Below are 288,358 nucleotides of genomic sequence, written 5' to 3' on the forward strand. Positions count from 1 at the left end.
TGGCACAACTGGAAATTGCCAAGTACATAATTTTCATAACAATACTATAATGGTCTCACCAAGAGCCATCCCCGCTATAGCACAATGTGAGTCAGTGGGCACTGATAAAAAGGTAAAGGGACCGCTGACCATTAGGTCCAGTCGTGACCGACTCTGGGGTTGTGGCGCTCATCTCGCTTTATTGGTCAAGGGAGCCGGTGTACAGCTTCCGGGTCATGTGGCCAGAATGACAGCCGCTTCTGGCAAACCAGAGCAGCGCCCGGAAATGCCGTTTACCTTCCTGCCGGAGCAGTACCTATTTATCTACTTGCAATTTGACGTGCTTTCAAACTGCTAGGTTGGCAGGAGCAGGGACTGAGCAACGGGAGCTCACCCCGTTGCGGGGATTTGAACCACCAACCTTCTGATCAGCAAGTCCTAGGCTCTGGTTTAACCCACAGTGCCACCCGCGTCCCATTGGGCACCGATAGGTGTTAATTCTGTTAATTAAAGCTGATGAATGACAGTCGTATCAAACATGACCATGTTCTGCTACATTTCTGATGGATTAAGTGTTCCAAGGAAGCTACGTCGTATGATTTGACCCACCACCTTTCTTTTTGGGGCCTTTCTGCGGCCTTCAACCATCTAGCTGCCTCCATCCGAGCTGCTGTTGGCAATACTAGTTCTTTATGGTGCAACAAGGGATTCCGATTGTTGTAAGCTGAGAGCAACGTTAACATCAGGTCTGGGGCCAAAAGCTGGCTGACTAGTTCCAACACCGCAATGCAGAATTATTTTACTTTGATGCCATCCCATCGTAGGTGCATAAGTGTTTTTTCTCTGTGTCTGTGCTCCTAACAGCATCTTTAAATATTGATCTAAAATACTTATATTGTGCCCCTTAATCTCAAGATCTTTGGGGAACAGTCACTTCAATAAAACAGTACCGCAGAATAAAAATCACACGAACAAGTAGAACAGGAGACATAATTCTCAACTGAACACCAATTTCCAAAAGCCTCTGTTAAACAGCAACATAATAGGCCAGTGTAAATTCAAGGGTTGGGGAGTTCAAAGACTGGTTGCCACGGAGAAGGCTCACCTGTGTGATGCATCCTCTATACTGTGGAGCTGCTTAACTTCCAGCCAAAGTGGGGTACTCCTTCAGGTAAGAAGGTCCCAACTTGTTCAGGCTTTTCTGTGTCACTCACAAAGCCTTGACTTTGGACTGGAAACATACTGGCACAAAGTGCTGTCCTTGAAGGACTACTGTAGTGCAACTCTTTACTAGTGGTTCTATGCAATAGCTGTGCTGCTGCATTTGCAATAGCTGCAGTTTCCAAGTAGTCTCTAGAGCACATTGCAAGGGTCACCAAACTTTTTGATACTGTGGGAACTGGGAAATTTGAGCAAGTACCATGTGCACCATTATCTATGGTTTCTTCTCTCCCCATCCACCTGTGGTGAGAGAAAGTGTGTTCACATCTGTGCACATGTGCACGCTTGGGCTTTCCATGGGGTCTGAGCGAAAGTGATCCAGTGGCACTAAAATGGATCCACTTGAATCTGCATGATTTTATATGGCACTGCTCTGTAAAAATCACTTCTGGTGCTTCCCAGCACCACAAATCAAGGCATAGATGCTCAGATTTTCATGGCCCACCCCCGAAGCACCCCACTCCCCCCTCTTAGTTGTTCCATACCCTCTAGTCTCTGCCCCTTTCCACTCTTGGTGACTCCACTTCTGATTTGAGCCTTGAGAAGCACATAAGTCACAAAACAGAAATTGGGAAATCTGAGTGTCGTTCTTTGGACTACAGTTCCATGTATTTTAAAGAGCGGGGAAGATAATTACCCTCACCCCCACATGATAAATGGGGGAGTGGCGAGAGGATCGCAGAGACTTTGTGGACATCAGGAAAAGTCTAAGGGTGTTGTTGCGCCCATGGGTGCCACACTGGAGATCCTATTGTTGCAGCAGTCCTGCCAGGAATTGGAGCATAAATTACTGAGGCCAGGCTGGCAAGCTGTTAAAAAGTTTCTTCATGCCATTGAAGAAACTTGAGGCTCCAGTGACAGTAGAAGTCAAAACCAGTCTTGGCCTATGAACTTGCTCCTTCAAGGAGAGTGCAACCTTGTCAAGAACAATAATAATAATATAATAATAATTTATTATTTGTACCCTTCCCTTCTGGCTGGGTTTCCCCAGCCACTCTGGGCAGGTTCCAACAAAGATAAAAAATACATTACAATGTCACACATTAAAAATTTCCCTGAACAGGGCTGCCTTCAGATGTCTTCTAAATGTCAGGTTGTTGTTTATCACCTTGATATCTGATGGGAGGGCGTTCCACAGGGCTGACACCACTACTGAGAAGGCCCTCTGCCTGGTTCCCTGTAGCTTTGCTGCTCGCAGTGAGGGAACCGCCAGAAGGCCCTCAGCGCTGGACCTCAGCGTCCAGGCAGAACGATGGGGGTGGAGACGCTCCTTCAGGTATATTGGGCTGAGGCTGTTTAGGGCTTTAAAGGTCAACACCAACACTTCGAATTGTGCTCGGAAACGTACTGGGAGCCAAAGTAGGTCTTTCAAGACATTCACCTGATTCCCAGACGCAAGAGACACAACATCTCTGTTTTATCTAGATTCAGTTTCAATTTATTAGTCCTAATCCAGTCCATTACAGCAGCCAGACACTGGTCCACAACCTGATGCCCTCAGGTGAGGTGGCATCTACATACTGATATAACACCCGGCTCCCCAAGGCCAGATGTGTTTGCCCAGTAGCTTCATACAGACATTGATTGAACAGCACTGTGGGCAGAACTGAATCCTCTGGGACCCCACAGGTTAGCCGACACAGAGTCAAACACATGTCTCGCAATCTTCTGGAACTGGCCTTGTAGGTAAGAACCCCTGTAACTCTGCTTTCAACTGCCAGGTCTTGTCCAATAAGATACCATTGTCAATGGTATCAAAAGTGGTTCAGGACAATCCCCTGTCTCAGCCCATCTCCACCTCTCCTGGAGGAGACAATCTGTTAGGGCAACCAGGGCCAGTTTGGTCCCACATCCAGGCCGAAAGCCTGACTAGAATGGGTCTTCTTCAAGGAAGTCTGAAGTTGAACAGCAAACACAAACCATATGCTTATTTTGTCTGCTGAAAAGGCAGGATACAGATTGCCTGATTACCAGTGTGGAGAGTGAGGCGGCATATTTATAAAAGTCAGAAGAACATTGCTTAAGAACCAGTTAGGTCTTGGGCTGATGCCCCCACAGCCAGTAACACACAACAAACAAAAATGTCAGAAAATGTTTATTTTTGTTTTTAATTGGAATTGGCATGAATGTATGGTTGAATAAATATACTTTTTATATACACTTAACAGAAATTTACATTCCATCTTCAAACTGCTGAAATAGATTTTTTTTCTCTTAAAATTTATTTTTACAAGCCAAAAAAATAATCTGCCATTGATATCTGAATGTTTTCTTTTTCTCCTTGTGTGTGTTCATGCAAGCTGTACTTCATATAAGTTACAGGTTATCATGATGTAAAAATGTTTACTCTTAAGGAAGCAGTTGCTTTGTTCTCTGGGTCCGATGTAGCAAAACACATCCTTAATGGAGCATTAAGGCCATACCAATGGGACACATACATACAAATTTCACATAGAAAAGGCAGGGCAGTCCTTCACTTCCTTATAAAACGATAAGCCACATCGTTTACTCAGACTGTGTTTCACATTGACTTGATTTCATTTTTTTGGAAGGTCCTTCAGTTGAGGAAATACCTCCTAAAGTGCATGTTTTCAGTGTTCAAACAATTCTAGATTGAAAATATTGGCATTAAAAACAAACTATCCCCCCCACTGCTTTATTTCCCACCTGAGTCGTATTTTTGGGTGCAACTGATAGTTGGCCTAGTGCTAACTTATCATAGGCAGGACTTGTGTACTGGCACTGTCAATTTGCTATTACTTTAATGGATTAAACGTGACTATAGGATTCACTTGACTAAGGTGCACTTCACACATACGGGGAGAGAGATACATGGGAGCAGATTCCCTACGGCCTGAGTAAGAATGTGCATATCATAGCTATGTGGGTGGGACCCATTGCATGGATCTTTCTTACCCAGTTGTGTCCTGGCTGAGTGAGAAGGATCTGTGTGGTTTTCTCAGTCCATGTGGCGACTTCATTGTGTGGACAGGCTCAAGGAGAAAGAGCTCCTATGTTTCTCTGTGTTGTTTGTGTGTAGGAGACCTAATCTGGAGTTTGATATAAGAAAGCTGGGCTGAACTAGTTCATTTCATTCGAGACCCAACTTCCCCAGTCGGGTGGCCCCTGGCTGCTGTGGACTCAAACTCCCATCTGCACCAGCCAGCATGGGATGATGGGAGTTGGAGTTCAGCAACATCTGTGAGGGCCACAGCTTCCCCACACTGCCCAGCAAAGGCTTTGTAATGTTTTCCTAGACTTTGGGGCACATGATAACTTTACCACTTCTATGCTATGGATTCCCAGTGATGTGTTCTTGTTCAGTAGAGTGGATCTGCTCTTTTATGAATGATTGGGCCATGTATTATGGAAGTATCAGTAGGGTTAGGGTTTGTTTATATAAAATATGGCACTTCATTTGAGGGGAGGAAACATGGTGCTAGAGGGAAGAGATCTTTTTCCAAGCTATACATTTGGCACTGCTTAACAAATTAATTTCAGGTCTCACATTGGTGTGTAACACACTCTTCTTCCCAGAACCTTAACAGTTCCACTGCAGTAGAACTAGTTCAGGTTGAGGTTGAGTATCAGAAAAAAACTACTGTTGAATTGAAAGAGGGTTTTCTCCCCACTCCCCTCAGCTTCAGTTCACTAAATAAACAAAACGCCTTGTAAAGTGCACAACTTGCAAGTCTGTAATCCTGCACAATGAGTAATGCTACTTGAGAGTGGGACGAGCTCCTGACAGTACCTTGCAGGGGTATGTTTCTGCATAACTGACTTGCATATTTTGCTGCAAGATGGAATTGGTCCTGAAGTGCATGGGGTTAGAGTCTTAAGGGTATCTTGAGTAAAGGAGGGGTGCTGCTGGGCCAGACCTGTGAATGCATTGGGAATAAACATACAAGGAAGCAAAACAAAACCACCCTGCCAATATAAGAATCCTCGTAAGGGCTGATTGTGATCTAATGACTGTGGAGTGCCCCTGGTCGATGTTGGTTGACCGCGTGATCCTTAGGGGTCACGCCCACCAAATAAAAATAAAAAAGCTCAACAACTTTGGGTCTTCCTCCTCAGAAAAAGCTCAACAACTCTGGTCAATCCAATGGATAGATCAATTCCAGGTTTTTTTATAGTGGGAGTAGATCGCAGTCTCTTGGGAGTTGGATATGCCTGCTCTAAGACAAGGCTATATTAGAAATGTCTCCTTGACATATTAGTCATATAAATGCCAGGAGCTTTTTATAGGTAAGAGGTGGCTATCAAACTCTATGATGGGGTATGGACCAGCAGTTGGGTGAGGTTCCTGATCTTGTCATTTGGCTCGTTGTTCCTGATGCTAGCTGTATGGATTTGATCTGAAACTGACTCAACCCAAGTGTTACTCTTAAACTCAGAGGAAGTTGCAACACCGTGTCTCTTCACAAAGTGCTCATGAATAGCCCTACATCCATTGGGATGTTAAGCTCCTGTGTATTTTTGTTCTAGTTTGATCATAGCTCGTATTTCATTGTTGTCACTCTTACCTGTTATGGGTGAAAGTGGCTGATACAGCTGCTGCAGGGATGGGGAGAGAAAATGGAAGCCCCAATGTTTGAGCAGAAGTTTGTTTTACTCAAGCAATGCCACTATAGATTGCGACCTATGTTGCTGGGTTTTTTTGATGGGTTGACTGGAACCGTCCTACCTTTTGGTATCAAAGTTGTCTCCAGTCAGCTGTGAGAGTTTCTCAACCCTGTAAATTCCTCCTGAAAGCTTTTGAGCATGCCAGGCATAGGCAAACTCAGCCCTCCAGAGTTTTGAGACTACAATTCCCATTATCCCTGACCACTGGTCCTGTTAGCTAGGGATGATGGGAGTTGTAGTCCCAAAACATCTGGAGGGCTGAGTTTGCCTATGCCTGGAGTATGCCAAACTGAATAGGTTTTGGTATGAACAGGAACTAAAATGTTAACCCCTAAATCAAGCAATAAATCAAGTAACAAGCTTTCTGGGGGTGCCTGTTCCAAATTGAACCTCATTTAATTCAGTGGGGATAAATAAATAAAGAAACAAACAAATAAATAAATAAATAAAACAAACCCATCTGACTGGGTTGCTCCAGTCACCACTCTGTAGCATAGCTCAGTGCTATTTTTTTTTTAGAAAAAGAGGTGCCAGAACTAACCATGAATGCCTCCTTTGTTCTCTTAGAATGGCAGTAGTACGCACCTGAGAGGTGAGTTCCTGTTGAAAAAAAAAAAGCGCCAGCATCACTCAAAGTAAGCAGACAAGGACCTTATCTGTACCTGGATGAGAGCCCTACTGGAGACATCACACTTTCTAAAGTTGGCCCTATCCGTCTCATTTCACGGCTCTTCTGAAAGAAAGATGGATTAAGGTTGCAGTTCCATACATAGGCAGCCCTGTATGGTGACGTTGTTAATGTTTTATTGTGTTTCTGTATTTTGCTGGAGGCATGCTAGCTTGGGAGGTGTGAGGCAAGCTACGTGATTTTCAAAGCAGTATCTACTCCATGCCCTTTAACATCTGCCTCACTCTGCCTAATAGTGGAGCCAGCCCTGGACTGTAACTCAACTGAATATGCCCAGAGTGGCTGTGGCATCCCAGTCAGATGGGTAGTACAATAAACAAACAAAGTAGCTTAATATCATTAGTTTATGGATAGATCACCAAGAGGCTGCAAGTGGATGGGATTGTAATCCATGAAACTGCATTGCCTCTCGGATCTGCCTTCTTCCTTAGCAAATGCAGGCTTGCCTTGCATGGCCTCAATGCATGCAATTTAAACCAATTTCAAAGCAAGCTTCTGTACTCAAGAAGCCCTGAGTGCTGGTGCTTTATAAAGGGATCAGGAAATTTCTAACAGTATTCTCAGCACTTTAACAACAGCACCCACAGATTACACATTCTATTGGAGGGGGAGGCCATGGCAATGAAACCAGATGAATGGTGCAATGTAAACATGCCCTAAGCAAGCGTGTGATTGGTTTAGGAGTAACAGGACTTGTAGAGCCCATCATGCAATACAGTGCCTGGATGCCTAATTGTGGCCAGTGTCTATTAGGACTGATAGGGTAGAAGGCAGAGAAGCCAACAGGAGACAGAGACAGAGCCAGTCACAGGCAGAGCCAACTCATTCTAGTTTTGTCCCCATCTGCCTCCTGAATTAATGCAAGGATGATATGAAGACTGCGAAGGAGGAACGTGACTGGACAAAGACAGATAGGTGGGGAATGACTAAAGCCAGGCTGAGATTGCCTGGGCAGTATTGCATTCACCCTAGTGGAGCAGCCTCTACTGGTTCATTCTCACTGTTGCATCCAGATAGATGACACGGAAAAAGGTTCACTAAGACTGCAATCCTGCATCTGCCTACCTTGGAGGAAGGCTCACTGATCTCAATGGAACTTATATCTGAGCAGATATGTATGGGCTTGTGCTGTTACTAAGATGCCTTCCAGGCCCCAGTACTCACACCTTTCGTGTAAGTAGAATTGCAGAATTTTAGAGTCATCTAGTCCAACTCTCTGCAATGCAGGAAACACAGCTGAGGGCTGCATAAAGGAGAAATAGGAAAAGGATACAGAGTGGGTAGTCTTGAGGGAATGGAAAACAAGTCATTTATGTTTAGGAAATATGGGATTTAACACAGGTGTGGGGAGCCATTGGCCCTCTAGCTGTTGCTGAACTACAACTCCCACCAGCCCCAGCAATTGTGGCCAATGGTCAGAGCTAATGGGAGTTGTAGTTCAGCAACACCTGGAGGGCCAGAAAGTTCCTGATTCATCTGGAGCTGCTTGCCACACAAATCCAGATATGGGGCAAGTCAGTTGTGGTAAAGGCAGGTTCTGTGACACAGAATTACAGACTCATCCTGCCTGGCGTTATCTGAGTATGTCTGCTGCATCCCTGTCTTTGCCCTTAGTTTCTTTTGAAACTGGCAGATAACTCGCCCCCCCCCCCTTCTCAGTTCTTCAGGAGCTACTCAGTCAGAATACTTGCTGTTGTTTAACAAAAAGGGTAGAGCCACCTGCAAAGGGGAACAGCTACAAAATCAATTCACTGAAGCCAAGTGATTAGTTTGAAATTGTGAGCCTCTGAGCTGTGCCTGAGTTACTGCTGACGGTGTCCGCAGAGTGCTTTGAAAGTATAGCTTGAGGGGAATATGCCTTGAGCAAAATTGATTCTGTCTGGAGGACAGACAGTGCTGTAATAGGCCAGAGCAACAGGGAGAACTTATTTAAGCGAGGAGGGCTGGACACCTTCAATTATTAAGCACAAAGTGTGGCGCTCGCATCAAAATTTGTGTTTTATGTTGCAGTGAATGGCTGTGATCTGCTGTTCTAAGTGGTGTTTTCCTGGATACATGCTGTGCGAGTGTGCACATGCTTCTGCATGAGAGATCTATGCCAAACTGTGAGAGTAATGATATTAACCCCCTCCTATTCTCATGCATGAACATTTGGAAATGGTAATCGACATTTGGGGGTCTATGGCCATCTGTCATGGCCACCAATAAATGCCACCTCTCTTGTCCTTCAAGCCTGTCTTCAAAATCTCTTCCTTGAAGTCCTTGGCCACCATCTGATACTGACACCCCACTGACACTAACCCTAAGTACCAGAAACTATTGACACATATTTTTACCCTGTTACTCCTTTCTTTTTCCTCCTCCTGTGGAAATTTAGATTGTGAACAACTGAGTGTTTTTTGTTTTTGTTTCTGCTCATGTTTTTCTGCAAAGTGCTATGTACATTGTGGTGCTATAGAAATAATTTAGTTAATTTGACTCTCTACTTTCATTGACAGGTACAGACAAGATTCTCTAAGTAGGCCAAGGATGGGACAGCATTGCGTTAAGCCAGTCTTTCTCAACCTTGGGTGCTCAGATGCGGTTGGACTACCACTCTCATCATTCCTGATTGCTGCCCCTGCTGGCTATGAATGATAGGAGTTGTAGTCCATCAACATCTGGGAACCCAAGGCTGAGAAAGGCTGCCTTAAGCCTTAAAAATTAGTCAGAAAAGCACAGTCTCTCCTTCTGAGATGGGATCTACGTTTTGGAAAAAATAACTACATTAGATAACTCTACAGCGCATTTAAAATGTCATAGTTCCCCCCCAAAAAAACACTGTAGATTGAAACTTTGGCTAATTTTTAAAGAAAAATGTTGGTGAGGAAGGAATTTTTTCATGAAGGACTGAAGAGTCTTGACAATATTTGTAGAGGGGGATGGAAGATGGTTAGCTTCCCACACGCACAAGCACAATCCTTCCATATTGTGACTGGGCTGGCAGTGTAGACCAGGGGAGGGAGGGCTTCTGTTTACTTGTTAGATCAACTTTGGGTTTTTGTTTTTTTTACTAGCATACTAATATCCACAACAAGAGGCAGGTACAAAAGACACATAATTAGAATTAAAGAACACGGAGCATCTGGACATTATCAGAACTGATCAGAACTGAGGCCGCAATCCTATCCCACAAAATTCCACTCCTAGTTAGCTTTCTTCACTTCAGAAGCCTAATTTTGGTGAGGATAGATTGTTGTGCTGCTCATGTAAAATAACCAGGAGTCAGAAATATTCCAGATCTAGAGGAAATCACTCAGAGATCTACCAGTAGATCCCATGAAAAGCAAAAATGTTCTATTGTAACATTATGTTTTTTTAAAGAAAAATAATTAAAAGAACTCCAATGCTTTTAATGGCAACTCATTATTTTCTGAACGTCGGAGCCAAGAGGACTGGGTGGGTGACAGATTTCTTAACATCTTGTGATGGAAAAGCCTTTCTTTGATCTACAGTAGCGTAAGGTCCAGAAAAGTTCTGGTTTCCATCATACTGTTAGTAATGTTCATTAGAATCTTTGTTTAAAACATTTCTGCTTTTAATGAGGACCAGAATATATATATATATTTCTATATGGTTCCTGAGAATTATTACTACACACCTGATTTAATTTTTTTAAAAAAACTTTTGAATGAGATTATCCAAACAGGAACCGGACCCAGAATTAGCCTGTATTTGGGTGTGCAGCATCCTTATGTTCATGCAGATAGACTCCTGCAAAGGTAGAGCTACACATAAAAGCTGGACCAAATATATGGTAAGGGCTAAAAATCTGTATTATAAATGTCAATAGTGTACATTTTGAGTCGTCACAGATAAATGAAACAAATATGACGTTATCTAGACCATGAAAAGTGAAATTTAGATCAGGGTGTCAATGTAGCTTCCTCTCCTCTACTGCGTGCAGTGCATTTTGCAATCCCATTGCATGTCTACCTCTTGGCCAGGAAAAGCCCTTTTGATAGCGATTTCCTAGGCCTGCAACTTCAAATACATATAGCCTCAGACTCCCTCATTTCAGTCAGTTGCCAAATATGGCCTACCAGCAATCCTGGTCTTGCTTTAGCCTTCACTTGATTTAAGCAGTTGTGTGGTCATCACCAAAACTCTCGCTCCTCAAATCCAAAAAAAGGGACTATTCTTAGTATTCAGTCATGACTAAAACCACAAGCAGAGCTCTGCATAATCAGGCCAGAGGCCATCTTCTTCAGCGTCCTGATCTCACAGTGAGCAACCACAAGTCTGCAAGCAGAACCTGCCTACAACTGCATTCGCCCTACTTGTGATTCCCAACAACTGGCCTTCAGAGACATATTGTCTCTGACAGTGACAAAGGAGAACACAGCCATCATGGTTGGTAGCTTTTAACAGTCTAATTCTCCATGAATTTGACTATGAGCCAATGACCGACTCTGCTGCTTCTTCACCACGTGAAACACTCTTGGTGGAAATTAATACTGCTACTGGTATACCTCCAGTGTTATCAGCATTGTTCTTAAAACGTGATCTGTTCGAGGCCTATTGAAGGATGAGTCCTTCTTTCAGCTTTTAAACAGAAGTCACAGACAGCAAGCCAATGGTTATGCCAGGGACCTGATTAGCAGACAGGAGATATTTCCTTCCTGTCCCTCTGCCAACAATTTCCATTTGTACCGCCGACTCTTATCTAATTGTTCCCTACCATTTACAGATACAATAAAACAGCTCAGTGAGAAGAGGAAGGTCAATAAAGAGTAATGCCATGAAAAAAGGACATGCACAAAAAAAAACTCATTATGGGCTGGAGCTGCTGTGTGTCCTGTCAGCCTCGTCATTAGCTATTTGGAACTCTTTCTGAGGTGAATATAATCGGGCTGCGCTGAATCACGCATCTGATTTGAATTTCATTGCAGGTTTTTCTAAGCAGAAGAGTGAGATGGGAGCTCAGGCACAGAAGGAATGACTTTGTGACAGAGCAATGCCAGTTTTTTATGGGTGGTAGAGCTCCATGTTTGAGAGTGCTCTCAGCAAAGTATCACCCAAGGGCCCCCTTCCCCAACTGTGTGCCCTTCAGATGTTTTGAACAACAATTCTCATCAGCCATGGCTGGGGAAGCCTGCTTTGGGACACTGTGGGAAATTGAAACAATGGTTAGTGCCAGTTGCTTGGGGCCCAAGTCAATAAATAATATGAAGGGGAGGGAAGGGACAGGCTCTATCAGGGCCTTGGAGGGCCTAGTGACTGCCTGAGGATACTGGATATAGATACAGTGGAATTTAGATTTCTGAGTGTCTCACAAGCTGAACAATTTGGAACCCAAACGCCAAAAACCTAGAAGTAATTGCTTCTGTTTTCAAATTTGCCTTGGAAGTCAAACAGCTTCCGAGACGCATTTTTCATTTTTCCCCATTGACTTTGCAGCCAGCCCATTGATCTTTAGTTTTCAAACGTTTTGGAAGCCGAACGGTCTTCTGGAATGGATTACATTCGAAAACCGAGGTTCCACTGTATAGATGAGAGAGACGGGCTGGGATGATTGTGTGTGTGTGTGTGTGTGTGTGTGTGTGTGTGTGTTACAAAACAAACAAATAAACAGGGGAAAGTACATATAGCACCTCCACTTTCAGTTCGTAGAGTCGTTTCACAGTTCATTTACATTTGGTATGAGACACTATTGTCATAGACACTGTGTGGTTGGGGGAAAGCAGAGGGAAGAGGGAAAGAAAGAGGGAGGGAGGGAGAAAGATAGGGAGGGAGAATGATCTTTCGTTCCATTGCAGAGAGTTTGTGCAGGGTTTTTGTGTCAGCATCACGTGGGTAGGTCCTTTGTTTATATATTTGTTTATTTTTATTGGCATTACAGGATTGGGGGGCAGGGACGGGTCCAGAGCTTGGTTGGTTGAGTTCAGTTGGTTGCAGTGGGGTTGGTTGGTTTGTATGTGTGTGGGGTGGGTGGGTGTTGTTGGGTCAGGCTAGCCATATTGATTTGCACGCTGTTGGAGGGGGCGGATAGCTAATTGTCTTGTTCTGCTGCATATGAGATAAAGGGGAGCCACACTGGGGTGAAGGAGCCCTCCTTTGCTTGTCCCTGTGCTAGTTTAAGTTTGTTGGTTAACTTTTCTAGTAGGGCGGTTTCCCATACATTTTGGTACCAGTGGTCTAAGGAAATTGATGCCAGCCCTGGTGGTGTGAGGGTATGAATACTGTTTCCAATGGGACTTGCAATGGCTTTGTTTAGAAAAAGATATGCCCAAACCCCAGAAATGTAAACACAACTGATAAGAGGGAGAGCATGATGAGCCTAGGCTAGAATCCAGGGATGCCTTAATGACTCTAAAAAGTAAAAGAAAAAAAAAGACTGCGCAATAATTTCTGTCTCAGGGCTAATTGTAATACCCTGAAGGATGACGGATTGCTGTAATTATCTTTCAAAATAATGAAGTGGCTTGATAAATGCAGTGGAAACCTTGACTTCTTCCCGTCTGCTCTCTTTAGTCAACAGTAAGGGCACCCAAAGAATAGGACTTTGTGCATTGAGGAGCATCTAATCCTGCTACTGTAGAGCAAAGTGGGACAATAATTTTTGGCTAGAATGGAGGCTGTCCAAAAAAGAGGAAGGATTTTTAATAGTAAACAAACAGCAGGTTAGAAAGGATATCTGCCAGTCTAGGCAAAGATCCCATATAATGGTTGCTTATTTGAATTGGAGAGGATGGTCCTGTCTTGGCATAATAACACTGCAAACAAAGTGAAATTAAGAAGAAAAACACCTCGATTATAGACACCCACTTGAGCTGCCATAGTGCAAAAAGCATTTTGGTCCTGGGCACAGATGCGTTAGCTAAAGCAATGCCACCTTGATGCTCATAATCAAAACTAGTGTGTGATGCTGCATTGATAGCAGTGTTCCTGTGCCAGCCTAACAGATCCTGGGAAGCCATGTATAGATGGAACATAACAACTCTTCTTCATTGGCAGCATCAAACAAAGACTTTACTGGACATTGACCTGCTCCCTTGGGACCAGCAGCAAGTAGAAGGGTCAATGACTGCTGCTACTCTGGTAAGGGGGCAAGATTCAGATCCACTGAGACTCTGAAGCCTGATTTTATGTGCACCACCTTCAGGGCATAGGAATGGGATGCAGCATTCAAACTTCTACCTCAATGAAGTTGAATAGGCCCTCCCAAAATTCTCTAAGCTGTTTGTTGGTACTAAAATTGAAGCATTGGGTGGGGATATTGCCAGATATTCTTTGGGGCTGATAATGGGTAAAATTCTCCAACAGGTTTTCCTCCAAAAATTCTCTTCTAAGGAATTTTGTCTCACCTAACATGGAATGAAATGCTATTGTAAGTTCACATTGGTGAATGAAAGAAAGCAATAGGCTAAGAGGGGAGGATTGGAAGGAGAAGGAGTAAAGGCTACAGCCTCCTTCAACACTATTAAAATAAAAGTAAATAATATTAAAATTAGATCCACAGTAGCACCCAAAGTTTGTGGACAGCAAAACTGGGGAGGCATTTGACCAGAACAGTCTCCAAGGAAGATCTGGAATTTTCCACTTTTCTAGCAGTTTGATAAAGCCGCACCCCACCCTTTTAGGTCCTTTCTAAGAAATTTCAACCTAGCCCAAATCTGAATTGATTAATGATAAAGTCTTTGATAATGCAGAATGATCTGTCCAGCAGAGATGTGCGATGAGGGGTACTTGTGGGCTTTGGCAAAGGATGGGCAAGTCTGTCCATTCTGGTGAGTCTCAATTTATCACTTTTCCAATATTAAGTTAGCTTTTTCACATTTTCTCATAGAAATTCATCAGTATTTCAGAGCGAATTTCTCTTAAGAGATTTGTTTGAATGCAATATGCCTCAAATGCACTTTTTTTGGCAAGCAAATTGGTCCAATATAATGCATTATTGTATGTTGCTTTCATTAACACTTTTAAAATGCATACCCCAACTTGGTATATGCATTTCTGAATGGATTACTTGGCTGGAGAACTGTACCGCAAAATTCAGAGAAGGGCAGATTTTGAAGGATGGCTGTGTTTTGGCCTGAGTCAGGGGTGCCAACTTGAATAAAATATTGTGGCGGCCCAGGTAAGCACCACCCTGCATAACTGATCACATGACGCAGTGCACACACACCATTTGAATGGGAATGCCCATCAACTTTTGGGGGGCCCCAGTCCCCTCAAATATTTCATTTGGGGGGCCACAGCCCCCACAGCCCCTGGGAATAGGTTTCTATGGCCTGAGTAATGCTCTGGGAAGTGTGAATTGGGTAGGTCCCCTTTGAGATGTGAACTGAACTGAATTGCTCCCATATCCCTAGCTTTGGCTATATTGAAACAGGATGCCTTGCGCAATGTGTTGCTAATAATCCAAGGGCATTTGCATAAGTGACATTCAGAAAGTCTTTTGGTCTAGAATGCTGAAGTTGCTTACACAGACAAGGGAGCCATTAAGGAAAAAAGAAAGGGCATCCTTCTTAGGGGAGGTCTGGCATGAGTCGAGATTTTACAAAATGAAACAGGTCTGTGAAAAGGAAGCAACATGCTATAGTACCCCGCCACGCCCAAAATAAAGGCAGGGGGTTTGGGTGGGGTGGCAGAACTCTAAGAAAAGATAATGACTAGTCAAAGAATAGGATTTAGCCATGTTTTGACCTCCTGGTCAAGCCATCAGAGTCACACCTGAGAAAAATTGGCTCGGTAAAGAGAAACCCAGTCAGGCAAGTCTGAACAGAGAACAGGCAGGCAGCCGTGCAAGCAATTGCTTCATGTGTCTTGGTTTGTAGCGTCTGTGCCAAGGTGAACATCAACTCCAGTTCACATGAGAAAGAATAAACGGTGGGGGAGGCACCAAGGGATTTTGTGTTTGTGTTGCTTGTGTGCGAGAAGCTGTAGCTGTACACACCGCCCTCATGTCAGAGGGAGGAAGAAGGAGAACTCCTCCATCTGCACACTGACTCCAGACAACAACCAGGTGGCGAGCCGGCTTCCTGAGCCCAGAGCTTGTGCAATGGGCTACCATTTGTGCTGCAGCAGATTCAGCCACCAAGCTCAACGCCAGTGGCAATTGGGGGATGTAGACAAGACTCTGAGTGCAGCCCTTCGCAGCTCAGCTATAATGCTTTGGACTTCAAAGGGACATGTTTATGTTTCTGTGCACATGTGCACATGCTTTCTTTGGGAAGACAGCTTTCTGAATGAAGAGGAAGGAAAGAACAGCCTGCCACCAAGCTTTCAGGGAGGCCTGCAAATGCCCTGGCTTTTCCTTATAATCTACCCCTCCTGCATAGAATGGCATTTCCCACCAGACACTTTCAAGCCACAGGGCCCATTCCAGCATTTAATTGCTCTTTGAGTAAGAGGGCATCAGCGGGTCTTCCTCACCCCATTTGGCCTTTGCCATGAGAAAGAGAAGAAAAGACAAAGCGCTTGATTTTGCCACATCATGACCTCTTCCAGCCTCGCAACAATATATGCTTATGGGAAGGAGCTTTCTGGATAAAGGCAATAAATTCTCGGCAATTTCATCTATGCTTTAATAAAGCTATGCTTTTCTTGTGCGCTACTCAGGTTTCCTGGGTCTCTTCCTTACACATCCCGAGTGTGGCAGACCTGACCATGTGTGTAAGATGCCTCTAGGAGCAGCTCCATGTGTTAGGTTAGCTGTGGGGAAAACCAGCCTTGTGCTGGAGTTTCCTGCATGTGTCTGCACACGTAAGCACATCAGTGAACCCTCGCTGGATCCAAGTTGCACATATGTGTCAATGACGGCCATGCTTTATGCGTTTGCTACAGGGGACATCAATGCAAGAAAGAGACTGGCGTTGTCTACTACAGCAATTGAAAGTGGAGAACTCTCCTGGTTTGGGCTATTGTTCTTTGCCAATACAGGGCCAACACTGAATGCGAATTGATTGTCCCGCTCAACCTGCTCACTACATCTTTTTTTTCATGTTAACTTTCTAAAGTGCAAGAAAAGGGGAAATTAATCCAAAAGCAGTAAGCTTGTGTCTGGAAGATCGTACCGAAGGACACTGTATCTCTATCCTTCCTCTTCTCTTTCACCCATCCTCACCCCAAACACTGACTAAACATTCAGCTGCCCCAAAGGGCTCCTCACTGCCAGTTTTAACTTCCCCTGTGGAGCTGGTCACCTCCCCCAGTCCATGTAAATGTGCATGGTCGGTTCTTCTTCTCTGCAACGTAGCAGCAATGGAAGCCATACGGGGGGGTTGGGAGAAGAAATGCACAAATGGAAATCTCGTTTGTGTCTTGCTAGCCATGAAAGCTAAATGCAGCACCAAAGAGTTACAAAAATATAGTTGGGCTAGCAATCCCACTGGAAAATTACTAATGCTATGAAATGTCAAAAAATAATGGTCATCTTTTCTGTATAGATATATATCATTCTTTCCCATAGCCCACCCCAGGTTTACCAATTAAAATTAATTTTCTGTTACTTCTATTTACACACACACACACACCACACACACACACACCTTCTTTCCTGTAGTGCAGAATACCTTCCTTATGTGGGTTCATTTTAAAGCCTTAGCTTTTCACAGTAACAATTTGCTTTTGTTATTTAAAGAAACATGGCGAGCATCTTAAGATTAATTTTTTTTAAAAATACCCCACATTGCATCATGACTCCATGATCACACTGAGGTGAATCTCACTGAAGGTATGAGTTGTGACTGAGTGTCTTTGTCCCCAAAACACAACTCCTACCTCTTGCAATTTAAGAATTGGAGGCGCAACCAGCTTCTCACTGAAATCTATGGACACATCTCCAAAAGGATGTTCAAGGATGTAAGTTACAATTTTAGATTTAATGCCATGGATTTGCACCACTCTCTGAAAGGATATAGGACTGCTATCTAGCTATCGATATATATCTATATAATATAGGTTCTTTTTTCTTGGATCATAAAATGATTGCTTTGCAACTTTGGCACCCCTCAATCTCTCCCAGTGGACCCTGACTCTTCCTTTCTTTTCTTTTTTTTAAAAATCCCCTGGCCCAACTCATTCCATCTTCAAACCATACACGAACAACATGGGGCAGTATACAGTATATGACTTTTTTCTCTTTTGCTTGTCTTTTTTTGTTTTTTTGTTTTGCTTTTTTTTGCGTGCTTGCTTAGAAACTGGTATGGCCTTACAGAGCAAGAGTCTGGTTTAAGCGTAATTGCAATCCTCTTTGCACATGGAATCATGAATCATTCCATCGGCTTTAGAATCTAAGCTGTTAATAGGCTAAAAAAGGATTTATTTTTGCATTATAATTAAGCATGAATATATATTTAATATATTACACTGCTTGGACTGCCGCCGTAGCAATCCTAAACTTCCCAGTGCGGTAAAACAACTTGCCCCTCCCGTAATCTTACCCCACTCAAGTTTTCGAAAGCTTTCTTCCCACTGCCCACCCCCCGTAATATTCCTCAGTTCATATATTTTGTTTTAAAAGTCACCCACTTTGTTTTTTAAAATAGATATTGCCACATTCTTAAATTCATGCATCACTGCATTGCTATTGCACGTAGTGTGTATAGAGTAACCATCTGTCTTGCCTTTAACCACCATCCATCCTCATCTTCTTGGAATTCCACCTACGAACCTTGCACCCCAGCTCATGGCTTGTGGACATCTTCCCTTCGGACGATCTTGTAGATGATCCAGTAGAAAATGTTGAAGATGAGGAAAGCCATGGGGAAGCCGATCCGCGAGATCTTATCTATCTTCTTGGCCCGCTGGACGAAGAGCTTGCGCATCTCGGCGTCAGACTTTGAAGGGGGTGGCGCTGGGTTGGCCGTGTTGTTGTTGTTGACTCCCTTGACCGAGATGCCATCCTTGGCCTGAAGGCAGGCGGGCCCCATCCCGTAGGCCGAAAAGTTGAACCTGCCTTCTCCAGTGTCGTCCTCCTGAAATATATTAAACATAGGGCTCTACTTACAAATAAGATATAGACAGTGCACCCTTGCTATAAGGCTCTCCTACCATAGCTCCAAAGTCCCTGGGGACAGGTCCCTCTTGTGAGGCCTTGCTCGAGTTGGGCAACCCCCTCTTGGAGAGACCAGCCTTATAGATGGGTGCAGTACAATGCACAGATGCAAAGCAGGGGATCCATTGGAAAGTGGGTTGACCTGCCTTTCCTTCGGGAACCATTCCTTGTCCTCAACAAGATATCCCCTGTTTTGCTTCTGCCCCTCCTCCCCATCCATACCTTCTTTATTCTTGGCTTGCCCAGAAGGAGTGGGCTCCATGTAACTCATATAGCAAAAGTCGTTCCATGTGGATTTCTACGGAGTTACATGGACTTTGAGCAGAAAAGGCTCGTCCTTTAAAAGATACCTGTGTACAGCATCAGTTTTGATGGCCGATGCTCCTCTCTGTCTCTTTGGGGCTTTCCCTTTCCACTCTGTTTCCTCCCCCAGTCTCTTGCAGAGATCCTCAAGGTCATAGAGGCACAGCTACAGGCTCAAACTGGGCTAACAGTCATCACAAGGGGGCTGGGACTGGGTTCTGCCGGATTGTGGGAATGTGAGTAGAGCTTACGGCATCCTCACTAAACTTAAGAACCCAATAAAGAATATTTTATGCTTCTATGAGCTGGAGAAAGGCTACATTCAGACTGACCTGCCTATTTTTGAAAGTGTTAGTGTTTTTTTTAAATAAAAATTAAAGATAGTGAGACGTCACCTACAGGATGTATGAATATATGTTATACTGTAAACTGCCCTATGCTCCTCAGATGAATTTAATACCATATTGGCCTGAATATAATCCTCACTCCCCCCCCCCCCAATTCTGACCATTAAAAGTTAAAGTGTGGCTTAAATTTGTGACCTTACAAAATGATATTGCTGCCGAATCAGACATCTGGTAAAATGGAACGGGTGTGAGTGCCTGCGGAATTTTAAGGGAGTGGCTTATATTCGGGCCAATACGGTAAATTAATTAAATAAATAAGAATTCTTGTCAGGGCCAGGAAAAGAAGCCAAAGAACTGACGGCCTTTAATTCAGAATATGAAGCAGCTGTGATGATGCTCTGAACACAAAGGTCATTTAGCAATTCCACGAGCAAATCCTGGCCTAGATATTAGCATATAGAAGCTTCTGTTTTTCAAGCTTTCTTAAATATCAGTACACACAGAGTAGGACATCCAGTTTAAGACTCTGCATTCATTATCATGGGTGAAGCAGGACCTTTCCAAGTTATATGCTGGGAAGCAGTTGGAGGAAAAGGTGTGGTGAAATTTGCCCCCAGTTAACCTATGGACTTTAATTTAGACCAAGTTCCCTATGCATGGCTTTTCCTTTTCCTTTCTTTGCAGAGTATCTTTTAAGAGCGGCCTTGCATGGTATGGATGAATTGTACCGCCACAAGTTCACAGCAAGGAAGTATGAATGGAGTTGAGAGCGCTTTGGCAAATCTGAGCAAATGATACTGAATGAAGTTTTGCTTCATCTGGAGTTCGCTGCCAGGCATATGACTTACCTATGGAACCGTTTAGTCTCAGGAGCAGGTTGGATCTGTAAGCGCATCATCCCTGTTTCCCTTTCCTCCCCCCTCCTCCCTGGGGATAGCACTGGCTCTCTACAGTCAACACCCAAAGAGTGGGGTCTCTTCTTTAGCTACCTGCTCTCTGTTCACAATGTCTCCTTTTACACCTTGAACTGGCACCACGCAAGACGCTGGTTTTGATGTTTCCAGTGTACTTTCTCGGCTGTGAAATGTTCTAAAGGTGGTATTCAAAGAGTTATCCTGTTGAGGTTTTTTTTTTTTACTTTTTCCAGACTCCCTTCACTCCCATGTGCAGAAATAACACAAAGTGCTTTGGAAAGTCTGGGTTTCAAAAGCAAAGGGAACTGCTGCGCAAGTTGATAAAAAAAAAAGTCCAACACAGTTTGGATGTGCAGCACTAGGTGAGGGAAGAAAATCTCTGAAATGTCCCTGTCTTTTCACCTTTGTTATCTGGAAGTTTTGCTCCCTCCTGGGCTCATTTCCTGTTTTCATTTTTGAAAAACCATTAACAGCTTCATATCATTGACAATTTTATTACTGGCTTGCCTTAGAATCACAGACTTGGAAGGTACCACAAAGGTCATTTAGTCCAAACCTCTTTTTGCCCAACGTTGGACTTGAATCCATAACCCTGAGATTGAGCGTCTCATGCTCTACCAACTGAGCTATCCCAGCTCATTGTATCTTTGCATTTGGCTTGCAGGTCTGTGGCACTTTTTATTGTTTTAGTAGGTATGTCAAGATTTCCTCCCCCCCCCACCCCAATGAATCATTCTTGTGCTTTATAACCTCCTTGATCCTCTTGTTTAACCATGCTGGCATTCAACATCCAGATGGTCCAAATAATGTATCCTGATGAAAAAATATTCCCAGGGTCTAAGAAAGCCTCCCTTTCTTCCCCTCTCATTCTTCTTCCTGGGGAAAGATAGAAAAGGGGAGGTGATCTTATGCTAGTTTAATGGATAAAAGGAGAGAGATAGGAAAGATCACAGCATCAGTCTGCCAAGAACAGCTGCTCTCAGTGCTAGCCAGTGTTCTGCACTGCGTGTAGGTGCTGCCTGCTTTCAAGTACTTTAATAGATCTGTATGCTACTCCCCCCTGGGGAATTTCCATGCATGCATAATATTTGTCCTCAATTAGAACCAAGATAAAAGGAAGTCAGGAGTTCATAGAACTATTATTTCTACAGTTTTGGCACTAAACTATAAAAAGAGATTCCAATTTATTTAATAGGCAGATTTAGATTATGGTGACACAGGCAAATGTGGGTTATCAAGTTATTAAATGGAATTTGCTATTTTAATTTACGTGATAGATGAAGCGTTGAAAATTACCACCCAGTTAAAAGAGAAGGGGCGAGTTAAGAATTGGGATGGGAGGCAGTCTTTTAACCTCAAGATGACTTGGGGGCTTTTCAAAGGTGGTTTTTTAAAAAAATGTACTGTCTGCTTATCTTTCTATTTTAAAAATAATAATAAAAAAGAATAAAATCTTGCTCTGGCCAGCAGGTGGCAGCAATGCGAAGCAAGAAACTTATCTGTATCCCAAGAGTCACATTCTGCATTTTAGCCGTACCACAAAGATAGACTTCTGAAACTCATGGGGGTAGAAGCTCAACTCTAAGGACTTAGAAAAGTCTGTGTGGAAATGGTGGGTATATTTACATTTGGGAAGGTAAAATTGAAGCCCATTGTAATATTAAACTCCCACGCACCTAGTCATCCCACCAGCCAGTTTTTATATTTTTCAAAGAAAAAGCAGCCAGGAGATCTGGTTCAACTGCTTCCCCCCTGCCCACCCGCCATGTCCAGTGCTAATTCTGGCACAAGATTCAGGAGACTAGGTGTACAGACTGATATTAAATCTACACCTTATTCAGAAAGAAGAAAGAGAGAAAGAAAAAGGAAGAGAGAGAGGGAGGGAGGGAGAAAAGAAAAGAAAAGAAAAGAAAAGAAAAGAAAAGAAAAGAAAAGAAAAGAAAAGAAAAGAAAAGAGGCAAGCCTCAAGATGGTGACGAAACTTTAATGAAATGATAACTCAAATTAATTGTCCCTATGCATTTTGATTGAAATATTCCTCGAGGAAGAAGAATGGTTGAATTATATTTGAGAGATGTTGCCTTACCAGAAAAATAACATTGTTCAACTTTCTGTTTCATTACAAGTTCCCTTTATTTCTCAGTATCATTTTCAGGCTAGCCTCTTTTTTCCTTTCTCTTTTGTAGTTCCAGCCAACCTTTCTCCCTCTGCAGAAAGTCGACAGGCCACCAGAAAAAAGAAGAAGCAAAGTACCTTCACAGAATTTTTGTGGCAAAATAGTAGATTGCCACTCTTTTCCACCTGCTCAGTGGGATATTTATTCCCTCTTCTCCATTTGCTTTCGGCTGTTATGAAGTCACCCTCACAAACCCACCATGAGTGAGGCAGGCAAACAGCAAATGGCTGGAGTGGTAGCAGGAACACGTCAAGAAGCTGCCTTATGCCGAGAGTCACACCCTTGGTCCAGTGTTGGCATCCATCTGCCTTGACACAATAGAATGTGTCTCCAGGGGAAAGAAAAACAACTAGAGAATCACAGCGCCTGCTGTAGCTGCAGAGACTGGTAACTCATAACTGTGCCTCCTGTGTTGCTTTTGCTGTGTTAGCAGCACCAAAGTGACCTCTCCAGGGCGCAAACATGGGCATTGTGTTTGGAGGTCCTGGGATGCCCAGACAACAAGACCCCTCTCTCGGCTTTGCTGATGTGGACCAAAGGAAAGCAGAGCAATATATTTGGCACCATCTTGGCTGCAGGAGTTATTAGAAGGAGGCGTACAAGGTGCCATCCAACAGTCTTAGGGACTATACTCCAGATTTGTATACTCCATAGTCTTGTCTTCTCCCAAAGATGTCCCGAAAGACAACGGGTATGGATTTCCCCCTGGGGTTTACTCCAGAAGCCTTTCTCATGAATGAGTATAGACACAAGGCAGCAGAGATTTAGGATCAGAGTTTTCCTTATTCTAGATGGGCTACCTTCCCAGGTTGAAAAGCCCATCTGCCCCCTCCCTTCTCTCTACAGAGGGTGCAGAAACTTGCTTCTTGATTGTTGAACCCACTCTTGGTTTCCTCCGCTCTATCTGCCAGAGCCTCTAGCCAGCTCAGTAGCAACTTCACTGCCTAGCAGCAGTTCTGTGGAATTTCAGGCAGGGAAGGTTCCAGGCCCTACTTACAGGTGCTGGGGATTGAATCATCTCTGTGTAAAGTAGGTGCTCTGCTACTGAGTTACGACCCTTTCCCACAAGCTGCCTCCTGCAAAATACTTTGCAAGTTATCGGAGCCCAAGGGCTAATGACAATATAAAGAGGAAGGTCTGAGCACAGCTTTAGCTTCTATGAAGCCCAAAGAGGAGGTCTAAAGCCAATCCTTTTTTTTTCACCTCCCCCGCAGCCCTCTCTGGTAAAGCCTGAACAAGACTACAAAGCACCTGTTTCAAGCTGGTTGGAACCCTGAACAAGAAGAGTTTGGATTTGGTATCCCACTTTATCACTACCCAAAGGAGTCTCAAAGCAGCTAACATTCTCCTTTCCCTTCCTCCCCCACAACAAACACTCTGTGAGGTGAGTGAAGCTGAGAGACTTCAGAGAAGTGTGACTGGCCCAAGGTCACCCAGCAGCTGCATGTGGAGGAGTGGGGAAGCAAACCCGGTTCACCAGATTACGAGACTACCGCTCTTAACCACTACACCACACTGGCGTAGAACTAGAGCATGCTAAGGGCTGGGGATATACTGCAACGTTCTGCTGTAGTCTCCACTTGCTGTTTTTGTCTCATATATGTCTTGCCCCATCAAAACACTTCTTTGGAGTAGGCAGGTTCAGAGTCGGGGAGGCACAAGGAGGCCTACCAAGTTCACCTTACTCCGCTTGAGGCCAGTTACTGACAAAGCGCATCCATACAGCTTAGCATCATTACAGATGGCCAGTCAACCTCTGCTTAAAAACTCTCCTTCCTTGGAGGTTTTGAAGCAGAGGTTGGCTGGTCATCTGTCCTGGATGCTTCACTTGAGATCCCTGCACTGCAAGGGGTTGGACTGGATGACCCTTGGGGCTCCCCCCCAACTCTATGATTCGGCAAACCCAACAGGGAGCTTGACTGGTGAGAGAGTTTGTTCTACTTACCTTTATATAGGAAACTGGCTACTTCAGCAGTGCAGTTCTGAGACCATTCCTTGCCTCCCAACCCAGCTAAAGAAAGCAGCATGGACCCATGAATGATATCGCAGCACGTGAAGCAATGCGGACAGCATGACCAGGAGAGCTTCAGTTACAGGCACAGGCTCTTTGAATCGGTAGAGTTAACTTTTTGCAAAAACTGGGAGAGCAAGCTGAATGTCAGAGAAGCAGCTACTGCACTGGCCTTCTGTTTTGGTAGTTTCCCATCCATTCTCAAATGCTTCTCCCAAGCCACTTTAATATAACACATTATGGGCCGAGTTTTACCCTTTATACAGTGGGCAGGTTTATAATGTCAATAACGGTGACCATTGGCGAGTAGCACAGCATTTGAAGGGAAGGTGTTTGCCTGCAAACCAGGGCCACACAGATGTCTTTGCGCTACAGCTTCTGCCATCTTTGCCCATGCTGGCTGGAACTGATGGGAGATGGAGGGAAATAGATGAGTACATCTGCCCACCGTGCACCAGAGAGCATTGATTGGCTGTAGCTCCTGGCCCCTTCCAAACGATACGCAAATCTCCCTTTCAAATATGGCTGCTGGGCTCGTCTTATTGGCTCATTGCCGATGTGCTCCAATCTTGCCTGCCCAAATGAAATGGTCTCCAGTGCCCATTCTCGATCAGGCCAGCCTTGCCCCAGGACCCGTCCATTTCAGCTGTGCTCTTCTACACGGCTGCGTCGGCTCGCGTATCACTTACCTTATGGTGCCGCCTTCTCCTTCTAAACCTGAGCAGTTCCTTGTGCTGCCGGGACACAAAGTTGACAGCGGCGTACTCCAGCAGAGCCGAGAAGACAAACAGCAAGCACACAGCCATCCATATATCAATGGCCTTCACGTAGGACACCTGGGGGAGAAGAGAGGATGAGGTTGGCAACTGGAGCCAGGCGCTCTCCAGCCAGGTAGACCGGCAAGCCTAACAAAGTCTGCTCCAAGTTAGCCAGCTGGGGTGGTTCGGTTGCATCGCTCTCTGCTTGAGGGAGGGCCACAGGAAGCATAAATGCCCAGCCACTTCCAACTTTCCCAATATTTGTTGATTCATTTCCCCCTGTACCCATTCCCTAGTACAACTAAAAGCCAAGCTACACATTCTGCTAATCACATAGCTTTGCCTTTAAGTGTAGGAAGAGGTGTTTCCCCCCCCCCCAAAGCACTAATATTCAGGTTATTTTCTGGGGGAGGTGAATCTGGATTGAGACTCTAGTCAAAGGAATGGGTTGGGGGCTTTAATCTTTCAAGACCTTCCATAATACAGACCTCTGTTGCTCCTGTTCAGCACATCTGCAATTTGCATTGGAAACCCCCCCCCCCCATTTGCTTTTCTGGAAACTCGGCCCTCTATGCAAATTGCAGGCATGCCCTCCTATAATCTGCATCAGGTCCATAGGGAGGAGTAATGGGTTAAAGCCCTTTACCTGCTTATTTGGATCCTAATTTGTAACAACTCAACCATGCATACAGACTGGCAACTTGTGTAACCAGTCACTTAATGGCACAGATATTGAAATAGCCAAATATTCTTCCTATGTCTCCTCCTCGTTCCACTACCCTGCCTCTCCTCTGCTATCTCCCTTGGTGGGCCTGTTTTCTGCATTGTCAATCCCACAGGGTAGAGATCCATCTTCTACATGCAGTGCTAGGTGGGTGGCTCTATAATGTATTTATTTATTTACCAGAATGGATATAGTGCTTGTTTCATAGAAGACCTCTAAGCAGTTTACGAAGGAATATAAAACATGTTAAACATCATACAGTGGTATCTCGGTTTATGAACTTAATCCATTCTGGAAGTCCATTCTTAAACCAATGCCATTCTTAAACCGAGGCGCGCTTTCCCTAATGAGGCCTCCTGCTGCCGGTGCCCTTCCACCGTTCAGATTCTGTTCTTAGACTGAGGTAAAGTTCTCACCCCGGGACACTACCTTTGGTTTTGTAGAGTTCGTAAACCAAATCGTTCATAAACAGGACTGTTCTTAAACCAAGGTACCACTGTATTTGGTTGGTACATAATATAAAGCCTGGTAACACACACACACACACACACACACACACACACACACACACACTTATTATGTCAATGGAAATGGATTTCCCATTCCTGTATTTTGTCTTACAATAATTTCCCCCATGCATTTCAAAGAGATTTTCATCTCATACCCCATTTCACCCATCATACCTGTCTTAGTTTACTTAAGACAGCTGTATCCTACTGTCTTACACACCATTCTTCAGGCATTTGAGAAATCCTCCAGTATTTACAGTCCATTTATCTCACTGTCTTATAGAACAAGATTCCGCCCTTTTCTTTGGATCAGGTGTGGGGAACCTTTGGCCCGCCAGCCGTTGCAGAACCACAACTCCCATTAGCTCTGACCATTGGCCCTTCTTCCTGAGGCTGATGGGAGTTGTAGTTGGAGGCTAATGGTTCCCCACACTCACTTTCGGCACTATCCCTTTTAATATTGGTGAGGCAAATATCTCAGGGTCTAAACACAATCTTTCTACCCAAACAGAATGGATAGCTTTTGACCTTTGCTTGCAGTCTCCTAGCACACACACACACGTCCACGCACAATGGGCAAAGTCCCCTCTTGCCCTTTGACAGAGAGCGAATGGGTTTGAAACATTACTATAGGGTTTAGACAGCACTGAGATAGAAAGGAACGATTGGTCCATTTAGCTCAGGTTGTTTCAGAGTAGCGACATTCCCAGAACTATGCCAGAGATGCTGGGGTCTGAACCGCAGCCCTGTTGCATACAGAGTAGATGCTTTGCCACTGGAAGCATCACAATTTTCCTGCAATACAGAACCTACTGTATATTTATCAAGTTTTCCCTATGAATAATTCCATTCTTCCCCAGAAATTTCCATTTGTAATTTTGTTGCCTATTTTCTCTGCATATGCTGGGTTTTGCTTTTTTAAAAAATATGCAACAACAGAGCAAGTGCTTCCTTTGACTTTTTAACTTGCTTTGTATAGGGCCCAGCCATTTGCCCCTCTAAGACCAGTACTGCCCACAATGACTGGCAGCGTCTCTCCAGAGTTTCAGACAGTGGACATTCCCAGGAGATGCCAAGTATCAAACCTGGGATCTTCTGCATGCAATACTGATGCTCTACTGCTACTGCTGAGCTACCAGTGTTATGTCCTTCAATTGTTCTTCTCTTACTAGTCCTGGTTGAAAGAGAGTGACTGATTTGTACATGCTATATTGTACACAACGGTGGTCTTACATGGCTCATATGCTGTTGAACCTATTGAAAGGATTTGATCTTTTATCCAATCTTTAAACCCTGGGGTATTCATGGATTGTAATAGCCGATCTGCCCTTCTTTATTGAACTAGGGGTCAAAAGGAAGTGAAGCTATAGGGGATCGTGCTGGTGTTTCCTAAATTTGTCTTGGGATATGATGGATGGCACTAAATGGATAATAAACAATGAGCCAGACAGTCATTTATGTCTGGGTGGAAGCAGGAATTTAATAGGAGGCTAGAATCTCAAGCCTATAATGATGGTGAAATTTCTCATGAGAGAACCATAACTTTCCTTGAGAAGATGATGTGGTTGATGCATCTTCCTTTTTTAAAAAAACTTATTTATTGAAATCCATGGATATCATACACGTTCTTAAACACACGTACAAAGAAAAGGTAATAGTGATAATAATAATCTTAAATAATTTTACTGTTAAATATTAATTTAAACTTATACTTATATGTGCTCTTTCCTTATATTTTCTAACTAAACAAAAATAAACCAAAATAGAATAAAGTAAACTAATCCATATTAAAATATGGTCATGGCGGTGTATGTTTTGACTCCACAGAGTGGGAAGTGACGGAGCCAGGATGTTTGTGGTACTGTGTTCCATGACGTGGAACTATTATCCTTTGTTCTTTCTCTCTGCTGTCTGATGCTAAAGAGATAGGGAGCCATGTTGCAGTGCTCTGTGTGTATTTATATGTAAATAAAGTAGATTAGCCAAAATGCTGAGTTGCTGAGGTCTGTTACACAAACTACGAAGACTCTAAGTGTGTTGGCATCGGTTGCTGTGACGTTTGGGCTGAAGAAAGCTTTCAAGCTCCCAAACGAACGACCAGGAGGGAGAGAACATGCCAGTCAGGCATGTGTCTCTACCAGGGTCCTACTCGAGAGTAAGACGAGCTCCTGACAGTTACTTCTCTGATCACTCTTCACTTTACCCTGTAACTCAGTCACTGTAAGGGAATCATTTAATGACAAGGTGCTTCATCTCAGCTCATTTGATCACTACACATATTTGGGTGAAGCAAAATCCCAACGGACTTTTTTTTTCTTGAAAGAAAAAGAAAATACACTTCAGAAGGAGATGATTTGGATCAGAGAAGCCAAAGAGGAGGGAGTACTTAATCCTGCTCTGATACTTTCTCTGCTCTAAATTGCCCCCCTTCCACCAGCTGCTTTCTTCCCCACAGAATTTCACATCTAGGAAGGTAAAGATGCATTTGGAACACTTTGTTCAGTTGTGGGTGTATTGTGCAACAAGAGAAAGCAGCGTGCAGACTGGCGGGGGGGAGAGTTAGGTTAAGCCCACCAACCTCAATTTCTCCACCCAAAATGATTCTTTCCCCAGATCAGCTTTTCTTTCAAACAGGTTTTATTACATGCATTTGCAAGCAAGGTTTAGTTCAGCCCTAAGAAATGATACTTTCAATAGGATCCCTTAAATGTGAACTGTAGCTATTACCTGGCTGGCTACTGTCAACAAGAGTTAAATCAGTTCTGCTTTAATGTCTTCTTTTTATCATTATGATTACCATTAATTAATTAATCCATACTAATAATTTTTGACAGTTAATTCACAAGCTGCAATTCATAAGGGCAGCTTAAGAGGGGAGAAAACAAGATGATGAAATGGTGATAACCAATATATAATGTGTTAATCACTAAATTTCAAGTCATTAATATTATATATTTTCTTCTAGGACTAGAGTAAATCTTCTGGTACAATCTAATTAAAGTGGGTATTCTATAAATGTATATATTTTAAATATACAGCTTTCAAAAAATAATTATTTTATTTTCTTATTCCTTACCTACTCTGAATCTAATTAAATGCATAAGTACCACTGCTTAAGTATTCCATGGTCTTTTTAGCTGATTCTCTATCTGAGGATCTTCTCTGTTTTTCCCATTTACTTGCAGTCACAATTCATGCTGCAATTATCATATTATTAACCTGTTCTTGGTCGTTTCCAGGGACCACATCTTCATTATATTATCAAAAGCTTACTGGAGAGACAGGTAATACACAAAATACCCCTAAAAAAATAACCTTTGCGACGTTATTCGAAAACTGATGGATTTTGCCATTGTTTCACTGCATATGGAAATAATCTGCTCCTGGAGAGATACAATGCCAGTGCAGACCCACTATTTCACTACTGATTTGGTTTAATTTAACTGGTGTTAAACGCTTTATCTTCCAGTGAAGTAATTACCCATTTGGAAGCTTACTAAAGAAAGTGAAAGGGATCCACCGATTATATACGCTAGGGGTTTGGGGTGGGGAATATGGGAAACAGCTGAGGAATATGCCAAGCTGGTGTTTTGAAAGGCGTTAGCTGCAAAAATCTATTTAGGGACATAAAGGTAAACGGACCCCTGACTGTTAAGTCCAGTCATGGATGACTCTGGGGTTGCAGCGCTCATCTAGCTTTACTGGCCAAGGGAGCCGGTGTTTGTCCACAGACAGCTTCTGGGTCATGTGGCCAGCATGACTAAGCCACTTCTGGTGAACCAGAGCAGCACACAGAAACGCCGTTTACCTTCCCGCCGGAGTAGTACCTATTTATCTACTTGCACGTTGACGTGCTTTTGAACTGCTAGGTTGGCAGGAGCTGGGACCAAGCAATAAGAGCTCACCCCGTCACAGGGATTCGAACTGCCGACCTTCTGATCGGCAAGCCCTAGGCTCTGTGGTTTGGACATTTACCAGATTGGAATATTTGCCCATTCAGCCCAGTATGTCCTACTTTGACTGGCAGCACCAGAAGCCTTTCGCACCACCTGCAACCCAATCCTTTAAAACTAGAGGTGCTCTAACTGAGCTCTGCCTGCTCCCATAGGGATTTCTGAATTACCTGCTTCAAAGAGGACATGTTACCTTGGGCAAAGATGCTCGGGAACCGGAGCTCTGCGTGGTCATAGTGAGCACAGTAGTGATGCCCAGACCAACTCGGGCAGGCGCAGCATCCATGTTGATCCAGAAGGAGATCCAGGAGAGAATTACAATCAGCAGACTGGGGATGTACATCTGGATCAGGTAGTAGCCCATCTGCCGCTCCAGGTGGAAACGAGCTTCTATGCAGGTGAACTTGCCTAGGAATGAACCAGGAAAAGGTTAGCCTAATGGGGACCAGCAGGGGCATGTGAGAGTCTTGACAGGAAGCATTTTTAGGCAAGAGGTCACCTGCTCAAATAACCATTTCCTACCCAGGCCTGGGATTCAGCTATACAGCTGCAAATATAATATTTTAAGTGCACTATACAAATGTGACACTAGATGGTGCTGATCAGCTAATGGCAAATTCCATATATATTTTACAACTTTTTTTTTCAAAAAAAGCATTTTCACAGCGTTTTTTTATATATACGGTGTGTCTATCTATCTATCTATCTATCTATCTATCTATCTATCATCTATCTATCTATCTATCTATCTATCTATCTATCTATCTATCTATCATCTATCATCTATCTATCTATCTATCTATCTATCTATCTATCTATCTATCTATCTATCATCTATCTATCTATCATCTAACTATCTATCTATCATCTATCTATCTATCTATCTATCTATCTATCTATCTATCATCTATCTATCTATCTATCTATCTATCTATCTATCTATCTATCATCTATCTCTGTGTAGATTCAGCCCTGGGCACAATTTCAAGGCTGCTTCACAGGTGACACTTTCCCTAAGAGGGAAAGATGCGCAAATTGCAACATCCTAGTTAGTGCATATGTTGGGAAATTGTGTTGGGCAGTCAGTTCCCAGAGCAAAGTAGGCATAAGCTCTCACTTGCTTCCTGGTTTCTTTGCCCTTTCAAACAACAAATCAACAAGTATTTAGCAGTTTCCTATCAGGAATACTAAACTGCAACCCATCTGTGGGGATAGATGTGTGTTCTTCAGCCTGCATATGTCTGAATTGAAGGAATTATTGAAACTATAGAGAAGTGCTGAACAAAATGTGTGGAGCCAGAATCTCATCAGTTGACTATTTCTAGGGAGGAACGTTTGGCATATATTGGCCATCACCAACTTGCATTATAATGCTTAGCATGGTAATGCAAGAAGTGCAAGTCCACCACTGACCTGTATTGTAATGCTTCGTGCAGTAGCGCAAGTCCTTTTCTTCCTTTAGGATGAACTGAGGCAGGGTTAAATCATCAGCAACCTGCACAGCTCCTTTCTCTTGCCACTCAAATATCAGATCGTTCATTGTGTAGCCAACTATAAACAGAGGGGGAAACAAAACACTTCAGCATGAACTGTGATTTGCACTGGATTCAAATGCTTGGAGGGGCCAAGAAATAATAGCCCCAAAGCTGCTTTGAGTTAGGTGTGTTTCCCAACTCTGAATAGGTTCACTGTGGAAGGGATGTTGGGGTGCACACATTTGCAAGCGTGGATTAATTTAAAGACATATAAAAAGAAGTGTACACAGGGTGAAATGGCAACGGGGGCTTAAGGTAAAATTCAGATGACCAACTGACATGGCTGACATTCACATCTAGTACAGTGGCACATTGGTTCTCAAACTTAATCCGTTCTGGATGTCTGTTTGACTCCTGAAACCGTTCAGAAACCAAGGCACAGCTTCCAAATGGCTGCAGGAGCTTCCTGCACTCAATTGGAAGCTGCATTGGACATTCAGCTTCTGAAAAACGTTCACAAACCGGAAAACATACTTCTGGATTCGTGGCGTTTGGGAGCCGATGTGTTCGGCAACTAAGCCATTCGAGAATCAAGGTACAACTGTAGTACAAACCTTTTGTCTCTTAACAGCAAGATACACACATGTAACGGATGCTGCTCCCAACCATAGTTCACAATTTACAGGAGGGTCAAAACTAGATGCTAAGGGTAAATGCAGAACTGCTACCTAGAGGGGCCGCTGCTCATTCAGTTTTCTCCTCCCCGTATCTGACACCTACATGCCTTGTGATGTGTCATCACGACATTCTGCATTATCTGGGCTCCACCACTGGCAGCTAGTGATGTGGAGCAGAGGTGAAGAAATGTGAAATACCAGAGCACCAAGAGTTCTACTAGGCATCAGGCAGACACCAGGGAGTGAGGCACATGGCAGCCATTTTTGTTGACAGCAGAGCATTCAGCACAAAAGCCTCCATCAACCTGGTGCCACCCAGATATGGCTGGACTACAGCTCCCATCAGCCTCATAGGAGTTGCTGTCCAATACTATCAGGGGGACACTTGGCTGGTGAAGATAGTGCCCTTAAATGGACTCAACAGGAATGAAGGACAGAGGACAAGGGCTGATAAATATTGAGCGAGTATTGTATCACACAGTCTTCTCCAGACAAAGGATTTTTGTTGTTGCCCTCTACCCCAGAGTATTCTCCACTGAGAATCTGTTGAAGCAAGCTAAATTTAAGCTGGACGGCTTGAACACTGGCAGGGAGTGTGATCAGAGAAGCATGAAAACTTGCACATGACAACACAGTCTGTCCCAATGCTTCATCTCTTCCTTCTTCCCTCCGGTTTCTCTTTCATAATTGGAGGATTCGGCTAAGAGCTGAACAGATGATGCAGTGGAAGTCTGTGTGCAGAATGGCAGCTATTTTTAGAGGGGAAACCTTCAAGACTCACAGCTCTCCAACTGCATAATACATGTCTGGACGTCCATGGGGAAGTTCTTCAGATCCATGGGACAAGCCAGCGTCAAGGTGATCCTGTGAAAGGAACGGAGACAGGGATTCGAGATGCTTCAAGCTGATGTGACAAGCAAGTTGCACTAAAGTCATTGGGGTGACAACTGAGGTGAGCAGGGGTCACCCTCAGGCCTACGGACAGGGGAGGGAGATACAGAGAGCACAACCCCCTGACTTCTGGAAATAGGGCCATGCTCCAAACATTAACTCCATTAACACTGCTTAATATTTATGCTCCCCAACATAGATATCTCCACATATGAAAAGGCAGAACATCCAGAGGAACCTATGAGGCAACCTTCCCTGGCTATGTAAATTCAATTAACTTTTTTTTGGGGGGGGCAGGGGTAGCATTAAAACATTAAACTCCCTCAACCATCAGTTTGAAATGCTCCATCACCATAGGGTATATTGTGCCTAGGCTGATGATCACGTATGCTGAGGACACAGCTATCAGGTGAGGAGAAAATGTTCCTACATGTTCTGTAGCAAGAGAAACAGTGAAAGCTACCAGTGTCAGAATCAGATTGGACCCATTTTCCCCAACAACAGCTGCAAGAACAGGAGCACTTGCAGGTAATTGCATCAGAGAGAGACCCAGGTCAGGTCCACAACATTTTGCTACCTGAGGCGAAGGACGATATGGTGCTCCCTCCCGCAACCCCATTTGCTCTGCAGGAGCTGACTGGTAGCTGAATCGTACAACAACATTGGCAATGCAATAGCATCCTTCTGTGCACCGAAGGGCTGCAGGCGAGTTTTTAAGGGATGCCAGACAGGCCTATGGGACATACAGGGCAGCCGACAACTAACTCATTCTGTCTGCACAAGGATTTTTTAAATTACACAGCAGAAGGTTTGCCCCTTGCCTTCATTTTTCAGGTGCCCTATGCTCTGGAGGGTTTTGAGGAAACCTATAAAAATTGAAGGGGGTGCATAGTGGGGAGGGTGGGAAGCCCTACTGCAACCGGCAGGAACTCTTGTGCTGATGGAATGAGTGGGTTGGATACCACCCATAGCTCTGATCTATGGGTGGAATGACTAAGGGGCTCAGGAGGAATGGCAGATGGAAAGACTGCTGTCGCTGTCTCTCAAAATCTGTCACATGGCATGAGACATGTGATAGGGTTGACCTTGGAGAGGTCCAACCCAGCTGATCCCTGATCTGTTCAATGTACGATGATGAGCAAAAGGGCTAACACATTCCTACGGAAGACGCTGCCCCCTCTCATTGGGGTCCTTTCAGTCCCTGCAATGGCCCCTGTTTTAAAAAATATATTTTTTGTTTGTTTTTCTGCCATTCATTTGAGGATCACAGGGCAGTTTGCAATATAAAAACACAAAATTACATAACATAGTAACGAACAAAAACAACACACATGGATTAAAAGGTCATAGATTGTTTAATTAGCCAGAGGCCTGGGAGAAAAGGAATGTTTTTGCCTGGCACCTAAAGGTGTTGAACAAAGGTGCCAGGCAAGCCTCTCCCAGTATCCCCCATCCTGCTTAGGGAGCACAGGGGTGCAAGGAAGAAAGGGGGGCAAGTCCCATTGCACGAGCAGACCTCACCCCCCACCAAACATACTCAATTTAGCACACACAACAACTTGACTCCATAGGACTTTCTTCTGAGTAGGCATGACTAGGGTCATACTGTAGATCACTCCACCTTTCCCAACAGCAACCTCCATGAGTATTGCTCCTCCGTACACCTTTCAGACACGAGAGGTATGAGAACACATGTCTCTCACCTCTCCAAACAGAACTATAAATGGTAGGTCACCTTTGGTGGCAGTTGTTTTATTACCTACCTATTGTTAGCTGGAGAGCATTTCAAACAGCTGTGTGAATTAAAGCTTTAGGTTCCCAAAGAGCTGGGCTACGTGCTTGGACTACGGCTTTGCTGTCTGCTGCTTGAACTGAAGCCACCTCCTGGGTTTCCTCCCCCCTTCCTTTTTTGTCTGCATTACTACACTGGCTGTTTATTCTGTTCCTCGGCACACCAGCACGACACCTGCGACATGAGCCAGGTGTCCCCGTGGGATGTGCCCCTGTGCATTTTGGGATTGCACTGCAAGGCTTCAGCGAGCCAGAGTTTGCAAACATTGCACGAGTTCACAGAAAGGTAGTCTTTAGAATCTATTGTCAGCGCTTTCCCTCTCTAGCATTAGGCTGCACTTAACAGGAAAATTGCATATTCTTAATTGCATTCTTTTTAGGAGAGCGGGGAGGCGGCGGGAAGGGAGGTTCGGAGGTGGCTAGAATGGATTATTTCCAAATTGAAATCAGTGCGGTTATCTCAGTTCACATAGCATTAATCTGAAATCCAATGACCCAGAAATAACTGTGTTGAGAAATGGTGGGGGGAAAGCCAGATCTATCTGGTTCTACTGTGTGATTTGCCCTCTCTCGAAATAATTTTCATTCTCCTCCAAGCAAAGGAGACTGAGCTGGAACATCTTTCAAACTGTAATATACCAGTGTGCGGAGAATCCCCTTATATATTCCCAAATTGTACCAAATTTTCAAAGAAGTGCTGCTGCAAAGGGCAGCACTAATGTCTGTCGCATGTTCTCTAGAATTTTTTTCTAGAATCTCTGTGGTCCACTGAGGTATTGCCATTTTACAAAGCAAGACTACGTACAGTAGTACCTCGGGTTACGAACTTACTTTGTTCCAGAGGTCCATTCTTAACCCGAAACAGTTCTTAACCTGAGGTGCGCTTTTGCTAATGGGGCCTGCCGCTGCGCAATTTCTGTTCTCATCCTGGGGCAAAGTTCTCAACCCGAAGTACTACTTCCAGATTAGTGGAGTTTGTAACCCAAAGTGTTTGTAACCCGAGATACCACTGTACTCAGGATTTTGTAACAGTGAATCAGGCACGATGAATCATGGTAAAGTGATCCTGAATATGCCTGAAGTTTACACACCAAGGGTGGGAAACCTGCTCCAGGCTGTGATTGGCCTTCTGGGTCTCCTCCTGACCATCAGCTGTCTGGCAGGGAGCAGCTGAGAGGTCAAAGGGTAAAGTGTGCAACTGCAGTTCCTTTGTCTGCAAGACAATCAAGGCAGAGGGAAAAGTGTCTTGGCAGAGAGGCAGATGTGTTGCTTACAAATACTCAAAAAGTCATATATGAATTTTGCAATTGCATGCATGTAGTTTTTGGGATGCACATGCATTTTGAAAGTTGAGGTCTGAAACAGTTGTATGGCAGCCCTTGCAGTTTCGCCGTGTGTTGAGCTTATTTGATGGATTCTGCTTGAAATTACTGAGTTGCTTTTTGCATTTCGCACAGTCAGGAGATATAAAGGGTGCTAGAGAGCATCTCCTGCCCACCACCATTCACAAACCTTGGGGGAGAGGGGGAAAGGCTATGGAGAAAACGAAAAGGAAAGCTTCAGTGTATCTGTTTACATGGCAAATAGTTTTGTGCGGGTGTATATGTGTATGCAATTGTGTGCCTTCTTTTGGCTCTCACTCCATGCACCACTTGAATGCAACCCCTGAGCTCTTTCTACTAGGAAGCACAGCTCCTAGCACCCCATCCCCTCTACACAAACCTACTTTGGTGGCATTTTTGTTGGAATAGATATGCATGGGATATTGCTGCATGTGTTTTTTTCTATAGAACCTAAGAGGCGCCATGCCCAGTCTGACTAATGTGTCATATGTTAAAGAAATCTAAGATAGTGGAAAAGTTTAGTTCAGCCCCTGGCACACTGGCCCTATTGTTTGCCCTTCTGATATAGGAACAAATCTTGGTGCCTGCTGGACCACGCCTTGTTGTCAGTAACCCTAGCCATCTTAGATCTTGTTAATTCATGTAGTGAAAGAGCAAACAATTATCTCAGGGCTGAATTGGCCATTAAGCAAAATAAGCGCTATACAGTCATACTTCATGTTATGTCCGCTTCAGGTTACATGTTTTTGTCTTGCATCCTACGGCAACCCATAAGTACCAGAATGGGTTACTTCTGGGTTTCGCTGCTCGCGCATGCACAGAAGTGCTAAATTGCACTGTGCGCCTGCGCAGACACAGTACTTCGAGTTGCGGGCTTTTCACGTTATGGATGGGCCTCTGGAACAGATCCTGTCCGTAACACGAGGTACCACTGTAATTTTCCATTGCCAAATTTACCATGGAACACATGGGGCAGCTGAACCAGGTTCCGCAAAAAAGGCTCCCACAATACGTGTGTCATAAGTTCAGCGCAACAAAAAATGTAGAAACAAGATTCAGTCATGCTGAACTTTATACAATAACTGTAGAAGACAATATTTTACGGTTTATTATTGTTTATATTTCAAATTAGATTTCTATGGGGGCACCAAAATCTTTTAAGTGCTTAGGCCTTCTAAAGGTCTTAATTCAGCCCTGAAATATCTTCACATGATTTCATGCTTTTGCAATATACTTTTAAATGGAACATTACTCCAGAATTCATGTTGCAGTCTAGTTCAAGATTCAACATGTGAAGGACCCACACCCTGGAGACTTGCGAAGGGTCTCCATGCTTCCTTTTCTCACCTGATACTGTACAGGACATTCCCATTTCTGGCGATGCGCAGAAGTTTGTTATCTGTGGTGATCTCATGGAAATGAGCCCCCTTTTCATTAGCAAAGAACAAATCAGGTTTCCAGATGGAGTCCAACATGGATGGGTCCAAGTCCAAGGAATCATCTGGATACTCGTTGTATGCCAGCCGGGGGTCATTCCACTGCTGCCGCAAGAAAATATTCACTCTGTAATCCTGCATGGAAGAAAGAAAAGGAAAGTTATGGGATGCCCCAAGGAAGGTATCAGAAATGACCAGAAACCAGAATGCTAAATGCGGCAGTAAGGGCACTGAAAAGCAGCTGAGACTGAATGAACAAAAGCAAATGCAAAGTCTTTACTACTGCTAGGGTCAGGGTCTTTCTCTGTGAGTTTCGCTGCTGGTGCTATTTCTTCAGGAAGCGCCTGTATTTTTAGCTCTGTAGCCAAAGGGGTTATCACAGGGCAAACAGCTGCAGCCGACGCCTGTTCCATGCTGCGATTTTCAGACCATCCATCGACAGACCAGGGCTGTGGTTTATCAAGACTGAAGAGGGGATATTATCCAGGCTCATGGAAGAGGCACTGCAGGATCCTCTCCCAGGTTGGGCTGGGGTCACACAATGATGAAATACCTCTTCGGTATATTGAGAATGTGCAGAGGATGGAAGGTAGTTCTTGGGAGTATTCCACATGTTTCTCAAGATTAATGGTAATTTCCAGAGTCTTTTAGAAGCAAGCAAGCAAGCAAGCAAGCAAGCAAGCAAGCAAGCAAGCTATTCTACAGTTGAATTTCATAACAGCTCTATGAGATCAACTCTGTTTTGCACATGGGTCTCCCATGGCCAAGATCTGGGGATACTAAGGAGGTAGAAGATTGGGCAAGGGAATGGCTTGCAACAGAACAAAGCCCAGAAGACAGTGCTCAGCCAGAAGGCTCTGTGAGAAGAAAGCCCCATTAACCAGCACTTTTGCTACCTCCCCAACCCAAGAAAGTTGCCCCGTCCTCCTCTGAAGACTGCCTACAAACTCTCAGTAGAACAGGAGCCCCCATCCCCATCACTGCCTGAAGAATCAAGCACTGATAACTTTCCCAGAGGGTGTGAAGCAGGAAACCTTGACCTACCTCTACAGCTCATTTGAAGTTCTGATTGTCTCCAGACCTTTCCTGGAGCAGCATCCTAGCTTGCTTGCTGCTGTATCCATCTCAAATTTCCCTCAGCTCCATGTGGAGCTGTCCATGGTTCTAGTTACAGATAGGTAGCCGTGTTGGTCTGCCATAGTCAAAATAAAAAAATGCCTTCCAGTAGCACCTTAAAGACCAACTAAGTTAGTTCTTGGTATGAGCTTTCGTGTGCATGCACACGTATCTGAAGAAGTGTTCAGTTTTTATTTTGTCCATGGTTCTGTCTCTGTGCCCTGACCCTTGTCCCACTTGCCTCCTCCTCTCTAGAACAGGATAAAGGGGCAATCAAAGTTGAGAGTGTGTGGCTTAGTCAATATCATCCATGCATCTGCTTTGGCTGGACTAGATAGGCCACTGGCCTGATCCAGCAGGCTCTTCTTATGTCCTTATGACTGTCAGAGAGTGTGTGTTGGTACTGCAGGCTACATGGAAACTCCAGGAGACTGTAAAGCACTGAACTGCAGCTGCTGGGAGAAATGGTGGGAGGACTATTGTGTTTTCATGGGCATTGGGTTTGCCATTGTTTCAAAGCAGGGTGCTGGATGATGAACCTTTGAACTGATGGAGCTTTCTTCTTCTAGTGGCTTGGAGAACTGCATTTCTGATGAGCTTCCATTGCCACTTCAAGACATTTTTATGCACCTGGGTTGACCGGGTTACCTCTGATCTGTGGATTTTCATGCTGTCATGTTGCAGATTTTTATTATGTTTTCAGATGTTCTACTTTTTGTTTGATTGCTTTGTTGTTGTATTGTCAAATTTGTATTGATCTTTCTAAAAAAACCCTATATTTTTTAAAAAGAATGAAAGTGCTACAGTATATGAAATAGGTGAAATAAATTAAGTACGGTAAATAAATAATCTAGGATGGCTTTTATATTCTTACTTTTAAATATTCTTCAGGTAGATCTTTACAGGTATAACAGGGAAGTGTGCCTTCAATATTTTATCAGGTAAAACACAGTGTTCCTCAGCTATCAGACCTTTGCAAAATTCTCCATCAGACCATACTAATTTCCTTTTCAAAATATGTTACTTGCTCATTTTTTTTAAAGTTTCTACTGTTATTTCAAACTAGCATGATGTCTCAGGAAGAGAGTGCAAGCCTGCATGCATGAGGTTCTGGGTTTAAGTTCTGATGGCTTCAGGCAGCAGAACAGCGAAAACTATTGCTTGAAGTCTCACAAAGCTGGGCTTGAGATCCTCAGTCAATAGTCCAGATTATACTCCTAGAGTAGATGGCCAGAATATACTCTGCAGTATTTCATCCTCCAAGAGAATAGTAGTTAAATCATATACAAATCAATGAACAAATGTTCATGTTGCACATTATTTTTTTAAAATAGGAAATAATAAACATCTGGGAAATTTTTTCTTTTTAATCATCAGGATTTTTTTATATAAAAAATAAATTTTAAACAAATGTCCACATTGCATAGTACGGTATTTAAAAAAGAAAACAAGCAGCATCTGGAAGATGCTTCCAAAAAACATGAGAATTTTTTAAAACATCTGTTAACGGGATCTAATTTGAAATGTTCCAAATATACACATATTCAGCCTTAAGCTGTGCTTCTAATATAAGGAATGATTTCAGGCATGTGATACCAGAGCCAGTGTGGTGTAGTGGTCAGTGTCCGATTAGGATCTGGGAGATCAGGGTTCAAATCCCCACTCAGCCATGAAGCTTACTGGATTACCTTGGGCCAGTTCAGTCTAACCTGCCTCACAGGGTTGTTGTGGGAATTGAATGAGGAGAGGGAGAACCACGTATGCTACCTTGAGCTCCTTGAGGGGAAAGGCAGGATATAAATGCAATCCATCCATCCTCTTCAGGGTTTGCCCAATGCATGTGAGGATGTTGTGAGTAGACCCAGTCTTCATGCCTCCCCCATTTGAGCCCTCACAGATTCTTTTTTCAGTGCCTAAAGATTGCAGGCCACAATGTGACAGAATGGAAAACAAAAACAAAGCCAGCAGAAGAAATGAGTTGAACGAAGGAGCCCTTAGAGATGTCATGGATAGGGCGTTGGTCTTCGATCTGAACCCAGCCAGGAAACTCACTGAGCAGCCCTATCAAACAACCTCACAAGACTGTTGTGAGGATAAAGCGAGATAACTGGCATAGCTCAGTGGCTAAAGATATGAGTGGAAACATCTCAGGTTCAAGCCCCACCATCAAGAAAGAATCCATAGGATGGCCTTAGGGAAGCCAGCCTCTCTTTCCCTCTCCATCTGAAAATAAGGAGGTAATGATACTAATTTCCTTTACAGGGCTGTAATCACGTATATGAAGTTCCTCGAACATTCAGATATTCCACAGAAATGCCAGGGATGGGTGTTCTAATCCAATATATTCTGCCTGAGCAGCCCCGAGGAGAACAGAGATACAAATTGTGTAACAAATAAATTCTTTTTGTGGGAAGAGTCGTAGCTCAGCGGTAGAGCGTCTACTTTGCTTGCCAAGTGTCCCAGATTATTTGTTTATTTCATTTATAAATCACTTCCCATGAGGCAACCTGAAGCAACTCACAATAAAAACGCATATAAAACAGTTACAAATATAAAAGACACTAATACAATTGCATATGCATAGTTTAAGACAAGGACAGTGCTTGCATGGAATCACTACCCACCCAATACAGATGTCAACTGGGGTAAAGTCAGTTAAATTCCTGGCATCTCCAGGTACAGCAGAGACTGTCCCCCATCTGAAACCTATGAGAGTTGTTGCAAGCTAGTGTGGACAATACTGAGCTAGATGGACCAGTGGGCTGTCATATAAGGCAGCTTGCTTTGTTGTGTCTTATGTTGTGTCTTAAGGGACATGGGTGGTGCTGTGGTCTAAACCACTGAGCCTCCTGAGCCTGCAGATCAGAAGGTTGGCGGTTCGAATCCCAACAACAGGCTGAGCTCCCGTTGCTCGGTCCCAGCTCCTGCCAACCTAGCAGTTTGAAAGCATGCCAAAAAAGTGCAAGTAGATAAATAGGTACCACTCCAGTGGGAAGGTAAACAGTGTTTTCATGCGCTGCTCTGGTTTCAGTGTTCCATTGCACCAGAAGCGGCTTAGTCATTCTGCCCACATGACCCAGAAAAACTGTCTGCGGACAAACGCCGGCTCCCTCAGCCTGTAAAGTAAGATGAACGCCGCAACCCCAGAGTCGTCTGTGACTGGATTTAGCTGTCAGGGTCCTTTACCCTTTTTATGTTCATAAATACTCAAATTCTGGTCTGGGGCAATATGCTGATTCCATCTCCCTTCATAGTATTTAGCTTTCTTCCTGTGCCAAAGAAGAGAAGGACATGTGGTGTGTGTGTGTGTGTGAGAGAGAGAGAGAGAGAGAGAAAGAAAGAAAGAAAGAAAGAACGAACGAACGAAAGAGTACACAAATGGGGCTGACCCTATTAGAGATCCCTGTTGTTCATAGGGATGTCCCATCCAGCTGCAAACCCAGACAGTACTGCAGACTTTATGGGCTTGCTCTCTAATTTAATGGAAACTTGTCTCGCCCGTGCTATTGAGAATGACATTTGCTTCACTGTCTCATGTCTTATAGCTCCCCTGTGTTGTCGCCAGGCCAAGCCAAGCCAGACCCTTTCCCTGGACAATAGGTGGTAGCTCTGGTTTCCTTTGTCTGACCAATGGCTTCCCTTTGCCATCTGCCCTCCTGGGCTTCGCGTGAGAGAAGAAGCCCTTTTCGCAAACAAAGAAGGCGATAAAAGCTCCCGGTCCCTTCCTTCATTTGCATTTTCAATGTGCTTGAGGAATGGCAGGTCATAAACCAATTTCACTGCCCTTGACCAAATTAATTGTTAGGATTAGGATTTATGGTTTTTATTTAGTGCTTTTCTTACTTGGGATGACCTGAAGCAGTGAGTCAGACGCTGATAATAAAGTGAAGGTGTGTGCAGAAGCCATTATATGTGTGCTCACTAGTAACTAATACATAACCGCAGACAGAAGCAGCTGATCTTTTCTCTTAATGCAAATCAATGGTGCTTAGAATTACTGCCTATTTTTGGAAATTTGCCCTCAGCTAGAGGTGTGTTGAAAACCGTCGTGAAAGCAACCTTGAATGTGCACGACAGAGGAGTTCCCCAAAACTGGAGATAGGTTTATAAATGTGGAGCAAGGTGGCAATTGAACAGCTGGAGCTTAATGGAATTTGCTCCAGATATTCTTGGAACAAAGTTGCCAGCTTATTTACAGTATTCATACATTTATAAACTGTCTTTCATTATAAAACAACAAGGCAGCTTACAGAATGGAATCAATACAAAACAGGAAGACCCTAAAAGCACAAATACCAGAATTTCCTACAGAGGTGGTACTAAAAAAGCTACAGAATGCAGTCAGGCATAGGCAAGTTTTAACCAATTACCCTTGGTGCCTACTGCATATCTATGGGAATGTCATTCCACAGCATGGTGGCCACTGCAGAGAAGACCCTTCATTGAGCTGCCGCTAAACAGGTCTCCTCCAGGCATGAAATGACTAGGAGGGTCTCTCCCAAGCATCTCAGTGAACAGGCTGGATTGCTCTACTTTCCTATGGACCACATCAGCGAGGCTGAGATGGGGGTCTTGTCATCTGGGCAGCCCAGGAGCTCCATACACATGCAAAAGGCTTACGCCCTGGGGAGGTTGTTTCAGAGTTGCTAACACAGCAGTTTGACTTCACCCCTGGTGGTGCACTCCACTGTCTCTCGAGACAGATGGATGACAACAACAATAATAAATAAAGAGACTTGGCCACCATGTTACTTGCCTTGGTAACCGAGTTATTGTAACACACTTTACACAGACCTGTCTTTGAAGAGGATTCAGCAACCATTGCTGGTCCAGAATATGGCAGTCAGGTTCCTAGTTGGACTAGCCAGTCATTCCTAAAGCCTTTATTAAGGCAAGCATGTGCCTTTATTAAGGCAAGCATAGCTCTACCACTGAGCAACTGTCCTTCAGCAGACTTTGCTACTCACAGCTAATGTCTATAAATCTCCTGAGGTTTCTGCCAGGGACCTTTCGGTGTAGAAGTCCTGCCTCTCATTGGCTCTGGCCTCGCCTATTTCTATTCTTCCTGCTTGAAGCGCCACCAGTCAGAACTGGTTTCAGTCCGCTGCTCTGGAGACAAGCGATATTCCTAGTTCCTGGATGTGTAACCCTACGGCCAGTACAGGAGTGTACCAAGGTTACTGGGGCTTCTGGTATTCCCTGCAGTGCACTATACAGTAGCAGCAGGAAAAGAAGATTATTTCTTTAAATAAATGAATGAAAACCACTTAAGATTCCCATAATTGTAACCATCAAGCCCTTATGTACCAGGCACAAGCTTATGATGCAAAACTATATTATCCTGTGGGCAGATCCAGGGTTTGATTTCTACTAATATCCAGTGTACTGTGCAGAAATGTTCTACCTGCAGGAAAGATACCAGTTGCTTGGAATCAACTAAATTCCAAGCAACTGGTAAGCCAGCTCCTCAGAAGTTGGGAGAGCACAGTGGGGCTTAGGCCTTGCTTGCGGGTTTCCCACAGACTGCTGGTTGGCCGATATGAGAACAGGATACTGGACTACATTGGTCCAGCAGGATCTTCTATGTTCTTAAGGACTTCTGACTGGGGTGTATGCTGAACTGCATTAGGCAAACATCTTCACATCCTTCTAGCACAGTTAATATCCTTATAGAAATTCACGACGTGTTTGCCTTTATAAAGTCCACCTGTCACCACAGGCGCTTTTGCAGTGCTAATGGCACCACATAACTTTCTCCTGCTGGCTCTCCACCTCCATTTGAACTTGAAAGTATGCCTCTTAGAGGCATGAATAAAATTTTATTCCCTGCTCTTTTGCGAGAAGGGCTGGGCTCCAAGAAGTCACCTTCACATGTTCTGGCTAATTACCCATTTCCTCCCCAAGGTAAGATATCTTTAGAAAACTGTTGAATAGCCGAAGACAGCCAATAATGGGATTGGCCTTCTGCACAACTAACCAGTCACGCAAGTCTGAAGTCGGGTAAGAAAGACATAGTTAAAATAGGGGCAGGCGGAATGGGCAACTTTGAAGAGAAGAGGCTCGATTCTCTATGGACAGCAGCTACCTGAGCAAATCAAATGCATTGATTCCCTCCCCTTTCTGTTTGTGAAAATCAGTGATGGCTGCAGTCAGTGAAAATCAATGTAATTGGCCTAACAGGCAGAAAGAAAAAGACTCTTTTGCTTATTCAGCTGCAAACCGGCTGAACGCCGGCAGGTCAGCCCTGGTCCTGTGCCTATTTCATGTAAAGCATGAAATAAATCTAGCTGGAGAGGAATTCCAGCAGGAGCTGCTTGATGTTTATTGCCTTGAATGATGAAAAGGTGCAAGGGTGATTTGGGAAAGCAAGGATTTTATGGCTTGGGGAACTAAGCAGGCTTTGAATAAATGGAGGTTTGAGCAGAGTCCTTAACCGTGGGAGATCGAAGGAAGATACCAGGTACCATTTGGGAAAGGGCTGGAGCTCAATGGTAGAGCATCAACTGCATGCAGAAGGCTCCAGGTTCAACCCTTGGTTTCTTCCAGGGTGGATTTGATTTAAATAACACTTTAAATCACTAGTCAGTAAAACTTGATTTAAATCTTTTTTTTTTTTTTACAGAAAGACTCATTCTTGCTGGTATAATTTTAATATTTACAACCAAATGAAGGTTTCATTTTTGGAACCATAAATTTTCAGAGATGTTTTTACAGTTCTATAAAAAATTACTGATCTGGTTATACTATAAGAAATACATAGACTGATAATTATGAAATTATTGTGAGGTTTAATAAGTTAACTGTTTATATTTGGACAACTTTTCTGCTGTACTTTATTGGAGGGAGAAAAAAAATCCACTGCCACCATACAATTTCTCTTCTCATCCTGAGGTAAAGTTCTTAACCTGAGGTATTACTTCTGGGTTAGCGGAGTCCGTTACCTGAAGTGTTTGTAACCCAAGTTGTTTGTAACCCGAGGTACCACTTTACTGAGCTAGCTGGACCCATGGCCTGACTCAGTAGAAGGCAGTTTTCAATGCTCCTATGGGCCTTCCAAAGGGAAGGCTGATTTTAGTGGGATTATTATTATTATTAGTTATTAAATTTGTGTGATTCTATACAATGGAATGACTCCAGAGTAAGGGCATTTTCACACATGAAACTGAAATTGGGTTGTTTGATAACAGGAACATAAAAAAATGACATCTCCTAGGCTGGACATCTGACTCCTTGGACTGTACTATCTTATGACCCCATGGTGGAAGGTCGTGTGGATCCAGAATTGGCCTCCACAGTCACTTATGGACTCACTGTTAAAACCCTGTTTATAGAAGACAATCTTACTCGGTTACGAGTGATTGCCAAAGAAAAAGAAGAAGACTATCTTATATTAACAGCACTCAAACATGACATGTGTACAGTGAGAGAGGTTCAGGCGAAACCTCTAATGTCACTTGGGGCTGCAACCCTAGTACATTTATTATATTATATTCTCTATTTATTAAATTAATGAATTAATTTTATAATGGAATGATTTTTAGAATGTTGTACTATTTTATTGTTGTTAGCTGCCCTGAGCCTGGCTTCGGCTGGGGAGGGCGGGATATAAATAAAATTTATTATTATTATTATTATTATTATTATTATTATTATTATTATTATTATTATTATTATTACATTTTACAATCTCCCTTCAGCACTTATGTACAGGGTGGTGTACAAACTAAAGCAAAAAATGATCACACCACCATAGATAGGACCATAAAATATAAATCTATAAAATCCAATCAAAACAGCTTTAAATGACAGTAAAGCACTTCTCTGGTCTCGATGAAATCTGGATGAAAACAGCAGAATTCACTTCAGAGGAAACATGAATAGGATTGCACTTTAGGTTATTTTAGGCATGCACTGCCCTGGTCAGCAACGTAGAAATTATTTAATTTCTTATTGAACAACATTTGAATTCTTTTTTGTTTGAGGAATCAAATGTCTTGAGTTATCTCTGGTTCTATGGTCCACATACATACCATACATTTAAATCACATGGCTTCGTCCAAAGTGCCCTTCAAAGTGTAGTTTACTTCTCTTTATAACTACAAACCCCAGCCTCCTTAACAAACATTTTCAGGTCACTTCTGGGTTCAGTGTGATGTGTGTGTGTTTGCAGTCAAACACATATTGAAAGGGCGTTGCTTGCATACTTCCTGGGGAGCTGCAGTCAATGTCCCTAACAAGAACACCAGCATAATGTTATATCTGTGCAAGCCTAAGTTGCCTTAGTGGATTAGTTTGAATCCATTTCTCTCTTGCGATGCACAAAATTACAACTGATCCCTGAGGCCAGAAATAGCAATTATCTTGGCGAACTTGTATATCCAAACCAATGTAATGAGAACGCAAGGGCAGGGGGCAGATTTATGGGAAGGGTTTGGTAAGCCTGTTCCTCCTACAGCTGTTGATTCTTCTCAGGTAGAAACCTTGCCCCATTCCTGCTTTCTTCTCAGACTGGCTTCTCAGTCTACTTTTGGAACATGACTGGGGTTGGGTAGTGAATGACAGCATGGGATCATTTGCTAGAGAATTCACAAATAAGGGAAAGAATAAGCAGCTCCCTCATGTCTCTATGCACATGTATCCACAGAGTGAGCCTCCTTCCACCACAAAGTTAGGCTTGAAATAAACATTCTTTATACTTGCGCTTGCTCTCTCTCTCTCTCTCTCTCTCTCTCTCTCTCTCTCTCTCTCTCTCTCTCTCCTCTCTTGTGTACTTCTTCCATGGGCCAAAAAAGGGGAGCCAATCCACATTAGAGTTAAGGAAATCCATGGTTGCAAATTCTGTCTTTCCTCATAACTTCTAGCACTATCCTCATCATATATGACCTGACTGTTCTTTCTTCTGAATGCTCTGATAAGCTTCTTCTCATTTTTTGAGACTTGTGGCTAGTAAGCGGAAAGTTGCCTATTATGACCCATTTATCTCCCCCCCACAGTCCATTCTTTGATTGAAAAGTTTGTGCGCAGATGACTCCTAACCATTATTTTCGGTTATTTCCAGCCTCTGGTTTCTGGTGCCCTTTATATTAATCTCTGTAGCTGCTGTGGGTTGCACTGCAGTCTCCTATAAGGTTACATTTGATTTAACCTTTTGAAGTGAGATGGATAGCATATGAGATTTCTTTAAATAGATCAAATTATATATAGATCATATAGATACAAAAGGGCATAATAGAATGAGGATTCCAAATGTCAGCTCTTGATCTTTAATTTAAGCTTGCATTGGTAACTTTTGCTACCAACTTTGAAGTTACTTGGGAGGGGTGACCAGTCTGATATCCATTCATTATTTTGAGTCAAATATTTATATTCTGCTACTTAATATTTCCACCCCACCTTTCCACCATGGATCCTCAAGATGGCTTACAACAGGCATCCTCAACCTTTTTGGGCCACTGGGTACATTTGGAAATTTAAGAAACTGCTATGGGTAGCACAAAATGTCAATTTCACAGAAGAAAACTGGTGGTCCTCCAAGCCTCCCCACCCAACAAACAGGGAATGCATCTCTCTAAAGAAGCACAGGCAAAAATGCAGCAAAATTTCCAACCCCATTTAAAAATAAAAAATAGGAGGGCAGGGAAACTTGGCAGCCACTCTGTCCATGGACACCATTGTGGACCCCAGGCTTGCAGTAGCAAACATTAAAAGCAATCCATTGAAAAGTAAGTTGTAAAAGAAAAGCCAACAAAAGGACCATTTCCAACAGTACAGATCTGGCCACTTTTCAAGGGAACATAGAAATCTGCTTTCTCCTGAGTCAAACCATCAGTCCATCAAGCTTAGTGTTGTCTACATCACATGGCACTCCAGATGTTGTTGGACTCCAACTCCCATATTTCCTTACTATTGCCTAGGCTGGTTGGAGCTGATGGGAGTTCATCTGGAGGGCTACAGGTCTCCCATAAGTGGTCTACCCTGACTGGTAGCAGCTGTCACAGTTTCAGACAGGTGTCTTTCCCAGTCCCACCTGGAGATGCTGGTTAATTAAATCATGGATCTTATGCATTCAAGGCAGATGTCCTACCACAGGGGCCTCCTCTTTTGGAAGGACTTTCTGAGACCCAGGCACTGCATCAGTAAAACTGTGTCTTATGCTTCCACTTACCATACTTCAGACAGTGAGTGTGGGTGTGTGCTTGGGTTTCAGTTCTTGAGTGAAGCACCTGAGCAGGTTCATATGGAAAGAGGCAGACTTTTTAGAGCCTTAGAGCTTAAAACCATCTGGCTTGGCCCTGGAAGCAAATTGGTAGCAACCAGTACAGCTGAAACAGCCCTGTTGTGAATAATGCTTTACACTACACAGTAATCCAGCACCACACAATAATCTGGAAACATTTCTGAACATCTTTTAAAGAGAGCCCTATATACAGAATTTTACATATACCATGAAAAGGTCTGATTTCCCCAAGAAGGGACTTCGCTGGGACATCAGGAGAAGATCCTGAAAACTACCCAAGGCCACTATTCTAGGATAATGCTGGACCCAGGAGCATTCCCAAACTGTGAACCCCAAACAAGCTGAACCCCTGCATCTGGATCAGTAGAGCCTCAAATCAGACAATAGTTTGTCAGATTTAAGCTCCAGTCTGTTTACCTGGTCCAAATTTTACTTCTTCCGCATCTTCGAGGGCAGGTGAAAATGAGAGATGTTGTTGAGTGTCATCAGCCTGTTGATGACACAACTAAATCTCTGGACAAACTCACCCAGCAGTTTCCAATAGATGTTGGAAACATAATGGAACCTTGGCCAGGTGAAAGAGCCTTAGCACAATGTGTTCTTAATTCTCCCCTCCAGCAATGGCTGGAGTCACCAAAACATAATATATATATATTAATCCCAGTTCCATGGGATAGTTCAGAATGATGCCATAGCAAATTGCTTTGAAGATCACTGAGAGTTCTGGGTTTAAAAGGTTGTGCTCCCCCTGTCAATTTCCCAAGGTAGGTCTTCCACCCTTGTTTCACTCTCATATCCAGGCTAGAAGCAAGATTGATGATCCAGGCAATTGGTTTCCTTCAGGAATACCTGGAGCTGAGATCCCATTACATGCCCCATTACCTTGCCCAGGAATGGTGAATTGGAGACTGGAAATAGTTTTTTAGGTTGGGGCGATCCAGTGGAGGTTTTTTAAAAGAGAGGTCTCACAACGGCTTCCCCCATAACCTCCCTCAAGGAAGCATTTAGAATAGAACTTCAGCCACTCACAATGCCAGTTCTCCCTCTTCAATCAGTTGAGAAGGGCAAGAGACAGGAGTACAAATGGCCAGTTTCACCTCTCCAAAATAAATAAATAAATAAATCCAGTCCACATCCTTAGGTTACCCAAACTGTTTAGAACAGGACAAGAGGAAACCATTGGCATGTTCAGAGTTCCCACTCTGATTGTGATGTCTAAGTCAGAAGGGATGGGAGTGCAAAGTAATCCTGTTTTGGTTCTGCCTTATTTATTTCCTGTATAATAATACTGATAGGTTTAAATATTTTATTCTGTCTTTTTTTTAAACAAATCAAAGCAACTCACAAAATTGAAGACATTGCAAAATAAATTAAAAAGGGGGGAAATCAAGCAAAACTATGTGCGTGTGAATTTCCACTCATACAGAGGGAATTGCTCTTCCTTTTCTCCTTCCTGAAGTGGTCCATGTACCCCCAGAATCAGATCCATTGGGTCCCCCATCTCTCCAGAGCAGATTTTGAGGATATGCAGGGGGGGAGGCAAGGAAGATAAAGTCCTGTTGCATGAGTGGAGGTCCATTCTGCTTGCACATGGGCACCACTGAATGCAGCCCACTGTGACAACTGCACACAACAACACTGCATTATAACCCAAATCACTGCCACCTTAAAATTGAACCATACAATTGTTTTTAGAAAAGGAATGTCCTATAAGATGTTCTAAAACTAAACCAAGATTGGCATGGGGGGGAAATGGTCACAATTAAGGTGCCGCCAATATAAAGTCCCTGTTCCATATTGACTCCTAACTTTAAAGAAAGGTGATAAGCCCAAGGATATATAGGAAGATGTTCAGGGTGAGCTGTATAGGTTAAGGCCATCACCACTGAACTGGGTCCAGAAGCATTTAAGAGAAACCTGGCCTCATATGTCACAATTCCCAAGTAATAATATTGCTCTTGCAGACTTCTAACATGCCTATTCTATTTTCACATCGAACATCATTCCCTCTTTTCCCCACTACACATTCTCTGAAGAGCCTTTAACACCTGTGCTATATTAAGCTGACCGTAACGGTTTCCTGAAAAAGCGCACCCAATGAAAAATGTTTAATAAGGTATTTAATCTCACCATGGATAGTTGTACTTAGGAAAGAACAGCTGCAACTCAATCGTTCAGCAACATTAGCTATGCAGATAGGCAGTGGTGCCGCAGAAGGGTAGGAGCATATTGTCATTTTACATGCCTGCGTACCAGAGTCAAAATGCATATGCATCCCTTCCAGAGATTGAACAAGAGACCTTGGAGTGGACTGAGCTCTGGTACGTGTTTGTGAATATAGGAACAAAACAGGAATGGCGTTTTACCAGAAAAATAGAAACTGCCTCTGGTAAATACAAGACTGTTGAAACGTATCACACGTTCACATTTCCATATTCCCATAAAAAGTTACGTTGTGCACCAAAGGCCGCTTCCAAACATTTCCCGAGCGCAGCCAGCCACGTGCAGAACTTGTGACGCTACAAAAGCACAGGCGATGGCTTCCAAAACCTCATTGCCCAGAAAGTGCCTCAGCTAATGGAGCAGCCAAAGATGGGGTGGTGTAGGGTGGGGGGAGGCACTCCTGGGCGTCCCTAGAACCTGAATGTGGAAGAACAAGGTAGGACCTCCCAGCTCTGAACTTGGTTGACTAAGGATGGAGAAATGACACCAATGACAAGTCTGCCTCCCTCTCCTAGGAAATGATGGTATCTGGCTACCCCTACTTCAATGTAGATGGGTTCAGCTGCAGTGTGCTCATCCTTACTCATTCGGCTGCGGCTTCAGGACGCTGGCTGAACCAGTTCTGATGTTAAAAGATCTAGAATCATAGAATTATAAAGTTGGAAGGGACCTTGAGGGTTATCTTGACCTTGAGAGCCAGTGTGGTGTAGTGGTTAAGAGCGGTAGTCACATAATCTGGGTAACTGGGTTTGCGTCTCCGCTCCTCCACATGCAGCTGCTGGGTGACCTTGGGCCAGTCACACTTCTCTGAAGTCTCTCAGCCCCACTCACCTCACAGAGTGTTTGTTGTGGGGGAGGAAGGGAAAGGAGAATGTTAGCCGCTTTGAGACTCCTGAAGGGGAGTGAAAGGCGGGATATCAAATCCAAACTCTTCTTCTTCTTCTGTCTAGTCCAACCTTCTGCAATGCAGGAATCTCTCTCAACTAAATCTCAACTAGAAGTGTTGTTGCAACAATATTTCCTCGAACTGGTGACAGCCAGCCATCACTGCAGAGCTTGAAGGGAATGTGTTACCTTACCTGATAGGCAGTGGGACATAAATTGGCCAAGAGCACCACATTAAGATCTTTCAGTATTATGACTTTAAGATGGGTTTGCCTTCTGTACCCAATTATTCTGCATTGCAGGGGGCTGGACTTGATGACCCTGAGGTTCCCTTATAACTCTACAATTCTACGATTCTCCTCTGTTTCATTCATTTTCTACAGTAGCCTGCACCTTTCTTCCTAGCTGTATCTTCTCTTTTGTGAATTCCACTGAGCTGGAAACCATCTCCTAGAAACTCCCCCCTTGTGACATCTTTTTCATTACTCCCACTAATTTTTGATGAATACAGACCTGCTTCCCAGAGTTCCTGCTCATCTATTCTCCTGAGAATGCCTGCCCTTTATTGATGGCTCCTGCACTCCTTCCAGCTCCTATTATTCTCCTTTGGATTGTGCCCCAAACTGTGTTTGTGAACTCATTAGACCTTTGCATGTTGACATAATGATAGCTACTGATTTGTGTGCTGCAAAGACTGCCTCTAGTGTCTTTAAATGTCAACATTAATGTCTTATGTGTGAACTAAAATCCCCCAATACTGGCAGTTTAATGATCTTTCTAGATAAAAGCTGAAATTGTAATAACTATGTAAATTTCAGCCCAAGGGAAGCAGTATTCTCATAGTGATCCCAAAACAAAAGTGTAGGAGTCATCAGCCTCTGCTGGCTACATCTGTTTAGAAAACCAAAAGCTAAGAGTTTTAGTTTTCCACATGAAACTCAAAAATGACGTGAAAATACAATTGCAGTTCAATTTGGAAGTGACTGGTTTCTTGTTTTTGTATACTGAAAAGCTAATATGCTGCAAACGCTTTTCTGTCTGTCACCAGGAATGACTGACAACCTGCATTCCTTAATGAAAAATGGCGCATTTCAATTAAATACCATTATTAAAACTGGAAACTATCTTTCAAGAATTACAGCCATATCAGCTTCAGATGTCTGCTGACGCTTTATCTTCAGCTTCCTCTCAGACATGATAAGAAGTGAGAGCACTTTGTGACTTGAAAATCAAGAATGATGTGGTGCATATAGTGATGGGAGACTCTTTTCCATTTTGGTTTCTCTCAGTTTCTCATCTTTCCAATCTTTAGATGTGATCTTCTGCTAATGTACACATGACTTTATGCCATTTTGTACACATTTCTGCTAATCAATTCCCCCCCATGATGCATTTTTGTGTGTTATTTGCATGAACATATGCATTTTTAGACACATTTTATCCCACTAGATGCATTTCTGTATACCTCATTTGTTTGGAGAACTGAACTGCAAAATTCATAGGAAGTGTGAATTTCACAGAATGACTGTGTTTCAGTTCCTATATTGCTTCAGATTGCTTCAGTGTGAATTGGGCAGGCTCAACTTTAAATGCAAACTAATTCAAGTTTCTCCCCCCCCCCACTCCCTCCAGCACTTGCCACTTCAGTGTGGACAGCATTCCCAGCTTGCACCACTCACAGTGATCACATGAGCAAGTGTGTCTTTCTACCAAACTAATACGATAAGTAAAGTATGCAAATAACATATATGTATTTCATCACTCTCCCCTACAGAACAAAGGTGCTTTACAATAAGAAACAATCTAATCATGATTATAGAACTGCCCTCAACACAGCAACTGGTCAACATGGTAGGAGGGTTGGCGTTCTTACATCCCCCGAAGACTGGATGAATTTAAAATAGTGTTTAAATTGCATGTAAATCCATCCAAAGGGTTGAATATATTTTGAAACGTGTAGCACCCTTTGGAACTCTTGAGCTTTCTGGTTTTTTGTCTGGTTAGCAAAGCAGATTACATTGCCGTTAGCCAAGTTTGTTGTTGTGGTTTTCCCCAAACGCTGCTCTGGGAAGTAGCACAGCTTCCAAAGAAGCCTAGGTGCCCATTTCATTTGCAGCTTCTGTGTGGAGAGATTCTGCTCCTAACACAAAACCCTGACCCATCCTGTCAGCAGCGATGCAGTGGGCAGGGAGAAAAAGGGGGAAACATGGGAACAGAGAGATAAACACTTATCTTTTCTAGCGCGTGAAATGCAAATAACACATGCTGCTTATAGTACCTGTCTCATGACCTGGATACGGTATGCATAGGTTCCATATTTTGTTTTTACTCACCATAGTGGTTTCTGCAATAGATCCAAAGCTGTTGATGAAAATATTGCAGCTGACATTCACTGGAGGGCCTGCAAAACAAGTGAAGCTTGATCAGACGTTCTGTGTGCCACCTAGCAAAAGCAGACCCTGCATTCAGCAAGGGCTTGCACCACCTGAGCCTCAAGGTCTCTTCCCACTCGGATTTGATGATGCTACATGGGGGCCACAGTTTTGGAGGGAGAGATTCAAGCACATACTGGAGCTTTCGGTTTGTGAACTTAAAACAAATTACAGTAGAACCTCTACTTACGACCGCCTCTACTTGGGCCCGATCCAAGTCACAACCACAGCAAACCCGGAAGTAAATACCGGGTTTGCCGCAATTCATGCACATGCAGAAGCACATGCACACAATGGCGCTTCTACCAGAGACCCGTTTTGCCTAAAGGACGGGCCGCCAGAACGGATTATGGTGGTAAGTAGAGAGGTTCCACTGTAAAGGGTTTTATTGCCCCAGAGCAATAAATTCACTTCAAAATAAAAAGAACTGGCCATTTTGCGGTTTGAAAAGTGAGGGGGAAATGCATTGAAAAGTGTGATAGGAATGGATGAAGAAGATGTATGAACACCCTGAAAGCAGATTGCGATGAATGTTCCCCACAAACAAATCAGAATGAATGCTCAATGAAAACCAGATATAATCTAACCTCTATATAAGCTTTGTGCAAGCAAATCAGGATGAACGTGCAATAAGTAAGTTGTCTGGCACAAACCTATATTGATGTGATGTCTGTCAATCTGTTTTTGACATGGGATATTGTGTTAAGGGTTGCTGTTTTGTAATATGTTCTTAATATTTCAAAAAAAGGACCAAAAAACCCATACTGGCCAAACGTTTGCTTGTTCTTAAGAACATAAGGAGAGATGTGATGGATGAGATCAAAGGCCCATCATCCAGTCCTGCATCCTGTTTTCCCAGTGGTCAGCCAGGTGCCTAAGGGGGGGACTGCAAGCAGGACCTGAATATCACTTGTGACTGCCACCAACTCATATTTGTTGGTTGCATTGTGCACAAAGCTTACACATGTAGTAATTGTCCACATCTAAGCTTCCCATCCATGCGTTCAGTCTACATAGTTAGACCAGAGGGCTTTTATGCATGCCTCTGGAAGGTAGGGAAGAATTATATAGCCTAAGGACCCATCTGATGCTGTGGCCACTGTTTTCTGGTCAATTACAGTGTGTGTAGCTCAATGGGCTTTAAGGCTTGGATCAACCCAAGTGTTCAGAAAGGGAGCTGCTTTGTGCCCTATCTTCCTTTTGTGCCATTCACTTTTTCAGAATCAGCCTTATTAGATAACAGGAAGGGACATGGAGTAAACTGAGCATGGAGTTACATCACCTAAAGACCTTTAGCTCATTGCATCTAGATGATAAAAGTCTGAGAAATCACTTCGGACAAAAAGGACAGAAAGCTTAGCATGCCCTTTCCAATCAGGGAGTGACAAAGGGCGCCCAGGCCAGGGGAGCAGTGAGGGAGGATTCCAACCAGAGTGAAGATTAGAGGCAGAGGCCTGACTATCTAGCAGCGCATGCCAAAACGATCAGAAATGTGCCACTCAGAGCTTTGCTCCATTTCACCTTTGTTTTAATACCTGTTATTACTTACAGTTCTACCTTGGAGAGATTACAGGATTAAGCAGGCCAGCCACCCTCTTCCAAATATAAATAAATCTTTTGTGAATAGCAGCAGCAGACTGCAAAATTCAGTGAGGATAATGTATCAATCTATATTCAGGGCTAGGCTCTGGATGACTGCACATGAAGGGGAAAAGGGCAAGGAGAGCTCTATCCCGCTTCAAAGGTCTTGCTGGGAAACAGCTGTAACTGGCAGTCTAGACACACTGAATTCCTCCAGGATTCCCTTATGGAAGCAAAGGTCTGGCTCACACATGCATGCCAGTAAAGTGATTTTCCTACATTTGATTGCTGTACCCTTGAACTTTCAGCGTTCCACACATGATTACTGCAGGAGTGTGCCAGGCTGCTGACAGGCTTACAAAGGTCCTGGTTTTAGGTGAACATTAATCTGGGAGCAGGTTTCACTACAGTAAATGAGCCTTATGTTCAAACCAACATCACCCCAGACTCCCTCAGGACCTGTGTCTTTAATCACATTGTTTGCTTGTGTGCAGGGGTGGAGGAAGGGGGGTGCGGTGGATGCGGGCCACCCTGGGTGTCACCACTGAGGGGGGTGACAAAATGCCTGGCGGCACTCACCGCTGGGTCTGCAGTGCACCTGAGCCACGTGTCTCTCCTGGGAGTGACATGATGGCTTGGGCGCCCGCAGGCTCCGTGCTGCCCCAAACTGTCCGCCCGCCGCCTTTCCCTCAGCTGTAGGGTGGCTGAGTGGGAGGAGGCAGGCAGACTCCTTGGAGGCCCTGTGGAGTGTCCTGTCCTGTCCTGTCCCGGCTCGCCCCGCCTTGTGAGAGGCTGCCCCAGGCACCCAATTGGCTTGCTCCGCCGCTGCTTGTGTGCGCAGGCTTTGTTTTCTATAAATTGCCAGGGTGAGTTCCCCGAGTCCTGGTATGTTTGTGTGGGGAGAGTAGTGAAGCTTCCACCTTTTCCTCCCTGCTGTGGTGCTGATCTGGACTGGCCCCTGTATGCCTGCAATTTGCATTGAAGCAAATGGGAGTTTTTATTTCAATGCAAATTGTCAGTGTGGAGAACCCAGTCTGGATTGGCACACAGTGGATAGTAAATGAATAAAACTTCCTGACTGCCCTCACCCTCCTATGTAAAGGTCCTGATCTGGCTCAGCGATGCAGCCCTTGGAATTTTTCAAAGAAAAAGCTTGCGGTCAAAGGCAGACTACATGCTTAAAGTCATACATAAAACAGGAAGCTGTATGATAACATAGCAATCTCTGTACACAGATATAAAAAGGGTCTGTGGACACACAGATTGAGAGGAATAGGGACCACTGTTGCACACTTGTGTGAATACATGCCCACCTCTGTGTACAAATAACACAGATAGCAGCTGCCATTATTGCATGAAGGTGTGTACAATTGCAAACTGCTATGTACAATAGTACATTCTGAAACATGACCCCTGTGCATTTCAAACGCTGGATGTGTATACAGCCTGGCAGGGGCTCGCCAGGGTTTCAGATAGGAAGCCTATTTCAGCTCTACCTGAAGCTGAAGATTGAACCTGGGACCTTTTGCATTCAAAGCACATGCTCTACCATGAGCCATGAACCTTCCTTATCTTTTCTCATTCTTGTCTCACTGCAAGACAATGTGCCATTTAAAACCTAAGTACTCACATATATTAACATATGCTGATGAGCTGTTACCACTTCCTCCTTTGGGGAGAGCTGGCAATATTATAGCCTTCATTTTAGCTGCAGGCTGGAAGGCCTCAAGGTTTAGTGTATCTGAAGCCTTTCTTTAAAAGTGCCCAACGTTTGCCAGATGTGAACGGAGAACTAATGTCTTTCCCAGCTTTTGTCTGGCAGTTCATATGCAGCAAATAAACTTCACCATGCTCCAGTGCTCTCACTACGGGTGGCTGTATTGAAAGCTATGGCCCCTGGCCACCTGGAGGCTGCATCAATTATGGTAAAGGATGTTTTCCTTGTCCTTCCCCACAAAGCTGATATAAATTCTGTGCAAGGGATAGGCAACCTAAGGTCCGTGGGCTGGATGCGGCCCAATCACTTTCTCAATCTGGCCTGCGGACGGTCCGGGAATCAGTGTGTTTTTACATGAGTAGAATGTGTCCTTTTATTTAAAATGCACCTCTGGGTTATTTGTGGGGCCTGCCCGGTGTTTTTACATGAGTAGAATGTGTCCTTTTATTTAAAATGCATCTTTGGGTTATTTGTGGGGCATAGGAATTCGTTCATTCCCCCCCCCAAAAAAAGTCCGGCCCAATACATGGTCTGAAGAACAGTGGACCGGCCCATGGCTGAAAAAGGTTGCTGACCCCTTTTCTATGCTATGGATTCTGGGTTTCCAGGTTGAACTTTCAGCTGAGTTTTAAAGGGGAGGTTTCTTAAATAATCCCTGATCTGAAAGTCCCTGCTTGAATTAGGTACTCTCTGTAACAGGCCAGGAATCGTGCCTTAACTCTGTAGTTTTTTTTTTTAAAAAATCTGCCAGTTTAAGATCACAAGGGTAATATGCTATGTTGGTTCAAGCTCCACAAAGCTGGGAAGTTGGAAGCGAAGGCTGATGTCTACACAGGTGTGCTGCATGAGCAACAAGGCTTGTGTCTGCTTACTACTTACCTTCCATGGACCCACATGGAATGTCCCTTAGTTTTTAAAGACCCAACCCTTGATTTCCTGAAGGAGCGTCTCCACCCCCATCATTCTGCCTGGACACTGAGGTCCAGCTCCAAGGGACTTCTGGCGATTCCCTCACTGTGAGAAGCCAAGTTACAGGGAACCAGGCAGAGGGCCTTCTCGGTAGTGGCACCCGCCCTGTGGAACACCCTCCTACCAGATGTCAAAGAGAACAACAGCTACCAGACTTTTAGAAAACATCTGAAGGCAGCCTTGTTTAGGGAAGCTTTTAATGTTTGATGGACTACTGTATTTTAATATTTTGTTGGAAGCCGCCCAGAGTGGCTGGGGAAACCCAGCCAGATGGGCGCGGTATAAATAATAATAATAATAATAGTAATAGTAATAATAGTAACAACAACAACAACAACAACAATAATAATAATAAACACTGGCATTTTCTCCCTCTGTTTCTGTTTTTTATTGGAATTCTCTGACATCCCTATTCATGAGGAGTATCTTCCCGTGCAGAATATAGTACAGTCGTACTTTGGAAGCCAAACGGAATTCATTCAGGAAGTCTGTTTGACTTCCAAAATGTTCGACTTCCAAGTCGCGGCTTCTGCAGCCAATCGGAAGCCACGGAAGCCGTGCCGGACATTCAGCGTCCCAAAGAACGTTTGCAAACTGGAACACTCACTTCCGGGTCTGCGGCATTCGGGAGCCAAAACGTTCGAGTGCCAGGGCGTTCAGCTTCCAAGGTACGACTGTACTTGGTAGGTGGGGACAAAGATTGTATCCTTGTCACACGGGGGAAAAATGTTTCCTATCCAATTCTGCTTTGCTATGTGTGCATAGCAATATGAAGAAGGGGATTTGGAGGTAGATGAGATTATGATGATCTTAGGTCTATTCTATGCAACAAACCAACAAACCAACAAATAAACAAACAAACAAACAAACAGTGATTTTTATCTGTTTATGTGCACGGTCAGTGGCTCCCCATCATGTCAACTGGCCTCTGATCCATAGTGTCCTCTCCATGCTGAATATGTGCCAGCCTGTTAAAAAAATTTATGGTAAGGAATATGAATTTTTATGGTAAGGAATATGATGAGAAGATGTGCTGGAGAGTGTTAGGTAACACTTGCCATGACACAACACCATCTAATCCCCCTGTAAACAAATTGGAATGAATGCTCATTAAATAGCCAGTGTCCTCTAATTTCCCCATGAACAAGAATTAATGCTCAATAAACACATCATTTGAAGCGCCCACTGTGGGCTTCACCCAAAAAAAGGGGTTTTCCTCCTCCCCCTTGCTTTTAATTTTAACTATCATGAATAAAGAAAGGAACTGATTCTGGGCGGCCATGGTATTATTTTCATTTAAATCTAAACCATTAAAACGCCTCTGTGACTTATTGCTGGCTCATTTAAATGATGTGCTCAGAAAGCTACAAGCTCAAGTTCTGCAAAGCTGCTGCTGTGACTTTCATATAAATTGGATACTGATTTATGTGTGACAGACGAAGCCAGCGAACTGCCCCCATGGGGGGAAGGTGCAGTTCATTGAAATAAATCTGAAATTAAATTATCTTGCATAAAATTACAATACAACTGCCTTCAGCAGAAGGGTAATGTATATATTTCATTAAATATTAAAGTTTAATTTCTTTTGTGTATACGTGTCTGCTGGAGTGGGAAGACCTTCCTGCGGTGCATTCCTTTTAACCCTCTGTTGGTTTTCTCCCAGTATCTGGAGCTTTCTTTTTAGCTGGGTAACCAGACATATTTGTGTCATAATGGCAGAAATTGGGAACCTTTTACAGCCTGAGAGCTGCAGTCCCTTCCCAGGAATCTTCCAGGGGTCACATGTCATTAGTGGGCAGGGCCAGAGAAAAGGTGGGTGGAGCCAGAGGCAGACTTCCAGCATTTATTCCAGCCCACCAAAGACACCCAAGGAAAGTGAAAAGAGAGGCCAGCATGGGTTGTGTGGCCTGCAAAGAGTCCTGAGTGCCAGAAAGAGAGAGTGAGAGAGGTGTGAAGGGTTCACAGTTGGCCCCTGGGAACAGACGTACCCGAACCCCTCATCTATGGCTTATAGAAGCCAAATGGCAAATTTAAAATTGCCTTTTGTATGGCAAGGGTTGTATGCAGAGTAGGCTGACTGAAATGAATGGGCATGGCCCACTTAGGTCCTTTAATGGGTCTACTGTGAGTGGCACTTAACTGGATGCAAACCCATGAGTTAAAACCCCCAGCCTTGGGCCAGACTCTCTACCTCAGCCTCGCATTGGTAAAACACCTCATATCCAGGTGTCATGTGGTAGCAGCTTCAACTGTGCCACATGCCACCTGGAACTGTATGGCGAAGAAGTGCCCATCCACAGCCTCTGAACCAGGAGTGGGAAACCTGTGATATTCCAGATATTGTCAGCCTACTACTCCTTATCATGGGTAGAACTGGAGGGAGTTGTAGTCCAGCAACATCTGGAGAGTCCCAGGTTCCCCACCTGCAGTTCAGAACCTTCTTGCAGGTAACTCCAAACACACAGTTAAATCAGGCATTATGGACCACCTAGCCACATTGCTTGAAAATCTGCTGAAGTGAAAGGGTAACGAGACTGGACTTAATCACGTGATTGGAAGCTACAGAATATTAGCTCTTCTTCTTGTGGTTGCAGGTACTGTGTGGCAAACTGTTAAGCAGCTACTGCGTGGTCTTGTTTATGCATATTCACACCACTAGTTCACTGAAGAAGACTCCCAAATCCAGTTTCATCAGAACAGATCAGCTTTGTTGGGCTTTGCCTTGCAAGTTTCCAAAGCCCTGAGCATCTAGAGCTGCTTATTTTAGTCCATGTGTGAGCAGATTTAAGCTGGCAGTTTCTGGGGTTTGCTGTTGTTGTTTCTGTTATATTTAGCTAGTGAATTGAATTTCGACTTAATTTCAGCAGAAGGTTTTGTATGTATTCTGTTATACTTCCTCTCAGCCTTTGAGGTAGGGTGATCTATAAATTCAATGCAATGAATAATAACATGCCTCTTTGCAACTGGACTGCAGGAGTAATTGCAGTAGTTAATAGTTCCTTGGTGTTCAGCACAGTTTGTTTATTTGCTCCTCACAGCACAGACGACCACACATTAGAGATTGAAGCCAACAAACGCAGCTTGTTGATTTGTGTCATCATCATCATTGGTTACCAGGGAACCATTAAGTATCTCAGAAAGGGAGTCTTCCTGCCTAGGGTTGCCATATTTCAGACCAGAACATCCCAAAGTTGTTGAGCTGCTGCTTCTTTTTATTTTATTTTACAAAAACCACAAAAAACGTGATTTTTCAACTGACTTGCCTAAGATCCAGGACAAAGCACCGCCTTTCAGAAATGCACCCCATATGTAAATTCCAGGACGTATGGCAGTCCTATTCCTGCCCTTTGGTGGGGTGTGTGTTTGCCCTCAACCCTCCTTTTTCAAAAGATGTGGGCGGTTGGTTCCCAAAGAGAGGGGGAATTATCTGGTGCCTGGTGGCCAATTAGGAAGCAATTGGGAACCTGCCTTTATAAGCCTTCTCCTCCTCATAGCCTTTTTCCTGTGCCTTCTCTCCCTCCCCCTATGTGGTATGGTGCTTTGGTTAGCTGCGTGTTGAAGGACCTGAATAGGATTTTTTAAGGGGTGGGGAGATTCTTTGATTAGCCCTTATAATCCTCCTTTCCCTACCTATTCCATACTGCTGGGACTAATTCAATTGGCAATCTGGTGAATGGCAGAGAGGAGTTTCTCATGGAGCACTGAATCTGGGCAGATGAGGAAGTGAGGGAGAAAACTGTAGGCACTATTGAGACAAGAGCACCCTTTAGGGGTCTGCCAGTACTTTATCCCTGCTGGGACTTGTGTGGGGGGGTGCCCTTTAAGTCTGATATGCACATTTTGAGTGAACACTGGACAGTGGGTTTTATATTCAAAGCTCACCTAGTTTCCTCCTCACCCTTCATTGGGGAAACCCAGCTTGTGTTGTCTGCATCACATGCCCAGCGATCTGGTGGGATCTACCAGAGTTAGATAAAATCCTCACCTGCCCATGATTTTGGTTAATTTACTTGCAGTTTCTCCAACTTGTCATATTTCAATAAATACAACCTTTACCCCAACATTTGGCCTCACGACTCTTCTTTTTGGTTGCCAGGGCAGAAGCAAACATTACAATCAGATTTGGGAGGTATTGACAGAGGCAGCTGGCACACAGTAAGGAGAATGACTGAGCTAAGAGTAGGCAAGTGCCTCATCTTAAGTTCTCCACTGGCCACATGGGATCCCTGTGGGATAGAGGGAAGGGTTCACTATGAGCACAGCCATCTCGGCTCTGTTGACAAGCTGCAACGTGGCTCCAGGGAAGTGGCAGCTGTGAGAGTCGGACTCCACTCGTATCTGGGGCACCCAAGTTTGCGTGTCTTTATGGGTAACTTGATGTTCAAAGGCTTGAGATGGCTCAAGGCTCATCATTGCTAAATTTGGATATGAGGATCGGTCATGAAAAAATAGAAACTTTCCCTTCTGCTCAGCCTTCCGGGGCAGTTAAAACACACAGAGACACACAGACACACACTCCATCAGTTTGGGCTAATTGTTTTGCACCTGACTGCATAGTTGCCCTTCCACGTGGCACGATTGCTCTCGAGAACGAAAGGTGTATTCTAATGCCACAAAAATCAGATTCCTCACTTGGCTTAATCGGAACATGTTTCATGTTATATCAAAAAAGGGCTCACACACAGAGCAGCTCTTTTTGGCCAGTCTTGCCTGGGTGACTGCTCTGGCAAAATGCAGAGTGACTGCCCAAGGCTGATGTTGGAGCAGCTGCTGTGTATTTGTTAAAGGGCAAATTCTTTCATGTGATATGAAATTGTCTCAGATCAGCTGTGGGTTTACTGCAGCAGTGGACAATCTAAAAGCACCTTAACTCTGATCCCTTCCTCTTCGTCCCCCACTAACTAAACTGGTGGGCAGGAAACCCTAGTGCAGCACCAGTGGTATTTTGTTTTGCAATAAAAAGCATACAGCAGCCTTCCCCAACCTAGCACCCTTCAAATGTTTTGGATGACAAGTCTCATCAGCCCCAGCCAGCATGTCTGGGGATGATAGGAGTTGTAGTACAGAACATTTGGAGAACACTGTCATAAAGTGTGGAAATAATACATGCTTCTAAACTTCTGTGTATATGTGTCGAGTCCCAGATATATGTACATGGGGCACACACACCCTCCCAGGGAAGGAGGGATGAGTGAATATCTACTCCAGGAGCAAGAAAGGGGGGAGAGAAAGATCTACATCTGCCCCTGTGGATCCTGCCACCTTTGGCTGTCGCATAAGGCTTGCCTCATGGGTGGGTCGGCCCTATGTGTCTTCCACACTTGACACATTTGCTGCAGAAACAACACCACTTTCCTGCAGCAATCATAATGTGTATTAGCACCCATAATTTAAATACACGTGCATATTAATTCCATTTCACCATTTCATCTCTTTTTCTTCCTTCTGCCTGTCAAAATGTGTATACATTTACTCGTGATTCACATACCACAAAAGATGAGTCATTACTCTTTATGGCTACATTGGTTGATTGGCTGTGCACGAGAGGGATTGGGTTCATAGTTATGATGAGTGGTATCACAAAAGAGACAATGATTGATATGTATATGTGGGTGGGTGGTTTCAGGTCACATGCAGGGGAACGTTGACTGAAAAATAAGGAAAACCCCATGAAAAGTCTGTGGGTAGGGAATGACTCACACTCAGAGTAGACCTGTTGAAATCAATGGACAAGTTAGTCATGACTGACTCAGATTAACTGTGTCAGACCAACACGGCTACCTACCTGAATCTCAGATCCATTGATGAATCTAATCTTAGTATGGTGCATTTGGATCGTAGCCTGTGAATTTCACAGCTGTTACTAGCAAGATGTTGAGATTATGCATTATAATCCTCCGTACTGCCAGGAGATGCTTACAGCTAGTTGTGACATTAAATTAAATGCAGAGGCTATAAGGGGAGTAATTGAAATATATGGGATTTTGCATAGATCGGAAAACATGGTGTGTAAATATGCTATCCTTTTAGCATATCACTACAGCTAAAAGGCAGCCAGTCAAAATTAAATCAGCATGTGGTAGTTTGTAAATAGGCAAGTGACAACCCCCCTCATCCCAACAAAGTACATTAGTTTCATGGAAGTCTGCCATAAAAAAAGATTATAACGAACTCTGGATAAGATCCTCTTTTGTGGGCAATCAGAATTTTGACGACTAGTGGGTAGGATATTCACTGCCACCATTGATATGCTCAGTGGGTGCCTATTACATTAAACTGCTGGCAAATGGGAGTGGATGGCAAGGAACAGAATACTCAGAACCCAGGGTTGTTAGGACTTTCCATTATAGACAGAACATTGTGCTAAATAGATGCTTAAGTAATTTCTTGTGCTTCTTTATAAATCAATACCATTCTGTGGAGACTTTCATGGAATTGAGGAAATTAAATATATATCCTTCCTTTTCTCATATTTATTTGCGTTTCTAATAGGATTCTATATCAGCAAAATGTGAACAAAGATGATACAATAAAGAAAAATCTCTGAAATAAAGAAAAGGGTATCTTTTTTAAGATTTCAAAGAATAGACAAAAATTCAGAAAACATTACTTGATCGACTTCCTATCCCAGGCATGCCCAAGGTCTGTTTCAGGGACCTAATGTGGCCCCTACCGGCCGGCTTAAACTGGCCCCTGTGCCCTGTGGCAGTTTATTTCCTGGGGTAAAATCCTTTAAAAAGCTCAACAACTTTAATCCTAAAAAAAGGTTAACAACATTGGTCGGCCCTTTGTCAGCCCTCACGGCCCTTCACTTCATCAAATCTGGCCCTCTTTGAAAAAAGTTTGGACACCACTGTGACCTAGCCTATCCTTCCATGTTTCCTTTTATCCCCTCTTTCCCCCACATTTTCTTAGTTCACCCAGTGAACTTTTATATACTTTATTTATTTCTTACTCTGCTGAAAATCTTACCATCCTGCTAGGTAAATTGTTTGCTTATAATACTTTCCCATATGTTCCATAAACAAGATCCAGTCCTCTTTATGTCTTTCATCATTTTGATTTCTTATTCTAGTGGTCATCTCTGCTAGCTTCACATATTCTAACAGTGAAATGTGCCATTCCTCTTTTATTTGTACTTTATCTGTTTTCCATTTTTTGCACTAATAATACACGGATGGCTGTTATCGCATATAGAAACATTTTTTCTCTCTCTTTGAAGGGGGGGGGAGACTTCTATTTTTATTAACCCCAGGAGTAATGCTTGTGGATTTTTAGAAAAGGATTTTTTTTAAAAAAAGGATTAATTCAGTATAAATCATTTCCCAATTAAAATTTAAAAACTATAACTATATATATCCTTCCTTGATAGAAATTCTCAGTATTTTGTTTCTCCAAGAGTATCCTTTGCATGGCTCTTCATCCTGTCCAGGAAACAGGCTTAGGCTAGGTCTACACATGAAGCAATATGAGCTGGACATAAAAGGGTAGAATGGATTGAGACAGTGTATACTGCTTCCAGAGGAATCACATTTTTAATGCTCTCCTATGTAATATGCTGTATCAGCGGCGTAGCGTGAGTTGTCAGCACCCGGGGCAACGCAAGTAATTTGCGCCCCCTAACCCGGGGCAAGGCAAGTAATTTGCGCCCCCCCAACCCCTAACCTGCGAGTTGCCGCGCAAACAACGCTGCTTGCCTGGAGGAGGATGGAGGCAGAAGCAGCCGCCGCCTGTGGCTGGGCCGAGGGGATGGCGGCGGCGGCAGGGTGCAGAGGCTGCCCGTGCCCGGCCAGGCGTCGGTGGCGGCGTCGACGCTGCTGCAGCGGCTGCTCCTCCTGCGAGCAGTGAGCGGAGCGCAGCCACAGCGACGGCGGGGGACGCGCGCGCTAGGGCGCAAGGCTGGCGGTGGCGGCGGGGAGCCCGGCGGAGGAAGGAACTTGTCCCTTCCCTCTGGACACGCGCCCCCCCCAGATGTTGCGCCCGGTGCGGTCGGCACCCCTGGCACCCCCCACGCTACGCCACTGTGCTGTATTAATCTCTCTCTCTCTCTCTCTCTCTCTCTCTCTCTCTCTCACACACACACACACACACACACACACACACACACACACATTGCGAGTAGATATCTAGTGTGGTAGGGAAACATTTCTCCTTGAAATGCTGGCTTTCTGCTTGGTAAATCTTTTGTTTGTTTGTTTTATGAGGGCAAGCATTTATAATTTCCTGTCAGTCTCTGAAACTTAAACCATTTCAGTCCATTCTACCACCACCTCAGAATTCTTAGGCTTTATTCTGCGACATTTGTAGATTAGCTTTGATCATGAGTTATGGTCACAGGAAGAAGAGGAGGAATTGAAGAAACACAAGGCAGCAATTGATTACCTAGGAGCAGCGTCTAGCTCTGTTGTCCCACAGACAGAATCTGGTGAAAAGAAGCCCAAAGTTCATGTTCTGATCTAAAACAAAATGGAGGTGAAATATAAACCAAGAGTGGCTGCATACCTTTAAAATTGGGCCTGATTCTGGCATCGTATCCTGATGTCCTTCCCATCAATTTGTCCAGGAAATCTGAAGGGGACATTAGTTTAGGTGCGGATCGGGCTGCTGCTCCAGTTTCTTTGGAAGCGGCGAGGCTGAGCCAGAAAAGAAGAGAGCAAGCAGAGATTTAATTAGAAGCCTTTTCTTCTCCTGTTGAAATTGTATCTTTTGCCCCATGTTGTGAGGATCTGGGATCAGAATTCATTGCAGCTAGCACACTGTTCCCATTATAAGCCATGACAAATACCTCTGTGGGTTCTTAATGAAGCTGGTCTCTGCTAATTTGTTTGCTCAGCCCAAACATTCCCGAACACAGAATCCCAACTGCTACCCAAGATCAAGCAAGATGACGAATGAAGAAAATCCTTCTGCTAATTTAGGTACAGACCTGGAGGCCGACTTAAATCAGAAATGTGAACTTTGGCATTGTATCCTGGTGGGAAAACACACTTTGCAAATTTTTTTTCCGTTATGAAGCATCAATTACCATGTAATTACATGGCAAATAACAGAGGAGAGCATGCAGTATGTTGACATTTTCATTTTCTAAAGAGTGGGCAGAGTGTGTGAGCTCTGTCATCTTCCATTTGCTTTAATAGGTAGTTGGAACCTAAATTCCCTGCACAGTGTGGCGACACTTTAGGGGCCTGTGATTTTCCCTATCTAGGTTAGTCATTATTCATTACAGAAATTTGGCTGCCATGCTGGGATCAAGATATCTCAGTCTTGATCCCAGCTCTCAGTTCTCAGTCTCAAATCCAAACCTACCAAAGACCACAGAGATCAGATTTAATGTTGGCCTTCACCCCTCCATTGATGCATCAGTTGGAGTGTTACAGATAAGCATGTCTAGGTCCTGTTGAAATCAGTACATTTCAGATAGTTGCAATTTGCTCACCCCATTCAATTGAATGGGATGTAGGTGAGACTTGACTTCTCTTAATCTGAATCATAATGTTTAGTCTGGGAATTGCATTAATAATAATAATTGGGCAGCTTCCAACAAAAGATTAAAAACACATTAAAACATCAGTCATTAAAAACTTCCCTAAACAGGGCTGCCTTCAGATGTCTTCTAAATGTCAGATAGTTCTTTATTCCTTGACATCTGATGGGAGGGCGTTCCACAGGGTAGGCACCACTACCAAGAAGGCCCTCTGCCTGGTTCCCTGTAGCTTCACTTCTCGCAGTGAGGAAACTGCCAGAAGGCCCTCGGAGCTGGACCTCAGTGTCTGGGCTGAATGATGGGGGTGGAGACGCTCCTTCAGGTACACTGGGCCGAGGCCATTTAGGGCTTTAAAGGTCAGCACCAACACTTTGAATTGTGCTCGGAAACGTACTGGGACCTAAAAGGTATGTCTAAACAATGAAGCCACCCACAAGGAACTAAGTATCAGGGATTTGACTGTTAGGAGTGTGTGGAATATGAAGGTACCCATCTGACATCCAGACCTCATCTCTTCATGAGTTTTACTGATTCAACTTCTAAGAGCTTGGTGTTCCGACAATGAGGATTGGCTCTCCTCCCTCCCTTTACCATCTGAGATGAAGGTAGAATCATGAATGACTTCAGAAGGGCTGGGAAGTGAGTTAAGGGACTAGATCTCATGGGGATTGTGTAAATCATTCACATATAGTGCGAATCCAATGTACAAATCCTACAGCACCTTCCTAGGAAATAGAGGCATAAAAATATCTTGGATTGTATTCAGAGTTTGTACTGGTGCACCATTACAATAAACTGCATCCACCTTTCAGCACAGAAACATCTCCCATAACAATACTCATTTAGTTGGTGAGTTTTGCCTGCTACTTTTGCCCTAGAGAGACTCCTTCCTTCTCTGTGGGCTGAAAGAGAAATCATTCAGACATTTGTCTAGATTACAGTAGCTGGTTGAGCTAATTGATCAGGCTGATAAAAACTAGCTTGACCAGTGGAGGATGTGATTGCCAGAACAGATACACAGTTGCATAGCCATGCTTCTATAGGTTGATTATGGAGAGATGGTGTTGCCTGAGGGGTCAGGGTTAGATCCAGGTTGTCACCCGGGGCCAGCAGGGGGATACTGTAGACAGTTTTCACTCAGGTCCGCATATGCAAATAAGGGATTGAAAGTGACGTTCAGTGATTGGTTAGTTACAGAAAATGGTTACTGTTGCGTTCTAGTGGAGCTCTATATAAGCAGGCTGGCTGAACCCTTCAGTTCAGTTCAGTTCTGGCCTGTGAATAAACAAGAGCTGTTTGAAGAATCGCTGTGTCGTCTGATATGTTCACCTACAACTTAACAGGGACATTCCTAGTCCTACCTGGAAATGCTGGGAATCAAACCACAGATGTTCTGCATGCAAAGCAGATACTCTATCATGGAGGTAGATAGCAAAGTGCCCCATTTCACATTCCAGCCCCTTGACCTTCTTGAACACTCTGTGACATCCAGGGAATTATTAATGAGGTAATTTCCTTCAAATTACAATTGACCGCTCTGAGTTTATTCTCTGCCCCCCTCCTTTAAATTTGTTTTTCTTTTGTTTCATCAGTAAGGATGTTGCTCTGCCTCTGGAAGGTACAAATTTATGACCGGAAATGATTTGGAATATGAAATCAGGGTTCTGTTTGCCTGCACTGCTCTTTCACAGAGAGTGCCTCCAGCTCTGGAATGAGTTCATTTATTGCTCATTTAAGGTGATACATATATCTAGGGTGCATTCTACCAAGCACTGCTTCCTTGGAAGAGCCATTTATTTTCATGAGAATAGTGTGAGAAAAGCATCTGACGGACTCCACATTTGAATCTCAGGTCAGTGATTCCTTGAGGATGTAGATATTCCAGACTAAGCATGGATCTTTTCTGCTGGTAAAAGATTCCTTATTCACTTCAGTGGAGAGGAACCTTCCTCACCTCCCTGACAAACACATGAAAATATGCCATTTCCCTAGGAATGAATAGACAAAGACATCTTAGAGAAATACAGGTGCTTTGTGTGTATGCTGGCGTACATGAGAGCACTGGGCTCTATTAATCAGGAGGCTATATTTCCATACCCTCCAACATCTAATAATAATAATATTTATACCCTGCCCATCTGGCTGGGTTGCCTCAGTCACTCTGGGCGGCTCCCAATAGAATATTAAAAACACGATAAAACATCAAACATTAAAAACTTCCCTAAACAGGGCTGCCTTCAGCTATCTTCTAAAAATCAGATAGTTTTTTATTTCCTTGACATCTGATGGGAGGGCGTTCCACAGGACGGACACCACTACCGAGAAGGCTTGGTTCCCTGTAACCTCACTTCTTGCAGTGAGGGAACCGCCAGAAGGCCCTCAGAGCTGGACCTCAGTGTCTGGGCTGAACGATGGAGGTGGAGATGCTCCTTCAGGTATACTGGGCCGATAACGTTTAGGGCTTTAAAGGTCAACACCAACACATTGAATTGTGCTCAGAAACTTACTGGGAGCCAATGTATGTTTTTCAGGACTGGTGTTATGTGGTCTAAGGAAAATTGGAACATGACCCAGTCCCTCAACACACTTGAAATCACACAATCCCGCCAATGCCTCCAAACCCTTCCACAGATACACCAACCCTATTCAGTGACCCCCACTTTCCTCCTTGACAGAGGCCCTACCCCTCTCACCTGCCTCCCCCCTCGGGACTCACAACTCCCTTCCCCCCAGCACCATCCCACTGATGGTCTCCACCCTTGTGCACCTTCGCCCACCACTGCTTCGTCTCTCTGCCCAGTTGCTCGCCAGCCCACAATACACACATGCACACACGTGAGGGCTGCTGTGACCCCACCCCCATGCTTTATTTTTTGCCAGGTCTGATCTCATGATGTACTTCCAGAGACCGGTGCTGCTCAGACCACATAACACAGAGGAGGAGGAGGAGTGGCACACGGGTGCAAGCTGAGAGCACAGCACCCAAGAACGTGTGTCTTTTTCATCCCACACTCTTGAAGAGCCAGATGACTTGTGTGAGAGCATGGGACTGAGAAATGAATATTCCGGGATGCAATGGCTTCTGTAATTCTGAGATGTCCCAGTCAAATCAGGATGTTTACGGTGGCATTATTTCTCTGAAATGTACTCTAAATATAGTGAGATGAAAAAGGAGGCAGGTTGCCTGCACTTTTGATAACTATGCAGGAGAGGGGATTTTGGCAGGTAGACCTTGCATCATCTGGCTACCCTATCCAAAGCTGGCTGCACAGATTTGCATGTCTGCATGTGCGCATGCACATACGTGCAAAGGAGTAAGGAAGCACTTGTTTCAGAGAGGCCTGAACAATTATTCCACTGGAAGCCGATATCTTCCCTGGAGCAATATGGGCTGCGGCTGCTTTAAAAATTGGTATCTTTGCTTTGCAAGCTCAGGAGAAAACAGGGAGAGAGGGAATCAATACTGGGCTGTAAATCTGCATTCCAAAAGAGGTTCTGCATGGAAATGAGCCTGGAGAAAAAAAATTCAATTAAACAGCAAATGAGTTGGTGCCCAAAGAATCCTGCCAGTTCAGCAGAGAGGTGCCAGAAAATGCAATATACTGATTTCTTCTCATTAACTACGGGCTATAGGGAGACCATAGGGAATGATGCAATAAAATATCTAGGAGTTTGGGGTTTGTTTGTTTTATAAAACAACAACTCCAAAGGTATTAGATGCATAAAGCGTATAGTTTTCTTTAAAATGTGATAAAAGTTCCAAGCTAAATCAGCTGGTTTTCTTTTCATAGGGACACAATTTATTCTGGTATGTTAGGAAAGTGAAAAGGCAATAACGGACTGGCAAACCAAACAGGGTTGGAGTTTGTGCTACTTTTGTCTGATTAGTGCCCCTTACATGTGTCCAGCTTTATCCAGAGCAGCTGCAGATTATGACTATATTGAGAAAAGGGCTGGGGGTGACCAAACTAAGACTATTCGTAGATACTAGCTATGATGGCTGTGCTCTGCCACCATGGTCCAAGGCAGGGGTCTGCAACCCGCGGCTCCGGAGCCGCATGTGGCTCTTTTACATCTTTGCCGTGGCTCCGGGGCGGATACTAGCGAGGGGAGGAGGCGCATTGTGCGCCCCGACACTCCTCACTGTGGCGGGCGCTGTACTGGCTGTGACGTCGCATGGGGGCGGTGCGTGCGTTAGTCACGCACCGTCCCGACGTCGCCTTCCCGCCCGCTGTCAGATCGTGGCTCCGGAGATATATTTGTTTTAAATGCACAATGGTTTTGCGGCTCCCAGTTGTTGTTTTTTCTTCGGAAATGGGTCCAAGTGGCTCTTTTTGTCTTAAAGGTTGCAGACCCCTGGTCCAAGGAAACATTGCTTCTGAATACCATTTTCTAGAAACCAGAGGAGGGGAGAGTGTGCTTGTTGGTTATCCAGAGGCATTTGGTTGGCCACTGTGAGAAGAGGATGCAGGACTAGGTTGCTGGACTCTTGGCCCAATCCAGCAAGCATATGCTCTTATATTCTAAACTAATACAGGTTCTGGAATGACCAAATCCTTAAGCCATTGTTTCTCATTTTACTCTTTCTTCTTTTCCAGGCAGCTCAAGGTGGTGTACATGGTTCTCCTCTCCTTATTTAATCCCCACAACCACCTTGTGAAGTAGCTTAGCCTGAGAGGCAGTGACTAGCCCAAGGTGACCCAGTGAGTTTCATGGCCAAGTGGGGATTAGAACCCTGGTCTCTCAGGTCCTAGTCCAACACTCTAACCACTACACCATACTGGCTCTCTTACTGCTTTTTGATGTATCTGAAGAAGTGTGCATGCACACGAAAGCTCATACCAAGAACTAACTTAGTTGGTCTTTAAGGTGCTACTGGAAGGAATTTTTTTATTTTGACTATGGCAGACCAACACGGCTACCTACCTGTAACTGCTTTTTGATTGTTTGTGTTAAACACACAGGTGTTTAAAGGAGTGCAGAGCACACGCTGGCAAAACAATTCCTGCCTACAACAGAACCTGATACAGGTTTAATTCACAAAGTCACAGAATTTCTCATTATCAGCACTGCTGCTGCTGGATCACGTTCCTTTTATGGGGTTTGTTGTATGGATACTTGGTATTTATTTAGGAAAGAAGAAACATAAAAATAAGGGGTGGGCATTTTCCACCTTCCTCCTTCTTTCACTGCTGTAAACCAGTGGGAGATTCCTTTCATTGGGGGTGGAGGGTACCCTGCAGCCATCAGCCTAATTCTACGCAGGTGCCAAGGAGAGGGAAATATGGGGTGGGGTGACGGGTAGTAGAATGTGAGAAGTATAGGAGCAACCCTGGTATGTATGTATGTATGTATGTATGTATGTATGCATGTATGTATGTAGTATATCGCCATACACCTGTAGATCTTAGGGTGGTTCATAGCATAAAGCAACTTTCCCCACATATTCCTACTGGAATTTCAAAAACACAGTAGATGATGTATGTATGTGCTGTAAGTTGCCCAGAGTGGCTGGGGTATAAATAATAAAATCATCATCATCATCATCATCATCATCATCATGTGAGTAGAGGAACCAGAAGGATACTTTGGTAGATCATATGATTTGCAGAAAATGGGGAGAGGGAGAATCATGTATGCTACTTTGAACTCCTGGGAGGAAAGGCAAAATATAAATATCATAAATGAATAAATGCGGCAGTAGAACGAGAGAGAGAAAAGGGGGTGGACTGCCAAGTGGTTGTTTGCCCATGTGTATAGTGTTTTCCACAGAAAATTAAAAATAAGGTTTACAGAGAGCTGAATTCCTACACACAGTAAGTACACAATATTACAGCCAAATCCCTATTTAGTTTCTGTGGAGTCAAACAAAGCATGCTCACATAGTACAACTTTGAAAAATGTTGAGAACGCACGTGTGCTGCTTTTGCCACCACTGTTGCTGTTGCGTTTTGTGACACTACCACAGCCTTTACTGAAATCTAAGATTATTCTCTCCACCACTTTTTGGATTTGGCCAGATACAAGAGCAGTGACTATAGCCACAACAGTAGTTACCAAGATACTAAGTAATGGATGGATCTTTCTGGTCTTATGCATATGTGGATTTAGGGAAGTGCAACTGGTGGTTCAGTCACACTGGGTTCAGAGCCTGAGAGGCACCACAACTATGATGCACAAAAGAAGGTGGGGGTGCCAATTTTTGATGTCACAAAGGATGCTACTGAAATTTGAGACTCCAGTATCCACCACTGCCTTGTAGATGCAATTGCTTCTGTCTTTCAATCCACTATTTCAATAGGAACACATGATTGCTGTTGATTTGGGTTTGCTCTGGGGCTATTAGCACTTTTCTTGTTTGATCCAGTTGTCTGCTGCAATTGGTATTTTTATTGAATCTTATCAACGTTTTAGATTCCTAATGTGCATTCAGTTTTAGTGCCTTTTTATTGTAAACTGCTTTGATCCCTACGGAGGTGGTAGAATATACTTTTGTGACAAATATTACAGAATAATAAAATGGCCCACATATGGGTTTTCTGGATAAATGAGGTTTTGCTGCAGTCAGAAAGGCTTAATATAGCACATGCAACCCACTTGTTTTTAAGATGTGAGCTAAATAGGGGTCTCTTTGGAACCCATTCTTAACAACTGGATATTCATTTGGCTGTTTGCTGCCTGATCATTTCTAAAGTTCCATGTTGTTTAGAGGTAGTTTCAATTGATTGCTTACCTGCTCAGTGATTCTTAGGATTCAAGAGATGAGTTTTTGGAACTGACACAAGAAAGTGGTTGGAGATGACTTAATTTTTTTCATGTTGGTGTGAGCAAGCAGCTGTCTTAGCCTGTATGCAATAGTGTAGGAAGGGGGGTGCGGTGGGTGCAGGCCTCCCCGAGTGTCATCACTGGGGGGGGGGAGGTGACAAAATGGCACCGCTGCCTGAATGCCACAATGGAATTTGAATGGCACAGCTGAAAATGCAAGGTTCCTGCAACTTTTCATCAGTCCTTTGAATCAGTTAGTCTTCTAGGTAGGGCTGGCTTTTGCAAAATGCCATTGATTACAGTTGCAGCAAAATGGAGGCACCTGCAAATAAGGTAATTAGGGCTACCATTTTTTACTTGCAGGCCTCAACAAAGGATGTTTTGCTTCCGCTTTTGATTTCTGCATTTTGTGGGTGGGGAAGGTCTGCAGAAGACTCTCCCAAGTCAGAGTCTGGCACTCTAACCATTGCAGCACACCGGCTCTGTCATCTGCAGTGCTTCCTGAACACAGAGATCAATGTTGCAATGGGGTAGCTGGATTATTTCTCAAAAATAACAGGGCACAAGCCATTCATACAGTCATGGCAGTTGAAACAGGCACATTTGTTTCACAAACCCTTCCTTTCCATAGAAAAGCATGTGGACCTTAGCTACTCTGAACGGTGCTACTAGTTATGAGCATTTTCACACTTTCTCTGTCAACTGTCAGCAGCTTTCTCTTTTCCAACATTGCTGAATGTCATAATATTTTGCATCGTATCTAACCATCCTTCCCCACCCCTGGCCACTCATTCAAAAATAATGCACCAAGAAGCCAGTGTGTCTGCAGCTCTACTCTTAAGCATGCTGAGGGTTGGTCCATGCTAGAAAGTAACCTCCAGGCTTTGCTGGTCAATGGCCACCACTAGAAAGGTAGTGGTCAGGAGGTGCTCACAAGGAATCATTATTAAGATGAACTGGTACCTACTGTAGGAGCCCAGCACAAGTCCAATCTGCTTTTGATGCAAACTGTTCTTTAGATGGAAGCAAGTTCTACCTGGAATTAGATCTCAGTGATCACTATGCAACTGCTTGGGGACTCAACTCAAGGGTTAACATGGCCTTCACCAACCTGGTGCATTTCAGATGTTTTGGAATACAACTTTCATCAGCCCCAACCAGCACTTGGTTCAATCTGATACCTGCAGAGGACCTAAGCATCATTATTTGAATGTCTGCAATCCCCTCTGCCATTCCATTGTAAGACTGTGCCCAGATGGCTTCAACATCACTCCCATTTTCTCCTCCCCCTGCTTTGCTTACCAGCTAAAATGCTTGCACACTATTCTGTGATAATTTGGTTGCCCACTTAAGGCATTTGTCATTTTTTCCTTGTGACCCAACACAACTACATTGACTTCTTGTGTGCCCTATTGCTTTGTTATAAATCCACCATTCTTGTTAACTGTGGCTGAATCATAATCTTTCGTTCAAAGGTAGGAAAGCCATCAAGAATACCAGCTGATGGTCATCTCTTGCGTTGCTGCCACAACCCAAGAAGCATATTGAGGAGTGAAATGAGTTCCAGAAAAGGACAACCAAAATAAATAAAAAACAGGGCTGGAACATCTCTCCTAGGAGTACGTCTTACAATATTTGGAGCTTTTCAGTTGAGAGTAAAAGGCAGCAATTGGGAGAAGCGTGTGAAAACTGTGTACGATGCTGTGAAGGTGGATAGGAAGAGATTTTTCTCCCTATCTCAGAATACTAAGACCTGGAAGATTTGTGACAAAGGCAGTAATTCTTCACACAGCACAAGATGTCACGATAGCCACCACCTCGAAGAGCTTTAAAAGGGGATTAGACACATTTGTGGAGGATAAGGCTGAATTACCTCCAGCATCAGGGATAGTATGCCTCTGAAGGCCAGTAACTGGAAAGGAAAAGTGGAGTGAATGCTGCTGTGTTCAGGTCCTGATTGTGGGCTTCCGATTGGTTACTGTGACAACAGGATGCTGGGCTAGATGGGCCTTTGGTCTGATTCCACCAGGGCTCCTTTTACTTCAAGCAACGATGCTGCTCTGTCATTGGTGGGTAGCACTTTTCATAAATATATTCAAGTGATTTCTGTTTGATAGGGGAAAGCGGGGTATACAATTTTGTATAAATAAATAGCTCTCTCACTCGGGCAGCTTACAAAGCAATGTTTAGTATCTCTGACAAATGGAAGCACAGGAAAACAATAATCAGGGACATGCCTCATAAATATGCCAAATGAGAAAGCAAGACACTATTTTTGACTATAGTTATCTGCATTCATTCCTCTTTTGTGCACCAGTCACAACTGGTGAGCTACCTAACTTTGCTCCTTCAGTAATGGATATTATTATTTAAAATAAGTGATTAAATGGTATATCCTGATATACATCTATCAGCTCTGATATTCAATGTAACGTACAACATGGATCAGAAATTGGCCTTCTGAATATTTTCATATGGCATCTCAGCATCATGCCCTCTGTACTCTGATTCAAAGAGAGTGTCCCTCCATTTTCTCAAGATTGTATCTGAAAAACAGAACCTGCTGGCATCATCCTATATGACTCTTGACAGTTTTGGAGCTGCTTTAGCTATTCTTTCCTTCAAACACATCTCCTCCTAACCTGCACAACTTTTTCTGTTTCTTTTTCCATTTTCATATTTAACTGGTTCTTTCCTCCCTGATTCTTGTTAGATATTTTCTCTGACCTACCCACTTCAGACTGTCCAGTACCTTCTGAGTCTTCCGTACATGCACATACTTACAGTCATACCTCATGTTATGGACACTTCAGGTTACGTGTTTTCAGGTTACGGACCGCGGGAAACCCGGAAGTACCAGAACGGGTTACTTCTGGGTTTTGCCACTTGCACATGGGCAGAAGTGCTAAATTGCGCTTTGCACATGCGCAGAAGCATCGAACCATGCCAAAACCTGCACAGACGCGGTGCTTCAGGATGCGAACACTGCGAGTTGCTGATGTGCCTCCGTCACAGATTATGTCCGCAAGCCGAGGTTCTACTGTACTTCATTTCTTTCTCCTCAGACAATTTATAGGCTTGTAACCTTATGCCTCTAGCTTATCTTTTGATATTCTTAGATCAAGTGTGGGAAAGCTTCATCCCACAGTCCAGACATGGCCCCCTAGGATTTCCCATTTCACCATGAGTCAATTTTCCTCAAGCCATGACCAGACTAAAAAGGTTCCCCATGTCTAACTTTGGTACATGGTTTGCTATCATGGACCCCTCCAGATGTTATTGGATTCCAACTCCCATCAATCCCATCCCATATGGCTATTGGTAATAGATTATGGGAGTTGTGTTCCAACAACATCTGGAGGACACCAAATTGGCTATTCCTGAAGAAGACAGGACTCACATGCCCTCAAACTTTCTCCAAAGTGTAGTTCTAATTATTGCATTAGCACTTTTTATATATATTCTGCCACCTGCTGCATAAAAATAATTAGACAGTAATTTAAAATGCCTGGGGGAAAAATCTTCAGAAAGCATAGTTTTTTTAAAAAGAGAGAGAGAGATTAAATATTAAAATGGGCAGCACAATCAATATTTGTATATAATTCAATTAAAAAACCAGCCAGGCTCATTTTCTGAATGTATTTCTGGCTGACGTGTGTGGCCTCTGAATGGGTAGTTTTCTGCAAGATATGCAGGAGCTTTCAGTGCTTCTAATGTGGCTAAAATATCCTCCCTCTGCTTCTGTTCCCTCATCTGTTAAAAAAGAAACAAAAAACAAAAAGCACCCACATGAACATACACAAATCCCAAATAAAGTGTCTTATAATTCTTTGCCTATCAAATGAGATGAAATGATAGAATATCACAGAAGTAAGAAGTAAAGATAAGGAAAGCGATATTGAAATTTGACTTGCTGGCTCACATTTTACAGGGTCTTAAAAGCCAGAAATTTGATAGTCCTGAAGATGGCAGAAGGAAAGCATAAGATCAAATACAAAAATTAGACGAAATTAATCCGTTCTGCGAGTCTCTTCATCTTGCGGTTTTTTCATCTTGTGAAGCACGGCTATTAGCGGCTTAGCGGCTATTAACGGCTTAGCGGCTTTAAGAAAAAGGAAACAAACTCGCAAGAACTCGCAAGACGTTTCGTCTTGCGAAGCAAGCCCATAGGGAAGTTCGTCTTGCGGAACGACTCAAAAAATGGAAAACTCTTTCGTCTTGCGCATTTTTCGTCTTGCGAGGCATTCGTCTTGCGAGGTACCACTGTACCATACGAAGTGTAAAGAGGCATGGAGGATGTGCAAACTGCTGAAGAAAAGCAACCTGCAGTGACTGAGGGATGGGTGTGCGTGAGAGAGAATGGACTGGCTATTATATGATATAGACTGAGTGGGTAACAGTTTTCAGCTTGAGGGTCTCATTCCATTCTGGACAACGTACCCGAGGACACAGAGGCAAAAAGTAGATGGGGCAACAAATGGACATTTAACATTTTTATAGTAAAACAGTTTCTACACATGCCCACACACTAGCCTCTATCCTGCATCTGGAAAAGCAAGAGGCATGACCAGAATTCAAGGCCACATTCCAGCCAGGCAAAAACATTTGAGGTGTGAAGCAGGCCAGTGAGGGGGATGGCTGTGGAAGAGTTTAGAGCCTCCTAGTTCTTTTTTTAAAATATATTTTTATTAAAGATTTCTTAGCTTATAAAAATATGTGCATTGTCTCTTTTTTCAGGTTGTGTTTTCTACAGATCAGTTTCATTTGTTGTGAGACATTGTTGTTGCCTACATTGTTAGGTTAGGAAGAAAAGAGGACGAGGGGGAATAGTGAGTGGGGTTGGGTTGGGTGGCAATGCTTCTATTCTTCTACTTAGTGTATGTCTGGGGTTTTGTGTCAGGATCACTTGTGTGAGTTCTTTTACTATTCACTTGTTGTATTTCCTTGGTGGTGAGAGAGGTTGAGGTTAGCCTAGGATGTGGTTGGTTGTCTTTGGTGGGCTGTAGTGAGATTTGTTTTTGTGTGTGAGTGGGGTATGTATGTGGTGGTGTTGTTTTTTTGAGAGACCTGTCAAGAGTAAGCATGGACCAATAGTATCAAATTGTATGGAAAACAGCCTAATTAGAATCATAGAATCATAGAGTTGGAAGAGTCCACAAGGGCCATCGAGTCCAACCCCCTGCCAAGCAGGAAACACCATCAGAGCACTCCTGACATATGGTTGTCAAGCCTCTGCTTAAAGACCTCCAAAGAAGGAGACTCCACCACACTCCTTGGCAGCAAATTCCACTGTCGAACAGCTCTTACTGTCAGGAAGTTCTTCCTAATGTTTAGGTGGAATCTTCTTTCTTGTAGTTTGGATCCATTGCTCCGTGTCCACTTCTCTGGAGCAGCAGAAAACAACCTTTCTCCCTCCTCTACATAACATCCTTTTATATATTTGAACATGGCTATCATATCACCCCTTAACCTCCTCTTCTCCAGGCTAAACATGCCCAGCTCCCTTGGCCGTTCCTCATAAGGCATCATTTCCAGGCCTTTGACCATTTTGGTTGCCCTCCTCTGGACAAACTAACCAATAAACTGGAACTGACATGGGCAGTGCTTTTTTCTGGGGGTACGCATACCCCTAAACATTTTGTGAATCTAAGTTTGACCTCACTGAGGGGCAGTTTTTCAATATGAGTAGGAAAATGCCCCTAATCATTTTTTTTTAAAGCAAAAAAGCACTGGACACAGGGATAAATAGAAGAAGACACCTTCATTCTGGTATGGTTCCCCTTTATCAAATACACAGTCCTAGCCCTGAGTTTATTTACACCTGGTACAGATAATGTACACCCATGGTTTGTACCTAGACATGAAAGCAGGAGGGGAATCCCACTTGAAATCTGTTGACAAGTCCAATGTTTTCACTATGTGTTAAGCTGTTATGCAGCCTTACTTGAAGCTCATTGTTTGAACAGCTTAACCTCATCAGTGGCTGAATTACAGCCGTGGGCAGAATGATGCCATTGCAGCTCAATGAGGGTGTAAATTCCAGGGCTCTTCAAACGGCAGTCAGTGCTCACTGGGTACATGAGAGAGCCTGCTGAGGTCTTTAGCTTTTAGAGTCTGACCACTTAGTTCCAGGTCACAAAGTCTTTGGCCTTGAAGAGTCCTTAGTTCTGTCCGCAGTGACTCAGCCAAGATAGCCCCTTCTCCCCCATTATATGCTTACACCCTTTTTATGGGAACCCCATGGAAGATGGTTATATTGTACATGCAAACAGAAAGCACGGGAGAAGACAGGTGGGGTAAAATTGCCCTCGCATGGCGTGTTAGTCATTCGGAAGGCTCTTTCCAAATGGAAATGCTGAAAAAAGGAGAGGGAGGAAATAAATGCGCTTCAGACTGCAGTGAACTTTATGTGCCAGGGCCCCATCCTCTCGCCCGCATCTCCTTGCTGCAAAAGCTTCTTCCAAACCTATAAAACAGCCCAATTAAACTGATTAAAACCAAGGAGAGCCACGGCAGGCTGAGATTGCGGTAGGACTCGGCTAAGCAAAAGGTGGCTCACTGTCACAGAGCAAAAGGAGAACACGCAGCCTTGTAAGCAAAGCAAGCCGTCAATGAGCCAAAGCCCAACTGCAGAAACAACAAAAAGGGAGTGTTGCTCTTGATGAGTCCCTTGTAAGCAATTAATGACACCTTTTCTCAAACCATTTTGATGGGATCCAAACTACAGCAACATTAACTAGAATCTGTTTTCCTTTCTTGCACTATTCGCTCATTTGATTTATAAACATTTATTTTCAAATGGTTAATATTTCAATTCAGGTTGGCCGTCCCTGTCCCTCCCCCCCCCTTTCTTTACGTTTTGTTCTTTGCAAGTGGCTGCAAAGCAGCAAGTCTCATTATGGCTTGTCTACAGGCTTAATGACAGCTCTAGCTTTTTTATTATGTGCCCAAGGAAAAAATGAACATTTCCCATCAAGCTTACTGTCCGTGACTTTGCAGAGGACCCTGGCTCCAAAGTCACAGAGGCAACTGGAAATGCCTGTCCTTGTACATGCCCATAATACTAGATGAGTTGATACATCTTAATGGCATTGCCCACTGTACGAGATGAACCACTCCTGCAATTCAAGGTATGGGGCAAGCAATTTGGTATGGTATGACATATGGCATTAAGTATAATCCTATCTCATTTTCGATTAAGATGGCTGTGATGTCATGAGCCACATCTATCTATCTGTCCATCCATCTATCCATCTCCATATTATAACACAGTGGTTAAATGCCTGAACTATCAGTTCGATTTCACCACAGATGTGAAATCACTTCACAACCTAAGTGAGTCTCATCCTCAGTCAACCCCCTGCAATATGAAGGGTCATAATGCTATCTTACCTTGCTGTGTTAATGTAAGGATTGCTGAGACAATATTTGTTATGTAGACCACTCTGAGCATTTAGGAAATGCACTGTATATGCACTTTTCATTCATAGGCCTAAGCAGAATTGGTGAGACGCTCATATTTCTTTATCACAGAACAAACCCTGAGCCTGCAAAAGATGTATACACATGCCTTATTTTTTATCTCACTCTAGGCAGTGCTGCAAATTTAAACACATTGAAATCAATGGGACTTAGACTTATGTTTAAGATTTAGATGTGAAGGGCTCATCATAAGGGCATCTCCTATACCTGGAGGATCAGAGCTGTAAGAATACAATGAATGTATAATTCAGTCAGTGTCTCATTTGCAGTCAAGAAAGAATGAAAGCCATAACTACAGTTTCTTGAAACCATTGGGAGCATATTCATTTACTGCAGCATAGCTTGGATACGTCCCTTGATTTCCCTATTACTTATCTGATGCTATTCTATCTATATCACTTCATCTTAATAACATTTGTATTTGCATGGAGCAGTTTGCTATAAATGTTTGGCGGTCTCCATGCATGGACTCTTATCATTTGTCAAAGTTGGATACGAGATTGCAGCTGTGGTTTTCTATAAGCAGCAGTGGATTTTATCTATCTCTTCCTATATATTTCTTGACTGAAGATGCAACGCCTACCATATATAGAATCTGTTGTTGCCTTTGATTTCAGGAAATTGCACAGCAAACTCTTTTTTAAAAATAACAGCCTGATAACCGATTCAGTCCATCACAAATCACACACCCCGTAATGTTTCTGTAACAATAAAAATATTTTTTAAAACAGAAATGCAAAATAAACAAGGTGATATACACTTAAAGAACTATCAGTGTTCAAATGTGAAAACGCATTTCACACAGAAGTCTTTATCAGGCAGTAATCTGATGAAGCGGTTTGTGGAACTTAAAAGTTTCACATTCCTATATCCTTAGAAATTAGTCCAGCAAAAGTTATAACTTTGTCTATTTGCATTTCTTCTCTTTAGGCTCAGAACTGCAATTATAGTACTGTGATCCTATAGCACTCTTCCCTAACCTGGCACCCTCCAGATGTTTTCAAAGCAACCCCAACCAGCATGGCCACTGTGATGGTGCAGTTGACTGAGGCTTATGGAAGTCATTGCATAAAACATCTGGAAGCCACCTTGTTGGCAAAGGCCATTCTATAGCTAAGGGATGGCCTATGGGTGAATTCACATATGGATGTTCATTGGTCAGTCACTGCAGTGTTGGGAGATTCCTTGCATACGAGTGACAGCTAACATCAAATGAAACACCATAGACAAACTTCACATCATTTCGTAGCCAGTGAAAGGCCTCCTCTTCAGCTGATGGTCATTAAGTGATGCCATCAGGTGATGAGATGCCAACTGATCCCTATGCATGTGTGAATCCATCCTAAACACAAGAAGTGCAATCCAGAACAGTAAAGTTTGTGGGAATGTTGCCATTTATTCCAGTTGGGCATGCTTTGCCTGGATAATGGGAGCTGTGGACTGGTGTTCCTGGGCAGCTGCCAGGCCCCCAGCCATCCATAGAGCCCATCACTGACACCTGCCCTGTCTTCCCCCTTTGAATCCCACCCCCAAGCCAGCAGTACTGGTAGCTGGGTCAAACCACCATTTAAATCCTTCACAATGTGGGAAGTCATCCAAAAATGTTTAATTTGGAACTGTTTAATTGGCTCTTTTGATTGTATTGTGATTTGGCATTGTATTGATGTGGCCTCCATTGGATTTTTATTAATGAAAAATTAATAATAATTAACAATAAAAATAAAAATCCCTCACAATGGCACAAACATAGCATTGCAGCAGGGCATGGTGAAGAATTAAAATGACAGCTAGACCCAGGCACCCAGCATTGTCCAGAGCAATTCAGATGCTGCTTCTGCCTGGCACTGTCACTAGGTAAAGTCACCAGAGCCTCCCAAGAGGAAACACTTTGTCTAAGTGCCACCTGAAACTGGAACCAGCCATACCAGAGTGAACAGAGATCACGTGAACATAAACCAACGAGGTTTATTTCCAAGTATGTTTGCAATGTGAATTTTACTTACTTAGAAGTCAGCCCTAATGGGACTACCTTTCAACCAACAACAGCAAACAGCAGCAACAAGGTATTTAGATTTATAGACTACTTTTCAGGCAACATACCTTCACAACAATAATTAAAATCTTCTGAACAAATTAAAAGCACACAACACAGTTACAATCCACACCGAACAATCCACAGCATCTAGTACAAATAAAAATACCGAAATGCAGAGTACAGAGGAGAAGAAATCCAACCAAAAGATGAGTTTTAAACTGGTAGTGAAAGCTCACAGATCTTATCTGGAAGGAAAATAAGTTCCATAGTTGGGTGGTCTGTATCAAAAAAGCCCCTTTTTGGATTGCAACACACCAAATCCCATGCAAATGTGGCACAATCATCCCCAACAGATCTCACCTTCTTCAGTCTCATTCCTGATAAAGGTCATCCAGTAAGGTGACCAAGGCTGATTTGGACCTGAACCCAGGCTGGTATACCCTTCAAGAGTATCTGAAGCTGAATGGCAACTACTGTGTCAGGAAGAAGATATTAGTGACTGGGTGGTAGTTGTTCACTGTCTCTGGATCAAGTATGTTTTTTTTTTAAGGAGAGGACACAGCCCCACCTCTTTCAAGGCATCAAGCACCCTGCCCTTCTGATACATTCACCACAAATTGAGCTCACCTGGTCAAGTCCCCTGGCTTGCTTGAACTAGCCAGTGTTCATGAACTGGCAGGACAATGGTGAGGGGGAAGGAGAAGAGGATCACAGTGAGGGGTGTATGCAGGACTGAGACACACAGGGTCAAGCTGGGGATGGGGAAGGAGAGGTTGGTGTAGGAAGTACTCACAGGATGATGGGGGATGACAAGGGGAAGGAGGTCAGTGCAGCAGGACCCTGTCTCCACACACAAGGCAGGCTTTGAGGCATAGGGAGAAGCAAGCTGGGCAGCCCAGGAGGCTGAAGCAGGCAAGGCCCCACAGCCCAACTCTCTAGCTGGCCAGCTGGGGCTCGCTAGCCCTAGGAGAAGGTGTATGATTCCTCAGCTGAAGTAGGCTTGGAGCAGGTGAGGGTCACATGCCTCATCAAGCCCAGATGTGGCACTCAGCATGCAAAGTATAAAAGGGCAACAGAGCTGAGGTGCTCTGTCTGCTCAACTGCCCATGTAGACCTTGACTTGGATGTTCCTGGATTGCCATGGGGCTGTGCTTTGGGTTTGACTCGGGACTGTATCCTGACTGCTGGACTTGGCTACTTGGATTGACCCTAAACCTTGTTTCATGACCTTCAGATTTTGGACTTTGCTTATGTGGATAGACCCTCGGACTTTGAACATGGCACACTGACTTGCTGCCAGGTAGGACAGGGGTTCAGGACACACTGGTCAAGGTCAAGGCGAGGGTCTTTACTAAGATCTTCAATAAGTCCTTACACCAGTCTATTGTCCCACCCTGCCTGAAGTCATCAACTATTGTCCCTCTGCCTAAAAAATCCACAATCAGTAGTTTGAATGACTATAGACCAGTTGCACTGACTCCAATCATCATGAAGTGTTTTGAGAAACTGGTGCGCCGTCACATTATTTCCTGTCTTCCATCAACTTTTGACAACTACCAGTTTGCATACAGAGCAAATAGATCCACAGAAGACGCCATCAATACCACTCTCCATGCTGCTCTGTCCCATCTGGAGCAGCCGGGGAGTTATGTGAGGCTGCTGTTTGTGGATTTTAGCTCTGCTTTTAACACTATCCTCCCCCATAGACTGGTGTCCAAGCTAGAGGCGATTGGACTCTCCAACTCCACCTGTCTCTGGGTTTTGGATTTTTTGTCAGAACGTTCCCAGAGGGTTAGAGTAGGGTCACACATGTCCACAGCCCTTAGCCTTAACACCGGCTCACCACAGGGTTGTGTGTTGAGTCCCCTGCTCTACACTCTCTATACGTATGGCTGTACAGCCATCTATTCCAGCAACAAAATCATCAAGTTTGCTGATGACACTACGGTGGTAGGGCTCATTTCAGGAGGGGATGAGTCCGCCTATCGGGACGAGGTGGAGCGGCTCTGTGTTTGGTGTGGAGAGAACAATCTGGCTCTTAATACGGCTAAGACCAAGGAATTGGTGGTGGATTACAGGAAAAAAAAGGCGGACATTCAGCCCTTGTATATCAACGGGGAACGGGTGGAGAGGGTGGTGGAATTCAGGTTTTTGGGAGTAGCTATCGATCAGGGCATGACTTGGAGCGCACATACCACTGCTCTGGTGAAGAAGGCCCAGCAGAGAATTTATTTCCTCAGACTTTTAAAGAAGAACAATCTGAGTGAGAGACTGCTGGTGTCCTTCTACCGAGGCTCCATAGAGAGCATTCTTACATACTGTATTTGTGCTTGGTTCTCCAGTTGTACAGCTAGGGAGAGGAAGGTGCTCCAGAAGGTCATAACCACAGCCCAAAGGATTATTGGTCATCCTCTCCCATCTTTGGAAGAACTGTACGGTTCCCGTTGTCTTAGGAAAGCAAATAACATCCTGCAGGATTCATCTCACCCGGGACACGGTCTGTTTGCACTACTGCCTTCTGGCAGGAGATATAGAAACATCAAGTCAAAGACAAATAGACTGAAAAACAGTTTCTATCCAAGAGCTGTGGCCTTTTTGAATGCTGTAACTCGATAGTGTGACCTGGGAGTTTGATGGGTGTGGTGTGGGTGTGGCTGGAATGTGGTTTGTTTGGTTGTTGTTGTTGTTTTGCTTTTGTTGTTTTAAGGGATGGCATCCAATTTCGTTGCACTTTGTGCAATGTTGCACTTGTGTAATGACAATAAAGAATCTATTCTATTCTATTCTATTCTATTCTATTCTATTAGGCCACACCATCTCAAGCGTTTTGTCCGCACTCTTAGGCCTCAAAGACTAATCACAGAAAACTGGTCCTGATGGTGGACTGGACACCTCATTTGGACTTACTTCAATCATGAAGTCAGCATAGACATAAGCTTCTTTATCCCCAAAGTGCCATATCATACAAGCTTGCCACAGCAAGCAACCATGGGCGCCAACACCCTACAGCTCTGCCAGATGACTACTTGAGGAGGCAATGGAGGCAGTAAATAACACCTTCTCCCTGTACTTGCCACCACACTAATGAGATCGATAGAATCTAGTACATAATAACTACACAATGAGAGCTCCACCGTCTGCGCTGCAGCTGTCATCTGACTTGCTCCTTTACCCAAAGTTCACCTAAAACCAGCATTGGAAAGGTTCCTCTGAAACAATCATGAAAATTATCCTCTTCTTTTTGCCATTCCATATCAAGTCCAGGGCATCAATATGATCACCAGCACTGCCACCTAGTAACTTCCCCAGGGTTTGCAAGAATCCATTGGATTTCAGAAGTCTCTGGGGTGGATCATCTTTATTCGGCCCTCCACCCCTGCAGGGGAGTAGCAGCCACCAGTCTGTATTACACCAGACAATGGTTTGACCAAGACAACCTTAAAAAGGTAAAGGGACCCCTGACAGTTAAGTCCAGTCGCAAACGACTCTGGGGTTGTGGTGCTCATCTCGCTTTACAGGCCAAGGGAGCTGGTGTTTGTCCACAGGCAGTTTTTCCGGGTCATGTGGCCAGCATGACTAAGCTGCTTCTGGCGCAGTGGAACACTGACACCAGAGCAGCACAGAAAAATGTAATTTACCTTCCCCTCCGGAGCAGTACCTATTAATCTACTTGTACTTTTGGCGTGCTTTTGAACTGCTAGGTTGGCAGGAGCTGGGACTGAGCAATGGGAGCTCACCCCGTCATGGGGATTTGAACCGTTGACCTTTTGATCAGCAAGCCCAAGGCCACCCGCTTTCTTGGACCAAGACAACCTTAACCCCCCTCATATTCAGAGCCCCGCTTCCTGCCCTAGCGCAAAGAGCACTAGCAAAATAAAGAACATGCTCTGCAGTATGTGTTAGGTCAGTGACATATTGTGAGACATATTTCCATGGCAGCCATGCAGCCCTGAACTGGTTCTATCAAGGCAGCCCTTGCATCTAGCTGTAATTCTGGTACCAGGATGAATACTTTTAAATAAATAAATAGTAATGATCAAAGTACAATTATGGATTCCCTACAAATAATAGCAACAGCTGTTTATCAAACTACTTGAAATAACATCTCTGTTAAATAAAGCAAATTTACCAGTCCCCCCCCCCCCGAATGTCTTGCAGGATTGGGTTCAGTGTTCGTCATACTCAGATTAGACCCACAGAAAATAATAGACATTACAAACTTAGGTCCAGTAATGTCAGTGGGTCTACTCTGAGTAGAACTAAATTGGAGAATAATTTGCAGACATTTGACTATTCTAGACCCTTATAAACACATAATGCATCAATGTAACCGTTCCATTCTGTGAGAAGAATTTACAGGTAAATGTGGTCTGTGCAGTGATTTCCCTTCCCTTGTAATTCCTTTGTCAACACTGATATCTGAGATTTTTAATTTTTTTAATTACAGTGCTTATGGGCTCTAAGAGACAGCAATGACTTCTTAGCTGCACACAACAGTAGCACTCCTTTAGAAGTCTGGTTTGTTTACTGACAAAAGGCGTTATGTCTGAACTCTGGAATCCACATAAATGTGGAAGAGTGAGATGAATTAGTCTCAGCTGCATACACACAACATTTCATTCTAGAATCAATGGCGTGAGTACTTGTTATTGTTTTTGTGTAGTCCACACACAACTGAGCTCTGCTGCATATTGTTTGCCCCTGAAAAGTGCTTCTTGAGAAAATAAATTCCAAAAATAAAAGCTTGTTGCAGGTTGATTCTGCATTACCCTGCAATTTGTCCTGGCAATGGAGGAGGGGGTATCTCCACACCTGTCCAATGGGGCTGTGGGTGGGCACATACCAAGCTTGCAATTATCACTTCTTTTTCATTTACCTGGGGCATGTGCAAGCATGGATAATGTAATCAAGGGGTGGGTTTTCAAATGCTTATCAAGTAATCACACTGAACCTTGTGGACAGCAAGATCTTGGAATCAATCTAGATTTAAAGCACTGTGTTAAGGATGAATATGAATGATTCCAAATTGAGAAAAGCTATATTTTTGTGCAACAAACTGGTTAGTATGTACATAGCCTCAGTCTCGCCCTTCATTTGTGCCACTGACTGCTGCTGGAAAATATGAATCCCACTGATTTTAAAATCCATATTGGCACAATATCTTTATTCGGCCAACTCAAATGTCCCAAAATAGTGTGCAAGCTTTCCGATTCTCATAAATCTGGCATGATGAAGCTAGCACACCATTTTGTGACTTTTGGGTTGACCTAATGAAAATATTGGCCTGGAAAGTTTCTTATGGGCCAGCATGGCTTTTTACTTTTTTGACTGATTTTGAAGGTGACTGTGATAGATGGAGCAGAACGAAAGGGGCTGGTGCAGTTTATTTCCAGATATAGCCTTATGAGATTGGAGAGCAGGTGGTGGGTGGAAAAAGGAGCCATGCTTTACTTTCTTGGCCAACATGATTCATAATGAGCCTGTCGTTTTCTTCTATTGGGGTTTGTTTTGTATGTGAATATGCACTATTTCCAAATCCCTCCATTTTTAGAATCCCGAGAGGCCGAGAGACTTTTGTGACCTTAATTCTACTTGACAGTCCTTAAAAGAAGGCTTTGCCTCTACAAGATGGAGAAGCATTGTGTTTCCCTGCGATACCTCGCTACTCCACGAATAAATTGTTTGCTTGGAAACCCACTCAGCATTTGTTCCAATAACAACAACAATAAAAAAACGTGTGAGCATTCTGGGGTATAAGAGGCAGCACTTTAATATCTGTTTTCACATATCTGAATTCCACATCCAAATTTAAACTTCTGGCAAAATGCGATAAACTGTGGAGAGGAAAACAGGCTCCTGAGCGAAGAGTTTGTATCTACCCTGTCAAGCAACAGACCATCAAATGTGATGTCCAGCTTTAGGGAGCTTTACTGTGAAGTGGATTGGCCAGCCCCAAGTTTGAATTCAGAGGCTATGATCCTGAATCTTTCCCTTTAGAATGTTTGATCTTTGAAAAGGAATTTTAATATATTCCAAGATGGAACCAGCTTCCTCTTGTGTCCGTCCTCCACCTCTCCTTTTTCTGCTTGGAGGCACGAAATGAACTGTGTTGGTTTTTAACAGAACTAGAGGCTTTCTCTCTCCTCAAACCCACTAGGACATTAATAAGAAAAATGATGGGAGGCCTGGCTTGTGTGGGAGGCAGCAGCAGGAATTTCCCCTTAAAATGCCGCTCTCACCCTGCTGAATGGCCCTGAGTTACATATATTCATACTCCCACTGATTTTCTTCTTTTTTTCTGGGGGGGTGGGTGGACATTGCCGCGATTGCACAGCTTCCTTTGAAATGTGTGCTGCTAATGAAAACAAACATGGAAGGGAGTTCGTCTTGGGAGTCATCTATTGGTGTATCTTGGGCTGCCGCCGCCGGCTTACATCTGAAGACGATGTGCAATGATTGATGGCACTGCAAGAGCAGCTGTACCATGCATGCACTGCTTTTCGTTTTGGCAAACCCTTTCTAACCATTTCTCCTTTTCCTTAGAAGAAAAGAAGGCTGAAACATCTCAGCTTTCTGAAGGCTGTTCTGCAAATTTAGCTTTTTCCTTTTTTTTTTTAAGATCTCTGTGGAATGGGATACGAGAGTGAATCTGTCAGTCAAGATTTCTTATGGTTTATTTTGTACTGATGCAACAGAGACACATTTGTTTGCTGCCAACGCAACATATTTACATGATGCAATGCGTTAGCTAAGTAAGTGGCTTACACGGTACAAGATATCGCATGAATAATTGTCTATATATAATGCTTTTTGTTCTGAAGAGGACATCCTCTCCTTCTTCTCTCTCTCCCTATCTTTCTCTCAGTCATCTCCCTCTTGAAGACTATTGTGTGGTGGTTTTGGAAGGGGAGATGTCCAGCATATTGGAACTTAGTCATTAGGCGCTCTAATTATCTGAAAGTTTGGCAATTTTAGGATTGTGATTTGGTCAACAAAATTCTGTGTAGTTTGGCATATATTGCCTTTAGCTGCTTTTGCTAGCAGATTGCCAATGGCAAATCATTTGCCAGTGAAGTATCTTATTTATTGCTGGTATTCTCTGGTGGGATACTTATTAAACTTATAAAAATTTATTTAACAATATGTATATACTGCTCAACTGTAGATGGAATGTCTAAGCAGTTAAGAGACACAGTTAAAAACAGGAATTTAAAAATTCAAAAGAATAATTAAAATCTTCAATAAGCTAAAACCAGACCAAAAACACATGTTCACTTCTACTATTTATTTATCAATATTTAATGAGGCCTAATATTTAATGAGGCTTCCTCTGCTTTAGGAAAAGGGTTGATATTAATTATCACTGGATTAGGCCCCATGGCCTATGATTCCATGAATGCAAACTATTTGATTCCATTAAGGTCTGTAGCTTTCTCATTTTCTAATATGTAAACAGTCACGTATTCGGCAATGAGAGTCAATGCCTATCACTTTACATGTCAGAAAATAGTGACCTGTGAATTTTCAGTAATTTGTTGATCTCAGCCTACGTAAAATCTGTGTACATCCATGTGCTTTGTACCTGTCAGTTATCAATTTTAGAGATAATCATGGATATTTTATGGAGAGGCATCACAGATTTTTATGGACAGAAGGAAGCATGAGAGTTAATAAGCCATTGAAATGTGCTCAGTCATGAGACACTTTACTATGTACTTTTTCCAGTGTCCCCCCCAGCAAGTTAATAATAATAATAATAATAATAATAATAATAATAATAATAATAATAATAAATTATTATTTATACCCCACCCATATGGCTGTTTTCCCCAGGCACTTTCAATAAAATATTAAAAATACAACAAAACACCAGACATTAAAAACTTCCCTAAACAGGGCTCCCCACCCCCTGCAGTGGTTGGTTACTTATTTGTACAAATGTAGCCTCACATTTAACTGGGTCTCAGAAAACATAATCAAACATTATCTCTTCAGCTAGGCATCTTGCCTTTTTGTAGGCTCTCACCCTATGATTCCCCCCCTCCCCTTATGCATAGGTTATCAATTATTTCACCAGGTTTTCTAATGCTGATTTATCCAGATTCTTTGGGGCATTTTTGAATCACAGCCAGTATCTGAAATCATTCAAATTCCCCCCCCCTCTCTCTCTGTGTGTGTGTGTGTGAGAGAGAGAGAGAGAGAGAGAAGGTGAGAGGGTAAGAGGGTGGAGGAAAATGAATGACTTAGATTGTAGTCCTGAACATCGTTGCTTGCAAGTAAGTTCCACAGAAAGCAATGGGACCCATTTCCAAGCAAGTGCGTTTGGAATTCTGTTAGAAGCTTTGAAGAGATGATCCCATTAAACACAACACTCAAGGTGACAAATGGAAATAACTTTCCCATTGCCACAGTGCCAGTGAAAGTACAAAGGACAGTAAGAGCAGGAAGTCAGAATAACAGTGCATTAAACGTAAGGGGGGAGGGGACTATGACAATGATTTAGGGAACTTTTCCTCACAGCACAATCCTTTGGGAAACAACCATAGATCAGTGGTAACATCTGTCTTGCATCCAGAAGGTTCCAAGTTGAACCTCCAGCATCTCCACGTAGAGCTTGGAGTCAGCCCGGTCTGAATTCCTGGAGAGCTGTTGCCAGCCTGTGCAGATAATATTGAGCCTAGAGGGGCCAACCGGTCGGTCTTGATATAAAGTGCCCTCCCTGTGGAATGCCCTCCCTTCAGATGTCAAGGAGATAAAGAATTACACAACTTTTAGAAGACATCTGAAGGCAGCCCTGTATCGGGAGGTTTTTAATGCTTGATTTTTTTAATGCTTTTAAACATGCTGTAAGCCGCCCAGAGTGGCTGGGGAAACCCAGCCAGATGGGTGGGGTATTAATTGATTGATTAGGGCAGATTCCTATGTAGCTAACCATGCTTATGCAGAAGGAAGGCCCATTGCCTAACAAGTGCAGCTACGGCTGTAGCTTTAGTACCAGATTTAAACAGGCTGGAAAACTGGTCTTCACTGGTCCTTTAAAGCACCTAGATTTGGAGAAATGAAACAGTTCCATTCTGCCATATAGGAATCCTAATTCGAAATTAACATTTACTCATATTCTGATCTCTCTGATTCTCAAATCACTTGGCGGCAGGTAAGAAATAATGATCTTTCCGTTGTATTAGCCCACACCTTGCAGTTCACTTTTATAAGGAGGCTTTGTGTGTTTGCTCTGAAATGTCTGTGTATACTAGCATGGTATGGATGGACAGAAAGGTGGCAGAAAGGTAGAGAACTTTCTGCTGCTTTTATTCCATTAGTGGACATTGTCAAACGTCCACATTCTGGTGCTGGGAATGTTAATCTTTCTTGACCAAATCTCACGAGGATAGGGGGGTCATCCTGTAAAGCTATCTGTCCAAGCCTTTTGCAGCGACTTGTGGCTGCTGCAGTGCTCTGCCTCTTCCAAATGCTTTCATTACGGAGTTGAGTCATTTTGTGGAGAGAACAACAAATCCTCCTGCCTCTAGTACTACATTGCTCAGATTGAATAGATGTCTGCAAATGAATGTGAAAGCTACTTTCCTCTTATCCTTTGACTCTTCCGAGAACGCAGGCTATTGAGGGGTTTGTCATGGGCATTGGACTAATAAAGGGATAACCAAGGACAATTCTGAACCTTTACCTTACCACTCTTAATCCCAAAGGAGATGCTTGAGATTGCAAAAGACCAATACGGCTACTATTGCCAACCATGGAAAATACTCAGTCCACAACATAAATGCTTTTCCAGGTTTCTTTTGATGCCATGTGGATGACTACATAGTACCAGACTTAACATCTGTACATGTCTTTATCTTGGAAGACAAATACGATTGGTAATAGTTTTTAAAGTTTTCAGTAAAGTTTGTAAAAAAGAAAAAAGAAAAGAAAAAGACAATTTTTTAATTTTTTTTAAAGGAGCATGGGATGTGGCTTGTTTGTCCAGAATTGTCTGTTCCAACTGGCAGCAGATTTCTGAGGTTTTGGACAGAGAGCTTCCCCATAGCATGCTACATGATTCTATAAACTGGAAATGTCAGGGGTGGAACCTGAGACTTTCTATATGCAAAACATGTGCTTTGCTACAGAGCTAAGACCCCTCTTTTTTATGACCACCACCATCTGCCCTGAGTCATTCAAGATTAAGAACAAGTCGATGACTCTGGTGCTCTAGTACAGGGGTCTGCAACCTTTTCCAGCTGTGGGCCGGTCCACTGTCCCTCAGACCATGTGGTGGGCTGGACTATATTTTGGGGGGAAAAATGAACAAATTCCTATGCCCTACAAATAACTCAGAGATGCATTTTAAATAAAAGGACACATTCTACTCATGTAAAAACACACTGATTCCTGGACCGTCCGTGGGCCGGATTGAGATGGCAATTGGGCCGCATCTGGCCCACGGGCCTTAGGTTGCCTACCCCTGCTCTAGTAGGAGCAAGTGTGGTGACCATTACAGAAGTTTGGGCAGCAGCTCAGTGCAGGGCTTGAAAGCTCTCCAGAGATATTGGGATGGTGGCTTTTGGAAGGAAATTATGGTAGCCTACATAGGCTTTTGGACTGATCTAACTGACTAGTTTTTATATCTTACAGGAACCTAAGACGGATTAAAAAAAAAAGACCAAATTGGCCACATTAGTTTTTCTGTGCTGCATTGTGAGCAATTCAGCCAGGGACATGGTTAGTGTCAGACCCCAAATCTCCTCTTCCTCTTTTAAAACTGATTTTTTAATATATGTACTGTGCTTACAGAGTGGTTCGGTGTGTTGCAAACTGTGGTGCTGAGGAGACCCCAGCCAATTCCTATCTTAAATTTGCCCAGAGGTACCCTATGCATTTATCCAAATATCTGCCATTACCCTGCTTCCCAGATCTATTAAGCACCTAGTAACACCCCTGTATTAAGCCAACTTGGGAGAAACCTGTTCCTATCAATCTTCTGCAGGACTTTATAGATTCCCTTATCATTTAAAAATTGTCAAAGGGATTCTCAAAAATCCTGTCGACTAATTGAGACAGAAGAAGCAAACAGAGAGAGAGATCAAGAGATCTTGTTAACTCAAGTGTGGAAGAGAAGTGTTAGTGTCATTCTATTATGTACTCTGTAGAAATTACATGTTTAAATTCCCCCCCTTTAATATTGTGACGAATATTTCAAATGTGAAATTAAAAAAAAGATATAACATAAAAGACAAACATGGGATTAAATTATGGACTGTACATAATAGAAGAGAAGTCAGTAATAATAATAATAATAATAATAATAATAATAATAATAATAATAATAAAAATAGGGGTTTAAGCTCTTTTAGGCAAAGTCTAGGCTAGAGCAGAAATATAATAATTTCCCCCCACCACTTAATGTGTACAAAGCATTCCTTTAAGCAACAACAATGAGGGCATGGTATTAGACACATGGAAACCTCTCTTGCTGTCTTACTTACAAATTCCACTGCAATGTTATCCAGCACTGCAGAGGTACAAGGAAAAGACTGGCTATCTGGAATCTCGGCTGCATTTTTATGTCCCAAGGGCAAGAGTAATGCTTTTCCTTTTCTCTACTTTTTTTTTTAAAAAAAGTTTATTTCTAGTGAGATTCCAAAAAAGCAGATCGCTATACTCTTGTGTTAAATAGAAATGGAAATTAACATGTTAATATGGCAGCCTCTCATCCGTCAGAAGTGTGTTTGCAATGGAAATCAACAAGATGCAGGAAAATGATAGCTAAAGTAGTTAAGTGTATCCAACAGGTTCTTTGAACAGCCAGGAAGTTGCAGTTTACCAACCAATACTATTCTGCTAAGTGCAAACTCATCACTACAGGAAAGGCCTAATCCATGTATAACAGGTTCTGTGAATCTGAGCAACTGCTTTTGGTGCAACGTAGCTTCAGATACTGCTTTCTCTTGGAAGTCCAAACCAACCAACCAACCAACCAACCTTCCTACTAACTTCAGGGAAAGTTGCTTCTAATTTATTTCAGTACAAAAGAGCTAAGAATCAAGCTTAGCCCTATTTAATGAACTGTAAAGATGCACCAGCACCCATCTTCCTCAATGCACAACCCAAATTATGTCTGTGATATGACCTTTAAAATATGGATTGGATATTCATTGCTTAGACAGATAATTTATGGACTTATTTTAGACAGTGACAATATAAATGAGACTGAATGAAAATATCACTTTTTAAAAATTACCGTATATATTTGTAAGCTCACATTGATATTCGTCTCAGTACATTATGAGCACCTTGTACGGACAACCAGGACCAGTGATTGTATCTGTTAGGCAGGTAGGCATTTAGATGTATCACTCTCTGTATTAATTAGCAGCAAAGTTTTGTACTTTGCATTGAGGATACTATAAAAGAGAGCACTCGTGCTCTAACAATACCTAGACTTCGTAGAGTTCTGTCTATAACTCGGTTGGTAGACAACCCTACAATTCTATGATTTGTCAAACATAAATGCCATTTTCCATTCCCTTTTAGCCTCAGCCTAGCTATGTATTGAAACTGTTGCAGCCTGCAAAGGCTTGCTCAGATACAAGGATACTGATGTCCGAACTTCTTCCATGAAAGGCCCGTTTGAATCAAATTATTTCAAAAATACTCTGAGCGTAACAGAGGCAAATATTATATTGGCAATATCATAATGTTTGCAATCACATACCAGATGCTATTTGTCGCTACAGATTTGGAAGGTTTTAATGGCTTACAGAAGGCCTTATGTTTCAACAGAAGCTTAGCTTTCATCTCTCATGTAATTGCTGTATATGCTTTCCCCTCCCTTTTTTATTTTCATATTGCAGACTATGTGTTGACGCAGTATGGGCTCTTACTTCAATCCTAAACTACTTGGGTTTCACAGGTCGGTGGAGAGGGGAGGCATCCAATGCTATCTAATGCACTGCACATTTCTGTTCTATCATGGGTTATTGGATTACTAGGTTGTTGCATTTTTAACATCACATATCACTCCGCAGGTATAATTGGTTTTTATTAACTTTCCAAATAGCCCTTAATCCACTACACTAAAATCACAAATGATTGGGCTGAAGATGAGCATCATGGTGGTGGAAGGTACAAGAGACAGGAAGAAACTCTTTTCTACAGACACTGTTGCTTTGGGGGAATATTTGCAGATGTCAGGTTAAGGTTGCTCGAAAGTTCCTTAGACCCAGAAGGGTTGTTGTGGCAAATATCTAAAAACGCCAGCGTAAAGCTGTGTAACATCAGCTGCAATCCTGCACCTTCTTACCTTGGAGTAAGCTCCATTGAACTCAGTAGGGCTGAGTTTGCGTTACAGGACTGTGCTGATACAGTCATTATGAAGTTTCTTTTCCACAACATGCCTGTGAGGTAGTTGAACATGGAATGGGCAGGACCTAAAATTCTCAAGGAATAGGAGTCTGAATGCATATGTTTCATATAAAACATGACTTACTCAAAGTGCATGCATTCTAAACTGGAACAAGATGGAAGCATAGGAATATTTAACTATACATATCCCCTGCTTTTGATTAGTCCTTGGAATGGAGGAACGATCTTTGGTTTCCATCTATTACAGGCCCTGCTATAACTTTAGGTGAAAAGCTTTTTTCTTTCTTTTAGGAGGCTTTGCTGACATTCTAAACTGTTTAGGTACATAATGTTCATCTCTCTTCTTAAATATTGTCCTCTCTCTCTCTCTCTCTCATTTGTTTTGCATTCCAGTGTAACCTCTTCACTGTCCTGCATAGCAATTAGCTTACCACACTCCACGAGGAGATCTACATTTAAGATATTTTCAGTTCAGGGTGAAAGCATATGACACATTTCTGCTGAATTAAGGTTGCGATCCTGTACACAGATAGGCAGTAGAAGTCCCACTGAAGTCTATGGCATGCAGGGTTGCATATGCTTCTATTCAGCACTGCATGTGTATGCTTTGTAAATGCAGATTTCCTGTATTATATGACCTCTGGAAGGGCAAATATGTTTCGTACTGGATGTCTTATTTATTTTATTTTGATTAATTGGAAGACTGAAAAGGCTTCCAACACTGACCTTCTTAGAACAAAGCCAATTAATTCTAACATCTAAGAGATCATAATAGTGCATCCGCAGAAAGAAAGAAAGAAAGAAAGAAAGAAAGAAAGAAAGAAAGAAAGAAAGAAAGAAGCATTGCTTTGGCAATGTGTCTATATATAAAATGTATCAATATCTATCTATCATTAATTCATCTTTCTCTGTCAAAACAACATCTTTGCTCCACTAAAACACATGGAGGATGAAGTGGTTCAGTCATGCAACTCAAATGGAGTGTAATACTTCTGAATCCTGCAGGTTGTGAAACAAATATAGGTTTCCAAATATGCGCATATGACACCTCTCATTATCTCAGAAGATTGCATTGTTCATTCTCACACAGCAGGACAGATAACAATTATTTCCTCCCTGTGATTAGTAAGATATTTTGAGAGAAGTATGTGACAGTGCTGGCCAGGTCATTTTGGAGACAGACTCTCACACATACTGCAATCCCACAGACAATTACCTGGCAGTATGTCCCACTGAACTTAGTGAGGGTTACCTCTGAGTAGACATGCGCAGGATTTCACTGACAATCTCATCTTATGATGGGCAAAGTTAACAACAACAACCATACAAGAGAACTTTTGTGGAAAGTTTTTTTCAAAGCTGAATTTCATAGCAGGGTATAAATATATTGCTACTAAATCTGTTGGGTATAGTCAGAATAATTCACCTAGCACAAAGTGATTCTGAAAGTTTAATGATGATAGAGGCATAATCACAACATTGCTCTTCTCAACTTGCATCCTTCCCCCCCCCCCCAAGTCGGAAAATGAAATATTTAGTTTCGTGGAGTACGACTGCAACCCTCGCCATCACCACTAGTTGTCGCATTCCTACCAGTTTGAGCACCTGGCGTTTTCAGCACTGCGGTTACAGGCAGAGAATGCAGTGCTAATTACACCGAGTAACTCATAAAGCTGTCAGAAGTCCTTATACTCTGAATTAAACAATTAGAAACAGAAAATAACCAGAGAGAGAAAAGTATGTGGGGATATCCCAAAGGAGGACTTTCTTCTCTCAAGTCGGACTCAACGCACATGCCAGATCTTATCATTGCAATCTCAAATACCCATACACCCCTAGCTCAGTGGTTTAGAAAACAGCCTACCTGAAGAATACTATGGTCTCCCAAAGGTAGACTCCAAGTGCATTGAGGTTACACATTTTTTCAGATCGGATGAATTTGTAGTCCACACGTCAGAACAAGCGAATTGGCACTTAGAAACAAAAATAAATAAATAAATACCAGACTGGATAAAATGGTGGAAAATATCCTCTTTGTTAATTTTGTACACAATCCTTGCAGTTAGAGGTGGCGTGGGGAAGAGGAGGCAGTTGAACATAGACGGGCGAGGCGCTGGGATTTCAGGACCCTGGACAGCAAACCACCCCCCCACGTTTCAGCACCTTGGAGAGAGAGGGGGAAAATGGACATTTAAACTCCAGCGCTGCTCTCGGTGTTAACAGCTTTGCTTCGATGACCAGATCCCTGCAAAGAAATCTTCCTTCCTTGCTTCCTTCCAGTAGGATCCCAGTGCGCGCACCGGGCTTCTGGACCATGCAGAATGCTACGAGAATATATTGGCCATGTGGGGGGAAACGGGGGGTGGGTGGGAGTAAGAAACCCAACGGATAATCTCCTCGGGCGCCCGGGGTGTCTTCCTCAGTTATATCCAAGGGAATTTGCAATCCTTCTTATGCAGTTGCTGCATTGTTCCGGAAACGTTGCTTTCCCGGTGGGTCGACGTTTCGCTGCTGTCGATTCCAGCTTCCCGGGATCTTTTCCCCACGAATAAGTTATTATTGCTGCAGGGAAGGTGTCCCATCGCTCGGGGCGAAAGTGGGGAAGGAAGCTAAGGGCAAGTTTCATGGGGCTGGGATTCCCATGGTGATCAGCGAGGAAGCCGAAGAGGAAAGTCTCTCAGTGATCTCTCGATCCAGTCCATTTTCCTCCTCGCCCCATCTTCACCTCCATAGAACTCGCCGGATCTTGAGACTTTCTTGCTGCATTAATTTACTAAACTAAAAAAAAAAAAATGGTGTGTGTGCGGGGGGGGGGGGAACGGTTGGAGGAAATGTTTTTCTTAAAAAAAAGAAAAAGAAAAACCCCAACAATAAGCCTGCCTCTGTAGAGTCCTCGCTCCGCCCACCAACTCGTCTCATTGGCTAGCGAGGTTGAAAAGCTACACTCTGTTGTGCTTGGATCAAACGCCTGTTCTTCGGCAGAGGAAGTTAACCTTTAAAGTGCTGGTGGCTTTTCCTCCCCCTTTTCCTCCTTTCAAAAGCACCGGCTTCTAAAAAGAAGTCTTCCAAATCTCTCTTTGACACGACACACTCCCAACAAATGTAACACAATCGCTGGGTGTCGATCCACGGAGCGATCTGCGCGCTTAACAGCTTTTCTTTTGTTCTCCTCCTCCTCCCTTGACTTTTAAACAGAGTTGGAAATGAAACAGCAGAGAGAGGGAACCCACCAAAGCGAGACAGGTAAGGAAAACTTGTCAGTTTCAGATCACAGAATGAATAGGGCTAAACTTCACCATCTTTTGCTTATCACTAAACGGAAAGCATGCCGATTCCTCCAAATCTAGAAAGAAAGATTCGACTTCTGTATTTTTTTAAAAAATTAAAGCCTGAGATTAATAAGAGCTTGAAATTCTGTCTTTAGGGGCTTCTCTGCTTCCTCCCCCCCATGCAATTTGATTGATCCTTCTATTTTTAAAATTATTATTAAAATGTGCTCCATGGAACAGACATTTCTACCTGGCTTTCACATTGTCTCTATTATTCCCATTCAGTCTGTGGCAAAAAAGTAACTTGCTGATATTCTGTTAGGCTTGTTGTCAAGCAGGCGATTCATACACACACACACCCTGGCATTTTTTTTTTTAATAGACCATCTTTGCCTATTTTTGCTCGTTCTCCTGGCTTATGCCTGTCTCTGCAGGACAGCACTGGAAATTAATCTACAATATAGTGCTTCCTAAATGTTTAAGAAGGCATTTGTACATTTAAGCGATACACAGTATTGGTTGTGAAACTGCATTCACTCTTTCAGATTTCCCCAGACCCTTGAGTGGCATGAACGTCAGCCTGTACTAGCTCTGATGTTCGAAGAATGATGCCCACTTACTGTGATGTGACATCACTAGGTTGCTTCCCCAGTCACAAGTAATTTGCTATTCTTCAATACAGCAAGGGTTATGCATGTAACTTCCATGTGATCCATTAATGACTAAACTGAGAGGTTCCAAGGGAGCCCTAGGCAGTAGGCAATATGTTTTCACAGTTGGATGTCAACTCACTGACAATAAGGTTGGCAGAACTCTATAACCAAAGAGAAATAATTAAATCAGTGGGACTTAATAGGTAATATTAAGTACTTTCCTGTTGATTTCCTATATACCAAAGAGACTTCAGTATGCAGTTCAATCCTACGCATATTTGCACATAGAAGTAAGTCCCACTGAGTTTGATGGGGAGTTCTCCTATAGGAAGCATATTTTAAATGCCAATGTGTTCTACACTTCAGCAGTGTCTTTAATATTTACAGGCATGCTCCAGCTGAAGTTATGCCCTGTTGAGTCCCTTGGATTTCAGTGGGAGAGATTAAAGTGTTTAACTCTCCTATTTCAAATTACAAGGAGCCGAAGTGCTTAACTTTGTTGGGATTGTGCAGAACTCCCCCCCCCCAGCGCTTTTTATATTTATATTGAATATTATTGCATTTCTTGCAAGCTGCTTAAATCATAGGTAGGTTGTAAATGTTTGTGTAAATAAGTGAATGCCTAAAGGGAAAGGGGTCTATTGAAACAGTTATCCTATTGTGTGTTTTTTAAAAGAACAACAACAACATATTTTTATTAAAGATTTTTTGGTTTACAGAAGTATGTGCAATGTCTCTTTTTTCAACTTACATTTTCTACAGATCAGTTTCATTTGTTGAGATGCTAGTGTTACATTAGGAAGAAAAGGGGGAAAGAGGTGTTAAAAATATTTGATCCTGCCCACACTGACAGCACTTTTGATAAAAGGATCTCAAAGGCATGTACTCCTCTGCTTTCCCTGGGCCTCTTTACACTTTGCATGACAATTATGCTTGCCCTGGGAATGCAAGTATTCCTCCCAGCAAAGAGGTGAAATGTGTCTAATATATATGTGCTGTTAATAGATGTGCATTTGCATCTTTGTGCCTGGGACTCCTATGTGCATGTGTAATCATTTACACTTGCAGTCCTTGAATGTTGTAAGGATATGTGTATGTGTTTGTTGAAAATATAAGTGCCATGTGAGGTGTGTGTGTGTGTGGGGGGGGGAGCCCTAGGCAGTGCTACACTTTAGAAGCTGTGTGCGTAAGACCATTGTTTTAGTATGTCTCTTGGCCAGATCATTTCCTAATCATTGTGGGTCAGCTACTGACAGCAAACAGCTGATCTCCCTAACAGAGGAAGAGCATTTAACAATTTTGCCTAGACCATTAAGGTGAATTTGAGCAGGATTCCTGGATCCATTAACCATCTCCTGTCCAACTTCCAAAGCTCCAGATATTCCTTTTCCTCCTGAAACTGAAGAAAGATGGTACCAGACAGATATCTGATGGGGGAGCGTTCTATAGCTGTGGATCTGTAATAGAGAAAAAAAGAAGCCTCAGTTGTTTGCCACTCTATTTGCTTTGCTGAGCCAGAGAAATTCTGTTTCCAGGTTCCAGCAATGGCTAGCCAGATGTCTCTGCCTGCCTGAAGGTGTTAGCCAGCCTCTCTTGTATCCACAATCAGTGAGCGGAAGATTTGTTTTGCTATTATTGGGGCGGGAGATGACGATGGACTTTATCTAGTATTGTTCTTGTTGCCACCAACAGCAAATGAAGAGAGAGGGAGGTAGCAAGGCAGCATGTGCCTCAAGGGAAGAGACAGACCAGAGAATGAAAGAGTGGGGTGTCAGGGAGGAAGATCTAAGGTAGAAGGGAGTGGGGACACAGGGTGGGGCATTAGGACCCTGAGATGGGATCTAAGGGGAAAGAGTCAAGTAGGTCTGGGCCCCATAAGGGTGTGGTTAAAGGATAAGCAAGAGAGACAGCATGGCCTGTTGATTGGTGAAAGGGCATTGTGTGTATAGGTCTCTAGCATCTCCAGTTAAAAGGATCAAGTGGCAGGTGATGGGAAGGACCTCTCTGCCTGAAACCTGGGAGAACCACTGACAGTCAAAATGGACATGACTGGGCTTGATGTGCAAATAGGTTGAACTTGTAGAAGTACCTTGCTGGCCATGTATCTTGCTGGCACATCAGTGGAGCTAGTTTGTGATAAGCATTGGGCATGTTGTTCAAAGATTAACAGAAAAGAAGGGGGGGCACCCACATCGTGCCACTGGATGAGTGAAGCCCTTGCATCTACCTAAATTACCTCATTGGATCCTGGCCAAATTGTTTTAGAATGGAACATAACTTCAATTGGGGCCTCCTTGTTGCCTCTCTCATGCCTTAAACCCATATCCTTTCCCTTGGATTCTGCAATTACATCAAGGGAATAAAGAAAAAGCAAGGCTGGGATGCAGTTACCCAAACTGGACTTGGATGTGGCATTCTTTGTGTGTGTTATTTTTTAAACACTCCTTGAGAGTGAGGCCATTGAGATTGAGATTCTTCCTTAATACATTGTAAGAAAATGGAGACCATTTCAAGTCCGACTAAATATTTGACCAAAGAAGGAGGTGAGTAACCTTCTTCATCCCAGAAAGCTTGCAGAATTCTGTTTTCTTTTCTTTTTTGGGGAGGGGGGAGAATCTATTTTTTAAGAATGGATTTAGAATTATGTTATCTTTTCCTGTGACATCTCCTTTTCCCTGCTAAATGAAATATCTAAAAATTATGTTGAAGCTCTCATCATTTAGTGGTATCTGCATATAATTCAAACTAAGTCTCCTAGAAGGGTCATGCACAGACAACACACAAAGTAAGTAAGTAAGTAAGTAAGTAAGTAAGTAAATAAATAAATAAATAAATAGTGATAACATACCAGAAGGCAAGATATGGAAACATCAAAACCAAAGGTGTTAACATCAAAAGGAACCATCAGAAGTTGCATAAACTTTGATTTACAGTGGTACCTCGGGTTACAGACACTTCAGGTTACAGACGTTTCAGGTTACAGACTGCGCTAACCCAGAAATAGTTCCTCGGGTTAAGAACTTTGCTTCAGGATGAGAACAGAAATCAAGCGGTGGCAGCAGGAGGCCCAATTAGCTAAAGTGGTACCTCAGGTAAAGAACAGTTTCAGGTTAAGAACAGACCTCCAGAACAAATTAAGTTCTTAACCCGAGGTACCACTGTACAGTGATAGGAATGGCCAACACAAGTCTCCTCTAACCATCATTGGCCCCTCATTTGAAGTCATCGAGAGCTTTGACGGAATATTGACATTCAGTGTATGGTAGAGGGATTTACTGACAGTTGGCCCTAAACCTCTCCCACCTCTTTGCCTTTACCAAGTCTGATGCTAGTCTGTAGTCTGGACTCATTTATTCATTTAAAATATTTATATGCTTTCCCTGCTACAGCTGTAGCACTCAGAGTATATATATATATATATATATATATATATATATATATATATATATATCTCAGCAAGAATATTAAACAGCAATTAAAAGAAACATATAGACACAACTAATTTAAACTAAATCATGCATGCAAGTGGTTGACCTGATCTTTCAAAGGATCTTGCCCACATTCTCTAACTCTACAAATTGAAAATCAACCCTAACAACAGGGCTGTTGTTAAAAGCTTTTAAAAGTACTCTCCTGGAATCATGACTTGAATGGATGCAAATGACTTACCAGCAAAGTGTCACAGTGGGCCACTAAGAGCTCCTATCTCATTACATCAGGCCCTTGATATACAGCTCCACTGGACAACTCCGTATGGATGAAATGGTAGTGGAAAAGTAAAATTTATTTGTAAACAAGTTCTGGAAGCAGGTTGTAATGGAAGTTGGTATTGATGGCAAACAGGTCACCTTGGATGCTAAGTTAAGTCTCTTTCCCATTTTTTATAGTGCTAATGCTGACCTTACTTCTCAAGAATTCATTCTATACCTGTTGGTTGCCACTCATCTAGTGATCTCTCAAGGGTGGGAGGATGCATCTTGTTATTCTATGGATCTATGGTTTAAAAAACACATGCCCATTGCCATTTCTGAAAAATGGACTCAGTTTTTTTCTTTGTGCACAAATCTTCTGATGCTTGCTTTAATTTTGCTGTTGGAAGAATAATGCCATTATAATGTGATGCAAAGCCCCGTGCCTTTGCCTCTGTCATTTGATTTCAAATTGCATGGACAAAGAAAAATGGGTCACATCATTGTGGCATCAGGCGATTGACAGGCGGGTGCCTTGTGGAGGGGTGGGGAAGGTAAGCATCCAGTCCACCAGTTGCATCCAGTTCCCCACCCCTGCATTACACAATGCTTGGCTTTTTAAAAAGGTAAAGTGACCATATTGAAACGACTTTAAAGCATTTCTCAAGGACATCTGCTTATAATTTTTATTCATTATTCAATGTATCTTCCATCTTTCTTCCACGGAGCTCTGGGTGGCATATACCATTCTCCCCCATCCCCATTTTATCATAAAAGCAGCATTGTGAGGTAGAGAAGGCTAACAGAGCATAACTGGTCCAAGGTCACCCAGTGAGCTCCATGCCTGAGTGGGGATTTGAACCTGGAACTTCCTGGTCCTAGTCCAACACTCTAACCACCACACTGGCTTAACTGAAATGAAATTTATTATGGCCCCAGACCAGCTTTACATACCATACTAAGAGAACATAAAACACACTAGAAGTAAGTTTGAATTAACAATGAAATATAACAATAAACAATACGAATATGACAGCCATTAGAAATGTAGTTTAGGTCTTAGTCACTGAAACATTACCTAGCGTTTGCATCTGAGGCCTTAGTCTTTGTAACAGCACAGCTTGTTCCCTGAGTTTTATGGCAGCCACGCAAAATTTGGCAACCCTTAGCAGGATCTCTGGGTCCTTATCCTCTATCAGGGATTTGAAGCATTGGTGTTCGGACCTGTTATGTATTGAAGTTCTCACCCTGGCCACCAGGAGTATTGTGTATGTAGTTTTCACTCAGGTCCACGTCAGTTATTTTAGGCGGGAAACCCTGGGTTGTTGTTGCTACAATGTTGACAGCCGGCTGCCTATAAAAGCAGGCTGGCTGAGCTGTTTGCTGTTCAGTTCTGTTCCAGCTTACAAATAAAGAGCTGCTTTGGAGAAATCGCTGTGTCGTCTGCTATGTCTACCCACTATTTAACAGGACCCACTTGGAATTTTCAGTATAACAGGGGTGATAAAGACCGAGCTTAACTGTTCTTGAAGCTATACCGTGCTTTTGAAACAAAATCCAAAGGATTTGGAATGTGTGGAACTGACTCTTCTCAACAACTGCCATTCCAGCAGATCTCTTGTCAGACTGATGTGTCTAAGTAAGATATGCCAGGTGAAAGAAGCTGTAGGAAGCTGGTGGTTAACAAACCACAAATTGACTTAAGATGAAGGTTGGGGCTATTGCTAAAAGTGTCATTTCATTTCTACAAAGCACCACTTTCTGAACAGCACAATATTGTTCGCTGTGTAAAAAGATACCCAAGAGCATAAGGATTATAGGAACATTTACATATGCTTGGAAGCATTTCCTCTTGCAGTAAATCTACCCATGTGCAGGCGTCCCAAAGATTTCCTAGCAAGGTTGCTCTCAGCATAGATGTTTTAATTGTGCCTTGCAACTTCCATAAAGATTCTACCCACAGACCAAACTGCATGCCTCATTAGTGTCATGTTTTCCCTGAATGCAAGAAATCTTAATTGTGCCCAGTAGGCAGCTTTGAAGAGGGGGTGGCATTGATGCAAACTGTTGAAATAAGACATTGTGGAGTCATTATGCATTGCTGCCTTTAAAATGAAGGACCCTCCCCACTTGTATCACCACATTTCTGTTCTACCATCAATATCAGTCTTTTTTATATATAAATTTTATTTTTGCATTTTCTATTTTACATAAACAAATGAATTAAATACATAAACATATAATCCTTTTTGACTTCCCTCCCCCCCCATTGTGGATCTTAATGTAATGATTTCCCCCTCTGAATGTCTTTCATAACTATCTTTATAAATTCTTTGTCAATCTGTAGTTCAATTTTTTACTACAAGTCAATCCTACCAATGTATGTAATCGTTTCCAATAGCTTTTCAAACAAATTATAAACTTTCCCCATTCTTTATTAAAGACCTCCTCATCCTGGTTTCTAATTCTTCCTGTAAGCTTTGCCATCTCGGCATAGTTCATCAATTTTGCCTGCCACTCTTCTTTGGTCAGAGTTGGACCACCTTTCTATTTCTGGGTTAACAGAGTCTGTGCAGATGTGGTCGTGTACATAAACAGTTTCATCTGGTCCTTTGGGATCTCTGATCCTATAATAACTAAAAGAAAAGCTTCTGGTTCCTTAGGAAAAAACATTTTCCACATTTTTTTCCAGTTCATTATATATCGTTTCCCAGAAGTCTTCAGTATCAGTCTTTCTTGACCTGGTGCACCCTCCCATCCAGATGCTTTTGGACTCCAGCTGGCAGGGTTGCTAGGAGTCTGATAACACCCAGAGGGTACCAGGTCAGGGAAAGCTAATCTAAAAACTGGAAAATAAAGGAACTAAGCAATGTGGGAAATACTGATCCTTGGATTCGGCATGGATTTTGTCATGGGGTGGTGGGTAGGAGCACCTTGGGCACATTTGAACAGATTTGCTTTACATGTAAATTTAATTTTCATTTTATGTTTCTTTTGGGAGGGACTGGAATGATTTAGTACTCCCAATAACTATACAAATGCAACAAAACAAAAAAACCAAACAAAAAAAACAACCCTTTTATATAAAATTGCTCCAATATAGATTATGAAGCACATTCTTGTTGTTCTCTGTTCCTAGAAGTTAAATGGTGGGGATAATGGAAAGCACATTTCCCATTGTGGCCTCCAGGTTATTAACTGATGAACATTTTGCCTAGAACAGTGGAATGTATATATTTAAATACAATGAATTAATGAGAAGAAAGAGTGAGCCTCACTATGTTCTTGGGGAAATTCCACTGGGTTTCTCGTTCTGGAATCGTAAGTCAGAGTGAAAAGCTATATCAAAGCTAATCTAGTTCACTTTCCTTCCAATGCAGGAAGCCCACTACTACAGCACCTCTGATAAGTGTTTATTCAGCCTCCGCTTCAAAACCTCTAATGAAAGAAGTCCCACCCCCTTCCAAGGCAGATTATTCCATGCTTAAACACCCAGATGATCAGCAAGTTTTTCCTAATGTTTAGTCAAAATCCCCTTCCTTGCAAATTGAACCCATTTGGCCCTGCCCACTACATCAATAGAAAATAAACGTGGTACATCATCTTGGTCAGCTTGGTCCATCCTCTAACATCCTTTCATGTAATATCCTTTCTAACATCCTCTCATCGGGAGATAGCTATCACATCAGTTTTTCTCCAGGCTAAAATGTACCCAGCAACTTCCAATCTTTCCTCATATCATTTTATCTCCAATCTTCTCACCATCCTTGCCACCTTCCCATGGACACTGTGGACATTGAAAATGGCATCATTTTGGGAGGCAGTTAAATAAAAATGCCCTCAGGTTGTGGGGTTTATTATTGTTCCACTTCTGCTGTTTTTATTGCCAAAGGCTTCTTGTTTGATTATACTCCATTGTGTTTTCTTATACCCTCCCCTAAGATGTTATCAGTTGCTAATATGAATGAATGAGAGGAAAGGGGACCTCACACTGTGAGACTGATTCTGCCTTGGAGTTGGCCTCTCCATCCTCATGGTTCAAATGTTTCTGTTTGTAATAGCTGCCTGTTGAATAACATTCCCGTTACCACATGACAAAGATCAGCTTGCTTATGCAAGCCAACCATCCTTAACATCGGAGGCCCCTTTCTCCACAGGGGACCACTTCATTCAGTATGAATGAATGAAAATTAATTCTTTTTGAAACCATGCCTACAGGACAGGATGTGGTCATGACATGATAGTCTCCTGGTACTACAGAAAGATCCACTTGCTTTCATTAATGTCAATAGCATTGATCCGATAGCTATTATCCTACTTTATTTCTGTTGTCTGAAAGGACTGGTGCAGACTCAATATGTAACAACAGCAGTGAAAAGCTGTGGTATTATAAACAGGAAAGAGGCAACTATTGCAAATGAACTGAACTTTTCTTGACTGCAGTTTTTGAATCTGCTTATTTTGGAATGAAAAAAAAAATCCTTGTTTCCTATAAACTCCAGCTATTTGGACAGATTTTCCTCTCTTTATGATAGGATGGGAATTTTTATGAAGTGGACTAACAGGCCCAATTCAAGGTGTTTACCACTGGTGTAAAAAGCACTAAAGAGCCAAGTACCTAAAACAGCACTTTCCTCAATATGGTAATGTTGGCCCTACAATTGGCAGGGGAAGCCCTGTTGGTGCTACCTGGTTGGTGTTGTGCCCCATGACAGGGCCTTCTTGGGAGTAATTCCTCATTTGTGAAACACCCTCCCTGGTGAGGTGTGTCTTGACTCCTTTGTCATTAATATTCAGCCAGTCTTATGCTGAGCAACAATGTGCAGAGTTCAGAGGAGTGGGAGGCCAGCCAACCAGAAGAGTCTCTGAGGTGTATTTGCCTGGAGGCATAATCAGCATCCAAAGTCAGGTCCAGTCCTAGGGTTGGATGATCCACCTGGTGTCCACCTGGCAATCCACCTGGTCTGTTGGTCCAAGGATCAGGGAATCTGATGGTCAAGGGTCAAGATGAGCAAGAAGCAGCAAGGTAGGGCCAGAAATTACAAGAGCTAGTTCTCATCAGTGCCTTCTCCTCTGTGTCCTTGAAGGCTGGTCAGATGCAGGAGGAGACACTCCACCTTCTCCCCCTTCAGTAGGCAAAGCTGACTCCTGGCCCATGACACCTAAAACATTCTTATTCCCCCAGGCATTTGATGGCTAAATGAGTCCGGCAGCCTTGACATGATCAGATGTAAGGAAAAGTGACTGTGTAGAGATCTTCTTATTGTTTCAAAGCCTTTCAAGTATTCCAAAACACATTTTTAGCTTATTTTAAATTGTATTATTACTGTTTGGTTGTTTGCCACCCTGGGCTCCTTTGAAAGGGCAGGAAAGACATTTAATATAAACGAACAAACAAATCTGTAGCTGTCTACCTACTTGCCTGCTTTCTTAGATGAGCAGATTATGGCATGCCTTATGCTGAATCAGACCATTGCTCCATCAGGTAATCAGGGTTTCAGGCAGGGTTTTCTGGTGATGCTATTGAGCTACAGTCCTTTTTTGCACAAAATAACTTTCTGGTGGCTTACGTTCTTATTTTGGTTTAATTGAATGTTGCCCATGATTAAATTGCATTCATTTATTTTAAGAAAATGATGGCTGTAATGAGCCTGTTTAAAGTTCACTGGTTCTTTTCCTCTCTCCCCGCCCCCTCTTTTAAAATACCCTCCAGGCATTTTCAAGAATAAGCGAATCCTTTTGTTCCCTGTTTATTCATTCTTGAAGTGGCTGAGCCACTAGAGCACTGATAAATGCAGGATGTCTCTTTAGAAGGAGGTGTCTGAACAGGTTCCCTTCAAAGGCCTCTCCTGAGCCTGTAAACTGACACACTGCAGGCCTGTTAAATGTGCAAAAGGAGGGTTTCCTACATGGGCACAGCCAGGATTTTTTTTGGGGGGGGGCAGGCCTTTTGTTAGGTGGGGAAGAACCTCAGTTTGCTGTGTATTTGTACTGAATTTTATTGATTAGAGGGGACAGCTGCTCCTCCCTGCCCCCCCCCCCTTGGCTATGCCTATTGAGAGCATGTGGTTTGCAGGCAGAAGGTCTCAGATCAGACTCTGGCATCTCCAGGTAATGCAATCAGGTAGCTAGTAATGAGGGGGAAGTTTTCCTAGAGACCTTGGACAGCTGCTGCAGGAATGGACAACATTAGCCTAGTTGTTGGGCCATCAGTCTGACCTGGTATCCGCCATGTTCCTATAATAGCCATGCTGTAACCACTCCCATGTCAGCTAATCTGACTGTAGTAACTAACCCTAAGGCTGCAATCCTAGCCCCAGTAACTGGTTAAGATTGCACTGTCAGACATTTATTGTGGGCTAGGAAATAGCCTGCTTTATCTGTTAAGAAATCCGAGAAAGTGGTGGTGCGTTGGAAGACAGGCCATTTTTAAAAAAGAGGGCTAATGTTTTTAATAACCCCACACAAAAATGCTAAACTTGTGTGGCACACAAAATGACACACAGTACAGATTCAAATGATAGGCATTTGTGCACCATTAAAAACCCTTCCTTTAAAGTACTGGAACAATCAAATTTGTTAATGATCCCAGTTCAGCAGCTCCATGTAATAACCCTTAGGATTGATTGTGTTCGGCCTGAAGTGCTCCCTTAATAATTTTTCATTCATACATTTTATATTCCCAGTATTTGGTGGCACAATGAGGCAATTCTCCCTTGATTTTCTTATTTTGCTTAGGACTGTTTCATTCACTTACCCATCTCCATTATTTAGGACACTGATTTTAATACCATAGAGTTCTGGAGTGTGTTTCTGAGCTGTTTCCGTCAGGAACTACAGCAGGGATCCGGACTTGTAGCCATCCTGATATTGCTGGAATATAACTCTAATCCTCCTTGGCCAATAGCCATGCTGGCTGGGGCAGATGGTTGAGTCCAACAGCATTGTGGAAGGCCCTATATTCACTACCGCTGTGCTACATCTATAGTCAGATAAACCCAGCCTGAATATAGAAAATTATACTGAGTTTTCTTTCCATATCAGTGAGATACTACTCATTGTGAATATGCACCCCCATGTATTCTATTCCTTAGGGTCTTGCAGTCTTCATTTTCCTCATGTGATTGTCCCACCCTGCAAATGAATTGATCTTACTACTTTGAAGAAATACCTGCAACCTAACAGGAAATCTTGTGCTTGAAATGGGAATGATGACCCATCTAAGAGCAAATCTTGCAGTACAAAATATGCCACAACAACAACAGCAACAATTTATTTATACCCCACCCATCTGGCTTGGTTTCCCCAGCCACTCTGGGTGGCTCCCAACAGAATATACACAATAAAACATCAAACACTAAAAACTTCCCCAATCAGGGCTGCCTTCAGATGTTTTCTAAAAGTCAGATAGTTGTTTATTTCCTTGACATCTGATGGGCACCGCTACCGAGAAGGCCCTCTGCCTGGTTCCCTGTAGCTTCACTTCTCACAGGGAGGGAACCGTCAGAAGGCCCTCGGCGCTGGACCTCAGTGTCCAGGCTGAATGATGGTGGTGGAGGTGCTCCTTCAGTTAGCATCATATAATTCTGAATTATATAATCATATAATTCAAGAGTTGGAACCATCCACTTCCCCTCTGCAACCCTAGTGCCTCTTCAAAATGAGTTCCAGAGAGTTGGGGGACAGGGTGGAAGGTGGTGAAGGGGATACAGGGGGAATCTGCAAAAAAAGAAAGAAAAAAGCTTCCCCTCTTCTTCCCTTTGTGGACACGTTGAATCAAAAGTTATTCCATGTTGAAGGGCATCAGTTAGCTTCTATCCAAAATATGCAGTTTCTGCTTCCCCTTTGCATTTCTTTTTTCTCACTTTTAAAGAAATAAACTGCTGCAATTTTATTCCAAGGCCTATTTTATTTCCACTCTAAGTATATTTTCCATTAGGAAAAGGTTCAGTTGGCAGTATTTTAACTGATCATCATTTTCACAGTTTATAGTGGCTATTAGTCATGGCAGTCAAGGTGGGATACCTCATCTGGATAGGATAGATATTTCACAACTGTGAAATCAAACCCAGTTTTGTCCAAACCTAAGGGAAATTTAATGATGTGCAAATAAATGAATATGTATCAGTACATTTTGGGGCAAGATGGCAATCAGTTCATGGACACAAAGCTGAATATACTGAAGAAATATTACATAAATGCTTACACTTCTGCTCTTATTAAATCACCATTCTACTCTGTGCATATCCATTTGACTCATCACCAAGTTTCTAGTCCTTATGATGATTTTGCTGTCAACTGACTGCTGCTTGTTTTATAGTGTATTATTGCAATTCATTATTTTTTCTGATTTTATGCTGGGCCTTATGGTCTAAATTTTATAAATCATTTATCTGTCAAGCAATTCATAAACTAAAATAATAAAAATAACAACAAAAATAGTAATGTAAAAACAGTTTTAAACAAATGAGTGTTTGCTTCAGCAACACTTCAGCAATTCTGATATTTATTGCCTTGCATTGGTTCTAGGACCTGTCAGGGCACTGTCAGAGTCATGTGGTATAACAGGGAAGGACCAGCAAGCGTTGGCTTTTGCCATTTGTATTTGATTTAAAAGGGAAAATACTATATGGTAAAATAAAGAGAAAATTCACTGGATGCCTAGATCCAGGTTTGGGGCAAGTACTCTTTGGTGAGAGAGCCCTAGCAGAGATTTCAAATCCCAAAGCATGCAGCAAAGTAAAGCATGGAAATATTGACTATTAGACCTTTAAAATATCCCATTCTGGGAGGTTTCCAGAGTTTCCCACTTCCTTAGCATATAAAGAGACCACACACTTGGTAAGTTAAAAATTGTTTACTTACAGAGTCTTCGAAATTCAGATTCATTTGCTTTTCCATAAAGCAGCACAAAACACAGGCAGCTTAGCTTGGTTTCATAATGGTAAATGTTTCCAAATTATTTGTATAGAAACACAAAGATGGCTTGCTAGAGCCACATCTGTATTGGTAGGGTTCACATCATGGTGGAAAAAGAGAGAAAGAGTTTGGTAACCCCTCCTCCCAAGGAGAGGGGTTGTGACCTAGTTAAGCCTGTCAGGACAGCTTACTCTATGGTCTTAACCCCTTCATAAATTAATTAGAGTTAAGCATGTTGGCTTTATGAGGCTGGATATAGCCTACAGCTAGTGGGTTGATGGGGGTCTGCATGTTTGCTGTGATGCAGTGAGAATGGCTTAGTGACTACAGAGCTGGAGAATGAAGCAAAAGGGTTGAGGTAGACAGTCCTAGGATAGTGAATCGCCATCATATTTTGACTTGTTCACTGTGTAAGCAGGGCCCCATCGGGTATTTTGTTCTGGCTATCTTACATTGTTTTGATGACTCACATTATTTTTACTGTACTTTCATTATGTCTTGCTTTGGGGTATATCAATAAACTTTAACACCACACCATCTTCTTTGGGTATTGGACTGATGCTGGGCCATTTCCATTATTTGTGAAATGGAGATCGTTGTTGATGCCCAGAAGCTAGAAATGCTTGGGGTGCTCTTGGTTGCAAATCCATTTTCCTCTGACTTTCCCTAAAAGCTAGCTGGTTCAGACCATAGCCGAAGACGATAGACTCAACTAGATCCTCAGTGCTTGTAGTCATTTTTGAAGATTTTCAATATAATGTACAGAGAAGCCCAAACTAAATACCTTTCATTAGTAACTCCATCATGAACATGAAATCCTCACCCAAGCCAAACAGAATTATACAGCATTTATTTATTTTTTTAAAAAAGAGATTTCAAGTGGCTGCAAGACTTACTCCATCATGTGTTTTGGGAATACTAAATCTATTATTGTCATTTAGCAGAGAATTAATGAAGAAATACTGCCCAGAGAACCCTGCTTGTGTTACCTAAGGCAGAAAATGTAAATTACTACTGCAGCAATTTCTTCCATTTAGATAATATATAAAATAAATACAGCTTTCCAAATTGCATTAAGTTGGGAAGCTTTCAAAGACTTCAGTAAATTCCAATTAAAAGTATCTCTTTCTGTAATAAAATATTGCAGCACCAGACACAGATGGATTCAGCTAAATGAAATTCTCCTGGTAATACAATCACCTTGAACTTTTATTCCCACCTCATGGATGCTGATGAAATAGCTACAGTCAATGTCTATGTAACCCTATCTGAAACATGCACTCTCTAAGAATGGTGGTGTAAAATGGTGGTGTAAAATATTCTAGTAGAACCCCCCCCCCAATATTACATATAGGGTTATATCTAACAAAGCTGTCCCATTGGTGCAAGAACTTTTGCCCATGCAATGGGACTTCACCTCCCCATCCTTCCTCTGCACCTTCCCAATCTGTTCTGGAGGATTGGCGGAACCCCCAGAACAGATTTGTGGTTAGAGTGGGAGCACATGAGAAGAGGAGGTCCAGTTGCACAGGCAGAAGTCTTTGAGCTAACGGGACAACTTTACTGGATACAACCCATATGTTTTATGTATGCAATTGTTTTGTATATGGCTATTCTTGTACTGTGAAACCAAACGGAGATGTTTCATAGGAAGCGGTTCATAAATGAAGCAAAGCAGCAAGCACACAACAACAGCAGCAACACTTTAAATGAATCTTTCAGATGAGCTGGTTCTCCATTGGCTTAGTAGTGTGGTATAAGGGCAGCAACAGAAGCAAACGCAAAGCTTTGCCCATACTGCTAAAAGCTGGCTATGGATTTACCTTAATAGCAATAGTGTGCTACCTGGGTGTGGGTAATTACTTCAGCACAATGTTATAATGCATATAAAGCGCTTTATCATTACAAATGTAGCTGAGTCCTTGGCTTCTCTAGGCAATGTTTTTCAGCCTTCTAATCACTAACAATATTATGATTTCCCTCATACACGTATTGAGCCTGAAATCATACCCCCACTTATCTGAGAGTAAGCCTGTTGACCTTAGTGAGATTTACATGGAGGCATGCATGCATAGGACTGCAGCTTTACCATGCAAGCCTATGTGTAGCTATTCAGAATGAGTTTCATTGAGTTCAGTGGCACTTGCTCCCAGGCAGATGCGTAAAGGATTATAGCCTTAAACGCAAATACATCAAAAGGTGAGAAAAATTAGTTTGCAATCACATTAGGCCTGGCTCACAAATGTCTTCACAATGGAACCTTGCTTTCAAATATCTTATAAATGCACTGCATTCTTCTAACTAATGAATATGGTGCATTTAAATTACTCAATTGCAAAGAATTTGTGGCTGAAATTTTATTCATCACCATAACAAATAGAAGCTTCTGGTCCCATTCCCCTATTAATGAAACTTCACTTGCCTTCCAATCTTTAGCTGTTAATATTCTAACTGCACAATTGGTTGCATAATATTGCAATCTACACATTTTACATTTTCATGTTTCAGAGACCTTCACACACCATTTAACAATGCCATTCACATACCATTCTGCTCTCTGTGTAGGCCAGGCCTCAAACCATCATTCTGCTTTATTGTACACCAGGCCTCAGACCACATGTAATCGGGTTTCATAAGTGTTGATATCAGGGGAGGGGAACCTGTGGCCTTCCAGCTCCCATCATGCTTGAAATTGGCCATGCTAGGTGGGGCTGATGGGACTTGGAATAGGGTTGCCATATGTCCTCTTTTTTCCAGGAAATGTCCTCTTTTTCACAGGTAGAATCGTCATAGCAATTCATAGTTAAAAGTAGAAGTTGGCAAATGTGTCCTCTTTTTTTGCTCTTCAAAATATGGCAACTCTAAGTTGGAAGGCCATAGGTTCCTCATCCCTGGCCTACCTTTACGTACTGGGTCTTTTTGCCAAATGACTCAATATTGAGCCCTTCACTAAAATCTGAAGTTTTCCCCCTGCCCAACTGAATAGCAGTTGGCTCTCCCCTGAGGAGATTGCTGAGTAGCTAAATGCACCCTCCATTTCTAACTGCCAGATGTAACTCGAAAGTGAGACTCTTTCCAGAGGAAGTTTGACAGCTTGACAGAAAAACAGCAAGCTATTACGGAGAATTCAAGGGACCTGAGTAAGCAGAGCTGAAGTGACCTCCCTACACAATGAATGTTTTCAGATGGTGAAATATCTCCCATGCCCCAGTTCACTCATAGAACAAACTAGCATAATTTATCTTCTGGAGTGAAAGGAGTGCAAATGCTGCTTACGTAGGCATTTTGCAGACGTTACCTGAGCAGCAGACACCTGACGTAAAAGCTGCTCACCTAAACACCTTCTTTGTTTTATTTGTCAAAGCTTACTCCTGAAATTTGCCTGCTTAAAAACCATGTGGAAAAAGAAGTCCAAGAATATTGCAAAATCAGGTCAGAGACCTGCTTCCATAAACATGCATTTCGATTGGAAGGACTGCTCACAGGCCCAGGAAAACAAGACAAGGCACAGGATCTTTGTGGCTGAATGAGTGCCACAGCTTTATTTAATATTTTCAGGATCTGTAGTGAGTGTGAATCCCTGCTGTTTAACTGTTGAACTCCATTCCTTTCAATGGAAGCCCTGACCATTTGAGATTAGATGATAGAACATGATGTTCCTCATTCCAATGTCTGGGTAATCCATCCCATTTTGGCTCAGGGCCTGAAGGAGGTTCCAGATCTATTTGTAGCTCCTCTCACGGAACACAAATGAAAACAAGTCCAAGGCTAAATGACTACTCTCCCCAGGCCAATGAGCTCTGAGGCACCTAGCTCTAGTGGTTTACTTTCCACGTCTCTCCTGAACCAAGTAGCTCTGAGAGTCTGGTCCTAGGAAAGCCAGGTCACTCTCTTGCAATGGGTCAGGGCATCTGGCTGTTAAGCAGAAGGTTGGTGGTTGGAGCCCACCCAGGGATGGCAGGATTCTTGCATTTCAGGGGGTTGGACTAAATGACCATAAAGGTACCTTCCAACTCTGATTCTCCCAGTGATGCTGCAGGGTGTTCACCAACACCTTTACCTTTTTTGACATTTTTTCAGAGTGAGGTGAGGCAGGGAAGAGGAAAGGGTGGCAAAGAGGTCTAAGAATGTAAGAGCTTCCTGGATGAAGCCAGTGGCCCATCTAATCCATGTAGATGTTAAACAATATGGAGGATAAAACCAAAGCTGATGAAATCCCACACTAAAGGCTCCATGGGGCCAAAGAACACTGAAAACAACAACACAGTTGTATTGAAAGCTGCTGAGAGATCAAGGAGAATTAACATCAACATCCTCCCATTGTCTCTCTCCTAGTACTGTAGAGGGCATCATACACAGCAACCAAAGCACTTTCTATGCCAAAATTGGACCTAAACCTTGACTGAAATGGATCCAGGTGCCGTGTGAAGTTCTTCCTTTGGTCTGTCCTGAATCTTCCAATATTCAGTGTCATCGGATTTCCGTGAGTTTTAGTGTTATGAGAGAGGGAGGAAAAACTTTTCTCTATCCACTTTCTCCATAACATGCATACTTTTATAAACTTGTATCATGTTATCTCTTACCGTTTCTCTAAACTAAAAGCTTTGCTTCCCGGAGTGCCTGGGTGGGTGGTAGCTGACAAGCCAGCCACCCATCCACCCATCCAAGCTAATAATGATGCAAAGAAGGAGCCTGGGGAAATGCCAATTTGCCATTTGCCGCCTGAGACAGTTGTCTCATTCCACTTCATTATTGGGCCAACCCTGCTTGCATCACAAAGCAATGCCATTACTTAAGATACAATTCTAGTCTAGGTTTCCGCAATGGTTGGGGGGGGGGCTCCTACGGGGCCTTTTGATCAATATCAGTTGCAATTGGGGGGGGGGGCAATTCCCTATAGTCAGTTAGACAGAAGTGAGCATTAAATTAAAAAGAAAACGAAGCACATAGGGATCAGTAGCATAAGTATTAGTATGTAACTTGACAGGAATATTTGTAACTGATTGGAATCTTTCTCACAAAAATTGCCTCCTTTGATTTCTTGTGAGAATGGAAGCTCTTTATTTGTCCCTCTTCAGAAATGTATTTAATTAAAACACTTATGCCTTCTTCTCATTGCAAATGAAGCGACTCATAAAAAGCAATGAAATAATCACAAAAACACAATTATGAAGCACTAACAGACAATAATAAGCTGAAACAAAGATGGCTGTCCACATGGTTGCATGGGCACAGCCATCTCTTTACCCATATGATGTCCCTGGAAGAGCCAGAACATTGTCATGTATTCAGCCACCTGGAGCTGGACTTCCTGGGCTCAAGGACTTCCCAAAAGGCCTGAGGGCCTTGGCCCTTCAGAGAGGGTGAGGGCTGCTGATTACCTTTGATCAGCCTTTCCCAGCTTTGCTATTTGAATAAAACACCCATTCTCCCTAGCCAGCTGGGCCAAAGGTCAGGGTTGATGGGCATTATAGTTCAGCAACATCTGGGGATGATGCCTTAGATGTGTGGACTGGCTAGAGTGCGTTGTGTTGGGCGTAAAGCACCAAAGCTTGTGACAAGTTACCTGAACCAGTGGTGGATGATAGATGGAAAGGTCAGCTGTTCTTCCCTTGTTGATTCCTTCTTAAGTAACTACTTGATGATATGTAGATTGTTCCCCCATCCCTGGCATTATTTCCTTTCTCTTTCTTAATTCCCTTAGTTAGAGTGTGTTAAACTCATGACTCCATAATGGCCACATGTATGGCTACACTTGGAATGGCTTCATTTCCCAGGAGTAATAAACTGTGAGTTCCATCAGTCTTATCAAATTAATTATTTCTATTTCTGCATACTACTTCTAAACAAACCGAAATCCCAGTGCTTTGTCCCCCTTTTTCAAAGTTCTCAAAGGAGAAGGTTACACCGCACACAATAGTATGAGCACCAGGGGTGGCCCATCTCGTTTCACCATCTGAGAAAAAACAGGCATGTGTCGTCGTCCCCTGCCACTGTGCCACACCTCCACCACCATGACTCCCTTCCACCACTGCCAGAACAGCCCCCCCCACACTGAAAGGCTTCTCAGGAGGTGTTTTCAAGGAAGCTGGCCAGCACCTGCATCTAAGGGATTTGTAAAGGGATGCGGGTGGCGCTGACGCTGTCGTCTAAACCACTGAGCTCTTGGGCTTGCCAATCAGAAGGTTGGCAGTTCGAAACCCCACGATGGAGTGAGCTCCTATTGCCCTGTCCCAGCTCCTGCCAACCTAGCAGTTCAAAAGCATACCAGTGCAGGTAGATAAATAGGTACTGCTGTGGTGGGATGGTAAACAGCGTTTCCATGCACTCTGGCTTCAGTCATGGTGTTCTGTTGCACCAGAAGCTGTTTAGTCATGCTGTCCACATGAGCTGGAAAGCTATCTGTGGACAAACGCCAGCTCCCTCGGCCTGAAAGCAAGATGAGCGCCACAACCCCATAGTCACCTTTGACTGGACTTAACCGTCCAGAGGTAATTTACCTTTACCTTTTCTAAGGGATTTGTTCCTGCTAATCCAAACTCCCCCCCTCCCCAGTGGAGCTTTATGGAGCAGTGGGACAACCACTGCATCCACAGCCCTGTTGGGCACTAGGACCAGGGTGGAAGGCAGATCGCTGCACTGGCCTGGAACTATCATAGTGATTGGATCTGAATCAGGCCTGATGCTGTCATGCAATGGCAGGAGGGCTGGCTCTGGCTCTGGATCCTGGCCTGGCTCAGCTCCACCCTGTCCCTAGGAAGTCCTGTTTTGGTATCACTCCACAGAAGGCAACTGATGGAGGCCAATGGAGGCCAGCAGGGCTGGGGAAGCAACTCCTCCATCCAGTCCAATCCAGTCCAGTCCAATCCAATCCACCACCAGCCAAGCCCAGTACAAAGGGGGTTTGGAATGCTCTGCAAGTGTCACAACCAATTTTTCAGGGTCCCTCTCTGCCAGTAACAAAACTGGGATTTTCAATGTAGTGTTCAAAGAAAAAAAAAATGAAACAGAGCATTCTAGAGCTGGTTATCTGACCAAACTCTTGCTAGTTTCCTTAATAAATGCCTTTGTTGAGCTGCATTTCCAATTGATGCCCACTGCAGTCTTGGATGGCCGCAGTGGGCATCAACAATGTCCTGTACACAGACAGACTTTGTATTTGTGGTCATTCTCAGGTGGAAGACATCACTCAATATCTGTTAGCCTGCCCCTTATACCCCAGAGATTGCTTTCTGAAACCTTTGTCCACATCAGCAATCAGGTACACTCTGACAGAAATGGTTTGGTTTCTTTTGAGAGACAGTAATAGCATTGTAACACACATAGTGGCTCTCTATGCATTGGCTGTACAACAGCAACAACAACCAGGAAAAAGAAGTTGATAAAATTGCCCTAAGTTGTTTTGTTGTTTTGTAGGTTTAATCTGAAATCAATATAGATTTATGCTTGTTGGTATTTCTGGTATCTTTTTATTTCATCATGGATGTTGGCTTATTTTATGGGTGTATGTTCTGTATTATTTTATTAATACTATTGCTGAATGTTTGTCATGGGCTTTGGCTAGAACAATAAACTTAGGAACTTGAAGGAAATACAGGGGGGCTATTGTTCCCATAAGTACTTGTGGTGGTGTTTCAATCTGATGTTTAAGGTACGTACATGCTGGCAGTGGTGTAGCGTGGGTTGTCAGCACCCGGGGCAAGGCAAGTAATTTGTGCCCCCTAACCCGTGGATTTGTGCCCCCTAACCCCCAGATGTTGCGCCCGGTGCGGCCGGCCCCCCCTGCACCCCCCACGCTATGCCACTGCATGCTGAAGTCCCATTGGTAGTGTTTATGAAGCAACTAGGCAAGCTACATATTTGCAGGGGGAAATGCTAAAATTCTCCTGGTTATATTCATGATCTTAAAGTTCTGAACTTCAAAAAAATCTCTGAATGCTGATGTGTATGATTAAATCATGAGGGGGGGCAGGGCGGGTAACCCTGCAGCTCCTTTGGCCCCAGAGACATTTGCAACAGAGACAAAAGAAGTTGCGTTTCAGTATCATTATTTAATAGTCAGTTATACAGTCATTGCAAAGGACCCCCGCACTGGCTCTGCAAGGAATACTGATATACACTTTGGTCTTGATTACTCACGAGAATTTCACTTACTATATTGCTCCCTGAAATTTAAACATAATTATGCTCCCAGGCAAACTCAGTCAAAAAGCCTACTGTTATAGTAGATTTACACTGGAGCAACTTTTTGTTTCAGAGGGCTTACTCCTATTTTCTAGTGCTGGGGATAAGTTCAGAATCAGACCCTGAGATTCTTATCCTTTCCCCAACTTTAGCAGAGAAGCAATCAGTTTTCTAGTGCCAAAGTGAAAAATATGAGGGCAGGTTGGTATGAAGAGATTGCAGATTAACTTCAGACAGCAAAGAGTAATACAGTCCAAGAGAGGTGTGGAGTTAATTTGGATAAGGAGAAGGTGTGGGGCTGAGATAACGCTCAGGAGGAATATCGTATCGGAACCAGTCCATGCACTTTTCGATATGGAAGCCCGAGATAAAGAAAGCCCACTTTTGACTCATCTCTCCATGGTCTGTTGCAGGTTGGTCAGTGCAAACAGGCTTTAAAAGTGTGCCACAAACAGACCAGCTACCAGGGCCAATTCTAACTGTGTAAAGTAATGTGAGAGGAAATGCCAGTAAGAGGGGTGCCATATTTCAAACAGTGAAAATCCGGACAGAAAAGTTGTTGAGCTGCTTTGGAAAATTCACAAAAAGCAAATGAAGTTTTTAAGGAAAACTGGCAAAAATGACACTGCCGACATGGTTTGGATTTCCCCAGACATTTTAGCGATTATAATCTGGACACTGCTTCCGACTGCAGTATCCTGGATATGTCTGAGAAATTCCAGACCATTATTCGAATACCAAGTTTCAGTGCTGGGATGAGATGGACAATGTACTGTTGGATAAACTCCCCAAACCCATTGGGTCAAGAAAGTCAATACAGCTGGTGCATTAAGCTGCTAAAAAGAACTCATTTACTGAAAGAACATCCTGCACTAATAGTCTGGATAGAAGTGGAACTACTTATATTATTCCATTTTGGTGGGCACTTTATTTCAATCCACCATTCATGTTATCTACCCTCACGAGATAAGTTGCAACCTCAAGCATAATAACCACACTAGTCCAAATGTTCCAAACCTCCAAATTATTAAAACAACATTAAAATACCAGTGAGATGCCCTAAAAAGATAGTTGTGAAAACACAGCACCATTATTACTCAGCTGTAGACTGGGATTTTAAAAACAAAATGTTTTTAAAAGGCTCTCCTAAATGCCATCAGAAAAGTTAATTTCCGGGTAGAGGGATTTTTTTTATAAAATTTATAAAAAGTAAAAGTAATGGTTTAAGAATAGGTACAATCTTATCTAAACACTTAGCTCTTGCAAGCATTTTAATTGCCATATTTTGTGCCAATTTTCAGTGTCCAGATTTTAAAGGCAGCCACATGTAAAATGCATTTCAGTCATGTAGCGTGGACATAACCAGACCAAAGTCTGCCTTCTCCAGATAAGGCCACAATTGGAGAACCAGCACCGATGCCAGCTGTATCTCCATAGCTAATGACTACATGCCTAGCCCTACAGGGACAGTGCAGCCTCATCTAGAACCAGTTGCAGAATACAGAAGCTGTGTTGTCTACGTCAAGTTTGTTTGACTTCATCCCTCAAACTGCTCCCTCACAGCTGTTCAGATCTTCCACCATCTCCTTGAGATTGAATGATGTGAAAGAGAGGTAGAACTGTGTGCCATCTCTACATTAACACCCACAGGTCAAACCTCAAAGTGACTTTACCCAGTGGTTTCACATAACTGTTAAAAAGCATGGAGGTCAAGATGGAAACCTGAGGCACCCCAAAGACCAGGAGGTGAAACAGAGGTTTCCCAGCATCACCTTCTCCTCCCTTCCTTCCAAATAGGACAAGCTACAACTCAGAGTGATGGTCCAGAGGGAGACCATGTTCCCATGTCCCATACCATCATATGAAAGGTAGCCACCAAGAATTCCAGGAGACTGAATAGGGCCCTTACTCTTCCCACTCCCCATGTCCATTTTCCACCATGTCATCCACATGGTAACCAAGGCAGGTTACCATGGGCTGGAGTCAGATGCAGGTCAGTACAAAGAAGCAGAGGCCCTTGTTAGTGAAGTTAACTTTGTGTTCCAAGGCAGCAAACATACACTCAGCAACACTTTTTAGTAGGTCTTGCCCTATGGAGCAGTTGCCAGGACTGAAGGTCCCTGCCTTCTACCCGCTCTAAGGCTCCTCCTTTGCCATATGTTTCCCAAGCAATTTCAAACTGCACCTGGGCATCTCTAATCTTTGTACTGCCCTGTGCATCATTCTGCACGTCCTTGTCATAGTAGGAGAGGCAGACTCCCTATATTCTCCTACAGCCTCTTGCCCTGCCTCCTCTGCACCAGCCTCTGAGTCTGAACTGCTCTCTGTCACAGGCTCTTCTTGCTCACTAAATCCACCCACGTGGACCTGCCCTACCCCAGCTCAGTCCAGGTAAGCAGCTGGAAAGCAGGGTCTGGGGTGCAGCTGTGAAGCACCTCCCCAGCACATGTGTCCCTACTGGGCAGGAGTATATCCTTCTTGTCTTCTACTAATCACAGAGCAAAATATCCAGGATGCTGATTCTGAGTGTAATCCACCTGGGAGGCCATTGGCATGAGGTCCAGCAAATTGACCGGGGCCTGTGCAAGAGCAGGCAGCTGATTGAATGTGCCCTCTGCCTTTCTACGGGATGTAGGTCACCTTCTTTATCTTCCCATAGCACAAATGGCCCATGTAAAGATGCTATTAGATGAGACGATAAGGACTCATATTTTTCAACATAGGAAATATCCCTCAGGCAGTTTTGGCTTGCATAAATAGTCCCAGGAGACTCTCTTTTTTTGTGGGAGACATCTGTGGTTTGTTTGAGGCTGAGACCTACACACCGACTGCCATTTAGCAGGAGAGGGTTCTCTCCCTCCCTCTCCTTCTCTCTCTCCTTCTCTCTCTCTCTCTCTCTCTCCCCCCCCCCCCCGCCCAGCCTCTCTCAGCTTAGCTCTAATGCAAAACTCCCTGGTGAATTCCATTGAGATACGGCAAGAATTATGGTGCACATCTTTGTACAAAATACTAAAACTATAGAAACAGAAGTACAATCCTGTTCCCTAGCTTATTAATGAGCATAAAGTCTGTCGGGTGCTGCAGTGGCAGCCCCAAAGACTACAGACTCTCTCGAACATGGTAAAATTATAAATTAAATTGAGTATTGTTTCATTTCTTTCTTTATGGTGCTTTGGCACGCTTTGTTTCTGCTTCAGCTCCCCCCACCCCATCCATCAGACCAGGGGGGAAATAAATAGAAAGCTGAGCTAAGATCCATCCAGCCCCTTGCTAGATTTTATGGCCAAAGAAGGAGTTGAAAAGCCTGGAGGAATGTCAGCCTTGCTGCATTTACACTTTACCCGGGTTACTCTATTTAAATATGATGTATTGTCTGTTAAATTGCATCAAACAGCATATCAGTTTTCTGTATTGGGCAGCTGTATATAGCTGTAAATCTGAGACCTCTTGAACCTTGTCAGCTAAACCTTCTGTTGGCCCAATAAAAAGGGATCACATGAGCCAGCTGTGTATTAGAAATCAATACAGCTACACTTTCCTTGCATGGCTGGGGGGAAACAAAGTCCTGGGGATTGATGTATTTCACTCTACTAAGAAAGGACAAGGGTTTTGAGGGAGGAAATAGCAGCCTGGCTGCTCAGCCAAATGATCGCTCCAATTCTGTGCATTAACTTCTGCTTGTTCTTTATCTTATTTGAATGTCGCAGGCATTTATTTGCATGATCGTTAAATAGCATCTTGATTTTAACCAGCCTATTTGTAGGCATGTCATATTCCAGAGATGATAGTCCTCAAGAAAATCAATTGGCACTTAATGAGCTTGTTGAGCTACCTTAATGAATTTGTCTGTGATTGCCTCGAATTGTTGGAGGGGGGAGGTGCAAATCACATTTTAATATTGTCTCCTGTTGGGTGGCATTGCACACAAATGTAGATTTGCTGCATTCTTCCAGGAAACAGCAAAGCATTACAAGTGAACAATTGAGCTCTGAAGTCTCTGGTTGAAATCTCACCCTAGCCATAGGCAAACCATTGCCACTCAACCTAAACCCTTTTCTGAAGTTGGGAGACAATGATAGTAATTAAGATTCCTTGGATAATATAACATGGCATTTTGAAACCATTTTTAATGCATTAAGGAATATCTTTTGTGCTAAAGCATATCAAGAGACAGACAACTATAGTACGTTGGAATAAGGAACAATCTTTTAAATTAAGGGACATTTCCCTTTCGGACAGAAATTCGTACCACTTTCATGTTGTTTGATGCCATTAACTACTTTATACGCCGAGAATGCTCTAGATACATCATTATACATCCCAGAATATATTTACGAGAACATTTCTGTTGGCTGGTCTAAGCACAAGGTAACTGGTAAAGGAATCCGGCAATAGCTGACTAATAAAGAATTACAACCCAAGAAAGAGTTTCTGAAAGCCCTTCCAAGGTACCAAAGAGATTTTGCTTACATGATGGAAGGCCATCTGTGGGTGGAATAGAATGATGAGAGATGTCATCCAAAGTGCTTAGCTGTGCATGACACCAACCACTCTGTTCAACGGAGAGGAAATGTTTGCGGTTACAATGTGTTCAAGTCTGTACATGGTGCTTATGATGCTGGCTATTGCTTGCGAAAGCTCACTTGCAATAATAATAAACCACATATGCATGGCTGGGGAAAGAGCCAACTCTCAGCTGGAGGGAGATGCTGGAAGCTGTCTTCCAGTGTAGGCCACCAGACTGGGCACATGCTATGGGTCAGATCCAGCCTGTGGACTGTTATTTATTGGAATCTGTCTAAGTGGATCTGCAGTTTGGTTTAACTTTATATCAGGATATGCTGAATCTACTGTTCTATGATATCTACTAGTTTTACTTAGTGTGCTTCTTGATTAATGAAAAAGCTTAACTGTGAACCTAACTGTGTGTGTGTGTGTGTGTGTGTGTCTGCTTGTTATGATATCTTAACAACTAGAGTAGAGGAAGGCACTCAAAAACCTTTCAGGGTACAGAACTATAAATATGATGATTTCTGAGGCTACAAGGGAGAAATAGAGGCCTTTGGTAATGCTGTGAAAGACTCTCTACTTATGTAGAAAGTCTAGGGGTGCATCCTGCAGCAAATGAAATTCCCTAAGAAAAAAATATTTTGAAGCATTGCTGATTTCAACGGGAGAGGGAAACATACAGTCTTGTACACAACCTGATTGCTCCAGAGAAGCCTGCAAGCAAGTATTTCAAAGCAATATCGGAAATTGTTCAGCAGCATTTATTACCAAACAGAAAGCTCCAGATTTTACAAGAGCTTGAAGGTGAACCCATTTCCTCATTTGCAGCAGAACTGAAAAGGCTTTCAAGAACGTAGTAGCTTGAAGGAGGGGCTGAATGGTGCATTAAGAAGCAAATATGTGTATGGACTTCAGAGTGCACAAAAGAGACTTTTTACTCAGCAAAACCTTACTTTCAAATTTGCTGTAGAAATTGGAGTGGCAATGGAAACTGCAGCTAGGGGTGTTGTGGCACTCCAAAGTACAGCTAGAGCAGAAACAGATGCACAAAATGCCTGTGGAAGAAAACAAGAGACAACTTAGTCAAGAGACCATGGATTGCTTAAGCAATGGCAGTGTAAATTGAATCTAGTGCAGACAGATCACAAAGGAAGGTCGTGGACTTTCATTCATTGGAGGTTTCTAAACAGAGGTTGGATGTCAGGGATTCTTTAACTGTGATTCCTGCATTGCAGGGGGTTGGACTAGAGGATCCTTGGGTAAACCTTCCAACTCTACAATTCTATGATTCTATGAATAATGTTGAACACCCAGTGTCCTCTGATGTATTGCAGCCAGTGGATTGTACAGATCCTGGCATCCTACAAAGAAGTGAACAGGAAGGGGGCTACAATATCCAAAACAGAACTACTGTACAAGCCACCTGAGATACCTGATTTGTGACCCTGCATTCTCTTGGCTATTCATAAATACGTTCATATGGGTTTTAGTACATTCAGTCTGGGAGTGGAGATGGGAGGATTATTGTTCTGTATTTAAATCCGACTAAGAGAATTTGCAACTTTGTATCATATACAGGGCCGGATTTAGGTTTGATGGGGCCCTAAGCTACTGAAGGTAATGGGGCCCTTTATATGTCCAGCTGTCCTTTGTCAACAACAAATTGTCGCTGTTTATTGTGTTGAATATATGCTATACAGTAATTTATGGACCTAATAGGTATCCAAAGCCATTTGCACATAACAAAAATACGTATTTTATCAAAATAATTGTTGAACTGAAATACAATTAAGAAGTATATTAATAGTGAAATACAATGAAGAAATATATATTTTTTTGGGGGCCCCCAAGAGAGTGAGGCCCTAAGCTATAGCTTGTTTTGCTTATACAGTGGATGCTCGGGTTGCGAACATGATCCGTGTGGGATGCACGTTCGCAACCTGCAGCATCCGCAACCCGCAATGGTGCGTCTGCGCACATGCGGGCTGTGATTCAGCGCTTCTGTGCATGCATGACTGCCAAAACCCGGAAGTAACCTGTTCCGGTAATTCCGGGTTTCAGTGGTCTGCAACCCAAAAAAATGCAACCTGAAGTGTCTGTAACCCAAGGTATGACTGTATGTAAATCCGGCACTGATCATATAGCAGGGGTCAGCAAACTTTTTCAGCAGGGGGCCAGTCCACTGTCCCTCAGACCTTGTGGGGGCTGAACTATATTTTGGGGAAAAAATGAACAAATTCCTATGCCCCACAAATAACCCAAGATGCATTTTAAATAAAAGGACACATTCTACTAATGTAAAAACATGCTGATTCCCAGACCGTCTGTAGGCCGAATTTAGAAGGCAATTTTACAAGACTGATTCAATCACAAAGCAGTACTTTATGCTTGTGCCTTTAAAATGTATTAAAGTCCTCTGCCACCCTAGTGAGAAAGCCCACTTTTAAATTTTTTTTTGCAGTTAGGAAATGATGGGGAAATGAACAATTTATTGAATGGGAATACAGGTAAACACTCTTCATACAAATCAAACTGGGTGCTCAATTAAAGTCAGGATAAAATTTAACCTGCATTTAAGCTTTGTGCAAGCAAATCAGCCTGAATGCTCAATAGGTTGTCTGGAGAGGTGGTTTGTAGCAGGTTATGTGGTTCTACGTTCTGTTGTATCTACTAGGTTTACAAAATCTGTTTGATGCTGAATGAATATGCCTAGTTCTGATCCCAGTTGTGTATGTGTCTGTATAGAGCCATTGTTAGTAAATATCTTATGTGTGCCAGGGGTTCCTCTGTACTACAGCCTTTTGCTGCTGTAGAGTAAAATGGCTGCTATTCTGGTATTTATACCATGGACTGGCATCCAGGAGTCTGGGGCTCTGCATGGAGCTGAAAATATTTTTGGTTCTGTTGTTGGAAGACTGACATTAAAGCTGCTATTATTCAGTTGCTGCTAAAATGTTAAAATATTAATTTTAATAAATCATTTAAAGTAGTTTGAAGGTCTATTTTAGAAGTTAATAGTACCACCACCAACCTCTCACAATATTCGTTGCTTTGAGCAAACCGCAGAAAACGTCTGGCTTCATTACATTTGCCTGATCCAAACATATTTTTAAAAGCACATTTTATGCTTTGCTGTGTAGACTACAATTTTAAATACATTTATCTCCTACTTAGCAAAATAAAAAAAGCACAAATTGAGAAGGAGAGAAAGAAAATGTTAAAGATGTGCAGTACGTTAGTTAGGTGGAACTTACACAGTATACAGTATACAGCTGCGGGTAAGTGATTTCCATTCTTGAAAATCTCTAGAGTGCTGGAGGAGGAGAAGGAGGAGGAAGAGAGGAGCCTACTTGATTGGTGAGAAGGGAGTTAATCACCAGTTTAATTCACAATATCCAGGTCTTCAAAGGATCTGCTAATAACTGTCTTTTGCTTACCCTCCCACTCTTTCCCTGAGGAGCTGGGGGGAAAGACACAGGCTGTTCTGATCACAGGAATGAAATTGCAAAGCAGAGGAGAAGTCCCTGGTGGAAACCCTTTAATTCATCACCAGAGAGGGCAATTTGTGTTAATAGGACAAAAACGGTAGTGTTTAATACTAATTGTACAGTTTGTGGGAGGGGGCAGAGAAAAAGGAGAAACAACTGGAGGCTGAAAGAAGCGATTATGAATTTTGCCTGGCATATTTTGACTGGAATGTTTTGTTGTACTGTGAGAAGAAATAATTAGCTGAATGAGATCCATCTTTTCAACCTGAGAAGAGCAACTTGACTGACTGTTTCTCATAGGAGAAAAGCCAGTTTCTTCTGACACTGGAGAAGCAATAGTTTAGCTTGATGGGCAATTCTGGCTGTCCTGGCTTGGCTACAAAACAAGTTCTTAAGCCACCAAGCAAGTACATCATGTGACCATTGCCTTCCTCTTCCCCCTCTTATCTTCACAATAGCCCCACGAAGAAGGCTAGGCTAAGAGCTGGTAGCTCAGACAGCAAAAAGGCAAAAAGGCACATTCTTAGAGAATTTTTTGTTTGTTTGCTGTTATTTATCAGGGTTGGTAAACTTGTTTGTTTGTTTGTTTGGGAATATTGCTGCAAATACCAGGACTATAAAACAAAGAGGCTTTTTATGGTTTTCTTTACATGATCTGTTAATGGCATTACATAAGAATTTAAGAAGAGCCTGCAGGATCAGGCCAAAGGCCCCTCTTGCCCAGTGTCCTGTTCTCACAGTGACCAGCCAGATGCCTGTGGGAAGCCCATGAGCACAGCAGCACTCTTCCTTGCTGCTAGGGTGGGGCGATGCATCAATACATTGTCCACAATGGGCTTGAAGTCCACATCATGGCAACAGTTTCATAATATTCGGCATGGCAAGATATTTCAAATCACAACATGTGCATGTGCCGTGTAAACAATCATGATGTGGGAAAAACTGTGAAGCCAGCCATCACTTCTCTCATGATCCCTGCTGCCCCGTTACTCTGCACTATAAAATAACAGTTATAACAATATGTTAAAGGTAAGTAATAATGTATCTGTTTTAGACTCCTAAGCAGCAGCACACGACATTACCCCACTTGCCTCTGTGTAGTTCCATCCTTATTTCAGACATCATGATATATTAGTATATCATGATGTCGAGCTGGTGATATATCACGATGGTGAAAACCAGACATTGCTCAGCCCTACTTGCTGTAGTTTCCAGCAGCATTCCAGCTGGTATTCAGAAGCATCACTGCCTCCAACTGCAGAGCATAGCCACCATGACTCTCAGCCTTCCATAGACCTCCTGCCCATGAGATAGCCTCTATCAAGTCTTGTTGCATTCTGTACAACAGAAATAGTGATGGCTGATGATGGCAGCGTAGATGTACACAGGAGTTCAGCTTTCTCCAGTCTCATGCCCTCCAAATGTTTTGGCAACAGTCTCCCTCAGTCCTGACCATTGGCAATGCTGGCAAGGGATGCTGGGAACTGTAGTCCAACAAAAGGAGGGCAGCAGGCTGGGGGAGGCATCCAGAGCTAGTGCTTCACCTAGAGGCATGTGGACTATTGAACAGCAGGGCAGAGAGCTTGCTGAAACACAGTTGGTTATTTTAATTTCGCCCCTTCCTGATTTGCTTTGCGGCATTCTGGATTTGAAGGAATCAGACCCTCGCTGCTCCTTTTATTTTTGGCCATATTTATTCCCCGCCGGACCAACGGATGGCTGCATGCATCAAAAGGCCCTAATTGCATTTAGGCACAATTCCCACACACACACACTCAGCAAAGTAGATTTAATTACCACCAGCCATTCGGGTCTTAGCATGACAGCCAAGGATTTTCTCAGATTATGCTCAACAGGTGACATTCAATTACTCCTCGCTGGGGCAGGGGTGAATGAATGAAAACCTGACTGGATTTCAAATGAGGGTGGAAAGGAGACTATTTTAAAAAAGCACACTAAATGGGAAGATAAAAGACAGCTCAGCAGCTAATGCAGAGGCATGGGGCAATTTGGTCCGAAGCATGCAAATGGTTTAGGATGTACTTAGTAGTAAATCTGAGCTTGTTGTCCTCTGGAAGTATGAATGGGGCAGAAATTTGATTCAGTTCACATTTAAAGGTGAACTTACTTGCTGGCTGGAATTCACTGTAGTGCTAATTGGGGTACGAGGGCAAGGAATTAAGTCTGCTCTCACAATGAGACTTTTCCTACCTCTTCTGATGCCTGCTTGCCCTTTAAATGTGTTCTGAGTTTCTACCCAACCACACAGAGAAGCTTTAGCGGGTGCAGGAGAGATGCAGGAGGAAGAAAAAGAAGGAAGTCCCATTGTGCAAATAAATCTTGTTCCCTGAATGCAGCAACTTCATTGAATCCCACCAAATATGCAAAGCAAAATGCAGTTCTCCTCTGAGAGAAACACTTCTCTGAATTTTGCAAGGCAATTCACCAGCCAAGTAACATGTACTCCCCCCCCCCCCAGCATTTACTAGGGGAAAATGTGCATAATAATGCATATGTTGGTGACACACCTGAAACACTGCATTTGGAAGCAGTGTCCAGGCGGAAATTGGCCAAAACATCATTTTTTGTGATTTTGCCAAAAATGCTCAATAACTTTGGCCCCTTTGGCAACCCTACCTTGGGAAAAACAGCATACAAAAATGTGCATGTTAGGGGAAATTTGTACCAACATGCAGAAGAAATTTCATGATAGAAAGGAAAAGAAAATAGAATTAAGCAATGACAAAGCTATTGCTTGTGGTACTTCTGTTGACACATGTTGGTATAGAATAGAAAACTTCAGTTTATTGTAAATGGCAAGGAAGATAGGGTTATTTATGGCCACTTGGCACAATGACTATTTTCTTCTTCCGTTGTCAGAGGCCATTTAATGCTGGAAATTGCAGATGGACAGAGTCCTGTTGTGCTTGGGTCTTGCCTAGGTGCCTAGTTGACCACTCTGATAACGGGATGCTGGATTCAATGGGCCATTGGCCTGATCCAGCAGGGCTCTTCTTATGACCTTGCCAATTATGTTTTAGCTTCATTGTTTCCCATAATCTCTGTGGGCATGGAAGCCTGCTATCTCAAGGTGGCCTTCAAGATGGCAAACATGTCACTTTAAAGCAATATTAAATAACACATCAGACATTGTACAACCTAAAACCCTACGGCATAGCTTTCAACACGAGACAGCAATAATGAGTAAAAGATAAAAATAAAAAGGAGATGGTGTTATTTGCCACTGAAATCTCGGGAGAACAAGATACTGATTTTATTTTTTATCTGACATGTATTATTATTATTATTATTATTATTATTATTATTATTATTATTATTTTATTTGCCATCCAACTGCACCCAAGTATCACAGAGTGGTTTACAATCTGAAAATACATAACATAGTAACAAACAAAATCAATTCCCTGCCAAGTATTATTATTACTGTATTTCAGTTCAGGGATAGTATTTCCATGAGGGCAGGGTGGACAGAGAAAGAGAGAGAGAGAGAGAGAGAGAGAGAGAGAGAGGAAGAAAGGGGTAGTCCATTCCACTTTTGGCTTCAGCTCCATCCATTGCCAGTATGTCTACCTCCTGCCCCTGACAGTTTGCTTCCAAGGGAATGCAGTTCTCGTGTCCTCTTCTGTTGTAGGTACAAGAGTTTGGCATTGCAACAAGAAGAGGTAGCATATGAGTTCTGTGCAATTTATCAATTTCATTTATTTAAAATATCTTATACTGCTTTTCATTAAAACACAAGCCAATGTGTGCAGAGTTAACTTCAAAAGCACAACAATCTAACCACATAGGCAGAACAATCCAACTTTAGGGAAATATAAACAAATTGGTATTAAAAGGCATGAAAAGTGTTACAGAGAAGATATGTCTTCAGCAAGCACATAAGCAATGGGAGTCTTAGTGTCTGCCTCAGCTCAGAGAGGATATGTTTCCATGCAGAGGGAACCACAACAGAAACGACCCTCCTCTACCAAGGCATTAGTGAGGCTCTGGAGGTCCAGACCTGTCTGAGAGTCTCTTGAGGTTTTTGCTGAGAGAACTCAATTCTTATGGTTTCTGAATATCTTTTAGTGGTTTCTTCTTTTTTAAAAAAACACAAAGATGTTTGGAGATTCAATGTCCAAAATAGGCACGTGAGAATACCAGTTTTCAGGCCCTTTCTGCTGGATTAATACCAGATGGTTTCATATCTGGTACTTAGTGCCTATGCCACTCTTAAAGTGTGTGTGTGTGTACTGTATAAATACTGTTGCCACTGATGCATTTTGAAGGCACAAATTTTGAAGGAAGATGCTATGTACTGGGTTTTATTTGACCTTTAAATTACCTTGCTCTTATCCCCGCTGTTTTATCAGCAGCTCTTAAGAGAAAGAGTACTTGACTTGGAATTAATAGTTTCCCTCATTGGAGGAGTGTGACACAGGCCCCTTGAATACTATAGCTTGTGCATTGTCTATTGGTTAGATATCTTCTGAGAGGATGGATAAACTGGGAGGGGTGTTAACTGTTGGAAGCACTTGTCGCCATTTGTTTCATTCGGCCATCCCAACGGGCAGAGAAGAGTTCCCTGACTGCTGAAGAAAAGAAACGCTTGTTTTGTTGCATTCCTATAAAAGGAAAGGAAGCTGATGGTTTAGTTTTGTCAAGCAGATGAGGAAGGAGGAAGGAAGGAAAGGGGAAGGAGTTTTCTTCCCAAGCTCTATGAAGGAAATCAATCATGTAATAATTGGGTGTGTGAAAAGTTAGCAGGCTTCCAGGGATTGTTGGGAAATGATACAGTAGCTTAATCTGATCGCTGCCGCTGTTGCTGGTTTTAATTTGTTGCTTGAGTTACCATACAGTTTTGGGTAGTGAAAAGACCAGATCCAAATTGAGGCTTCGGTGCTCCTGTAGGTAGTAAACAGCATGGGGCAACCCTGGGAAAGGCCTTTTCTATGGTGCCATTGACTTTATGGAACTCCCTTGCCGTTGAAATAAGACAGGCACTAACAGTGAAGGCCTAAGATGGATAAAGGGAATGAGGAAACTGAGACCATGTCCGCAGATCAATATCAATATCCCCAATATCAACTTTCCTGCTGGCCATGTGTTCAGGGTTAATGAGAAAGGGACCTGTGCATTTACAGCTGGGCACATGTTAAAGGAACATCCTTTTTTTGCTACATTTGCATCTTACTTCAAGCAGTTTCATGAAACATTTTAGCCTCAGTGTGACAATTTCTGAAGGTTATGGGAGCACGCATTGGTGGAAATGCAGGGAGTCAGGCAATGGGGCTTGTGGGTTCCCTCCCCCAGCCTAAATAAAAAAATCAAGTAACAAATGAGGAACTTAGCTTGCTAAACTATCTAGCATGTTTCATATATTGCTTGAAAGTCTCTTGGGCCATTTTATAAAACAGATAATCTGGCACAGTGCTTTCAGTTAGTGAAGGCACAATTTGTTTTGAGCCCCCTGATAAAACAATGGTGTTTGTCTCCTGGACTATTTGCCTGGTTAGGCCCAAGAACAGCAAACAACTGTTCCTAGCTTTGATTTTTTTGTGTCATTTCAGCTAGCTGCAGAATACTGTGGCAGAATCGGTTCGAGAGGTCTTTTCATTTCAGCTTCCACAGACCATTTCTTGGTCACAGTCTTGAGCAGCCACACATTTTAGGAAAATTTAGGTTATTTCATCTCAGTCTTCCATGCATATTTTAGGGACTTTTTTAAAAAACAACAACAACAACAACCCCAAAAATGGAAAGATCCCCCAATTTCAATGGGAAGATGGGGCTAAATAATGGAGAATTTTTCCCTGTCATGGCAGGGAATCTTATATTGATTTGCTTGCTTTTAAAAGATCCACTTCAGTCCTTAATTTAATGACTGATGATAGTAATTTTCATGGCATGGAGCTCAAATAACAGAGGGAATAATTGATAGGCTTCAAACAAATCAAGCAAAAGGGTAAAACCACACTTTTCAGTGACAGGCAATCCAGCCAGAACAACAACACTTTGTCTTCCAGAGTGTCTCGACAATGTAACCTGGAGGAAAAATCCTTCCTGACCCCAATGGTAAGTGGTGTGGGGCTGAACAGCTCAAAACCCCTTTGGTTTGAAATGAAGAGTTAAGGTTGCTTAACAATTGCCACTCATTCTCCCAAAAGTTTGGCAAATGTAACTTAAGTAGCATACCTAAACCTCTGTGACATGTAAGCAGAAAATACTTTGTATGGTCTTGCACATCACAGTAACTTAAATATTAAGATCCATATGTCTGCAATTTGCTGATCCTTCCAACTGGCATAATGTTGGAGGTGGGGAATGTGAACAGGCAAAATTTGTACAATTCCAGCTTCCCTAATCTCCTTCTATGGGACTGCACCAGATGCATCCATTCAAGGCACAGTGGGTCTCATGAAGGAGGGCTTTCTATTACATCTGGGTCACCACAGAAAAGGCCCTTCTCCTAGTAGATTATAATCAAGTTTATGTAAATGATGGAGCAGGGCCTCTCTAGACAATTGGAGTGCACAGAACATCTGATAAGGCAGAAAATACTCCCTGACATGGTCCCTATCCCTTAATCTGCATAGCCTTGTAAATGTCTGAAATGTGGAGATCCAGCTTCAAGCTCAGGGTTCACTGCCACACTTCCCTTGGGTGTCCTGCAATAGGTGAAACCCTTGTGACACCTGCCACAATCTCAGCTGGATGATCAGTTCTCAGCGTGCTTTGCAGACTAGTCGTTGTGCAATTATTAATGGCACCCGCTTTCTGGCTCTGCAGATAGGAAGGAGAGGCTGGCAGGCACTTTGCAGCCCCCTGTGCTTTCTGCCTTTTAAAGCAAGGAAAAGGCAGCAGGGAAAGGGCAGGGAAGCGGGTGTGTGAGGTGATGGAAGCGTTTGCTGAGAGAAGACCAGAAAATTTATGAAATGCTCATTAATCAAAGAAAGATCAGAGGAGTGTGGGGGGAATCCCTCTCTTCATTAATGAACTAATTCATGCTGAGGAGAGCAGAATGGATGCTCTAGCCTTTAGAGCTAGGGAAAGTGATATTTTGCTGGATGTGCCTTTTTTTAAAAAAAGTAATGCATTGCAAATCCTTGTAGGATTTACCACCCCCTGTATGTATTTCACCAAGCTTTTTCTTAGCTGAATAGGAAGAAATTAGCTTGGCTATATATAATGAATCCTGCAAGAATCCACCTCCCCATACCTTAAAGTGCCTAATTTGTCATGGAAGTTAGAAGCATGGACCTCAAAGGTGATCTTTGAGCCCCTGACAATGCAGAAAATCCATGGCTGCTACAGTTTCCTTTCTTGTGGCCACCAAACCTCTGCTTAAAAGCCTCTAACAAAAGAGGATTTGCTGCCTTCAGAGGCAGTCGGTTCAGATGAACTTGTCAAAAGAGATGACAAATTGCAAAGCAGTGGCCATATGACAGTTGTAATCCAATTCATGCCTACTTAGAACAGGGATAGAGAAGCTGTGGCCCTCCTGATGTTGTTGGACTACAACGCCCATCATTCCTAACTGTTGTAGGGCTGATGGGAGTTAGAATTCAATAACATCTTGAAGGGTCACAAGCTCCTGCCACAAGTCCTCATGCCCTAGCGTGTCCAAAATGCTGTCGACAGTGTAACTATAGGGTTTTAAAACAGTAGTAAGGTACTAAATCCAATGGCTTTTTCTGTGCTGAATCATTGCAGTATGTTGATAAGAGTATGAAAGATAAAAGGCAGTGAGATGCATAACATTGTTGTTGTTTAGTCATTTAGTCATGTCCGACTCTTCGTGACCCCATGGACCAGAGCACACCAGGCACTCCTGTCTTCCACTGCCTCCCACAGTTTGGTCAAACTCATGTTGGTAGCTTCAAGAACACTGTCCAACCATCTTGTCCTCTGTTGTCCCCTTCTCCTTTTGCCCTCCATCTTTCCCAACATCAGGGTCTTTTCCAGGGAGTCTTCTCTTTTCATGAGGTGGCCAAAGTATTGGAGCCTCAGCTTCAGGATCTGTCCTTTCAGTGAGCATAACATTGCTCACATACAATGTGTTGTTGTTTTTTTAGACTAGTTTAAATAAAACAAAAAACAGAAATGACGGAGGGCTGTACCCACTGATTTGAGAGCTGGAGCCACTGAAATCAATCATACATATTTTTACATAGGCATGGATAGGAGGCAGCCATGGTTGGTTGATTGGCATCTGTCTGTATCAGGAAACAATGGAGGAGTGCGCCTTTGGGGGTGAAGTCAAACTGCTGGAAGGTAGCAGCACCTGCTGTGGCTGTAGAGACTGATACACGAAAGACATATTTTGTTGCAGTTGGGTCAGATGAAGGCGTACAGTTGTTCTATTGCACATGCACCAAGGCATTTTCTCTCTCTAAGCTTCTCTCAGAAGTCATTCCTCCTCTGGTCACTGCTGTGGATACATGATTGTCTCTAGGCACTGAAAGGTGGAGGGAAGAGCTGATCAGTGTCTGGGAATAATAGATGATCTGATCGCAAAGGGGTGGGGGGGGGAGGAAATGGAAATGTGCAGGATGCAAAGGCAAAGAGATAACAGATGGATATGAAAACAACAGAATGACTAGGAAAATAAAACACAATTCCTATCAGTCAAAGGGAGGATGGAGAGGTGACCTTTCTGATTCTACAAGTAAACAGTGAATACAGAATATGCAAAATGAAGGGTGCGGAAGCAGGACGGCAGATAAAATTTTGAGTAAGAAGAATTCACTTGGTGCATGAGCGACTGAAGTGCTAGAAGGTCAGGCCTAAATGCACTTATCACTGAAAAATCCAGATAGATAGGCTGCATAAGGGCAGGAACGCAGACTGAGGGATTGGGGGACGGGGGACGGGACATGCTGGAGTTTTGGGACAAATTGTGTCCTTGTCTCAACTGACAGAGAAGCTGATCAAAATTCTGCAGGAAAAGTACACTCTGGCCTTAAGAATCAAAGCAAAATACCGCAAGGCTTGGTGTTGTAGGAAGCAAATGCTGGAAAGAGACCTGCTGGGGCCATTGTAAGGATACTGCCCCATTTGAAGTGAGTTGAGACTCTGCAGTGTTGCCTCACTGCCTTGAGGGGAAATGATATATTTCCCCACAGGTAGCATTTCTCAAGTCGCCTAACATCTATCTATCTAATCTATCCATCCCAGTCTTCATTTCTAAAAGCAATCCTAGAGTGGGTTACATTAGAAATTAAAAGCAGCAGCAACGTCATCAAAGCAAAGAGACATAATCAAACAGCAAAATAAATAAAACACGCCACAATAAGCAACAAAGCTTAATGAACAAGGAAACGTAGCAGGCCATCAGAAAGGCCTGAGTGAATGGATAACCCTTCAACTGCTGCTGGAAACTGATAAGTGTCAGCAGCAGCCATATTTGGGAAGAGAAGGAATTCTACAATGGGGGCATCTGTGTGCCAGGAATGCCCTCTCCCTTGTAACCACTTATTGAATACCAGGCAGGCACATACTAAGTCATAAGAGCATCAGTAAAGCCTGCTAGATCAGGCCAGTGGCCCTTCTAGGCCAGCATCCTCTTCTCATCGTGGCCAACCAGGTGCCTTTGGGCAGCTCGCATATGTGACCTGAGCACTAAAGCACTCTCCCCTTTTATGGTTTCCAGCAATTGGCAACCAAACAGCTACTGCCACTGACTATGGTCCATCAGGCTATTGATCCATGATCTAGCTCAGTATTGCCTGTACTGATTAGCAGAGGCTCTCCAGGTTTCAAACAGATCTCTCCCAGACCTTCCTGGAACCTTCTGCATTGAAAAGAAGATGCTCTAGAACTGAGCTACAGCCTGGTCTTCATAGATCTTAGTAGACAGGCAGGTCTGTATTCTCCATCAAATATCTAAAGTAGGTCCTATGCTGCTTAGGGCTTTGTATGTCTATATGTCTCCTGCCAACCTAGCAGTTCAAAAGCACGTCAAAGTGCAAGTAGATAAATAGGGACTGCTCTGGCAGGAAGCTAAACAGTGTTTCCGTGTGCTGCTCTGGTTCGCCAGAAGTGGCTTAGTCATGCTGGCCACATGACTCGGAAGCTGTCTGTGGACAAACGCCGGCTCCCTCGGCCTATAGAGCGAGATGAGCGTGCAACCCCAGAGTCGGTCACGACTGGACCTAATGGTCAGGGGTCCCTTTACCTTTATCTTTTATGTCTATATGTCTCCGATGGAATTCTTGAATGCTCATGCTTATTTCATAAAAATTATATACTGTTTCATTGTAAGCGGTTCACAAAACAAGAACAATAAAATTATCGATAAAAGCAGCTACTTAAAGCATTCAAAAATATTTTGAATGTGATGTGTGTGGCCTTAAATTTCATGCAGGGAGATGTTTCCTTGACAGCAACCCCGTGCGAAAATGGCCCCTGACTGTTTAGACCAGTGTTTCCCAACCACTGTTCCGCGGCACACTAGTGTGCCGCGAGATGTTGCCTGGTGTGCCGCGGGAAAAATTAAAAAATTCGAAAGATTTTTTTTTAAAGTCAAATTTTCGATTGGGGCGCCGTCACTAGATGACCCCTGGGGTTCCCTCCCTCCCTCCCGCTCTGAGCCTCCCTCCTCCTCCTCCTCCGGGGAGGCCCTTCCTGGCTCTCGGCCAAGGCTTGGTGGCTGCCACTCACTCACTCGCTCGCCCACCCGTCCCTCCATCCCTGTACCCGGCCTCTCCCCCTCCGTCCCCGGCGCGTGGGGTGCGCAAACTACGTTTCCCAGCGTGGCCTGGCGGGCCGGGTGTTTTGTTTGAAGCGCTCTTCTCCCGGCCATGGAATGAGCACAGCAGCGGCGGCCGGGCAGGCAGGGGCTCTTCCGCGCAGACCCCGCACAGCCTGCCTGCGCCCCCGCGGAGATCGGGTGGCAGGATGGAGCCCGGGGATCCCCGCGGAGGCGGAGCAGTGGAGGCGGAGGCTGCCCCCCCAGGTAGGGCTGCGTCGAGGGTTTTTTATTTTTGCAATGCTGCATCCGCGCCGGAGGGGACGCATCGGACCACGGGGAGACCCCTTGGCGGGCGTGCAAGGCAATGCATGTGTGCAGGCGTTGCATGGAGTGCAGTGCAATGCAATGGCAACGCGGCACCCTGCATGCATGCATGCAACTTCCACCGGCGCTCCGGACTTGGCAGGTGAGGGGGGTCCCCAGTGGGCGGCAGAGAGAGCCGGGAGGGTGAAGGGGAGCCGGGGGGGAGCAGCGCTGCTCCCCGAGCCGAGCCCGGGGGGAAACTTTGGCGTCGTTGCACCGGGTGTTGGAAGCAGAGGCTGGCGGGGGCCCCTCACCTGCAAAACCTGGTCGCCTCTCATATATTTCGTGCATTGCATTCATCGCTCACTTTCTCCTCCAAGGAGCTCCCGGGGGTGCGCGTGGTTCTCCCCGTGTTATCCTCGCAACAACAGCCCTGCGAGGTGGGTCAGGCGAGTGGCCCAAGGGAGCACCCAGGGATTGTCCTGGCCAGGTGGGGTGATTTGAACCCTGCTCTCTGCCCGGTCTTCGTCCTCATTCTCATTTAGCCCCCACATGTGCATGACTGAGGTTTCCCTCCCCCCCCCCCGTCTTGGCTATGGTGTGAGTCTGTGCTGTTAATTAATGGGGTTCTGCCTTCGGAGAAGATGAGCCAGCCCTCAAGGAGGTGATTATGTAATTTGCTAGCAATTCATGTCCCTCCCGGCGTGACGCTGCACGCTGACGTCACGGGGCTGTAATGGTGGTGTGCCTCGAGATTTTTTTCATGAAACAAGTGTGCCTTTGCCCAAAAAAGGTTGGGAAACACTGGTTTAGACAGCCCCCAACTGGTTTAAGAAAAAAGAGAGAGGAGAGGCTTGATCTCCTAGTAGTGACTGGAGCAGAGAGGTAGAGGTATGTGGATGTGACTGTTCTCTTTATTATTCTGAGTATAGCAGTGCTGTAGGTGTCCAACCAGGAGAACTGCCACAGCGTGTAAGTGGCATCCAGAATGACAAGAAAAACATATTCCCAAGGGAGCCTTGGCATGCAGTCACCTATGCGGGCTGAACCTCAAAATACAATATTGGTTTCAAGAATTATTTTCCGTGTCCTCAGCCATAGCCACCCTGGAGGCTTTGTTCTAAAAGAGGGTCTTTGTTGTTTCCTTTTAAGCAGCAGGTCTCTACGCTGAAATAGGCAGGAGGCCCAGGCAGAGAGAGAGGAACAGATGGAATGACTCTGAGGAGAAGGGAGAGGGATGGAGGGAGGTCACTGCAGATACCCCAGAGTGGAAGGAGCAGGGCTTTCTATATTGGGGTGGCTCCAAACAGTGTCACACTTGCACTATTGTGGCCTTCTTCTGTTGATGCTGGGTTCCTCCCTAACTTACAAGCTTATACCCAGATGATGTTGCTCTGAAGCCTCAAACAGAGCTCCTGTCCTCTTGCATCCACAGAAGTCTGGGCTCTCCCCTTCTACCTTCTAAAGTAACCTTTCAGATGCTGTCAAAACAGAAAGTCTATCCAAATACAGCAGGCCATTTGAGACAGCTCATCATCAACATGCTGCAGTTCCTTCAACGTGCATCAACGTATATTTTCTGCTTTGCCCAAATCTGCCAAGTGAGGATCTGTATGCATGGAGATTCACTGCAGATGAACGACTCGCTGCATGAGGAAACAACCAAAATGGGTCTCTGTGGCCAGCCCCTTTGACATTTCAGTAGGTTTGATCAAATTTTAAAAACATGGATTTGAAAGGAAAATTAGGGTGCTACTATTTCCCTCTTCTGAAACATAGGAAGTGCCCGATACAAAATCAGATCATTCATCCAATTCGCACTGTATTGTCTGCACTGATGTGTCCATCAGGTTTTCAGCTTGGGAACAGTCCCCCCGTACAGAGATGGATTTAGGGGAGTGAAACTGGTTTGGTCGCACTGGGCATGGAACCTTGGGGGGTGCTGCAGAGGGTGCCACAACTCTGATGTAGAATGGAAGGCGAGAGGCGAGGGTGCCCAAAGTGGGTGTTGCAGAGGGCGCCACTGAAATTTGAGACCCGAAGTCATAGGTTCCTCTTACCAGAAGATGCTGGAGATGGAACTTATGACTCACGTGTTCTGCCACTGAGCTACAGCCTTGTCCCCAAGGGCCTGTCTGTCATGCACTATATTATTGCATCATTACCTTGTCTTCAGATATCATTACTAAAGGTGGCAACAAAAATCTCTGAGAGCATTTTGGGAAGTGGCAATGGAGTCCTTTGGGACTATTGTAGGACTCCCTCATGCTGTGCTGCCCACCCACTTTGGGCAGGCAGTTGTTTGTCTCTGCTCTTTTTAATTTGGGGACCCCCACAGCAGGGTGCTCTCTGAGCTGCAGAAAGGCTGTGTTGGGAAGAGCAGGCAGTGATGTCAGAAGGGATCAGAGTAATTTCCACACAGACGTCGCATTGATCTTCACATTGGGAAGGAAAGAGAATGGCTCTCTGCAGCAAAGCAAGCAGTAGGTTTGAGGCTTATTAATCCTCCTCTCCACCCTGTGTCCTTGCCACAAATCTTCTGCTATTAATGCATCACCAGCCCCAAAGCAAAAGTTTGGGAGCAAATTGAAAACAGTGAGGAAGAGCAGAAATGGACATGGTTCTTTGGGGGAAGGCTGCATCTCAGTAGGTCAGCAATTGCTTTGCATTATAGAAGGTCTCTGGTTTAATCCCTGTTATCTCCAGGTAGGGCTGAGGATGCCCTCTGTCTGAAACCCTGGAGAGATGCTGTGGGTCAGTATAAAGAAAACTGACTCGATATGATTTGACTCAATGGAGCTTTCTGGGTTCCCATGTACATGAGATCAGCACCAAAACAGCACCACTACATCAAGAGCTCTCCCTATGGCAGTTAGGCCGACTTCCCCATGTTGTTTCCCCATGTACAGCCAATTGTGTGCCGCAGGGAAAGGGAAATCCACAATGTGATGACAGCATAGCGCAGGCAAACCTGCTTCAACTGTGCAATGAGCAGAGAAAGAAATCAGCCAAGGACTGCCATTTTCAGCAGCTTCCCAGTATCAGGAGTAACATGTGAAGCTCATGTTATGACCCCAACCCATCACCATGTTCTGCAGGAGAGTGTCAAATCAAATTATGGAACCCGCTCTCATGAGAGGCAGTGATGGCCACCAACCTAGATGTCTTTAAAAGAGGATTAGACAAATTCTTTGGCCACTGACTATAATGGCTATGCTTCGCCTCCATAGTCAGAGGAAGCAATGCTTCTGAATGCCAGTTCCTAGAAACCATGGAGGAGAGGGTGCTTTTGTGCTTGGGTCCTACTTACTGGCTTCCCAGAGTCATCTGGTTGGCCCCTGTGAGAACAGGATGAGCTCTTGCCCTGATCCAGCAGAACTTTCTTTATGTCCTTATATCAGGCAGACACCATCTCTTCTTGTTGTCTTTCTGATGCTCATTGAAGAACTTCCCTTCTCTTGTATTTTACTTAAAAGACCACTGTAAATAGTTTAAAAACTTTGACAGGGATGTAAAGGCACTTGCAAAGTGGAATTGTATTCATGGTAATTATGGTTATATAATAGATAGTAAAGGTAAAGGGACCCCTGACCATTAGGTCCAGTCGTGACCGACTCTGGGGTTGCAGCACTCATCTCGCTTTATTGGCCGAGGGAGCCGGCGTACAGCTTCAGGGTCATGAGGCCAGCATGACTAAGCCACTTTTGGTGATCCAGAGCAGCGCACAGAAACGCCGTTTACCTTCCCGCTGGAGCAGTAGCTATTTATCTACTTGCACTTTGACGTGCTTTCGAACTGCTAGGTTGGCAGGAGCTGGGACCGAGCAATGGGAGTTAACCCCTCAAGGGGATTCGAACCGCTGACCTTCTGATCGGCAAGTCCTAGGCTCAGTGGTTTAACCCACAGCGCCACCCGCGTCCCATATAATAGATAGACAAGGGTAAAAGATGCAGTAAATTTAATCTTAAAAAGGGAACCCATGGAGGGATGGAAAGAGGTCTAAGGGTTCGAAAGAACTCTGCATTTTAATGTTTGAAATCATTTTGTTTTATATGTATAATTTCCTCCAAAAAACGTAATAAAAAATTATTTTAAAAAAGAAGACCTTTGGAAATCTTTATCCCAGTCTCTATCAGCATTGGATTTGGAATTGTTTTCATGTATGAAATTACTTTTCATTGTTTTTATATATGAAATGGCTTTTAATTGTTTTAAAGTATGAAACTGGGTTTTCAACCCTCTTTAACATTGTTTTCATATATTAAATTGTGTAATTGATTTTACTGCTGATGCTTTTGTTGCAGACGTGCTTTAAGATGTTTTATGGGAAGTGATTCATATACAGAAAGAAACACACAAATGAATGAATGGATGCAATTCTAGCCTGAAAGGGGAAAAACTGGGTGGATTGAAGCAAATAAGCCACTTTCCTGGGACATAATTGCTATTACTGGTCAAAGCACATCTAATGTCTGTGGCTTCTATAGGAGAGCGAACCAGCTTGAACGAAAAAGGGGCTGGGAGTTTATGTGTTATCATCATTGTACCTTTGGGTGTGCTTTTCTAATTAACCCCCTCCCCCTTCCCAACTCCCTATGTTACCTTTTATTCTTGTTTGTCTGTGTGTACTATCATTGGCAAAAAGGCAGAGGCAGCAGTAGCTCTTTATACTTCACCTTTGAAGGGATGGGATGCTTTGTTTGTGCAGTGTGGGACACCTCCATACAGGAAATGCTCACGTGTGAAGCTCAGATGCTTGCTTCTTGTGCTGGACCGAGAGAGCCTCTTTGCTTTTTGCCGCCGTCCCCAAGGGACAGTGTCACATCCATAATGTATGGATGTTATGCAAGAGGCTTTATCCCCCCTCCCTTATATTCTATATTCTTTGCAAAGGTTGCGTACACCCTTAACGCAGGGACTTTGACTGATTGCTTCTGCAGTCGTTTGTGTGAAAAGAAGCGGTGTTTTCGGGTATGCCCATGACGGAGAGTGCAGGCAGGCTTCCACTGGGCTGTGTCGTATTGAAGCCTTCCTGTACATGCTGCCCTCTGGAATTCACCTTTAGCAAAACGAGATGCTGTGGACTTTTGCCATAAACATTTTAAGGCTTGTACATTTCATTTAGGAAGAACGACGCCGGCATTCAGTATGGTGTCTCTGTGCAGGAACTTTATAGGCAGGGAGGGGATGGAAGCAGGTACTGTTTTGCTAAGCGAGTGTCGCAATCTGTGAAAAGCATCAAGGCCTGCGAGGGAGCAGAGGCAATATCCAACAATAATTGGGAAGGCTTAGGTCTACTGAATAATCACACGGGCCCAAAATTTACAGGCACCTAATAAATGAACACAGTGATTTGTTCCCACTGCCTCTTTCTGCCTGCCTCCATTTCTTTCATTAGTATGACTCCCCTTGTTCATTTAATCAATTTTCTCTCCTAAGCTATGTCTCACTGCAGCAAGGAGCTCTCTTTTTGCAGCCAGCATCAGAGCATTAGGAGCAGGAGAGAGGCATTTCCCTCTGATTACAAGCATTATTGAAAGAAAATATTTTTAGTAATCTGGGTGCACCTTTGTGGAAAATGTGATTTCCTGGCCCTGCTTAGTATGAGTTGCCTGATAATCAAGCGCCGAGGACTGCAACAGCTCCTCTTTCCCATCGGATATCAGTCCCTGCTTGTGTTTTGTTTCATAAGGTGTGTGTGGTCTGTTGAAAGCTCAACTCTGCTGCAGAGTGGAAGGAGAAAGAAAGAACTGTGATGCAGTGCCCTGTTCACAAACAAGTCCTGAGGCTATATAGCCATGCTACAAAAGTGTAGAAGTTAAGGACAAAATGAAGTAGGCTATTGACTTTTTTATGGAGTTGGATACCCAGCAGGCATTGGTGATCTTTTCCTTATTAGATCAACCTCTTGAGAGTTATCCATATCTGCATTTCTTTGAGGAAGAGGCTACTTAATGGGTGGGAGATACTTCTTTACCGGCTGAGTTACCAAGACAGTGTGTTATAGTTGGGTCAAAGAAATCCAGAGCATCATGAGGGTTGCCAAATTTTAATTGATTTGTGGTTTAGATTGATCAATTGGGGAGGGGGGAAACCCTTTGCATCAACTAAAGCACATAAAAAGCAAATAAAACTAAACTAAAGCAAATAAAAAGTATTTGAAAATTGCAGATGACCAGCACAACTGGAAGCAATAAGGGAAGCTGTCTTATACAGGGTCAGACCATGGTCCATCTAACTAAGTGCTGTCTACACTGACTAGCAGTGACTCTCCAGAGATTCAAATGGGGATCTTTGCCAGTCCTACCTAAAGATGCCAGGTATCAAACTTGGGAACTTCTGCATGCAAGACATGAGCTGTATCACTGAGCTACACCCCACCAATCTTCAAGGGCATCCTAATTTTTGAGGGCTGCAACCAATCACTCAGAAAGACTAGTGGAGTTTTTTAAAAAGTAAAATTTTAAAAAAGTAAAAGTTTTTTAAAAAGTAAAAAAAGTATTCTAGAATCCCAATTTAGTCATTATTGCCCCTTTTCCAAGCCCTTCCTTACCTTGATAAGGAGAAGGGTTAGCAGTCAGTGGAGGGTTCTCACTGAGGCAGGTGCCTAGCTGTGCTTCTCTTTAACAGAAACTCCTTTTTATTTGCAATTAACATGCTTAAAGTGTTTTATAAAGTAAATTTATCCACATACACACATTCTTTCAGTGTATGCATATGAATTTATATGAATTTCTCCTTTGTTTTGGTGATTGTGGGCTGCATCTTTTCCAAATCAACTAATCCTGATTAGAAAGATGTAATATTCACGATGCAATGTTGTGGTGCTGTGTAGATTTGCTGTTGTGCTTGGCATTGTATTTTGAGATTTTTATCTGATTCTTTCAAAATAAAAGATGAGCCACTTTAGGTCTATTTTGATGGTGAAAGGTGGAGCATCAATTACTGAAGCAAATAAATACTTATCAGTACGTATGGGCTGGTTGAAGGTTTCACTGAAATGAATATGTGAAATTGCATTCAAAGCATTGAAATCATTTCCCAAAGTTTATCTATAAACATTGGTTACTTTGCTAAGCATGGCATGACATCTGCTTTAATTAATGTTTGTCTTCAGTGCAGTCACAACAACAAGGAACAGCCATTTGGTACATATTGTGTACTTGGATCAGTAGATATTGTGTGATTCTAAAAAGCTTTTGATAAAGTTCCTGACAAAAGACACCCGAGTTAGTTTAGCTGTCATGAGATAAGAGAACAGATCCACTTAAGGATCAGTAGCAGGTTAAAGAACAAGAAGCAGATACTAGGAATAAGTGGACAATTCGACAGTGCATGAATGTAAGAGATGTAGTCATTCCCAAAGATCAGCATTAAGACCTGTGCTTTTTAAGTTGTTAATAAATAGCCTGGAATTAGGGGTCAACAGGGAGATGGCCAAGTTTTCTGATGATACCAAACTGTACAGGGCAGAAAAAAGAAAAAGGGAATGTGAAGTTCCCCAAAAAGGATCTCTCCAAATGGAGTGAATGGTCATTAAAGTAGCAAATGCAGTTCAGTGCAAAGAAGTTTAAAGTAATGCACACTGGGACATTTTATTTTATGTTATTAAAAAACTGCATATATACGTAGGGTGTTTGTACTGGCAGCAACTGACCAAGAAAGAGATAGTTCAGTGGAAATCTCAGCCCAGTGAATGTAGCAGAAAGAAGGGAAAAGGCAAATTCCATGTTGAAGTTTAGTTGAAAATAAAACTGCCAATATCATAATGCCACTATACAGATCTATGGTGCAACTACATTTGGAATACCACATTCCATTCTTATTGCTGCACCTTAAAAAGTATAGGGTTCAGAAAAAGGGCATCTAAAAAGTTGAAGGGGCTGCAACAGTACCTCTGTTTGGTCTTTTTTAGTTTAGAAAAAAAAAGTGAGTATTGGGGAACATGACAGAGGGGTATAAAATTATGCAGGGTGTGTAAAAAATTGATAGATGTTTTTCTACCTATCGTAATCCTAGCACCAAGGATCATTCATCAAAGCTGAATGTTTCAGGAAAGAAAAAAAAATGAAGCATTTCTTCACACAGCTCACAATTCAGCTATAGAATTCACTTTCGTAAAATGTAGTGAAGGCCACCAACTTTGATGGCCTCAAAAGGGGATCGTTTATTTATTTATTTACAAGCATTTATAGCTCAGCCTCCATCATGAGTTTCCAAGGCAGATTGCATGCAGCTTAGTACAGCAAAACCATGCAAGACCTGCCACCCTCCAAAGACCTGTCCTAAAGGGTGTTTCTTGACCTGATGTTGAAATGTATACAAGGACAAGGCCAGATCCACTTCAGAGAAGAGGATCTTTCAAAATCTGGGGGCCACAATACAAAAGGTCTTTTCTTGCACTACCACCCCATGAACCTCATTTTGCAGAACTTCTGCAATGGCCTCCTCTTTTGATCTCAACACCCAGGCATGTCCCTTCAGATACTAGGGACCCAAGTAATTAAGGGCCTCCCCCCACTCCAAGCCAGCTAGAATGTTCTGGATTTTTTTTTTTTATTAAAACCTGCATTCTGAAGATTAGAACATACTACATTTCTAGGTGTGTATTTTGCACAGGCTCAACACTTCTTCCTCTTGCTGCCACACCACATGGTTGAAATTGAGAGAAGGTGTGGCTACAGTTTCATCAATGGGCACTCTTGGTAAAGTACTGAAGCGATTAAATGTATCAAAGACAATGCAGAAATGATGAAGGAAAATCATTCAAAAATGCTGTAAATGCTGGAACAAAATCATCCATGAGGTTCAGTTGGAATCCCCATTTGTTTGAAAGGATGCTCATCATTAGCATGGCAAATACATAATGGCCAATTTGTTTTGACATGAGTTGTGATGCAATTATGTGTGCATGAGTATTGCTTGATTGCAGCTTGGGAGGCAAACTTCTTAAGAGCAAGATGCTTGTTATGCTTTTGCTGGTAGCCCTGTCATCCAGTGGCGTAGCGTGGGGGGTGCAGGGGGGGCCGGCTGCACTGGGCGCAACATCTGGGGGGTGCGCGCTCGCAGTGCTAAAATCACTGCTAAAATCCACGGGTTAGGGGGCGCGAATTACTTGCCTTGCCCCGGGTGCTGACAACCCACGCTACGCCACTGCTGTCATCCACCTCCCAAAACTGTTGATCTGGTTCACTGATGAATTCATTAATAATCTGCATCCTGACTCTACCCAAGGGAAATCTGTATGTGTGTTGTATATATGATGCTCAAGGAATCTTGTAGGTCCAAACTTCAGAATGAATTTGCCAGAATCTGCACTTTTGGGATTAATGTGAGGATCAGAATATATCCCTTTTTAGAATCTGCATCCAAGTGAATTATGTGAGGCGGTCTGAAGGCTGACCTTTAACTCGCCCACCTCCTTTTAACAGATAATACGGTCAGGAAGCCAAGATTGTTCATTTCTTCAATGCCTTTCTTCTCTCTTTTATTACCAATGTTATTTGTGGTTGCTTTAGACTTCTTTCTTACAGCATAGGTGGGAATTTTTAAAAACAAAGATTATGGTGGTGGTCATGATTATTACAGTGGTACCTCGGGTTACATACGATTCAGGTTACAGACTCCGTTAACCCAGAAATATTACCTCTGGTTAAGAACTTTGCTTCAGGATGAGAACAGAAATTGTGCAGCGGTGGCGCGGCAGCAGTAGGAGGCCCCATTAGCTAAAGTGGTGCTTCAGGTTAAGAACAGTTTCAGGTTAAGTACGGACCTCCGGAATGAATTAAGTACTTAACCCGAGGTACCACTGTATCTGAAAAAAGAAACAGGGGAAGGGAAAAACTCCATTCTGATTAGCCTTCCAGCTTTAACTGTGGAAAAAAGATTTATGGTCCTCTTGGCTTTCTAAAAGATTTATGAGAAGACCAGCCTTGAACTTTCTCTTTAAATCAGGTGGTTCTTCTTGTCATAAATGCAGCACAGTTGATACGGGTTCCAGCAATGGCAAGGGAGAGAGATTTGTTTGCATGACTAATATGGGACCAGTAAGGTGCATTTTGTTTGCAAGATGGCAGAAGGTGTGAAGGTTCCAGCACTTTGTACAGACATTTCAACATGTGGACCCTATGTGCTGATAGCATAGTTTATAAGATTCTGTATGCTTATGGTAATATTCTCCACCTTGTGAAGGTTTCCAGTGGCACACATCTGTGACTATTGTGGTAAGCAATGTATTGATTTACTATCTAGTAAAACCTTCATACCCCACCTTTTGTTTCAGATCATCAAGGCACAAATTATATTCATTTTAATAGATGCAGCACAACCACAGTGGTTTGGTACTCAGCAATCAATTATTTTAAACTCCCAAACATAAAATCTAGGATCACATTTCAATCTTGGCATAAATACATCCCAAGTTGTGTGTGTGCATTTGTGCAAAGTTCATTTTTTATATTTGTTTCCAGCCTTGTAGAATATCGCTGCTTCACACTGTCATTTTTTTTTCTGGCAAAGCGGTGTGTAGGACTGCGTTCATGGACTATGGCTCCAACTGACCAGTGTCAGATTCTGTGGCTCTCCTGCGTTGTGGGTTGATGTATGGTAGGAGTAGTGTACAAAGTGGTTTCATGGCAGATAAATGGAAGGAATCTAGCAGCACAGGAGACTGCTTTAGATGGAGTCAGACCACTGACCCACCTAGATCAGTATTGTCTACACTGACTGGCAGCAGCTCTCCAGGATTTCAAGCAGGATTCTTTACCACCTCTACCTGGAGATGCCAGAGTTTGAAACTTCAGCCTTCTGTAGGCAAAGGAGACGCTCTGTCACTGAGCTACAATGAGGATTCATGGAAGGATGGAACGGGGAAAGAACTAGAGGCAACTCATGTGTCACCTCAGAGCGAACTGTACCAATTCATTTTGCTTGAAATATTGTAGTACAATATAGCAGTGCAGCAAGAGATAAAGTTGGTTTGTGACTCAAGAACAGCATGGTCCAACGCACAACCCGAGGGTTGCATGTGGCCTTCAAGGGGGAAGGGGGCATGAGGGTTCTGACAGGGTCCTAGAAACCTCCCACCTCCCCTCCCAAAGCCTGGTTAGTACTTTCCCAGCTTGGGAAGGCAGCATAAGTGTGGGCATCAAATTTTGACTTCATTCCTCCCCCCCCCTCCGTGCAACAAGGCAGTGTGTGGCCCATGGGTTCTGTGCTAAAGTACTCTTGCGTCCCATTTGGTATGTAAAGTAGGATTGCACTGCTCTAGAAGAAGGTCCACATAAAGGTAAAGGGACCCCTGACCGTTAAGTCCAGTTGTGACCGACTCTGGGGTTGTGGCACTCATCTCGCTTTCTTGGCCGAGGGAGCCGACGTACAGCTTCCGGGTCATGTGGCCAGCATGACTAAGCCGCTTCTAGCGAACCAGAGCAGCGCACGGAAACGGCGTTTACCTTCCCACCGGAGTGGTACCGATTTATCTACTTGCACTTTGACGTGCTTTCGAACTGCTAGGTTGGCAGGAGCAGGGACCGAGCAACGGGAGCTCACCCCGCCGCGGGGATTTGAACTGCCAACCTTCTGATCGTCAAGTCCTAGGCTCTGTGGTTTAACCCACAGCGCCATCCGTGTCCCTAAGGTCCACATAAGGTCCACATAATGACTTGTTAATTGTTACATTACTTCATTGCTTGTTGTCTTATACTTCCTCGTGGGCACCTGTCTGCTGTTCTATACCCCCCCCCCCGATTATGATATTATTCTGTCATTGCTCAACCATGACACTTCACATGACAGCAACTTAAGAGAGTTACAAAGCTGTAAAATGCTCCTGTTGCTACATTCCTTGTTTGTTGCAGCTCTGAATTATCACTTGGAGGGAAAAAGAAAGCTGGTTTCAGAACCACGGACAGCAAAAATGTCAACTCTATTTATTCCTGAAAGTTGGCCTCTGAAACAGTTGTCAATTTTATTTATATGTGAAGATTGTCTTTATTAAAACTGAGTTGAGGCAAACACTTGAAAATGCAAGCATCATCCTCAAGAGATATGGAAGGTTCATGAAGCATAGAAAAATGTATTTCATAAACTTTTCAGACTTGGAAGAAATGTGAAACCAAAATAACAGAAGCTGGTATTGTGTGAACCTGTTAATGACAAACTTTCTCTTATTGTGCTTGCAATCCTATACATGCTTACCAGAGAATATGCACTGAATTCAGTGGAACTTATATAGGCGTATATATGTGTAGGTTTGTGCTGAAATTGGCTAGGTGAAAAATATTGTACCTCACCTCCAAAACTGGAATTGCAAAAGGTTCTGCTGAATCTGTTCCACTTCTATTCTTTTCCAACATCCCGATTTTTGTTAATAATGCAGTCAAACTCATAATGGTCAGCTGTTAATATATATTTCCCCAAATTGTGTTTCTTCAGCTTGGAATTTAAACTAGAAACATGACCAAACCAGGTTCAGGATGATGATTTGTGGAAAATAGCACTTTAAAAAAAGCTTCAAAATTGAGCTGAGAGAAAATTATCCACCACTAATTATTGAAGGGGAAGCATAACCATACACCAACTTCCCAAGATTTCTGTGACTATTCCGTTACTTTTCAAAAGTTCTCCTTATTTATTTAACAATATTTTTAAACCATTAAACATCAAAATATCCAGGCAATGTACAAAAAAAGAAAAGGAAAAGAAACACATATTAAAAATAAAATAACACAAAAGCATAATAAAATGCTAGTTATGGACAAACTAACAACCATACTAAGCTAGAAATACCTGAGTGAAGATGAAGGTTTTCAGAGCCCACAGCTTTAGGAGCCTAGCAAAAAAGGAGGAGTTCCATTCCCACCAGCGCTGGCCCTTAAAGATGTGGTTTGACCCCCTAACATTCATCCTGTTCAAACCCTTTCATAAGCCTGGGGTCTTCCACACTTCTATCAACTTTCTTGTAGATTAACTCACACCATGAATGGCTACAGTTCAGAAGCATAGATTCTGGCCCCAGGGGGTGGTATTCTACTAAGTTTTATTCAGAAAATACATATTGAAATTAAGGGACATATTCATTACTTTCAGCAACTCTCCTCTGGGTAAAACTTAGCTGAATACCACCCAGCATTTTGTGATCTTACCACATTTCACAATATCATTTAGTGGCTACCCCTCCGATAAATGGCTCAGCCAGCTGACCTATAGTTGCTCCTAATGGGCACATCAATGATGATAGATCATGACATGAAATGGGAAATAAGCAGCAGTAGCAGATGAGTTTTTGAATAAGAAAGCAGTTCTTTTTCATGCAAATATCTTCAGCAATAAAGAGAAGAGGCTGTTGTCCCTTCTGCTGCCCCCTGGCTTTCTGGGATTTGTAAGCAAATTGCTTTTATATAGAAAAAACGCTATTTGAAAGGAGGGGGGAAAGCCAGGCATCATCTGTTCTTTGAGGACAGAGCAATAACAAGGAATTTGACCTTTCCCTACAATATTGTTTAGCCAAAAGACAATCAAAGGTACAAGGCAAAAGGTGGCAGTGTGGAGAGGGTGGCAGTAGGCCTCATCCTTCATTTCCCTGGTTCTCCTTTTGTTTATGCAGCAAGCTATTTAAATCGAAACTCACTCCTTTCCCCTCACACTGACACCCCTCCACAAGTGGACTTGTTTCCCACATTTAATTGGAAGGCTGCGTAAACCGCTTGGAGAAGCTGCCAAAACCCATAACAACAATGAAAGAATGGTGAACTGGAGAATTGGATTAAAAAGCAGCATTCATGGCGAGAGGGTCATATTGAAATCAAAGGGAAGAAACAACAGCAACAACAACAGTGACACAAAAGATAAGTCCAGAAGCGAACAAGCTTGGGAACACTGGGACAATCTGTAACAACAACCTCAGTGCCTTTGTCAAAGATGTTATGGAACAGTATAATTGGCTTGTGCCCATATTAAGAGAGGCCTTGGTGTTAATTACGCATGATGTAGCATCTAGGGCATGTCACATCTTGAATGGGAGGGTCTGTGACAATCTGACATAAGAGAAATGAAAGCTGTCTGGAAACTAAATTAGTTTTGAAAATAAGCAGAGTTGAACTACCTATCGCTGTCAAAAAGCCTTCACCATTTCTGTGGGGTTGCTGGTTTAGTAGGAGCCCTGCTGACCAGGGTCTTGGTCAAAAGTTCCACTTAAAGGGCACCCTTCCCTTATGTTTCAGATTACATATGGAGCACCTGAATTTTCAGTTCTATACACTGAGTGACTAGTGTTAGAAGCTACCAAGGCTGCAACACTATACACACTCATTTGGGAACGAGTCTCCTTAAACTCAGTGCAAATTGCTTCAGAGTAGACATGCATCAGATTGCACTGTCAATGAGATTCCATGCCACATATCTAAAATATATATATTTGAGGATATTGAACAAATGTGTAGCACGCAGAGTGTCAATGTCTACTTGGAGTTCATATGTTCAACAAGGGTTCACATCCCAATCATGCTCACTGGGTGACTTTGAGCAGGGTAAACTGTTTGCACAGTTATGCTGCTCATAGAGGGGTTTTTTGTTTACTCTGTATATAAAAGAAATCACCTGGATATGAAATGCTTTTACAGAATATGCAGTGATTGTGCTGATCTGTAAATTGCTAGCTGCTGAATAATCTATCTTCAGGATCACTAGAGAGAGAGGAAAAAAAACTAAACAGGATTTTTACCTGCAATTGCATTGTGGTGACTATCTAAATCCCCAACTGTGGATTAGGATTTATCTTGAAACTTGCTCTCTGTTTATAACTAGTGGTTCACCCTAGGTCTGAAGCAGGAATTCCACCTCTGTGCAAAAAAGGCCGGTGTGATCTCTTTTTCAGAAATTGTCCTTGGACCCAAGGGAGTGCTCAAATTGTTCATCCATATTTATTTAGGATCACAGTCAATGCCTTTCAGGGAGCAGAAGGGAAATTGATCTCCTTCCTAAATTCAACAGAAGTGGTAAGAAGCATTCCATACCGAAGGGATTAGGCTATTTTTCAACATATTTCTATTACTTTTTGCAAGGAAGCATTCCGATTTTGCATCAGTTATCTGAGTTTGAATACATTAGAGAATGGGACTTGCAGCACAATCCTATATGTATCTACTCTTAAATGAATCCAGCTCAGTTCAGTGGGGCTTATTCCCAGCTAAATGTGTATTGGATTGCAGCCTTATATTCAGCTGTGGTAACTTAGTGAATGCTTGCAACCCCAGAAGCTGCTAGTACTGAACCAAAAATAATGTATGTGAACTATTATGTGGGTTAAGTAGACAAGTGCATCTCATTTTCAACCCCACCTTGATTTTTTTACTCTGTCAGTGATCTGATGAGTTGCTTGGTTAACTTCAAATGCTATTTTTAATAGGATCTGGGAAAAGCTTCTTGAAGGAGAAAACTTAAAGCAGCTGCGCTGATCTATGCAGACCCTTTTAAAGACTCTGAGAGGCCTGGAGGCAGATGTTCATTTGACCCCCCCTCCTTCTCCTCACTGTATGTCAAAGTCATTTCCCCCCTCAGCTGTTGAGGAGGAACCCTGAATATGTATATGGTCCTTGAAAAACATTCATCTTTAAAATAGGAACTTGATGTTCAGTTTGTAAGCTTCTGAAATCCAAAAACAAAAATGATATTGGATTCACTTGCAATATACAAAGGGGTGTATACAGAAAATTTCTCTTGATGGGGTCCAGGAAATTCTGCTGGGGCCCCTTGGGATTCAAGCGCATAGCATGCACTGTCATAACAGATTTGTGCATGTCATATTAATGTAGCTTGAGGCAAAATATTTCCACTTATTGATCCTATGAATCAGGTCGTGCAATGCCACATCACAGTTCTCAAAGGCTTCGAGCAAGACAAGTAAGCATGGATCAACAGTTTTTAATGTGCAAATTTGATTTTCACAGGAAAGCCCACATGTAAGTCTACAGGAAGTAACAGTTGATTGCGTTGTCCCTCTTGATTAAATAGGAAACAAGGATTGTAAACATGTTACACACGCATACAGTCAAAGCATGGGATATGCGGTGGATGAAAACAGTTGCTTCCTTTTATATGAAATTACTAAAATGAACAAGAATGCGTTGTTCTGTGTAAAGGTTGATTTTAAAAAGAACCAAATATGAACATACTATGAAAAAAGCTGGGAACTGTATTTTAACTGAGAGTGGGCAGAAATTGATACATACCCCTTTTAGGTGAGTTGACCAACAGATCTGCTTCATCTAGCATGTGTGCAGACATATATATATATATATATATATATTCTTTTAATAAACACATCACTTTAGCAAACTTTAGATTTTTCTTAAAAAGGGAAGTACTTATGAGGTGGTCTGAGGACCACCCTTTTATGGTCATCTGGAACATCTACAAGATTAGCAAAGTCTGCTCTGAACAAAGCCTCCTGTTGCCCTGGCAGTTTTCACCACTCCATCGCTCATATGAAAAAAGAAAGCTTTGGGATGCATAGTTTTTAAATGTGGTTTTGAAGTGTTTTAATGTGGAGGGAACCATTTTATGTCCTGATAGGCTGCCAGCTGCTTGGAATATCTTTAATTAAAGAGGTTTCCTGTGCTAAAGCATATCAGTTGATACCTCTGCCTTGCCAACTCAAGGGTTAATACAGGAAGGGCCTCTCATACAACCCTTTTAATGGGCATTCATGATGATATTAGGCTGGTGATACATGATCCCACTTTCAATACTGTTTGTTCTTGCAAAGATTTTAGGCTGAACATACTGCTTTATACTGTGGTTGTAAACCACTGTGCTATTTTTTGGGGGTGATACTGCAGCAGATACCTTGGTTCTAGAACTTAGTTCATTCGGCTCCTGAAATGGTTTGAAAACCAAGGCACGGCTTCCGATTGGCTGCTGGAGCTTTCTGCACTCAAAACAATCGCAAACCAGAACACTCACTTCTGGGTTTGTGGCATTCGGGAGTTGCTTTGTTCAGGAGCCAAGTTGTTCGAGTTCCAAGGTACCACTGTAATTATTTTTTAATAAGAATAATAATGATGATAATGATGATTCAGAGTACATCCCACAGCTTCCTGCTGAAAACCTGCAACTTTTCATACCACATGTTAGCTTGTAGTGGCTTGTGCTGATTTTGTTGCACTATAGCCCAAGAGTGCCCCTCCAGACAGCAATAATGGAGCAACAAATTAAATAAAGTAGAAGGATTCATGGACGGTCCAGTATAAATTCACCCCCAATGCGCTATTATTACATCGACAACATGTTGCAGAATACATAAGTAACCCCTCCCCGCACCCTTCTGGAGGGGGCTGAAAGAGACAGTGATTAAATTATCCCTTTTTTAAAGTCAGCCAGCCACTTCTGTGAATGTTGCCCTAAATGCAAATCAGACAGAGGTACGCATACTTTGCTGCGCTGTACAACACATCATGCCATTTTATGAACCATCTGCTTCTCTCTGTTGTGCGCAACATCAAGACGGTTCACGTACCCTTTCTTGCCTCTGGGGCAGACAGTTGTGACTTCAGTCTCCTTAGGCCTCTTACGCGGTGCCAAACCGCTGTGGTTTTTAGATGTGCCTCTTTGGAAAAAAATAATAAATTGAAACATCTCCTTGGAGGGAAATGGAAAGCTGTTTTGTTTTGAGTACTAAGAGAATGCTACTATACTAGCCAGTATTTTTCCACTAAGTAAAGGGTTAGGGCAGGTGGCCAGTTGGCAGGCCAGCAGTTCAGTAGACTGCCAGGTGGTCTGTAGAAGCTCATCGCATACTGAACAATAAATTGTCAGGCGGAAGAACCAGGCCAGAATCAGCAGTTATATAGGGCCAGATGGGGCATTACTGGCTACTGAAGTCACCTGATCTTTCCCCCCTGGGGGGAAACAGCACATTCTCTCCATACAGCTTCTGGGTAGAATGGCAGTACATCTCAGGCCAGGACTTCTTTGCTTGTCATCTGCCCTGCTTGCACAGAGATCAATACCTGACTCCTGTTGCCAGCACCCCTGGTTAGAGTATCCTGGTAGTTAGGATGTATCTCCAAACTATGATGAGTAGGGGTAGGCCAAACATTTCCCAGCAAAAGCTTTCAGCTGAATTTTCGTGGAGTACTGGAGCTGAAAGTTACCTCTTTCATAATTTGGGGGATGAGGCCAACATTTGGTTGGGAGGGTGGAGATGGTGAAACTCCTCTCAGCTCCTTATACAGTAGTTGGTGGCTGGCCTTTTCATCACAGAAAGTCTAGAACATTCCCAGAACAGTCGGGGGGGGGGGGTGGCTACCAGTGCTTGAGGGTTTCACCCCCCACACCCTGAAATTCACCTCGCTGCCAATTTGTAGACTGAGGAGGGGAATTTTAGCCCAGGGCTAATAATAGGATTGCTTCATTGGAGTGATTATACAGTGGTACCTTGGGTTACATATGCTTCAGGTTACGGACTCCGCTAACCCAGAAATAGTACCTTGGGTTAAGAACTTTGCTTCAGGATGAGAACAGAAATTGTGCTCCGGTGGCGCGGCAGCAGCAGGAGGCCCCATTAGCTAAAGTGGTGCGGTGCTTCAGGTTAAGAACAGTTTCAGGTTAAGTACGGACTTCTGGAACAAATTAAGTTCTTAACCTGAGGTACCACTGTGCTATGTATGTAGTTGCTTACATAATTGTTGCAGATAGACGTCATACGGTTGCAGATACACTTCATATTGTACTCATTTTAGTTAAAGATACCAGAATTCACTGCATTCCACCCAACGGGCCAACAGCTTTGCACAAGAGTGACTTCCTCTGTGGGGCAAATAGTATACAATATAAATTTGAAAGGTTTTGGAAGGGTATCACAAGGATGCTTTTAAACAGGGCTTGGAGAACACAAGCGGGGAGCCAAACACTGATTTGTTGCCAGGCAAAGTACCCTCCTTAGGCCATGCCTCCTGTCCCCAGGCCAAGCCCCTCACTGGACATACTCCTTGAATCCTTTTGTCTAGCTGGAAAGTGGTCTTGAATTGTCATAGAATTCCTCTCGCTTGCCTGGATAAAGGATGGACAGAAGTGTTTGTGTTTGTGAAGAAACCCCTGCCCTTTGCATTATTGGAATGTAGCCTGTTGTACAAAGGCAAAAGTGACCTTTGTCACTTTTACAGCCACTGGCGTGGAACCCCCCGAAGTTTATGTCAGAATGCAGCCTTTGGGTTGAAAAACTCCCTTACCCCTGCTGCTGATCAAACTTAGATTTAGTTGATCTGCTTTTTAATGGATCAATAAGTTAAAATTCAAATAAGTTGACATCTTAAGAAAACCTTTATATAAACAAAAACAAAATAACAATCAAAAAGCTACCATCTCTTTTCAGGAGCAAAGCCCATCCTTAAAGCTTTGATTTCCAGTCCAGACTATAATAACATACCAGAATGCAAATAGCCTCCATAGGGATAGCAAGTGCACCTTTGATTTTTAAAATTACCTTTACATTTTATTATTCCTTTTTCTGTAAGCTGTGCTGATTATTAAGCAGCTCGAAAATTTAACAAATAAATTGCCACTCCATAGTTCCAAATGGGCTTGCTGTTTTTGCTTGTGCTTACATGGGAGTAAGTACCACCAAACTCAGCAGAGAAAACATACAGAAGATTGATTTTGGGAATATCGTAATCAACCAATTGGTAGCTGATGAATATAATGATGATCAACTAATTGTTGCAACCCTAAATATTGTGTTAATCAACTAATCATCTAATTGGCTTTAACCCTAATTAAACAGATCAAATCATTTTTGTTTTCCCTTGAATCTCTCCCCCTCCCCCACTCCTAAAAACATGATTTTTGTGCTCCTTACAACAGAGGTGGGCAAAAGACAGGATCTCTGGATGATTTGCAGTAGGTGCACAGTTGTTCCTGACTGCCAATACTTTTCACATTAGCAATAAAAAAGGATCTCATCTCCTCCCTGCTTAGGTTGCTGGAATCAGGGAAGTTTTGTGTGAAAGGACTATGAGCTCATTTCTGGTATGGAAAACAAAATCTTAGGCTGAACGTGTGTCCAAAAGCGCTGAATTTCATGGTATATACTCCAGCATCATTATTCCATACTTGGATTCCATTGGTGGTTCTTAAAAATAAAGTAGATCCCACAGGGATCTGAAGTGTGCTCACCTCTGACTTGGAAAATATTCCTTTTTTGAAAGCTTCAGTCATGGACTCTGCTTTGGTACAGCTCATCCAATCCACACAGGGAACCAGTATTCTCCCAGATGATAACTTAATGATGATGGTGATGATAGATAAATAAATAAATAAATAAATAAATAAATAATACTGTATTGGCCTGAATATAGGTGTCAGGGGTTCAGGAGCAGAGGCGAGGGCAAGGGAGGAAACAGAGAGCGAGGGGGAGGAGTCCGAAGAAAAGATGAGTGATGACGACGACCCGAGATCTCCGAGTCTTTCCAGTGAATCAGAAGATTCACAGAAAGGAGCGCCAGTGGCCAGAGCAAGGGGGGAGACTAGGGAGACACCCCAGGAAGAAGGGTCCAGAGGGGGTTCAGAGGGCAGCAGTTGGAAATCGGGGCCAGCGTCCCCAACAGAGCGCAGTGGAGAGGAAGGGCGCCAGGTATCGAGCTCTGGCAGCTCGTAGCAGGGGGGAGGGCATGAGTCAGGAGTGGCCACACCTCCATCGGGGAGCGAAGAAACGCTCAAGCGGAAAGTGGAAGGTTGGGCGCGCGCGCCAAGTTCAAATGCACAGGAAGGCGGCGCAGTAAGCAGCCCGGAAAGGGAGCCAGGTCCTAAAGCCCGACGCAAGGAGACAGAAGGGTCCGGGGGGTCAGCGTCAGAAGAGTCCAGGAAGGAAGAGACCACGGGGGGCAGAGGGACCCAGAGAAGAACGGTCAGGCGGAAAAGGTGGAGTAAGGCTAGGGTATTAAGTTGGTGTACAGGGGGCGGAGACTCAGACGGAGCTTCGCCGGTCTAGCTTATAAGACGTAGAGCTGCACGCGGCAGCTTGGAAATGGAAACTGTAACTCAATAAAGACTTTTATAAAGTGAACGCTGGCTAGCGTGATCCTCTGTGAGCTAGGATCTGGGAGCAGCTCTGACAATAGGCCACACTTTTTCCCCCAAATTCTGACTGTGAAAACTTAAAGTGCGGCTTTACAAAGTCACGACCTTACAAAAATTGGCTTTTACGGGACTTCCGGTGAGGCAAGATGGCAGGCGCCACGCCAGCGCATAGCTCCTAGGACCATCAGCACCAGCATAAAACACAATTTTAAGGGAGCGGCTTATATTCAAGTATTGTCTTTTTTTCCTCTCCCCCTCCCCGTATTTTAAAGGTGTGGCTTATTGCGGGTGCGGCTTATATTTGGGCTAATACGGTAATATTTATTCATCACCTACTACTATTAAAAAAGTCTACAGTCATCTCTTTCTCCATCCAGTGAGACAACTAAAATGGACAAATCCTACCCCACCGTACTAAAAGGTGAAGAGTAGAAGCAGGCCATGAATCATGCCACCATATGACCCGAGTTAAAGACCAAAAGCCTGGGCAAAGATGTATGTCTTAGCCTGGTGCCTCAAAGCTCAAGGCATCAGTTTGGGAAGCGTTCCTGGAAGTGGTCACCTCCTCCCTGTTCCCCTGTAGCATGAAGCCAGAGACATCTGGATTTGTTTCACTAAATGGATTTCATTTTTTACTCTTCAGGCAGCTCTGGCAGATGGGTTTTCCTTGTTCCTGCTGTTTGCTTGCAGCCTAGTATATAGTACTCTTGCTGATATGGACTCATTTGTTTGGACTTTTTGTATGTTTTTTTGTTGTTGTTGGAGAAGATCTTGCCTCAAGGGATTGAAATGGATGCCGTTCAGCTACTCTGCAGTTCTGTTCCTAAGAATATGCAATTTTGATTCTTTAAAAATAAAGTTTGTAATACGCCTTTAGCGGATTAACGGGGGATGGGAAGAGGTAAATGTAAATTCAAAGTAAGCGTTCGACTCAACCAGCTCATCTATTCTGAACAGCTCTGACCGATCCCTCTAGAAAGCCATTCAGGGTGTTCTCTCAAGAGACAAAGGCTGTAGCTGAATCTATAAATATGTGACTATAGCTGTCAATCATCTGTCACACTTTATATGACTTTCTGTTTGGGAGCCAGATAGGTGGAGTGCAAGAAGGAAAGCTAGCTCACTGGAGCTAGAACCACAATCCTCAATTGGACTAAGCCCAATTTTTGGAAATTGTGTGTGTGTGTGTGTGTGAGAGAGAGAGAGAGAGAGAGAGAGAGATAGATGGTTTTTTGGGGGGTGGGATTTCAACCATACCTGATTATATTTGTCATTTGCTGTCAACTTTCTGTTCACAATTGCTTTTCTTTATCTGAACCTTTTCTGCATTTAATTTTTAATAGCAATTCCTCTCATGGAAATTCAAGCCATGTGGTCACATCATATTATCAACAGGCAATCAGATTTGGCTGTGTGATGACATCATGAAGCCAAATCAGAGAGAGAGTGATGCCTCCTGTCCTTTCTCTGGACAAACATTGCTGTGCTTTACTTTCTGCCTCTGCCTCAATCAGTCACCAAATGTATGTGTATTTTATGGAGTGTTGGGATTTTCTTTTGGTGAAATTCATACTTCAGTTGGGTTCAGCTTCAAATGCCTTATATGCACAGATTTACAACTGTGCTCTAAGTTTCTGGTAACTTAGAATATGTGTGTGAGAGAGAAAAGAAAGGACACCAAAGGAGAAGAAATGAAGTCCCTAGATGTCTTGTGTTGTTTCCCTGTTTGGTTATGGTTTTGTTTTCATTCCCCCCCCTTTTAATTTTTACTTATTCTTTTGGAACTGTATGTAAAAACTACAAATAAAAATTATTATTTTTTAAAAAACCTGTGTTCTAATTTTCTCTGCATTTGCTCTAATTCAATAACGGGCTGAAAGGATGGAGTTTATGTTCAGGGTGTTGGATATACTAATCAATACACTATAGTACAGTATATAGCTGTAAAAAATGTAACCTTTGAAAGGTTAATCTTGACTAGAGGAAATGTGCAAATAGGATGAATACATTTGCTGTGCCTTTCCTGGTCTCTGACTCAAACTGCAGCCTACTTTTCTCCACTCACATCTACCTTCCTCTTCCCCTTGGTTAAGAGAGGGGTGAATAAGGATGAGTCACACTTTTGACAATCTTCTAGGCCTCCTTGGACCATAGAGACACATCCCCACCACATCAATAGCTATCCACCCTCCTCTTTCACATCCAAGCTATGACCAGGTATTGCCTCAGGGCAACCCACCAGCAGAAATCGAATAGGAAACACATAACATTATGTCTTAGTCTCTGGTTCTGTGATTACTCTTACTAAATAATAGGGTTGTGTATAGCCCTCCTGACCTTACTCAGGGACCACTCAGGCCCTCATATGAGGTCAACTCAGGGCCAGTCCAAGCTGGGTCAACCCAGGGAGCTCCCATCCTAATTAAGTATATGTTTGGGAGAGAGCAGTGGGTAGCAGGGATAAGACTATTTGGCCTGGTTCCATTCAGGATTCAGTCAAATCCTGGTACACAGCACTACTAAATAATGCTAGGAATGAAGTTAACCATCATGAAGTAGAGTGGTACCTTGGGTTACATACGCTTCAGGTTACAGACTCTGCTAACCCAGAAATAGTGCTTCAATTTAAGAACTTTGCTTCAGGATGAGAACAGAAATTGTGCTCCAGCAGCAGGAGGCCCCATTAGCTAAAGTGGTGCTTCAGGTTAAGAACAGTTTCAGGTTAAGTACGGACCTCTGGAACGAATGAACTACTTAATCCAAGGTACCACTGAACTGTATTTGTTGCAACCAGCTGCTTTCCTTTGACAGCAACCACTCTTGAGGGTCTCCAGTGAATTTCACCCAGCAGGTAGATGAGGTGATGGGTTAGAGTTGTTTCAGGCTTTTTATTGTCTGCTGTGCTGGTGGCATGTCTGATGGTAAGAGAAAGAAGCAAGAGCATAGCACAGCTGTGGTCTCAGTGTGCTCCAGGTAGGCAGTGAGCCAGCTGTGCTGGCTGTGGGTGATGGGATCTGTAGATTCCAAAAAATTGGGAGGGCACCAGACTCCTGACCTTTTGACTCTGGCGTTTCCTAGGGTTGGGAGTCCCCAAAGTGGTTCCAGTTGCAACACAGGGGCTTAGGAGAGCACGTGGATTATGTCTGATTACCCTCACACAGCAGCGAGAGAGGTTTGGCCAAAGGCCAGTGTGCCATTTGTAAGCATTCAGAGAAGAGACCCGAGCACCTCATGGAACTGAAATTGGCACCGTTAGACTGCAAAAAGTTTCAGCCAAATTGGAAGGCAGGACTGTTACATGATTAGTGAGGAGGGGGAGAACAAGTGGAGGGCTAACCTTGTCTGTTTTCACAGCCAGGGATATGATCTCCAAATTAAATTTCCATGATTTATCACATCTAGAAAGGTTAGAGGAAGCAAACAAACAACATAAAAAAGCAGGAGGAAAACAGGGGATGGAGCTGCCAAGGTTGCTTCTTCCCTTTTATGGCAGAAGGGAAATCATCCTATGAAAATTAGATTATGATTGGGTCCCAGAACTAATTGTTATGAGACGGCAAAGGGGTATTGTATTGCCATTGAGCTGCAATGTCTCAGAACTGAATCCCATCTATTATTGCAGAGGAATTCGTCAGAAAGTGCACTGGGTGTCTGAATTTGTCCCTGCTGGGGGAGCTGCTCTGAGTCACTGTGATGAATGGGGATTTGGTAGAGAGATGAGGGAACACATTCTTTCTCTGATGCATAATCTGTTGCATAATCTTTGCCACTTTCAGCAGCATTTTTTTTATTCTGCCAGCAGTGACCGGCAGGTAGGACAGCAGCCAGCCTCCCCACCAAACAGGGAAGTGGCCCACTGCAGAGCGTCCATCTTTGTAATGGAGAAAGGAGGGGGGGGGGATTCAATGAAGAGACAGGACAGTGACAAGACAGAGTAGAATTCGCATCAGATACCTGGCACTGATACCTAGACATTGTCTTGTCCCTTCAGTGGTGAGAATAAGCAGGGATTTGAAGAAGCCAGAGACAGATCCTGATTAGTACGAGCAATGTATTTTATATATTTCCTTTCTGACTCTCAGCCATAAGGTTAATGAAAGACGATCTCAACAAGTTCATTACTGCTTCTCTTAGCACAGAGTGGAATTTTGCTCTTGCTTTGAGTCTGGTAATTGTGTTTTAATGACGAGTCATTGTTGAGATGCTTGTTTTGATATTTGGAAAGCATCTCTGAGGGATTCCTTTTTGAAAAGCAGGAAATGCATTTTGCATAAGCAAAACAATGTAGTCTTCTGGACACAGCTCTTGGTCCATGTGCTTGCCAACCTCTGACCTAAATTGGACTTCTCCCAGGGCCCTCGCTGGTGTGTGTATGTGAGGCCCAGAGCAAATCACACAGTGTGGCCCCCCCATTATCTCTTCATGGCAATGGTGATGGCAGTGGCCCCTCCTCCTCCTCCTTCTTGGCTTACTTTTTTTGCCACTGCTTTAGTGGTAGCAGCATCACGGAGACATTGCTCTAGAAAGGGAGAAGATGGAGAGCCTCAGTGGGTAGGCAGAAGGCAGCAGGGCCAGGCAGGCAGAGGGGCTGCTGGCCATTCCCACAAGTGCCAGGCATGCCTTCCCAAAATGTGTCTCACAAAGCAAAGGACCCCACAAAGCTATGCATTGTCCTCAAGGGTGACTCTGTTAATAGTTTTATTGTAAGAAGAAATTGTTCAGCTGCTGTGTCATGGAATTATACTGAGTGAAGAAGCTTGCTCACTGAATATTTTCCTTCCTCACATCTGTTAAAGAATGTATCCCAAGGCTCCATATTGATACTCCTAACTACCTTAGGGAATGTGTGTACATTCTCTGCCCAATATGCACAATCCCTGGTAAGTGTTGAAGAATGTGCATATCTCTGGCCATTATGCATAATCCCTAACAGGCTTTGGGGAATATGCACATCTTGTTTGGGCAATATGCACATTTTCTGGCCAATATACATAGTCTACAACTGGCATTGTTTTTGTTTTGTTTTCTATCTCTAGTTCAGAAGTATACAATGGTTCATATAAAGCAAAATAATGAGGAAAAGAGTACCTTCTCTTGCCTTAACTTTAAAATGTAGTACAGCCTACTTGCCCAAATAAACTAGCCCATTACCTGTTCCGCAGACATATCTTTCATTATGTTGTTTATTACTCCATATTTTCTGCTTGTTATTTGTCATAATTTGGATCGTCTCATTTTTCGGTCCACAGAATGTCATCTGACAACTCTACCATTCTCTGTGATGTGCAACTCTTCTCAGGTCAGTATATAAACAAAGCTCCATGCCATCCTCTGCTTTCATATGTTTTTATGTGGCTGTATCTTCCTCTTCCTCTGGATTATATGAGTTAAATGGGAAGGAAGTTCTTGTTTTATTGCAAGTAACTTTGTAGGTTCCCCTTTCACTCTGCTGTTCTATGAAACATTCCCCAATGCAGCACAACCTCACAGATATCCCCAAATCAATTTTTATCACATATTGATAAATTAACCCAAGAGGTATGTTGAACAAATATGTCAAATGTAGCATTTGTTCTTTCATCTGGAAAAGGGGAGATTTATTGCATAATCTAATCACACTTTTCTTAAGCAAATATTGATTCATTCAAAGAGCAGTTGAAGGCGAGATGTTTTCCTTTAGTTATTACATTAACATTCATCATTTCCCCCTGGCTTTTTCTTTTTTCTTTTTTTTTAAAAACCCAACCTTTTAAAGGTTAGTAATCAAAGATTTTAGAGGCCTGGGAATTCCTTCTTGGACAGAAATGATGTATTCCTGAAAACCCTTCATTATGCCTTAGCACAACTGGTTGTGCTCTAGTACTCTAGTAGCACAGAGGAGAATCTGAGTGTTTAATGCAGGTGTGGAGAACCTTTGACTAGATGATGTTGTACTATGTACTATAATCCCCTCAGCAGGCCAGGCATGAAGAGTGTGGTTGTTCAGCAGCATCTGGAGGGACAAAGGTTCTCCACACCTGGTTTAATGTCATGAAGCCTTCTTCTTCTTTGACAATCACTCATAGCCAAGTAAGATTGTTTTCCATAAACATGGTTTTTAAAGTGAGTCCATAAGTGACTGTGGAGGCCAATTCTGGATCCACACATCCTTCCACATTGAGGACATAGATTTCCAGGTGGGAGTTGATCATGGTGAGGGTTTGCCAAGCATGCCTTCCTCTTAGCACATTTCTCCCTTTCGTCCTGAGTTCAAGCATCTTCAAAACCCATGACACCTTTGGTAAAGGCTGTTCTCCAAATAGAGCGCTTGCAGGCCAGTGTTTCCCAGTTGTTGGTGTTTATAATACATTTTTAAAAATTTGCCTGAACCTCTTTTGTTGACAGCCAGCATTATGCTTACCATTTTTAAGTTCAGAATAGTGTAATGTCATGAAGTAGGCTCTTGCTCACACAATGATCTAGGCTGCAATGAATTTGTTAGTTTTTAAGCTGTGCATGTGAAACTTTGCTTCTTTTTTAATGACTGACCAAGACTACTTTTATTACTACTACAACTACTACTATTACTACAGAAATGTTTCTAAATAAGGATCCGTTACCTGACATCTGTTATATCCATACCCTCCATTGTTTACCCATATCTTGGAATGGCAGAAGCTAAAATAGTCTCACCATGCTTTTTTGAAGGGTTGATTTCTGGTCCCCCTGATTCTGGGGTGGGTGGTGAGTGGTGGCTTCTTCTAAGCGTACGGATATCAAGAATCAACTATCTATATCTACAAAGGTACTTGGGCTTTTCTCTATCTCACTGACAGAAATAGCAATTTTTGTGAAGTTGTTCTACAACCATTAGGAAGCTGTATGAAATTGGCAAACATGCATACAGCCTCAATGCACACCAATTACCAGAAAAGGCTGAAAATGGGACACAAAACTTAGCGAACCAACCTAATTCACACTTGCCAGACTTATAATCAATTTGGAGTGCAGTAAACAAACTCGATTGCACTTTTCTCTGAAAGTTTCAATGCTGTTTTTTTAAAAAGGCATATGAATATGCATATTTATGCAGAAAATGCATACAAAATGCATATTTTAGAGGAGCAACATTTTAAGAGACAGGGTGTACAAAATGAGTAAGTCTGATTTGTGTGTGTGTGATTTAAAAAGAAATTTGCAGAAAATGGGACGGAAGGGACTTATGATTGAAAGTATTTGAAACAGACACAGAATGCAAATAGGCTGATTGTCCACCCCTGGGTTATAGTAAGTGGAACTGCAATTGACCTAGTTTTTACACATAAATGCTGCTGAGCATCATCTTGCATGGAGCAGAGAAGCCCTGTCCGGAATATCACTGGTCTGGAAGAATAGTTTTGGGAAACAGATGAACAACCAGACAGCAGCTTGAACTTTTCTCAAGTTCCCATAAAACATTCCCCCCACCCTTCCAGTGGCTGACTGTGCGTGACGTTAAAAGAGTGATGACACAGCGCTTGTATCTATTTTCTTGTCTCTTTCTATATTGTCTGAATCTCAGCCAGTAAGTTTAGACTTTTAGAAATGTAGACAGGGAGAGTGGAAAGAAAATGAAGGCAAAAATAAACAGATGTGGTATCCTGGAAGACCACAGAAGACTCTTGCACAATGTCAGCATTGCTCCAGCTTCCTGGAGGAATGTTAGCACATTGCAGTGGCTCCCATTCTACAGAGGTGACGTCAGAAAGACCCACACTTTCCCAAGAGCAATTTGGCTGCCTTATTCTGAGTAATTGTTGCTGTAGCTCCATTGCTAATCTTCTATTTTAATTTGGATGTACTTGCACCATGTTTCATTTCATTTTATTTTTTTAAAAAAGAGTTGCTTCACAAGCCAGGGTTAGAGTACATTTCACATTTGTGCTGACACTCTAAGAAACTTCCCCAACCCTGCTGCAATTCAAACGCAAAGCAGTCACCTATCGTGGAGAATATTGGATGGAACTTTATTGCTAATATTGTGCAAAGGGTCAAACTTAACAGTATTCTTGGTGGGAGGGGGGCTTAAAATGAGCCAGATTGATTCTCATTTACTGTAATGACACTTACATTGGTTTGGAAAGGGGCCTAGTTTGCATTTACAGTAAGCCACTTTTATACTACTATATTTATTTAAAAGGAAGTTACATTTTTGGATCAGGGTGGGACTCCCATCATTCTCCACCAGCATGACCAATGGTCAGGGATGATGGGAGTTGTAGGAGAGCTGCAGGTTTCCCATACCTACTTTAGAAATTCCTATCTTTTGCGATTCCTTGTTCTCCTGCGAAATCTTCTTTTGGTGTGGTGAAATGTGGATCTAGTAAATGCACATAACATTTCAAAGTGAGGTGCAGTGGTAGCATGAACTATTCTCTTTGTTGCCAGAATGCAACTCCTTCCACACTAGACTACTGGTGTGCATTTGGATGCTTAGCGTGCTAAAGTGGTCCAATATTCCGTGTGGAAATAGCTTAAAGTACAATGAAGATTCTTCACTTTTGAACACATACATCCTGTTAAAAATTATCTTCTTCAAATATGAATGTAGAATACATTCCCCCTGTTTAGGGAAGTTTTTAATGTCTGATGTTTTATAGCTTTATTATTATTACTATTTCTGTTGGGAGCCACCCAGAATGGCTGGGGAAACCCAGCCAGATGGGCAGGGTATAAATAATAAATTTTTATTAATAATAATTATACATATTATTAATATTATACTCTGGAATCTAACAGTGCATAGTATCTGACAATAGCACTGAATATCTACTGTTATGTTGATGTACATTGGTGTTTTCTATTTGTTTTGATTTTATGATTCTTAGTTGTTTTACATGTATGCATGTTTAGATATATTTATTGTTACAGTACTTAAAAACTGGAATTATTGGGCTTTATCCAGTGAGACCATCCCACAAGGACTTTCACTTGTACAATAGAACTTCCTCTTCCTGCCCCCCTGCCCCTCAATCTGTTCTGGGGCCCCCTCCAACCCCCTGGGAAAGATTTGGGAGAACATGGGGGCCACATGGAGAGAGCAAGAAGTAGTTTTGTAATGCAAACAGAACTCCTTGTGCTTACAGGATAACTTTGTTTGATGCAACCCTTTATTAGCATTGTAAAGGGTATAGGGAAGTTTTTAATGTTTGATTCTATTTTTAATATTCTGTTGTGAGCCACCCAGAGTGGCTTGGGAAACCCAGCCAGATGGGCGGGGTATAAATATATTATTATTATTATTATTATTATTATTATTATTATTATTATTATTATTATTATTGGTTTTCATTTGGCTATGTAAATCACATGGCTATTATGTTGAAATATGAAGAAATATATAAATTAACTAAATATTTAACATTCCATATATTATGCTATTTGCCATTACATTTTTATAAGTTTGCTATTTCTGTTTTGTTAACATTGATATTCAGCAGCAATTTGTGGTTGCCTGTATTTGACACTCATATTTAAAATCAATACTAGTTGGAAGTGCCAAAAGTTTCCAGTTAATTATTTGCATATCTGGAACAAACTTGCTTTAAATCAGTTCTTGACTCCCTTCCCCTCTCTCGTTCTGTTGCTGAGAAATATATTTTCTTAAAGCCTAGATATAGGCTTGGATTCAACTAGCACAACGGGGCTCTTCCTTCTCTCCCTCAATATCACCTAATTGGCTCAGGAAGGCAAGAGAACCCCCAGAATGATGTGCAGGTTGCAGGGAAAGGACTAGATTGCTCTTGTGACAAACCTCCACTAGGGAACCTGTGGCTGGAAATGTCCTTTACATCACAGGTTTTCTGCACGGTTGCCTTAAAAGGTAAAGGTAAAGGACCCCTGACAGTTAAGCCCAGTTGCAGGTGACTCTGGGATTGCAGCGCTCATCTAGCTTTACAGGCCGAGGGAGCCGGCATTTGTCTGCCCAGCAGACAGTTTTTCTGGGTCATGTGGCCAGCATGACTAAGCCGCTTCTGGCACAATGGAACACTGAAACCGGAAGAGAGCACGGAAACGCTGTTTACCATCCCGCCGGAGCAGTACCTATTTATCTACTTGCACTTTGACGTGCTTTTGTACTGTTCATCCCGTTGTGGGGATTCGAACTGCCAACCTTCTGATCAGCAAGCCCAAGAGGTTTAGTGGTTTAGATCACATCGCCACCCGCACCCCACAGTTGCTTTGGTCTTGTGATTATTTTGGATTATTTCCATGCCAATGCCATCTATGTGGACGAGCCAATGGGTATTAGCCTAGAATGAAAGCTTTTGAATACAAGTGTTTGAGTAAGGCACACACAAAATGGATTCCGAAAATAATAATTTGGGAATCAGATCCTAAGGAACAGACAGCAAGGCAAAGCTCATCAAAGAGCATTAGCAAAAAACAAAGCAGTGCTGCGCATATGGTTCAGTACCATATGTGTCTGATGATACATGAAAAATGAAGATCTTTGCAGAATCCCAATTAATAATAATACCTGCATCTCAGGCAAATTGTACTCATTTGTAGCAATATAGTGTAACATGGGCCTGCTTAATGGAGAAAGGCATTGCTCTGGGATTGCAGCACTGAAGTGTTGGAATCAGCCAGGCAGCAGCGACGCTATTTTGGGTTGCACAAATTTATAGCAGCAAAGTAGAATAGTGGAGAGGGATGCATCTGCAGACAATTACAATTTGCCTGGCATGCCAAAGTTGTTTTGCATCTATGTTTTTTAAACAACCCTGTGCAGTCTGTCTCCCCACCTCCACATTCCCCTCTGATTTTAGTAGAGCTAAACTCTCTGTGTCTCTTTGCCATCGAGGTTATTTAAGAAACCAGAAAGCGCTGATGAAGCAGGCCAGTCTTTACTGCTGCCATAATATCATTCAAGCTTCCTTCCTTGATTGCTTTTTTAAAACACTGACCTTAATAGGTTCAGACCCCTAAGGACTAGTTCATGCCTGCCGCATCCCTTTGAATGACGGCCCATCTGCTTGATGGCATAGCGGGTTTAAACCATTTTCATTAAAAGGTAATATCTCCAGAAGCTCACATGGGCAGAGGGGCTGGCACCAGGGTGCTGTTGTTTTGTGATCACTGCTGTGCTGTTGTGCTGCTTGTCTTGAAGAAGCATTCAGGTCATCTTGCCCCTGTTGAGATGCCCCATGATGTATAGAATATTTCCAGTCACAAAACATGCTGTGTGTGTCAGCAGAAGTCCAATGATCCTTGTGGGGAATGATACAGGGTGCCCCAGCTGGTGAAGCGCCAAGGCGAGTTAAGCAGATGTGCGAAGAGAGGGTAAATAAAACCCATGTAAACCACAGAACCTAGGACTTGCCGATCAGAAGGTCGGCAGTTCGAATCCCCGCGACGGGGTGAGCTCCTGTTGCTCGGTCTCTGCTCCTAGCAGTCCCCGCCAACCTAGCAGTTCGAAAGCACGTCAAAGTGCAAGTAGATAAATAGGTACCGCTCCAACGGGAAGGTAAATGGCATTTCCGTGCGCTGCTCTGGTTCGCCAGAAGCGGCTGAGTCATGCTGGCCACATGACCCAGAAGCTGTAGAATCATAGAATCATAGAATTATAGAGTTGGAATAGACCACAAGGGCCATCGAGTCCAACCCCCTGCCAAGCAGCAAACACCATCAGAGCACTCCTGACATATGGTTGTCAAGCCTCTGCTTAAAGACCTCCAAAGGAGACTCCACCACACTCCTTGGCAGCAAATTCCACTGTCGAACAGCTCTTACTGTACGCCGGCTCCCTCGGCCAATAAAGCAAGATGAGCGCCGCAACCCCAGAGTCGGCCACAACTTACTTTTTACCTTTAAGATCCCAAGAAATCCCAAGCAGGGCAGATTCTGCCACATAATTCTTGTAGGTGGCAATATGAGACTTCAATAGTAATTTAGTGCTGAGGACAGGCTAATGTCCTCCCAATCAAAATGCTTAGGGAGATCTTGAGATGAAGAATGAATTCAAGGAAGCATCCGAAAGAGAAGATGTTGCAGGAATGGGTGACTTCAACTATCCTCAAACAAACTGGCAGTTATGAGAAAGAGGTAAAATTTCTAGATACCCTAAATGACTATGGAAGCAATCAGAGGGGCAATGACTCCAGCCATAATCTTGAGAGGCACCCAGGGCCTGGTGCAGGACATAAGTGTTGCCAGGACAAATGGGAGCAGTGACTGTAGTGCTAATAAATTAAATATACCGTACATGTAAATGACCAATTGGCAAAAAAAATCCAACATGGTCTCATTTGATTTCAGAAGAGGAAACCTGCCCCAACTGAAGAGACCAAAGTTAAAAGTCAAAATCAAGAAAGTCAGATCATTCCAAAATGCTTGGGAGTTGTTGCTGTTTTAAAGAAAAAGCTGAACTATTAGAGGCAGGAAGGCTTCCTTACAAAATAGAAATCTTGTCCAAATGAAGAGAACAAAAAGGAATAAGACAGTGGGGTTGTAGTAGATAGCTCACTGACAATGTTGAGCCAGTGTGCTGCAGCTTTGAAAAAGACCAATTCCATGTTAGGGATCATTAGGAGAAGCATGAAAATCAAACTGATGATATCATAACGCCATGATACAAATCCATACTGCATTCCCACTTGGAATGCTGTGTACAGTACTGGCCACCTCACCTCGAAAAGGATATTGTAGGGTTGGAAAGGTTCAGAAAAAGGTAAACCAAATGATCAAGGGAATGGAGTAACTGAAAATGGGTCATAAGGGCTCACATAGTCGTGAAAAACTTTGCCCTCCGACACTGGAAAGATAAATCCCCTCCAGCAATCCAACAATGGACAGAGGACCTTAATGCACTTTCCATGTTTGAGCATGCAGCTTATTACAAACAACATCCACCAGACACCTCCTGGGACTTTTGTACAGAATATACAGATGTCTATGTCTCCGTACCTTGCACCAAATGGATACATAATATTTCCCAGTTTATTGTATTTTATCCTTGCAAGCAATTTTTTATCTGTAATCTGAACAGTTTTCTCCCTGCACTGAGAAAGGCAGGGAGTGGTGCCATGCGGATTGCCGGATGATGTGCCCATGTGTCAGAGCATCCAGTTCACTGCAGACAAGTGGCAACGCTCGCAAAATGTACAAAGGCATGAAGAAAGCATTTGGATTAAGAGTTGGGGGGCTGGGACACTGGTTGGTCATACCCAAATCCAGACATGGCAGTAACACTGGGAACCTGAAGTGAGTGGTTTGGGCACTGCAGGCTAAAGTGCAGTTCAGCTTTATTGAGCAACCCCAGGCAGGCCAGGTTCCTCACATTCATGCCAGGTGTGATCTATGCTGAGATTTCGTGCTGCCTGCCAATCTCAAGGTCAATATTGCATGCTCTGCTCACTTCTGCACCCGAAGAGGACTATGAAGCCAGGCTTCAGTCTTAGGTTTCTTGTTCAAGTGTAGGAGTTCCTGGGAGCCGAGCACCACTGAAAATCAGTGCAGGGTTTGAGGGCACAATAAAGAAGGAGCTATGGAGGCAGGATTACCGTAGTTTTGAGCGCAAGACTCAAGAGTCTTTTGATCAGAAGCTGATCAGTTGAAATTTATTTGAGAGCTGGTGATAGGACTGTGGTCACATGCAACACCATACATTGAAAGCACATTTAATGCACTTTTAGAACAAATGATTCTCCCATCCTGACATTAATTCTGGGCGTTGTAGTTTATCCTTCACAGGGCTACAGTCTGCAGCATCCATAACAAACCACAGTTCCCATAAATCTTTGCGAGATACCATGTGCTTTAAATGTATGGTATGACCTGTATTCTCTGGAGGCTAGCAGGCTAGTTGAAGGGGTACATAGCAGACCACATGTTCTATACAGCTTTGGCCTCCAAAATCTCACTGCCACTCACTGCCCCCACTCACATCATCTACAACCTGAGGTATCTACCTCACTCTGACTAATAATAGGGCCAGTCCTGGAACCATGTAACAAAATGGCGGGGAGCCACCACTAACTTGGTGTAATTGTGAGACCCAAATGGAAGCTGGAGTCAGCTGATGGATTTGACTATTATGCATCTGTGTCCCAAAGTGACTTTTAACTTTCAGAGAGTTGGCCAGTCTATCGCTCTTTCTTCTTGTCTTACTTCTGGTCAGTCAGTACATTATATTTACAAATCACTTCTTGGCCATAAATCAGCTTGTTTTTTTGGATGTAGTCCCTGAGTACTGGCAGGAGGGGGAATTGATTAAGTTTTTTTGTCAATTTGCTTTCAAGTACTGCTAACAGCTGTCCCATAGGGAGTGATTGAAGCCTAATGAAATGTTCAGGCTGAAGAAACGAGAAGGTCATCTCCATCACAGTGAGGAATGCAGACCAAATCAGTATGTAGTACATTGTAGCTTCTTGGACTGAGTCAGTGTCTGAGGAGCAGGTATATTCTTGAACAGTTGTGCTCACTCCTCAGGCACCCTTTTGATGAGTCACCCCCAACTTGGTGCCCTCCACATGTTTTGGATTACAGCTTCCATCACCCCAGACCATTGACCATGGTGGTTGCCATTGAAATCTAAAACATATAGCATCAGGTTGTGGCTGCCGCTTCTGTGACTGCATACCCTTTGGCTCATGTGTGAAATGGCATCTTCTCAGTGTGGTTCAGGTGCAGTTCCCATCAGGATGTCCTCTGTGGTCATTTTATGATGCTCTGAGGCCAGTTCCTGAAGCCTTTTGTTCCCCCCATTCCAGTCACCACCTTCTTTAATTGAGCAATATAACACGCTACTGTAGGAGAGGAGGGTGAACAGGGGAACAAGAGTGCCTTCACCCTCTCCTCCTGCAGCACAGAGTTATATAGCTCAATAAAAGAAGCTGGCGACTGAGCAGGGGAAACAAAAGTCTTCACAAACAGTGGGTGCTCTCAAGGTAACCCTTAACTGATTTTAGTCAAGTCCCAAGATGTCCAAAGAAGAAGGCTTCCTTCACCCCCTTCACCCTCCCCAGTTTTCAGCTGAGTAATGCTCCAAAGCTTTTCAAGTCTTCTTGTCTTCTCAACTACAGGCAGGGGGGCAATAAGAGAGGCTATTAAGACAGAAACCTTTCTCTGCTTGCCAGAACCACTCAGCCAGTGCCACTGTTGTTCTAGTCAATGAGACACAGCCCCAAAAACTGGGGCTCAGAAGTTTCCCAAAGGCAGTCAAGTCCACCACCACCATTTTCTGCTCAATCACTCAGGATAGTGCTCATCCCAATCACTCATTCTGCCTCAGTTTGTTTGTTTGTTTGTTTTGCTTCAGCTGATATTTGGGTTGATAATAGTGAGTTGACTTGAAGCACTTGTGGCCTCCTTAGTGACATTAGGGTGACAATGAGGCATTTTTGGGACAAGGTAGGAGTGTAAGGCCTTGAGTGAAAATGACAGGAGGATACCTATGAGCTTTCACATCAACATCGTGGCAGCATTCAAGAAGATATTAAGAAGAGCAGAGTGCAATTCTTTGTTTCCTTTTCTTGATTTGTTCTATAAGTCTTTATTCATTGGATCTATCCTCTTACCTGCATTCTTGTATGCCTTCTGCGGCTGCTTCAGAGAGGCAGTTTTCCGACATTGCCTCCACTTGACTCCAGCCCGGCTCTTTCAAGACGTAACCTTTCCAGAGATTTTAGTTCATGCCCCCCAGATCTTGATGTGACACAACATTAAGTAGCTTTGTCATCTCTTGCCCTTTCAGTCCCACCAGATTTGTACATTGCTCAGTCAAGTGACCTCTCTGCATATATATACGAGGGATTTTAGTGCAAGCTTGTAACCAAGATCTCTTGACTCTTGCTCCTGAAACCTTTCTCTGTGTCTGCCAGATGTTTTTGCAAGCCCACCATGACCTACTTGAGCAAACAGTTCTTCCTCCCACCCCACCCCACAGAAGGTGACCTTTAAATCTGCATCTGGACTGATTCGTCCTTCTACGGATTGTGATATCAGGGACGCCAGGCCCTTCTAATGTTGAATCTATGGCTGAGCAGAACATATGTGTGTTGACTGACTTGTTCTTCATCAAGCTGACTTGTGGGTGTTTGAAGCGAACTGCACGGATAGATGAATACCCATAGAAATAAAGATGGTATCCATCTGCACATGTGGAGACTTCTATGTGTGGTCATGATTAACAGGTGAAATAAACCCAAAGTTGAAAAAAAATCTATGGTCTTTTTTTTTTTTTGGTAAATAAATTTTATTGGTTTTACATTTTCAACTTCAACAATTATTTTCCATCAAGTAAAATTAAAGATACAGAATATCCAACATAAAAAAATAAAATAAAAAGTGAAATAAAAGTAAAGAGAAGCAAAGAAAGAGAAAGAAGAGAAGAAAAAAGAAAAAGAAAAGATCTTTGCGTAGAAAAAAACTGATTAAAATCCTTAAAGCTTTTTTTTTCCAAATTAAAAACTTCTAGAACCCTCAAAATAGCAAGTAAACTTTTATAAGCCAAGAGATACCTCTCTAAGAGAGTGTGTGTTTTTCAGTTGATGCTGGAACCCAGAAGAGTGGCTAAATACTGATGTTTCACTAGAGTAAACGGCACGTCCCATCTTACCAATCCTCAGAAATACCAACAGTGTTTTGTCTGATTTTCCTTTAATTATTGCCCTTGCTAATATATTTAATATCCCGTTAATGTCCTTACTTCAGTGAGAGTCTGAAACTAAAGTACTAGAGGAAAATCAATTTCAAGTCTATCCCCGTTCCCTACTGAGGTGTTTTGAAGGAGACGAAATTAATAACTGCAAACAGATCTGTCTCGGCAAAAGTATTTCTCACTGGGAAGGGATTATTTGATTTGTTCTAATAATTTTCCTTCCATCCACCAGCTCTGCAGACATTGGTTAAAAAAAAGAAAGAGAGAAAAGTGTTCATTGGCCAGCAATAAGCTTTTCATTACTCTCACTGTTCTCATTATTGTTACTTTTACTGATTGCAGAAGTAGCTCTCTTGAATCATTTATGTTTGGTGTTGGAGGCCCTGAAAAAGAATGGTTGCATTAAGCAAATAACAAGATGATAGACTAGGTGAGGGGCAATGGCTCTGTTGAAAGTCAAATTAATTCTTTCCCTCAACATTTCTCTGAACAACATCATTACTGTTTGCTTTCAGGACATGTTTATCACCTCCCCCCCACCCCCGCTTTGTTATTGTTATTGGACCATTTCCAACATCTCTTTGAGGGTGAAAGGTTGTACTCCAGTTTGCTTAATAGATGCTCTCTATATGAACTATTAGGAACATATTAAGCTGCCATATACCAGGTCATCTTATTTATCCATCTAGCTCAGTGTTATCCACACTGAATGGCAATGGCTCCCCAAGATTAAGAGAGGATTGCTCTACCACTGAGCTGTGGCCCTTGCCCTTCTAATGTGTAGCTGCAGTGATTCTTCACACGTCTCCTGTAGATGCAACGCAGAGCAGGTAGCATTAACCATGGCAAGCAGTTTGAAGTGAAGGCCCAAGACAGGTGTTGATCATTATGTGGGCTGCGCACAGGTGGGCTGAAGCGAGCTGCTGACCAGCCTGTGGAGCCTCTTTTTATTGAGACAAATATGCAAGCTAGGCAGATACATTTTGGGCTGTGACCTTTACACATCTTCCGTCCCGAGATCGTGGGGTGGTACAAAGCTATTTTGGCACCTGTTCCACAGCATCATTTTCCCCTTGCACAATGTATGATGAATGGAGACAAAGGGTCTCAGAGACAAAGGTTACAGACAGGACACCGCAGACTGCTGAGACCGCAAAAGGTCATGCAGAGGTGGAACGATGTACAGACAGCTGTGGCTTGTCTGGGGGGGGGATTTTCCCTGCACCACAAGATCACACATGCAGGCAGATTGTGGCTGCCTGCTGGTGGGGAAGTGTGCTCCCTCCGGACCCCACTCCCCACTCCGCAATATCCCTACACAGTTAGCAAACCCATTCACTAAAAGTGGAGTTTTCAGTCACTTTCTTGTTCAGTGTTGTGCGTATGAAGGAGTTGTCCTAGGAGAGGGCTCTGAAATATGTGTAAGAAAAGCAGGTCTCTCATATGCATGGCTCTGTAAGCCCAGATGAAGGGGGACTAGGATAAAATGGCTTCCATGCTCATAGCAATGACCTCCTATTTTGGCAAGAAAATATAGAAGGAAGCAGGGAGGTCACAGAAACATCAGTAGCTGCGTTACGCCGAAGCAGATTACTCGCCCATCTATTTCAGTATGTTCTTCACCAGGTGGCAACCTGTGGCCTTCATATGTTGTTGGCCTCAAACTGCCATCAGACCCATTCAGTCCCTCAAAATGTACCAGCCATTGCATGTGTGTTTGTGTGCTCACACTGCCCACAAGGGACATCCCCAGCAGTGCTAGGCAACATGCCAGCGCTAGTGCTAATCAGGATTAGTATTGGCGGAGGAAAGCAAGCACAGTGTGCACTTCAACCAATGGGAAGAGCCACAGATCCTTTCCTGAAAGGGCTGAGGTCTCCTTTCCCCTTCCAAAAATTATGGCTGCAGAGTAAGGTGTTTTCCAACAGTCCATGCACTCACACACTTTGTGTGGTCTCTGCCACTTACTCAAGCTATTAACCACAAGCAAGATCACAGTTTGGCACAGTGAGACAGACCTTTTAAAAATGCAAAGGCAGCAGCTGCTGAAGACTCTGCACTTAGGGTGAGGCTGCAGTGCGTTTCCAATCTTTGTAGCCACATGTCTCCTGCTTTGATCCCACAACTCTCAGCTTACTATCTATCACTGCCTCATAAATCCCATTCCCCAACCCCTTTGTGTTCTTGCAAAATTTTACAGCTGAGATAGAGAAAACGTAAAACTCTTGACGATCAACCTTGTTTTAAATCAGACTTTCTTAAGCTCCACGTTTTCATGTTTCGTTATTCTGCTTGCACTGGAGTTTGGCTATGTGGCTTGGGATTTTTATTTTTTTTATTATTATTTTTTGCCTTGTAATACAGTCTTCTGCTGGAGGATTACCCGGAAAAGGATTGCACATGGAAATCCCCCAGAATTTCCTAGAAAATAGGATTTAGACTCTTCCTTAATGTAAGCTTTTGTTATATCCTGTGACTCCCCACAGTGCCAAGCTGTACATTTTGTGAAGGAACAGTTTAGCTGCTAAATTGCAGAGATGTGGTTATCCTCTCCCACTGAAACCCCCTGACAATGTCCCCAGGGCTGATTCTGAGAGCCTCATGCAGCGAAACTAATCCTCTGTATTCAACTGCATTGTTAGAGCAGAAATCCTTTAACCATTCTGCAAATGCCATCCAAAATGTCCACCAGGGAGGATATGAAGACCACAGGCGTGTAGACATTTTAATTTCTTATGCAACTGAACAGCAGAACTCTAGGTAGCCATGAATGGCATTGCATTTATTGAGCAGATAACCCCAAGGCTGTTGACCTAATCTCTCTTCTTTTTCTTTACGCGTGCTTCTCTAAAAACAAACAAACGCTCCAGCATTTTTGTTTTTCTGCTTCTCATTGTTTCTCCCTTTCAAACTGTGCACTAAAAGCACATTTAATGGCAACATTGACTAGAATGAAGTTGTATTCATCCAAACCGTCTGGCAGACACCCAGCATCTTCAGACAGTGGGAAGCTTCAATTGACGTGACTGCTCTTTATGCAGGGTTACATTAAGATGCCACTACAGGAGACACGTTGCGAGTTCAGGAAATTTTTAACTTGGGGACAACTAAGGTTTGAAGAATGGCTGCTCTAATGCATACATCCCCGGGCTTATTTCTTTATTTCTTATATCGTCAAAATAATAATAATAATAATAATAATAATAATAATAATAATAATAATAATATCACACTACTGCAGTGGTGGGAGCCTATCATCCTTTAGATCAGCGGTTCTCAACCTGTGGATCCCCAGATGTTGTTGGACTACAACTCCCATCATCCCTGACCACTGGTCATGCTGGCTAGGAATGATGGGAGTTGTAGTCCAACAACATCTGGGAACCCACAAGTTGAGAAACACTGCTAGATGTTATTCGACTCTGACCAGCCCCAGCCAGCATGGCCAATGGCCAAGGATGATGGGAGTTGTGGTGCAGCAACATCTCAAGGGTCACTGGTTCCCCGCCTCTGCTCTGCTGTATTTCAAGATGAGCAAATATACTTTATGCCTTTGAATAACAGTTTCTGGGCAGAGAGCTGTTGCATTCTCATTCACTTTGCAAGCTTCCACAGGCATGTGGTCAGCCACGGTGAGAACAGGATGCTGGACTAGACGGACCATTGACCTGATCCAGAAGGCTCGTTTTATGTTCTTCTTCTCCCAGTTCAATTTTGAATGGGTTCATGCTTTTCTCTGAACTTTTTCAGTCTTCCTCTGTCCCTAAACTTCCCCACAACCAGCTTCCCTCTTTCTACCTTTACAATTCTCTGCTTTCTTTTCTCCAGTAATATGGTTCAGCAGCATTGAGGTGTGTATGTTAACAAAGGAGAAGGCTGCTCTGGGAGCTTTCATTAAGCCACAAACCTTATCAACAGTACAGTGGCGTAGCGTGGGGGGTGCCAGGGGTGCCGGCCGCACCGGGCGCAACATTTTGGGGGGCGCGTTTGGCCGGCCCCCCTCGAGGAAGCGGGAACCTCTCCAAGGCGCAGCGCGCCGTCGGTGGAGGAAAAGAGCCGCGCAGCAGCAGCAGCAGCAGCAAAGCCGGGAGGAGGAGGAGGTGGAGTTACCGTAATTTTCGCTCCAAAACACACACTTTTTTGCTCCTAGAAAGGAAGGGAAAATGCCTGTGCGTGTTACAGAGCGAATGCACTCATGCTTGCTTTACAGCCAGGAGGAGGGGGTGGAGCTGAGGAGGAGGGAGGGAAGGAGAGCCATGGCAGCAAAGCGGGCAGCAGCCGCTTACACGCGAGGAGGGACAGACGGGAGCCATAGCGAGCCGGAAAAAGCGCTGCGTAGCCAGCAACAGCTGCTGCAGCCTCAGCTAGCAAAGGTCCGTGCGCTCTCTAAACGGAGCAATGAGGCTGCAGAGGGACGGCAGGGCACAGGAGGGCTCTGAGCCACGAGCGCAGTGAAAACCAGTAAAAAAGTTTTTTAAAAGGCTGCTGGGGACAGGAGGGCACGGGATGAGGGAGAGGGGGAAATTAAAATTCTCCCAGCGTCTCAGCTGATCCGCTGAGCAGGACTTGGGTTGCAGGGGATTCACCATTAGCTCTGTAAAGCAGCAAAGAGGGAGAGAAAGAGCAAAGCGGGAGTGGAAAGGAGCTGCTTACACTGCTGTAAGTGGCTGCTGTCCGGTTGGCTCCTTTAAAGCAACAGTGCTCTTTCCCTCCCCCCCCCCGCTCAGCTCTCCGAAAAGCTCCTTCTCCACCCACCCCATGCGAGCTCCTTTTCCCCTTAGACCCCCCTCCTGCATTATTAGCCACATCCTTCTCCACCCACCCCACGCGTGTTCCTTGTCCCCTTAGCAGTGGCGTAGCGTGGGGGGTGCAGGGGGGGCGGCTGTACTGGGCGCAACATCTGGGGGTTAGGGTTAGGGGGCGCAAATCCACGGGTTAGGGGGCGCAAATTACTTGCCTTGCCCCGGGTGCTGACAACCCACGCTACGCCACTGCAACAGTAAGCTCCCCATGGAGAGATCTCTGGCAATTGTAGTTTGCCAAAGTTTTTAAGTGTTAGGGCAGGCATCCCCAAACTTGGCCTTCCAGCTGTTTTGGGACTACAGTTCCCATCATCCCTGACCACTGGTCCTGTTAGCTAGGGATGATGGGAGTTGTAGTCCCAAAACAGCTAGAGGGGCGAGTCTGAGGATGCCTGTGTTAGGGCTTGGAAGGTCTAGCAAACTACAGATTAAGAGATCTTTGCACTCCAGGTACACCTGCAGAAATTCCCAGTTTTACATACCTGTTGAAGGTGCGGGAGCACTTTCCTCACATACACAAAGCCGCTTACATTTATTTATGGGCCTTGAGGACATTCAAATAGTTTTGACTTAGTTACAACAAATCAAAACAAAACAAAACAAAACAAAAAACAAAACAAAACAAAAGAAAACAAAACAAAACAATACAATACAATTAATATAATATAATATAATATAATATAATATAATATAATATATAATATAATATGCTTTGGTATTTTCTAAATGCCTGTGTATTTGAGGTGGTGGTGGGGATATGGGAACCACTTCCAGTGCTGAAAGCTAGCAACACCACTAGTAAGTTTTCAAACTACAAAGATACAGTAAACATAAGCCGGTAAATATCAGCAGTCCCTTACTTTCATTGCGGCATGCTGTGTTTCATCACTATTTCTCCCCCACTCTCCCGAGTTACAGCTCAGTTCTAAACATATTCCAGGGGAGATAAATTTCAGTGATCACAATGGAATTGGCTTCTAAGTAAGCCCAGTTCCAGCATTAGGTAGGTTTCTGAAGGAACAAAAGAGCTACACAAGTCCCTCTTGTTGGCTTGCATTTCTCTCCATCCCTTCTTGTATTTTATCTAGCGAAACAGGCACTTGAGCCTCTCCGGAGACACATTTATCATTTCTCCATCTTTATTAGGGATAATATATATTTACCGAGCTTGCCTGCAGGGGTCTGTCCTACCTGTTATTAGCTGACACTTCACTTTCAGAGATAGAAATGGAACAGATAGAAGGCTGCAGAAACTTTATTGAAAGAGAAAGTCTCACTGAATCAAAAGGAGCGAGCAGGGGTGGGGAGACCCTTGTCGACATCTGAAGAGTTTGAAGCAAAAAAAGGAGGAGGATGGTAGTGGGGAAATAATGTGAAGAGAGAAAAAATACTTAGACCAGCGTCCTAAGTAGCCCTCTGCAAATTGGGAGGCCCTTGCTGGGGGATAGGCGGGATGGTATTTCTTCCTGATTTCCTCCCACTCCCCAACTCGGCTCTGGAAGATCCACCAAGCCTTAGGAACAGATCAGTGACAGTCAGCGCCCTTTGCTTCCCAGCGGAGTGTCCCAGGAGTGAATTTCTACTCACTGGACACCAGAACTGGTGATGGTGGTCAGGATAGTTGGTAGGTTGCCAAAGGCATAAATTCTGTTGGGGCCCCTGTGTATTCAGTGCTTCAATCCACCATTGTGACCCGATTGCTTGTTTACCTGCTTCTTGCTCTGGCCCAGGCAATGGTGATGGTGAAAAAGAGGAGCAGGGGATGCCATGGATTGCTTGCTCATTGGGTCTCTGCCAGGGAAGTAGGCAGGCAGCTGCAGTGATGAGGAAGAAGAGCAGCAGCTGGTGAAAATTGTTGGGGGGAAGGAAGACTATGGAGGGTTCCTTGCTCAAGGGGCCCTCTGAAATATGGAGTTGGCATAGTGGTCCATGCGGTCACGAAGAGTCGGACACGACTAAACGACTAAACAACAACAAATAGTGGGATTCTCCCACCAGTGAAAGCTTACTTAGGATATAAGCCTTAAAATCCCACCATGTAATTTAAATGGAGATTAGTGAATGGTTGCCTTTAAAAAAAAATCATTTACAAGCAACTGGCTTAACCACCTCTATTACAATAATAATAATAAATTGTATTTATATCCCGCCCTCCCCAGCCGAAGCCGGGCTCAGGGCGTCTAACAACAATAAAACAGTACAAAAGTATGGATCTGTCTGTTAATGCTTCTGCATGAAAGCAAAGCACACACCAAGTCTTGCCAGAAGAACTCTCTCAAAACCCAACATCACATGCCAAGAATTTCTATTATGCTTTGTATGTTTATAGCAAAGTTAAAAGGAACCAATCTGCAACACCCCCCCCCCCAAAAAATTGTTGATGTCTGATCCTAAATTCTACTTATGCCTATGTAAGAATGAGGGGGGAAATGGGTTTGGATTGTATTTCATTATCTAATTTTTTACTTCCTGAAAACATATGCTGGGGCTGACTTTGGTTCTTCAAATTTCAGCAGTGCCCTGTGTGAGGCCAAAATTTGGTGCCCACCTCACCACCTCTCACCTTCCATTCTGCACCCAGTGTGGTGGAACCGATTGTGTTGCCCTAAATCTGCAAATTGAAATTCATCTATCCCTTGAAATTTTCACGTCTCCAAATTTCACAGTGCAGTTATACAGAACAAAAATATTTACCAAGATGTGTGTATTAGGAAAGCGTTCACAAAGAAGCATATAACTGAAAACTGAATACAAAAATGCCTTGCATTTAGGGAAAATTCCTTGTAACAATGTGTATATCAGGGGAAATTGCCTACATTAGAAAAAAAGAATGCATATTGAGGATCTATTTATCTTGGCTGGTAGGAGGAGCTAATGCAAGCTGAACAGACAGGGGGGGTTGGAAGATGTGGTTAAGTTGCCTTGGCAGGGTGGGGACCTCTTGCAGTTCCATTCTGATTTTTTGGTACAAACCAGCCTCCCTTGCTCTTAAGCATAACGAGGAACTTACCCATTCAGCTAAGCTTCATGAGAAAATAAATTTAAACAAGCAAACAATAAATTCCCCTCCACTTACTCACAAATAGGGACAGGAGAATTTCAGCAGAGAAGGTTGATATATTTTTGTTCTTTGTTGAAGGGAGATAAAGAAGATGGTTGTTTTTGGTTCTTCGGCAGGTGGTTCTGATAGGCATGAATTTTTTAAAGGCAAACATAATTATGAATTTATTGAAAGGTGGCATTCTTCATGGTGGCACGCTGGAGCTTAATCGTAGGTGTTTTTCAAGCAGAATGGGTATAATACCCTTGCAGATAGCGAAAGCGAGGGAGTCTATGCATTGTAAATGAAGCGGCATGTGACATGACCTTCATCTCCTCCTTCACCCAGGCAATTAGCTGGTAATGCATCAGTCTAAAGCCCCTTCAAGTGAAACATTCTCTCTCTGTCTCTCTCTGCATCCCTTGATGTGGGAAGCCAGTGGAAGAAGATGAGCAGGAGCCAGCAGTAGAGGGAGAAAAGGGACAAGCGCTTAACTAAGAAAGTGTCCCACAAGGTGGAAAAAGACCAGAGGCTGAGCAAACAAATCAAAATATATGTAAGGGATGGAGTATTCGAAAAGTGCAGAGGGAAGAGCTGGAATGAAGTTACCTTTTCTGGCTCCTGTTGTCAGCTGCAGAAGGCCCGTGTGAAGTAGTGGACTCAGGATTAGAGAGACAGCTTCTAGAGGGGTCTTTATAGTGAGATGGGTGCTGCCCATGTATGCAAGTTTTTTGCAGAGTCCATGCAATGTTGTCGCCATCAAAGTGCCAACCTGCATTTCCCCCTCATTTAATCCAGATTTACCCTTTTGAAGACAATCCAGTAAATTTTGTTTCTTAAAACACACACGCACACTCACACACACACAACGCCACCCACTTGTGCTGTCTCAGTAAGACCGTTGCAATATTGCACTCCCATCTGGAAGCTCCCCATGTTTCCTCTCAGCCTGGGATAAAAATTGCGCTCGTTGTTACTGGGCCAGTCGTATCCCTCTCAGCCTAATCTGCCTTAGGTTGTGGTGAGGATAACATCCAAAACAAAACCACACACCCATGTATGTCACTCTGAGAGTTCCTTGCAGGATGGGTGGGATAAGCACTATGCAGCAGATGATTTCATTTTTTAAAAAGATGCAAATGCGCCCTTCCATCATAAGATGTATGTTGAGAAAACATTGTAAGGGTAGTACATGCACAGAGCTTGATTTCTAAATTGCATAAATCTATACCATACATTTAAAGCAACCTTATACCCAGTGTTTTTTTCTGGGGGGTACGCAGATGTATGCATACCCCTGAACATTTTGTGAATCTTTGTACTTTTGTCCATTTACTGTATTTATTTTTCCTGATTTGAACTATAAAATAGTGATTTTCTTGAGTCAAAATGAGAGTACCCCTGAACTTTTTTTTATAGGAGAAAGGCACTGCTTATACCACTTCAATATTCATGGCCTCCCTCCCAAATAATCCTGGGAACTGCTGCAAGTTAAAGGTGCTGGGAACTGTAGATCTATGAAAGGCCTCCATGGCTCCCTGCAGATTTAACAAGCTGCAACTTCCAAGATTCTTTGGGTGCGGGAGATCATAGCTTTTAAAGAGGTATAATGGGTGCTTAAACCCATTAATTCTCAAACCTTTCCCTGGAAATGCTTCTTTATGATCCCAGATGACACTGGCTGGTTGGAGAAAGGCACTCTCCTTGTAAAATCTCTGTCTCCTTGCATAATTTTTTTTGGGGGTGGGGGGTGGAGGGGACTTTTTGGACCTAGGGCTTGATTCACCCATCTAAGCAGCCTTCTGGGGGCAAAGCAGCTAGCACAAATTTTGCCTTTGTGAAGTGGGCTTGCTTCTTCACACACACCTCCTTCTCCTCCGTGCAGGTAAGTGAGAGGCACTGTCAGAATTGAAGGGCACATTTCAACCAGGCGAAGAAAGGTACGAATCAAGGAATCAAAGAGTGTGTTCTAGTGACAGGGGTTGTGGTCTGGGGAGAATCCTGAGAAGCCCAGGAGAACCCCCAGTCCGAAGTTCCTGAATATAAATTATGGAATCTCAATTATGAAAGATTAGGAAGCTGTGGGGCAAACTCTTGTTCCCCTTTGTGTCCCCCTCCCTCCCTCTCGCTTGAGCTCTTCTGGTTGTTTCACACTTGTTTGTGTGTCCCTTCCTTGCTCTCTTGCCCTGCACCAGCCTCTTCTGTCTGTTTTCCAACCCAAGTTCCCAAGCAGCCAATGACATTCCTTAGCGGTTAATGCGTCTGTGTGCTTTGTGCTGTACCTGTGATCCTCGCTAAGGTACTCTGCTGGTACATTATGCAGGCATGAGAAGATGTCAGCAAATATGCTGACCTCGTTATAATTAATGGATAGTGGGGTAATGGTTCTGCGTGACTCATTAGATACTGGGGGGAGAAAGGGATCCAGCACTTCAACGTTTACTTTAATTGAAATTCTGAAACATTTATTATTTCAGGCACACTACAGTAACTTGGGTTTTAGAAACCTTAAATTAATGATTTTAGCCACTTACAGGAAGGAAACAAGTGGCTGGGGAATAAGCGAGATTTCAGAAGCTCCAGTGTCACGTGCATGGTAAACTTATGCACCATCCAGTCCCTTAAAGGGACAGGTGTCAAGTATTTAGCCTAAATATCTCATTGCTTTCCAAATCCATAAGTGTCATCATTAGGTAGCGAGCAATATTCCTCAATTCTAAACAGTGTATTCCAAATTAATGAGCAATTGATGCACTTAATAACATGTCAATCATAATACATGTATTTTTGGGTGAAACTGCAAGTAGAATCTGGAGCAGCATTTAGAAACATGAGATGGCAAGTGCCTTAGTCTCTTCCAGAGAGGGATGGCCAAATCCAGCAGCTTCAGTTTCTCTCCATTTCTCATTTTTTCCAGCTGTGATTCATCACATTACTGCATCATTTTGCTTTTTTTTTTTTTAAAAAAAAAGGTTATCGCAAAAACGTGACAACATTTTAAACCTGTATTTCTGCTAAATACACATCTCTCTAGTTTCTGGCCTCAATTAAATATGCTGCCTTTGACCTTCAAAGCTGTAAACAGCCTGGGACTATTGTAGTGCAAGAATCAAGATTGGACTTCCTTGTTGTTCCTTCACCAATAGAAGTGTAGTTGGTGAGGACAAGAGAGAGTGCTCTTAATAGGGAATCAAGGCTATTGTCCCCACCCCAAACATGTGGAGAGGTTTCATATGATTCCTTCAGCTTGACCACGTGGTTCTCTCCAGCCACTCTTGTGTTCCTGTACCAGTTATCTAGAAACTGTTACCATTTTGTAACTAAGATACGTTTTACTGCCTCTGCAACTGAATGCTGTATGGAAAAGCACATAGTTTGTAAGTAAAATTGTAAGTAAACAATTTTTAACTTACCAAATGGTAAAATGGTCTTTTTCTACACTAGGGGAAGTAAGTGGGAAACTTTGGAATGAATTTTAAAGGGCTCTTTTAAGGTTTTACAGTCAATATTTCAGTGCTTTACTTTCTGGCTTATTTTGTGATTTTAAATCTCTCCTGGGCTTTTCTGAGCCAAGGGTACTAGCCCCAAACTTAGATCTTGGCACCCAGGAATTCTTTCTATAATTTTTCTGCACCAGCAGAACTTTCCCCAGTCTGTCCAGGCTCCAGCTGCATTCCTCATGGAAGATTCAAGGTTTCTTTGATTTTGGCAGCCACACCCTTTCCCATAATGTTCTCCACATTAGCCCACTGACAGTCAAAGAATTGTATTCACTACTCTTCCATTTCCAGAAAGTATGACATAATTACAATGCAGACATGATGACTACCAAAAAGACTCACTTCTGCCCCTTTCTTGTTCTTGGAGTTGAAAGCGGCAGCCAATATTGGTCATACCTGAGTGTTTTGGGTTATAACCTGTAAGCAATATGCTGACAGTGCAGTTGAAAGAGGATTTTATATTTCCCACTATAGGCTATGTTTCTGAAGAGAGCTGGACCTACCCTGGAAATTCTTCACAGCCTCTTCTCCTCCCAGGCTACCTGTACTCTGCCATGCAGCAATTGCTTATTATTGTAATGCAAGCAGCAAGCAGCCTATGATCTATTGACTCTCCTATAGTGCTTGATTTCCACAAGCAAGCCCATTGAATTTGATTGCTTGCTTAAGAGGCAAAGACAATCCTCATGAGTGGGAGCTGGCAAGCTGAGCTTCTTGGATTGTAGCAACGGCTTGGCAGGGGCTGTCTAAGATTTCGGTCTACTGTGGTGTGCTTAATTAGGAGGTTTCTCCTTTAATAATAGGGAATAAGAAGCAGGGCTAATAAAATACCTCCTCTGTTGCCCAGGTGGGGTGAATTTTATGGGCACAGGGAAGTGGAATAATTTCTCATTAGACAGGATAAGGCGGGAAAATAACAAGGGAAAGAAATTGTGAAGGTGATTGTACACTATGATAGCAATTAAGCAGGAAACCCAATAGGTGCCAACTAAGCAGGTCATTTCTTTATTTTATTTTTGTGTTTCAACAACCAGAGAGAAGGATGTTTGTTAGAGTAATGGTTCCCAGTTAGCTAAGTATTGTTTTTCAAAAGCTAAGCCTTTTGAAAATGTTGGTATCTCTATAGTAGTTTTTGTTATGTGAATAGTGCCACAGACCCCTGGGTGGGTTACACAGACACTCTGGGGTTAGTGGACCACCAACTGGAAACCACTGTATTAGAGGATTGTGTCTAAAGTGGCTTCAGTGGCAATGAACCCTTTTACTCCAGCTGATTCACCAGCTTTGGCTTTTTCCTGGACCAGGACAGCCTGGCCACGGTTTTACATGTTCTGTAACCTCCCACCTCGATTACCGTAATGTGCTTTATACAGGGCTACTCTTGAAAGCAGCCTAGAAGCTGCAACTAGTGCAGAATGCTGTTGCTAAAGTGCAGACTGACACTTTAGTACATTACCATCTAATACATGACCTTTGGGATCTTCATTGGCTGCCCATACACTACCTGGCCCCATTTAAAGCGTTGATGTTGAACTATTAAGCTCCTGGTGGAGCACTTATACTTAAAACAGTTTGCCCAGGCTTCAGGAAAGGTCCTGTGAGCCAGTGTGGTGTAATGGTTAAGAACAGTGGACTCGTAATCTGGTGAACTGAGTTCATGTTCCCTCTCCTCCACATGCAGCTGCTGCGTGACCTTGGGCTAGTCACACTTCTTTGAAGTCTCTCAGCCTCACTCACTTCAGAGTGTTTGTTGTGGGGGAGGAAGGGAAAGGAGATTGTTAGCCGCTTTGAGACTCCTTAGGGTAGTGATAAAGTGGGATATCAAATCCAAACTCCTCCTCCTCCTCCTCTTCTTCCTCTTCCTCCTCCTCCTCCTCTTCTTCTTCTTCTTCTTCTTCTTCTTCTTCTTCTTCTTCTTCTTCTTCTTCTTCTTCTTTTTTGCTGGTCAAGAGTTTCTCAGTGTTTGGGGATGTAGGACAGGGCCTTCTTGGTCATTGCACCCTGGCTGTGGAACTCCCTTCCCCAGAAGGTACAGATGGTTACATCCTTGATGAGCTTCCTTCACCATTTCAAACGTAATTGCTTGCTGAGGCTTATGGTGGACTTGGTTAAGCCTGCTCTGGATCACAGGAGTGTTTGGGGAATCTGTATTTTTTTTACTTGCACTTTGTGGTTTTCAACACCATATTATGTTGGTTTATGGTTTGTTTTATGGAGTGTTATCGGAAACTGCTTTGTGACCACAAGGTGATGAAAAACAGTAGACAAATATTGGAAATAAATGATAAATAGGTTTTGCTGTTCCTCTTGCCCTTAAGGTGATTCTGCTCCTGACTCAAAAAGCTGTGTCTTCAGCTTTGCTTAGGGGGCCTGTATTTTTAAAACAAATGTTGGCAATCCATGTGCTATTGGCAGTAATTCTGACATCAGCATGTCCCTTTTTTGGCCTGCTGAGCAGTGGCCTGGCCTTACTGCTTCTTGGGGATGGGCCTGTTTGCATTTGCAGGGAGAAGGCCAGACGGGATGTGCATTCATAATTAGTGATTTCTTTTTTCCCTAGTTATAAAACACGATAATTTTTAAATTCATTGTTTGTGATTTTTTAAAAAATTGTCATCTCTTCTGCTTCTTATGTAGCAGAGAAATGCTATTTTGCATTCCATGCATGCATAGCACAAGGGTTCCCACAAGCTAGCTACTTGGGGAAGTGGTCATAGCTCAGTGGCAGAGCATCTGCTTTGCATGCCGAAGGTCACAGGTTCGATCCCCGTCTGGAAGAGATTCCTGCCTACAGAGCCACTGCCAATGGCCTGATACAGCATAGGTTGGTTTCCTGTGTTATTCACACAGATAAATAACAGCAAAAGTCAGCATAGTCTGATAGGCTGCATATTTAGGAAACATGAGTTCAAATTCTACCTTACCCACAGGCCCACTGAGTAGTCGTGGCTAAAGTCATTGTCTCTGAACCCCATCCTCAGCTCTCTTTCCTCAAATGGAAATGTGTCCTAAGAAGCTCACATAAGGGTTGCAAAGTGCTTTGAATATTTAAAGGGTTTGAATATTTAATTGTGACTACGAACTGAGATTAAAAATTGTGGAATTCATAAAGAAGATTAACAGCTAACACGCTAGAGGAAATGTAAAAACAATACTTCACAGAGATCCTTCCATTTTAATAGGGAGGCCTGATTTAGCAGCTGTATTATTGCCCTTCTATTTATGAGGATTTCTTATGTGACCTTGGTCAAGCAAGTTAATGTACAGTCACTTGTGCTTCCATTGTGCTAAAATATATTATTGTAAATTGTCAGGCACACTCAAGTACTTTGCAGAGGATTTGTATAGAGCTCCATCTGTTTTCACGGGAAGTTATTTCCTATTTTGCCCTGGAGCCTATAGAACTTCAGAGCAATAGTCATTAAACACACCAATATATGTCTGTAGTGAATATACAGTTCGTTTACATTCTAAACATTTTATTGAGAGGGTTCTAGAGGTGTAAGAGCTCTCATTCTATGTAGTAGCAAAAAAAGACATCAAAACTCCACAGAAATGTAGGTATTGTTTCTGTCCCTGAAACCTCAGGTCTACTGGAATTTTTTGCTAGATATTCAGTGGCCCAGGGATAGACAACATGGGGCCCTCCATATGTTTTGGACTGCAACGCCCATCATCCTCTACCACTAGCCATGCTGAAAGGGGCTGATGGGAGGTGTGGTTTAAAACATCTGGAGGACACCACACTGGTTATCCCTGCAATAATCACTTGGTAAAGTTAAAGGTAAAGGGACCCCTGACCATTAGGTCCAGTCGTGGCTGACTCTGGGGTTGTGGCACTCATCTCGCTTTATTGGCCGAGGGAGCCGGCGTACAGCTTCCGGGTCATGTGGTCAGCATGACTAAGCAGCTTCTGGCGAACCAGAGCAGCGCACAGAAACGCCGTTTACCTTCCCGTTGGAGCGGTACCTATTTATCTACTTGCACTTTGACGTGCTTTCAAACTGCTAGGTTGGCAGAAGAGTCACTTGGTAGGTCCTGATTATTTGGAAGCATTCCTTTCTGGGGGCCATATGCCAGGGGTTGGTGTGGCCAGAGACATAAGTGTTCAGAGGAATAAATGTGAATATTTAGCCCCTTTGTCTGAGGCTTCCCAGCCCCTTCTGTAAGCTGTTGGAAGATCTAGAACTGTATTCCATAACCATGCTCAGTCCTGTTTCTTCTTCTTCTTCTTCAGTTCTTTTTACCCTTTCAAAATGACAGCTCATTTCATGGTGAAGTTGAAAACAACAAGCACCCCCCCCCCCACAGATGACTCTCGTCCTCTCAATTCCCTGCTTTACAGCCTGGCGAGAAAATAAGGCACCATATGGAATGTCCAATAAATTCCTGACAACTTCATCTCGGACAAGGGAACACAGGGATCTGCTATCCTTGACTTAATCCTGACCTACAAAGAAGAACAGGCTGAAGAAGTAGAAGTGGCAGGAACCTTGGGGGAAGGTGGCTGTGTCCTCTTGGAAATGGTGACAGCAAGCGATGCGAAAACTCAGTGTAGTCAGGCATATAATCTGAACCTGTGGACAATGGGCTTCAGAGAGCTCAGAGAAAAGTTGGATAGGATGCCATGGCTAGATATTCTGAGGGAGAAAAGCATTCATGAGGGATGGGTGATTCTGAAGAGCAGAGGGGATGCTTGTCAGATTTGAAGATGACATGCATGAAACCTACAAGATGAAATTCCTCAGAGATGCATGTGAAGGAATCAAAGGCACAAATACAGGAGGGAGAAGATTTGGCTTGGCAGCAGTACATGTATAAGGGATCTGGGTGTCTTAGATTATCATAAGCTGAACATGAGCGGGTGGCATGACACAGCTGCTAAAAAAAGTGAATGAAATCTCAGGCTGAATTGACAGGAGCTTAGTGTCCAGATCTTGAGAATGAATCATTCTGCTCTGTTCTGTGCTGGTCTTTTAAAGATGGACATGGGCAAACTGGAGTGAAACAGTTGAATGAGTTAAATATAGAGAAGAGAAGAAAGGGAGACATGATAGCTGAATGGCTGATGGAGCAGATTTGTTCCAAAGCTGGACTCTAGAACCAATTTACAGGAAGAAGAAGAAGAAGAAGAAGAAGAAGAAGAAGAAGAAGAAGAAGAAGAAGAAGAAGAGGAAGAGTTTGGATTTGATATCCTGCTTTATCACTAGCCTAAGGAGTCTCAAAGTGGCTAACATTCTCCTTTCCCTTCCTCCCCCACAACAAACACTCTGTGAGGTGAGTGGGGCTGAGAGACTTCAGAGAAGTGTGACTAGCCCAAGGTCACCCAGCAGCTGCATGTGGAGGAGCCGAGACGCGAACCTGGTTCACCAGATTACGAGTCTACCGCTCTTAACCACTACACCACACTGGCTCTTAGAAAGGAGAATAAGCTTAATGAAGGACAGGCTGCCTTGAGAAGCGGTGGGCTCTTCTTCACTTGGTGTGTTTAAGCAGAGACTGGGCATGGATGCTGTAGCTGCATCCCACATTGCAGACCCTACGTTGAGCTTGGGATTAGATGATCTTCATGGTACCTTTCAATTCTATGATTCTATGGATCATTTATCTGAGATCAGTAAATGAATCTCAACTACCTTGGTAAACCATATCACCTCATTACCCAGTAGCAGGGTGGGGATAGCTTAGTGTATTTAAGTTGCAAAACTGTTGGCTTTCATAGTCCACCATATGCAATCTTGTGATTTCACAGAGCTTGCTACTTTCTCTGTCCCCCAAGACTGGAGAAAGCTGATCTCCTTGATATATAACCAGAGCTATAAGCGTTGCAAACAAAATCATTTCAAAAAATGCTGATGGGCCAGGAATTCTGTTCAAGTTAATGCTTAAAGCGGGACATAAAGAACATTCATATGCACATGTAAAAAAGGCTTGAGAAGGTAGTGGTGTGGGAGGGTCTTGTTCCTTTTGAATGGCAATTGGATGTTCAAGATCATTGTTGAATGAAAGTCCTTCTGAAGCTGAAGGCCTCTTCCAGACTGTCAGAACTTTGTGGATGAGATTCAGCAGCATGCCAGCAAGCTCAGGTTGAGCAGTTGAAGTTGGTTTGGTGCCCTTGCAGAACAATCAGGCTGCTCAAGGAAATCAGACATTTTACAGTAAGAAAAGCGATGGTGAAATGCATGGGAGAGAGTGGGATAATATTCACTTAATGTAAGATTGTGATTGATCTGCAAACAAATTCGAGTTAAGGCCCTTCACCTGCTCCCTCTAGGTCTGTGGTTTGGTCTGCCCTTTGATTCTTGAGGCCGCTTTGCAGCTACAAAGGAAATTGAACTTTGTGGTTCTAGAGGTGAGAATGGAGATTGCTTTAGCCATTTCCCGTCTGGCATGGTATGAAGTTGGGCTGGGCCCTGGACATCCTGTGTCCTGATGAGGAGCTCCTACAGGTCCAGAACAGTTAATATCCTGCTGTTGCTGATTGCCATTGCTACCAATACCCACCAAAGACCAATTCCCTGTGTTCTGTCTAGACCACACTGCAACTGGCATCATTCCACTGTTACCGATGTCATTAGTGCCAGGACAGACCAAAGCAAAATAATAAATAAATAAATCTCAACCACCCGTACAAAAGTAATGCACAAAATGCTCACTGTCATCTTGGCTCCCAAGATCGCTAACCCCCAAACCATGTAAAAGCATTTCTTTTGACATGTAATATACACTTTGAATGCAAAATGGTAAGCATGTATCTTTCTTCACTTTCTCCGGACCTGTGACTAATGGGTTTATAATTTGTGTGGAAACCTTCTTACTGTATTTGAAATATTATTGATTGCCCATTGCCTTGAGTGGTTTTTAGCAGAAAAGCAATGCATAAATTTCATAAATGAATAAATATCTTGCCAATAGGAAATGATATTACTGTAGAAAAAGAACACACAGGTGTGTGTGAGTGTGTGTGTGCGGGTGTTTATAAATACCAGTAACAGAAGCACAAAACTTCCAAAAGCATACACAAATCAATAAACTAGACCACCTTGATGCCAACCACGTCATAAGGCATGGCTTTTCATTATCTGTACTGTAAATGATTTCCTGTGCTGCTTTCTTTGGAACAGGGAGCTTTCTCCATCAATCCAATTAAACTAGCCATTTATTTCAGAGCTCTTTTTATGCTCCAGCCCAGCACCATGGATCTGTATGGTTGACAAGAGATCATGCCTCATCTTCCTTTGAAGTGAAGGATGTTGCCTGCTACAAGAGGGAGTGCTTTGGTGGGAAGGGGGATGGGGGATGGGGGGGCAGACATCTGCAGGGCACCACAGCACTGGCTACTCCCTGCACCTTAGCATCTGCCACCTGAGGCAGCTGCCTCTCTTTGCCTCATCGTAGGGCCGACCCTGTTACTAGTGACCTTTGAGAGGAAGGACAGGATATAAATTTAATAAATAAAGAAGAAGCAACCAGCATTCTAGGACTGAAGACAACTTGCAGTCTTGACTTGGGAGCCAGCCTGTGTAACAGATTAATATTGCCGATCAGGCACAGAGGAAAGCATAACTCATACTTCCTAAGAGCTAAATTTGCATTAACGACAGTTCTGTCATCTATCAAAGCTTTTATAGAATCAGTAGTGAAATGCCTGTCATTATGATGGCAGGGAAGGTGGAAGAAGGTCAGGTGAATTGTGTTGTGGCCCCCTTTAGCACAAGCCAACAGTTGTCTACTCTAGGGGTTAAGGAGAGAGGTTTTGCTTCTCCCGCCAGTTGTTTTCTGGATTGCCTCCTACAAAACTGAGTAGGAACTACTGGTGTGTGAAGGACAAAGCATTGGTTTGCATTGAGGAAGTGGGATGGCATGACACCTGCCATCAGCACCAGACATCCTTGGACAGCTCCCAGATCCTGGGCAAGGTCTGCTGGCACTTACTCTGGCCCTCCTTTCTGGGTCTGCAAGCCACCATATCTATTTCCTGCAATACCTCTGGTGATGCATCATTCCAGGGCATTGTGGGGAACTTAAATGGCCACCTACTGCTCCTACAGCCACTGCCAGGTAAACTTGCCAACATAGCCATAGTCCCACCAGAGAACCCTTTACCAAGGGCCCTGTGAAGCCTGGAGCTAACTCTGGGTAAGATGCAAACACACTTTCCCTCAGTCTACTGAGCACAATGCCAGGCATAAGAGAGAGGCTTGCTACCATCCCCAACTTTGTATCTGTAGCTTTTTGTGAATGATGTGACCTGGGTTGTTGAGATGGTGTTCCAAATGGTATTCTTAGATATGCTGAGTTATGGCTGGGCAAGTTAATTGTTTATGAGCTGGCTGTGATGCTTAAGCTCATCTCCCTGCTACAAAAGCAATGGTGCTGGTGTTGACAGGCAGAGAGATTCAAACATAGCCTGGGGTAGAATGCTCTCCTTCCGTCTCACCCTCAACAAGGGTTAGAATGATCTGCCAATTTCATTTCTCATTTTTCCGACCCGTTCTCCACATTTCTGCAGCAAATTGCATTTTTTTAAAAAAAGAATGCTCAACATTTTTCTGTTAATTTCTAATTATTACATTTTTTCCTGAAGTTTTGACTAATGCACACATTTTTTCAAGCGATTTCTCGTAATATAATTCATTTTTATAAACATTTATAAACATTGATTGAAGAACTGCATCACAAAATTCAGATATGTGGAAATTTTGAAGCATCACCATGCTTCAGTTCTCATATTATTTTGGGAAGTGCAAATTTGACAAATTCTGCTGCTGAGGGAAGTTGGAAATGGCTTCCTCCATATTTCTGTTTTCTTTAGTGCTGAAAACAGTTTACCTCCATTCTGTTGCTATTTTCTTGGGGTAATTCAAGTTCATACCAGAAACTTAGGTGTGTCCAATGAAAGTGCCTTGAAGCAATCTCTCACTCTATTGCAAGAAATCCACGAAAAACAAAAACCCAAAACAAAACAAAAACCAGACTTTTTGCAGATAGGAAAGTGACAGGGAATGCACTGGAAAGTGTGGGATGAACAGATGATTCATAGGGAGACTTCTGAGCACCCTGTAAATGCACCAGGATGAATGCTCACTGTCACATTACCACCCTATAAACAGATGTGAACAAATGCTCTATAGTCTAATCAAATCAAGAGGAATGCCACTAACCACATATTCAATTAAGAGTTAAAGCCCTGATTAGGGCTATGCCAAGCCCCCAGTTCACCCCACACACTCTAGGGTGAGTGCATGCACACACATGCATAGGGCCAGAGGTGCCAACTTGAATAAAATATTGGGGGGAGGGCAGGTAAGCCCTGCCCTATGACACATGCATCAACTATTTTATTGGGTGGCCCAAAGGTGTTACGATATTGAAGCAATGCAGCCACGAGCTACTGCTAGCTTGAAAGCAAAACATAATGGGAATGTTGGGACTGTTCCGTGGGAAACAGAGGGACAGTCAATTCACAGTGCAGAGGGCACCGGAATTAGCTCAGAGTGTAATATGAGCTGTACAGGAAGTACAGGAGGAGTTTGTCTCTCGGCTGTTGGAGTTTGAAGAAAGCCGTCATGTTTTCTGTAACGCTGCAAAGACAGAAATAAAGGCATGTAAATATGTTTCTGTCTATCTCTTTCCCCTGCCTGGGGGGGGGGGGGGCAGGAAAGAGTGGTGTGTTCTTCTCACGCGGAGAAGGATTGCCTATCGCGACCTCTGCCTGGATCTTGCCGGGAAAGCAGACAGGGAGGTCAACAGGAGACCAAGCCGGGTGCCTGGGAGAGTTGCCAGTTTCTCCTGATAAAGGCTTGATTTCTGACAAAAGGGACCTCAGCCCATGGAGTTGGCTCCTGTGTATAGGGCACACACAATAAAGTTCTGTATTCTCTAAACTGGGTGTGGGGGACATTTGGCCCTCCACATATTGCTGGACTACAACTCTCATCATCCCTGACTACTAGCCATGCAACATCTGAAGGGCTAAACGTTCCTCACAGCTGCTCTACTCTGACTAGTAGTGGCTGTTCAGGGTTTGGGATTTTTGCACAGTCCTATCTAGAGATGCTGGGGATGAGACCTACATGCTCATCATGTAGGGGAAAGTTATAGTCTTGTAGAACTTAATGAAAAGAAGATGCATCATTCATTTCATTTCATTTCTATACCACCCTATACCCAAAGGTCTCAGGGTGGTTCACATAAAATATAAAATACATACAAAATACATAAAATCAAAACAAAACCAGCAACCCAATAGAAACTCCCCCCACAAAGAGCCAGCATTTTAGATCTTATGGCCAGCATGACTTAACCGCTTCTGGCTCGATAGGACACCATAACAGAAACCAGAGCGCTCATAAGCCTGCAGTTTAGATCAGCATCCCCCTGTCTTCATTTAACAAAAGGGTGGCATGGCAGAGGCAGTTTGTATTGCTGCTGAGCCTGTAATGGCGGTTTCGTCTGCATGCACAGAAGCTGCCTTGCCAATATCGAACTACCTGCTTTGCTTCATAAAGCTTTCCAGGCTACCTTGAGTAATGAAGGTGCTATTAAAAAGAAGAAGAAGAAGGTGGGGGGGGGGAGTCATGTTCTATTCAGGAATGGGGTGCGTGTGCACGCCAGGACTACCGAAGGCGCATTGGCAGAGATCTGTGAGATTCCGTTATTGCTTTAAGAAGGACGTTTGCAGATCTGAGTGTGGGCGCATTGCGGGTGCTTGGCAGATTTATGAGGTGGCCTGTGACTAGGGATACAGTGGTATGGTGAGTCGTGTTGGCTGGTGTATATTTTGAATAGCTGGAGTCTAAATCAGTCCCTAGGAGCACCAGACTCTTCCAATATAAGAAAACCAAAGCAGCAGTACTTGCATACCAATGTAAAACCCTGTGTTTTGCTCACCTTTGCTTACAGCAATATGCTTTGCCAGTGCAAACTGGAGCTGTGGCAAAGAGCACTTCCCCCTCTTCCACCCCATCTTTCACTGTGGATTGATTTACCCTTTCCTAGCATGCCTAATTTATCTGTAACAAAGTCATTATAGAACAGAAAGGGTGAAGTAGCGCTCTGTCTCTCTGTCTCTGTCTCTGTCTCTCTCTCTCTCTCTCTGTGTGTGTGTGTGGGTGGGTGGGTGGGTGGGTGGGTGGATAGATAGATAAATGATAGATAGATGATAGATAGATGATAGATAGATAGATAGATGATAGAGTGATTGTGTCTGGCAGCAGACCTCATTTCCCTATGTGGGATGAAATAGATGCTGCTTATGTGCAAGATGTCTATACAACTGACGTGATATAGTGTGCTCAGAAACTGCAGTGCCTGTGCAATATCTGATAATGAGGCAGGGAAGGTACAGGTGGGAACACAACATCAGCCAGGGGTATCAAACATAGGGCCTGGCAGATCTTGAGACATGTGTCACATAGAATTTTCTCTCTCTTTAAAAACCACCAGTTTTAGTTAGAAGTCCTAGTTAGATTGCAGGAGCATCTTGTCCTAGAGAAGGACCCAGTCCAGCAATGGATTTTCTTCTTCTGGAAAAATCTCAAAGAAAGGAACACACACACACAAATTAGTTTCTGTAAATAAACTCATATATGAGCAACAATTTATCCTCCCTTTTCTCTACTGTTTTGGACCCCTTGTTTCAGCGGGCAACACACATAAGGACACAACCGAGCTGAAATGTTATCTTTGTATTTACTAATAATTTTCAGGATGTAATAGCTTGTATTCTTACCACGTGAGAGCACATCTGCAAGTTTACTTTGCCAGACCAAAAGAGAAGGGATTTCAGGTAATGATTCTCCTGGTAATAATAAATATGTTTATTTCCTAAACCGAAAACATCTGCCTTCCTCTACTTCATAGAGAGAATACAACTTTAGTATTTCACGTAGGTGGCGGTGGGGGTAACCATCGCAAAATTCTCAACAGCAAGCTTCATGAGTCTTCTGCAGCTGCTGTGGATCTCCATGGGCTGAAAACTGCCTGAGGGAAAAGGAAGGCATGCTGGCAACCCCTTTGTCTTTGGTGCATGTTTTGCAAGTCTTCCATAAGGTTGAGGGAGAACTGAAGCCAGACGCTTCCTGTACTCTTGGAGCCTTCAGAACTTCAGAGGTTCAGCCTTCAATTCATGGAGGACTGTAAAGAAGGGGAAGGAATATTTTTTTTAAAAAAATAATTTTATAAGTTGTGTGTCCTTGTTTCTCAATCTGATCCTTTTACATGGTTTTGCATGTTTGGTGGTATTTTATGCATTGTGACTGGCCATTATATTTATTGATTATAGTTTAGTGATTCTTTATTGCAATGGTTAAGTTTAAACTGTTTAATTATTTGCTCTTCTAATGTTATTGTTTACTATTATATTCTAATGGATTATTAAATGCTGCTTTATTTGATATAGCTTTATTTTAAAGCTATGTTTTTATTTTGACTTTTTTGGGTAACGGTTCATATTGTGTATTTTTTTAAAATCATTTTTCTTTGATTTTGCAAATATAAATTTATAGCAAAACCAAATACATATCCATATAGAGAGATTTCTCTGAATCTCGAGATTTCCCCCCGCTCCCCACATGGGTCCTATTTTCAATGTTTTCAACTGCATATTATTTCATAGTCTGTATTTTATATCTAGTCATATTATCCATAGTATTTGTTACATTACAAGTGAAATTAAAATCCTGCTAATGTTTTCATCTGCTTACAGTGGTCTCCTAAGTAAATTATATTTTTTCCCCATTTATAATCCCCCCCCCCCCAGTGTAATGGATTATATTGTTATTAGGTTTGTAATCTTTGCTGTCTATTTTGTTGTTTCTTCAGCTTGTAAACCACCCTGTGTGTACAGTGATACCTCTGGTTAAGTACTTAATTCGTTCCGGAGGTCCGTTCTTAACCTGAAACTGTTCTTAACCTGAAGCACCACTTTAGCTAACGGGGCCTTCTGCTGCCGCCGCGCCACCGGAACCCGATTTCTGTTGTTATCCTGAAGCAAAGTTCTTAACCTGAAGCACTATTTATGGGTTAGTGTAGTGTGTAACCTGAAGCGTATGTAACCTGAAATGTTTGTAACCTGAGATACCACTGTAGTAATATGGAAAGGTGGTATACAAATTAAAAATGCCGCTGTGGCTCTGGGCACAGAGACGCAACTGAACACCTTTTTCTCCCTTGCCAGTATTACACAAATATATGTGCTAGGTTTATCCTGCCAATAAAAAAAATAAAATTTCCAGGACACACAGGGCAATTCTATATCTCCTTATTGCTCCAAGATATATATTGTGCTGCTATGATTGGCATATGTCAGAGGTCTAAAAGTGAAGGTTTGATTTACATGTTTTATGTGTTTTTATCTTATGCTGGTTTACTGTAATTGAGTGAATGAGTCTGTGTACACTCTGCTTCCGCAGTTGCCTTATTGCCTGTCTAGCATGTTTTATTTATGCATGGAGGTGTTTTTACCTTATGCTGGTCTTTGGCCGTAATAAAGATTTGGATTGGGTTGGGAAATTAAAAGTGAAATGAAAAAAACAAAATGAAATGAAGGAAGGGATAGGGCTTGCCAGCATAGCAACACTCTCCCTTGTACAGTATTAACTGCATGAAGTAACAGAACACCTGACTAGGGCTATGGAACGGGGTAGTGGTGGACATGGGACTTTAAAACTTCAGCAGTGCCCTCTGCAATGCCAGAATACCACCTCTTGCCTTCTGTTGCTCATCTTTGTTGCAATCTCCCCTGCAGCACCCTCTTGGCTTGGCCCCCAGTGCAGGCAAACTGGTTGCACTCCCCTAAAGCCGCCTATGCAAATCAATTTGCTGCACTTCAGATGCTATGAGTCGCAACTCCACCATCCTTAATGGTCATGCTGGTTGGGGTGGATGGGAGTTGGGGTCCACAGGGGGTGGGGGCGAGTGGCGGGCATCCCAGGGGGGCGTGGTGGTGATGTCACCCCCCTCAGGGATGACACCTGGGGCACACCACACACCCTGCACCCCCTTCCTCCGCCAGTGGGGGTCCACAACATCCAGAGGGCCCCCTTGGGCTATGCTGGTGGTGAAATTTCCATTTATCTGCATGAAACAACTGTCGGATATGCAAATGGATGCAATGGGACATAATGGACGTAATGGGATTAATTGCCCATCAGAATTGCCCATGCATGGGAACAGCTCTGAACACACTGACACCATTTTAAGAACATGGGAACTGCTCTCCCAGAGCTACAATTCCCAGCACCCCTAATTCTTTGAGGAAACCCACGTTCTTTAAATGTGGATGCCACCCAAGTTGGCATCTGATGAAGAATTTGGATTTGATATCCCGCTTTATCACTACCCGAAGGAGTCTCAAAGTGGCTAACATTCTACTTTCCCTTCCTCCCCCACAACAAACACTCTGTGAGGTGAGTGGGGCTGAGAGACTTCAAAGAAGTGTGACTAGCCCAAGGTCACCCAGCAGCTGCATGTGGAAGAGCAGGGAATCGAACCCGGTTCACCAGATTACGAGTCTACCGCTCTTAACCACTGCACCACACATAACATTTCATGAATTCTCCCCTTTCTCTGTTTCTCGCTTGCCTCCTCAGGGACCAGCCCTTATGGCTTGCCTTGACCCTTCCACTTGCCAGAGGTAAATGTGGAACAGTGGCTCCTTGGGAACGCGATTCAGAAAGCTCTGGAAAACAAGGTGACTCAACAGAAACAAATGAAGTGGAAAGCTCTAAGTGGCAGGTCATGGCTGTCTTAAGCATAAGTGGGGTTTTTCAAGAGCAGTGGGATAATCAGTCAGTGCTTCTCCTGTGAGCTTCAATTATACTAACAGAGATATAACCTGGAGTGATGCAAGCTGTATGGAAATGTGAATAACCAGTGCAGGGTGACCTTCTTTTCCAGGGAACAAATACATTAACCCCAGTTCCATCTGGCAAAAGAGAGTGAGTGAGCGCTGCCTCTTCTCCACTTGCTTTTTGAGGAGTATGAAAATTGCTCTTTATACATTGCGCTTCATCATTGAAAAAACAAAGTTTTTGCACAATTTAGATGGTCAATACAAAATTCTCATCTGCCCTTTTTCAAGCTGACCTGCAGATGAAACTTTCAAAATTCAGCTCAGCTTTACATGCCATGATTGTGAAATCATGGCAATCATTATTACATTGGTACCTCGGGTTACATACACTTCAGGTTACATATGCTTCAGGTTACAGACTCCGCTAACCCAGAAATAGTACCTCGGGTTAAGAACTTTGCTTCAGGATGAGAACAGAAATCGTGCTCCGGCGGCATGGCAGCAGCAGGAGGCCCCATTAACTAAAGTAGTGCTTCAGGTTAAGAACGGTTTCAGGTTAAGAACGGACCTCCAGAATGAATTAAGTACTTAACCCGAGGTACCACTGTATACTGTTTTTTAAATTAAATCCTTACTATATTTTTTAAAACCAAACATGGAGGGGTATGGTGGGGGTGGTAACATTGTTTTCATCAATACCTGTTCTATGTACAATATAGAATGAGAGAAGTAGGGACATAGAAAGCTGCCTTCTACTGAGTCGGACCATTGGCCTATCTAGCTCAATATTGTCCACTCTGACTGGTGGCAGTTCTCCAGAGCTTCAGACAGGCTTCTCCCTCAGTGGGAACTGGATTTGTGACCTCATGCATGCAAAGCAGATGCTCTACCAATGCGCTATGGCCTTTCCTCCTTATCATGGGATATTCTGGACTGTACCACTTAAGACATAGGTTGGAGATGCCATATTTTTGAATGCTTTCCCACATACAGAGCTCCCTGCACATAATAAATAAGCAGATAAGTAATGGGGCTTTCTTATTAGCATGTTAGTTTTCTACATGGAGGGTGTCTTCCCTGTGGACCAGCATTCAAAAACAAGACTGGCCATTGCCTCATTTTCTGCGCTATAGTTCCATCACCACCTTTCACTGCAATTGTATAAATATAATATCTCCAAGTAGATATATTAACACAATTAACCTTTGTTTTTTTTCATTTGTCTCTGAAGGTTTTCCCTCTTCATCTTTGTTCCTGATTCACAAAAGATATGTACTCCCTCGATCTCTATGTCTCCCTCCCCTACCTTGACCCTACAAAAAACATGTTCAGATACTTTCCATCATAAATCCTCTGATTTGACCCAGAACAGGACTGACTGTTCCTGACGCGCATATTTACCCCTCCTGCATTGTCCCATATAGTATGTTGCGTTCACCTCTTTTCACTTCATGTTCCCTCTAAGCAACAATACTGGCAAGAGCAGACAGTGAGGAGAGGCATACAAATCGGGAAGCAGCACAAAAATAGGACACTGGGGCCCTATGGAGGTATTGAAAGCCTCACACAATTAGAAGCTTCTGTGGGGAGAGCAAAGATGTGTTCCCTGCTGTCTTCCATACATTGGAAGCAGAAGGTCTGCAGTGGGGAGCTACAGACTTCCCACATGATTTAGAACCCTAAATCACGGGTGCTAACTTGCAGGGTTCTAGAACTGCATTTATTAGTTGGGTAAGCAGAACAAAGTTGTGAGGGAGTTAGATGCAAGTCTTAAGGGGAGCGGGTGGCGTTGTGGTCTTAACAACTGAGCCTCTCGGGCTTGCAGATTGGAAGGTTGGCGGTTCGAATCCATGTGATGGGGTGAGCTCCCATTGCTCTGTCCCAGCTTCTGCCAACTTAGCAGTTTGAAAGCATACCAGTGCGAGTAGATAAATAGGTACCACTGCAGCTCGAAGGTAAACAGCATTTTCGTGTGCTCTGGCACTCATCATGGTATCCTGTTATGCCAGAAGTGGTTTAGTCATGCTGGCCACATGACCCAGAAAGCTGTCAGTGGACAAACGCTGGCTCCCACAGCCTGAAAAGCAAGATGAGTGCTGCAACCCCATAGTCGCCTTTGACTGGACTTAACTGTCCAGGGGTCCTTTACCTTTACCTAGATACAAGCCTTACCTTACCTTTCAAGAGGGGAGCTTCCACACTAAGGATGCTTTCAGAGGTGGGGATTATTGCATTAGTTTTCCCAATTATAATGCAAGCACTTCTGGCCCAGGTACTATTACTCCTTTTACACTACACTGTTGCATCATGGGTATCTGGCTTTTTGATGGATATACTGCCATGACTGTTAGGCCAGAATATCACCCCAAATTTCCTGTTGGAAAATTTTGACCCAAAACTCCTGTGATTTTCTGGAATGCAAGCAGATTTTTTTCTGGAAGCAAATAAAACAGAAATGAGTGTGCTAAATTTCCACTGGTTTTCCAGAAGTGGCTCTTACATTATGCAGAAGATCACATAAAACATGGGAAATCTCAGTTAAGGAAATATTGATAGAATGGAATAAACTGTTGTCTGAATGCAGCCTAGATGTTCAGTTTGGAATAACCACATTTGGAACATGCATTCTCCACCATGGAGCATCTTCATGACACAATCGTCATATCATTGCTCTTTTAGATCTCACCCATGTTTTTTCCCTTCAAGACAATAGAAAATCCAGCATTTTTTTAAAAAAAAAAGAAGAGAAGAGAAAAGCAATCTCCAGAGGCGAGGATGGCTTTTAGCACTATAATTTCTGAGAGGTGTGATTTTGATCTGTGCAGTGACATTTCGTAGGTTGAGTGCTATGTCCACACCTTTTTCCTTCCCTGTCTTGTGTTCAGTTCCACCTCTCTTACTTTTCTTCCTGTTCGTTGGAAGCATCTGGCCTGCCAGAGTAATGCAGTGAAAAGTTTCCCTTCCTTTCTTTTTCAGTTTCAATCCAGAAAACTGGTTTCCCTTTCTCCTTCCTTTTCCCTAAGCAGCCACTCATTTTCTGTCTTCTGTTCCTGCACCCTTAGCTGCCTTTTCTTGTTTACATTGCTATACTGTGCCCACTTCCAGCTTTGCAGAGATTGCTCCATAAGCAAATGGGGCCCTGCCCCACCAAGCACAGTCTCTGCTCAACCATCCTCCGCATGCCTGCCTCCTTACTCAGGAGGCAGGAAGGAGGGTGGGGACAAAACCAGAATTAGTTGGCTCTGCCTATTTCTGGTCCTGCCTCCACCTGCCATTGGCTCTGGCTCCACCTACTGTCTTACCAGTCCCAATGGGCACTAGCCTCCACTGCGCTAGCTATAGTAGGGGCATCTGGCTGACGAGCAGCTCAGCTAAGAGCATGGCTGTGGTGGCAGCAAGGAAGATGTGGAGTCCAATGAGAGGAGCAGTCAGTCCCCAACCCATCAAAGGATCCTCATTTTCTCTTTGGAGTGAGGGACAAGCCCTGTTGCACAAGCAGAAATACTTGCACTGCTAGGATGTTGACTTAGCACTACACTGGGCACAAGCCTCTATCTTGCAAAAGCAAATTGTCATCCCCTTTTCTTCTACATATCTTTCGCTTTTATTTCCAGCCAGACTTTTAATATATAAGGCGGCTTAACAAGCAAACAAGGACGTCAAGCTTCAAGCAAAGTAAAACAGGAACAGTGCAGTTTAAAACCATTGAAAGCCACTTCAAACATTATATTATTAGCAGGTGCACATTAAACACACACTCATTATGTGTACCCGCTAGTATCCTTTATAGTCACTTCACATATTTAGCTTGCATAGACAATATGGATACATGAAAGAAGGTATTTAAATTAATATAAGATTCAGCCAGCTTTTGAATCTGGTTCAAGATCTCATCCTGATCTTTAGCTCAGTAGTGGAAAACAAAGAACCCTTTTAGTTTCTGTCTACATATCAGCAAGAGGTGCTTTTATTCAATATTAAAATTATTAGTCATTATCACTTCCTCCATGGTTGATCCCATCAATGTAACATTCACAACCTTCTTCCACATAAATGGATCACATGTTACATACTATGGAAAATTGTCGCATACTCTCTGCTAGGGTGGGCATCGCTAGTGTGTTATATAATCACTTGATTCTCCACCTGAAACATAGGCAGAAGATGGAAACATTATTTGGACTAGCCTGAGAGCAAGCACTGAATGGAAGCAGCAGTGCTGCCCTTTAGGAAACATGTAAATGGGTGCTCAGTGTGCACTCCTTGTGGTTCTACAGCATGTAAAGTTGATCTGAAACAGCTTCATGAAATGTGGTGTATGTGCTGAGAGATATCAAGAACAGCACTGATGTAACTCCAGCAGAAAATTGGATATGTGTATCTCCCTATACGAACTCATAGAAATCTTCTATTTGATTACATCAGTATGAGTTTAATTTGAATTCACTTATGTGAACTTCCATATCTCTAGCCAGATAAATATGTCAGAAATCAGATGCTTCTCTGCAGAGCATCCATAGGTTCCCACACTGATCTTTTGCTTACCCAGATGGAGGGCAACTGAGAGGTGACGTAATATTCACAGAGCGATGTGTGGTGTTGGCCTGTGGTGGTGTGGGAGAGAGTGCCATGAAAGAAAAGTTACCTCCCATTTCTGGTGATGCACCCTGCACTTTCAGAACTGAGATGGAAGCAAGCTGTCATCTGTTCATGCGCTGCAGATAGATGATGCAACAGATTCGCAAGATATTGTTATGGCTATGCGCCTTCTAAGGAACGCTTGTGCTTTATTTGATTTGTGTTGCTTCAGTTATTTATCCTGGCCTTAAAACATAGTGTGCATTCTGGGAAAAGATGGTGACACTGGTTATACAACAGTGCCTTCCCTGTCTCTGTCACCTTGTTGCTTAGTGCAAACACTTTCTATTTACATCTGTCGGCTCGAGTCCCTCCTGATTCTGATCATCCTTCCGCCAACATGAAAAGCATTGATCTCAGCGGTGTTACTCCCAGCTTACACGTCCGGAGCTAGCCCTGTGTCTGTAGCTATAGGGATACATTGATATTCCATGAAAATCGCTTCCCATAGGGCATTCTGCCCAAGATGAGCTGTGAGTGCCTTTCCCATCCTCCACCCGGGAAATTACCATTTACAAGGGCACCCTGTCAAAAAGGAGGAGAGTGCTTATACTGATGTGCAAGTTACATTTGGGAAGAACTGAAAATCTCAGGCAGTGTTAAGGCACGCTCTGCTGTAAGCTGTTGGAGTGTTGCTGTCGGAACGCAGCCTTAATAATCATATACATATTCAGTAAGCATAGCCTTGCAGTCCACATCATAGTCAATCTGCTGTACATGTTCAGCACTACAGCAACTCGTTAAGGCTAAAATGCAAATTACAAGCTACATTCACCACTCTATACAGCAGTAGCTAGATGCCTCCTGCAGGGAGATGGTCTGTGTCACCATTACAATACCGTAGCAAAACAAGCATATGGGGGGGGGGGAGGGAGGAAATAGATCAAAATATGCTGATATACGTCGTAAAAATGTTTCATAAGATAGTTGTGTGCTAAACAGCCGAACTGTGCCTAGGCACTAATGCTGCCCTGCACAAACTTTAGGAAAATATTTCATAAATTTGGGTGCATGAGGGTGTGGGATTTTTTTCTTTTTCAAGGCTACAGATTATTTCCTGGGCGTGCTACTCTAATTGATTTGACTTTCACAAATTGCAGTTTCTGAATCAAAACAAACACGGATTACCTCCATTGTTCCATATCGTCATGGCTTTTGCCATTCTCCTTTTTTCCCTTAGCACTGCCCTGGTTCTTTATCAGTATGATGTCCAAGTATGAGGACTAATCCCAGTTCACACAAAATATACAGCAGGTGGTAGGTAGGTGGAACACGCGCACACACACGGTTCTCAGGAGGGTGAGTGAGATCTGTTGGTCTCTCTATTGCAGTGTTGACCAAACTTGGGTCTCCAGCTGTTTTGGGACTACAGTTCCCATCATCCCTGAGCACCGGTCCTGTTAGCTAGGGATGATGGGAGTTGTAGTCCAAAAACAGCTAGAGACCCAAATTTGGCCAACACTACTCCATTGACATGGTAACTATGATCTCTGTGGTGTCCAGCATGCAAAGAGACAAACAGGTGATCTTCACCTATGGCAGACAATATCCTAATGATCATGGACTCTCTTTCTCTCCATATCAGTACCTAGGAACAGCTCAACTGTTTAACACGGACATGTTGAACAGACTCAGTATTTAATAGAGAAATCGGCAAAAGGGACATTGTTTGAGCCCTTTAACGGGAACAAACAGAAAAGGAAAGAGTTAATAAGGCAGTCATTTGAAAAGTGTGTGCATTATTTATTACATATTTTTGACTTCCAGAACCTTGTCACAATTCATTTGCTTACATTTCTCTACTGCAAAAAGCTGTGAGAGGCTCCTGAAGTATATTGAAAAATGGAAGACCATCCAAGCGTCTCGCAGGGTGCCTGCATCTTCTTCACATTGAGGGTCACACATTCCCCCTTGACTTTAATGCAAAGCCAATTTCTATCATTCAACTATTCTGATTTCAAACTGCATAGCATCTTGGAATGACAGGTTTGTTAGATTCCCCCCCCCCCCGCGCGTGGGGTCAAACACAGTTTCTTCATCAGTATGACCTAGACCGTCAGGCTTTCACCCCTTAAGAGTTAAAATCACAAAAACTACAAAAACCATCAACCCACATTGCCTTTCATTTTGCAATTTCACTGTGCAAAAGTATTTTTTTTTTTTTAAAAAAAAGGCTAGTCACCAACTCTAATTGCCTTTCTACCTGCTTCCTAGGAATTTGGGGTGCCTTAAATTCTCACATAAATATCTGTTTGTCATTGAAAGCAGGGGTAGGGAACCTCAGCTCCAGGAGCCTCTTTATCTGGGTCCCAAGTCACACCCCATACTGGTCCTGCTCCACACCTCTTCTCCAGTTCTTCTACCTGGGTGGAATGCTTCTTGCTTCCTGGCTAGAGAAGTGTTTATGTAGAAATGCCTGACAAGACATATAGGTGTGTAGTCAGAAGCTAACATTCCATTTTCCAAAGGTGAGTCTTGGAGTATGGTACCCACATGAGAGCAAAGAAGTTTTTCCATCACCTAAGAGAGAGACCAAGAAGGAAGGTCCTGGGACTTGAATCAGAATCCACAAGAAATCTAGCCCAGAAAAAAAATATGTATTGGGGCCAACAGTCAGCATCAAACTGATGTTGGAAGGGAGTTACTACTGCAGAGAGCCTTCCTCTCTTTATCCTACTGAACTGCCTGCAGCGTAGAACGGCCTTTGATGAAAAGAGAAGGCTTCTCCATCTTATAACCACTGGTGTATAGCAAAGGAAGAATCTGCTGGGTTAATACCTCCATCTAGATGAAAATTAACATCCTTTCCAACCGCAGCCAATCAGTCCCATGTATGCAGGAAGAATTTTGCTAGAAACGTGCATGGGTCTATTTGCAACCAGGGAGGGCTTGCTAGTTATTGTCTCTGTTAAGCTTTTATTTTTCCCTTTCAAGTTTCCTTTGATTTCTCTGGTTTGTATGGAGACACTTTTCAAAAATCAGGAGCTTGGTGTGATCACAGATTTTAACCATTAGGATCACAGAGCACTCTTCTTTTACAATATGCCCCCACCCAACATTTTCAACTGCGTTGACTATTCTTTTGGTGAATGCCCACTGCCCAAATCCACAAGGAGCCTGCTCCTTTCTTCTCTTTCAATGCCTTGTGAAATCTTGTCTAGAAGCTATTCAGCGCCTGTGCTGAATAAACATAGCAGGGAGACAGTTTGAGAATTGTTTTGGTGTGTTTCTTTTCAAAGCTATTTATTCTCAAATTACTGCACTGCTTTACTATCCACCTCCTCCTGCAACTCCCAGCAATGTATTTTTCATAAGTTCACTGGGAAAAGGCCAGATTTGTTTAATATTCTGTATGCCGGCTTAATAGCAGCAGCTCTAGAGATGAAAGGAACATCTGCAAATATTTGCTAATATTTCTGGTTCTAAAATACCCCACAATTTAAATTCTGAATGTGAAAATTTGAATGTGAAAAGTCTTACCTCTAATTTCAAGTGTGTTAGATTTGTTGGCACATCTCAACTGTTTTTGCTTCTAGCCTGACAGACAGATGAAACCTCATAAGTATAACCTTGTCAAATGTTAGGTCCAGTTGAAAATTATCTATCAAATCCAGGCTTACATTAAGCCTATTTGCATTTGAACTGTTAGCTGTTGTCCAGTAACATACACCATTGCATAACAGTTATTAGCAACTATCAAATACTAATACTATCACATGACAATTATTAGATATAACATACCATTGCATGTCAACCAAGAAATGGCATCAGAAATGAAATATTGAAATAAATTGTCACCATGTTAAATATGCTTATCAAATATCCAGAAAATATTTGATAACTATTCAAGAATTCAGAGAAATTTTCAGAGCTCCAGATAGCTCACAGTCTTTCTATGAAATATATATATATAATAATTGTCCAGTAGCACCTTGGAGACCAACTAAGTTTGCTCTTGGTATAAGCTTTCGTGTGCATGCACACTTCTTCAGATACACACAAAAGCTTATACTAAGAACAAACTTAGTTGAACTCTAAGGTGCTACTGGAGAATTTTTAATTTTTTTATATATATTTCGACTGTGTCAGACCAACATGACTGCCTTCTTGAGTCTTTCTATGAATATATGTATGTATATTTCATTGACTTCAGTAGACACAGATGTAATTTGAAGAAGAAGAAGATTTCTGGTAATCAGAAATACACTACTTCTGATCCTAGAGGTAGCCATTAATGGGCACATCATCTATGAATTAGTCTAACCCTCATTAATTTGTCTCATGATCCAACTCTAGTAGATATAGAGAAATCAAAGAACCAGTGGTGGAGCTTCATGCTCCAGCACCAGGGGGCGGAGAGCAGACGGGGGCGCGGCTGGCGTGCATCCTGGGGGTGTGGCGCCCAGCATAGGAGGGGGGCCCAGCTGCCATGGCACCCCACGGGATCTACCAGGGGCGGTGCGCTCCACCACACCCCTCTTCCCCATCCAGTGCCAAGAACATGGTTGAGTGGGCAAGAAATAGTCAGGTCTTTTGTATTCTAAATGCAAAAAAGAAACCTTGAGGTATATGTGTGGGTAGGTGTGATCTTGGGATTTTTTTTAAAAAAATAATTTTTATTAACCGGCCAATCACATCAAATCAAATCACATCACATAAATTCCGAATTACCAAGCCGAATTTTAAATTTTGTTGAGGGAACCCATATTTCAAGATCCGAAGGGGGATTCTGATCATCTTCTTGCTACTGCGTTAATGTCCAAATCAGTCCAAACAAAGTTCATAATTCTATCCAGACTTATCTTGCTGTTTCCACACCACATCTTGTTCATATATTTTCTCTTTTTTCTTTATGATCTCTTCTGATAGTCTCCTTAAGCCGATAAACACCAATAATAATCCTGTGTGAATTTTTCCGTTCTTCCAGTCCTCAAATCGAGATGGTTTCCATATATCATCGCCTTCATAGATAACAGCGCTCTTTCCATCATTAATTACAGAACTGTTGTTCTTAAGTCCCACTGAGGAGTTTCATCCACAATATAAATAGCTCTATTTCTCTATTTCTCCTCTCAGACTTAAGTCCTCCGACAGAACTTCCCAATATGGCAATGGTATTTTTAACTGCATCATTCCAAAGCCCTTATACATTCCACGCTCTTCTTAAAACATGCTCTGGTTCAAAAGTTTATCTCCACACAGCCTTAAATCCACAGCTTAAGTCCTTAAAACAACATTTCTGACTTGTGGGTGGGGGGATTCTTGTTTAATCACATAAAGGAAAGAAAGGAAGATTTTTTCCCCCTCCCCCATCAGTCCCTTTGCCATACCGAGTCTTGGCGTATCTTCTCATGATCTATACTTATTCCTCCGACTCGTCTTGTTTTATCAGAGATCTCTTCTGTTAGCAGTCTTTACTCCCCCTTCTTCCTTGAAATATGTGCATTAGCTTCATCCAAATTATTTCTTTTGAAGTTCTTGCAGCTAGTGGCGCGGATCAGAGACGGTGTCCAGGAGTGCCGAAATCCCACAGGAGGGCATTGTGCCTAGTGCCCCCATCCCCACAAATTTGGGGGTGGTATAGGGCACAGCAGGCAAGGGCAGTCCCCCACTATAATCCTGGGGGGGGAGGGAGACTATTTACTCCCATCACAGCCTCCAATTTACCTCGTGTGGGTCGGAGAGATGTTATTGTCAGCCATCTTCTGATGCACCCCTAGTGGTCCCCCGTGATCTTGGGATTTTCAGTGAGCAGATCATGCCAGGCTTCACAGTCCAACTCAGTGAAGGATGCAGGAACAAGTATTTCCTTTGTGGAAATGTGGGTGCCCTTGGCTGCGTTGGAGCTCTGAGCATATGTGTTGGTAGTCACATGTACACAAATGGCCACTGAGTCCGACTGCACGCAGGAAGGTTGGGATGTTAGAGGCAGGCAAGGCAATCAATGGCAAGCGAAGGCTATGAACTTTGTGAATAGCGAGGGAAAGTAATGTGAAAGAAGAAGGACAGAAGCAAGGCAACAGGGTTTTGTTTGGAGGCCATTATATTGGCTATACTGATCTATAGACATTGTTAGTTCCCTATTTCCCTGGAGAAATCTTGATGAAATTGGTTTCCTGTATTATTACCGTACATTTCATTCTCTGATTCCAATCGAAATTTACTACCCAGTGTTTACTTTACTTTTTCTGGGTGTGCAATATTTCAAAAAGGCGAGATAAGCTCCAAAGTGAAGGATTTACATCTTTTATCCCATGCAAGGGGAAGAGACATAAAGAATTGGAAAGTAAAGTTGTAGATTAGGATGTGAAAAGCTTATCAGGAGGGAAATGGTGGTGTGAAATTTTAAAAAGGAATGCAAACCTATCCTCATTTAGAGAGGATTTACTAGACTGATGTCACGGCATAGTTACTCATCAATGAATTTATTCATTACATATCTCACAGCTTTTTCCGTCCTGGAACTCAAGGTGGTCAACATGGTGGTCTCCCACCAGACACTGACCAGAGCCAGACCTGCTCGTCTTCAACTAAATAGCTGCCTTATGTGCCCTCAGTTCATACCATGAAACCTAAGTGACAAACTTTCTCTGATTTGAGACCATTGACCTGAGCAAAAATAGGAAAGGAGCAGGTAGCACTTTGCCTCTTTTTAAACCTATTTAGAGGGATTTCCAATTACAATGTTTAGGGAAGTTTTTAATGTTTGATGTTTTATCACTTTTTAAATTAATTTTCTGTTGGGCTGGGGAAACTGCTGCTGCTGCTGCTACTACTGCTAAAGTGCATACATACATACATACAGATAAGTTACAGGAGAATAGAGTTTTCCCCAGGAACTTAAATGTTTAGAGTTTTTAGAGAGGTTGAAACTCTTCTCTTGCTTACATGACAACATAGTAAAAAAATAAAACGTTTTACAATTGTGACCATTTCATTAGATTTAACTTTTCAGAGTACCTGGGTTTGATTAAGCTACATTTGCACTCTGATTTTCTGGTTGTAAATTTTCCATAGCGCTGCTAATGAACTTCCCAAATGCACCACATTCATTTTCAATCATTTCTTGTGCATCAGGTAGATGAGGTCATAAAACTGTTATACTTCTTCATTCATTCATGCTTGCGCAGAAGCTTCTTTCAGAACATAAATTTCTATTCAATGACGAAGAACACTAGATTCTATTTCATTTTTGTTTGGAAGTAGCTGGAGATGAATCCCGCTTCATTCATTCCAGGAAACTTAGCACTATGAATGGGAGCTGGCAAATGATGGCATTACATGTAACAAGTTGAATTCTGGGGGCTGAGACTGTTCTGCCACATCCCACTCTAGTATCAAAGACCTTGTACAGTACAACCATGCCATGGGTTTAAAGCGGTATCATGCCACTTTAAGCCGCCATAACTTCCCCCAAAGAATCATGGGAGCTTCAGTTTGTTAAGGGTCCTGAAATTTCTTAGGAAACCACTTCCCCCCACTACAATTCCCAAAGTTGTTTAACAACTGATTCCTTTGCAAATAGTACTTCTATGAGGAGAATAGGGGTCTCCTTACAATTCTCAGCACTTTTTTTTAAAAAAATGTATTTTTATTAAATATTTTCTTGATTTACAAAAGTGTGTGCAATGTCTCTCTCTCTCGTATTTCCCTCCCCCCATGCAACATTTTTACAAATCAGTTTCATTTCTTGAGACATTAGGAAAAAAGGGGGGAAAGAGGTGGGGTGGGTGTGGGTGACGATGTTTCTAATTTACTTAATATATGTAGGGTTAGGTGTCAGCGTTGCTTGTGCAGGTTCTTTGCTGTTCACTCTCAGCACTCTTTACAAACTACAGTTCCCAGGATTCTTTGGTAGAAGCCATGACTGTGTAAAGTGGTATAATATTGCTTTTAATAGAGGTATAGTGGTATAATAGTGCAGATGTGGGCCATGTTTGCACCACTGTCCTATTGCCTGTCTCCTATATTGCATTTTGATGTTTCCCATTGAACCTGCACAGGGGAATTATAATGGCTTTCTTCTGCTTTAGTGAACCCTCAGTGACTTTGTGATAGCTGTGACTGCTACACCAATTCTGATTTTCATCTCAGACTTATTTGCATGCCTAGCAACCAAGAGTTAAGGATAAAGAAAGCAGCGAACAGCAGGTGGTAGGTTCCCTGGAAACATGACTGCGTGAGACTGCAGCATTTGGAGAAGTAGGGGCAGAAGATCTCAGAGAGAAACTGGGGGTTGAAGGGCTGTTATGTAACTAGGTTCCACTCAATGTAGACCTATCTGGAATTAATTGTTTCCCTCAATCTCAATGAGTCTACTTAGGTTGATACAACCAAAGGAGAAGAGATATATGGCCTCTTTTCCACACGCAGTTGATGAGAAACTCACTAGCATTAAATGTTTTATTTGATATTACTAGCCTCATACTTGGCATTGTTCAAGAATTCAAAGGGAAAAAAATCAGTGCAGTTTTCAAAATTCTGAATTGAGGTAGTCAACTGAACCTTTCAAAGCTGGACCAATATTAACCACTGATGCCAGCTTAAAACTAGTGCAGTTTTGAAAGGTTCAGTCTGCCACCTCAATTCAAAATAGCATCCAATTATAGCCAAACAAAGATATAAACCTGCTCCTTGATCTTAGGAACCGTCATGCAGTATTTGGTTAACAAAATCAATGCAGTTTTGGAAGGTTCAATCCACCATATTGACTAAAAATGGCACCCAAGTGCATAGTGAAAATACAACTTTCCAAAATCTATAATAGATGCAAGCCCTGCAACTGTTGCTACTGCATTAAAACCAATCTCCCCTCTCTTGCCTTAATTTCTTCTAGCCGAGCCAAGAAGGACATTAACTTGTTCTTATTTTGATTTTATTTCTTCTCAGTTAAAAGTTAGCGTATAAAAGATAATGTTCGCAGCATTCAAGCATATGCAGCAATACACATCTTCTGCAGTTGATTAAGCTCTGGAGCTGAGTCATTTAGTATCCACCAAAACTGTTTATTGTAAGTATTCTTCAAGACTGAAAACACTGTTTTTTAATTATGCAGTTTGGGAAAGAACAGAACTGACACACCACAACACTGGCATAAATCACAAGTTATTGTTTTCTTCCCTCGTGAGAAACGGGAAATGCAGCTTCGCCCATCTGTATAAACCTTCTTAATGAAGGTTTGCTGTGGACTGAGTCAATGAGAGCCAAAACAGGTTTAGAAACACATAATTCCTGAAGAGTTGCTTCATTACACTGATTAAGAGTGGAACGGGTTGCTGAACCTATTCCTCACTGTCAGAGACCTTACCTACCCTTGAAGATTTCAGTTAGTTTCGGTCTGAATTGGCTATTTCAACTCTGTAAAATGGCTTGTCCCCATAGGGACCCAAAAGGTATGCCTGCCTCTTTGGTTGATGGAGAGGGGAGCCATGTTTATTGTCCCTGCCTCTGGTCCAAACTACCCACTAGCCTGAGTGAGGCAGCTGCCTCAGGCGGCAGATGCTGGGGAGGTAGAAACAGCATTGGACGACAGAGCTCAGTCCTCCAAGATTAGAAGGTGCAGTTTGCCCTGCACCTCCTAAGTTAGCTTGCTGCCTTGAGGTGATTCAAATAAGATTCAGGACACACCTGCACTGTACATTTAAAGCACTGTGGTGCTCCCTTAACCATTATGGTTTTCTCCAAAGTATCATGGGAACTGTAGTTTGCTAAGAATGATGAGAGTTTTCGGGAGACCTCTAGGCACCTCAAAGAGATACAATTCCCAGATTTCTTCCCTAGGAAGAGGGAATGATTCTTAAACCATTCTAGGAATTATAGCTCTTTGAAGGGAATAGCGGTTACCACTTTAGCACCCTTAACAAAACTGCAATTCTCAAGATTCTTTAGGAGAAGCCATGACTGTTTATCATGGTGGTTTAAGGGTATAGAGCAGATGAGGCCTAAACTAGATGTGAAGTTGGCTCCTGTACATAGAATATGGGCACCATCTTGACCTTCATCTCAGGAAGCAAAATGTTTGTGGCCCGATTGGCCCTGTCTGCTTTCCCCACCCCCACCCCACACCCATTTATTGTTTTATTATTAATTTTTGTAACGTTGCTTGGTTTGCAAGCAAATGTGTGGGCTAGGACAGCCCAGCAAAAGAATGTTTTTGCAGCATTCTAAATGTGGTAATTACTATTCAAGTCATCATCACCATCAATTTGCATAACATGTCTCTCTTTGCACAATAACACAGAGCAGGGTTATTTGGGAGGAATGGAATGAGAGCAAAAGCTGCAGGGTCACTTAATTCCTTTGGTTGTCCCAAAGAATTCTCTACAAACACAACCCCAACCCCCGTCATTTTCTAGCTACTACTCACAGCCAAACTATAAATCATCCATAGAAATAATATGAGATACTGTAGTTTTGGAGCTGTTTGGAAAGTTTCAGTATATATTGTCCAGGTTTCAGGGAGTTCATGTTGAGATTTCATGATGCATATATCATTTTTGGCAGGGCTGAAGTCTGTGCTAGTTGCTTTTCACAGAAAGAATGAACCTTCCCAAGGCACACAAGTGCAGTAATATTGTCTGTACTATACAGCCTTGTCCATGAATGTTCAGAATGGAACATCCTTTTAACTGGGTGGCTAATATGCCTAGGGCATTTTTAATGGTCCACATGAGTGACAGAGAATGTGGACCAGCAGCCACAAGTAGCCTGGATGAGGTCAAACCAACCAATCAGGAGCTGGCCTTGGTAAACTGATTAAACATCTGGAAATGAACAAGGAGATGCCTAGTAGGGCTATCACAATTTATAGGCAGTGTAGGATGCTATTTCAGTGGGTCAAAGAGAGTATGCTATTCAACCATACCTCATTTGTGATGATCTAGTCACATTTTTAAAATTTTCTGAATAAATATCAAGTTGCAAAAACTCACTAAAATAATAATAGTAATCCTTCCTAGAAACGTGTGGCATTTCTTCCCTTTGCACAAATATGCTTTTAGTGTTCCTCAGATCAAGAGGATTTTTATTTATTATTTCTTTATTTTATTTATATCCCACCTTTCTTCCAAGGAGCTTAAGGTGGTGATACATAGGCTTCCTCTTCCCCATGTTATCCTCACAACAACCTAGTGTGGTAGGCTAGGTTGGGAGGCAGTGACTGGTTCAATGCCACTTGATGATGATGATAATTTATTATTTATAAAGTATTATAAATAATTTATAAATAATAACACTACTCTGGGCGGCTCCCAACAGCATATTAAAAACACGCTAAAACATCAAACATTAAAACTTCCCTAAACAGGGCTGCCTTCAGATGTCTTCTAAAAGTCAGATAGTTGTTTATTTCCTTGACATCTGACGGGAGGGTGTTCCGTAGGGCAGGGGCCACTACCGAGAAGGCCCTCTGCCTGGTTCCCAGTAACCTCACTCCTCACAGTGAGGGAACTGCCAGAAGGCCCTCAGAGCTGGACCTCAGTGTCTGGGCTGAATGGTGGGGAGTAGAGACACTTCTTCAGGTATACTGTGCTGAGGCCATTTAGGGCTTTATACGTCAGTACCTTTATGGCAGACTGAGGATTTGAACCCTAGTCTCCCAGGTCTTAGTTCAACACACTAACCACTATACCACACTGGTTTTCATGCAAGTCATGCAAGGATGCAAGGCCAACAGTGCTGAGGACTGCTGTATATCAGTGGAGGGCTTATAATCAAATTCAGTTGACTGAAGTGGCAAACCTGCAATCTGTCATCCATGTGAAATATTTGGGATCTTGTTTTCTATGAGGATCAGCTTGTCATATTGAAGAATATCCACCATTGTGGGTAGGGCATACTTCAGACTGCGTGGTAGAAGGGGAAAAGCTGAGCTGGTCCTCCACCAGGCTATTACAGTGCTGCTCTGAGTAATTAAAACATGAACGAGAGTGTCAGTGGATGCTAGAAACTGCCGTCTTCTTAGGAGAGGATTATGGCCTAACTCCCATCATTTAATGCAAGGAAACCTTCTAAAGTGGCTGTATGATTGCACAGCGTAGTAAGGTATCACCTGGTAAATGGTTGTCTTGTGTTTCCCAAATGGACAGATGAAATTGTACTGTGCAGGGTCTTTTGGTGTCAGGCTGTGTGGCTTCTCTCTGAAACGACTATGGTCACACCCACACCATTCATTTAAAGTGCTCTTATGCTACTTAAACAGCTGTGGAGGTTCCTGGGAACTGTAGTTTGTTAAGGATACTGGGAAGTATAGCTTTTAAGGACCAGCATCCTCAACAAACTACAGTTCCCAGGAATTTCCATGGCTGTTTAAGTGGTACAGTGGTACCTCAGGTTAAGTACTTAATTCGTTCCGGAGGTCTGTTCTTAACCTGAAACTGTTCTTAACCTGAAGCACCGCACCACTTAACTAATGGGGCCTCCTGCTGCCGCCGCGCCGCCAAAGCACGATTTCTGTTCTCATCCTGAAGCAAAGTTCTTAACCTGAAGCACTATTTCTGGGTTAGCAGAGTCTGTAACCCGAAGCGTATGTAACCTGAGGTACCACTGTATAAAAGTGTGGATATGACCTAGATCCCGTGTAAGACCAATGACTTTAGAGCTGTTGTTTAAGACATTCTGTAAAAATATCCAGCCTTCCATATCCGGCTTCCCATTTTTACAGCTGTCTAGAATCCCATTTCAGAAATCAGTTGTCATGATTTTGTTGTCAAAAAATGTCAAGCATTTCACAGCCATAACCCACATGCAGCAGTATTAGAGCAGATTTACACTTTGCTGATTAAACCAGGTAGAAAAGGAGCCTGTTTGAGTGGTGAAATGCATGTTCAGCGTGGTGAATATTTAACAGTATGCATGTGATGGAAATGGCTGGGTTTCCCTGCATTAAAAATAGAAGCAGCAATTAGGAGAGGATTATGGCCTAACTTCCATCATTTAATGCAAGGAAACCTGGCTATGCAAGGCTGCATTCCTATACTCACTTACCTGAGAGGAAGCTCCATTGAACTTAGCAGAACTTGCTTCTGAGTAGAAATGTTTACACTAGACATCCATACCAGGGGTGGGAAACCTCAGACCTGGGGCCAAGAGTGGCCCTCCAGTGCTTTCTGTCTGGCCCTTAGAACTCTCTCCAGGCCACACCCCTCAGTGACCCTACTTCACTCTCCAGGAATTTTGGTCTGGTTGCCCTGTTTTCATTAAGCCTGATATTGCCTTTTGTTTGGATGGAGTCCAGAGAGGGGGTTGTGAGGGTGTGTAGAAACTAGTCTAGTGTACAAAGGTAAAATTTAAATGTCTTGTTTGGTCTCATTTTTGCCTCTGGCATGTGGCACTTGGGAAGTTGCCTGGAAGTGAATGTGGCGATTGGGATGGAAAAAGTTTCACACCCACTCATCTGCAGGATTTATTTATTTAACTGCTCTATTTGTGTGTGTCTGCGTCTCTCTCTCTCTCTGTGTGTGTGTGTGTGTGTGTGTGAGAGAGAGAGAGAGAGAGAGAGTGAATTATGCCACAGTACAGTACTTAATGGGAGACTTTCCCCCTCACACACGTTTTTAATGCCTCTCCTTTGGGGAATGTAATGCAGGCCAAAGAGAGCACCCTGCATTAAATGCCTGCTTAATTTCCTGTTGATTTGTTCATTCTCTCTTCATCCTTTCAGTCAGCAGCATTCAGAAGCATTTAGCCTCTACGTCTTTTCAAGGTCAAGCCTGATGCTATATGTGCTTGGAAATCACATGCCTCGGTCATATTACATGGCACTGTGAGGCGGTGAGACAATGAAGCCATGTGCGCAGGGACCACAGCAGCCTCGCGATGTCACAGCGATGAAGCAACCAAAGACGATCAGCTCTCATGAAACAGACTGCTCCAAGAGGAGGCAGCACAGTTTGGTCTCCAGACGGTGAGCCAGGCAAGCGGAGAAGAGCTGGGGTTTCTGTCTGCTTTATTTTGTGATCTCTTCTTATTTACAAAAAAAGAAAAATAAAAAATAGAAGGAAGCCAGAGATGCATTCTGCCCCCCACCCCCGTTTCACTCACTGAGAGATTCATTCTGATGATTTATTTGTATTGCATCTAGAATCCACTTTGCAGTCATTAATTAGTACCCAGGAACTAATTAGTTCTCCAGGTAGGCAAGCTGAGTGCGCAACTTGTGTCAAGCCAGCCTGCGTTTGGCACATAATGTTCCATGACCCTTAGCCAGGAAGGAGCCGTTTGTAGAGAATGGCATCAGATAAAGAGCAATCAGGAAAACAGAATGGGAGATCAATGGTCTACTGAGCCCATTTTCCTCAATGACAGCATTTGTCAGGTCACCCTGGCTTTTATTGTGAAGCACAATGGTAAAAAAACCAAAATGAAAACAACTATGATGTTAGGTCTGTGTCTTAGACAACAATGTATAGAATATGAATCAGGGAGTGGAGAGATAATGATTACGGCACCATCATTTTACACGGGGCTGCAAGCCAAAAAGCATGGATCCCTGTCCCAAGGCATCTCCAGTCTGTATTTCAACAATGTGAGGACCCATATAGGGGGAGAAAGAGGCAAGATAACAACAGATAAATATCAGTGGATACAGTTAGAATCATTGAATTATCGAATTGTAGAGTTGGAAGGGACCCAGGGGTCATCTAGTCCGACCCCCTGCAATGCAGTAATCTCAGCTAAATCATTCATGACAGATGGCCATCCACCTCTGCTTAGAAACCTCCAAGGAGAGTCCACCACCTCCTGAGGGAGACCACTCCACTGCCAAACAACTCTTACTGTCAGAAAGTTTTCCCTGATGTTTAGTCGGAATCTCCTTTCTTGTAACTTGAAGCCATTGGTTCTAGTCCTACCCTCCAGAGCAGAAGAAAACAAGTTGTATGTAGTTTGCCTACTCTTCCCTTTCCACCTTCCCCTTCTCATGCAGACATGCTCCTTCCTGTGTGGGAATCACTTTCCCAAAGAGGTCACCCATGAAGTCATGATATCAGTTGGAATGCAACTGTCATATGAATGGAGCTGATTGCCTATTCAGTAATTTTCTTCCAGTTTTCTATCCTCTCTCCTGGTAGGATAGCTTTTGGTTGGAATGATTAGGTCTAAGTGGCTACTGTATCAATAGTGTTATAAGAAAAAAACAAAAACCTGCTCCCTTTCCCTTATAGGGTATCCATGAGCCTGTATAGAGTCCTTAAGTAGGTTCTCTGTCGGTAGGAGAAAATAACAGAGGCCAACCAGAGAATATTGAGAAGCAAAGATGCTAGTAAGCATGAACTTTTATTAAACTGTTGCAACAGGATCCCCTACTCATCCCACGCAGGGAGGGAGGAGAGGAACCCAGAACAATGGTGTGTAAGCTCTTATATAGACTTTTGAAATTGTCCACCCTGTAGCTCAAGACCAACCCCCAAAACATCATACATACATCACAGAAGGAGGTGGTCTGTAGCAGAAATACATCACAGGGGGGCGGTCTATCACAGAAATCCTGTCTTCCAGGAAACCTGACAATGGTCAATCATTGCTCTACCTCACAGCCTGACCATTCCTTTGTTGCGATAAATGCTTTCATTCCTGAAATGATAAGCAAAAGACAATGGAGAGGCTTTTCCATTTCCTTCCTCCTTGCAAAGAAATATTTTAGGCCAATTTGGGAGAGTCAAAATGGTTTCAGGATTGCTCTCCTATACTATTTCAGACACATGGTTTATATACTTATGTATGTTTTTGCCTTGTAAATTTATATATATATATATATATATATATATATATATATATATATATATATATATAAAACCTTAGAATTCCTATAACAATAGACAATATGTGGGAGAGCACTGTTGTGGAATGAGCCCCACACAGCCTGGTATTTTTATATGTGATATGCATATGTATTTGGTATTGTACTCAGGCCTCATTTTCATTATGGAGGGAGACTTAAGGATTACACCCATTTCTTCTCCCCTCTGCCCTGGAATAGGTTGGTTATGTGAATCTTGCATTCATTATCCTAAATAATTGTTCAGTATGAATTTGGAAAGGCTCGTTTGGAATGTGCTGCTGGAATGCTTTAAACTTTTGTATTTTGGGGGAAAGGGCTTGCTTCCCCTGGCTGCCAAGGCATTGCTTGTTTGCAGTTCTTGGGAAGTGGAATTAAAGGTATTACAAAATTCCTTAATATATAGAATTTACTGTGATGTGATACCATCCAGGAGCACTCTTGCCAAAGGTCCGAGCCTTGTAAAAGATTCACTCCAGAGCTGAGTCAAAATTTATCAGAAGACTTTTTTTTCTGATGAAGAGTTTGGAGATTCCCCCCCACCCCATCAGCCCCTAGCTAAACAAAAAATAAATGTCTGCCTTGCATAATGTTATTCCAGAGTTTTCCACCTTTTTGTGTGGTTTGTCTTCCATAATCGCTCCCTCTCACGATGGTAGGATTGCTCTGATAATCTATAAATGAAGCATAAAAAGAATGCTAGACTAACCAGAAGCAGACCAACCAAAATTTGAAAGCCTGGGAAAACAAGAATGGAAATTGCAAAAAAACAACAACAAAAAACCACAGGTTAAGTGTGGAAACAATTAAGATTAATCTGAAATAACTCCAATTAATGTTCGCAAATGCACAGTGTTTCTCTTTTTACCAAATAACACATTGAGGCTAATGATGACATATTTCAGTGTACTAAAGGTAGCAATGAGCTCTCCTGGGTAAAGTACAAAGAACTTTTGTGAATACAAAAATGAAAATGCTCTTCTTGGACTTGGCCATCACTGGCAAAAGTGCTATTATATAAGAGATGGAGAGCATGTCAACATAATAAATGGGTTCTTATAAGATATTCCAGATGAGTCCAAACAGAATTTCCTTTTATCAAGGTGTTAAAAAGCTCTAGCAATTTTATATTCATTTTCCAGAAAACAGGAGATAATATGTGGACAGTTTATCTATCTCCACTAATGTTTTTGCAAGATTTTAAAATAAAGGTTTTTGCTGCAGGAAGCAAAATTGCTTCCCTGTACCTCCCCATTCTTGTACTGTATTTTGTAAAACCTTTCCTCTCTAATAGGCAGCTTAAAATATTATTTTATTTCGTCCACTGAAACCAATTTATTTGTTTGGCTACCAAAGACCAGTGCATAGCATTACTACACTTCTGCTCTACACCATGGCTCCACATTGGTTTCCCATCAAGCATGCATGCAAACACAAAACACACAAAAGTTTATTTCCCCCAACTGCTCTCTTTGTAATAAATGACATATTTAAAGTCAAAGCACCTGGAAGGAGGCAAGAAGCCATTGTGGGCCCCTGATTGAAATTGGGACCATTGGTGTTAGATTGGAGCTATGCAGGGATGCCTTTTCTTCAAAGTGAAGGTGGCAAAGTGAAGAACATAAGATGAGCCTGTTGGATCAGGCCAGTGATCCAATAAGACCACCATCCTGTTCTCACAGTGGCCACCAAGATGCCTGAAGGAAACCCTCAAGCCCCAGAACAAGAATACTCTCTCCTCCTGTTGTTTCAGTTTGTTGTTGTTTAGTCATTTAGTCGTGTCTGACTCTTCGTGACTCCATGGACCAGAGCACGCCAGGCACTCCTGCCTTCCACTGCCTCCCGCAGTTTGGTCAAACTCATGCTGGTAGCTTCACAAACACTATCCAACCATCTCGTCCTCTGTCGTCCCCTTCTCCTTGTGCCCCCTATCTTTCCCAACATCAAGGTCTTTTCCAGGGAGTCTTCTCTTCTCATGAGGTGGCCAACGTATTGGAGCCTCAGCTTGACGATCTGTCCTTCCAGTGAGCACTCAGGGCTGATTTCCTTAAGAATGGATAGGTTTGATCTTCTTGCAGTCCATGGGACTCTCAAGAGTCTCCTCCAGCACCATAATTCAAAAGCATCAATTCTTCGGTGATCAGCCTTCTTTATGGTCCAGCTCTCACTTCCATACATCACTACTGGGAAAACCATAGCTTTAACTATACGGACCTTAGTTGGCAAGTGGTTAATTCAGCTTGTAGGTTTGGCCCTCAAATGGGCACACAACCTTAAAGGCTCTTTCTTGCTTTCTATCCTGCATTAAGAACACCAGGCTGTTGTCAGTCCCAGGCAAACTCGGGACTGACCTCGCATGTAAGTTTTGTGCAGGCTCTACCCAGCAAAATGCTGTCCCATATAATTTATCCATGGCATCTGGATTTTATCATTGCCACAGAAAAATGAATTAATTAACAAAAGGAAACAATGCACCACGGAAATGGTCCATTTGGATGAAACGAGGGAGGTGTTTTAATGAGGATGACAACATGAGGATGCTGTGAAGAAAAAATGCATGCATGAGCAGTGCCATGTCTAAGGAAAACTGCTCCCGGAAATTATACATATTAAAATCATTCCAGCAATAGTAAAAAATAATAATTGGATGAATATATTTGGTGTTTCAGAAATATAGGAATGGTGGATCCCAGTAAATAATTTATATGTCATTTTATATGCTGAATCATTTGCATTTCATATCTGAAATATCTCCTGGTTAAAATACTCATACAAAGTATTGGATAAGAACATAAGGCAAGCCCTGCTGGATCAGGCCAATGCCCCATGTAGGTCAGCATCCTGTTCTCACAGTGGTCAAGTAGATACCTCTGGAAAGTGTGCAAGAGGGGCAGGAGCACAACAGCATTCACTACTGTTGGATACACCACTATACAGATTTTGGTCTGTTCCAGGGGCCACCCCCATTTGGTGCATCATCCCATCACTTCCTTTGACTGCAGTTTACCAACATTGTGCCTATTTTTCAACCAATGCCACGCATCTGCATACCATGCACAACTCAAACCTTATGTAGTAGAATCGCAGAGTTGTAGAGTTGGAGATACGGGGGTCCATAAATGACATTCACATAAAATGTGTTTTTCTACAGGTGGAAAACCTGAGGAGAGATTCTGTGTATGCATATGGGTGTCACTGCTCCCTGCTGGAGTGAGATGGAACTGCTATCACCTGACAAAGGATTTCAGGAACTAGAACGTAGAATTGAGGTTTTATTCAGCACCATGGACAGGGACCAAAAGCTTCCTTGGCTTCCACATTGACACTACCCTTGTTTTGAGCAATACTAGTTTGCAGTGACCATTAGCAGACACAGAGGTGTAAAATCAGTCCCAGGGCTAATGCAGAACTTAGCTTTGCCTACAGACACATTAAGAGGGGTATTTGAACAATTTTTATAAACTAGGTTTTGAATACTTGGGGCTTTGGGGCTACTTCTCACAAGGTCATTCTTGATCATAAAGGCTGATATGTTGCTCCAGGGGTCTTCAACACAGTGCCCACAGATTCACATGTGCCCACAGTGGCATTTCCTTGTGCCAAAAGGTTCCCTCCTTCTTCTTTGAGCCTATTATCTCCAGGCACCAGGATACGTAAGATCATCCCAGACAAGGCAAGGACCTCCGTTGCACTTCTTCTAAATCACCCTTCTCCTTCAAAAGTACCTGTGACTGATACATTCTTTCACTCTCTACACACACACACACACACACACACACACACACACACACACACACTTTACACTGCAGATGAAATTAGTCTGTCATGAAGCTGACTCACAGTTTGTTGCCATGCATTGTATCTATTCTCACACACTCCTCCTTTGGTCACCAACTTTGGTCTGTTTTAGGAGAACTGGGTTGTCTACAAATGTCTGCAGCCTGGTGGAGAGGGGGGAATAGAGACACAAACCAAGCAGACTGCCACAAATGAATGTGGGCCTCATTTAAAATTGTATTATTTAACCTTTATTAGATTACTTCCATGTTATTAATCTAAAAATTGCATAATTCTTGGCATGATGCAGACAGAAATGTAATCTGTTCATCAACAAAGACAGTCACTCACCTATGATTTCTTTAATTGAGTCACAGGCCTAGCAGGTATCCTCCTTGCCCTACATGAGGAAGTTTCAAAAATGCAAAACTCCTCTCCACCTACAGTCAGTCTGAAATGGTCCAGTCCACAAACACTTTAATCACACAGAGAGCTTGTTGTTTAAACCAGGAGCAGGCAGTCTTCAGGCTTGTTGCATCAACCTCATTAACAAAAAACAAAAACAAAACCCCCTAAAACTAAAACTCCAAGGTCTACCAACCGAAACTAGGTACAAAAGAGATAAATTAGAATTAAATAAGAATGTGACAGTGAGCACATTGTGTTCAGTACCTGAACTGAACAGTGCCTACACTGTTTTCACACAAAACTCCTGGCTAACTTTTTCATTTTAGCAGCCTGATTCAGGTGAGGAAGTAGTTGCTTTGTTGCAACTATTGATCAACATTTGGGAGTCAGAAATTCTGGCTGATCTACTTACCACAAATCAACCAGAGATCTACTGGTAGATCCCAGACTACCAGCTGCTCATCCCTGGTGTAAACCGTTTTGAGACCATTGGTTTGGCCCTTCTGTCCCCCTGACAGAGCATTTGATGATAGCGGAAGTTTCATTTAGGAAAAGGTTTGATGTGCCTCAGGTGGCAATTGGTGATAGACACAAGTCATGCTGTATTAGTACTTCCTCTAGAGTTTTGATAGGGACAGATCTGGTTCTTTGGAAGGCATTTCTGATGAGTCACCACTTCACTGCAGGTACAATGCAGGCAGGGATGCAGATTATCATGCCGGCCAGAACTTGGTCTAGAAGAAAGAAGAATGGGAAAGTGCCACAATGAAGAGGTACTGAGGAGGATCACTGAATCAGGTTGAGAACATAACTCTCAGAGATGGTGCTCATCAGAGTGCTGTGGTGAGGTATGGAAGCTGTTATGCCACAGCCAAGCTTCCCTGGTACAAGCAAAAAGCACTCTGACATCTGTCGAGGGAAGGTGCATGCTTGCAATGTAATTAGTGGTTATTAACCAAATTACCTTCTCCGATTCTATCCTAGGAATTTTTAATGATCCAGTGCCAAGCTGTGTGGATTTCTTTCCACGTCCGCTTTTGCAAAACGCATTTTACAGCGTCATCTCGGCTCGTATCCATGCCTCTCGTCCGGAGGGAATGTAGGGTTTGACAAAGGGGAAACTGGGTACCTCTGGAGAGCTTGATTTTCACATGCACACCCTTCCCAGGCTGTGACATTAGGGCAAATGATAAGTTACTGCTCTCTCCAGGAACTTTATTAGCATTGTAATGGGTGGGTGAAGGGTGAACTGCAGTGGTCTGACAGCATTGCCATCGACACAATGTATGACCAGGGTTACATTTCCATAGCAAAAGCATCCATACTGAAAAGGAGATGGAGAGGAGGGGGGTGGCTTGGCATTTGGGAGAACTGGGGAAACAATGAAAGCGGGGTCTTCTCTGAAGGCGTTTGGCCCTTGGATGTGAACAAATAAACAAAAAACCCTTTTCTTGTTGCCTTTATTTTTGTGCATCAAAGGGGTGGGGAGGGGGTGGGTGGAAGAGGGGGCGGTGGTTGTTGTTGTCATGGTAGGCACCGGGCTTTTCCACTGCAGTATTGTATTCAATATTCCAATCACCTTGCAAGTCAAGAAGGCTCGTGGAGCTTGCGGTAGTGTCAGAGTGAAAAACGAGCCATGGCGTCACGCTTGGCCAGCCGCTGGCTGTCGGTTGCAGATTGAGTGCCACGCTGCGGCGTGTTTGGTTTCATATCAACCATTTCGGTTGCAGCATTTGGAAAGGCACGCTTCTCCCTTTCTTTCCTTCTCCAGCAGAAAAATCCAATGACAAAAGATTGGGGACAGGGGGGAGACGGACGAGTGTCACCCCCTTGTTCCAGCACCTTGGCTTCTGCCTGCGAGTTGTCAGTCATTTGCGCCGGAGGAGGAAGATGAGGTCTGAAACTGCATGGTGGGTTTTGCTTCCTTCTCCCCTCTCCCCCCTCCCCCATCCCCACCAGCCAACGGCACTTGACCCCACCCATCCCAGTCTTTAATATCGATTACTATTTTTATTCGTCTCCTTTGCATTTTTATTTATTGAGTTCTGAGGTGATGGCGACCGATGGGGTTGCGGGGAAGGGAAGATCATTCTGGAAGCAGCACAGCCACGAGGGAGCCACAGACTCTCCTGAGTGCTGTTAAACAAAGCACATCATGTATTTTTACAGATAGCGCAAGCCAGGCAACCATGATATTTGCCTGCCGGAACTGTTCCGTATGGTCACGGCGCAACCTATTTCCTCAGCTCTGCACAAAATCAATCAAAGAAGCAAAGACACTTTCACAATCTGTAGGTGTTTGTGAATTCCGAGGTGGGGACTGGTGAAATATGAGAGTGTGGGAGCAATGCCTTGAGGGAGGACCAACGCTGGAAAATGATGTACAAGTACTTCACACTTTATATATTTCATGTGGAATTCTCAATAGCTCCTGTGACTGGGCTGCTCCCCAATTCTGCACCCCCAGCTTGTAATACATTTCTCCAAAGTGTTGTCTAAACACTGGTGGTTGGTTGACACACACATATATATCACTTGATTTTTCAGAGCTTTATTATCACATGCTTAATGGCTGGCTTGTACTAAATAGGATTTTTATTTTTATTTTTGTATTGTGCAGATATATTTTAATGATACATAGCTACTAGTGTCTTCTTCATTAGACGAGCCAAGTTGGATCAGGACAGAGCAATGGCCCATCCAGTTCAGCGGCCTCTTTCCCACGATAACCACCCAAATATTCCTGGAAAGTCCACAGGAAAGGTATGAACATCTCTTTTTGCCCCTACCCCACACTACCCAGGCACTGGGATCCAGAGGTCCACTGTGATTCCACTAGGCTACCATGGAAAAATATTCATGAACAGACCTATTCTCTATGAGTTTGTTGGACACACACACACACACACACACACTCCCAAGCTACATCTTGGTGCAGATTTTGTATGCTGCTTTTTATGCATTGTGTGGAGAAGTATTTTGATTCACTTGTCCTCAGTTTATGCTGATCAATTTTACCTCAGAAGCACAGCTTCCGTAGAAGTCAGGAGCTCCTTTACAGAAGTCTGGCTGACTCGTCCTCGGCAAAACTTGCTCTTTTCAGTGGTGCAGCCAGGTAATTTTAGAACCGGGCTTAGGAAGCAATACTAAATATGGGAAGCCAATAACATTTATGTAGGCTTAAGGAAAAAATGCCAGATGTAAACCTCATTCAGGAGAAAGGCTACTGCCAGCGGAGCTGGCCCTAGCCCGGCAGAGGGAAAACTTACCTTTAAAAGAGAGTTTGACCTACATCACCCTTTTTGCCTTGTAAGTTCTGCTGGGTTGCCAGGTCATGTGACTGAACTGGACAGAATCAGGATCCAGTGCTCTCTCTAGCAAGTTTACAGGAAACCGTTAGCCTGAGTCCTTTCATACGCCTATGCAGTCAAACCATGAATTGTTGGTTTGACTGCATTAAACATCTCACAAAAAAAGTTTTCCTACTGAATTGGAGCAAACAGCAATCAGTTTTTTTTCTGCAGATTGCTATTTGCTCTAAAACTGGTTTGCTGGTAAAACGGGTTTTCCGGGGGAAAGCACAGAGACCAAGACCTATGCCTGGAAAGCACAGCAAAAAATGAAGTCTAGATGTGCCCAAAGAGGCTCTTACCAATTGGCTTAATGAGAAGGAAAATATTTGAGTTTTTAAAAAGCTCTTGGGTGCATGCCATGTGCAGATGCTGACTTGTTAATTTTTAATTTGTCAGTTAGCCCTAGAATTTCTTTCCTTTTCACCTCCATTTTATTTAGCTCAACAGATGCCTTTCCTGGAAAAAAGTGGTGCAGGCATGGGCATTTGCCCAACATCTTACACACTGAAGACTCATTACACTTCTCGGCCATCTTCCCATCCTCCTGTAGCAGTCCTTCCACACTTCTGCCACCCAACATTATCTCAGCTGGAAGATACTTTAAGTCACTCCACAATTCCCAACTCAGTTACCAATGACTCTTACAATGGAACTTTGTATTTCCTAGGAATTCACCAATCTGAACCACCCAAGCCCAGAAACCATTTTGTCATGTGTTGCCTCCAACACCCCAGCATGGTAGCTTAGCAACTGAGTTCCAAGTCTTCTGAAAGTAGTAGTGAAGATCCACCACTCGGGGAACCTGAATGCATGGAGTGACAAACCAGTCCTCAAAGCTCACTCCATTTGCAGGTATAGATACCATAATGACTGAAGCTTGACAAAGACTGTGTTTGTGTTTCCCTTTTAAGGGACAATTAAGACTGAAGCTGGGAGAATCATTAACCCTCTTCTCATTTCTTTTATTGAATGATGAGGATATGAGCTTGCTGTACTCATGTAGGCTTCCCATGCAATTTAGTACCCTGATCTTCCAGGGTTCCAGATTACAGAAGGAGCAAAAATGACAGAAGGAACATAGTGTAGAGGTTCCAACCCCAATACATAGAAGGCAGTGAAGCTAGTGACAGTGACCTAAAGGAGACAGTGAGGTCAATAGGTCCATCTCCCTCACTTTGGTGACTGAGGAGGGCTACAGTTACTTCTGAATCCATGATACAGGTTTTGCCCCTGTGCTTCAGAGGCTACATTTTTATTTGGAACTGGGTGTGGGGAGAATTACTTTCTCATCTGTGATCCCTGCTCTAATGTAGATTCTGAGGTTGCTCAGTATTGGTTGTGCAACTGATGCAGTGACCTTCACATGGTGTCAGGAAAAAAAAACACTACTGGAGAAATACCATTTTGCAGTTCCATTTTTCAATCTTGAGCTGTAGATACTATATATACAGGTGCCGAAGGCAATTTTGGTTGTGCAAAGATGCATTCAAGATAATCAGTTTTTCACTTTAACTAAAGGCTTCTATGTTTTCATGGAAGTGTGATTCACTCACATTCACCCTGCATCATGGGTTTTATAGTTTTAAGACTGTATTAACATCCTTACAGATCTGTGATTTTCCTCATGAAACTATAGATGGATTTGAATGAAACATTTAAATGTGATTTTTTTAAAAAATAAAGGTTTTGTTCCTCAATATGCATCTCATGGTGGAAATGAAGACGATCTGGAAGAAAAGAGAATATGTTTAGAATACAAATTGTTTAAATAGTGGTTTAAACAAGTTTAAGAATGTATGAACTAAAAAAAAGCCTTCTGAAATATCAAAAGAATGAAGGAAACTTTAAAATATATAATACTCACCTATGCAGATCAGATCTTTTGAAGCCATGGACATTCCCATTTTCATTTCAGAATTGGGACTTGGCAGAATCTAAATATCCAATCCAACCTCCTCACCTCCCCCTTTTAAGAAGCTAATACAAAGCTTTCACAAGCACTTAATTTACTGTAGTGCCTGCCCACCCAGATGGCATGACGGAGTGAATACAGTTTCAGGGTCCCTGATACATAGCATAACTTTGCAGAAAATGTTTGCTAACAGCTGCATAACTGTCTTCAGGGCCTTGTTTGATTAAACCACTAACAGATTGCAGTACTGAGATGTGGTGCCACACAAACAAATTTGAGCAATCATTAAAATAAAATCTATCACCAAGGTTAGCATCTCCTCATGCTTGTTACTCCACGAACAGTAGCTCCATCGTAAAATAAGCAATCCTAGGCCAGTGAAGGCAAAATAACTCAATGTGGATCAAAGGGCTGGGGGTTTCAGACACAGCAAAATGGGCAGCTATGCATTTAGGAAAGGTATCCCTAACTTATGCTGATGACGTCTGAAAGTATATAAGAAAGGACTGCAAATGGTACTATGTAACAGCACCATCTGGTGATGTGTTCTGTGAAAATAGCAATGCAGAAAGAACCTCACTGGTCTCCAAAAAAGGGTATAGTTCCCACACAAACAATTCTTCCATTTCTTTGTTGCTATTATGTTATCTGAAGTAGCAGGCCATCCTTATTCTTCATCCCATTTCCTACTTATGCTTCTTCTTCACCACTCATAGCCGAGTAAGATTGTCTTCCATAAACACGGTTTATGGAATTGCCTTCCATAAACACGGTTCAACAGTGAGTCCGTTTGTGACTGTGGAGGCCCCCCACAGTAGGGACATAGGTTTCGGGGCAGGAGGTGATCATGGTGAGGGTTTGCCAAATGTGCCTTCCTCTTAAGAGAGAATGTAAAAGCTGTAGCTCAGTGGTATAGAGTCTGCTTTGCATGCAGAAGGTCCCAGATTCAGTCCCTGGTATCTTCAGCAGGGCTGGGAAAGACCCAGCAATGATATTTGTGATGAGAGAGAGCTATCCTTCCAACACCTGCACATCACTTCTGCTTACATGGATGGGTTTGCGGTAAAGTTGTGGCTACGTGGGTGCAGTAGCAGAACCACCACCACCAATCCAGCACTCCCACTAGTGCAACCATGTGGTCCCAACTTTGCCCAGTTTCATCCAGCTAAGCAGAAGTGTCTCAAGGTCTGGACAGCAGCTCCATAGCTTTGCTCCACCCCAGGTACCTTTCCTGGAGAAATCCTTGACTGGATGCTTGAAGGACCACTGCCAGTGAGTGTAGACAATACTGAGCTATATGAACTAGTAGCCTGACCTGGTATATAAGGCAGTTTCCTATCATAAAAATAAAAATAAAAAACTGTCAGGCCTATGGCTGCCTCCAAAGGACACACATTCACCAGGGGGTTCAAGTCCTACAAAAGGTCCATTACTCCACTGATGATCTCATTTTGTATGAGGGACCCAAAAAGTCCAGAGTAGTCTATGTTTGGGCACCCTGCCTCTTCCACATTATTGGGGTCTCCTCCTGAGTGTGCATAACACCCCTCCCAATTATGAAGCGGAACATCACACATTGCCTGTGATATGGTGGCCTGCAAATTTCTGTTCCTCTATGTAAGGTCTTGCTCAAGGATGCTCTTGAGCAAAGCCACCCAACCAGAAATTATAAAGCCATAACCAACCATTTGTCCATTCAGTGTTGAACAAGGACCTAATCCCACTCTCTCTCCACCTCACCTCCACTTCCTCTGCTGAGCCAAAGAAGGAAATTTTGCTGCCCTTTGTTTTCTATAATCTCTCTGCCCCCCCCCTTGCAACAAATGAGTGTAGTGAACCAAAGACACAAACTCAAATTAGTAACATGCCAAGAGCATGCCCGTGGGCTGGAATGAGCGCAGTAGACGGAAGCGAGAAGGAATATCATTCAACAGACGATGGCGCTTCAGTCAAAAGCTTAATTCCACATGCTTAAGGAGTGCTTCTGAGGTGCCTCTGTGATACCCTCTGTACCAATGATGAGGCCTCCAAGTTGGATCTGTGTCTGCAATATCTTCCTCTATACAGCTGTGTAGGAGATGAATGTAGGAATACTAAACAGACCTTCAAGAGGAAAGTTAATAATAATTGGGGGAGGCCACTAACCCTACTGGATCCAATCTCACTGAGGCACTGGCATAGCGTGACCAGGGCTGTGGGGGCAGCGCCCCTAGGCGCATTATTCTGAGGGTGTGAGAGGGTGCAACCAGGCGTCCCCATGGCAGGTGCCCTGCAGGGAGGTGTGCTGCGCCAGTACTGGGACTCTTGGGCTGGGACCACCCTTCGTTCTCCTAGAGAGAGAGCAGAGTGCAACTCTCAGGTCAAATTTAATTTTTATCCCACTCTTTCCCCAAAGAGCTCAGGATAGACTACACGTTCTCTGCCTAACCTGCCTCATAGGACTGTACAACAACCCTGTGAGGCAGGCTTGTAAATGGCCCAGCTTTTCCCAGTGACCTTTGTGACTGAGCAGAGATCTGAAGCCTGATCTCCCTGATTCTAACCCAACATCCTAACCACTGCCTCATATTTTATGCTTTCACACACTGTGGATTGCATCCAACTCTGCCATTGCATGAGCAGAGGAGATGTCCACTCATAGAATCATAGAGTTGGAAGGGACCCCAAGGATCATCTAGTGCAGCGGTTCTCAACCTGTGGGTCCCCAGATGTTGTTGGACTACAACTCCCATCATCCCTGAGCTCTGGCCTTTCTAGCTAGGGGTGATGGGAGTTGAAGTTCAACAACATCTGGGGACCCACAGGTTGAGAACCGCTGATCTAGTGCAACCCCCTGCAATGCAGGAATCTCAGCAAAAGCATCCATGGCACATGGCCATCCAACCTCTGCTTAGAAACCTCCAAGGAAGGAGAGTCCAGTAGGACTTCCCATTCTTCCCCTCCCGCTTACAGCCCCCCTGCACACTCTCAAAATCTCCTCTGGGTGGGTTGGGGAACCTATGCACTGTAAGATTTGGGAGTACATGCGGGGCTGCAGGATGCAAGGGAAAGAATCCTCATGATTCCTGCTGTGTAAGTGAAGGTATGTTTGCATAACACTGGATGCAACCCTAAGAATATTATCTGACATTCCATAACCTACTCACTCAGTTAAGAGAGATGCTTTTGGACAGTGTCTAAATCTGACATTGGAACCCAGCTTTGAACACAGGGTTGCTATGGGCCTGTTGTACATACTACACACAACATAAGGAAGCTACCCTGAATCACTCCATGCAGGGGCTGTACGAAGCAAACTGCATTTCATGCTGTAGTACAACTCCTTGTGGGTTCCTTAGTGTCTACGTCAGGGGTCAGCAAACTTTTTCAGCAGGGGGGCAGTCAACTTTCCCTCAGATCTTGTGGCGGGTTGGATTATATTTTGGGAAAAAATATGAACGAATTCCTATGCCCCACAAATAACCCAGAGATGCATTTTAAATAAAAGCACACATTCTACTCATGTAAAAACACGCTGATTCCTGGACTGTCCACGGGCCAGACTGAGAAGGTGATTGGGCCGGATCTGGCCCCCGGGCCTTAGTTTGCCTACCCATGGTCTATGTAATATCACTTGCTATACAACAAGCAAGGTATTCACTTGTTAACCATCTTGATTGTTCCTTAATGAATTTTTATTCGTATGCCTACAGTTGGGCTGTAACTGCACAGCACAGCTTTCCTCTTGACAGAACAGATGGAGGCAGGACAGTCCTGGGGCCCAGTGTGCTTGCCTCCAGCTGGAATGGTATACGATGTGACCACATGGTTGTCTACAGCTACTTGGCATCACCTTCTGTAAAGCTCTTGCCTCTGCCATTGCCATTGCAGCCCGCCTCAGTGGCACAAGTTGGGCTCTGGGCCAGGAAGGGGATTTAGGAAGCCCTTTATAAATAAATACCCTTCCAGGGAAAACAAGCATCCTCCGTTGACTACAGCAGGGAGATTCAGATTCCCTCAGATTCCTGGGGACTGTTGTTTCACTCACAGAAATCTAGGGTTCTGTGAGGAACGCAATGACAATTGGAGAGAAGGGTCTCCTGACTTTGTTTTATCATAACCCCTGACTTTTCGCTGTGCTGGCTAAGACTGATGAGAGTTGTAGTCCAACAATTTCTGGAGGTCCATGGGTTCAAAACAATGAAGATGGAGACCCTCCTTCCCAATAATTCAAAATCTGAACAAAATAATAGAATCTTGCAGAAAGAGTCAAGGTCATGTATTCAGAGCTTGCTGTGAGGCAGGGATGTCTATCAGCCTGTCTCCCCTTTCCTTACTTCTAGCTGGTGCCAAACATATTGCTCTCCTTTCATTTGGACCACACCAGCGGACAACACATTGTACACATTGCCCAGGCTTTTGCCCTGGGGAGGTCACTTTGGTGCAGCAGATGCAGTGGTTTGACTTCACCCTCAAAGGTGCACTCCATTGAAACAGATAGGTGCCAGCAACAGCAGTATCTCAAACTTTAGTTTGTCCTGATCTAGTTTGTGTTGTACATGCAAAGTCCACTGCTAGTCATCTTCAGTGGCATCTGTCTCAAGTATATGACTGAATAGATTCCACCTTTCAAATCTTATTACAGAGGAAGATTTTAGGCCTCAAATGAATGCATAGATTGTGAGCACAATGGAATAAAGACTGTATTTTAAAGAAATACGTTTGGGATTCTTCTGCACATAGTCAATCAATGCAACCAGCCAACAGTGAACGGGAGTGCCAAGAATGAACAGTCTGTATAGCCAAATATTACAGAAAAACACACCAAGTCATGCAGTAGACAGGATGCATTTAAAAACAATAATATGACATACATATACAATTTAAGCAAATGTGTGGAACAGCTAGCATATTGGAGTGTATCAACAATGGCTTGGACAATTAATTCCTATGTCTCAAGCACATGTTCAACAAGCCAGGCTTTTGTGTTACTGTTTTGTTGTCAGGGCTTATGTCAAATGCTGCTCTAATTATTCTCATCAGGTCTTGGGGGCTTCAATTGGCTCTCATTTCATCAGTTTTTGTTTAAGAAAGGTATTTGCATACTCATTTGTAGCCATTTGCATCTGGACATTCAGCAGGTCCATCATGATATTTTGATGGTTTCCTGGAGGCTGGCCACCCAGCTCCTGCATTTTCCTTCCTGCAGTCTGTCTAGCTACCATGCCAAATCCGTTGCTTGTTCTTTGAATGTAAGCTTCCTCTCCTCCCATCTCCTTTATGATCTTTTGTCTCTTTCTAATATGCGAGTTCCCCCACCCCACCCCCCACATCCAGGCTGTTTATGAGTCCATCAATGCTGTCGAGTTGCTTCAACAGCAAAACCCAGTGTGCCAAGAAAGCTTATACCTGATGTAGTTTCCTGACCAATTGCCAAGTCTCACATTCTCAGATCAAGTGTTAATTGGTGCAGAAGGTGAAGGAGTATTAAGCATTTATTTATCTGAGAGATTTTTTTGTGGGGTGTTAACCCACCTTTGGGGAAAAAAATTCTTCATGTCCAAGTTGTCTCACAACCATTTAAAAACTATAATGCTGACAATTACAAAAAAAGCCCAGCAACTCACAATAACAAGAATAAAGAGCAAGATGGCCAATCAGATGCAGATTTGGACAGATTAAAATAACCAGGGTACTTAAAGTCACTTGAAGACTATGTGGATGGTTAAGGGAAAGCTGAGGGGAAACCCCAGGGCCTATGTTGGGAAAACTGGTGCCTTGTATGTCTTGGTCTTCTTGCCTGAAGTGCCCTTATAAGATGAAACCACCACCCACTAGTGGTGCATTGACATCCTGGCTTCTCCACTCATGCTGGCACCTAACTGCAGAATTAATTGAGGCTTTCACAATCACCTTTGTCCTTTGAGCAGGGAAAATTGGGTCCATGCTGCAAATGTTGCCACAGGAGTGTTGCCACTACCTCATCTCAACTCTAACTCTGCTCTCCTTTATGGCAGAGATGGGTAATTTCAGGCTTGGAAGCCAAACCTTCCCAAGGCTTGGAGGCAACACCCCTTCCCCAGACACCCCTTCTTTCATCAGGACTTGCCTTTCATTGACCTTGAGTCACATCCTCCTTTAATGCTGGAATGTGCCCTTGAATTCTGGTAGTGCTGCTTGCCCGCCTAGATGGTGGATAGAATGACAATGAGGAGAGGGAAATGAGCATGTGCAGAAACCAAACCACTGATCAATGGTTAGAAATACACCCCATTGCTCCATCCACTTTTGCCTCCGGCCCTCCCCTCTCCCCACAGGCACATGGCCCTCCAGGAAGCTTTTCAGAAGGGCAATCGGCTTGTGGAAATGCATCCTTTCCCTACCTCCTGCTGAATGGGGGACATCTCTGTGGGCAGGCACTGTGCTCTCAGAAGGGAAGAATTGCATGCCAAGAGTTTTACAAAATGCTGGATTTTCATGTTTAAACAAAACAAAACCCAATGCAGTAAAGCCATGTGATGAGAAGCAACAAAGGGGACATTAATACCAATGTTAAAACTAGAGTGGTGCTGAACATTTTGAAGATATATTTTTCACCCATTCATCAGGGAAAACAAAACCCTCCCAAAAAATCATGGCGGAAGTGGGGGGGGGGAGTGAAGGAGGAGGTTACTACTTATTTAATGGTATGAGTTTTCCAATGGTTTTCCACCCCACCCCCTTTTTTTAAACCTGAAAGGCTCTCTCTGAAATTGGAAAGAGGACACATTCCAGTAAAGGGAAAAGTTTCTCTGAAGAACCAAGGGACTCTTAGTAATGTGAATGATTTCCTATTTCTCTCTCCCCAAAGGAACTACAGAGCAATCAGTGGAGGCTGGACCTTTGGGCCCCACCAACTGCAGTCAGGCCCCACCTGCCTGTCTCCTTCCTTATATCCTGCCCAGAGAGGGGCACTGCCCATCAGTATGCTCTTCCTGAGTCTCAGTGTTGCCTCTTGTAGAACACAGCAGGAGGAGGATGGAGACAAAGGCAGGGTGTTTCTAATGTGTGTTTTTCTTGGTTTTAATGTGTCTATGTGGGTTGTGTTTGTTTGTTCGTTTGGAAGTTGCTTTGAGTTGCCTTGGGCAAGAAATAATGACTAATCAATTTAGCAGAAAAATAAAAAATAAATACAAATAGAATTAGTTGGCTCTTCCTCTGTTCTCCCACCAGTCCCAGTGGGCAACAGACATAACCGAGAGCAATCCAACTTTTATCCGCCTCCGTGCCCCTCCCCCACATTCTGTCACAATGGAGGGAGTGTAGATGAGGCAGAAATCCACTGGTGTGGAACTTCCAAATCCACCTGCTTAAACTTCAGGTGGACAGAAGTGACCATTAACAGTATCCCTATCACTGCTAGGTAAAAGGACCCCCAGACAGTTAAGTCCAGTCAAAGGCAACTATGGGGTTGCAACTCTCATCTTGCTTTCAGGCTGAGGGAGCAGGTGTTTGTCCACAGAGTTTTTCCAGGTCATGTGGCCAGTATGACTAAACTGCTTCTGGTGCAATGGAACACCATGATGGAAAGCAGAGTGTACGGAAACACCGTTTACCTTCCCGCTGCATTGGTATCTATTTATCCACTTGCACTGGTGTGCTTTCGAAATACTAGGTTAGCAGGAGCTGGGAGAGAGCAACGGGAGCTCACCCCGTCATGGGGATTTGAACCACCAACCTTCCAATTGGCAAGCCCAAGAGGCTCCATGGTTTAGACCACAGCGCCACCTGTGTCCCTGCTAGGTAGCACATACCCTCTAAACAGGATACACAGAGAGCAGCGCTGGGTCACGCAAGGATGCTCTGAATCCTAACCAGGTCCAGTTAAACTGACTCATAATTACTTCTCTTGCCTCCACAACCTTCTGCCTTGTGGTGGTGTGACTCTGGATGTGGTGGTGGCTCCACCAATCTGTTCAGCCCCACTGCTACCCACTAGGGGTTTGAACTGCACACTTCTGGGAAATAGTCATGCCCTAAAATAAGTCATAACAATACCCGTGTACTCTGGATAATCATTAGACTTATTCCCCACACCTTCTTCCAAAGGATCACAGGACACCAGTGAATGGAAACCGGTGGTGGTGGTGGGGATACTTATCTCTGTATTCTGTACTGCTGGGAATAAAGTTCCCTGCAGCAGAAAGGAGTGACCAATAAACTCACTCCCAAACCACATGAGGATCGGAAAGGTTGGCAGTGATTGAATTGCAAGAGGCTCCCTGACTTGTGCTTCGAACGATTGCAATCCTAATGTCCCCCCCTCTCTGGAGAGCTTTTCTCCTGAAGGGGAAACCTTCATCCCTTTCACAGAGAGGCTGAGTACGCCGATAAAAGGCTGCCACCCTCACTGCGCCAAGATCCTCAGCAAGCATCACGACTCCAGCTAATGCAGCCAGCCGAACCTTTACGGAAAGCACCACGGAAGCTAGACCAAATTACATTTATCATTTTATGCCCTTCTCCTTCCAGAAATAAAGCAAGGGATCCAAAACTGAACATTAAGACCTTCTTTTTTTCATTTCCCAAACTGGTTCTGAAATGGCTCCCTCCCCCTTGCACCAGTTTTGTTCTCCTTTCTGGATGCGTGGCTGCCGCTTCATTTTAATGCTATAAATCCTGGTGCCTTTGCAGCCTGACAGCGAGTTTGGGATGTGATCGGAAAGCCAACGGGTGTTCTTTTTAAGGTTTAGCACTTGCCTGCGTCAAGTCTCCCCATATCAATCAGGCTAGGGTGTGCCCCGCAAGCCTGCGGCTATGGCAGAACACGGTGACCTTCTTACCAAGGGAGTTGGAAATTGGAAAAGGCGGGGGTGGGGGGGAGGGCTTGATGTGATTGGAGAAAATTAAGATTGGGAGGAGGCGGAGGAAGCAATCACAACGTTCCCTCCTAAAACCCAAGGGACCAAATCAGCCAACGTCCAACCCGGCAAGAGTTTATTACACTTGCGAAAGCAACGTTCGTCAAGGCTGACAGGTCCAGAATGGAACCTGTCTGCCAATAAATAATTGCATTCTCCCTTCCTAAGAGGTCTTGTGGGACCTTTCTTTTTCAGGGGGAGGGCATTAAATGAGCACTTCGAGTCTTCTTGACTCCCTAGATTTTCATCCAGGCAAGGCTCGCAAAGCTGGGATATTAAGAACATTATTGTATTTGCACCCACATACAGTTGTCACCTCTCTCAAAAGAACCAGATCTCTCATATAAGTTAATTTGAACTCAATCTTTAATTTAAACATTCTTCCAATGGTCATTTGTTACTGAGGCTGAACTAAAAGAAAATGGCTGCAAGGAAAAGAAATCCACCAGCTGGACCATTTTGAAAGTGGGCAAAGGGTCTCTCTTTCTATAAAATGGCAGTCAGGGATGGAGGATGTTTCCATTCATATTCAAGGGGGAATGTGGCTGATACGCACTTTTTGAAACAATACATGAATCAAAACACAGACATCCTGTGAATTTTGCACTTCCTGAATTTTGCAGAACAGTTCTCCAGCCATGAAATGTGCAACACACACACAAGTAAAGTGTGCATATGAATGTACATATTACTGAAAAATAACATTAGGGAGAATTGCTTTACCCAAAATGTATACATTAGACAAAATAGCATACAAAATTGTGTTTATCAGGAGAAAGGCACACGAAAACACAGGTGAATTCTTATTAGAGAACTCAGCTTGCTAGGCATTACCAGGCTCCTCTTTCTGTTACACTTATTGTCTTCACAGTTTGCTTCAGCTGTTTTGCACAAATCAAATATCTGGTACCCTGGGGTAAATGAAGTACTGCCCGCCTATCTCAGCCACTCACCGCCTGTCTGTCTTCTGATCTGCAAGCAGTACAGGGATTGGCACCGGCTGTCAGCTTCTTCATCCTTCACTGCAGGGTTACCATTGTAGAACTTGCTTCTGAATACCAGTTGCTGGAAACCACAGGAGGAGGGAGTCTTCTTGCGCTTGAATCCTGCTTCCTCAGCCTCTTTGGGTGGCTTCCAGCAAAATATAAAAACATAGTAAAACATCAGACTTTAATACTTCCCAATACAGGGCTGCCTTCAGATGTAATCTCAAAGTATTGTAGTTTTTTATCTCCTTGACATCTGATGGGAAGGTATTCCACAGGAAGGGTGCCACTACCGAGAAGGCCCTCTGCCTGGTTCCCTGCAACGTCACTTCTCGCGGTGAGGGAACCGCCAGAAGGCCCTCAGGGCTAGACCCAGCAGGCTATTCTTATGCTGTTATGCAGAAGAGAAGAGGGTAGAAATACAACTAGAATTACTTGGCTCTGCCGGTCCTTGTCTCTGTCTCCACCTACTTTTGGCCCCTCTGCTTTCCTTCCTAGCACTGCCCTAGCTGCCATTATCTATTAATAAATTATGTTAGATCAGCACCCTCACTATATATATGGGGAGAGAGAGAGATAGAGAGAGAGAGAGAGAGAGAGAGAGAGAGAGAGAGAGAGAGAGAGAACACACACACACACACACAGACCACTGATGTTGGGAAAGATGGAGGGCACAAGGAGAAGGAGACGACAGAGGACGCGATGGTTGGATAGTGTTCTGGAAGCTACCAGCATGAGTTTGACCAAACTGCGGGAGGCAGTGGAAGACAGGAGTGCCTGGCGTTCTCTGGTCCATGGGGTCACGAAGAGTCTGACATGACTATACCTTTCATCAACCCCTTGCTAAAGTGATGTGATGAAAGTTGTACTCCAAAACACCAGGGTTAAGGAAGGCTTCCCTGGCCAAGGTGGACCAGACGTCAGGCTTACTGGATCCACAAAATCAAGTCTGTTGCAAAACAAAACAATCATAGAATCATAGAATCATAGAGTTGGAAGAGACCACAAGGGCCATCGAGTCCAACCCCCTGCCAAGCAGGAAACACCATCAGAGCACTGATGGTGAATGGCACTCCAAGTCCTTCTACAAACCTACCCTGTATACCCCAAGCTTTCCTCATTTCAGTACTCTAACTTTGGTCTTGGGAGAAGTCGTCGTCTTGCTGCTGCTGTTGAACAATTGGGAATCAGAAATCCTTGCCAATTTACTGCAAATCACCTAGAGAATAACTTTTTGCACATTCCCTATCCCAAGTCAGGATTCCAAGGAACCAGGCTAAGATATTTTCTCTGTCCCACCTTCTTTTCTCTCCAGTTCTGTTGTCTTCTGTCCACCCCACCCCCACTCTTCTGCCTTCTTTCCTCTTTCACTGATGTATGAACTGATGTCTGATCTATTCAGTAATTCGGCCCTAAAAAGTAACCTTCAGTTAACTGCTCACATAACTTGCCTGTCACTTTTGATCACAGTCAGGGCATTGTTTTTGCAAGTGTTCTACAGTAAAAATTACCCGCTTTGCTCTTGTCAAGCAAATGAGCCCCGAGGCTTATGTGAAAACCATTAATGATCAAGCCACGGGAGGGACTGGAGCAGTGGGCATTTTGTGGCTTTGGAATCCACCCTTCCCTCCCTCCTGAGCCATTTAGGTTTAATTAACCTTCATTAGCTGACATGGGGATATCGCTTGCCTTGATGTCCAATTGCAGGGAATCAGTTTTGACTGCTGATCACTAGGGATGCTGCTGTTCCTGTGTGGGCACCCAGGCAGGAATATGTCTGTGGAACAGAAATAAACGATGACTAATATGCTTCAGAATACCAGCCTTGGGCTTTGGAAGCCATTCCCAGCTGCCGAAAAAGTTATTGATAGAACAAAACAACAGGCATGCACTCATACGCGCTTTTTTTCTTCCTCTCACTGCCATGGTGCGATTCTGAAAACCATTTCACCCCATTGTTATAGGAATAAATTATGGGCATGATTTGACCATAATAAAGTAATTCTAAGTCATAATAATACAGAATGTAAGGCTCAGACCAAGGGCCCAGACCAGCACAGCATCCTGTTCTCACAATCCCATTGATTAGAGAAATGCAGCTCAGTTCTATCCACTCCCCTTACAGAACTTACTTCCAAGTAAGTGAGCACAGAATCGTGCCTTTAAGCACATATTTAACTCCCCAGTTTAAATCAATGGGACTGCACTTTGGCCAGATCATTGTTATTTTTATTAAATCCCATTGATTACATTGGCCGTGGTAGGGTTTGTTAGTTGGTAATCCAAATCTAGACTCCACACCATGGAAACTAACAGCATACACAAAAGGGAAGAGGAAATGTTGCAAAAATAAAACAAAAACCAAAATTACATAAAATCACGGATACCATAACACAAGAGTACAGTCCATTTCCCTCTCTGGTTTTCTGCTGAAAGCAAACAAAGTCGACCTCCTAATTCTCACTGGATTCTCAAACAAAAACTGATGGGCTTTGGCTTTGAGCATAGCTGTATCGACAAGCAAAGAACTAAGATAATTTCCCCTTTCTGGGGCATAGATCTTGGAAGGCAAGCCACAAGTCCTGATCTGGCTAAAGTTAGTTCTGTTGTAAGTCACACCGAAACGAATGGAACACATTAAGTGTGACCATTTCCTTCCATTGCTTAACTGGAGCTCGCTTTAGCTGGATCAGAACTCTCAGCTGAAATCCTAGTCTGTTAAAGTTAGTGAGAGTTTTTTTGTGGAGAAAGATTTCATGTCTCCCAATTCTTCTCCTTTCAAATAGCCCTGACTGATAGTTTCTCCAAAATAAAATGCAACCAACCTCTGGTTCATGCACGCATTGAGGCTTAGATGTCAAACCCATTAATATTAGGTGGGCACCTATGCTGCATTGTTTTTGGCAACTGCTAAACACTGTTTTTGTTTAGACAAGTCTACCAAGACATGTAACTTTAGCATGCAATTTTAACACACCATAGGTAGGACAAATTTATGTCAATTTGCTTTCAATGTTTGATTTTTGTTTTATATTTTAAATGACAATTTTATATGGCTTTTGGAAGATGCTTAGAGGTTTTCAAAATTAAGAGGTATATAAATTTTGTCATATATGAGATGTTCACTTGAAACTGAAAAAAATAATTACAAGTAGGATTAGGTAAAGGTAAAGGGACCCCTGACAGTTAACTCCAGTTGCAAACGACTCTGGGATTGTGGCGCTCATCTCGCTTTACAGGCTGAGGGAGTCGGCGTTTGTCTGCGTTTGTCTGCAGACAGTTTTTCTGGGTCATGTGGCCAGCATGACTAAGCCACTTCTGGCGAACCAGAGCAGCGCACAGAAATGCCGTTTACCTTCCCGCCGGAGCGGTACCTATTCATCTACTTGCACTTTTTGGCGTGCTTTCGAACTGCTAGGTTGGCAGGAGCTGGGACCAAACAATGGGAGCTCACCCCGTCGCAGGGATTCGAACCACCAACCTTAAGATTGGCAAGTCCAAGCGGCACAGTGGTTTAAACCACAGTGCCACCCACATCCCAAACAAGTAGGATTAATATGCCTCAATAAAGACAAATTTGGGAAGAGAAATAATTTCACTTGTTTCTGTTATGAAAGGAAAAGATGGCATCCGAAGAAAGATGAAATTTGCACCCAGCTGTGTATACAGGAAGTCTGGATGGAAATACAGGAGTTTCAGCATACTGTGGTAAGCAGGTGCTCTTGTGCATGCATCAAGGGGAAATGAGAAGTAGACCATCTCTATGGGGAAAGCTGAGCACATAGGCCAATGAAACATTCCCTGCATTTTCTCCTTGTTATCCAAGAAACTCTCACTCGGCCTTAAATACACCTAACTTGGTCTTGTAATAACCAAGTGGTTAAACAATGAATCCTGGACACTTAATGCACCAGAGTTCCTTAGACTGTAGAACAACACACGTTCATTGTGTCGTATGCATTTAAATAAGAACATTATTTTGGAAAAGTACCAAGCAGTATTCCTTGGCACATCCCATTGACACCAATGGAATTTAAAATTGAGATTGCAGTGTGCTGCTGCTGCTGCTGCTGCTGCTGCTCTCTCTCTCTCTCTCTCTCTCTCTCTGATGCTTATTATTTTTGACATTTTGATTGGTCCTGGTAAAAGGATGGTCTGACTGTAGCTTTTGGATTTTTCCTTGGAAGAGAAGTGAGGGCATCAGCTGTGAACCAGCATCCAGCCTGGCGAGAAAGCTCCACTCACAAGAGACTGTCTTGAAACAGGGATACTTGTGGTCACTTTCAAGAGCAGCAACTACCAGTAGCAAGAGTTGAGCTAGCTGTTGTATTCCCCATTTTAAAATTCATGTTCATTTCAATCTTGCTTTTGGATTTTGTACGTTTGATTGCACCATTCCATTGTAATATTAATTTCATGCTATGATGTGTTTGTTGAAGGACTGACTTTGTCTCGTTTGAGTTAGTTTGATGTGCTTTGTAACAAATTGCTTTTTCAGATGTGACGTTCCATTGTGATGTTTGTTCGTGAGCCATTTTGGGCGTCATCCACAGTGAAAAAATGGCACAGAAAGAAGCTAAACAAAATTAGCCTAACTTCATTGCTTTGATTGGCCGAGCAATGTGCAGGGTTTGTTGCTGCTGCTATGTTTATGCTAATGCATGTATTTGCATAAGCTGTTTGTCACTTCTACTTGTATTATTGTGATAATAAATCAGTTAAACAAAAGAAAGGACGGGGAAACTAATCAGCTCAGTGCAATGACAATGTAAAAAAGGTAGTGCCATTGGTTACAAATGCAAGAAAAGTTCTTGAAATGGTTAGCTTGGCACTTTTGTTCCTAATGCTATCACGGGTGACACTGTTGGCATTTTCAATGTTCTTCCGAAGAAGAAAGACAGAAAGTGGCAGAAATGTAAGCCCCTTTCCTTGTATTAAACAATAATGCTCATATTAGTAGCTGTTTCTTAGGATATTTGGGAGTTGAGATACATTGCCTTTGCTAAAATAATGCAGTACAACATGAGGCCTAATATGTCATTGGAAAGACTAATATTTAATGTGCCATAAGCTTTCATGAGCTATTTACCTTTGTATCGGTTGGTGTACCAAATTTGGTCAGGGAGACCACCTCATGCATTTACTAGAGGGGGAGTGTCTAACCAATGAAAGGTTATGCCACATTAAATGCATTAGCCTTTAAGGAATCCTTATAGCTGCTTCTATTCCAGATGGAAGTGAATGAATGAAATTATTCACAGAGAAAATTAAGATGCTAGCTTGTATTCCTGCCATTTCAGTAATCAGAAATGTTGCAAAACTCATGGTTTAGGCAGGCTTCCATAGCCTGGTGCCCTCTAGATGTTTTGGACTTCAACTCCCTTCATCCCTGATCATTGGTCATACTAGCTGGGGCTGATTGATTTTGTAGTTCAAAACACTGGGAAGGTATCAGGCCAGTGAAGGCAATTTTAGAATATTGTACAAAATTCTCCCTCCGTCTCCTTTTGCTTCCCCATCCACAAATGGGGCTCCTATTGTGATGGAGGATGCATTACTACTTGATTCCCACCCCCACCCCCCGGCCTTCCATAAATTACCCATCAAATGAGTTATGCCAGGTACTCTTAATATACTTCAATTTCCAATCAGTGAAATGAGAATAATTGTGTCTCATAAAAATAGATCAATCACAGAACAAGGGTGGCATTTATGGAGAGCTGTTCTCCTCAGGTTTCAGATCATGTACTCTTTTGTTTTTTAGAAAAAAAAATTCTAAACCAAAAATTTCTAAATCTGTAAGTGGTATGCATTAAACAAAATAACATAAAATAATTATCAATAATCGACAAAAAATGTGTATAAATTCCACATAGAATGCGTTACAACAATCCATTATTGAGGCTGCCAGTGCATGGACTACTGTTGTCAAGCTGTCCTGGTCCAAGAACAGTTGTAGCTGTCATACTAGCTAAAAGTGGTAAAAGCAATTCCTAGCCACCAAGGCCACTTGGGTCTTCAGTGACAAAGCTGGACCAAGGTGGACCCAGGAGCACTCCCAGATTGTGTAACCTGCTCCTTCAGCGGGACCCCAACCCCATCCAGGGCAGGCGTTTGGCCAATTTCTCAGACAAGGGAACTAACTGCCTAGAGTGCCTCCATCTTGCCAGGATTCCAGCTCAGTTTATTTCCCTTCATCCAGCCCAACAATAAATCCAGGCCCTGGTCATGGAATTATATGGCCTCCCTCAATTCAGATGCTATGGAGAAATGGATGTGTGAGGCAGAGGACAACTGCTCCCACAGCTCCCCTGAAGGCCCTGTAGGCAAATTAAAAATTTCAGATAAATTTGTGCACAGAAACACAAAACCAGCAATAGGTGTCTGAATGTAAAGGTTAAATTAAAGAGATGTCATTGCTTTGCTACTCCCTTCCTGCTTTGCTGGCATGCTGTACCCATTCAGGAGCAATATTCTCTTGGCCTCCTTGCACCATCTCCTCTCCCTTGCATTTCATCTGCACGCTACTTCGACTAATAAACTCAAGTCTCTTGCCAAGTTGAGAGGTCTCTTGTCTCAGTCTCATAATCTTGGCATCCTTGGCAGGATGGCAGCAGCAATCAATCCCCATCTTACCAGCATAAAAACCAACAGATTAGAGCAATAAGGAGGTGTTTAGGTACAAGGGCAGCCCCCATCAGCATTCCACATAGGTTTGTGGCATCAACAAATATGCTGGGATCACCTTTCGGGAGTCAACAGAAAGGGCAGATATCATGGCTGACAGTTTAATTGCTTTCTCTCCCTCTCCTTTCAAGTCTCCCCTTCCATTCTGATACCATCTTCCTTTTTTAAAAATTGTAGCCACCAGATGCTTAAGAACCAATTCTAATATTGTTTGTGATTCAGCAGTACCCAGGGCTCAGAAAAACGAGGAGAATAAATTGCTGGCAAAGTGGTCATTAACACACATTTACATAGGTTAATTACAAGGGATAATGAAGGACACTGCTTTTGCTTCTTCAGTGGGATGCTCGGGCTGCCAGGATGGACAACACAACAATAGAAGATTTCTGCACCTCTGGAAGATACTTTGTGTTCAGTTCTGAATAACCTGATATTAACTATGGCTCGTCCAACATGAAATGCAGAAATGGTGGTAGAAGCCTCATAAATTTTACACCTTTCTCATTTCTAGGCTAGCTATACATAGGCAAACATCACATTTGGCCCTACCTTGTAGTACTTGTGTGGCCAAATTCATGCATTAAGGCTTAATAGTTACTTTCCTGCCTGTTCTTCCCACTGTATCATTGTTCTGGAATGCAGTTTTCTTATATTCTAATTGTAACTGTTCCTATTGCTCAGAATTAAAATGCCATGTCTCAGAAAGGAAGATTTTAGCTGGCGTCTATAAGCAATGTACCTTACTCTATACCTCTATACCTCTACTCTATAAGCAATGTACCTTATAAACATAGAGCAATAGAATCATATTCTGTTTTACAATTAGAGTTAGAAGTCCAGCATCCTGCAGAATCTACAGTGTAGAATGCAACTACAACATCACTGAGAAATGGCCATTCGGGTTCTTCCAGTGAAGAGTCCACCATCTTCTGAGGCGGTCTGTTCCACTGTCAACACCTTACCATTAGGAAGTTCAGTCAAAATGTACTCTCTTTCCATTTCCACAACTTAGTTATTGTCCTGCTCCCCGCAGGAGCAGAGAATGAGTCTGTCCCAACTCTTCAGATACGTATTTGAAATTACTGCCATGTCTTCCATTAACGTTCTCATCTCTGACCTAAATATACCAAACACTTTCAACTGTTCCTAATAAGCCTTAGTTCCAGAGACCCCTAACCACCCTAGCTGCCCTCCTCTGGGCATGTTTCAGTTGGTCAATGCTCTTCTTAAAATGTAGCAGCCAGAATTGGACACACTACAGATGCAGTGCAAAATAGAATGGAAATATTTCTTCTTGTGAACTGCAACACACTTTTGTGAATGTCACTTTGGATTTACAGTTCTGAGTTCACTTTTTGCCACTGCAGACTTCCAATATTAGCAAATACAGGATGCTATTACCCTACTCTTGTGACTGATTTCACATGGAGCCATGAACATGGGATGGGAAGCCACTCATCCTGGTGTTTCATGTGTATGTTGACACATTCTTGATGGCCTGGATCGAAAACACTGATCTTTACATCTTATGGAAATATATTCTTTTTTTTTTTTAGCTTGGAAGGCACAAATTAATATCCAATTACAGAACTACTTTGTATGACGGAAGGGTTCCTTACCATATCAGATTTAGATAGGCATCATTCTGCTTTTAGCTTGTATATAAACTATTACTATCAATGTCATAATTAAGATGTTATATATCAGATAGTGATCAAAGCATAATGACCAGAAAAGGGGGGAATATGGTCATGACTGTATGGAAGGTACTTACATAAAGGAAACTTAGGAGAGGGATAAAAGGGACTATAAATGCTATATTATAGTTTCTTAATGCTTTTTCATGATTTATTGGATCTTTTTACAATGTAATCACATTTCAAGCCACTCTCATTTCCAAAATAGATTTCCCAGGGACAAGACCAAAAAATGTGTGTTCTTTTTATTTGGGGTAGGAAGACATGAAATGGAACACGGGACAACTGCACCTGAAAGAATTGTATTTAAGAAGGCCCTGCTAGATTTCAGATACACTTCATTCAAATTATCTGAAATTTGTCCAGATCATATCCCTTGCCAGATACAGCCTGCATCCCAAATTTGCCTCACTAATATATCAGCCATTTCTCCACACTGAAGTTATGCTAACTTTTTGCTATAAATGATTGATTACATGATTGAGAATTTCACAGTTCCTGACCTAAGGAAAGAGCAATTATGAATAGATAGGAAGGAGATTTCTAGAACTTTGGGTAAATTGCAGCCAAAGATGAGCACTTTTATGTCCCACTGATTTAAACAGCAAGAGTTACTGATCAGGCACTTTTGACACCGTATCTTTTTCTTGCCCCAAAGTGCCTGATTTAAAGAGCAATTCTTTTTGTGGTATTCTTGACCATAATGGCAGCTTTCACCCATTTGCACAACAGAAAGCATAAGAAGATAAGATGAGCCTGCTGGATCAAGCCAATGGCCTATTTAGCTCAGCATCCTGTTCTCATAGAGGCCACCCAGAATGGTGCTAGAAATAAGTCAACACAATAAATCTATCTTTCTTTGCCTGCATCAACCGAACATCTTTGATTTCAAGCCCAGAGCACTGGGGATTTTCTGAAAGCATTACAATAAGATCTGTTTATATCTCAGGCAACATATTTCACCCCGTGCTATGCAAGAGGTTCTCCTCCTCCTTCTGCACGTGTTTTGTTTTTAACATGCCCACTGGGTTTCATTACAAAGTCAGCTCCAAGGCAGTGGTTTGAAAAAATATTTTTGTATGCAGGATGAAGTGTGAAAACAAAATGGGGGAGTCCAGGCTATGAGGACATGGGAAAGATGAGACGGAGGTGTTTCACAGGCGACAGTTTGATGGTAGAAATTTATGTACATATATTTGAATTCTGTAATAATAATTCATGCATCCCAACGGGTGTGTGTGTGTATTCTTCTTTGTTTCTTTTTCTGAAAAACAATGAGTTACCTGAATTTAGGATTAGTAACAGTGCCACACTGCAGGCAGATACTAGGCAAGTGTACACATACAGAACTATCAAATTATCATTGTTTCACATCATGTGTGTTTGATTTGTGCGAGAGCTTTTGGCAAATATTTTGATATCTCAGAGTCAGGATCTCAGAGAGTTCTGTTGCTGGACCACATCTAACACTGAAGGGAAGAGCAGTGTGAACCGTGTCATGCCTCAACTATTGTTGTGAACTTGCCATGCCTGTTCAGCCTAATTAGAATCCAAACATTCGGGATGTCTTTGAAACATCCTGCACAAACCCAATGATGATCCAATGAACATTGCCTCTATTAAGCTTAAATGACACGTTAGCTGACAGTTTGGTTTTCATGCATGGGAAAGTCATTCATCTTGTTAAAAATTAAATTAAATTAAAGTATATTTTCACCTGTGAATGTACATATTTCTCCCTCCCCAGGTCAATGCACTGAAGGGTCCTGGAGCCTTAGACCACTCTTACTAAAATCTTACTCTAAAAAGACACAGGGAACAATGATTGTTGCTGCTAATCAGTGCGAAGTGAGAGATATAAGAAAGAGAAGAAACCAACCACAAAGTTGGTTTCCCAGGAAGAGGGAGTGATTGTTAAACCACTCTGGGAATTGTAGCTGTGTGAGGGGAATAGGAGCCTATCAACCACTCTCAGCACCCTTAACAAACTATAGTTCCCAGGAGTCTTTGGGAGAAACCACCATAACAGTTTAAAGTGGTTTGATACTGCTGTAAACTGAATGGGGTAACTGTGCCCTTGAAGGACCAGGTGCACAGCTTGGAAGTCATTTTGGACTCACAGCTGTCCATGAAGGCACAGGTTAATTCTGTGTCCAGGGCAGCTGTTTACCAGCTCCATTTGGTATGCAGGCTGAGACCCTATCTGCCCATGGACTGTCTCACAAGAGTGGTGCATGCTCTAGTTATCTCTTGCTTGGACTACTGCAATGCGCTCTACTTGGGGCTACCTTTGAAGGTTACCCGGAAACTACAACTAATGCGGTAGCTAGACTGGTGACTGGGAGTGGCTGCCGAGACCACATAACACCAGTCTTGAGAGACCTACATTGGCTCCCAGTACATTTTCGAGCACAATTCAAAGTGTTGGTGCTGACCTTTAAAGCCCTAAACAGCCTCGGTCCAGTATACCTGAAGGAGCATCTCCACCCCCATTGTTCACTGAGGTCTAGTGCCAAGGGCCTTCTGGCAGTCCCCTCACTGCAAGAAGCCAAGTTACAGGGAACCAGGCAGAGGGCCTTCTCGGTAGTGGCACCCACTCTGTGGAACGCCCTCCCACCAGATGTCAAAGAGAAGAACAACTACCAGACTTTTAGAAGACATCTGAAGGCAGCCCTCTTTAGGGAAGCTTTTAATGTTTAACAGACTACTGTATTTTAATATTTTGTTGGAAGCCGCCCCGAGTGGCTGGGGAAACCCAGCCAGATGGGCAGGGTATAAATATTAAATGTATTATTATTATTATTATTATTATTATTATTATTATTATTATTAAAGGTAGATTGCAGGTTAGAGGTGTGTGTGTGTGTGTGTGTGTGCATATATCTTTGGGAAAGCTAATCCCATACTAGAGTTTCTAAAGGGCTCCCACATCTCCTTCCCCACTGCCTATCAGCAGGGCAAATATCTCTTTCAGTGATGCTTGGTTGTTGGAAAAGATATCAATGAAAGGATGCAGAATTCATTTTAAAGAGAGCTGTTAAGATTTTTTTTGACATTTGACATGTGGAAAGGTTACCACACACAGCGTTTCCCTCCTTTCTTTCCCCTCATTTCACTCTTGTCAGTCATAGTCAAGCCTGGTTGCATTATTCCCATTGAATGACTTATTTTTTACTCACCCTTGGAGATGATGCAAAAAGTACACGTTCAACATATTGCCTGGCTGCAAACCCAAACCATTGCCTTCTTCTTGATTTGAGAGCAGGGTAGAAAAGGAACAATATCCCGTGGTTCCACTCAGATTACTGAGAAGGTCTTTTTAAAAGTGCAACCATTGCTTGGAGCACTCAGTCAACTGCCTTAAGACTTGAGAAGTCTACCTTTTCCCACTGCAAATGAAAAGATCTGCTTCACAAATCCTTTTCCTTTCCACTGCAAAAAGAAAAACGGGAATGCAGCTGAATCTGCTAAAGGCTCTGTGATTTGCTCCTCAGCTTAGAACCTCATGTGGCTGGGTGGCCCAGAATCCAGCAGGGGCCGCAGTGGTCTCTAGCTTTCCTCCTCCTCTTTGTTGCTGCTGCCTCTTCTACTGCCCATTCAAGCGTGCAAGAAGTGACAAGATTAAAGAGGAGCAACAGCCTTCACTTGCCTTGCTATTTCCTCTCAGGCAATGAAGCTCCTTCAAACACAGGTGAAATCTGTGATCTAGTTGAATGGCTTTCCAAGGATAAATCCACAAAGCACATCCAGTGCATGTCCAAAGCGCATGATGTCTCCCCAAAGAATCTTGGGAGAATCCTGGGTTCACAGAGCTATGATTTCCAGCATGTATGATAAACGAGATCTCCTAGAATTCCTTGGGAGAAGTCATTTGTTTGGAATGCACGGTGGGGACCTGCCCCAAGAAGTATGCTGTCATATTACCTCTTAAGAAATCAGTGTGAGGAATGGTGAGATTCAGTTCAGGGGGAAGAACAAAAATCTGATTGTATTTAAATGTTAGCTGCCTGTGGTCACATCTTGAAGGAGAGGAATAAAAAACAGCAGGGCAGAAACTGGAATTGTGACCCACAAGAGTTTTATATTAGTAAATTAAGGACAAATGAGATTTGGAGGTATGACCTAGCAGGCAATGAAATGTATTACCAAGACTTTAATCCTTAGATCTTCTGTCAAATAGTTTGTGAATTCTTTTCTCGTTCCATGCAGAAATCCATAAGAAGAGTCCTGTTGAAAGAGACTGATCCAGAAGTCCAGAGTCCTGCTTCTCACAATGCCCTATAAGGAGGACTTGAGAGCAATAACCATCTCCTGCCGTTGTCCCCCAATGACAGGTACTTAGAGGAATGGTGCCTTCTGTATATCTTGAGAAGGTCTCTCCTCCTGATTTTTAATCCAAAAACTAGACTATAGGGATTTGACGGGGGGTAGGGTGTTCTAAGAGGTCAACTAGAGCAAGCAAAAGCCTCTGTTTTCAGGGCATTTGGAAGGAGTAGCTAATACCTTTCACATATTCAAAGAGGGAAAGGGAATAGAAAAACTAGGGAATGGATAATCTACAGTGTCTGAAAAAATAAGGAAGCAACTGGTAACTGCTAAGGGTTGTGCTTTCATGTACCTCAGATGATGAGGTGAACAGGGGTGATTTCTGAGTTGGATCACACTATTGGCAGGTCATGCTGAAGTGGATCACGGAGTCCTCAGCCTTCTGAGTAGCTCTATTGCCTAGTCCCCCCCCCCCAAAAAAGTTAACTGTACATCCGTTCCCTCGTTTTCTTTTCAAAGAAATGTAACCAATCTGACTGCAGAAATGCACAGAGCCTGGGAGAGGATGGGGTGAAGAGATGGACATGTCTAGTTTTCAATTACAGTGAATTAGTTTCCCAGTACATGCCAATCACAGTGGTTTTTTGGGGGGAAGGATGCTAAAGTAAAGAAACAGAGTTGTTCTTCAGGTGGGTCATCATTCCCCAAATTTTGGCTGTGATGGAGGTAGGCTATTGAAGTGACCTGCTTCTTTCCAATCATTCTTTTTCCTAACACACAATTCAAAATCATTCATCTCCATATCCTTAGAAAGGGCAGCTATGCCTGCAGTATGCCTCCAATTCTGGCAGAATTTTTTTAAAAAAATCCTCCCCCCTCCACTTTAAAACCAGGTTCCTTGCACAGAAAAAACCCTGGATGGATCTGTCTAAACATTGGCAGCTATAATTCGTTATTACAGCAGTTCTTTGGCCTGCAAATCTTATCCCATTATGCAGAGAGCAGAAAATGAGAGGGGTGGGGAAGGTTAAGGGTGTTTTTAGATTCCTCATTATAATCAACAGAGGTGAAACACAGCTTTGATTTAACAGATCAGATTCAGGCCCAGATAATGAATCGATTCAGAATGGATCCAAAACGGACTAGGCTGCTCCCAGATACTACAGGTACAGATACAGATACAAAGACACACTCCTCATAATTACTATAGCAAGTGGAAACCTGTACAGAAAGAAATACCAGTGAATTATTAACACATACTTTGACATAAACAAGTTTACTGGCATGTAAACGTGGATGGCAGCAGTTTCAAACATATACTGTAGTTACATTCTATCACAGTGAAGTGGATGCAAGCCCATTGAAACTAATGGACCTTAAGCTGACATAATTTTGTGTTAGACTGCAGTCTTCATTTCCTGCAATAACTTTTCATTTGCCTTGCTTACTTGTCTGTGAGCTGGCTTGTGCTTAATAACATTTTTGTTCTCAACAGCAACAACAGAGCAGTGAAAAGACTCTTCTGAACTGTGTTGCTGGGGTCTCAGGTGGCTCATTTTGAAGGGCTTCACATCTTTAAGGCTACACTCGACTCTATCCTTTCCATGTATGAACAGAACCTATCGTTGCTGCTACTATAAGATAATCAATGTGACAGGTCAGCTTGCTGTTGTTCGTCTTGTATTCCCTGGTAAAGTTAAGCAGCTGCATTGTCGATCACAAATTGTCATTTGAAAAATAAAATAAAATCATATGCCACCTGAACTTTCATCGGTACTTTCCTTTCCTTTTGAGGCATTCATTCTCTAGGGGAGAATCTTGACAGGTGATTGAGCACCGAAGCACACATGCTAAGCTGGCTGGCAAGGGTAATAATTTTCCTCCTGGTAGAATAGACCACTCGAACAACAGGATGTGTTTATCTGATGATGGCAAACAGATAGGGAAAATGATGTTCAGGACAACACTTGTACCTTCAGAATCTCTTGGTTGACTAATTGGTACGTGTTCTCCAGCACAGGTTGCATTGCGTGTTTGCCTGTCAAAGACCTGCTTGAGCCTACCTGAGAATGACAGTCTTATATCTGCCTTGACAACATCTATTAATTCATAAATTAGGATTGACTAGCTGCTCCTCTGAAAACCTCAATGCTAATGAATGCGATCAAATGGGTTTAAGCAGCTGCTGGGTTTCATCTGCTCGCCTTCTCTTTATTTGTTGATTCCCACTCCCCCCCTTTTTTTACATATGGGAAGCCACATCATCAAATGAATTTGGACCAAGGTGCAAGCTGCACTCCGCAGCTAAATGAGTTCTGCAGGCTGAGGCTTCTGAGTGTAAGTGGCAGTGAGGAACAGCCACAGCCTTGCTTTATTAATATGGGAACAGAGTTGCTGACTGAATGGAGTAATTGAGACAAGGCAGCAGAGTGTGGAAGGAGAAGAGAAATGAGCATGTCATTAGATGCATGTGGCAATTAAGTAGTCACAGTAGTCCTGGCTAACAACCACGTCTCCCTGCTTCCCTCTCACACGGCACCGTAATCCACAGGAGCCAGGCATAGTTTCCCTCACCTTTCTCCAAAACTGCACGATTGATGCACTTCCGCAAATTGCACATCAGCAACATGGGATTGTTGATGGAGTATTACAGATAAATATACCTGAGCAAGCCATATATTTCCAAACACGCCTAATTCACATGTTATGGGCTGGACCTAGAGTTTCACAGAGTGGAATTCTGTGAGCTGAATGCTTGTGGGGGCAGAAAGAGGAGAAGTGGATCCCACCAATTCCCCCTCTTGTTGCAGACCACTTTGGCCCCCAAAATCTGGTCTTGAGAATTGGAGAACCATTTGGAACTCAGTTGGGGGACCCTCTGGGAGGTGGGACTGGAGGCTGCAGGGGAGACGGGGTATTGGTGGAAATCAGACCCTCTCTTTCACCCACAGGAACATCCAGTTCATGGAAGGGAACCTCTCCTGGACCTGATCTCTTTTGCAAATGGAACAGCAGTTCTGGCTTGAACACATCTTTTTAACATACGCATCATGTAAAATAGGAAATGTGTAAATTACATTATATAGCAAATGTCCAATGTGTGTGTAGCCTCCAAGAAGCTAAGAAATATATTATAATGAGAAGAATTTGAATCTTTCAATAGTTAGAAAAAATAAAACATGAAGCAGGAATGGGAAAATTTAGGGAGCCATGGAAGGATGGATGGGAAGTCGATGGAACAGAATTAATGTAATGTATCTACAGTATCTTTTTTTCTCCCCCCTTCCTTTTCTTTCACTTATTTCCTTTTTATTCTTCAGTCCTGTATTTTGTACTCTTATAAATTTATAAATAAAAATTTAGAAAGAAGAAGCTAAGAAATATAACAGGTCAGTTTACATGACACATAGGAGTCTGTGGGCTTATTCCTGAGTGCTGCATTCCATTTTGTGGGAAACAAGACTAGAGCATTTGGATTTTTGTAATAAAAAAATTAATTAAAAATGAAACAAACCCTCACAGACTTTTGTCATGAAATATTGGGTAGTTTGGCAATTTCTGTGGGAAAGTGGATTGGCTGGAGAAATCACTTGACCAGCCTTATTTCTGATCTGCCTTGTATTTCATGAAATGTCATTGCATAGATGACTATCTCTGCTCTGCAGTGCCAGAGGGTGTTTCTTTTAAGAATCTTCTGCTTAGACAGACAGAATGCGGGAGCTTAACCTCATTTAAGGGAGCTGCTGTGCAAAGCCAACGTTCTCAGCCGCCATTCTGGATGCCTGCCACTCATCTAAATGATGATCCACTTCTGACCCTGCCTCAGGACTCTGCTAATATCAAGACAGCCACCTTGTGAATGTGAGAGGTGACAGGGCTGTTCGCACATTTTTCCCTCATATACCAAGTCACTCAGGAAAGTGATCTAAGGTCAGCCAGATTTAACGCTAGAAATGGAAGAGGCCTCAACGTTCCTGGCATTCCATCATTTCATACGTTAAAAATGGGTGTGATTGGAGTGCCATACCAATTATTTATTTGAAAGAGCATTTGGTCAGGTGCATCCCTGTCTCTTATCTGAAATGGTAATGTTGTCTGCCTTGGTGAGGACTAGATTCTTGTTTTGATGCTGACTGTGCCTTCCCAGACTTCTTCATTGTGCAAAGTACAATGTACATGAGTTACAGCAGGGTTCAGCTTTCAAGATGTGGAAGGTTGTGATGCTATGGAGGGGCCAGGGAGACTGCCCCTGCTTTCCCCATCTGAAGAGGGTGGCAGGGCTTGAATAGGGATATTGTACCCTGATTTTATTAGTCCCTTATGAACATATAAAAAGGAAGAGCCTGCAGGATCAGGCCAATGGCTCATTTAGTTCAGCTTGCTGTTCTCCCAGTGGCCAACCAGATGCCTGGGAGAAACCTGAGAGCAGGACTCAAGCACAAAAGCGTTCTCCTCTCCTGAGGTTTTCAGCAAGCGGTAATATCAGAGCAAGGAAGGCCACGTGACAATATTGTGCCCAATCTGGGCCTGGTTGCTAAACCAGTTTCGGGCTGGAGCAGAAATCTGCCTCTGCTCACTCCACTTTGGATGCCTTGAGCAGCAGGGCTGCAGGTTCAGTGATGGCCCCTCACTCTGTAGAGCACAGCTGGGCTAGGAAAGAAGAAGAGAAGTTTGGATTTGATATCCCACTTAATCACTACCCGAAGGAGTCTCAAAATGGCTAACATTCTCCTTTCCCTTCCTCCCCCACAACAAACACTCTGTGAGGTGAGTGGGGCTGAGAGACTTCAGAGAAGTGTGACTGGCCCAAGGTCACCCAGCAGCTGCATGTGGAGGAGCGGGGAAGCGAACCCAGTTCACCAGATTACAAGTCTACCTCTCTTAACCACTACACCACACTGGAAGGGGAGAAGGTAGGAGTGCCCCCCAAAATACACATTTATATGCTCATGCATTATCCCTTACAATACTATTTTGTACGCCCACCCAGCTACCTCAGCATTAGAGTTTAGACAAAGAATACAAACCTCCTTTAAAAAATAGATTCCTAGCACGTCCAACTTCCAAGAGACAGTGATCTACTCCCACTCTAAATAAACTGGATGTGATCTACCCATTGGATTGACCAGAGTTGTTAAACATTTTGGGGGGAGGATGAGCCAAAGTTGTTGACCGCGGGGCTGGACATCCCTGATATATTCTAAATGTTCCTAATTTTTGCTGCTGCCTTCTCTTTGTTTTTGTTATTTGTTATGCTTTTAGATTTCAGTTGAATGTTCATTGCTCTGTTTTCTGTAGAAAGGCAATTAACACATTTGATAAATGAATAAACAAATAACTAAATAACGCAGCAATATCCATTATTCACTTAAGTTTTCAGTTCTGTTGGTTCCTTTGCTTCATAAAACTGATTGTGTGGGTTTAGAAGCCAAACACCATGAAGAAAATTGGGTGAAGAACACATCATCATAACAATTTCATAATCATTTATTATTTCTAGCCCGCCCATCCGGGTGAGCCATAGGAAGCTGCCTTCTACCACTGGTCCTTTTGGCTCAATATTGTCTACACTGACTGGCAGAAGCACTCCCAGCCTTACATGAAGATGATGGGGATCAAAACCTGAGACGTTCTGCATGCCAGGCAGATGCTTTGCTCCTGAGCTATGGCCCTTCCCCTAGGTTATGTAATGACAAATGATATAGTGACACAATTGTGTATGAGGAAGTAAAATGTGGCTTGTGCAAACAACCAGAAACCGTGTAACAAATAGAATGTTCTGTAATGACATGGGATAATCGACTGAAGATAATTCAGATATTTGCTGGAAATGAGCAGGAATCACATTAGAGGTACCAAAGGGTTCTTCAGAAGTACCAAAAGCAATTTTAGCTAAGATACAGCATTAATTTATTATTACTGTCAATGCAATCATTTCTTAATTTCTGAAAATCAATTTTCCTTTTTGTCCATTTCAGCTGTTTACCGCACACCTGAGATTGTATTCTAGGCTGCTGGCATCCGGAGGAAAAGCACTGCTCACACCTGCATGGGAATTTGACTGTCAATGTTTCACATTCTTAATTATCCTGTTTTTGAGAAAAGGAAGCACTGCTTCATTTGGTTGAATACCTCTGCATTGTCAGCTCAGATACAAAAGTAGGAGATTATAAAATGTGCATTTTCTTATAATCTTTTTTCCATGGGGGACAGAAGTTTTGCTTTCTTAAGATAACCTTGCAGCAGCAGGCATAAGATTGTTAAGATGAAAGTTAGTTTGTCTGGATACTCACTGTGTAAGTTCTTACACAACAAGGTGCCAAGGGAGAAAATGGTCTAGCAGTCATGCCTTCTGACTGAGTGCCCTTGAGCAAATAGCTGCGCCTATTTCTTACATTCATGCACTAAGCCAAGGGTCATCAATGTGGCCTCTGCTGTCACCTTGAGATCTTCCCCTGGCACCCATGAAGCCTCTGAGCTCCCCCACTGCCCCCCCATCATGAGGTGATGAGAATGGTTACCTTTTTCTCCATCATACATACAGCAAAATGAGGAAACTCTGAGCTTTTCAACATCCAGAAACTGAAGATTGGAAAAACGAAAATTTCAGACAAATCACAAATCAAAATGGACAAGTTCACCCATCCCTAGTAATAATGCCTAATACAGGGGTGGGAATCATATAGAGTTCAATGACAAAGCATGTATTTTGAATGCTAAGCACCTCCACTTGGGTTTGATTGGCAGCTAGACTGGTGACTGGGAGTGGCTGCCGAGACCATATAACACTAGTCCTGAAAGACCGACATTGGCTCCCAATACGTTTCCAAGCACAATTCAAAGTGTTGGTGCTGACCTTTGAAGCCCTAAATGACCTTGGTCCAGTATACCTAAAGGAGCGTCTCTCCCCACCCCCCACTCTCAGTCATTCTGCCTGGACACTGAGGTCCAGCTCCGAGGGTCTTCTGGTGGTTCCCTCACTGTGAGAAGTGAGGTTACAGGGAACCAAGCAGAGGGCCTTCTTGGTGGTGGTGCCCTATGGAATGCCCTCCCATCAGATGTCAAGGAAATAAGCAACTATCTGACTTTTAGAAGACATCTGAAGGCAGCCCTGTTTAGAGAAGTTTCTAATGTTTGATGTTTTATCGTGCTTTTAATATTCTGTTGGGAGCTGCCCAGAGTGACTGGGGAAACCCAGCCGGATGGGCAAGGTATAAATAATATATTATTAATTATTACTATTATTATTAAATCCTGATCATTTCCATTCCAGTTAGCAGTGTTGTGAGAAGCCTCTGAGACCCCAGGAGTTACCACCAATATCAAACTAGATGGGCCACTCATCTAGTTGTATAAGGAGCCTTGTTGTTAGAACTCTATGTAAAAATGAGACAGCGATGATTTCAAGGAGGGTAACAGAACTATTTTTAAGAGAAGTCCGACGACAAACTCTCCAGACCTCCCTCCTTTCATGCCTTATCCATGTCAGGTGAAGGATCCATTTGGCCTGGTGTCCTCCTGTCATTAGGAATAACCAGTGACTTGGAGGAAAAGGTCAAAATCAATTACAAATTAGAGAAAGTAAATCCCAAGTGAGCAGAAGTCAACAAGCCAGGTTTGAAGAGAAGTTTCCAGTGAGGTGTCAGGACGGGGTTTTTAGGAATAGCTTACTGTCCCTTGCTAGCTGTAGGCTTCCATTGGGTGTCACCACAGAGGGCTGGCTTGTCGGGGCCTGTTAGTGTTTTTGGGAAATGTCAGAGCGGGTGTCTGATGTGCCCTTATGCATACTCTAATTGACTTGGCACACTTTTTGTTCTTATTATATGTCACAGCACATGTGTGTCACGTTTCCGTTATCCACCGCTCAGCCTTCTTAGATGTTTTGCGGGAAACGCTTCTGTTCTTTCCATCCAAATCAACATCAAAGAATGTCACCCCTTTCCCTGTAAGGAAACTTGTGGTGCCAGGTTTTCGAGATATTGCATGACAGCAGCCAAACACTTTTCTGAAGAAGGCGCCTCTTTCTCCATGCTGATATGTCTTCCCTCTCCTGTGACCTCTGTCTGGGTGTGACTTACGCATTATGAAGCATGGCTACTGGACACTGGGAAACAACAGAGGCAGGATGTGGTGTTGGTGCTGCCCTACTTGTAGGCTTCAAAGGTGGCTTGCCCCATGGGGTGGATCTGCAATGCTAGGCTTCTGGCTAGTGGGGTCACTGCTGCTTCCCAGGAGGGTGTCCTAGCTTCTGCCCAGACTATGATCACAGAGGCTCTTGACTAAGGAAGGAAGGGGTATTCATTGAAGCAGAGAATATTTATAGCTCAGAAACAGGTAATAAGGCACAGTGGCTTCTACACTCAGGCTACATGTCAAGCAAGGAAATTTGGTGGTCCAGTTTTAAGGAGTCCAAAATCAGGACAAGAAGTTCAGAACTGATGGAGTTGTCCCAATGGGTTGGCATACTCAACTTGTCAAACTGTTAAATATAGGGCAAGCCAAGCTTATTCACGTGCCTTGTGAGAATGCTGAGCATGGTGTGCCAGTTCTCCTCCTCCTCCTCCTCCTCCTCCTCCTCCTCCTCCTCCTCCTCTTCTTCTTCTTCTTCTTCTTCTTCTTCTTCTTCTTCTTCTTTTCTTCACTGAATTTATATACCGCCCTATACCTAGATCTTCTCATAGGTACCTGGTTAACAAATGTGGGGAGCAGGATGCTGGACTGAATAGGCCTTTTGTCTGATCCAGCAATGCTATTATCATCACCAATAATATTCATCTCATGACCTGAGTTTCTTGTTTTAAGTTCTGTGTTGTGTTAATGGGATTGCACTATTGGGTGAATAAATTATGGCCTATTGTTTTTTAATGTTTGTGTTACTGGTTTTTATACGTTGTAAACCACTGTAAAGCTTATTTTGGAATTAAGTGGTAAAGAAATTTAACAATAACTATATTAGGAATCTCAATAGTAACAACAATTACAGTGATGAATTTATGAATTACCTTTCACATACTTTTCAAGGCAATTTACAGACAGAAATTCAGAACCAAACAAGCACTCTCCTTTCCTCCAGCAAATGCCACTGACCCAGTGCAAAAAGTAAACAGTTTCACATTTGGACAAGGCCCCAATCCAGTTGCCAAATGCCTAATGTCCTCAGCCTTCCTGATCATTGTTAAGACGTCTGTAGTAGGAGCCTTCTGTTCCTGATGCTGATTCTTTTTGAAGCACCAAATCCCCCTTGGCATGGGTTAATTGAATGGACATATTTCATTAAACAAAGCCTTCTCCATCTGTTCTCTCCCAATTATGAATGCAAAAAAAATAAAAATAAAAACCCCAAACACACACACACACAGAGAGAGAGAAAATGTGTTTCTCAGTTACATGAAGGAAAAGGGGATTGATGGTTTTAAATGCCTGCAAATAGCTTTTCCAAGGACAGCCCCACTGCTGCCATTTCCCCACCCACATCTCCAGACAATGATTTCTCAGCTCACCAGGTCTCCTCTATGCAGGAACAAGCTCCTCTTGTGAGCAAAGACTTGCTTAACAGGTAAGTGTCCCAACTGGATAAAATGCAACATAACAAGGACTATGGCCGGCTGTGCTTGAGGCAGGCAGAGCTGTAATCAAACAAGGCCTCCCTTGAGAGTTGGGTTTGTATGCAAGGATGTTGCTATTCATTGCCAAGAAAAGGAGGCCCCATGTTAATAGCTGGAAAGTAGTTCTTGGCATTCACTGTTTGATGCCATGGAAGCTACCCTGCTGCATCCTGTAGGTTTCCATCTTGTTCCTCATGCTATTTCACATTTATATGAAGCCACTGAGAGTTGTCATCAGGAGTCTAGTTACCAATATGTGGAGGACGCCCAACTCTATCTCTCTGCTTCATCTGAATCCTGAAAGAGCTGAAGTGCTAGACAGGGGCTTGGAGACAGTGATGGGTTGGTTACATTCCAACAAATTGATACTGAATCCTGAAGAAACGTACGTGTGAAATGTTCCAAGTCCTCAGGTCCAGGAGGTGGGACACCTTCCTGTGCTCCAGCTGCAACAAAACCTGTGCCACCCATATCAGTCTCTACAGCCACAGCAGGCACTGTAACTCTCCAATGGTTTGACTTCCCCTTCACAGGCGCACTCCTCCATTGTCTCCCGAGATAGATGAATGCAAACAATGGCCAGTTGTAAATACAGAATTCTCCATAAGCAAAGTTGTGGAAATTCGTCATATCTTATTGATATGTGGGGGCTCATCAAGGACAGAAAGGGCCCTACAGATGTGCACATCTGCCGGTGCGTAAAGATGCCTCGTAAGTATGACCAGTCAGGGGGGATATCGATCCGACTTGTTTTTCTCCTGCCATACCCTTTTTATTCTATATTGCCCATTAATGATTTGTACTCGGGAGCTTCCAGCCAACGGAATATGCTCAGCACTTCTCTCCAAATGGCATTTCATTTAAAAAAAGAAAGATGTGGTACATTGAAAGACAGCAAAAGTAAGCCTGCTAAATGATTAGTTCTGCATTCCCTGCATTTACTGTCACCCTCAGGTGCAATCACACTGCAACTAAATGAAACCTCTGGAAATGAATTTTAGACTGCGACAGCCCTTCTAAGCCCTTGAGGCATTTAAATTCCAGACTCAGCAGTGGGATTATTACCTCAGCCTGGCAGTTAACCGTGTCTTTAAGCTGAGATGCCGCCCCATTTTGGAGCTCTCTTGTATAATGAGTACAGAAGAAAGACTGAGGGGCACATTACCCTTTCCAAATTAAACATTGCATCAGGTGGCCTTCCCGATCGAAAGGGGCTGCTTGGCTGCTTCCTCCTCTTCCTAGTTTCCTTTGCTTTCCAGGCCTTGTCGTGCTGCACAGACTGTTTTCTGGGGCACCCCCTGGAATGTGGGGGAGGCAAGCATTTTATAGCTTCCTTTCCACCGTTGCTCATTTGCTTTCTTACACGGACCGGCGGCGTAGGGCTGATTTCTGCCGCTGCCGTGTGCTTCTCTGAAATGTTTGCTGCTGTGGCTGGCTGCCTCATCAGCCCATCTGGCATGGAGCAAGGAGACTGCAACGTTCTGCAGATGGTGCTGCCACAATTGTGGCAGCGGGTTAGTGAGTGTCTGGCCAGCTCGACCAGTGCAGCCGATGCTAGGGCTGCTGGAGGAATTCAGCCAGGCTGCATTCCGAAGCAAGCTGTCCTGTCCTGTACATCCTGGACTGCAGTACAAATCGGAATGTGGTTAGCCTTGAAGGCTTATATTGTTATGAGGTGGTCTGAGGGATCTTTTTTTAACAAAAACAAACATACAAAATACAAGTCTTTTTTTACAGATACATAAGAACACAGGATGCTGGGAAGCTGCTTTACTGAGTCAGACCCATTCAGGTAGGAGCCATTTCAAACCATACCTGGAGATGCCAGGAAGTTCACCTTTTACAAGGGGGTAGCTCAAAGGTAAAGGTTCAGTCTCTGGCATCTCCAGGTAGGGTTGGGTGAGACATCTTAAAACCCTGGAGAGCCACTGCCAGTCACTGTAAGACAATATTGAACTAAATAGATCAATGGTCTGATTCGGTAAAAGCAGCTTCCTAGCAAAGGATAGGATAGGATAGGATAGGATAGGACTGGACTGGACTGAATCATAGACTTGGAAGGGACCCTGAGGATCATCTAGTGCCCTGGTTCCCAACATGGGGCACATGCCCCACAGGGGGGCAATTTGATTTTTAAGAGGGGCAATTTGAGAATGAGTTAGACCAAGTTAATGGCCTTTTAGGCTTCCTCCACATGAATAGGAGTTCCCTTTTTGTTTGGTTTCTTTTTTAAAAAAAAATTATTGGTTTTTCACAATTTATATAAACACAAACAAAACACAATACAAACATACAAACACATAAACAAACATGTATAATTTTGAATCCTTTTTTCTTAAACCTTACTTCGCCGACTTCCCCGTACCTCCCCTTTCTGCATCCCAATTCCCAAATTTATTTCAGCAAATCCTCCCCCTTAATTTTATCTAATTTTCCCTTGTTCTTTTCTTTTACTTAATCTTTCACAGCTGTAATCCCCTGTTTTCTATAACCTCAACATTTTAGCACTCATTAATTCTGCAATATTTCTTAAGGTAAATTTTAAATTTCTTCCAATCTTCTTCCGCCGTCTCTTTCCCCTGGTCTCGGATTCTGCCAGTCATTTCAGCCAGTCCCATGTAGTCTATCACCTTCATCTGCCATTTTTCCAGAGTGGGTAGATCCTGTGTCTTCCAATACTTTGTGATGAGAATTCTTGCTGCTGTAGTAGCATACATAAAAAAAGTCCTGTCTTTCTTTGGCACCAATTGGCCGACAATGCCCAAGAGAAAGGCTTCTGGTTTCTTAGGAAAAGTACATTTAAGTACCTTTTTCATTTCATTATATATCATTTCCCAGAAGGCCTTAATCTTCGGGCACGTCCACCAAAGGTGAAAAAAAGTACCTTCAGTTTCTTTACATTTCCAACACTTATTATCAGGCAAATGATAGATTTTTGCTAGCTTGACTGGGGTCATGTACCACCTATAGATCATTTTCATAATATTTTCCTTTAAGGCATTATATGCCGTAAATTTCATACCGGTGTTCCACAACTGTTCCCAGCCAGCAAACATAATGTTATGAAGGAGTTCCCTTTTTGAGTAATAGGAATTATATGTCATGGGGGGGGGCATTAGGATTTTAGAGGTGCTTAGGTGGGGCATGGCCAAAAAAAGGTTGGGAACCACTGATCTAATTCAACTCCCTACAATGAAGGAATATGCAGGGATTGAACCTGCAACCTTGGCATTATCAGCATGTTGCTCCAACCAATTTAGCTATCCTAAGCATGAAGCGAGCTACAGTCCATTTGCCTTTGTCGAAAACCAAGGACCTCTTGCATCTGATCCAAAACACCTATCTGAAATGCAGCCCGAAATGGTCTTAGTTATGCCTATGTCCACACAAAGGTGAAAAAGACATCATATTTGACCCAGTACATGCCTGGAAATTGTCAAGAGTTTCCTGATAGTGATTTGTGCTACCAGATAGGCATTTTTCAAATGACCACAGGCACCATGAAGTTGCATCTTTATCCGAGGAAGCGCCTTACAACTTATCTCTCCCAATCAATTTTGACCCCAGGGATAATGAGAGCTTTTCCCCCACAAGCAGGCATTTGAGTTTCCTTAGGGCATAATATAGATTTCTTTGGCTTCTTCTTTTTGCAGTTCTTGCGAGAAGGATTAGCCCATTTTGTGTGCTTGTTAGAAGCAGAGTAAATAGGTTTTCAGTGGTATGATCTTTTCCAGGTGACTGTCCTTTTGCAACACTATGCTGTATTTATAGAACTCTTGACTGATACCTGCCCAGCTGATTCTTAGAATCCTGCAAGGGATGATATCCCAACAATCCTCTTAAAGAAGGCACTTTCAGTCTGTCACTAGTTTCAGCTGGGATACAATCACCTTACTGACAAATGCAGGTCATGCAAATATTGTTGATAGGGAGGTTTTGTGCAACAAACCCACTTCCCCTAAAGGTCAGAATTTTTGTGATCAGGAAAGTAATAGGGAAATGCATTGGGACATGTGGGATGACCCTTGCTTTGCTGAAATGTCATCTAATCTCCTCACAAGCAAATCAGAGTGAATACTCATTGAATAGCCAGCATTGTCTAATCTCTGTGGAGGCAAATGATCTACAGATCATCTAGACATGCCCAGAGATTTTATTGTGAATTCTGAATTGTCTTGTCTTCTTGTTGCACCTAATATTGGGCTAGTTCTGTGCTGCCGTTTTGTCCTGCTGTTCTGTCAACTTTGTTAATGGTTAAAAATTATTTTATAAGCATCTAAGATAATCATTAAGTCAAAGTGAGGAATTGCTTATTTTATTGTTTTAATGCTAATTTGCACCTGTTCCTACTGATTTTTTTAAAAATTTATGTAAGCTGCCCTGGGACCATTCAGCGAAGCGCGGACAAAAAAGTACAAGTAATAAAGAAGCATAAACAAATTGGGTGGTTTTTTTGCATAGCAAGACTTGTTTCCCAGGCACTATGAACCCACTCAGAAGTTGGCCCTATTGAATTCAATGGGGCTTACTCCCAGGAGAGGTTAGGATTGCAGCCTAAATCTACTCCATTTCAAAAAGGGGGGGGGGAGAAAAGAGGTAGTGAGAAAGAGAGCATGAAAACAAACCAAGAATCATATGGTTCTTTTTCAAAAGCATCCAAATGTGATCCACTGTTGATGTTCTTTTTTCTCATCCTATACTCTGCAGCAGGAGGTTTTTATGGCTTCAGGACAGCCAGGCACAGCCAGTGTCAACACAACCTCTGCTAAATTCTGTGTTGGTGCCCAGAAAATGAGGTTCCATTCCCCAGAACTCAGGGGAACAAGGCAGATTACAGGCAGCCAGAAGGTATGCCACTGATTTACTGCCGAAGATAAACATGTAACCAGAACAGGATGTGCAAAGACTAACAATAAAGAGAGACTTCAGACATCTCCCTCTTCTGGTGTCTGATGTGTTTCAGAGGAAGGTTCCTGGAGGAGAGGGCTCCCTCTGTCTAGGCAGAAAGAAAACTTCACAACCCTCCATCTGCCTCTTCATTGCATCCCAGGGGAACCCTTTTAAGTGGCAACACTGATTCTGCATTAGCCCTTAGCATCGAGGAAATCCTCCATCAGAATACTGATGAATTAATGAACATTCAAGATTTCTCTGCATATTTTTAAAAGATGAGTAGATGATTCCGAGCCTTCTGGAGGGAGCCCATGATATCGCCTACAGATTTCGCTCTCAGTTGCTTGCAGGGTCAAAACCACCGTGATTATGCCTTTTCAGGTCAAGCTGCTGTTCTTCTAAACTCCAAAGCCTTTTGAGAAAGCAGCTGAAATAGAAGCGGCACAAAGCATCCTGTTCAATCGCCTGTCATTGTTAGAAAGCAGGAAAAGAAAACATATACTGTACTCATTCTCTTCACTGGGGGTGTGCCTGTGCCAAAGAAATGGTATGCTATGACGACCAAGAGAAGGCCATTCTCTGTTGCTTCTCCACAACATTTGCTAAGCAGAGGAATATTACTCCTAAAGATGGAGGTTCTATTTGGGCTACTGCTGTTGGTTAAATTTGGCTGTTTCTCCTCTGTGTACAATCTGTTTTGCTTAGCTGGAAGTAAGTGGGGATTTGGTTGGCATCTATCCAATTCGGGAGACAATGGAGGAGTGTGCCTTTGGGGGTGGCTTCAACCTGTTGGAAGGTTACAGTGCCTGCAGTGTGTGTAGAGAATGATTTGGGAGAGACATGTTTTGTTACAGCTGGGGCAGATGAAGACGTCCAGTTGTGCAGATGCAGATGCACCATAGCGCTTCTTCTCTCTGCACTCCTCCCAGTGATCATTCCTCCTGTATTAAACACATGCTGGATTACAGGCCTATGCTAGTGACCACCACCACATCCTGTGGCAATGAGGTTCACACATCCTTACGTTTGTTTTTTCTCCTGCATGAACTCCTGATCAACTTTAGCAAGGCACCATAAGCTCTAGTGTTTTGAGAGAGACAGAGAGATTTCCATACAATTAACATAGACTCTATCCAGGGGTGTCTTACCCATAGAGGCTAGTGGTGCAAGACGCCAGGGTGCCAAGTTCTGGAGGGCGCCAGGGAAGAGGCGGAGGCTGGACGCAGCGCCTCCCGACATCAGCTCGCCACCCTCACCCACCTCCGCCATGTGCTTAAGCAGTGCCGTGCCTGGAGCCTCCACCTCCCGTGGCCACCACAGCATGAAGCAGCCAGCTGAGCTGGGAGTTGCTGCATCCAGCCTCCACCTCTTCCCCGCCGGAGGAGCTGCCCTCCAGCTGCTGCCCGCCTCCTCCAGCTCTCCTGGCAGCGCTGTCCTCCCTTAAAAACTCTGGGAAACGGGGCGGGGGGCGCCGGAGGGATCTTCGCACCATGGTGGCAAATATGCTTAAGACGGCCCTGACTCTATCTATGCCTTTCCAAACAAACCAGGAAAAAGGAAGATTCCCCACTGTGGACAAGTTCCTCACATTCCTTAGGGTCCTCCATATTTCCATATCCTCTGCCTTGTTTTGCTAGCTGATTGGCTGCATACAATGTGATGTAGTGATTAGAGCATAGTGGTTAGACTAGGTCCTGGAAGACCAGGGTTCAAATTCACACTCCGCCCTGAAACTCAGCTAGACTGGCAAAGAAAAAGCGATTTATATGCGTTGTATATGTGATATAACACTGTGCCACCAGGTGGCACAGCAATCCACCAACTAGATTTCTCAGTTTAAATTTACAACACATTTAACTGAAATGCTTCTTTGATGTGTCTAGCCTTAGTCCTCTTAGGCTGTCTCTTAGCCTAGCCCCGCCTTTCAGGATTGTTGTGAGCATAAGATGGGGATGGGGATGGGGATGGGGATGGGGATGGGGATGGGGATGGGGAGAACCACGTATGCCACTGTGAGCTCGTTGGATGAAAAGTGGGATATTAATGTAATGTAATGTAAAGTCAGTCAGTCAGTCAATACACAACCCCTACACAATCATTTGAAGCCAAAAAGGCTAGTCGGTCACAAAAATAGTAGATATTGTAGGTACAGAAGACATGGAGGTCAGAGGTGACATGGAGGTCAGAAGACATGGAGGTCAGCCAGATCCACTGGCTGATTCTCTGCAAAGTCAAATAATCAGAATAGGGTTTGTAGCTTTACAAATTTGTAGCTTTACAAATAAAAATGCTTGGACAGCAGGTACCATTTTCCTAATTCTGTTTATATTCATGTGGGAAACTAGGAATGGTCAAATCAGTCAGTTTCAGTTTCTTTCACTTTCTAATTTTTATAATATTAAATCCTGCCCAATGTAACTATGAAACTTCACAGGGAAGAAAGTCATGACAATAGGGAACTGAGGTCATGGCAACGGACACAGTCCTTCCAAACCAAGTAGCAACAATCTGGGAAGATGAATTCTAGCACTTGCCCTGCTAATACTTGCACCTCTTCATTCGTGCATGGCATTAGTGGGAAGCCTGAGGCACACAGATCAAATCCAGTCCTTCAGAGCTCTCTATCTGGTTCTCAGAACTCTCCCCAGGCCACATGCCTTCTTGAGGGCTTTTGCCTGGCTGGAATGTGTCCTCAAACTCTGATAATGCTTCTCGCTTCTCTGGACGGAGGATAAAGAGGTACATGCGAGTATGTATCTTCTTATTTGACAATCACTCCTGGCTGAGTAAGATTGTCTTCCATTAACATGGTCATAACGGTGTGTCCATAAGTGACTGTGGAGGCCAGTTCTGGATCCACATGTCCTTCCACAGTGAGGACATAGATTTCCAGGTGGGAGCTGATCACAGTGAGGGTTTGCCAAATGTGCCTTCCTCTTAGCACGTTTCTCCCTTGCGTCCTGAGTTCATGCTTCTTCAAAATCCATGACACCTTTGGTAAAGGTTGTTCTCTGAGAGTGTATAGAAACTAGCCCACTACAGTGAGGGGGGGGGGAGTATTTGATCCCCTGCTAAATTTGCCCCTTTGCCCTCTGACGAAGAAATGACCAGTCCATAATTTTAATGGTAGGTTTATAGTAGCTGTGAGAGACAGAATAACAACAGGAAAACCCACCACTGGCATGCGGCCTTTAGAAGATCGCCCAGAAGGGAATGGGGTACTCTGGCTCAAAGTAAGGTCCTCACCTTTGCAATATGGTATCACGCGTATTGCACATTGGCCCTGCTATGTGTAAATGAGGGAAGATCCCCTTGCAAGAGTGGCATGCTTGCAGGACGCAAATCGAACTGGAGCCTGCTTTAATCTATGGGAGTGAGACATTTGCCTGACTTCGAAAGCGAATCCTATGTCGAGAGCAAATGTTTGGCACTGGGAGCTCCAGGAGCAAACATGCATCTGAGCTCGCTCTGCCTGCTTCTTGCAGAGTATCTCTCAGATCTTTGCTGAGTTGCATCTAAGCAAACAAGTCTCCCCCCTCCCACCCCTGTTTCCAGAAAATGGAAGGAGCCTGGCAGCGTTAATCTAGCTTCTCAGGAGGCAGGGTTAACAGAAGGTCTAGTCAGATGGTGTGTTGGACAGATGGCTGAAGGGTAACCTCCAGGGCAATGCTGACTAAAGAGGGAACACTGCTTTGGGAATTCTCCAGCATGAGCTGATGCCTGCAGAAAAATAAAGCCAGTGACATATTAAAGCAAACAGGGTGGAGGATAGCATGCGATTCAACTTCCAGTGTGACTGATTCCTCACAAACTGCTTTGTAAACTACTAGAGGGAGCTCAGAGGATTGCCCCTCCCCAACACACACCATTGAATTGCTTATGGTGCTTGCGCCCTCGAGTGGTGGCTTTTGGCACTGCTAGCTACAAGGCAGCAATCGGCTGCGGTTTGCAGTATGCTATTTGCTCAGCGTGGAGGCCAAGGGCATGCTGTATTGGATCGGCCAAAAAATAAATAAATGCCCACGTGTGGGCTAAGAATATGATGCACCACCACCTTGCCTATGCTGATATCTTATACATTTACCAGTCTAAAGCCTTGATATATACAGTCAGGAACGAGTCACAAGACCAGTTGTTGAGCAGATGAAAGGAGGCTTCATTTTGCCATCAGACTGGTCACTGAGCAGAGATGCAGAGGCAGAAATTGTACATTGGTCTCCTTGGTGTTGATGGCACGTGCCTCACAGGACTCCCCCTCCAGGTATGGATGGGACAGCAATTTGATTCAGCTCCCATTTAAAGGTGACCCAAACTAATTTGCACTTTCTGAAACAAGAAGCGAATCAAAACACAGCCATCCTTCACACTTCTCCAAATTTTTAATGCAGTTCTCCAGCCAAGGATGCATACATTATACATTTAGGGGAGCACGGCTGGTTTGCCCACTGGGTGAGTCAACTCTCAGGCACTGTGCTTTTGGTTTCAGTTCTGTGCTGTAAACAGTCTAATGCATGGTGTTTCCCACCCCACAAGCCTCATGTATTAAAGTTCTTGGGTGTGTGTGTGTGTGTGTGTGTGTGTGTGTACATGTGTGCAAGAGTTAGAGATGGACTTACAGTTGGAAGAAGGAGAAGGAGTCACAGTAAGAAGCAAGAGGGTTTTATTGGATTTAAACACCATCAGGAGAAGAAATATCTCTGTGAGGGTTGGAAATTATTGCTAAGCCTTGGTTTGGGTAGGGAAACGGTCTGGGCAAGGTTTGACTGAGTGGATTATCCTATGTTATTTTCATGTCATCTTATGGTTAACAGACCAAATGTAATAATTAAAAAACAAAAATATAGTGCAACATGCTCAAAAGATATATGCATGAAATAATAAACAAGGGGGAAAAGAGTGTAACATATAATGGAAAATGGAACATTGGTTGCAAGCCCATTTTGACTAATTAGTCCCTCTTCAGATCCAAGTAACATAGAGCCCTTGGGAAGACGTTTAAAAAACTCCTTCATGGGATGTAACCAAATTCTTCAAATGCATCCCTGAATGATAAAAGATCTTTAGCCAGAGCAGCTACATTCTTGTTAATGAATTCCAGGGCCAAAACAGCGTAACAGGCAGTGATGCATCTGAATAAATTGGTTACAGTCCACAAAGAAGTTTGCTGTTAAAACTCTTCCCAAGGACTCCAGGTTACTTGGAAAAGACTAATTAGTCAAAACGGAATTGCAACCACCGTTGCGTTTTCCATTATCTGTTATACCTATTTCCCTATTTGTATTGTTTATTCTTTCATACATACATCTTTTGATCATAATATAGTATATTTTCATATGTTAAGCCTTGTCGTCAATGCCCTCATTTCTAGGGATCCTCATTGTTGATGGCACTGTATCCTCAAATTTAATAGTCAACATTCAACAGACAACACAGTGCTTTGATTCTTGAAGGTGGACTCAATCCCTTTTATATGAACCTCCTTATGTCCTTTCTTTAATACTCTGTTCTTTTTTCTTCAGACACTGTTATGCTCAAGCAGTAATGGAATGGGGGTGTTTTCCTTCTTCAAAGGCCTGGCATCTGTGTGTCATTGTTCTGTACTGAAAACAACAAGCAGAGCAGCTTGTGATCTGCCTTTCTTCTGCTAGCCTCCGTTTCTAGTGTTGCTTTTGGCTGATGGTAAAACTGACTTAATGTTCCATGGGACTTTTCATTTTTTCACTTGCTGAACACAGTGCACATCAAAGGAAATGTGATGTTCCTTCTTGACTGAAGGAAAGAAAGAGAGGGAGATTGAGAGAGGAGCATAACCAAATGACCTTTCATCTCTGAAAGTGCGTGCCTGTGTTTGGGGCATTGTGTTAAGTTGAAAATAAACCCCATGAAATGTTTTCACTGATTGCCCCTACACTTAACAGGGGTGGAGAGCCTGTGATGATTCCGACTTATGAGACGTGCTGTTTTCAACCTACAAGGAGTAGACATGCCTTTTCCCACCCCATATCTCAGGGCAGCATGGTTGCTTCTACACTGGCCTCTTTTACATTAAAAGTTTTCAAGCCATAGGAGTGCCACTGATGTTTTGCTTAGCAACTGGGTTCAAAGAAATGCTCTTCCAGACCACACTCATATTCTGGCTAGATAAACTGAGCCCCATAACACAGCTGAGCTGAAATATTTGCACGTTGACTTCAGTGATGTGAAATCAGCACAAACAGAAACAGGCTGGATTAACCCATTTCTGAGACCCTCCAGGCTGTTTTTGCAGGTATATTCTGCAGCATGTCACTGATGTAAAAATAGTACATCAGCAGTGGATATATACTGGGGTGTCTACACATCATTCTGTTTTATTAGTTGTTCTGAGATGCTTCCCCAATGTTATCGCATTATTGCCATCTGGAGGGACACTCTGGTGCAACGGCATACACAAAAGGCTGGATCTAGACACATCAAAGAAGCGTTTCAGTTAAATGCTTTGTAAACTTTGTACAGTATAAGAAATCAGGTTGGCAAAAACAGAACTCCACAGCACCATCTGGTGTCACAGTGTTATAATGCACATACAATAAATATAAAGTGCTTTTTCTTTGCCAATGTTGAGTCCAAAGGGACTCAACACCCACCCCGCAATAGAATATCTGTGGTATGAAAAGTTACAGGATTTCAGCAGATAGCTACAAAATAAGCACTGATTGGACAAAGCACTGCTTGGACTCCACCTTGAAACTTTTTCAGGTGCAAACAGTATTGAAATCACAATCACATCTAAGTGCCTTCAACCATCATGAGGACAAATCATGAATGCACAATAAAAATAGATGTCTGGAAGGAACTTCTTTCTTTGTGTGAGGAGCAAGCTGAGAAGAGTCAGTCCCCAAGACACAGGCCTCAAGCATTCCCACTGGTCAATAAAGGATAATATTTCAGAACATCAAGCACAGGTCAGAATTTCAGCAGTCTAGTGGGCATGGTTCCAGCTTTCTAGGAGGTAATGAGTCTGATAGGTCCAGTAGGCAGCACTCCAAGGAAAATACATACACGGAGATCCACAAATAGATAAGTTGTAGCCTAAACAAGCAGCCCCACTAACTCATTGACTAAGTGTGCATAGGATTGTGGTTTCAGCCACACAACTCACAAGACCCTATGCAAAAGGGAGTGGTTAAACTCCCTCAGCTGAGCGGCTTTGAGACAATATGGAAGTAATACATGAGTACATCTGTATATTTGGGCATGAGAGGCTAACTGGGTGTGACAACTAGTGTGTAAAATATAGCTGCTGCTGAATTCATATGGCTGGGGCTGGGGTATCAGGGGGCTGATTTAAGCAAAGAAGCAGTGGGAAGAGTGAAGAATATAAGGAAGAATGGTAGTTTTGCATACAAAGGATCTCCCAGGTTTAACCCCCAGCATCTCCAGGTAGCACCAGGGAAAGATCCTGCAGGAAACCCTGGACAGATGCTCTGAGAACAGAAGACAGTGCCCTCCGATACCAAACTCTCTCCTGATAATCGTCTTCCAGCAGTGTTTACATCTGATGTCGCTAATCCACCAGGAGAAAAATGCTTGGTTGGGGTGGCATGGGATTGCAAGTAAAAAGCAGAAGGGGCAGCAAGGGGCAATCTTCCCTTTCCTCTGTCCTCCCTTCCAATTGCAATGCAGTCTGGTACTTTCACAATGTAAGCTTAATCCATTTCAGCAGGGAACTCTTATTATTTCAATCAGTCGTGAGTTTGCCTTTGTTAAATCTAATTCCATTGAGCTCAATTTCTAAACATCATCTGGGATCTGTTTTAGATGCTTTTTCTAAAATTGTAAATTGTTCCTTCTAAATAAAGTTAAAGTCAGAGGGTGGAGGGATTGGGGGCAAAGGGGACATTATATAGCAAATGAATCCACATTACTCCAAACTTGAACCAGTAGTGAATCATTTCTCCTTTGTGCTGTGGGCTGATCCCCATCGATTCATTACGGAAAGGGAAAGTGTCACGTCATGTGACTCACGTGCTTGTTTTTTTAAATCCTCCTAAAGACCTTTTTAGCAGGGCTATTGACAGGCTTTCCCACAAACACTGAGCTCTTAAGCTGCTCCTAGTTTACAGCAAAAGGTTAAAGGATTTACCAAAGCCCCAAATGAAAGCCATACTAACTGGATTAACTGTTAACATGGATTTAGGCTTTGAGTCGGATTAACCCCAATTGCTCCAAGTAGGGGGTTTCTTTCTTTCTTTCTTTCTTTCTTTCTTTCTTTCTGGGCTGACAGAGTGAGAAAAGTGCATTATCGGAGGTTTGAAACTGTTGAAAAGGAGCAAGCTGTTGTTGCGAATGATATGGAGCCCGAGAACATGTTAACGTCCCTTTGTAATGTGATTACTGACTATGTAAGGCCACTTTTCTAATGTCACTTCCCTCTTTCACAATAGCATTGATGAAGTGTTCCATGATTCCCTGGTGCCTGATGGCAGTTGTCTAGCTACCCTTGCAACGTTGTGCTGCTGTCAAGGTCCTAGTCATTGGGGACTTCTGCCACAACATGAAAGCTATGTTGTGTCTTACCCCAAGCGTTCACTCGCCAGAGGCTTGCAGTCATTCCTACGTCCTTGAAAAGTGTACATGTACATAAGAGCATAAGAAGAGCCTGCTGAATCAGGTCAGTGGTCCATCTACCTAGCATCCTGTTCTCACAATGGCTGACCAGATGCCCATGAAAAGCCCAAAAGTAGGACCTGGGCACAAGAGAACTCTTCCCTCCTGTAGTTCCCTGCAACTGGCAGTCAGAGGCACAGCGGAGATAGAACGCAGCCATCAGGCTGTTGATAGCTTTATCCTCCATGAACTTGTCTAATCCTCTTTCACAGCCATCCAAGTTAGCGGCCATCACTGCCTATTGCGGGCATGAATTCCACAGTGTAACACTGCTTGCACTTAGAAGCATGTCTCTGGCATGTTCTGCAGTTCCAGATAAATCAGTGTTCAAGTTCTGCATGTAAACAAAGCAAAATATTTTACAGGTACACCTTAAAACGAAAAAGGGCAGGAACGGGCAGGGGCTCGGGGTTGCCAACCATAGTGTTACTTCCACTTACCGGGATGGGGTGGGATAAGGTGGTGTGAGGTTAGCTGTGGTGGTTCACAGAGGGTAGTTTGGCACCACCCTGCACTTCCCCCATGCCATTCCAGTACTATTGAGATGGTTGCTCTGCACCCCTAGCCCACCCTGGTTCACTGTGGTGGAACCAGGGTGAAGAGGACACATGTTTATAAAAGAGCTGATAGCTGTGGTGAGATGCCATTCACAGAGGGCTGACCCTGGGAGAAAGGGTTACCCCCCCCCCCAAAAAAATGCCAGGAGCCCTATCCATGTTGAGTCCCTACATCTGCAATCTATTTTAAAGGCATCTTGTCTGGTTTCACCCCAAGAACGTGTAAAATATAAATAACTATCTGTTTCTGCCTATTACATTCAGCCTGGTGCTATGGCTTGAGGTATTTTGTCCAACATAAAGCCACACTTCTCCTTCTGTCTTGTTCTACTAAAACCCTAATCCCATTTCATTATTTCACAGCTTGTTTACTTCCATTATTTCACAGCTTGCTTGCTTGCTTTCTGGATTTCCTTGATCAGCAATCTGTTCTCATTCGTCACTGAAATTAATTTTGCTTGTAATCCTGACCACATACAACTTTTTGTTTTTGTTTTTATTCTTCCAATTGCCGGGACCTGTTAGGCCTAGTGGGTGGTGGGCAGCAGCAGTAGGAATAGACAGAGCATGTGGTGGGGGCAGTGGCGTAGCATGGGGGGTGCAGGGGGGGGCCCGGCCGCACTGGGCGCAACATCTGGGGGTTAGGGTTAGGGGGCGCAAATCCACGGGTTAGGGGGCGCAAATTACTTGCCTTGCCCCGGGTGCTGACAACCCACGCTACGCCACTGGGTGGGGGTTAGATGGTCCGTGGTCCAAAATCCATGGCAGTAATGGGGCACTTGGGCCTGGTGGTGCTGAGAGGAATTCTGGGCTCTACCTGCTACCTGCAGTGACTGGAAATTAGAATTCACCCAGTATTGGTCCCTTCATAGCAACACAAAAACACAAGAACAGGCTGCTGGATCAAGCTAAAGGTCCATCCAGTCCCAGCATCCTGTTCTCATAATGACCAACCAGAGGCTTGTGGGAAACCCAGAAGCAGGACCTGAGCACAAGAGCATTCTCCCCTTCTGCGGTTTCCAGCAACTGGTATTCAAAAGCATTACTGCCTCTAACTGTGGAGGTAGATTCTAGGCACCATGGCTGGTAGATAGTGTCATCCAGGGTGATGCTATGTCCAAGTCAGGGCCAATGAGCATTGTGGGGCAATTCACACAACTAGCCATCCATCACTCCTGAAAAAGTCTCCCCCAGCCCAGGATAGGCAGGCAATAGCCATGGCACCCCAAAATTGCCTAGACCATGCCTGGATGGTGCTGGGGCCTACCCTGCTTCCAATAATGAAAATTTCTGCGACATTTTCAACCATTCTGCATCAGGTTATGAGAAAATAATTGGCATTCGAAAAGTTATGAAATGGGAGAGGAAATTTCTGTAGAATTCCCATGGGGATGTGCAGGGGTTTCTCCCCACTTACCTTACTTTCAAGGTGGCCAAAGGGTGTGTCATTCTTCAAATAATCGGCACATTGCAGACCTCCTGGCGGCTCATACATCCTAAAAATAAATAAATACTATGACATCCTCAGCTAATCTTTCCTCTAAGCATGAGTAGGGGGTGAAGCTATTACTTGCCGTGTATCTGACATTTGTTCCTTGTTTGTTTTTTTAAAGCATCATTTTTTTTCTTTTTACAGAAACCAGTGTGGATTTTTATGCAGGTCAGAGGAAGAAACCAACAGCACCGATCTCAAATGCTTGGAAGTCAGGCTCCCTGGCTTCTTGTTTTTCAAATAAAGTCCAGGCAAAGACATCAGTGCTGTGCAAGGCACCCCTGATTTGGCTTGGAGAGTGATTCAGCCATCCTGACTGGACCCCAATCCAACCTGGACTGATTCAGGCCTGATCTGGGCCCAAACCAAGCTCTGAACTGAAATGGGGGCCTTACACAATCCTCATGCTTCATTAAGGTTTTAATGGGGTTCAGAATAGCATTTACTACAGTTAAATTAGACATGGTATGCATGTTTAACCCTTACAACAGCATGAAAATAACTCCAGCATAGGTTTAGCGAGCACCGCAAAGCTTATGAGTCCCCTTTCAAGTTCATTGAGATAGGTTCCTCAAAAGATCTCTCTGATGGGTTCCCTGAAGCTGAAGCTGGAACCTGGAGGCTTCTTTCAAGGCCTTCTCCTACTCTTGGGCTGGTTGAGCTGGAAGCAGCTGCAAGTTTCCTGGTGCTACCCTCTGGTTGAGTCATCCATAAAACTCCTTGAAACAGGATTTAAAATCAGAATAATTCTCACATGCTTTTGCTTGGGTAGAGGAATCAACCACTGCTTCTATATAAAACCATGGATCACATTGGGTTCACGATCAATTTCAGCCTCCTGACAGAGTTCTAGCTGAGTTTACAGGGAAGCAGCCAGAGTAGAAAAGCACCCGGGAACCTTCAACATTTCTGCTTTTCTTTATGGACATGTGAAATATGATTTACAGAACTCCATAAGGTTTGACACTTGGCATTTTACAGCATGTGCTGTCACATCCCTTTTGAATCAAGTGTTGAAATGAAGAACGTTTCTCAGTCCTGAGGCCTTCAGTGGGATTAGCAAGGACAAAGGTGGGGGTAGGTGGTGGGGAGGGAATAACTGGAGTCAAAAAGGTACTTTTATTATTCAGGGAAACCCCTGAAATATCACAGGTGGTGGGGACAATGCTGTGCACCTTGCAGCAGAAGCAACACTTGGGATATCATCCCCATCCCTTAAATAAATAAAAAAAACCACTTGGTTTTTAAAATTTAAAATAGAAATACAAATAGCCCAAAACCAGTGCTAACATCAAAGACTAAACTATATAACAAGATTCCTTTGCTTTCCCCCCTTTTCACAGAAAAAGTTACTTAACAATGATCGGTATCATGAATACATCACTAAGTTCCAGGAACTATCATGTCAAAATAATATGTATAGGATTTCATCAGCTTGTTTTTCAGCAGCCTTAGGATGTGAAATGGAATGGGGGAGAAATTCTCCACCCAAAGCCGAATGGATCAAATTCTCTTTGGTTTCTGAAGCAGAATGCAAACCAAAACACAGCTATCCTTTCAGAAATTGTACTTAATCTGGATTTTGCAATCCAACCAAACTTCTGTTGTTTGTTTACAAGAAGGCATATATTAGGGGAAAGTGTGCATAAGAAATGAAGATATCAGTGAAAATAACATACAAAAATGCCTTAGAGTAGGGGAAATCACTCACAAAAATGTGCACATTAGTCAAAACTCTGTATAAACATGTGTTTATATGGATCAATTCACACAAAAATGCTAATGCATTTTCATGAGGATTTTTTGAAATCACAAATTGCTGCAAAGTGTGGAGGACTTAATTTACGATTGGAAAAATGAGAAACTGAGAGAACTCAGATAGATAAATCCTTCCATCCCTAGAAGACATGTAACTTCTCTTTCTCTTTCTCCTTTTCATTCTTTCTTTGACCATTTCCAGCAGTCACCTTGCTTGTTTCTTGCTGACACAGCTCTTGAGAGTGATTAATGACTTGGCACATAGACTAGTAGCTTTGTCGATGAATTAATCACCTTCAGGAAGGCACAGCCCTTGCTATTCCCTATCAATTGAGAGGGCAAGAAAGATCCTTCACTTCTCCATACAGGTGGAATGGGGTGGAGAGACTCTTTGCAAGATTCAAATGCCCCAGTAACTGAACAATTTAAATGGGCAAATCAGTAGAGAAATCATTGTGGGTGTTTTTCTTTTTCCTTTAAGAAAAGGATAGAATTCATTTGTCTTCTTTATTTCCTAAACTTTAGCTTCTCAGGCAGCTAATTAGGCAGAGCTGAGGTCCATGTTAAGGCTGATGTTACTGGAACATGGGGTGTGTTCAAGTCTATCAGTTATAAGAACGTGCCTAGTGGGTTTTAAAAAAATAAAGTCTTGGTTAAGTGATTTGGAGAAATGAAGCTGAAACCCAAGGAGAAGGTCAGTTCAAGGAAATTATGCTTTATGAACATAAATTATACCTCTAAAACTTTCCTCATCTGGTTTCTTTTTTAATTATGTGAACACCACTTTTTGTTGTTGAATTACTGTGGGTAGCAAAGCTGTGGAGGCATTGTCAGTCTCTGAGGTCTCTGCAGTGCTATTTTCTAGAAAAAGAGGTGCTGGAACTCACCATGAACGCCTCCCTTATTCTCTTAGAATAGCAATGGCGAGCACCTGAGAGGTGCAAGAACTGAGTTCCGGCGAATACAGGTTGAAAAAAACCCTAGGTCTCTGATAAGTTTAGATGGGCAGATGGGAAGCTTCTATGGTCTACTTTCTTACCCAGAACCCCCAGATCCACCAGCTGCAGCTATGTACAAAAGTAGTGGCTAAGAAATGAGGGGGGCAGATGCACAATTACTATGAAGCAGGGCACAGCTCTGGGATTTTTTATTCCATGCTAGAACTGAGCTCACAGACTGTTCAGACAAAAATATGTCAGTGTCCTCCCCACACTGCTCAGCTTTCTTTGTTTCACCTGCCTGGTTTGGGTGAATCTGCTTGTGTGTTGTGAATTACCGCTTGGGGATCTAGCAGCAGATCCTGCCCTATCTTCTGCTCACCTCTGATTTCAGGTCAGTAATATTGATCCTCCCTAGTGTGCCAGAGGCTTCCAGTCATGTGAGCTCAAGGTACATCCCATGGGTACACCTAGAGGTCTTCAACAGTATCCAGGGAGTCCTGGTGCAGCTGTCAATCAGATAATGTCCAAGGCAGGGTGGAATCCATTCCAACTTCTGCAATTCACTCCAAAGTATTAACCCAACAGAATGAAAACATGCTCCTTTCTACCCAGATTTTTCATGCCCCACTTTTTGTTCCAGGAACAATGTTTCTTTCCTTTAAAAATTTAAATAACAATAGAGGAGTTTCACTGCCCTGTGCACCCAGCAAGTAATATGGAAAATACTGCTGTAAAGGGAACTCCATTACCATTTTTGAACAGAAACCATTTTGAACAGAATCTCATTTCAGAAACCAAAGTAGTTAAGTAAGTTTGAAGAATGAGTAAAACATTTCAGAAAATGATTTTTTCAGGATAAAACTGAACCCTTTGAAATTTTGGGTCAGTCTTTTGGTATATGGGCTTTTGTCCATTCCCCCCCCCCCATTTTTAAAAAAATTGATTTTACAAGTATAAAATTATAACATATAATCATATACACCCACATTTAAAGATTCCTCCGAATTTCTGGACTTCCCACCTCCCCCTACGCGGGTCCTATTATTAACCTTTTCTACTGCATATTTTTCAACAAAGAATGGGAAAAATTTATAATTTATCTTGGAGACCACTGTATGCAGATTAAAACATTAGCAGGATTGCAAAAACACTTGTAATGTAGCTAGTACTATGGACATAATGAAGTTATATAAGATATGGGCTTTTGTCCATTTCTAACAATACTGTGCTGCAATGCTGTATTATTAACTGGGTGATATCCAGTTAAGTTTCAGTGTTGGGTATCTCTCATTGTCTCTTGCAGATTTGCATCTCTGGGTAGCTGTTTAGTAATTGTACTGTATTCTAGTAGTGAACCACACTTGACTAGTAAACCAATGATTTCATTATGATGGGTACTTTTGCTTTGCTTTTCTGATGATGGAAAAGGCAGAGACTGGTACATGCTAGTTTTGCATTCTGGCTAGAGAGAAAATATATGGCTGGAAGAGGCTGAACACTTTCTGCTATACTTCCTCTATCTGGAATTACATGTCACCTAGTAAAGAACATCTCTCTGAGGCAGACAGGTGGAGAAGAAGGCTACCAGCCTTGATCTGTATATAATGTGTTTGGCAGGTGAACCCATTACACACCTCAGGAATCTCACATCCAGCTAAATAAAAGTTTTCATTTGATCGAAGATGAAGTGCTTAGCCACGTCATGCACCACTACAGTGGGCAAAATTACCCTTGCATGGATGATGGAACAGCAGAAGCAGCCTTTCATGGCATCATCAGTGACTGTGTGAATAGAAAGAACAACTTTCCCCTGTCAAACCTTCAAGGCGGGGGGAAACGTTTTCAAATCATGAGCCTATCATTCACACTAGAGAAATCTTCATTGGCGCAGAGCTAGAAGAGGCCGGTAGTTCTATTCCCCCTCCTCCATTGCTTAATTAGAGCTTAGTTTTGTTATTAAGCTTAAAATCTGGATACTTTATAGACATTTAAAAACCCCATACTGATAAACAAATCTCAAAGCAGCAAAAATGTCCCATTTTTTCAAGGCATGGAACTATCACTTTAACAATTCACTCTGCCAGTATTTTATATTGACAGTGTCAAACGGAAACACTGGTAAAGATTTTGTTTATTTTGAAGTGTCAAAATGTGTTAATTTTTAAATTCCGACCAAATTTATTCATGAGTCTGCTACAAATGTAATGATGCTGGAATGTTTCTGGAGCCTTGCTGCCCAACTCTTACAGTACAACCCTATACATGCCCAGTCAAAAGGAAGACACACTGAGTTCAATGCAACTTCCTCTCAGGGGAAGTTGAATAAAGGATTTAATTTCTGTTTGTAGCAGCTCCAGTTAGGGGGTGATGAGTGGGTTAATGAGGCATTC

The 288,358-nt window shown here is 43.1% G+C and overlaps 1 protein-coding gene and 1 long non-coding RNA gene across 4 annotated transcripts; one reads left to right on the forward strand and one right to left on the reverse strand.

Annotated features, from left to right (window-relative positions):
- Positions 1–18,028: 18,028 nt before the first annotated feature.
- GLRA1 (glycine receptor alpha 1) lies at positions 18,029–100,905 on the reverse strand. 2 transcript variants are annotated; one of them, XM_083488453.1, is made up of 9 exons: positions 100,018–100,905; positions 67,525–67,655; positions 54,657–54,724; positions 37,774–37,997; positions 33,183–33,265; positions 31,663–31,800; positions 30,443–30,657; positions 24,995–25,141; positions 18,029–18,498 (listed from the first exon to the last, which is right to left on the reverse strand). In XM_083488453.1, exons 1-9 carry the CDS (start codon positions 100,071–100,073, stop codon positions 18,184–18,186), a joined length of 1,377 nt encoding a protein of 458 aa, XP_083344579.1. In that variant the 5' UTR covers positions 100,074–100,905; the 3' UTR covers positions 18,029–18,183. The 2 variants fall into 2 exon arrangements, with proteins under 2 accessions (XP_083344579.1, XP_083344580.1); XM_083488454.1 differs by having other exon boundaries at positions 18,029–18,474; positions 100,018–100,904.
- Positions 100,906–101,193: 288 nt separating this feature from the next.
- LOC310699922 lies at positions 101,194–224,256 on the forward strand. 2 transcript variants are annotated; one of them, XR_014522307.1, is made up of 4 exons: positions 101,194–101,396; positions 168,185–168,234; positions 205,493–205,593; positions 206,927–207,009. It is a non-coding gene; the product is annotated as an uncharacterized lncRNA (long non-coding RNA). The 2 variants fall into 2 exon arrangements; XR_014522306.1 differs by lacking the exons at positions 205,493–205,593; positions 206,927–207,009 and adding an exon at positions 223,994–224,256.
- The last annotated feature ends 64,102 nt before the right edge of the window (positions 224,257–288,358 follow it).

The sequence above is a fragment of the Podarcis liolepis genome, assembly GCF_965112155.1.
Source record: "Podarcis liolepis genome assembly, chromosome: 2".
NCBI lineage: Eukaryota > Metazoa > Chordata > Lepidosauria > Squamata > Lacertidae > Podarcis > Podarcis liolepis.

Coding starts and splice junctions, on each gene's coding strand:
- GLRA1 (XM_083488453.1), bottom strand. CDS start 100,073: ATGTGTAACCTCAATGCACTTGGAGTCTACCTTTGGGAGACCATAGTA. Junction 67,656..100,017: donor GAGACCATAGTATTCTTCAG/GTAGGCTGTTTT, acceptor TTTCTGGCTCAG/CCTCGCCGCTTCCAAAGAAA. Junction 30,658..31,662: donor CACGAAGCATTACAATACAG/GTCAGTGGTGGA, acceptor GTTCATTCCTAG/GCAAGTTCACCTGCATAGAA.